General features: G+C 37.9%; 4 protein-coding genes and 1 long non-coding RNA gene across 17 annotated transcripts; 4 read left to right on the top strand and 1 right to left on the bottom strand.

Annotated features, from left to right (window-relative positions):
• The first annotated feature begins 478 nt into the window (after nucleotides 1-478).
• On the top strand, nucleotides 479-1,586 carry LOC141392003 (phenoloxidase-activating factor 2-like). The gene is made up of 2 exons (XM_073964859.1): nucleotides 479-506; nucleotides 610-1,586. The coding sequence occupies exon 2, from the start codon at nucleotides 699-701 to the stop codon at nucleotides 1,584-1,586; it is 888 nt and encodes a 295-aa protein (XP_073820960.1). The 5' UTR covers nucleotides 479-506; nucleotides 610-698.
• Nucleotides 1,587-29,805: 28,219 nt separating this feature from the next.
• On the bottom strand, nucleotides 29,806-34,812 carry LOC141389603 (uncharacterized). The gene is made up of 2 exons (XR_012409121.1): nucleotides 34,662-34,812; nucleotides 29,806-34,309 (listed from the first exon to the last, which is right to left on the bottom strand). It is a non-coding gene; the product is annotated as an uncharacterized lncRNA (long non-coding RNA).
• Nucleotides 34,813-48,262: 13,450 nt separating this feature from the next.
• LOC141389602 (uncharacterized) lies at nucleotides 48,263-162,284 on the top strand. Of its 8 annotated transcripts, none has more exons than XR_012409118.1 (11): nucleotides 48,263-48,376; nucleotides 73,753-74,176; nucleotides 116,193-116,450; nucleotides 130,584-130,690; nucleotides 144,144-144,253; nucleotides 152,313-152,391; nucleotides 152,455-152,552; nucleotides 152,612-152,812; nucleotides 152,884-153,026; nucleotides 153,128-153,802; nucleotides 161,381-162,284. XR_012409118.1 is itself a non-coding variant. In XM_073961369.1 (11 exons), exons 2-11 carry the CDS (start codon nucleotides 74,084-74,086, stop codon nucleotides 161,490-161,492), a joined length of 1,347 nt encoding a protein of 448 aa, XP_073817470.1. In that variant the 5' UTR covers nucleotides 48,304-48,376; nucleotides 73,753-74,083; the 3' UTR covers nucleotides 161,493-162,284. The 8 variants fall into 8 exon arrangements, 4 of the variants coding, with proteins under 4 accessions (XP_073817470.1, XP_073817473.1, XP_073817469.1 ...); XR_012409120.1 differs by having other exon boundaries at nucleotides 48,304-48,376; nucleotides 116,193-116,435; XR_012409119.1 differs by having other exon boundaries at nucleotides 48,304-48,447; nucleotides 116,193-116,435.
• A 10,523-nt stretch (nucleotides 162,285-172,807) lies between these two features.
• Nucleotides 172,808-272,146, top strand: Best1 (bestrophin 1). 6 transcript variants are annotated; one of them, XM_073961361.1, is made up of 9 exons: nucleotides 172,810-173,136; nucleotides 205,028-205,325; nucleotides 205,506-205,607; nucleotides 250,678-250,788; nucleotides 250,869-251,625; nucleotides 251,686-252,012; nucleotides 261,452-262,064; nucleotides 262,245-262,304; nucleotides 270,368-272,146. In XM_073961361.1, exons 3-9 carry the CDS (start codon nucleotides 205,537-205,539, stop codon nucleotides 270,748-270,750), a joined length of 2,322 nt encoding a protein of 773 aa, XP_073817462.1. In that variant the 5' UTR covers nucleotides 172,810-173,136; nucleotides 205,028-205,325; nucleotides 205,506-205,536; the 3' UTR covers nucleotides 270,751-272,146. The 6 variants fall into 6 exon arrangements, with proteins under 6 accessions (XP_073817466.1, XP_073817462.1, XP_073817463.1 ...); XM_073961365.1 differs by lacking the exon at nucleotides 262,245-262,304 and having other exon boundaries at nucleotides 172,808-173,136; nucleotides 251,686-251,928; XM_073961362.1 differs by lacking the exon at nucleotides 262,245-262,304.
• An 8,789-nt stretch (nucleotides 272,147-280,935) lies between these two features.
• Nucleotides 280,936-282,540, top strand: Vps16B (Vacuolar protein sorting 16B). The gene has a single exon (XM_073961367.1). The coding sequence runs from the start codon at nucleotides 280,993-280,995 to the stop codon at nucleotides 282,358-282,360; it is 1,368 nt and encodes a 455-aa protein (XP_073817468.1). The 5' UTR covers nucleotides 280,936-280,992; the 3' UTR covers nucleotides 282,361-282,540.
• The last annotated feature ends 5,818 nt before the right edge of the window (nucleotides 282,541-288,358 follow it).

Here is a 288,358-nt window from a genome sequence, read left to right as displayed (position 1 = left end):
AGTGGAGAGAAGCTACTGAGAACTTACTGAGTACTTGCAAGTACTTTTTGCTTGCGATGTTATCGTACAGACCTATTAATTTATTTGCGCGAAGTCCCGTTTTTTAATATTTAAGTAAACAAAAATATAATATGATCTAAATAATGTAAGTTTAAAAGTTGAAAAAAAGCCAACGAAACGTCGGTTAAAAAATGGAATAAAACTTGTTTTTATTTTCATAAAATTATCAACTGACCATAAAAAACCCAACAACAAACATCCAAAAAGTTGAATACATTGGTCAACACATACAAATCTTAATCAAATGTTACAGTTGCGGCTAAAACCCCTCACCTAAGCTCGTCACACCGTTAGGACTCGCCGACAAAAAGGGGGGCGCACATCATTTAGCTTCATATGAGAGAAGTCTATTCGTTAGAAATTGCTTTTAAAAAACATTTCTGGTTATGAATATCTTCTTCCACTGTAAAACGTAACACAAACTTGAAAATATTGGTTTGAGTTCGGTGAGTGTTTAAACTCATAAAATGATTTTAATCAAAACATGAATAAATTTTCGCATTTTATCACTTAATTCTCTTCTTGGTATGAAAAAAAAAAACACAAAAGTTTTGACAAATAAAAACATTCAACAACGACAAAAAATGTTTCATTAGTACGGAATTTGTGGAAGTGTACGTTACTATCTCTTAAAGAATATGGCGGAATTTAAAACACACAAAAATCGGCTTTTATTTTTAATATGCTTTCTATGGCTGGCTGTAAGCTGTAACCCTACTCAAGTTAATGAAACGAAAATCTTTAAATGTGGTCAACGTAATAAGGAAGGTTTAATATCTAACCCTAGTGCTCCTCTGATTGGCGAAAGTATTTTTGGAGAATTTCCCTGGACCATAGATATTTCCAAAGACAATGAAGTGTTTTGTGTCGGTTCACTTATACATCCCAAAGTTGTGCTAAGCGCAGGTCACATTTTTCACCGGCAACCTGATAAAGAATTAATAAAATTACGTGCCGGTATTTGGGATCGTGAAGACAACAATGAACGCTATCCTTATCAAGAGAGATCAATTGAGAAGACAATAATTCATCCCGCAGCGGCTCTAAAAGAATACTCGTATGACATAGCTTTGCTTATAGTCAATGAACCATTCATATTGGCAGATCATATCAATACAATTTGCTTGCCTCCAGCAAACTATGAAACGCCAAATGGTACAATTTCATATGCCACCGGTTGGGGAAGAAAATCATTATTTGGTGATGCAAGTCAACGAATGAAACGAGTCACTTTGACCACCTTAAATATGGAGATTTGTGAAAGAGAGTTGAATACTCACTGGCATAATACCGTTATATGTGCTGTCGGACATAATGGTAATGACACATTTGTCGGAGATGCTGGTGCACCGCTCGTTAGTCGCATTAAGGAGGATGAAGAAATATATCATCAAATTGGTATAACATCATTTGGTTCTCTTGACAATATTCCTGGTGGTTATACCAATGTTGCTTATCTACGGGAATGGATTGATTCACAGATGAAGGAAAATGGTTTGGAAATTTCAACCTATTTACATGAATAAGAAATATTTTTATATAATTTTATATACATGTATATTGTCAATAAAAATTTTGGTATTTAGAAATACACCAGTAAACAAGTATCAATTGGCTTTGCTGACAGAGAAATACCCTCAACTTATGTGAATTTAAATTTTAATCTACGGACACGGTGTTCTTGCAGCAACTTTAAATGGAAGGTGCTTACACCTGGGAAGTTCGAAGGATCTTCGAACGGACCCTAAACTGCACTTAGACACTGCTGTTGAACTTTTGTGGGGGAGGTACCCTAAGGAGTAGACCGATATGGTTAAACTAGATTTGGACAAAATATTAGGAGATACAAAGTTTGGACCAAATTGGTTGCCCCCGTTCAAGAGATATCGTGCATACAATTTTAGTGAATTTTTATACCCTCAGCCTTTAGGCTTTGATACGACCAAAAATGTGCCTCATCGAAATAATGGTTTTAGACCCCAAGTATGTTTGTACGATATCCGTTTCAGACAATTTTGAGTAGATCTGGCAATGTCCGTCTGTCTGGCTGGCTGGTGCGCACAATATCTCTCGAACGGATCAATCGATTCGGTTCAACCGAATTGAACCAAACTTTGCATATGGTAATACTACCTCTAGGCATACATTAGGTTCGAATATGGATTATATCGGTCCACTTCTTCAGGTACCTCCCACACAAATCGTTATGCAATTTTTTGTAACAGGATGTTCCAAGTCCATAGTTCCCGAGATAATGGCACATAACCTCAAAAAAACGCTGCACTATGACGCGAGTTCAAATAAACGGTGGCCAAATATAGAAGTAGAAGGAGGCGTTGTCAGATGAATTTTGGTATAAATACTTATAGTTCACTGACAATGTTCAGAGCAAAAAATTGGGAAGGTCGGTCCAAGTTTTGGGATAGTGCCCATGCAACGGTACTTCTTAATGTTTCGGTATTTTAAATATTAAATATTTAGCTAAACTTATCAACCAAATTGGTTGAATTTTGAGATGCGGGGTTTTCACTTTAGAAAACCCTTTTCCGATAAAAATTATGTGCATAGGTCCACGTTTTGATATAGCTCCAATATAATGGTATGACCCGATTTTCGGTATTTTCAAGGTTTTAGCCACATTAAACAACCAATGTGGCTGATATTTGGTATTTAGTCTTCGCCAGGTCTTGCGAAATATTTTTACATAGAATTTTTGGTATTGGTTCACGTTTTGATATAACCCCTGTGGAACGGTACCGCCCAATTTTCGGGGTTTTAAGGTTTTAGCAACATTATCCACCCAAAATTACAGAAATTTGCTGTTCAGTCTTGATATATTTTTGCGAGTTTATTGAATACATCAAAATTTTGTCTTCAAATAAGAGAATTTTCCTTCAAATTTTGTTGACCGATTAATGGTCAATAAACGGCACATTTTTGTTAAAAATCGCAATTTTGACTGTGTATTCTTTTCCTTGGCGGTGTATTCTTTTTCGGGGACAAGTCCATGTCAGTGAATACAAGTTGTTACAACAAATATCAAAGCGATTCGATGGCAGGTCCTAAACTGAACTATTTCGAAATTTTGTGTGGCAGGTACCCGAAGGAGGGGACCGATTGATTCTATATTGGAACCTCATCAAAGTCTGCTGGAAATTTTACTATATGCGAAGTATGGGCCAAATCGGTTATTCCCTTGGAGAGTTATCGTGTGCACAAATTTTTCGAACATATTTGAACTTTTGTGGGGGGAGAAGAGGGGGGGGGGGGGGTACCGTAAGGAGTGGATCGATATAACCCATCTTCGAACTCAATGTGAGAGTTTGGACAAAATATTACGAAAGTCAAATTTTGGACCGGATCGGTTGATTAGTTCCAGAGTTTTCGAGTCTAAAACCATTATTTCGATGAGGCACATTTTACCCTTATAAAAGGGTATATACCCTCGTTAGCATAAATGCTGAGTGTATAAAAAGTCAAATTGTCTGAATTTGGGCGTTACAGTTATGTGGGGGTGTGAAAATGTGACTAACAAGTAAGAAAGTATCAGTCAGCTGAGCCGACAGAGATATACCCTCAGCCACGTACCAAAAGAAAAAAAGTTCACACAATACTTCTGTAGGTTTTTAGCTGTTGGGAAAATTTTCCAGGATGGAAAGGGCCGCAAAAAACTACATGTTGCAACAAAATTCAGAATGATCCAAGACGAGTGCATTTTTCCAAACTTTGTGTAGGGTGTACCCGTAGGAGTGATCGGATGTAGTACATATTCGTACCTAAAAAAAATCTGTAGGACCTAAAAAAATCTGTAGGAAATATTTTGTTTTTCTTTATAACACTGTGCAACACGAAAATTATTAACCATATTCTGACACCGCAGCGTGATAGAAGACCAAAAAAGAGCGGACACGTGTCTCGCCGTTTTTTCGTATCTCATCAACTTTCGCGATTATAGGCCTCCAAAGGTTTGTGGCTTTGATGTAGAAAGGGTCATTTAGTCAGGACTATATCTTCCAAACCGTTAGGAAATTTGAATTTATCTCGGAGGCAAAGTTGTAGCCCTTGTCTTAAAGAACAAAAATTGTGAACAAACTTAATCCATCAATCTTCATTTGCAAGGTCAAAATCGCCATGGTCAAATTTCTTTTAAAATTTGTTCTCAAGTTTTGTTATACAGCTTTCAAACCAATCAAATTTGAAGCAAACGACCAACTACAAAAATGTACCTCAGATCTCAATAAACATCTTTCAAGAATATACGAACTCTGTAATGGATATTAATGGTCAAAATAGCAAAACAATTGCGATTTTTATCCTCTTTTCTAGGATTCTGCTCCATAGATATTATACCGCTCAAATTTCAAGAAAACAATCAACCACAACTGTTATTTTGTTATTTTTACCATTAAGAACCGTTCATAGACATTTCGCATATTCCAGAAAGTTGTTTATTGAAGCCTTTGCTACACTATTGCAGTTGATTGTTTTCTTGAATTATGAACGGTTTAATATCTATGGAGCAGAAGCCGAGAAAAGAGGATAAAAGTCGCAATTGTTTTGCTATTTTGGCCATTAAGGCCTGTTCCTTCAGCGTTCGTATATTCTAGAAAGATGTTTATTGAGATCTGAGGTACATTTTTGTGGTTGGTTGTTTGCTTCAAATTTGATCGGTTTGATAGCTGTATAACAAAACTTGAGAAAAATTTAAAAAAAAAAATTGACCATGGCGATTTTGACCTTGCAGATGAATTTTGATGGGTTATAGTGTTCACAATTTTTGTTCTATAAGACAAGAGCTACAACTATGCCTCTGAGATAAATTCAAATTTCCTAACGGTTTGGAAGATATAGTCCTGACTAAATGACCCTTTTTACATCAAAGCCTCAAACCTTTGGAGGCCTATAACCGCGAAAGTTGATGAGATAGGGAAAAACGGCGAGACACGTGTCTTCTCATTTTTGGTGTTCTATCACACTGTGGAATCAGTATATTCTAGAAAGATGTTTATTGAGATCTGAGGTACATTTTTGTAGTTGGTTGTTTGCTTCAAATTTGATCGGTTTGATAGCTGTATAACAAAACTTGAGAAACATTTAAAAAAAAAATTGACCATGGCGATTTTGACCTAGCAGATGAATTTTGATGGGTTATAGTGTTCACAATTTTTGTTCTATAAGACAAGAGCTACAACTATGCCTCTGAGATAAATTCAAATTTCCTAACGGTTTGGAAGATATAGTCCTGACTAAATGACCCTTTTTACATCAAAGCCTCAAACCTTTGGAGGCCTATAACCGCGAAAGTTGATGAGATAGGGAAAAACGGCGAGACACGTGTCTTCTCATTTTTGGCGTTCTATCACACTGTGGAATCAGAATATGGTTAATAAAACATGACTCAAAAAATTACACACAGTGTAACTCTATGGATATTTTCCTTACAGACTATATAATCAAAAAGGTTGTACTTAATTTTCTGAATTTAAATATATTACAATTTTACTTTTCAATTTACAAAGTTTGAGCTAAATCGATTTCTCTCTTAAAGGGTTATTTTACACATTAGCCAGTTTAGGTGGTGCCGGTAGGTTTTTCTGGACCTTTTTGAGTCATTATCTCAGGAAGTATGGACTTGCCCACGAAAAAAATTACAACGTCGTAACAGGGGCCGCAAGTGTAACTATACCTTTTTCCAAATTTTGTGTGGGAGGTACCCGAAAGAGTGGACCAACAGGGTCCATATTGGAACCTCATCTATGTCTGGTAGAAATGTCACGATGTGCAAAGTATGGACTAATTCGGTTACTTCCTTTAAGAGTTATCGTGCGGACAATTTTTCCGAACATTTTTCAACTTTTGTGGGGGAGTTACCTGAAGGAGTATACCGATATGGCCCATCTTCGAACTTAAATCAAATCTGGACAAAATATTTCGATACCCAAAATTTTAACCGAATCGTGCGCACCAACCAGACAGGCGGACAGACAAACAGGCGGACGGACATTGCTAGATCGACTCAAAATTGGCTGAAACGGATATCGTACGAACATACTTAGGATATAAAACCATTACTTCGATGAGGCACATTTTTGGTCGTATCAAAGTGTATATACCCTCTTTAGCCTAAAGGCTGAGGGTATAAAAACGTCAAAATATTTTAAATCGGCGGTACCGTTATATACGAGCTATACCCAAACATAATTTTTGATGGATAAGTTTCGTGGCCTATTGAACCCTTGCCAAATTATAGCTAAATCAGTCTGAAAATGTGAATAAACAAAATACCTGAAATCGGGCTGGACCGTTTTATAAGGGATATACCAAAATTTGGTTTGCTCTGCGCTATGGTCAATGACACACTCAGGCACACACACACACATGTGATTGCTTAACAACCCAGCAAGCCAATCGTACCGACATAGTAAAGAAATCGGAACAAAATTCGGACTTTACGTCCGATATCTGATCCGAAATCTTAACGATATCTTAACGAAAGTTGCAGGAAGTGGTTGACATAATTTCGGAACGAAATATCGGAGCGAAATCGGATCGATTTCGGTGAGAATTCGGAACGAAATAGGATGAAAATCCTTGGGAAATTCGGAATGCGAATTTTTTCCTCCGAATTTTAGTGCAGATTTCTGAACGATATCGTAATAATGTCGTATGAAAATATGAGTTGTTTTCCGAATTTTTATAAATATTTCTGAACGAGTTTGGAATAATGTCGTATGAATATCGAAGGAAAACATTTTTCTCTGACGCCTCTTTTTTAGTAATCAATTTTTTATTTGTTATGTTTATACCCTCAGCCTTTAGGCTTTGATACGACCAAAAATATGCCTCATCGAAATAATGGTTTTTGACCCCAAGTATGTTTGTACGATATCCGTTTCAGACAATTTTGAGTAGATCTAGCAATGTCCGTCCGTCTGTCTGTCTGTCTGGCAGGCTGGTGCGCACGATAACTCTCGAACGGATTAATCGATTCGGTTCAAATTTTGGGTATCGAAATATTTTGTCCAGATTCGATTTAAGTTCGAAGATGGGCCATATAGGTCCACTCCTTCAGGTACCTCCCCCACAAATGTTCAAAAATTGTCGCAAAACTTGTGGGCACGATAACTCTTGTAGGGAATAACCGATTTGGTCCATACTTTGCACATCGTGTAATTTCTACCAAACTTAGATGAGGTTCCAATATGGACTCAATCGGTCCACTCCTTCGGGTACCTCCCACACAAAATTTCGGAAAAGTTCAGTTTAGGACCTGGTCTCGAATCGCTTTGATTTTTGTTTACGCAAGTTGTATTCGCTGTCCTCTATACGACGCTGTAAGTTTCATTAGGGGCAAGTCCATACTTCCTGAGGAAATAGCCTGAGAGTTACAAAAAGCCCTATGACACCGTGTGTAATGGTTGGAGCGCAAGATAACCCTCGAACGGATCTGCCGATTCGGTCCAAAATTTGGCTTTCGTAATATTTTGTCCAAACTTAGTTTAAGTTAAAAGATGGATTATATCGGTCCACTCCTTCCGGTACCTCCCCCACAAAAGTTCGAAAATGTTCGGAAAATTTGTGCGTACGATAACTCTTGAAGGGAGTTACCGATTTGGTCATTACTTTGCACATTATGAAATTTCTACCAGACTTAGATGAGGTTCCAATATGGACTCAATCGGTAAACTCCTTCGAGTACCTCCCACACAAAATTTCGGAAAAGTTCAGTTTAGGACCTGCTCACGAATCGCCTTGGTTTTTGTTGTAACATCTTGTATTGACTGTCCCCTATACGAAGCTACAAGTTTCCTCAGGGGCAAGTCCATACTTCCTGAAAAATAGCCTGAAAGTTTAAAAACAAACCCTATGACACCATGTTTATGGGTGGAAGCGCAAGATAATTCTCGAACAGAAATGCCGATTCCGGCCAACATTTAGCCTTCGTAATATTGTTTCTAAACTTAGTTTAAGTTCGTAGATAAGCCATATCGGTCCACTCCTTCAGGTACCTACCCCACAAAAGTTCAAAAATATTCGGAAAAATTGTGCGCACGATAACTCTTGATGGGAGTGACCGATTTGGTCCATACTTTACACATTCTCATAATATCTACCAGATATAGATCAGGTTCGAATGTGGACTATATTTGTCCACTCCATCCCGTACCTCCCACACAAAATTTTGGATAAGTTCACTTTAAGACCTGCTATTGAATCACTTTGATTTTTGTTGAAGCAACTTACATTCGCTGCCTCAATTACGATGGTAAAAGTTGTTTCAGGGGCAAGTCCATACTTCTTGAGAAAACAGCCCGAAGGGTGTAAAATCCCCCTATGGCACCCCCATGGTCTATGTCGGTCCATTCCTTTAAGTACCTTTTCCGCAAAAATTTTGAACTTTAATCCTAATCAACATTTTTGTCGGTTCATACGACCAAAATTTTGAAACCCCCTAACTACATAAGTTTTTTGTGAAAAAAGTGTTTCAATTTGCCAATGCTGAGGGTATATCTCTGTCGGCAAAGCCGACTGATACTTTTTTACTTGTTTTTATTGGAATATTGTAATTTCAAATCTACCTAATGATTTTCACTATTGTTATCATTTTGTAGTTATAGTAGAACAATGTAAACTTTGTGTACGAATATCTTGAGTCTATCATCAATAGCTTGAATTATTATATGTTGCATTTATATTTAAAATATTTATAAATTGTATATGCGAATTTTATCTCCAATCATTTTATTTTTCGACAACAAACTAAAATGTTCCTTGTAAGATATAAACAAAAAGTGGTTTTTGTGCGAAGGGAAATTTGTTTCCGACATATCGATCCGAATTCGTACCAAATTGGAAGAAAAACATTAACATATTCGAAGGGAAATTTACTTCCAACATTCTCTCCGAAATCTGTACGAATTCACCTAGGAACAAGTAAAAAAGTATCAGTCGGCTCTGCCGACAGAGATATATCCTCAGCCTGTGTGGATAGAAACACTATTTTTCCCAAAAAAAAATCTTATGTATTTAAGGGGGGTCTCAAAATGTTGGCCTATGCACCGACAAAAGTATGGATAAGATTGAAACTGAAAAATTTGCGGGGATATCGACAGATAGGGATTTTTTATCACACTAGCCTGCGAAAAACATAATATAGCTATATTCGGTAATATATTCTGTTCGAGCCTTCCTATGGTGCCATAGGGGTTTTTTTACAACTTTCGGGCTTTTTTCTCAAGAAGTATGGACTTGCCCCTGAAAAAACTTTTACTGCCGTTATTGAGTTGCTTCAAAAAAAATCAAAGTGATTCGAGAGCATTTTTGAACTTTTTTGGGGGAGGTACCTGAAGGAGTGAAACGGTATGACTTATCTACGAACTTAAACTAAGTTTGCACAAAAAAAATTACAAAGACCAAATTGTGGACCGAATCGGCAGATCCGTTCGAGAGTTATCTTGCGCTCCAACCACTGCACACGGTGCCATAGGCCTTTTTTGTACCTTTCAGGCTAATTTCTCAGGAAGTATGGACTTGCCCCTGATGAAGATTATACCGTTATATGGGGGCAGAGGATGCAAGTTGCTACAACAAAAATCAAAGCAATTCGTGAACAGGCCCTAAACTGAACTTTACCGAAATTTTGTGTGGGAAGTACCCGAAAGAATGGACCGATTGAGCCTCGACATTGTCAGTGAACTATAAGTATTTATACCAAAATTCATCTGTCAACGCCAACTCCTTTTATATTTGGCCACCGCGACATAATGCAGGTTATGCGCCATTATCTCGAGGACTATGGACTTGCCCTCGAAAAAAATTACAATGACGTAACGGGGGCAGCACGAGCATCCTGTTACAAAAAATTTCATAACGATTCGTGAGGTGTCACTAAACTGCACATATTTAAAATTTTGTGTGGGAGGCACCTGAAGGAGTGCACCGATATAATCCATATTCAAACCTGATGTATGCCTAGAGGTAGTATTACCATATGCAAAGTTTGGTTCAATTCGGTTACTCCCTTCGAGAGTTATCGTGCGCACAAGTTTTGCGACAATTTTTGAAAATTTTTGAACATTTGTGGGGGAGGTACCTATATGGCCCATCTTCGAACTTAAATCAAATCTGGACAAAATATTTCGATACCCAAAATTTGAACCGAATCGATTGATCAGTTCGAGAGTTATCGTGCGCACCAGCCAGTTCCCATATTTTGCACTGTGCGCCGGCAACTTTGACACTCAGTTGCCTGGGTCATGCTAGACAAAAATAAGAGAAACAAATATTTTGTTGTAGTTGTAGCAACGTAATATGTTCGTTCGTGTATTATTTCAATTATCAGTTTCTGGTTCCTCTGTATCCAGACTCACAAATTCTGCAACCTGGACTGGTTGCGCCCATGAGACAGTTTAGGGTTAGCTGGGCAGCTAAACAAACATATATCCTAATACACATACCGGGCATGCGTTGGGTATCGTGGTATTAATTCGGGCCCAATACAAATTGAGGCGACTCTTGTTTGCCTTGGCAGTTGGCATTCTTCTGCGGACATGAATGAGGGGTGGTCTCCAAGTTCGTCATTCACACTGTATCTCTGTACTGCCTCTCAAACGTCTCAGTGTGAATGCTATACAAGCCTACCTGATAGGCTCGTTTGTCTAGAGATTTTTTTAATAACTTTGGACCCCTCTCTCAAGATCATGAAGATCCCTCCTGACGTGCCTGGGAGGGGGAAGTCTGTCCATAAAATCGTGACAGGGATGCTCATGGCGATAACACCCAAGCGGGTACTGCATCGACAACATCCTGTTGTGCTGATACACCGGTAAAATCTTCGTCTCCTCATGAATATGGTCCACTGGTGTCATGAAGAGGCACCCTGTTGCAGTCCTCAGGGCGACATTCTGGCAGGTTTGAATATGCTTCCACTGCGAAGCGCTAACATTTACATATAACGCTGGTGCAACATAGCTTATCTATTGGCCTATTGCTTTGTAAGAGGTCAACAAGGTTTCTTTGTCAACACCCCAAGTGCTACCGGCTAGCGACTTGAGGACCTTGTTTCTACTTCTGAGATTATCGCACATATCTGTGGTCTGCGCGGACGACTTAAACATGCTATCGAACGTTACACCCAATACTTTTCCGATTGACCTGGACCGATAGCGGGACTACCCTGCCAACTTTCCAAGCATCTGATAAAATATGGGTCGCTAACGATAAGTTGAGGGCACCTGTTAAATACTCAACTCCAAGTTAATCCAGTTGCATAAGCGATACCATCGATATTAGGTCTGGCGACCCAACGCTGTAGATGATTTCGCGTTTCGGATGGACACTTGTAAAATACTCCAGTTGCTTAAGCATCGATATTTGATCTGGGCGCAACGCTTTAGATGATTTCACCCATCGTAACTTGAGGTGGTACTTCCTCGGCTGGGAGGGATCTTTTTATACTGCATAGCACACTCCTCTTCCCCCTCTAGGGGTGCTCTGTGAACTACCGGTTAAAATAACACGCGCACCTCTTTGGGACCTGAAGGGAGTTTTTATAGACGACTTGAGCAGAGTCTCTATAGACGACCTCAAGGGAGTCTTTGTAAACGACCTCAAGGGAGTCTTTGTAGACGACCTCAAGGGAGTCTTTATAGACGACCTCAAGGGAGTCTTTATATACGATCAAAATAGAGTCAGTATAGACGACCTCAAGGGAGTCTGTATGGACGACCTCAAGGGAATCTTTATAGACGACCTCAATAGAGTCTGTACAGACGACCTCAAGGGAGTCTTTATAGTCGACCTCAAGGGAGTCTGTACAGACGACCTCAAGAGAGTCTGTACAGACGACCTCAATGGAGTCTTAATAGACGACCTTAAGGAAGTCTTTATAGACGACCTCAAGGGAGTCTGTATGTACGACCTCAAGGGAGTCTTTATAGACGACCTCAAGGGAGTCTTTATAGACGACCTCAAGGGAGTCTTTATAGACGACCTCGAGGGAGTCTTTATAGACAACCTCAAGGGAGTCTTTATAGACGACCTCAAGGGAGTCTTTATAGACGACCTCAAGGGAGTCTTTATAGACGACCTCAAGGGAGTCTTTATAGACGACCTCGAGGGAGTCTTTATAGACAACCTCAAGGGAGTCTTTATAGACGACCTCAAGGGAGTCTTTATAGACGACCTCAAGACAGTCTGCATAGCCGACCTCAAGGGAGTCTTTATAGACGACCTCAAGGGAGTCTTTATAGAAGACGTCAAGGGAGTCTTTATAGACGACCTCAAGGGAGTCTTTATAGAAGACGTCAAGGGAGTCTTTATAGACAACCTCAAGGGAGTCTTTATAGACGACCTCAAGGGAGTCTTTATAGACGACCTTAAGAGAGTAGTTATAGACTACCTCAATAGAGTCTGTATAGACAACCTCAAGGGAGTCTTTGCAGACGACCTCAAGGAAGTCTGTATAGACGACCTCAAAGGAGTGTTTATAGATGACCTCAAGAGAGTCTTTATAGATGACCTCAAGAGAGTCTGTATAAACGACCTCAAGGGAGTCTTTATAGATGATCTCAAGGGAGTTCGTATAGACGACCTCAAGGGAATTCGTATAGACGACCTTAAAGGAGTCTTTATAGACCACCTCAAAGGGGTATGTATAGACAACCTCAAGGGAGTCTTTGCAGACGACCTCAAGGAAGTCTGTATAGACGACCTCAAAGGAGTGTTTATAGATGACCTCAAGAGAGTCTTTATAGATGACCTCAAGAGAGTCTTTATAGATGACCTCAAGAGAGTCTGTATAAACGACCTCAAGGGAGTCTTTATAGATGATCTCAAGGGAGTTCGTATAGATGATCTCAAGGGAGTTCGTATAGACGACCTTAAGGGAGTCTTTATAGACCACCTCAAAGGGGTATGTATAGACAACCTCAAGGGAGTCTTTGCAGACGACCTCAAGGAAGTCTGTATAGACGACCTCAAAGGAGTGTTTATAGATGACCCCAAGAGAGTCTTTATAGATGACCTCAAGAGAGTCTGCATAAACGACCTCAAGGGAGTCTTTATAGATGATCTTAGGGGAGTTCGTATAGACGATCTCAGGGGAGTCTTTATAGACGACCTCAAGGGAGTCTTTATAGACGACCTCAAGGGAGTCTTTATAGACGACCTCAAGGGAGTCTGTATGGACGACCTCAAGGGAGTCTTTATAGACGACCTCAAGGGAGTCTTTATAGACGACCTCAAGGGAGTCTTTATAGACGACCTCAAGGGAGTCTTTATAGACGACCTCAAGGGAGTCTTTATAGACGACCTCGAGGGAGTCTTTATTGACAACCTCAAGGGAGTCTTTATAGACGACCTCAAGGGAGTCTTTATAGACGACCTCGAGGGAGTCTTTATAGACGACCTCAAGGGAGTCTTTATAGACGACCTCAAGGGAGTCTTTATAGACGACCTCGAGGGAGTCTTTATAGACAACCTCAAGGGAGTCTTTATAGACGACCTCAAGGGAGTCTTTATAGACGACCTCAAGACAGTCTGCATAGCCGACCTCAAGGGAGTCTTTATAGACGACCTCAAGGGAGTCTTTATAGACAACCTCAAGGGAGTCTTTATAGACGACCTCAAGGGAGTCTTTATAGAAGACGTCAAGGGAGTCTTTATAGACAACCTCAAGGGAGTCTTTATAGACGACCTCAAGGGAGTCTTTATAAACGACCTTAAGAGAGTAGTTATAGACTACCTCAATAGAGTCTGTATAGACAACCTCAAGGGAGTCTTTGCAGACGACCTCAATGAAGTCTGTATAGACGACCTCAAAGGAGTGTTTATAGATGACCTCAAGAGAGTCTTTATAGATGACCTCAAGAGAGTCTGTATAAACGACCTCAAGGGAGTCTTTATAGATGATCTCAAGGCAGTTCGTATAGACGATCTCAAGGGAGTTCGTATAGACGACTTTAAGGGAGCCTTTATAGACCACCTCAAAGGAGTATGTATAGACAACCTCAAGGGAGTCTTTGCAGACGACCTCAAGGAAGTCTGTATAGACGACCTCAAAGGAGTGTTTATAGATGACCCCAAGAGAGTATTTATAGATGACCTCAAGAGAGTCTGCATAAACGACCTTAAGGGAGTCTTTATAGACAACCTCAAGGGAGTCTTTATAGACGACCTCAAGGGAGTCTTTATAGACGACCTCAAGGGAGTCTTTATAGACGACCTCAAGGGAGTCTTTATAGACGACCTCAAGGGAGTCTTTATAGACGACCTCGAGGGAGTCTTTATAGACAACCTCAAGGGAGTCTTTATAGACGACCTCAAGGGAGTCTTTATAGACGACCTCAAGACAGTCTGCATAGCCGACCTCAAGGGAGTCTTTATAGACGACCTCAAGGGAGTCTTTATAGAAGACGTCAAGGGAGTCTTTATAGACGACCTCAAGGGAGTCTTTATAGAAGACGTCAAGGGAGTCTTTATAGACAACCTCAAGGGAGTCTTTATAGACGACCTCAAGGGAGTCTTTATAGACGACCTTAAGAGAGTAGTTATAGACTACCTCAATAGAGTCTGTATAGACAACCTCAAGGGAGTCTTTGCAGACGACCTCAAGGAAGTCTGTATAGACGACCTCAAAGGAGTGTTTATAGATGACCTCAAGAGAGTCTTTATAGATGACCTCAAGAGAGTCTGTATAAACGACCTCAAGGGAGTCTTTATAGATGATCTCAAGGGAGTTCGTATAGACGACCTCAAGGGAATTCGTATAGACGACCTTAAAGGAGTCTTTATAGACCACCTCAAAGGGGTATGTATAGACAACCTCAAGGGAGTCTTTGCAGACGACCTCAAGGAAGTCTGTATAGACGACCTCAAAGGAGTGTTTATAGATGACCTCAAGAGAGTCTTTATAGATGACCTCAAGAGAGTCTTTATAGATGACCTCAAGAGAGTCTGTATAAACGACCTCAAGGGAGTCTTTATAGATGATCTCAAGGGAGTTCGTATAGATGATCTCAAGGGAGTTCGTATAGACGACCTTAAGGGAGTCTTTATAGACCACCTCAAAGGGGTATGTATAGACAACCTCAAGGGAGTCTTTGCAGACGACCTCAAGGAAGTCTGTATAGACGACCTCAAAGGAGTGTTTATAGATGACCCCAAGAGAGTCTTTATAGATGACCTCAAGAGAGTCTGCATAAACGACCTCAAGGGAGTCTTTATAGATGATCTTAGGGGAGTTCGTATAGACGATCTCAGGGGAGTCTTTATAGACGACCTCAAGGGAGTCTTTATAGACGACCTCAAGGGAGTCTTTATAGACGACCTCAAGGGAGTCTGTATGGACGACCTCAAGGGAGTCTTTATAGACGACCTCAAGGGAGTCTTTATAGACGACCTCAAGGGAGTCTTTATAGACGACCTCAAGGGAGTCTTTATAGACGACCTCAAGGGAGTCTTTATAGACGACCTCGAGGGAGTCTTTATTGACAACCTCAAGGGAGTCTTTATAGACGACCTCAAGGGAGTCTTTATAGACGACCTCGAGGGAGTCTTTATAGACGACCTCAAGGGAGTCTTTATAGACGACCTCAAGGGAGTCTTTATAGACGACCTCGAGGGAGTCTTTATAGACAACCTCAAGGGAGTCTTTATAGACGACCTCAAGGGAGTCTTTATAGACGACCTCAAGACAGTCTGCATAGCCGACCTCAAGGGAGTCTTTATAGACGACCTCAAGGGAGTCTTTATAGACAACCTCAAGGGAGTCTTTATAGACGACCTCAAGGGAGTCTTTATAGAAGACGTCAAGGGAGTCTTTATAGACAACCTCAAGGGAGTCTTTATAGACGACCTCAAGGGAGTCTTTATAAACGACCTTAAGAGAGTAGTTATAGACTACCTCAATAGAGTCTGTATAGACAACCTCAAGGGAGTCTTTGCAGACGACCTCAATGAAGTCTGTATAGACGACCTCAAAGGAGTGTTTATAGATGACCTCAAGAGAGTCTTTATAGATGACCTCAAGAGAGTCTGTATAAACGACCTCAAGGGAGTCTTTATAGATGATCTCAAGGCAGTTCGTATAGACGATCTCAAGGGAGTTCGTATAGACGACTTTAAGGGAGCCTTTATAGACCACCTCAAAGGAGTATGTATAGACAACCTCAAGGGAGTCTTTGCAGACGACCTCAAGGAAGTCTGTATAGACGACCTCAAAGGAGTGTTTATAGATGACCCCAAGAGAGTATTTATAGATGACCTCAAGAGAGTCTGCATAAACGACCTTAAGGGAGTCTTTATAGATGATCTCAGGGGAGTTCGTATAGACGATCTCAAGGGAGTCTTTATAGACGACCTCAAGGGAATCTTTATAGACGACCTCAACAGAGTCTGTATAGACGACCTCAAGGGAGTCTTTATAGACGACCTCAAGGGAGTCTTTATAGACGACTTCAAGGGAGTATTTATAGACGACCTCAAGAGAGTCTGTATAGACGACCTCAAAAGAGTCTGTATAGACGACCTCAAAAGAGTCTGTATAGACGACCTCAAGGGAGTCTGTATAGACGACCTCAAGGAAGTCTTTATAGACGACCTCAAGAGAGTTTTTATAGACGACCTCAAGGGAGTCTTTATAGACGACCTCAAGGGAGTCTTTATAGACGACCTCAACAGAGTCTGTATAGACGACCTCAAGGGAGTCTTTATAGACGACCTCAAGGGAGTATTTATAGACGACCTCAAGGGAGTATTTATAGACGACCTCAAGAGAGTCTTTAGACGACCTCAAGGGAGTATTTATAGACGACCTCAAGGGAGTCTTTATAGACGACCTCAAGGGAGTCTTTATAGACGACCTCAAGCGAGTATTTATAGACGACCTCAAGGGAGTCTTTATAGACGACCTCAAGGGAGTCTTTATAGACGACCTCAAGGGAGTCTTTATAGACGACCTCAAGGGAGTCTTTATAGACGACCTCAAGGGAGTCTTTATAGACGACCTCAAGGGAGTCTTTATAGACGACCTCAACAGACTCTGTATAGACGACCTCAAGGGAGTATTTATAGACGACCTCAAGAGAGTCTGTATAGACGACCTCAAGGGAGTATTTATAGACGACCTCAAGAGAGTCTGTATAGACGACCTCAAGGGAGTCTTTATAGACGACCTCAAGGGAGTCTTTATAGACGACCTCAAGGGAGTCTTTATAGACGACCTCAAGGGAGTCTTTATAGACGACCTCAAGGGAGTCTTTATAGACGACCTCAAGGGAGTCTTTATAGACGACCTCAAGGGAGTCTTTATAGACGATCTCAAGGGAGTCTTTATAGACGACCTCAAGGGAGTCTTTATAGACGACCTCAAGGGAGTATTTATAGACGACCTCAAGAGAGTCTGTATAGACGACCTCAAGAGAGTCTGTATAGACGACGTCAAGGGAGTCTGTATAGACGACCTCAAGGGAGTCTTTATAGACGATCTCAAGGGAGTCTTTATAGACGACCTCAAGGGAGTCTTTATAGACGACCTCAAGAGAGTCTGTATAGACGGCCTCAAGGGAGTCTTTATAGACGATCTCAAGGGAGTCTTTATAGACGACCTCAAGGGAGTCTTTATAGACGACCTCAAGAGAGTCTGTATAGACGACCTCAAGGGAGTCTTTATAGACGATCTCAAGGGAGTCTTTATAGACGACCTCAAGGGAGTCTTTATAGACGACCTCAAGAGAGTCTGTATAGACGACCTCAAGGGAGTCTTTATAGACGACCTCAAGAGAGTCTGTATAGACGACCTCAAGGGAGTATTTACAGGCGACCTCAAGGGAGTCTTTATAGACAACCTGAAGGGAGTCTTTATAGACGACCTAAAGGGAGTCTGTAAGCTCTCTAACTCTTGAGTCTTCAGGGTTCGTACGAAGCTCATCACGCTCATTTGCTAGACCAGTGGCATCTGCTTGGTCTTATTTCTGGTATTTGACCTGCAGGTATGTAGCGAGCGGCTGCTGCAGTAATGATGTCCCGGAAAGTTATCACAGCTAGCGGAGGATCTGAGGGAATGGACAGCTCTCTTAAGCGAAGATTGGTAAATTCTCTGAACCCTTGCCAATCAGCTTTTTCATGGTTCAGATATTATGAAGTCGGGTGGACATTTTACGGAGTCAATGATAGGAATGTGGTCTGAGCCAAGGGAGATTAAGGGTTGCCAGGATACGTCATATATCAGACCTGGTACAACAATGGTGATATCTGGCGAGATGTGACAACCTCCTCTAATCCTCTTAGGAGAGTCTTGCTCAATTTGCTCAGCCAGCCCTGGTCATTACCTAGGACGGAATGCAAAAGTTGATGATGGGCATTGAATAAAGTTTTTTGTAGCCGCAGTAGGGTTAGCTATCTCAAATTCCAATCCGCTTTCGTATTTAAATAACCATCTTCTGAAGAAAATATTACTTAAGTATTTGGTAGATTATTATTATAGGGTCGGATGTCCATTAATATAATTCATGAGCTGTAGTTCTTTGATCGTCATTTTAGTTAGTTTTTTATCCGGCAGGTACAATAATTGATAAACCGCTTTTGAAATAGAAAAATTAGGCAGCTTTTAAGATTTAAGATAAATTCATAAATGAAACGACATAACAAATGCTAAAAATATAATTTTAATAAAATAGCACCAAAGCGAGCGCAACATTTTTTTCTATTTTTGTTAGATATCTGATAAAATACAAAAGAAAATGTTTTCTATTTGGTTATCTAAATGTTCAACAAATTATCCTTACACATGTGCAACTTGTTAAAGTATTCATGATTTTTAAATTAGCTTTATACAACTCCACATTTATCTTATTATCTCTGATATTTTTCCTTCCATACAAATCCCAGGGCGACATCTAACGATGTAAGTTATAAAATTAAGGTACTCAACGAAATGTTGTATCTTTAACGAATGTCTTGTCTATATGAGGTTGCCACAATTCTTTTGTGGCTTGGTAGGGTTTGTGTCAATGGTTGCATTCGACAACAGTGCCATCTATGTAATCAGACATAACTTACTAACATATGAATTACCCTGTATAGGTTTGTGTATTTACTCAACGAACATCTAAAGTTACCACACTTTCAATGAAATATTTGAAAGATGAAGTTGAAAAATAAATAAAACAAAAGAATACCAAATCGCTTCCACAGTGTGGATGCATATTGATTGTTGAATCCACAGCCGTAGCAGATGTGGACAATTCTGAAGTTTATCTGGAAATATATGATCCACAAAGCAAAACTCAGGGATAAAAATTAACTTGAAGTATGAGAAATATTTCTGGCATGTTTTACGGATTAAGTCCAATTAATGCATAGTTATAGAAGGTAGTTGCGTGAATTATAACAACTAACAAAGAAAATATCCAAGAAAAATGTTCTTAAGAAAAACATAATAAAACATTTTCCAATCCTGTAAAGTAGAACAAATTTAAATCAAAATTTAAAAATAAAGCATTCGGAACTGTCGTAGGTTCTTTTTATTGCACGTTTAGAATAAAAGGAAGTATTTTGGATAGAAGGGTGACGTAGGGGATGGAAGATACCAAGCAACGGTCCTGACCGGTTTTAACATGGCAAAGACCAGGATTTATCTTGGTCCCTCTTTCATCTCAAGTGGACACTGACCTCCCCGTGGTGTCACCTGGGGAACTGCCTTTAACACCCGTTAAAGGTAGTGAGCTAATATGTGCCGCGCGTTCTCCCACAAGAACGTTAAAAACTTGGGTTTGGGCGTCGGGCTAGTAACCCTCCCCTAGAAAAAAACAGCATACAATGAAAAAACGAAAGAAAAGAAAAACAACCCCCTCTAAAGTTGACGAACCCTGCAAACGTTTTAAGGACCATGATCTGCGAATCTGCACCTGGAATGTTCGCACTCTTTATAGAGAAGGTGCAGTCTTCGCATTGCCAGACGTACTTGAAAAGTACAAGGCCGATATTACTGCCATACAGGAAATACGATGGATTGGGAAAGGCGTCACAACAACACCTAAAGGTGACGCACTGTATTATAGCTGCCATGACGTAAAGCATGAGTTTGGTTGCGGATTCGTACTTAGTCGGAGCCTAAAACATCTGGTATCAAGCTTCACCCAGTGAATGAAAGACTTGCTGCAATTCGAATAAAAGCTAAATTCTTCAACATCAGCTTTATTTGCGCTCATGCTCCCACTGAAGAAAAGGACGAACAGACCAAAGATATATTTTACGAGCGCTTAGAAGAAACATATGAAAGTTGCCCTGCCCATGACATTAAAATCATTCTAGGCGATTTTAATGCCAAAATTGGAAAGGAGAATATCTTTGGCCCAACAGTCGGGAAATTCAGCCTCCACAGTGAAACATCTGACAATGGTATGAGGCTGATAGACTTTGCAGCTGCAAAAAACATGGTAGTTAGCAGTACCAGATTTAATCATCTCGATATTCATAAGGGCACCTGTCTGTCTCCAGATCAAAGAACAAGTAATCAAATTGATAGATGGAAGACATTCATAGAACGTGTTGGATGTACGATCGCTCCGAGGCGCAAACATTGATTCGGACCACCACCTTGTTGCAGCAAAGGTACGTACCCGTCTAAACGTTGCAAATAAAGCACGAACAGACACAACGCGAAAGTTGGCTATCGATAGGCTGCAAACACAACAGATAGCCACTCAACTAGTCCAATTGCTTAACGCGAGCACTCCTTGTCCCGATAACATATCAGCACAATGGCAAAATATTGCCCACTCCATGCAAACTGCCGCAAAATCAGTACTTGGATACAAGAGACCTCCACCAAAGAATCCATGGTATGACCAGGAGTGTCGTGCTCTTACCGAAGAGAAAAATGCGGCATATAGAGCTACTTTACAATCAGTAGCAAACCGTAGCGCACGAGAGAGATATCGGGAGAAAAGGATAGAAGAGAAACGTATTTTCCGCAAGAAAAAGACAGAAAATGAAAAGCGGAAGTGAAAAGATCGACATATACAGGAGCCAGAATGAAGTCCGAAAATTCTACCAAAGAGTGAAACATCAAACAGATGGCTTTGGTACAGGCACATCCTCCTGTAGAGACCAGCAAGGTAATCTAGTAACAGATACAGATAGCGTGTTCAGGATATGGAAGGAACATTTATCCAATCGGCTGGTATCCAATAGTAGCGAAAACGATGATACCACAGATCCAATCCCAGAAGATGGTATAGAATGTATACCGCCCGGCCAAGATGAGGTAAAAACAGCAATCAACCGGCTGAAGGAAAATAAAGCAGCAGGAGCCGATGGCTTACCAGCCGAGCTGTTTAAAACCGGAGGCGACCCGCTGATAAGGTGTCTGCATCAGCTAGTTAGCACCATCTGGCAGGAAGAACGCGTACCCGACGATTGGAACCTGAGTATCCTGTGCCCCGTCCACAAGAAGGGAGATAAGACTGTATGCTCTAACTATAGGGGCATAAGTCTACTCCCTATTGCCTACAAGATCGTGTCAGGGATATTGTGCGAACGACTAAAGCCAATGGTCAACGAAATAATTGGACCATACCAATGTGGCTTTACACCTGGCAAGTCCACCATTGACCAGATATTTACCCTGCGGCAAATCCTGGAGAAGACCCAAGAGATACAAATCGACACCTACTACCTTTTTATCGATTATAAAGCAGCCTTCGACAGCCTGGTGCGTTCAAAGGTATTCCAAGCAATGTCTGAATTTGGTATCCCCGCAAAGCTCATCCGGCTTTGTAAAATGACTTTAACTGACACGAGGTCCTCAGTTAAAATAGGAAAGAACCTCTCCGAAGAGTTTGCTACCAGAAGAGGTTTCAGACAAGGAGACAGCCTTTCGTGTGATCTCTTCAACATCCTGCTGGAAAAGGTTATACGTGAGGCAAACATCAAAAGAAGTGGCACAATCTACACCAATAGCCACATGTTACTTGCTTATGCTGATGATATAGACATCATGGGACGATCAGTAAAAGAAGTAACAGATACCTTTATGAAGGTCGAAGGAGAATCTGCTAAAGTGGGTCTGGCGGTAAACGGCGGGAAGACTAAGTTGATGGTGTCGACGCCCAATGCGTCCATAGAGATCGGGCCAACTGTCGACGTTGGTTCCTATAATTTTGAGGTAGTAAAAGACTTAGTCTAACTCGGCACCGCCGTAAACACAACAAACGACATCAGTTGTGAAATAAAATGAAGAATTGTATTGGCCAACAGATGCTACTTTGGTTTAAGTAAGCAGTTTAAAAACAAAGCCACATCTCGTCAAACAAAAATAACGCTCTACAAAACGCTGATACTACCCGTGCTAATGTATGGCTCCGAAGCATGGCTACTTGCGCAAGCAGATAAGGCAGTGCTTGGTGTGTTTGAGAGGAAAATTCTTCGAAAGATCTACGGGCCGATTTGCGTTGACAGTGAATATCGACGTCGCATGAACCACGAGCTGTATCTGCTATACAACGACATCAATATAGTTAAACGTATCGAGATGCAGCGATTGCGTTGGCTAGGCCATATCATAAGAATGAGCGATGATGAACCCGCTAAAAAGGCGTATGAATACATGCCACATGGCGGTGCACGCAGAATCGGCAGGCCTAAGCTTCGATGGAGTATACAAGTGGATGAAGAAATGAAAAGGCGCGGTATTCCAAAAAGTCAAGCGAAAAACAGAGAGGAATGGAGATCTTTTCTTAGTTCGGTCTATGGAACAAATGTTCTGTAATGGGCCAACTAAGTAAGTAAGATACCGTTCCACTTTTGGCCACAGCATCCATATAGGGCTACCATCCATTTTCGGTGCTTTATAAGATTTAATCATTTTTGTCCACAGATTTATCAGTGATAATTCAATTTTTGATTCGGGTGCGGGGAAAATTTCCACGTTTTGGCGTGTTGTAACATTATGGTGTCCCAAACAAGAGAACATATTTATAAAAGTGTATACCCAAAAACCTCTTATTTTTCTCTCAAGCTTCAAGTAACCATGGTAAAAGAAATGTCTAATAACACAGAAAACATTATATTGAACATAAATGTAAGAAAGGAAAATAAAATTACTTAAAAATAAAAAAATATGTGTATATTCAGCACATAAAAACCGGGCTAAACTTTTGGCCATAACTGCTATAACCGCAAAAAGTCTGAACAGTTTTGAAATCTACAGACTTTTGGCTTTATTTTGGTACTAGTAGCGATTACTGCGAATGCTTGGAAAGTACCTGAAACTTTAAGAAAATCTATACAACTATATTAAATACTTTAATTTTGACCAATATTCTAACAAAAATATTTGGTAACCCTTGCAGATTATAGGAATTTTTATAAGTAGGAAAATGAAGCTTAGGTTATTTACTAAATAATTCAACATAAGTTAAAGCGTGAACGACAGTCATTTGTTTTAAAAACTCGCTTATATTATAATTATTTTTTCTCATTTTCTCCCTCAGCGTTTAGGCTAAAAGGGTATATGGTAAATTTAAAATTTCCTTTTCAATTCCATCGAAAAAAAAAATTAAAAATTTTTTTCCCAGCACATTCACGATTTTTGCTACATGGGTTAAGAAAAAAATCGTGGTTTCAAACCTGTTCGCGTTCACAAAATTGGATGCTGCCCCCAAAAGTTATGGGGGGTTTTATTCCCTTATAAAGAAAAAATATTTAAAAATTCCCTTTGTGTTGTAATACCAAAATGTATATATAAATTGGTAACAGCATTTTATATCTATCCGTAGACGGCTAAATATTTGCTCAATTTATTTTTATTTTCGCGGAAAATCAAAAAATAATGAAGGAATCTTGGAGTAAATTTTATTTATTCTAACTCAGAGAACATAAAAATCTCTAGAAAAAAAAAATAAATTAAAAATACGTACAGAATCTAGACAATGCCAAGAAAAATTTTAAAGATTGGGTTCATAACTTGCATACTGCAACAACAACAAAAAACAAAAACTTATTGTTGAAATATTATTTCAAAAATATATTTTTCTGGGTTTTATACGAAAAATTGGAGAAACATTTTTAGGAGTTATTCTACTATTTCGCTAAATTTCCATACAAAACCTGAAGTATTTTGCTAAAACTTCTTCAAGGAAAATAGTTTGTCATCGTGAAAGTATATTTGCTTAGTGTGATAAGCAATAGAATTAAGAACTACAGAGTAATATTGAAATCACAACCAAAGAAAAAACACAAAATTTGAAAAGCGTGTAATTCGCGAACTCTTTAAAATCAGTTGAGCGCATGCACTTTTTGGATACAGCGAGTGCATCTCTATCAATATGTATGAATTTATCCATGTTTCATTTAGCCGCCTAAGTGTGCCGTCAGTGGCATCTTGTAAAACTTTTTGGAATATTACCATATACACTTTGGAGCACTGGTTTTAGATCCCATTTATTTACACCCTACACTATAATGTGGAAATAGTCTTCGACTCCCTTATGATATACCAATCTTCATATATCGACAAAATGAAACTGTCCATTAATATCTTAATCAAATTCCATGCAAAATTAAAGAGCGACCGTCACGAAATTTTTTATGAAGGTCAGGTCATAAGAACTACCTTCATCTAAGATCTAAGTATGATCGGTAAGGACTACAATTCGATCCAAATACATTACCCACGTATTATCATTGTCATTAAAGAACACATTACACAGAGGTCAAGGCAAAGTGAGCCAATTTTATGAAACCTCAATTTTGTTACTACTCGTATTAAACTTTTCATAGGACGACTTCTGGATAGTAAACTTGAGTATTATCCATATGTCGTCGATTTTAAAAGATACATCGAAATAACGGTTTTAGACCCCAAGTATGTTTGGATGAAATTTGTTTCAGACAATTTGGAGTCGATTTAGCCATGTCCGTCCGTCTGTCTGGCTTGTGCGCACGATAGCTATCGAACTGATCAACTGATTTGAACCAAATTTTGGGTGTCGTAATATTTTGTCCAAACTTATTTTAAGTTCGATGGTCCAGTATTATTCCTTCCAAATAAAGATTGGTTTCGAATATGGACTATATTGGTCCACTCCTTCGGGTACCTCCCACAAAAAATTCAGATAAAGTGAATTTTAACAGCTCCTCTCGGGTCGTTTTGAAATTTGTTTCAGTAAGTTGTCCGTGCGGCTCCCTTTACGACAGTACATTTTTTTTCTTGCGCAAGTCCCTACTTCCTGAGATATTGGCCAAAATGGCAAATCCGCAAGATAATTCTCGCTGGGAGTTTCTGATTGGTGCAGACTTTGCACATCATATTATTTCATCCAGACATGTATCAGGTTGGAATATGGGCTATGGTCCACTCCTTCGGGTACCTCCCACACAAATGTTCAAAAATTGTCGCAGAACTTGTGCGCACGATAACTCTTGTAGGGAATAACCGATTTGGTCCATACTTTGCACGTCGTGCAATTTCTACCAAACTTAGATGAGGTTCCAATATGGACTCAATCGGTCCACTCCTTCGTGTACCTCCCACACAAAATTTCGGAAAAGTTCAGTTTAGGACCTGGTCTCGAATCGCTTTGATTTTTGTTTACGCAAGTTGTATTGGCTGTCCTCTATACGACACTGTAAGTTTCATTAGGGGCAAGTCCATACTTCCTGAGAAAATAGCCTGAAAGTTACAAAAAACCCTATGACACCGTGTGTAGTAGTTGGAGCGCAAGATAACTCTCGAACGGATCTGCCGATTCGGTCCAAAATTTGGCCTTCGTAATATTTTGTCCAAACGTAGTTCAAGTTCAAAGATAGATTATATCGGTCCACTCATTCCGGTACCTCCCCCACAAAAGTTCGAAAATGTTCGGAAAATTTGTGCGTAAAGGGAGTAAACGATTTGGTCCATATTTTGCACGTTATGAAATTTCTACCAGACTTAGATGAGGTTCCAATATGGACTCAATCGGTAAACTCCTTCAAGTACCTCCCACACAAAATTTCGGAAAAGTTCAGTTTAGGACCTGATCTCGAATCACCTTGGTTTTTGTTGTAACATCTTGTATTCACTGCCCCCTTTACGAAGGTACAAGCTTCCTCAGGGGCAAGTCCATACTTCCTGAAAAAATAGCCTGAAAGTTGAAAAACAAACCCTATGACACCATGTTTATGGGTGGAAGCGCAAGATAATTCTCGAACGGAAATGTCGATTCCGGCCAAAATTTGGCCTTCGTAATATTGTTTCAAAACTTACTTAAAGTTCGTAGATAAGCCATATCGGTCGGAGTTCAGAACAAGATGTTTACTGGCTTGTAAACAATATCTAGAAAAAAACATTCTGTGGTCCTTATTATTTATTATGTTTCAAATTTGCAAAAAAAAAGAACTATACCAACCATGTTTTATGATTAAACTTCTGTTCCACCGCAGCCTCGTTCGTTGAGATTCTATTGTACAAAGAAGTATTTTTCTGTTGCACTTTTATGTTTTGCTCTACCTTTCGAATGTTAATAAAACCAAAATTAACGAGCTTGAGGTCAATATTTATATTTTATTTATTGCATATTATTTCCAAATTTCCCGAAATTACATTGAATTTCAACTTCAGGGATTTTTTTCTGTCGATTAGACTGTGTAACATTTTTAATGTGATCTTGTGCAAACAATTCGAACTGATGATTTTTTGAAAGTACAGACCCAAACGACGAAAACCTTACTTGGGTTTTGTTGTGCGAGATCCAGCTCGGATTTTATGGCCCCATCTAAACATAGTTAAATATTGAGTTTTTAAATCGAACATTGGTGGCGTCGTTTTTATTGGGATAGCTAATACAATTTTGTTTTTCAAAATAGTCTGGCTTAATCCCATTGTTGTTCTTTTATTATTTTAAAACAACTAATTTATTAGTGGAAAAAGGTTTGGCATTGTTCGCCAAGGGGTAAGGTAGGGAATACTAGTTTCGATGCACGCCACTGGATCTCATCAGTTCCCTTGTTTCTTGCTTGTGGATATTCTCCATTAAAGAAATTCGGCGCTATATCTCTGAAACCAATGCGAATCTTCTTCTGACCTCTGAAGCAAATTTGTAGATAAGAACAAGAATAAAATATTTGGAGAAATAATAAACTCGAAAAACCGTATTTATTGCCTGAAATTCCAAAATATATGCAAAAATTCCACAATTTTTATACATATATTCCACAATTTTTATATTCCACAAATTTTATACATACGATGCGAGTATCTCCAAAACCGTAAATTTTCTGTTGTTGTCTATGCTGTTGTTTTCAGTACATTTTTCAACGATGATTTAATAAAAATATCAATAATGTAGAGAAATCCGAAATGCGAGAATAAACTGTTGGTGTGAACTGTGTTAGAAATACGTGTTGTAAAAGATATGATGCAAAATACTGCTGAAACAACATGAATGTTCTAAAGAGTTGTCGAGAACTTTATTTGGAAGATTTTTGCAAAAGGTTACTTGGTTCAACTCCCAATAGTTTAGCCGATACTGACCAGAATTTCAGCAGTTATGTCAAATTTTCTATATTTTTATAGATTTTATGCCGTAGATGGAGTTTTTCTTATGTGGGTTTTTCAGAAGGTAAGTTCTACTAGTAAAGGGCTACAATATTGCTAAAGACAGCAAAGCCAAATTCCTATTCGTTTCTGAGATAAAGGCCTGATAAATGCAAAAACGTGTAGATTTAGCCCGGTTTAGATGAGGCCTTAAAATCCGAACTGGATCTGACAGGACAAAACCCTACTAGGGTTTTTGTTGTCTAATTATGTATTTTCAAAAAATTCATACTAGAAGTTGTTTGCATTTTCAGTGTTGCATAGTGCTACTCTTTGAATTGTATTTTGGGAATTATGTATGCACATTTGTAGAAATTTTCCTTTTTCCTGCTTTGACAAAGGACTTTGTGACGACAAACGAAATCAAAAAAAAAAAAAAAAAAAAAAAAAAAACTGATCGGAAACAGATTCTCTTCTTCGTCAAAATCTCAACAAGAATCAGTCGGCTTTGAGAACAGGAATATACCCTGAGTCTGTGTGAACTGAAATTTTCATCTATGGACAGATCGAATAGGGGCCATACAACCAAAATCCTTTAACCCAAAGCTATGTATTAGGAGATTTTCGGACGTATGAACTTGGCGACAAAATGTGGATTATATCATTGATCACAAGTGTTGGGGAGAAGGTACATGAAGAAATGTACCGGACCGACATAGTTCATTTTGGAAGTAGATTTTATTTTGGAAGTCATTCCTTTTAAAAGATTTTGCTCCCACCCGTCATTTCAGTTCGCCACAGAATATTTTTCAGTTTTTTTTTCAGGAAATATGGACTTGCCCACGAAAAACACAATACCGTTCTAAACACAAGGAATACCTTCAGTAAACATTTCTAAGGATCCTCGAACATACCTTAAACTGCATTTAACAACTATTTTGATGGTTTTTGAAGGATTTATCGCAGTATAAGGTTCGAAAGTTGTCGTGCGCACCAGTCACTACACATGACGGCCGTAGGTGTTCTTTACAGTTTTCGGGCCATTTTCTCTGAAAGTATGGACTTGCCCCTGAAAAACTTGTACTGTAGTAATAGTGGCCCCGAGAACACTTGTTGCAAAAAGGAAAGCGTTTCCAGAGAGGTCTTTTTATTTATTAATTTATTTATATCATATTTTTACTTATAACTAAATTATTAGCAAAAAGGAAGTGAAGCCATGACTACTTAGGTCTTCAGCTTACACTTATCCACTTATTTATTGTCGAGAGAGGTCTTAAACTGCACATCTCTGAACATTTCTGAAATACTCTGTGGAAGGTTACCGAAAGAATGGATTGACAAAATAAAACGAAGGCCAAATTTTGGACCGATCTGTTCGAGAATCATCGTTTCCTCCACCAAGACGGACGAACATAGCTAAGTCGACTTCAAGTTTTCTGAAACAGATTTCTTCGATGAGGTTTATTTTGACTAAAGGCTGAGAGTATAAAAATGTAGATTGGGAAACATTTTGTTCATGGATTTTAGCTAAAAGAATGTATACATGTATTGATCTTCGATTGGACGCCAGAATTTCATTTTAAAAGAATTCAAGACTGGTTGCCAGAGTTTTCCTAGTTCCTGATCAATTTATGAGAAGATCCACGATCGGAAACCAGAATTTCTATAAGAGAAGTTCAACGATTGGACGCCAAAATAGTATATTTACATGCACGATTGGGCAATAGAATTCGTCATTTACATACCCGCGATTAGGTGCTAGAATTTCATGATTGATAGACTCTCTATTGTTCAGAATATTTTTTTACAAGAAAATCTGAAATTCTTTGTGATAAGATCTACGATTGGACACCAAAATATATTTAGGGAAATAACGATAGTTGTTTTTTTATGACAATAAAAACGATTGGACACCTGAACTTCCGAAATTGAAAAATTGACCAAATTGAAGCCTGAAACAAGGGGAAATTGGCCAAGAAATCTTACGCCATTTTAATTAAAAAATAGTAATGAAAATTATTTCATCAGTAAAATAAGCAAAATAAAGTTTAAATCATTGCTAAATAATAAATTCTCGCTAACATTAACTTTAAAAATTTTGGTCAGGTGGCCCCCCCCCCCCGAAATGAAATCCTGGCTACGTCCCTGCCCGAAGTGTGTAAAAACCCCCTATGGCACCCCATGGTCTATGTCGGTCCATTTCTTACACAAGAGAAACTTCTCTGTTTCAAATCCAAATGCTTAATGTTCTTTATTTCAAATTAAACAACATAACAAAGCTTAGAACTAACAACCTGTATGTACGTTTATGTGTGTATGCATATACAAGCAACCATGTATCTTTGTCACTCAAAGATAAATACATGAGAGTGAGAGTAAATTACTTGTAACTGCATACAGTAACTAATATAACAAAACAAGAAGAAGATCACATACTGCACATTAGGATGGATCGTACTGAAATATGTATTAGGGTGGAACGAAAATACAAATACTCTATATGCTCCCCCTAAAGTTGGCAATTAATATAAAATTGACAAATATGAATATTTATGTACAAAATAAATTCATTGAACGTAAATAATAAATAAATAACATTATTTTGAATTCATATTTAGTTATTGACTTAATGATTGAATCATAAAATTATATATAATGATAAAGCAATAAATGAAACAATTTTTTATAAATTGTCTTTAAAAATGATGAGATCATATTAATATGATATTTTAAAGGAAAATTTTAAACATTTTTTTTTAAACAATTAACTGAGATTTTTTTTAATTTTTTTTTTTACAACTCTACCTAATTCTCTTGGTCTGAGTTCTCTTCTAGGTTGTATAATCTCTTCTGGAGCATGATTTTCATTAACAACAAGTGAAGAATTATCATTATTTACATGTGATTGTAAATCAGGCTCAATGACGTGTTGATTTTGTTGTCTACGTTGTCCTCGGATTTGGTCAAGATGTCGTTTTATGACATGGTTATTGTGATTCAAAATGCAGGAATAAGATTGAGGTCCTAGTTGATGTTTTATGGTTGCTTGAGTCCAACTAGGTTTGTTAGGGTTACGATAATCACGCACCATAACTTCCTGACCTTCGCAAAACTGGATGTCACGGTTACCTTTATGGTTTGAAATGTTGTGTTGTTGTGAATTCATGATTCTTTCTTTTGTTTTAGGAGGTTTGAGAAGAGAAAAGCGAGTTTTTAATGTTCTACCAAAGAAAATTTTTGCTGGAGACTCACCAGTGCTACAATGCACCATGTTACGGTAGTCCATTAGAAATCTGCATAAAATTTGGTCCAAATTTGAATCTTTATTTTGGTCCAAATTGGCCAAAATAGACTTTTTGAAAGTTTTAACAAAATTTTCTGCCTGTCCATTCGTAGATGGATGTCCAGGAGCAGTCAATATATGTTTAATCCCATTAAGAGATAGAAATTTTTGAAATTCATGGGAAGTAAATTGTGAACCGTTGTCACTTACAAGTGTATCAACAAGTCCATAACGAGAAAACATCTCTCTCAGCTTGACAATAGTGAAATTTGTTGTCATATCCTTTGTCTTAAAAACTTCAACAAATTTTGAAAACGAATCAACGACTATTAAAAAGTAAAAGTTCTTGATTGGGCCAGCAAAATCAATGTGAATTCTACTCCACACTGAATCACTAGGCATCCACGGAATTAATGTGCTTTTTTCAGGACTTGACTGAAGTTTTTGACATGAAATACAATTTGAAATCAAATGTTCAATATCTTTGTCAAGACCAGGCCACCATACATAAGATCTGGCAAGTGCTTTGGTTTTGACAATACCCAAATGAGAACGATGAAGTTCTTCCAAAATTTTTGATCTTAGGGTTTTAGGAACTACTGTCCGATATCCCCACAAAATACATCCATACTCAACTGAAAGTTGAGTATACTTTTCACGAAAAGGTGAAAGATTGTCATCATGACAATTAACTAAAGTGCCTTCTAAAACCAAATCGGCAACTTTTGACAAAATTGGGTCTCGTCTTGTTTCACGAGATACATCTTTGAAATTTAAGTTCAAGTTATTCTCTTGACTTTCAATAAAATTTATGTAAGAGTTTTCAATATTTTTCGATTCAAAACATTTTTGAGGCATTCTTGAAATGCAATCAGCTTCATTTTTAACACCCTTGACGTGTTCAATGGTATAAACAAATCCTGAAAGGATTAATGCCCAGCGTTGCATTCGCGCTGAAGCCATAATAGGCAAACCTTTGCTGCTACCAAACAAACATAAAAGTGGACGATGATCCGTTCGTAAAACAAATGGATTTCCCAACAAATATTGGCGAAGTTTTGTAACACAAAACACAATAGACAAAGCCTCTTTCTCAAGAGTGCTATAATTTCGTTCACTTTTTGACAAAGCTCTTGAAACAAAAGCAATTGGTCTTAAACCATCAGGAAATTTGTGAGATAAAATCCCAGCTACAGCATTATTTGATGCATCTGTAGTCAAAACAATTGGCAGATCAGCGTTAAAATGAACCAAAACTTGGTCTGAGGTTATAGCCTTCTTAATTTCATCATAAGACTTTTTGCATCTTTCTGACCAATCGAATTTTACATCTTTACTGAGTAAATGATAAAATGGCGACATAATTTGCGCAAAATTGTTGATAAACTTTGAATAATAGTTTGCCATACCGACAAAAGCTCTCAACTCAGAAACATTTTTGGGAATAGGAGCAGAAATCACACTCGAAATTCTTTCGTTATTCTTACGAAGCCCATTTTTATCTATATTGAATCCTAAATAGGAAATTTCAGATTGTAAAAACAATGATTTATTAACATTAAGTTTCAATCCAGAAGATTGAAGCTTCTGAAGAACCAATCTTAAAGTTCTGATATGCTCTTGCATATTCCTACCAGTGACTGTAATGTCATCCTGGTAAACAACAACATATGGAATATCCCTTAAAAGGTTTTCCATAGTTTTCTGAAAAATAGCCGCAGCTGTTTTGACACCAAAAGGTAATCTTTTTACTTTTAAAGTACCAATATGTGTACTCCAAGCACATAATAATTGAGATTCTTCATCTAAGACAAGTTGATTATAAGCATTTGATAAATCAAGCTTCGTGAAAAGTTCACCTCCCTGCAATGATGCAAAAATTTCATCAATTCTGGGTAATGGATACTTAAAATCCATTAAACATTTGTTAAGGGTAACTTTATAGTCACCACAGATTCTCAAATCGCCGTTAGGCTTCAAAATTGGAACTAAAGGAGTTCCCCAATCAGAGTTATCAACAGGTTCTAGAACACCAGATTTAATTAAATCTTTTAATTTGGTTTCAACCTTGCTCTTCCAAGCCAAAGGTAAAGGTCTTGGTTTACAAAAAATAGGAACTGCGTTTTCCTCAACTCTCAACGAAATCTTTTTGACATTAAACTCTCCCAACCTTTCTTCAAAAACACTCGAAAACTCGTTTTTAATTTGATTAATAATCATTGAATTAGAATTCGAGCAATCTATTTTGTTGACTTGCAACAATTCAAAATTAAAAGAACGTAAAAACGTACGACCTAACAAAGGAGGATTCGATGAATCTACAACAACAACAACTATCGATTTTGTTTTACCTTGAAAAGTAACCGAGGCATCATACTCACCAACTAGGTTCAACTTATCACCACTATAATCAACATATGGCACAAGGCATGGACGAAGCATCTTCTTAATATTGTTCTTCTCCAGGAACGACTTAGGCAACAACGTACACGGAGCACCTGTATCACACACAGCTTTTAACTCAATACCATCAATGATCACTGGAAGAGAATATACTCCACTAGAGTTGCACTCCGACACACTAAAAATAGAATAATTAAAAACATCATCATCATCAAAATTATTTTCATCTTCACAAACATAATTGACACTTCTCTTTTTGTTATAGCAAACAGATGCAAGATGTCCAATTTTACCACAAGAATGGCATTTACTGTCTTTGTATTTGCATGCCTGCGACTTATGATTGCGCCACCCACAATGAGAACACACAGGCTTTCTTTCACTTTCATTTCTGTTGTCTCTGCCACCGCCAAAATTTCCTCTGCTTCCATTGCCTCTGCCGCTGCCACTTGAACCGCCTCTGTTACCGCTGCTACCACTGCTTCTATTACTACCGCCATTTGCATTTCCAAAATTTTTCTTCATCAATCTCTGCTTATTTACATAGTTCACTGAACTCTGCTCAGCCTCTGCTGCCCTTGACATATTTTTTGTTTCCATAATCATGGCTTTTCGCAACGCCATTTGCATCGTCAACTTCTCGTCCTCTTCACATAACCGTTCAAAAATGAAATTTGGCAAGCCCATCACAAATTGGTTTAACACAAAGGCTTCCAAATGATCGCCAAATTTGCAGTTAAGCGCCAACGACTTCACTCTGGCGTACCACTCTGCAACCGATTCACTTTCATTTTTGGTTGCCACATGAAACTTCTTCCGTTCACTGAAGACAATTGTCGGTGGTGTGTATTGTGTGTCCAAAATTTCGCACAGCTCCTCGTACTTCTTTGACACAGGAGAATCGGGACTACACAAACTATGTAAAACTTTATATGCCACTGCACCAACCGCTTTCAACAAAATTGATTTCCTTATATTGTCATCAGTACAATTAATTTCACAGAAGTGGATTTCCAAGCGTTCCTTCCACACGCTCCACGACTCTACACTCGGGTTAAACTCGGATACATTTGCCGTTTGGAACACAGCAATCTGGCTGGCATTAAAACTTTGGTTGCCTTCATTCTCCATCTTAGCCGGCATTCACTTTAGGTTTTATATTTCTAATTTTTATTTGGCGTTTATGAATTTTTATTTGTTCAGCAAAAGCGTTTCTCTTATTCAGTTTTTAATTTCTTTTCAATTTGTTCTTGTTTGTAACTTTGGTTTGTTTCTGTTAATTTCTTTTAAAATTGTTCTTTACGTTATTAATTATATGTATGTACATATATTAATGTTCATTTGCTTTTTTTTAGGTTATTGAACCACACAAAATATGTTGTTGTTTTTAAAAACTTTTTCCTCGTCGCCAAATTGTAGTGTATTTACACAAGAGAAACTTCTCTGTTTCAAATCCAAATGCTTAATGTTCTTTATTTCAAATTAAACAACAAACAAAGCTTAGAACTAACAACCTGTATGTACGTTTATGTGTGTATGCATATACAAGCAACCATGTATCTTTGTCACTCAAAGATAAATACATGAGAGTGAGAGTAAATTACTTGTAACTGCATACAGTAACTAATATAACAAAACAAGAAGAAGATCACATACTGCACATTAGGATGGATCGTACTGAAATATGTATTAGGGTGGAACGAAAATACAAATACTCTATAATTTCTTTATGTACCTTTTCCGCAACATTTTTGAACTTTAATCCTAATCAACATTTTTGTCGGTTCATACGACCAAAATTTTGAAACCCCCTAAATACATAAGTTTTTTGTGAAAAAAGTGTTTCAATTTGCACAGGCTGAGGGTATATCTCTGTCGGCAAAGCCGACTGATACTTTTTTACTTGTTTTTTGAAACGCCTATCCAAATTTTTTCCATTCGAACCAAAAACTTTATATGTACATGAATTTTTTTGACGATCGGTTAACGGTAACACGTGTTTCCAGAGTATGGGGCCAAAGGAGCATTTTCACAAAAATTCTCTAAAGGCCACATTTAGGGGTCCAATCAATGATATAATTTTTTCAGTTCATTGTTGAGGCTAAAAAACGATTTCTACACAAATTTGGGAAAATCGATTTGGGTATTTCGGGCCCTATATAGCTATATCAAATTCCGATCACACATGTTTTTGTAGAAATCCTTGTTTTGGTGTGCCCCACAATAATCGATCAATAGTAATCACATTGTTGGCTATTTATATAATTTAAGTAATCAGAACGGAGGATTAATTGGTTGCCTATCGTTTTGTCATTGATTCCGACCGATTGTTCCTGCCATTATTTTGACTTTTTATGAAATTTGACTAATATTATTATAATATTAGCACAATAAACTAGTCATTAACGGACTAGTTGCACGGATTGATAGACGAAAAATCAGGACAAAGAACAACATGTTTTGCACTTTTCATTGAAAATAATTTAAAGAAACATTGTAAACAATGAACAGTGGCCTATTCTCTGAAAAATCCGGCAAAAAATCGAAGAAAAATATAAATTTACCAGTGTTCGAAAATAAAGAGTACACTAAAATAACGTACCGCTCCAGGTACGGTATTACTAAAAAATATTTTAGTGTACCGTGCCGGAGCACAACGAAAATCGTAGTGTACCACAGTCGGTACACTAAAAATCGTTGTCTACCGCACTCGGTTCACTAAAATCTCGTAGTGTACCACTGGTCGGTTCACTAAAAAATATCGCAGCGGTAATGTACCACACATATGTTTTTTTTTTTATTTATGAGGAAATATGAATACTTTTATATGTCTTCTTGGCAAAAAGGGAAGTATAAAAAGTCCATATTTATATTAAGCAATTTTCCTTGCGGCAATTGTCAGTTTGATGGAGAGAGTGGTGAGGCATATGGTAACCCTTCGCCTCTCAACACCCTCTCTCACCGACAAACTGGAAATTGCGGCAAGGAAAATTACCTAATGTAAATATGGACAAAGTAAAATACCAGATTATTTAAATTTATCAATTTTAAATTGAGAACATTAGTAGAAAATATAATTTTGGTTACATGGTCAGGCACTTAGACATATAACTTGTAAAAGAGGTTGAAAATTCTTGAATTAGTATGTTTATTTGCGACAAAAATGGGCATTTTTAAACTGAGCATTGAAAATGATGAACCACAATAATCGATTAATAATTTCCAAAAGTTTCGCTTTCTATGACATTTTAGTAATCAAAATGGTGGAAAAATTGGTTACCTATCGTTTTCAGTAGTTTTGCCATTGATTGCGATAGAAGAAATGATGTTCCTGACGTAATTTTGGCATGCTCGTAATTAGTGTCCCTTGTAGGCAATTTGGCTAGAAATTTCTAGTTTTTGAAGTTATTCTTCTAAAAACGAGTATGAAAAATCATTAAGGGTTATGTCCAGAGTACGTACAAACAATCTAATGATATGCAGAAAGTCCTGTATTAGCCAGGCCTGCCTTATTTGTACTAGTCTTAAACAGCGTTGTCTTAATAGCGGTAATGATCAGGGCATAGAACAATTTTTTTGCACTTTTCTTTGAAAATACTTACTTACTTACTTAGCTGGGCCATTACAGAACATTTGTTCTATAGGCCGAACTAAGAAGAGATCTCCATTCCTCTCTATTTGTTGCTTTGCACTCTGGAATACCGCGCCTTTTCATCTCATCATCCACTTGTTTGCGCCATCTATTCCTTGGTCTGCCAATTCTGCGTGCACCGCCATGTGGCATGTATCCATACGCCTTTTTAGCGGGTTCATCATCGCTCATTCTTATGATATGGCCTAGCCAACGCAATCGCTGCATCTCGATACGTTTAACTATATTGATGTCGTTGTATAGCAGATACAGCTCGTGGTTCATGCGACGTCGATATTCACCGTCAACGCAGATTGGTCCGTAGATCTTTCGAAGAATTTTTCTCTCAAACACACCAAGCACTGCCATGTCTGCTTGCGCAAGTACCCAGGCTTCGGAGCCTGGTTCATGCGACGTCGATATTCACCGTCAACGCAGATTGGTCCGTAGATCTTTCGAAGAATTTTTCTCTCAACCACACCAAGCACTGCCATGTCTGCTTGCGCAAGTACCCAGGCTTCGGAGCCATACATCAGCACGGGTAGTATCAGTGTTTTGTACAGCGTTATTTTTGTTTGACGAGATGTGGCTTTGTTTTTAAACTGCTTACTTAAACCAAAGTAGCATCTGTTGGCCAATACAATTCTTCTTTTTATTTCACAACTGATGTCGTTTGTTGTGTTTACGGAGGTGCCGAGGTAGACGAAGTCTTTTACTACCTCAATATTATAGGAACCAACATCCACAGTCGGTCCGAGCTCAATGGATGCATTGCGCGTCGAAACCATCAACTTGGTCTTCTCACCGTTTACCGCCAGACCCACTTTAGCAGATTCTCCTTCGACCTTTATAAAGGTATGAGTTACTTCTTTTACTGATCGGCCCATGATGTCTATATCATCAGCATAAGCAAGTAACATGTGACTATTGGTGTAGATTGCGCCACTTCTTTTGACGTTTGCCTCTCGTATAACCTTTTCTAGCAGGATGTTGAAGAGGGCACACGAAAGGCTGTCTCCTTGTCTGAAACCTCTTTTGGTACCAAACTCTTCGGAGATGTTCTTTCCTATTTTAACTGAGGACCTCGTGTCAGTTAAAGTCATTTTACAAAGCCGGATGAGCTTTGCGGGAATACCAAATTCAGACATGGCTTGGAATACCTTTGAACGTAGCGGGCTGTCGAAGGCTGCTTTATAATCGACAAAAAGGTGGTAAGTGTCGATCTGCATCTCTTGGGTCTTCTCCAGGATTTGCCGCAGGGTAAATATCTGGTCAATGGTGGACTTGCCAGGTCTAAAGCCGCATTGGTATGTTCCAATTATCTTGTTGACCATAGGCTTTAGTCGTTCGCACAATATCCCTGACACGATCTTGTAGGCAATAGGAAGTAGACTTATGCCCCTATAGTTAGAGCATACAGTCTTATATCCCTTCTTGTGGACGGGGCACAGGATACTCTGGTTCAAATCGTCGGGTACTCGTTCTTCCTGCCAGATGGTGCTAACTAGCTGATGAATACACCTTATCAGCGTGTCGCCTCCGGTTTTGAACAGCTCTGCTGGCAAGCCATCGGCTCCTGCTGCCTTATTATTCTTCAGCCAATATACATTCAATACCATCATCTGGGATTGGGACTGTGGTATCTTCGTCGTCTTCGCTGCGATTGGATACTAGCAGTTTTGAAAACTGTTCTTTCCATATCCTGAGTACACTATCTGTATCAGTTACCAAATTACCTTGCTGGTCTCTACAGGAGGATGCGCCTGTACCAAGGCCATCAATTTTCGGACTTCATTCTGGCTCCTGTACATCTCGATTTATTCACACTCCCGCTTTTCCATCTCTCTCTTTTTCCTGCGGAAAATACGTTTCTCCTCTCTCCTTTTCTTCCTGTATCTCTCTCGTGCGCTACGCGTTGCTACGGATTGTAAAGTAGCCCTATATGCCGCATTTTTCTCATCGGTGGCAGCACAACACTCCTGATCATAGCATGGATTCCTTGGTAGAGGTCTCTGGTACCCAAGTATGGATTTTGCGGCTGTTTGCATGGAGTGGGCAATGCTTTGCCATTGCGCTGATATGTTATCGGGATGAGGAGTGCTTTCATTAAGCAATTGGGCTAGTTGAGTGGAATATGCTGTGGCTATCTGTTGTGATTGCAGCTTACCGATGTCTAACTTTCGTGTTGTGTCTGTTCGTTCTTTGTTTGCTACGTTTAAGCGGGTGCGTACCTTTGCTGCAACAAGGTAGTGGTCCGAATCAATGTTTGCGCCTCGGAACGATCGTACATCCAACACGCTGAATGAATGTCTTCCATCTATTACAACATGATCAATTTGATTACTTGTTCTTTGATCTGGAGACAGCCAAGTGCCCTTATGAATATCGAGATGATTAAATCTGGTACTGCTAACTACCATGTTTTTCGCAGCTGCAAAGTCTATCGGCCTCATACCATTGTCAGATGTTTCACTGTGGAGACTGAATTTCCCGACTGTTGGGCCAAAGATATTCTCCTTTCCAATTTTGGCATTAAAATCGCCTAGAATGATTTTAATGTCATGGGCAGGGCAACGGTCATATGTTTCTTCTAAGCGCTCGTAAAATATATCTTTGGTCTGTTCGTCCTTTTCTTCAGTGGGAGCATGAGCGTAAATCAAGCTGATGTTAAAGAATATAGCTTTTATTCGAATTGCAGCAAGTCTTTCATTCACTGGGGTGAAGCTGGATAACAGATGTTTTAGTCTCCGACTAACTACGAATCCACAACCAAACTCATGCTTTACGTCATGGCAGCTATAATACAGTGCGTCACCTTTAGGTGTTGTTGTGACGCCTTTCCCAATCCATCCTCAATCCATCGTATTGTATGGCAGTAATATCGGCCTTGTACTTTTCAAGTACGTCTGCCAATGCGAAGACTGCACCTTCTCTATAAAGAGTGCGAACATTCCAGGTGCAGATTCGCAGATCATGGTCCTTAAAACGTTTGCGGGGTTCGTCAACTTTAGAGGGGTTTGTTTTTCTTTTCTTTCGTTTTTTCATAGTAGGCTGTTTTTTCTAGGGGAGGGTTACTAACCCGACGCCCAAACCCAAGTTTTTAACGTTCTTATGGGTGAACGCGCGGCACATGTTAGCTCACTACCTTTAACGGGTGTTAAAGGCAGTTCCCCAGGTGACACCACGGGGAGGTCAGTGTCCACTTGGGATGAAAGAGGGACCAAGATAAATCCTGGGCTTTGCCATGTTAAAACCGGTCAGGACCGTTGCTTGGTATCTTCCATCCCCTACGTTCTTTGAAAATAGTGTTCATAAATATTGTTAACAGCGTTTTGACCACTTTCGCTTTTATAAAACAAAAATTTCAAATTTCATTCAAGACCAAACAATAATACTTCTTACGAACCGTTTTGATAGTGACAGTTGATTTATTTAACTCAGATGTGTGTTGGCTTCTTCCACATAAAAATATCGATTTATTTTACTCAGGTGTGCGTTGGCTTTTTCCACATAAAAATATCAGATATGCTGATTTTCATCCGAACTATGAATTTTATACCACACAATGCCCGCAAAAATACGACATAACTTCAAAAACCCCGCACCAAAAAAGGATTGGAGTGATTCTATGAAACTCGTCGAAGGGAGTAGTATTGTTTGGCTAGAATGGTAACAATATGTGTTGAAATTTTTGTTTTTATAAAAGCAAACAAGATCGCGGCATTGTTAACAATGTTTATAAAAACTATTTTCAAAGAAAAGTGCGAAAACTTTTGTTCTATGCCCTGATTATACCCTACACCACTCTGTGGTTAGGGTATTATGTGTTAGTGCAATGTTTACGGTGAAAAGCTTATGCACACGGGGTAATGGTGTAGGGTATCACATAGTCGGCCCCGTGCGGACTATAGCCCTTGCTCACTTGTTTTCTGTGTAGTGTGTAAGCATCCATTTGACGACATGCCTGTTTCAATTCAGATGGATCAGAGAGTCTTCTCATGTTCCATGTACCAAGGGTCATCATCATAGGGTTGTTGTGGTTTAAATTTAAATTTGTTAACGTTTCTGTAATCGTTTTGTTTAATATATGCGGTTGACTGGGCCACAGCATCCGATCCTAGTGTTGGGGCTGCCAACAAATCAACTAGGCCGGGTTGCCTTCTCTTTTAGCCATCGGCAGACGGTTGTTAGGGAGCTGCTTGAAAAATTAAACTAATAAGTCACATCTTGCCACTCCCAAGTGAGTGGCGATCACATGCTTTCCGTACCGAAGTACACGTCTGAGAAAAATCCCCATTCCCCATAATAGGGTAAGCGCATCAATAGTCGGCACTTTAAGAATTTGCCTAATTTCAATCATTCACCATTCCGAGTAAATTTTTCCAATTGCTATGAACTAAAGCGTATTTGCTTCGAAATTTTGTTTACTTTTCGATGAAATAAAAACATTTTGATTTATTTCTCATAAAAGTGGAGAAAAATTCGAATTTAGTGAAATTGTGGTTTTTTGCTAGTAGTCGGCACCATTTCCCAATAGTCGGCATGACATGTTCCGGCATGTCGTATTTTAGTAAAGAAATGCTATAAGTTGATGATTTCTTTTATTTGAACTACAAAGAATGCACTTTTACACAAATAACGGGTGTTTTTTAAGCTAGATAGAACTTTAAATTGTAAAAAGTAACACAAAAAATTAAATTTTGATGAAACTTTTTTTTTATTTGTTTCAGTATACTGTGACAAATCATCATGAATAGACTCACGCTTGAACAACGCTACGAAATTATCCAAATTTACTTTGAAAACAAGTAAAAAAGTATCAGTCGGCTTTGCCGACAGAGATACACCCTCAGCCTGTGCAAATTGAAACACTTTTTTCACAAAAAACTTATGTATTTAGGGGGTTTCAAAATTTTGGTCGTATGAACCGACAAAAATGTTGATAAGGATTAAAGTTCAAAAATTTTGCGGAAAAGGTACTTAAAGGAATGGACCGACATAGACCATGGGGGTGCCATAGGGGCTTTTTACACCCTTCGAGCTGTTTTCTCAAGAAGTATAGACTTGCCCCTGAAACAACTTTTACCATCGTAATTAAGGCAGCGAATGTAAGTTGCTTCAACAAAAATCAACAAATATTATGAGAATGTGTAAAGTATGGACCAAATCGGTCACTCCCATCAAGAGTTATCGTGCGCACAATTTTTCCGAATATTTTTGAACTTTTGTGGGGTAGGTACCTGAAGGAGTGGACCGATATGGCTTATCTACGAACTTAAACTAAGTTAGGAAACAATATCACGAAGGCCAAATTTTGGCCGGAATCGGCATTTCCATTCGAGAATTATCTTGCGCTTCCACCCATAAACATGGTGTCATAGGGTTTGCTTTTCAACCATCAGGCTATTTTTTCAGGAAGTATGGACTTGCCCCTGAGGAAACTTATACCTTCGTATAGGGGATAGTGAATACAAGATGTTACAACAAAAACCAAGGCGATTCGAGAGCAGGTCCTAAACTGAACTTTTCCGAAATTTTGTGTGGGAGGTACTCGAAGGAGTTTACCGATTGAGTCCATATTGGAACCTCACCTAAGTCTGATAGAAATTTCATAATGTGCAAAGTATGGACCAAATCGGTTACTCCCTTCAAGAGTTATCGCACGCACAAATTTTCCGAACATTTTCGAACTTTTGTGGGGGAGGTACCGGAAGGAGTGAACCGATATAATCCATCTTTGAACTTGAACTAAGTTTGGACAAAATATTGCGAAAGCCAAATTTTGGACCGAATCGGCAGATCCGTTCGATAGTTATCTTGCGCTCCAACCACTACACATGGTGTCATAGGGTTTTTTGTAACTTTCAGGCTATTTGCTCAGGAAGTATGGACTTGCCCCTACTGAAACTTACTGCGTCGTATAGAGGACAGCGAATACAACTTGCGTAAACAAAAATCGAAGCGATTCAAGACCAGGTCCTAAACTGAACTTTTCCGAAATTTTGTGTGGGGGGTACCCGAAGAAGTGGACCGATTGAGTCCATATTGGAACCTCATCTAAGTTTGGTAGAAATTACACGATGTGCAAAGTATGGACCAAATCGGTTATTCCCTACAAGAGTTATCGTGCGCAAAAGTTTTGCGACAATTTTTGAACATTTGTGGGGGAGGTACCTGAAGGAGTGGACCTATATGGCCCATCTTCGAACTTAAATCGAATCTGGACAAAATATTTCGATACCCAAAATTTGAACCGAATCGATTGATCCGTTCGAGAGTTATCGTGCGCACCAGCCTGCCAGACAGACGGACAGACAGACGGACGGACATTGCTAGATCTACTCAAAATTGTCTGAAACGGATATCGTGCAAACATACTTGGGGTCTAACACCATTATTTCGATGAGGCACATTTTTGGTCGTATCAAAGTGTAAATACCCTCTTTAGCCTAAAGGCTGAGGGTATAATCAGTCGTCGATTCGCGCACTTATAGACGACTTCGTCATTTGTATGGCGTACATAATCGTCCATCTGATCAAGCAATTCGTCGAACTGTGGATAGATTTCGTACCACATACTCTCTAGAGGAGAGTGAGACCAATCCACAAGAGACCCTACAGACTCCATTACATCCAGAAAAATGCACCGTATGGTGCGGTTTTCACGCTGGTGGCATCATCGGACCTTATTTCTTCAAAAATGAGGCCGGAGCTCGCGTTACGGTCAATGGAGATCGTTACCGCACCATGATCAATGATTTTTTGTTTGAAAATATGGATGACATTGATCCGGAGGAGATGTGGTTTCAACAGGATGGCGCTACGTGCCATACGGCGAACGCAACCATCGACTTATTGAAATCAAAATTTGGCGATAAGTTGATTTCGAGAAGTGGACCTGTCAATTAGCCTCCTCCACACCTCTCGATTATTTCCTGTGGGGCTACGTGAAGTCACTGGTTTATGCTGATAAACCAGCAACAATTGATGCCTTGGAGGCCAGCATTGTTCGTGTTATTCGTGACATACGGCCAGCAGTGCTCGAAAAAGTGGCCAAAAATTGAACGTCCAGAATGCACTTCGTCCGAAATCATTTTCAAATGTTAATGTCACGTATTGATCTTTCGAATAAAAGAAAATTTTTGATTACAATTTAATTTTTTGTGTTATTTTTTACAATTTCAAGTTCTATCGGGCTTAAAAAAACACCCTTTAGTTCTCATTTTAATCCATATTGCTTTTAAAAATTAAATAATTTTAAGATTTTGTTAACGTTTGGAATTCAGTATAAATGTGTTATTTTAAGGTGTTTATAACATATAAACTTAATTATTTGAAAAGGCGATAGTTTTTTTTCATTTTTCATTCATATTCCAATTAATTTTGCATCAAAAAGTAAGAACATTTAAATATGTTGCATTAATAAATTAGTTATTGCCTATAGTCGGTAACTATAACCTAATTGTTGGCATGTCACAAACGCACGCACTTCAAACTAGGCCTAAAATCGCATAAAACCTCATGTTTTATTGAAGTTATTTTTATTAATTATACTTTGAAGAATTTATTTAACATATTTTTACAATTTCGAGCTAAAAATAATTGACAAAGCGCAATTTTTTTAACGCATTCCGACTTCTGGCAAACTTTACATTTTGTTGTCCCTAAAGTCGGCATCAGCAAAAAAGGCAGAATTACAATAATTATACCCTACACCACTATGTGGGGAGGGTATTATAAGTTGGTTTTGGCCAAACAGTTTGTAACGCATCGAAGTAATGGTCGTAGACCCATACTTATATATACCAAAATGAATATCTCGACGAGCTGAGTCGATCGGGCTATGTGTGTCCGTCCGTCTGTCCATCTAAACCGTGTAATCACGCTAAAGGTCACAATTTTAATCCGATCGTCACCAAGTTTTGGGTGTTGATGCAGGTCCAGATCCAGATTGATGCAGGAAGATATTGATTTTGGTGATGGTCGGATAATATTCAGGGGACGGAATGGGCAAAAAACTTATTTGGAGAAAAAGTCAACGTTTTATTTCAAAGCGAATATCTCCGCTTCTATAAACGGTATATCAAAAGAAAAATTAGAAAATATCACCTTTGCAACGATGTAACGTAGGTTGTCGTAGGTGGTCAAACAACGAAGATATCGCAATAGCCGCTAATAAAACACAACTTTTCATTTTTGCGATTTTAAAAATAATGACGAATATCACAACTTTGGTTGGGGACCTTCTAAAAGCAAAGTCTGACTATGAAAGAAGAAAATCCCATCTTTACAATGATGTCAAGCAAGTTGGCGTAGGTGGCCAAATAACGGAGATATCGCAATAGTTGGTAATACATCCCATTTTTCCATTATTTTGTAATCACGCTACAGGCCGCAAATTTTGGTCTGATCATCACGAAATTTTTGGGTGTTAATGGGGGTCCCACAGAGGAAAAAAACTTTTTGATTTTGGTAATGGTCGGATATTATTCAGTGGTCGGAATGTGAAGAAACTTTTTTGGAGAAAACGCCAACGATTAATTTCAAAGCGAATATCTCTCTTATGTAAGAGGTAGGTTGTCATAGGTGATCGATGAACAGAGATATCGCAATAGTCGGTAATACATCCCTTTTTCCATTCTTTGTGCAATCACACTGCCGGTCGGAATTTTGATCGGATCCTCAAGAAATTTTGGGGATTGACGTAGATCCCACTTTTCCGTTTTTATACCCTCAGCATTTATGCTAACGAGGGTATATACACTTTCATACGGACAAAATGTGCCTTATCGAAATAATGGTTTTAGACCCCAAGTATGTTTGGACGAAATGTGTTTCAGACAATTTGGAGTCGATTGAGCAATGTCCGCCCGTCTGTCTGTCTGTCTGTCTGTCTGGCTGGCTGGTTGGAGCGCACGATAACACTCGAACGGATGAACCGATTCGGTTCAAATTTTGGCTTTCGTAATATTTTGCCCAAACTTAGTTTAAGTTCGAAGATGAGCTATATCGGTCCACTCCTTCCGGTACCTCCCCCACAAAAGTTCGAAAATGTTCGGAAAAGTTGTACGCACGATAACTCTTGAAGGGAGTAACCGATTTTGTCCATACTTTGCCCATCGTGGAGCGTGTACCAGACCTAGATCAGGTTTTAATATTGACTCAATCGGTCCACTCCGTCGGGTACCTCCCACACAAAATTTTAGAAAAGTTCAGTTTAGGAACATCTCTCGAATCACTTTGATTTTTGCTTTAGCAACTTGTATTCACTGTCCTCCATACGACGGTATAAGTTTCATCAGGGGCAAGTCTATACTTCCTGAGAAAATAGCCTGAAAGTTGCAAAAAACCCCTTTGACACCGTGTGAGGAGGTTGGAGGGCAAAATAACTCTCGAACAGGTCTGCTGATTCGGTCCAAAGTTTGGCCTTAGTAATATATTGTCCAAACATAGTTTAGGTTTGAAGATAAGCCATATCGGTCCACTCCTTCAGGTACCTCCCCCACAAAAGTTCAAAAATGTTCGGAAAAATTGTGCGCACGATAACTCTTGAAGGGAGCGGCCGAATTGGTCCATACTTTACACATCCTAATATATCTACCAGATATAGATCAGGTTTAAATATGGACTATATTTGTCCACTCCATCCGGTACCTCCCACACAAAATTTCGGATAAGTTCACTTTAAGACGTGACATCGAATAACTCTGATTTTTGTTGAAGCAACTTGCATTCGCTGCCTTAATTGCGATGGTAAAAGTTGTTTCAGGGGCAAGTCCATACTTTTTGAGCAAACATCCCTGAAGTTCTAAAAAACCCCTATGGTACCATATGTAGTGGCTGGAGATCCATTCTTTTTAGTATCTCCTCCGCAAAACTTTTGATATTTTACCCTAATCAACATTTTTGTCAGTTCAAACGCCCAAAATTTTTAAAACTCCTTAAATACATGCGTTTTTTGGGAAAAAAATTGTTTCAATATACACAGGGTGAGGGTATATCTCTGTCGGCAAAGCCGACTGATACTTTTTTACTTGTTCCATTTAAATTTTAACAAGTAAAAAAGTATCAGTCGGTTTTGCCGACGGAGATATACCATCAGCCGTGTGAAGGTGCCCTAAAGAGAAGACCGATATGGACCATTTTCGAAGTTAAACTACATTTGGATACAATATTAGGAAATCTTTGGATCTCCTTGGACCAAATCGGCATGCCCGTTTTAGAGATATAGTGCGTACCATTTTAGTGAAATTTTTTTAAACTTTTGTGGGGGAGGTACCCGAATGTGTGAACCGATATGGCTCACCTTCGAACATAAGCCAAGTTTGGGCAAAATATTACGAAGGCAAAACTTTGGACCGAATCGGCGAAATAGGCACAACGGATACAAATTGCTAGAACAGATGTTAAAGGGATTCGAGAGCAGCTCTTAAACTGCACTTATTTCAAATTTGAATATAATCCATATTCAAACCTGATGTATGCCTAGAGGTAGTATTACCATATGCGAAGTTTCGTTCAATTCAGTTACTCCCTTCGATAGTTATCGTGCGCACAAGTTTTGCGACAATTTTTGAACATTTGTTGGGGAGGTACCTGAACGAACTGGACGAAATATTTCGATACCCAAAATTTGAACCGAATCGATTGATCCGTTCGAGAGTTATCGTGCGCACCAGCCAGACCGACAGACAGACAGACGGACGGATATTACTAGATGTACTCAAAATTGTCTAAAACGGATATCGTACAAACATACTTGGGGTCTAAAACCATTATTTTGATGAGGCACATTTTTGGTCGTATCAAAGTGTAAATACCCTTTTTAGCCCAAAGGCTGAGGGTATAAAAATGGTCCCGCATAAACCACTTTTAGTTTTTATGATATATGAAATAAAGTTATATATAATATAAAATGACATATATGTTATAATACGATGACAGCATTAGTGAGAAACAAACGCCTTGTTTTCAGTTAAATATCTGCTTACAGTGACTTCAAAAAACAGTCTAAAGTTCTGAAAATAAAAAACTTTAAAAGCTTTTTGCTGGGAAGCTTTTTTATATTAAGATTTTATGCAATCTTAGGTAAAAACTCATCCAAATATCATAGAGGGATACGAGGTTGTAAAAATGTCATAACCCTACTCTACATATAAGAGAAAACTTTTTCAATATTATTCTAAAGACGGATAATGATTGATCTTTTATTTTGTAGATTATTTTAATGTTTTATCTTTGATGATTTTAAATTAAAAATAATTCCACAGCAGGAACAAATTTTTACTTATCACTACTTTTATTTTTTTCCTAAGTGTATAAATACAGTTGGCAACCGCAAACCAACTCACGGTTGGCAACGCTCTGTTACCAACAAACCAACCACAACTTTAACTTTGGTTGCTCGTTGTTTGTGGCTTAAATCTAGAAACAGTTTAATCGTGACACTCAAACCGAATACGACCTACAAAACGAAAAGGTAGCACCAACCGTCGCAAATGCGCAAAAGCCGTGTTAAGAAATAAGATAAAAAAGAAACAAAACAACGAAGTAAAAAATAAAACAAAAACAAAAAATTATAAATTTATAAAACAAACAAAATAAAATTAAAGTGTTATTTTTAAACAATTTCCATGGCAAAAAATAACTTTTTTTGTTACAAAAAGAAAACAATAGAAAAAACATTTCATTGCCATTTTGAGAGCTGAAATGTTACGACTATAGCTGCTGCAGCTCCTCTTCACTTTGTTTGATGATGTTGTGTTTGTGTATTTGTTGTTTCTGTTTTTTTTGTGTAAATGTATTCATTAAATAGTTTTGCTGTTGCGCCTATATGCAATTTACAAGGCAAAAGCGTAAAAATGTTGGCCAAGATCACAACAGTTTTTCCTTTATTTGTTTTCATTTTAAATCTTAGTTTAGAGAAGTAGAATATTTCTAAAACTATCATCTTAAATTAAGTTTTGTTTTGTGCTGTTTTTTTCAAACAAGTATTGCCAAAATAACAATGAACTTCTTTATTGGTTTCGATTATTTGTGTGAGTGAGTGTTGAAAATAAGCGGTTTTATTTTCATATACAAAATATTCGCCTACAATGGCCAACTCTGCTGCCAAATGACTTAAAACAATGACCATGTTTTGAATCCATAATCCCAAACCACTGACAATTGACTGAGTGAATGCTGAATGATTACGTCTTATCTCCGTATGTCTATGAATGCCAGTCATCGGCGACACAGTGGAAGAAATTTACATAAGAGAGCTGGACAAAATGCAAAAACCTGTTCAATTGGATGGAATTGGAGGTTATTGTCTCCTTCAATAGGGTTTTGCAATTTTTAATGTTAATTTTATAAGTCGTGATATTTAAAAAAATGTTTGAAATTTGGTATCTAAATTGCCTATTGTAATGAAGTTTATTTGAAATATGTTTGGCATCTGAATGTTCGCTTACTTGCCTTGACACATGACAATAACATGTCGTTAATGTTGGTTGATTCATTCACTCGTTCATCAAAAATTCAATGGATGCTGTATTTAATTTCACAGATGTTCTTAGAAGCGGACAGTGAGTCAAAACACGTTCTGGTGACAAACAAGTAAGCAAAGTCTGTTGAAAAGAAATTTGACGAAATTAAGACGCGTTTAGAGTATACGCTTATATGATGACAAAGTGCATTATATTGACTTTTTGAAGCATCTGGAAATGGCAGAAGACTTAATATTTATTCTAATTCAGCAATCCAGTACCCGTAAGGTCTTGAATATAATGCAAACTAACGAAGACATGGACGCTTAGAGGGAATAAGGAATGAAGGTCTCTAAGGAACAGGATAAGCAGGGCAGAAAATAGCATATTAAGGGACCAACTGTTTTTTGTACTCTGTTTGAAGCTGATCCATATGAGGAAATCGGGAGAATATTTATAGAGTAATGTTTAAAACATTTGCAACTGAAATGACAGTTTTAGAGTTTAGTTATTTTTATAAAATAAGTGCAGTATCCTCGGAATCATGTGTTGTAAGACTAAAACTCAGTTGTAAAGCCCAATAAAAGCCATTGTTCATGCATTTCTTCAAAGAAAACTACGAAAGCTTTTTGGTGGATTTTTTCCATTCAAAAGATCATTATTAATCTACGTTCTGTTTTTTTTTTTTTTTTAATTTCGTAGTTTTATGGCAAATAACCGTCTACGAAACCCTGTTTTTATTAAAGTGTTTTGCGGTGCCCACTCTAGCTCGAAAGCTAATGACTCTATCGTCATATATTTTTATAGGCTTACTTAGAACATAAAGATATAGTCCTTCATCGATTGATTTTTTAAAAATATTTTACGGAAATAGTGGTCAGATAAAGTCAAAATTTAATTTTTTTCTAAAAAAAAAAAAAAAACTGAGCAAAACAATTTAAAAACAAGTAAAAAGTCGTTAAGTTCGGCCGGGCCGAACTTTTTATACCCTCCACCATAAAATAGTCTTAATTAGAATGGAATAATTAGGGTCCTTTCACAATTTTAGGTGTAACAACTTTTCGACAATGGATAGACTCCTACTGCCTGCCACTATTGCTTAAATTACACTGTGAACACAAATGTTGGGGCAGAGATAATTCCTTTTGGAGATGAAAGCCTTTGGTGTGTTTATATTAAAAACCCCGAAGGACAGATGCGCCGTGAGTCGAACTTCCGCGTTATGTCGTGATGAAGTTTTTGCAAGAGACCCGGTAAGCCATCATGAATTAGCATCATATCTTTGTTTGTTGTTTTTGTAGAGCACTTAAGCACTAGTGAACAAAGATATAACGCTAATTCCTGATGGCCCACAGGGTCTCTAACAAAAATTTCATAACGCCATAACGCGGAAGTTTGACTCACGGTGGATCTGTCCTTCGGGGTTCATAATATACTCACCAAGGCCTTTCTTTCCCAAGAGGAATTTTCCGTGCCCCAAACTTTCACCTCCATTTTGTTGCACAGTGTTATCTAATGTAATATAAAAAAATGTGTTCAGGTAGGTGAAAGGTACCACCTACGGGGCTATATCAAAGAGTCAACCTATCTTTAAATTTTTGGCGGAAAAGTCAAAAGTCAAAAGGGAACTTCCAGAGTCAAATTGAGGTTAGTTTCATCAAAACAATGTAGACCCTCAAAAATGGACCCATGTTGACGAATTTTAGTGAAGAAATTTCGTGACCACTGAAAATTTCCGAAAATCGGGAGGTACAGTTATAAGGGTGGATATACCAAAACATGGACATATATATATTGACGATTATTTTTGAACAGACAAAATTGTAGCTAAAATTCTCAAAATACTGATCATTACATTTAGTTCGGTTCAAAATTGCAGCAAAAATTCTCAAAATACCGAAAATCGGTAGATACCGTTATATGGGGGCTATACCAAAACATGGACCTATGTTGACGATGTTTGGTGGAGATGTTTCATGAAAACTGAGAACCTCAAATTGCAAATTACAGCTAGTTCGTTTAAAAATTTTAGCTAAAATTCTCAAAATACCGAAAATCGGGAGGTACGGTTATAAGGGGGCCATACCAAAACATGGACCTATGTTGACGATGTTTGGTGGAGATGTTTCATGACCACTGAGAACCTTAAATGTCAAATTGCAGATAGTTCGGTTACAAATTGTGGATAAAATTCTCAAAATACCGAAAATCGGGAGGTACCGTTATATGGGGGCTATTCCAAAACATGGACCTATGTTGACGATGTTTGGTGGAGATATTTCATGACCACTAAGAACCTCAAATGGCAAATTACAGCTAGTTCGGTTAAAAATTGTGGCTAAAATTCTCAAAATACCGAAAATCGGGAGGTACCGTTATATGGGGACTATACCAAAACATGGACCTATGCCCATATCCTTTGGGATATAAGTTTGTTGATCACTATGAACCCTAAGTGCCAAATTATAGCTAATTCGGTCTGCAAATGTGGCGAAGAACGTCAAAATATCTCAAATCCGGAGGTACCGTTATATGGGGGATATACCAAAAATGGACCGATATAGCCCATCTTCGAACTTGACCTGCCTATGGTAAAAAGACCCTCGGGTGCAAAATTCAGCACTCTATCTCAATTATTGCGGACGCTAGAGTGATTACAACAGACGGACAGACGGGCGGACAGACGGACATGGCTAGATCGTCTTAGAATTTTCTCCTGATCAAGAATATATATACTTTATAGGGTCGCAAATGATTAGTTCGATGTGTTACAAACGGAATGACAAACTTAATATACCCTCCATACTATGGTGGAGGGTATAAAAATCGATCGACGAATGATTAGTTTTTGATGTCCTTGATAAGCTCACAAAAATCGGTTCATGATTTTTCGAGCTAGTGTTGGCACCGATTTCAAACTGTCATTACGAGAAAATTTCATTTCTATGCTACATACAAAACACAACAAATTTTTCAGTTTCAACGCTCATATCTCAAGCAATATTTTTCCGATTGAAAATTTTAAAATTTTAGCACATACTCCATGTTACTTATACTCTAAAATAAGACAATAAAATTTTCCTATTTTCTGAAATTTACAAGTGGGGTTAAATAACACAAATTTTTTATTCGAAATTATTAGTCTAAGAGTTCGTTTTAGACTTCCGGAACCTCCTAATTGAATTTATGCCACTAATAAAAAACAAGTGAGTAGAGACTGTAGTCGGGACATGGTCGACTATGTAAAACCACTACCCCTGTGCATCTCTTTATGTATATACTAAATTTATTTATATCTTGACGCCTTTTACTATATTTTTTATGTTTAACCACAGTCGACAATCTATCTGGTACTGATTTAAAACGTTGCTGGTCTTCTTGATTAGTAGGTTGCATGTTTATAATACACCATATAAAAGCAGAAATATTTGTCATTAAAATAAAAGTTTCAAAATAATAAACTTGGAATAATTTGCCGCCTAATGCGATACCTCTGATATTTGATCATCATCACCTGCAAATTTGTTATTGATTTAAAGCTCAGACGGTCAACTTTCATTATCAGCTTCTTCCTTTAAAAAATATGTCCAACAGAAACCATGGAAATAAAATCTCACAAATTGAAAACTGGGATACCTGAGTGTCTTTTTCAATATCTCTCAGAATGATATTCGTTATTACAATTCAAATCAAAACAAGTGAAAAGAACGTTAAGTTCCGCAGGGCCGAACTTTTTATATCCTCCGCCATAAATTCTATTGGAACCAGATTTCGTCCATTTGCGTTGCAGTATGTGGCTACAGCGTTAAAAATATCGAAAATCGGGCGGTTCCGTTCTACATGTTCTGTACTAAAACCTGCACTTCTACCGACAATTCTGTGCAGAAATATGTTATAGCTTCAACGGAGACTAAATAATCGGGCCATACCAAAACATGGGCCTAAAATGAAAATTTTTGGGGTAGTATGTTTGTGACCACTGGAATCACTAAATGTCACATTATTGATAGCTTTGGGCAAAAAATGTACTGAAAACCCTTAAAATACCTAAAATCGGATGGTATCGTTATATTGGGGCTTTACCAAAATATGAACCTAAATTCAAAATTTTTGGTGTAGAGGTTTTGTGATCGGGAGGTACCGTTATATGGGGGCTATGCCAAAATATGGACCTATGTTGACAATTTGTGTTGGAGAAGTTTATGACCACTGGGAACCTCTAATGTCCAATTACAGGTAGTTCGGACAAAAAATTCAGCTAAAACCCTCAAAATATCTAAAATCCGGAGGTACCGTAATATTGGGGGCTATACAAAAACTTGAACCGATATATCTCATTTTCGAACTCTACGTTCAGACCAAAAATACAGGTGTACAAAATTTTAGCGCTCTATCTCAATTCATTCGGATGACATCTTGATTATAACAGTCAGACGGACGGACATGGAGGGTATAAAAATGAAAAAAAATGTATGTATTACAGACTATTGTGTTATGTCCGTTGTTCGACAACCTACGCCAACCTACTTTGCATCATTTTAAATGTAATGTTTTCTTCTTTCATTGACAGGCTTTTACTTTTGGAATACCGCCAAATAAGTGTTTTGTCCCTTTCAACCTCTAAATATTATCCGAGCATCAAAGGCAATAGCCTTCTTCGGATCGTGATGATCCGATCAAAATTGCTTCCTATATAGTGATTACAAGGTTTAGCCAATAAATTCGTATTTCCTTCATTTTTTTTATAAAGACAAGTTTGATTCCCAGACATTGTCAGGGGCGCCGATCGGCGGCCCCTCATCAGCATGTATTGAACAAGTAGGCTAGTATCGCGCCTTATTTTTCCTTAGCCGGCTTACTGTCGCCTTAAATTCATTCTGGGCCGATATTCTACATGATACCAACACCAGCAACGACATGTGTAGAAGTTACCGATAACCTAACTCGTCGTTTCAATAGGATAAAAGCTGGCTGCAAACAATATTGTTTTTGCCGCGTCGGATTCTCACAGCCTCATATCGTTCCCAGATACTTAACGGTTGAGGTTAAATTTCCCGCAAATTGCGCCAAAGATATGTTCCTTTACAAATCATCTCCTGAACACATCTCCTGGTTTCGGTCTTTGTAGCTGCTCTTAAAATATACTCTTAACGTGGTAAACGCAGATCCAATTTTACAGTGGTAAACCGAGTTGCTTTAGCCTCCGTCTAACTACAAAACCATACCAGCTATACTGCTGTGCCTCACACCTACATAGGTGTTGTTGTGACGTAGGAGAGAAATATGGCGTCACTTCTATTTTGAAATTGCATACGCGTAAACTGATCTTCATTATAATGAGCATGGAGCCCGTTCAGTCAATAAAATCGGACAAAACTCGTAAAAAATTGCAGACATAATAACCCAAGCATTTCCAAGAAAATTTAGGACTTGTTGCCGCTGTTTCCACCTGTCCAAGAGTTGGAGCTGGAAATCTGGGCCGAAGACCGTTCGTCTACTTAATTTTATAATTTTTAAAACGTTTATAAGGCAAAGACGATTTTTTACGCGTAGCCGGATTTTGTATTTGTCTAAGAGCTGAAGTCTTAAATTCCGGCCGCAGACTGCTGTCCAGACCATGGTCCTTAAAATCTTTGAGGGGCTTACCAACATTAGTGGATTAATTCGCCTTGTTTTATTTCAATACCCTCAGCCTTAAGTCTAACGAGGGTATATATACTTTGATAAGATCAATATTGTGCGTCATCGAAATAAGTGTTGGATACCCCTACTATGTTTGACGAAATCCGTTTCAAATAATTTTTAGTGGATTTAGACCTGTCCGTATGTCTATTGTCTGTTGGGCATGTTAACTCTCAACCAACTGATATCATCCAAATATTACACCACGTAATACTTTGTCCAAAATTTCATCGGGTATGTCTCCCATAAAAGTTCAAAAATGTTCTCTAAAATGGTGCGGTCCAGACTTTGCACATCTTAATATTTCTTAAATACATAGATCAGTTTTTAAAGATTGACTTTGTATATTGATCCCCATTCTTCAGGTACATATCACTCAAAGTTTAAAATTTTTTGGCACAAGTGTAGTTTAAGAACGTGTCTCAGATCGGCAAGTCCTTACAATCTGAGATAATTAGCCAAACGCTAAAAAAACACCCCGGCGCCTACTAAAATGAGTGATGATCACGATAACAAACGTAGAGTCCCAAGTCTCAAGCTATTAATCGGACAACACTTTCCGAGGTATCCGACGAAAGTTCAAAATGTTTGTTTAAGCCGATCTTTTAAGTTCGTATATAAATTTCCATCGAAGTTGGTCCTTGTGATTCATATTACAGAGACATAATTTTGTTCATGGACAGGACCGTACTTCCAGGCATAATGGTCCAAGAGAACTATCGAAAGGAGTTACTAACGTTGCTGCAGCCTTTGTACATACATACTTATGATTCTCTCAAACTTTGTTCGAAAATCGACTATGTCGTGCAAACCTTTCCGAAACATCCCTCACGAAAGTTCAAAATTGTCGATTCATTATTTTGGTGGGCGGGCAGTTCAACTTCCTGACATTATGACCCGAAAGCTTCAAACAATTTTAGGTTGACTCTCCAAATTAGACCCACTTCCAAGATGGAAAATGTCGGGCCATTTCTTCACAAAAGTTGAACATTTGAGCGATACTTCCTCCAAAAATGGTCCCGAAATGTCATCTCGCACTGCAGACTGTAGTTTAAGACCTCTTCAGAAATCGTTTTCCACTCGGGCTCCTATTACAACGATACAAGTTTTTTTCAGGGGCAATCCATTCTTTCTGTGAAAATGGCGAGAAAGCTGTAAAAACCCCTACGGGTGGTAGTGAATGGCGCGCACGACAACACGCAGAGAAAAAATATGATTGATCCGACAATATTCGAAGAGCAAAATATGTATTGTAAAGATATTGTTAGATTCCACATGTAGTATTGTGAGTCTAACAATAGTTTTTATTAATTAAACAATTGTTTTTGTCATATCCAACAATAGTTTTTGTCTGCTGGACAATATTATTCTCTTTTCATCGACAATTTTATTCTCTTCTCTCGATATTCGATGCAGTGGTGAAAAAAAACTATTTTAGTTGTCTTTTTTAATTAGACCTGGCAAAACCTGGCCGTGACATTTATACCAAAGTTATGTGGAAAGTGTATATGAGAATTATATATGATCAAATCAAAAATTTCAGTAACAGGTTGCCTGGGCTGACAATAGTTTTTTTTGTCTAAGTCTGGAGTTTCCCCCATTGGCTTAACTTCATCACTTTCCTCTTTGCAGAGAAAAATGTTTACAAAACGCACTGACAGCTTGCAAAATTTACTGATCGCTACCAATATCATGATTTCATCCCGGCGAAGGGAATTATCAATTGGCTTTTCAGTTTTTGAAATGATGACTTTTTAGTGAAAACCTGAACTCTTTAAGCATCGAGTATTCTCATGTTAATGAGAATGATGCTCACTTTTCGGCTTTCCCAAAAAACACCAGAACAAAATATTTGCAAGCTGACAGCACGATTCAACTAAGAAATCATCGATTTCTGTTAAGTTGAAATAACATCAACACAGTTACCTGTGAGTATGTCGTTGGAATTTTATTTACAAAATTCCGTTTTGCGCGAGCCTTCGCTGTTTTTTGTTTGTTTGTTTTGTTTTAGTTGAAGATTCAATCATATGATTGTCTAAGTCTGGAGTTTCCCCCATTGGCTTAACTTCATCACTTTCCTCTTTGCAGAGACATACTCACAGGTAACTGTGTTGATGTTATTTCAACTTAACAGAAATCGATGATTTCTTAGTTGAATCGTGCTGTCAGCTTGCAAATATTTTGTTCTGGTGTTTTTTGGGAAAGCCGAAAAGTGAGCATCATTCTCATTAACATGAGAATACTCGATGCTTAAAGAGTTCAGGTTTTCACTAAAAAGTCATCATTTCAAAAACTGAAAATCCAATTGATAATTCCCTTCGCCGGGATGAAATCATGATATTGGTAGCGATCAGTAAATTTTGCAAGCTGTCAGTGCGTTTTGTAAACATTTTTCTCTGCAAAGAGGAAAGTGATGAAGTTAAGCCAATGGGGGAAACTCCAGACTTAGACAATCATATGATTGAATCTTCAACTAAAACAAAACAAACAAACAATAGTTTTTTTTCTACAATTTCTGGATTATGATAGTTCCTACCATAAGTATTGTCAATGATTTTTACAATATTGAGGAATTTCGCAAGTTGTTTTTGTTTTGTATGTTTGGAGCAAACGATGTTATTTTTGGATTTGCAATCGCAATGCTTGAACAAAACAAATGAATTGTTGGAACAAAAATAGATATTGCTGTTCCAATAAAAGCGAAAAATGTTTTTTTCTCTGCGTGAACTCTCGAACCGTATACTGCATTGGTACAAACTTTGCCTATCGCAAATAAATAAAGTTCCAATATGGTTCCAATATTCGGTAAAATGGTACGGTGCATCCGATTTGATACAAATATTGAATATCGTATTAGTTTGTCCAAACATAGTTTATGTTCGAAAATGGGTGATATCGGTCCACTCTTTAGGGTACCTAACTCACAAAAGTTCAACATTTTTGTTTAAGTGCTGTTTAAGGTCCGTTCGAGGATCATTTGGAATTTTTACCGAATGTACTCCTTGTGGTCCTGTTAACAGCGATTTTATGTTTTTCGTGGGTAAGTCCATGTTGCCTGGTATAATGTTCCAAAAGCTTTAAATTATACGGTGACCAACTGAAGTAACTGGTGGGCGCGATATCTTTAAAATTAATTATTCCTAAAATGAGATCCACATCACACATTTTTTTGGGAAAAGGATTTTGGTTATGTAGTCGGTTGTATCTGTATCTCTGTATCTCTACCGGTAAAACCGACAGATACTTTTTTACTTGTTTAAAAAAGATATGGGTAAGCCAAAATAAACTTATCATCGCACAGTGGCTCTGAATCGTTTTTTCCTGGTAAAAACTTTGTAACTTTTGAACGAGTAGATAAATTTTCATATTTTTTTTTTTGTTCGACAGATAACACAGTCAGCTTTCCGATGCATTCAAATTCGGTCTAGAAGGAATTCAATGTGAGAGTTTTTGAGCAAGCACCATTAAAAATACAAAAAATAAAAAAGATAGGAAAATGATTTTTTTTATTAAAAACAAATAAGAACTGCGTTAAGTTTGGCCAGGCCGAACTTGTTATACCCTCCACCACAAGTTGTATTGAAGCAAAATGTAACAATCAGTTTCCTTTCGTGTATAAAGAAGACTTAATACCAACAATACAACGTGGCTAATCTTCAAAATACCGAAATTCGGGAGGTACAGTTATTCGGGGCTATATCAAAACGTATATCTATACCTACAAATTTGTGGCTTTTTGACTCAAAGAAGACTAAATACCAAATTTCCGATATTCCGGTAAAACCTTTAAAAAACGACATATACTGATAATTCTCGTCTGGGATATTTGATAACCCCATGGAAGACTAAATAATAAATTGCAGTCTTTCGGTGGGATATTGACGTTACAACCTTTAGAATTACGAAAATCGGGAGGTACCGTTCTATGGGGGCTATATCGAAACGTGGATCTATACCGATGAATTTCAGTCCGAAAGGCTTTTACCTCGAACAAAGACTAAATATCAAATTTTAGCCATTTCGGTGGGTTTCTGCGGCCACAACCTTCAAAATAAGGGAAATAGGGAGGTACCGTTCTATGGGGACTGTAATAAGGCGTGGATATGTACCGACATATTTCTGGGAGAACGTTTTATACCCCAAACGAATACTAAGTACCAAATTTCAGACATTTTTGATTAATATTGGGGCCACAACCTTCAAAATGCCGAAAATCGGAAGGTACGTTCTATGGGGGCTATAAGAAGGAGTGGACCTATACCGACGATTTTCGGGGGGCAATTTTTACACACCCGACGAAGATTCTGTACCAAATTGCAGCCATTTCGTTGTGATAATGAGGCTAAAACCTTCAAAATACCGAAAATCGAGTGGTAACGTTCTATGGGGGCTATATCAGAACGTGGACCAATATAGACCATTTGCAATACCAAGCATCCTAGGAGTAATAGAAACTTCTAAACCAAATTACTAAGCTCTACCTTAAAAATTTGCGAGCTGTATCCTGATTTCAACAGACGGACGGACGGACAGACGGACAGACGGACATGGTTATATCGACTTAGATTTTTACTTTATAGGGCCTCCGATGAATATTTCGATGTGTTACAAACGGAATGACAAATTTAATTATACCCTCCATATTATGGTGGAGGGTATAAAAACAGTTAAAGGCAACAATCCTACCTATCTTACATAAAAACAAGTAAGTACGTATAAGTCAGCTGTGCTGACGGAGAAATACCCTCTGCCACTGACCAAGAAAAAAACAACAAAACCAAACCAAACACAATAATTATGCCGTATATAAAATATATTGATTTTTTATCACGAGTTTGCTTTAAATCTGTAGGTACCGTAACGTGGGCTTATACCAAATCATTGACATATACCAAACATTTTTGGCAACCAAACTTCCTCATAAAGGACTCAAAATATTAAATTATGTTAAAATAAGTTTGAAAGAAATTTTTGAACAAGTTTTAGAGTTATCTTGCACAATATCCGACAAGGTTTTGAAGCTTTTGAGCCATTATCTTAGGAAGTATTGACTTACTCCGGAACAAAATGTACCATTGTAAATGGGGCCGCTCCAACAATCTACTGAAAAATGGTCAAAACGATGCGAGAGGAGCTCCTAAAAGTCACTTTGTCCGAATTTTGTGTGTGGGTACTCGAAGGAGTGGACCGATATAGTCTATATTTCAATCCCATACTGGACTGGATGAAATAATACGATACGCAAAGCCTGCATCAATCAAAAACTCCCAGCGAGGATTATCTTGCGGATTTGCCATTTTCGTTGGTGCCGTCAGGGTTTCTTGGAGCTTTTAGGCCAATATCTCAGGAAGTATGGACTTCCGCAAGAAAAAAATTGTACCGTCATAAAGGGAGCCGCAAGGAAAACTTACCGAATAAATTGCAAAACCATCCGAGAGGAGCCCTTAAACTTCACTTTATCCGAATTTTGTGTGGGAGGTACCCGAAGGAGTGGACAGATATAGTTCATATTCGAACCAGATCTATGTCTGTAGTGCGATTCTGTAACTCCTTAACGACAGAATTAACGACGAATGTCGGTAGTTAACGATAATTTTCGGTAAGTGCTATTCTGTATACCAATTTTAACAATTTTTGTCGGTAAATTTTGTCGTTAATTACCGAAAATTATTGTTAAGTTAACAACCAAAAAAAGTTGTTGTTAAGTCTTAACGACAGTACATTATTGCAATATTTTGGTGATTTCTTTTAAAAACTGCGTTTTTATATGAGCATATGTTATTTTAATGAGGAGTGTACACAAGGTAAATTCTGCCTTATTGAGAAAAATCTTCTTAAAGCGTTTACATAAGGGTTAGCTATGTATGATAACATGGGTCAGCTTCGCCACTGTTGTGCTTTCGCCACCGCCGATTTTATTGAATCTGCATAAAGATCATCAAAGTTCTCTTTGATCTTCGATTAACTCATAAATTTCCTTTAGACCACCTTCATGTAGCATCAATTAAATCGGCGCTGGCGAAGGCGCAACAGTGGCGAAGCTGCCCCATGCTATCCTACATATGAAGACTACGCTAACCTTTGTTTTACTTACTAAAGAGGAAAAACGTTATCTAATGCTTCAAAAGAACTCAAGTGTGGTACTGCTATGTAAGACCTATACCAATATCCGTAACAACACACAATAACGTAACGCACACAATAAAAACATCTTAAGAAATCCTTCTTTACTGGCATCCGTATTCATCCAAAAGACACACACACGCTTTATGTTTTGTACTCGCGGCGAAATAATGTTTTCAGCTTCAAAATATATTTTAATTAATATTAAAATATAATATTTGACATTTCCTTCCTATCGATTTTCGTCGGTATGAGTTAACGATTTCTACAATCGTTAACATAAAGTTACAGAATAGCACATTCGTTAACTCAACCGAATATTTTCGTTAACTACCTATGTCGGTTCGTTATTAAAAAAAGTTACAGAATCGCACTACTGGAAGGAATAATACGACGTGCAAAGTTTTGACCAAATCGATTGCTCCCTTCGAGAGTTATCGTTCAGACCATTTTATAGAAAAATGTTGAACTTTTGGTTCGAATCGGTTGAACTGTTCGAGAGTTATCGTGCGCACAAGCCAGATAGACAGACATTTTTCGTATCAAAGTGTATATACCATTCTAGCCTAAAGGCTGAGGGTATAACAATGAACACAATATATGTTATAGTATCCGAGAAATAGCTACTTCTTTATCCAGGAATTTTATAATATGAAGTATTTTCCAAAATTGCTAAAAATTGCCGTCTTTAAGGGCGCACCACGCCTAAAACTTCCAATATTTTGAACCAAGTTTTTGGTTTCCTCAGTTTCAATAAGTTTATTGAATTCCATATGGAAATTGACAATCGGTGACAACAACAAAATTAGGGGTTTGTCCAGGAAAATCGATTTCTGGACCACCGTTCCTAGATAAGTGTTTCCAATTTCATTAAATTTTACTTTCAATTCTTCATCAAATGTTTATGTTTTGGCCAAAATGCAATACGTTTTTTATGTAATTTAATTATCAAAATCAAATTAGCACTTATGGGAGTTACTTAATTCCAATTCCACATTCTAAGCGATAAAAACTACAACAATTGAAGATAAATAAAAACAACAAACCCAAGTTTAATTAGCACTTTGTCAAAGTGAGTGGTGGCGATAATGCATTTAAATTTATTCCGGCCACTGTGGGAATGCAAACAGTGTTCGGATGAATAGTGTTGGCCCCCCATATTAGTTGGTATTGTTTAAAGAGAGACTCCGAGAGACTCTCCCTGCCAACATCTTACCATTCATAGAGTCAAATACATATCTCCTAAGAGACAACCATACTTGTTAACTTGGAGCACTGGATACATGGTTGGAGTTACCAATTTTGAACACTAACACATGACAACCTACACACCACCGAGACGAGAAGAGCGGTGTGGTGGCGACAGCAGCATGGATGATGGAGAATGATCAGCCGGCGGTTAAATATAGTGGTACAAATGTTTGCACGTCTCTCTGTTTGAGGAGTTTTTTTTTTTTGTTTTGTTGATTGTTGTACAAGTTGGTGTTAAAGCCATAGTTGATGTAGTTACTGTTGTTGTTGTTATTAGCCAGTTTTCGCTTGAACAAATATTCGCCAAAGCATTTGGTTATGACATCAGATGTTTTACGACCAAAGCGTGTTTTTGTGGCGATCATTGAAAAAAAATATTGTTAACCTGAAAAAAGCAACAACAAAACAAAACAGACTTGTCAACAGCACAAAGATATTAATAGCAACAACAAGAACAACAAGACCAACTAAAACCATATTATCCAGGCAAATAAGCTGCAATTATAATTCAGAGCATAGAAATTAAAATGTTTTGCGGAAACTGAAATAATGAATCTATTTCAAATTTGTCCTAAATTGCAATGGAATAATTTTGCACATGTATGAATATATAAAAACACACATATACACACATAGATAGTGCTATGAGCCATTAAAATATGCAACTCGTTAAAGTAGTCCCAACAACAAAATTCGCCTATAAAAACCCGCCTATGAGTCATAGCCACCGCAAAAATCGAAAAAGTCGCTGGATGCAAAGCATTGCAAATGTCGTTGCTTCATTGCTCATGTCTGCTCATCTTCATCTGTATTCAGATGCTAACTCCCCAGACACTCTCGTTATGGCCTGTCGTCGGTTTATGTATTTCGGTCTGTCTGTCTTTTTTTCGATATCAAATTTGTTTTCTTAAAGCTAAACTTGAAAAAAAAAAGTAAATAAATGTTGGCGGCATTGGCTTGTGTTGATGTTCCTGTTTATATGACAAGCGATTTATTGGTGAATTTTTTAACGTACAAAAAATATTGAAAACGAAATGCCTTACGTTGGTGGGCAGAATGGACTAAAGCTCTTTTTTATGAGGTTATAAATGTAGTTTTCCGACTTGTTAGAATTTTTATAACCATCTTAGCGGTGAGTTGAATTAAAGTGAATTTTAAGAGATTTGTTGTGCATAATGAGGCTGTAGTTTGGAGGTGTTATTATAGAAGGCGTATTTATTGATTAAAGTGTAGAAATTTTTTTATTGAATTTTATCGAAGAAGAATTTTCTTCTTAATTGAAGAACTATAAAAGGTTTGACTGGATTACTACCTGTTGTAAATTATAATCAAATTTAATAATATGGGGAAAGGGTTGTCTTTAAAGATCATAGGTTATTGTAAAAAAACTATTGTTGTTGTTGGTTAGATGTTAGCAAACAACGGAAACGCGCTTTGAATTCTTTCAAGATTAAATTAACGTTAAAATTTAAGTAAAATATGATTCGGTAAGACCCAGAGACGATTGTGATGAGCATTATTATGGCAAATTTCAGGTATTTATCTTGGTTCCTCTTTCTTCATAAGGCGTTTATAAGAAGTTAGCTTTAATACCAGCTAAAGTTAGCCAACAACACATACGTCACATTCCCATAACAATGACGAAAAGTTGGGTTGAGATGAAAAAATAAGAAAGGCGTTAAGTTAGGCAGGGACGAATTTTTTATACCCTCCATCACGAGATGTATAGAAGTAGAATGAAAAAATAAGTTTCCTTCCGTTTATGAAAGTTCTACGCTCTTCCGTCAAGCAAAGTGATAAAAGTCACATTCTTTCAAACAAGGTTTAATACCCATGAGACATCGATATTTTCTACACATTCAGAATCCGAAATACCATGTTACAGTAATTCCATTTGGACGATGCGTGTACAATAGGTTTACTAAAAAAAATAAAATAAAATAAAATAAATATTTTTTTTTGGATTTCCTACCCCCTAAATTTTTTCCATTTGATCCAAAAACCTTATATATGAAATTTTATGGTGATCGCTTAACGTTAACACGTGTCAACCTGGCGATCTTTGTTTCCATAGTAATTTGAGTGGAGCCAAATTCTGTAAATGCCACAATTATGGCCCGATCGATGACAAAACTTTACCAGTACATTATTGTGGATAAAAACGATTTCTACAAAAAAAAAAATTGAAAATCGGATCGGATTTTGATATAACTCTAATATGCATATTTGGCCGATTTTCGATTTTTAAAACTTTTTTGTAGAAATCGTTTTTTAGTCGCAATAATGAACTGTTAAAGTTTTGTCATCGATCGGATCATAATTGTGGCATTTACAGAATTTTTGTGAAAATGCTCCTGTTTAAGTAAGAAATAATATTTGGTTTAAATTCGCATTGTTTGGAAATGTTCCCAATCGCATACTCGTTAGAAAACAGCCTACTCCTTTATTGTTACAACATTTATCGATCATCTAGGACTTTTCGAACGAATGTCGTTTTTGCGCCTACTCGACTTTCGGCATTATTATTGACTCTTCGTTTTCGATCGCCATTCGTAACACAGTTAATCTGTTCTTCATTCTTTTCCATGTTTATACCCTCAGCATTTATTCTAACGAGGGTACATACACTTTGATACTGGCAAAATGTGCCTCATCGAAATAATGGTTTTAGACCCCAAGTATGTTTGGACGAAATCCGTTTCAGGCAATTTGGAGTTGATTTAGCCATGTCCGTCCGTCTGGCTGGCTGGCTGGAGCGCACGATAACTCTCGAACGGATGAACCGATTTGGTAAAAAATTTGGCTTTCGTAATATTTTGTTCAATCCTTCCGGTACCTCCCCCACAAAAGTTCGGAAATGTTTGGAAAATTTGTGCGCACTATAACTCTTGAAGGGAGTAACCGATTAGGTCCATACTTTGCACATCGTGAAACCAGACTTAGATGAGGTTCCAATATGTACTCAAGCTATCCACTCCTTCGGGTACCTCTCACAAAAAATTTCGGATAAGTTCAGATTAGGACCTGCTCTCGAATCGCATTGATTTTTGTTGTAACGACTTGTATTCACTTTCCACCATACGACGGTACAAGTTTCATCAGAGGCAAGTTCATACTTCCTGAGAAAATTGCCTGAAAGCTGCAAAAAAAAAACCCTATGATACAGTGTGTAGTGGTTGGAGCGCAAGATAAATCTCGAACGGATCTGCCGATTTGGTCCATAATTTGGCCTTCGTAATATTTTGCCCAACCATAGTTTAAGTTCGAAGATAAGCCATATCGGTCCACTCCTTCAGGTCACTCCCCCACAAATGTTCAAAAATGTTCGGAAAATTGTGCGCACAATAACTCTTGAAGAGAATGACCGATTTGGTCCATACTTTATAGTACGGTTACATTAGAGTTTTTTGACAGGTTTACCCACTTCATGAGGATTTATTTGACGTTTGCGCTATGGAATTGACATTTGAAACCCAAACCCACTGGGCTAATCCGGTTAAGTGTAACCGGGGTATAACACTTCCAAATATATCTACCAGATATAGATCAAGTTGGAATATGGACTTTATTTGTCCACTCCTTCGGTTACCTATCACATAAAATTTCGGAGAAGTTCACTTTAAGACCTGCTTCCGAATCGCTGCCACAATTACGACGGTAAAGGTTTTTTAGGGCAAGTCCATACTTCTTGAGAAAGTAACCCAAAAGGTACCATATGTAGTGACTGGAGAGCACGATAACTCTCGAACTGATCAACCAATTTTCTCCAAAATTTGGTCTTCGTCATATTTTGTCCATAGTTCTGTTTCAGTTCGAAGATGGGCAATACGGTCCACAGTTTCCGGTACTTCCCTCAATATTAAAAAAAAATGTCAGATTCACTTTGGCAGTTTTGTTGAGATGTGTGTTTTACTTACTATTTGTGTGCAAGTCAAGCTTAATCTCATATTTGTTGTTTCAAATTTAAAAACAACAAGTTTAAAGTGGGTGTAGTTAAAATTGATTACTTTTGGGGATGGCAGAGAATACTAGTTTCGTCCAACGCCACTTGGACTCATCAGTTCTCTTAGTTCTTTGCATTGAAGCAAAGAACTCTTCCCCAATTTTATGACGACTCGAGCTCAAGAATAAGTGTAACTGATGAGTCCAAGTGGCGTTGGACGAAACTAGTATTCTCTGCCATCCCCAAAAGTAATCAATTTTAACTACACCCACTTTAAACTTGTTGTTTTTAAATTTGAAACTACAAATATGAGATTAAGCTTGACTTGCACACAAATAGTAAGTAAAACACACATCTCAACAAAACTGCCAAAGTGAATCTGAAAATAGACACAAAGCACGGTGGACGATTGGTTGTTGTTATTTTTCGGCAACTATCAAAATAGTTATGTGCATTCTCTGCAATGTGGAGGGAGACACATGACAGTAGGAGTAGTTAATTTGGTTTACATATGCGGCTACGAGAGTTTTTAGGTGTTTCGGTTGAATTCGCATTTAAACGAATTCATCAGTTACACTTATTCTAGAGCTCGAGTCGTCATAAAATTGGGGAAGAGTTCTTGGCTTCAATGGAAGAACTAAGAGAACTGATGAGTCCAAGTGGCGTTGGACGAAACTAGTATTCTCTGCCATCCCCAAAAGTAATCAATTTTAACTACACCCACTTTAAACTTGTTGTTTTTAAATTTGAAAACAACAAATATGAGATTAAGCTTGACTTGCACACAAATAGTAAGTAAAAATATGTCGCTAAAATGGTTTAGTGCATACCTTGTCTCTTGAACGGGTCAACCAATTTGGTCCAAACTTTGGATCTCCCAACATTTTCTCCAAATTTAGTTAAACTTCTAAAATGACCCATATCGGTCCTCTCCTTAGGATACCTACCCCACAAAAGTTCAATATTTGTGTCCACGTGCAGTTTAGGGTCTGCTCGAAAATGCATGCCGATGCTGTTTAAAGCGATATTATGTTTTCCGTGGACAAGTGCATGCTTCCTGGCATACTGGTCCAAAAGTTATACGATGACCCACTGAAATGACTAGTGGGCGCGATATCTATCGAAAAGATATTACTCCCAAAATAAGATCGATAATGGAGTATGTCGGTCGCTTCCTTTAAGGGGTTATGGCCACTTACAAATTTTACAAAATCGAATATTTTTTTATAGGCTCATTTTAAAGTACAGGTAGAATAGAATATGTTGAATATGAGCGTAAGAAAGAGAAAATTTATTGTGATTTGTATGTAACATCGAAGTTTGAAACGCAGATTTCTCAAAATGACATTTTGGAATGTGGTGCCCACTGTAGCTCGAAAACGATGATCCAAATCTTCAAATGTTTTTGTGGGATTAATTAAGATATACGCGGGAGACTTAAAAAAATGTATGGCGAAAAAACTATTAAATTTTTTAGGTAAAAGCGAAATTTTGAGTTTGACAGTTCACATTTTTTAAATTGATATTTTTATTTTATTTGTTTTGTTTATATTTTTTAATTCCGCTTCGCTTAAGTACAAGATTATTAGGTTCTTAATGATCCCATAAAAACGTATACTGATCGGGTTATTCGTTTTCGAGCTACAGTGTGCACCGCAAACTGCTTTAATAAAAACAGTGTTTCGTTGGCGGCCATTTGTCAGAACACTGTGTGATCTATCAGATGATAATAAAATCTTCTAAAAAATTTGATAGATTTCATGTCAAAGAAACTCATGAAAATTTTAATTTTTCGTGCTCAACAAGTGGCCATAACCCCCCTGTGTTTTATTTCTTTTATTTTACGAAACGCAATTTCGGCGCGTTTACAGATCCTTGGTCCCATACAAATTACTATGGAAACAAATATCGCTAGGTTGACATGGGTTAATGTTAACCGATAGCATCAAATTTCATATATAAGATTTTTGGATCAAATAGCAAAAATTTAGGGGGTAGGAGCTCAAAAAAATTGTTTTTGTTTTGGTCACGCTAATATACATAATAAGTACGTATTTCCAAAACCTCCTCATAATATTTCAAACTTCTGTCTCATCCCCTTTACACAATAACAAATTCTGTACCCTTTAGTACTTTTCCAAAACCATCTCTTCCTTAATTCTAAATTTCAGGATTCAAGCTGTATCTATTCTACCATTTAGAACACATAAGTAGGAATTTCCAAAACCTCCTCTTTATGTCCACTCTACGCACAAACTGCTTTCATAATACCGAATTTCAAAACTCCACCTCAACCCCTTTAGTACTTATCGTATCTCAACCCCACACCTCAACGTCCTCCATATCTAAACACCACACACCAACAGTGACTCTAATACCAAATTTTAGAATTCCAGTGCTCTGCGTGCACCAAATACCAAATTTAATACGATTAGGTACTTTTCGTATATTTATGTACATATTATTAAAATCACCTCCATATACCAGCGCTACTCTCCAGATCCTTTCATTTAAAGTTGGTTCAAGAGCACCGTGTCCAACAGTAATCTTAATTCCAAATTTCGGGCACAGGACGTATCAGACTGAGGTTTCAATCGCTGTGTATGAATTCTTACAGCCAAATGAGTATGCTTCTTCGAGATTCCCTGCAGCATATGCCTTCAAAATAGAATTCAGTAAATAGTGAGCACACAAATGGTCCTGAGTTCGTCAATTCCTGTCAAAGAACGTCGCCAGTTTTCGCCTTCATTTTCTAAATACTTCTGTCATGTAAAACTTCTCTATAAGTCATATCGCATTATTTTCTGCATGTTGTTATAACTTAGCGATAAAAATCAGGTTCCTTATAAATGAGGAAATTGCACTTTTTGCAATTTCTTTTTGTGGGAAGATCTTCTTCCTAGAAATGTGTTTTTATTACTAAAATACACCACATGTATGCTCAAGTAAACTGTGGTTTTGTCACAATCCATATAAAAGGGTCATAAAAGTTAATTAGAACCGGTCTGTTGTAATGCCTTTGTTCAGGTCAAAGACACAAATGTCAGAAGTTTCACTTTTAAAAAGTATAACCAAAAGTGTGGAAGTGTCAACAAACATACGAACATGGAAGGAGAAACGCAAAAAGTAGAATCCACTTTTAATTGTTAATAAGCACTATGCTTACAGTTTGAGAGAAATATGACGAAGTCCGAAAGTTTGGACAAATGTCACTCACTCATCTACACGTATTTTAGGTGATCACCGTAGGATTTTTTTGAGATTTCTCAGAAAGTATGGACTTTCCCGCGAAACACATTGTATCGCTGTAAACAGGACCAGAAGGAGTACAGTCGGCTGGAATCTTAAAAAGTATTCTCGAACATCACTTAAACTGCACTTAAGCGAAAATTTCGAGCTTTTGTGAGGAAGGTACCTAAGGGTGCTGTCCAATATATTCCTTCTTAGGTTTAACAATGGATGCAAGAAGTTTTTTCGATGTGTACAGTTTCGTTAAAATAAGTTTTTCAATTCGTTGGTTATTGTGCTCATCAGTCATATTAGTTGGTTTCGGTGGGTTTTTTTAATAACGTTGGGGCCATTATTTGAGGAAGTACGGGCTTTAATTAAATTAAGTTCAAAACTATCTGGAAGGTGATCTTAAGCTGCACTTTTGTGAAAAATTTTGATATTGGACTGGTATAGCCCTCATTCAAACCGTATCTATGCCTTGGCCTTAATCTCGGCTGAAATTGTACCGTCGTAGTAGGGGCCGCAAGGACAATCTGCTGTAAAAATTTCAAAGCGATCCGAACAAACTCATTAAAGTTCCTTTTCCGCTAATATATTTGAAATTTGGTGAGCGGGGTACCCGAAGGAGTGAACCGATGTAGTCCATATTCGAACCTGATCTATGTCTGATAGAAAAATTACATTAAACAAAGTTTGGATTGAATCGGTTGGGTTGGTTTGGTTTTAGGACGCGCAGCTGCCATCGCTGGCAGCTACTCCACTCGGAGACCTTGAGGTCCACTGTGATCACCCTTAAAATTGTGTGTGGTGATTGGTTTATTGCAGATTTTGTGGATGTAGTGTGGTTTGATGTGATTGATGATGATTTAAAGTTTGTGTAGGTGAGAGAGGTGGCTGATGTTTATGCAGTTTTTATCCTCCTGTGGGGAGAAGCAGAAAAAATTAATTAGATTCGTTTGCCAAGCCATGTACGGTTTTTGGCAAATTGGTATATGAGAAGAAAGTCAGAGTATTTATCTCATATCTACCAAAGAATCGGTGCCTCCTCGTAAAAAGCTAGGGGCACCTACACAGTAGATGTTCGACCGTCCCTATTTCCTCTGGGTCTTGACATAGCCTACAATAATCTGCACTACTGTTGTCCCATCTAGAAGTTAGGGATCTGACCATGCTATGACCGGTAATAAGTTCTACAGTGGTCTTTATCCCTAACTTATTTAGTGAAAAGAGGGAGTTGGTTCTGTATTGAGAGTAGTTAGGCCCGATTGCCTTGGATACCTTGAAACCAGGCTCCGTTTGCCATCTTTGTTCTGCTTTCTCAAGAAAGAAACCGCAAAGTTTTCGGATGTAGTAGCACTTTGGTGGTCTGAGAGCCACCCCGTGCTAGTTCATCCGCCTCGTCGTTCCCCGCTATATCACGGTGTCCTGAAACCCAGCAAGAAACAACGATATCACGTACATCAAGTAGAGCGTTTTTGAAGTCGAGGATAGCTTTTGAATTTATGGCCCTGAAGTGCCTTAAGGACTGCTTGACTATCGACAAATATAGTCACGGGTCCTTCAAGGCCGCTCTCAAGCTCTTTGACCATCTCCACTGCTTTCCTGATGGCAAAAATCTCTGCCTGAAAAACGCTGCAATTATCATTGAGTTTGAAGGATTGTTTAATTGGTGGATTCTCGCAGTAGACCCCGGCTCCTGTGCCATCCTCCATCTTGGAACCGTCTGTATAGATGGCCAGACCGCCAAGAGGAGGATTGCCACTAGCCCAGGCATCCCTGCCAAGAATTGTCACGTTTATTGGATTGAAATTGAGTGAAGTGGGTATGTAATTACTAATGTGATTAAGTCCACTGAACTCAAGTAGTTCATTAATTGAATCGGTTAGTTCGAGAGTTATGGTGTGCACCATTTTAGCGAACATTTTTTTGTGATGGAGGCACCTGTTGTAGTGGTTCGATATGTCCCAGCTTCGAACTTAAGCAAAGTTTGAATAAAATATTACTTTGACGAAATTGATTGGTCAATTCCAGGGGTATTGTGCACATCAGCGAGTCAGACAGATGAACGAATAGGGCTAAATCGATTCCCTATTGTCTAAAGCGGATTTCGTCCAGGCATACTAACAAAAAAAAAAAAAAAACATTGTTCCACAACATCCCATACGGGACAAGGGAGACTTCTCTCATATCAATGAGTGTACCCCGATTCATTATAGCTCAATGATACGGGACCTACTGTTTATCGCCGAGTCCGAACAGCGAGTCTAAAGACACCACTTGTAAAGAAGTTTTACAAGGCTGAAATACTCAGGAAATGTCGCCAACATTACTGAGGGGTATTTTGCCACCGTTGAAAAATGTTTGATGTTGCCTGGCCGGGGAATCGAACCACCGACCTTCTGCGTGCAAGGCGGGCGTGCATACCATTGCACCACGGTGGCACCCAGGCATATTGGGGGCAGGAAACCATCATGTCCATGAGGCATATTATTGATCTTATTAAAACGGAATGGGTCACCTCTGAATGTGATATTTCCCTTATTTGAGTGCCGTGGGTTCGGTTTTGAAATAACGATAATCTTTATAAATAAAAATCAAATGTCGTTCGTTGGTAATGGCATCAGTTGAGAACGGCTGGACCGATTTGGATAATTGTTTTTGAGAAATGTTCGCCATAACCCGACTTCGATTTTTATGCAAAGAAAATTTGACCACGCCCGCTTTTTTAAATTTTTATCTTTTCTACAAAAACTACTGAACCGATTTTTCTGAAATTGTCAAGGAATGTACAGGGATGGCCCCGGTTAAAATGGGCTAAAAATTTGTTGAATTTCGGAGGTGACGGGGTACTTCCCCTACACTCTTTTGCTTATTCCGATCCCTAAATATTATCCGACTACCACCAAAATAAGTAGACTTATAAATCTTTGCGGGAATTCTCCACAAAAAATTTTACGACCCGAGCAGTGGGGTGTTTAAACGATTTAGATGGACGGAGGGACGGTCACACATAGACACATCAACACAGCTGCTCGAGACGTACATTTAAGAACTTGATCTAAGTGTGAAGAAAAAATTACGAGTTTACAAAGTTCGGATCAAATCGGTTGACCCGAGGGACAGAGCTAAATTAACATACTTGGAATCTAAAACTTTTATTTCGATGAGACGACACATTTTTGATCGTATAAAAGTGTGTATAACCTCGTTAGCCTAGATGCTGAGGGTATAATATTGGTGACACTACGTTGAATGGTTTAATAATAACTTCTGAAGATAACTTTAAAAGTATCGAAAACAACAACTTCAGTTCAAGAGCAAGCGTGGTTATAATTGTGATGCAAATGTGGCGCCCAATTGATTTTTCCCTATGAATAGATTTCATATTTTTTAAAGGAAGTTTGCACCTTCAATATTACGAATGTGTCAACAAATCTTCAACTGAGACTTTGAGAATAAAACCAACATATGATTCACTTCTAATTGGCATTCTGCTTGAGATTCTGAAAATACTAAAACAAATATTTTTTCGCTTAAACATTTTTTGCTTATCTACAAAATATTTACTTAACTTTTTAGCATTCGAAGTTAGACGAGACAAAACAACAACAACAAAGAAAAAACACATCTAAAGATTTCCTCGAAATTTAATACAAACAAGGAAATTATAAATACATAGGCAAAATATCTCAAACACAGACACACACAAGCATTTCAACGCATGCCAAGGTATTTCATTACACAAATACACAAACAAAACTGCATTTGGAATGAACAAAATGAGCAGCAGCCGAACAGCAACACATCAGAGCAAAAAACCAAAACAACAACTGCATTTAAATGGAAATTTATATGTTGTTGTAGTTGTTGCAAATATGAATTTTATTTTTTCTCGTGTTTCAATAACTTTGGCAAAGCAACAATAAAATGCAAAAAAATAAATAAATGTTGCTAATCATTTAAACATTAACAAAAAAAATAATAAATCATGAATTGAATTTGTAATTTGTTCGTGAGATTTATAAGCAACCCACATAAGCGAACACACACACATATGTACATTCATGTTGTGTATAAGCCTCCGTATGGGAGTGATTAAGCCTACAGCTATGTATTATTGTGTATTTTATGTTTATTTTGTTTTTGTTATTATAGGTAGTTAAATAAAAAAGCAGCATTCACTGCCCTGTTGTTCAAATTCAATAAAGGAGGAGTCCACAAAAAACCAAAATAGTTGAACAAAAATACTATTTTCAATTTCTAAACAACAACTCACAGTAATTAAACGTCAAACAAACGATTCACTACACCTGATAAATCAACAAAAATTCTTAACTTTAAGTTCAGTGCATTTGAAAATAACCAAACAATAAGAAAAATCTCCAAAAAAGTGAAAAATAAACCACCCCAATCAAACAAACGAAAACAACAAGGAGCCGCAAACAAAAGACTTAAGCAACAAACGTAACAACAAACCTGCAACAAAATGCAGAGTAAAGCGCACACCAACCGAAGAACAACAACACAGAGATGGCTATTGTTGCAGCTGCTTTTGGCCATTACAATGCTAGTGCATAAGGTAAGCTATTATTATTATTGTTGTATGTTTTGTTTTTATCTTCTTTTTTAATTTTCTTATTGCCCTTATTGTTGTTACTGTTGTTGCTACTGTTTCCCTCGTATTTTAGTTTTTCCAACTTCCATTATCAGAAATAATTGTTTCACATGCTTTCTCCCCCCTCCTCCATCCATCCTTATCTGATAGTAAGAAAAACAACAACATTGGAATGCAATGCTTGAAAGTGTAATAATATTTGGTTGAATGGTTCGCTGCAACGCCAGGAAAGTCCAATTGTTTCCTCAATTATCAAATAATTCCAAATTGTCTTAGAAAATGGGGAAGAAAACCGAAGAAGAATATAGGAAAGAAAAAGTGGCCGAAAAATGAGGTATTAACATCAATAATAGATAGGTTGCTTTTATATTAGAGTGGATCGTATGAAGATGGCAAGTCGGTTAGATTGAAAGAAGGTTTAACTAAAGAAGTGAAGTTCGTATGAAACCGTTATTTATGAAGCATTTGATGTTTTTGGGTAATCTATATATATAAAAGAGTAGTGAGGTGACTGACTGGCTGACTGATTGACTGACTGATTCATCAACGCCCAGACGAAACGGCTGAAGCTAGAAACTTGACATTTTTAGTGTGGGTTGCTGTTGGTGTGTAGGGGTGAGATAAGGCTGGATTTTTGGAAATTCGACCAATAAGTGTACGAAAAGTACTAAAAGGTACTAAATATGGTACCCATTGTATTAGGCAAACGGTAAGAGCTAGAATTTGGAATGAGGGTATCTGATGGAGAGCTAGAAATATGTACCAAAGGGTTTTTAGAAATTCGAACTATAAGTGTACGAAAAGTACAAAATGGTTCTAAATTTAGTACAATTGAGATTTGGGTGAACATATAGAGCTGGAATCCTGAAATTTGGAATGAGGGTCACTGATGAAGAGTAACGATGAAAGGTTTTTGGAAATTCCACCTATTAGTGTACGAAAAGTACTAAATGGTACTCAATTTAGTACAATTTGTATTTGGGTGAACGGATAGAGCTGGAATCCTGAAATTTGGAATGAGGGTCACTGATGACGAGTAACGATGAAAGGTTTTTGGAAATTCGAACTATAAGGGTACGAAAAGTACTAAATGGTACTAAATTTAGTACAATTTGGATATCGGTGCACCGATAGAGCCGGGATCCTGAAATTTGGAATGAGGATCACTGATGGAAAGTAACAAAGAAAGGTTTTAGAAAATTCGAACTATAAGCGCACAAAAAGTACCAAATGGTACTAAATTTAGTACAATTTGGATTCGGGTGAACGGATAGAGTTGGAATCCTGAAATTTGGAATGAGGGGTCACTGATGGAGAGTAACAAAGAAAGGTTTTTGGAAATTCGAGCTATAAGTGTACGAAAAGTACTAAATGGTACTTAATTTAGTACAATTTGGATTTGGGTGTACGGATAGAGCATCAATCTTGGAATTTTGAATAAGGGTCACTTTAAAGGAATTAAATCGATTAAATGTTGGTGTTAAAAATAGGTTTTAGTACAACAGAATCGTCAGTGTTCACCCCTTCCATATTAAATATTGTTCATATACATTTTATGCCCTTTCCGCATACGAAGTAGCGGGCATTTCCTAGCGTATCATAAACAGCATCATTGGAAACTTTTGAAGGATGTGAATAAAATTATAGAATAGTAATTGAGACAAAAAAAACACTACCTGCAGTAAAACCTGGATCTGGTTTTGTGTGGGAGGCTTATGTAGGTGTGGCCCTAAATATTATGATATTTTGGGGACCATATCACGGGAAGTATTGGCTTCCCCTAGAAAGAGTTTGAATGTCACTTTTTTCGATAGTGGTCGTACCTACCAACCACTTTAGTTGGTAGCCCTAGGATTTTTAGAGATTTCGGACCATTATTTCAGGAAGTATGAACTTGCCTCTAAATATATTATTGTTAACAGGGCCAAAAATATTACCTTCGCTACAATTATATAAAGATCCTCGGATAACCTATAAATTGCACATAGGCGAAGATTTTTAACTTTTGTGAGAGAGACACCTTGAAGACTTAAGTTGGAGAGAAATATTACGGTGACCAACGTAAATCACTTCTTTCCATTGCCAGCAAGTTTAGATGGCTACCGTATGATTTTTAGATATTTCGGTATGTCAGGAAGCATCGACATGCCTAGAAAACCTAATCGGAACCACAAAAACAAATTGGAGTAAAATTTTCAAAGCGATACTCGAAACTTAATGTACATACATTTGGATGAAATATTACTATTTGCAAAGTTTTGGGCAAATCTGATACTAAATTAGCGTGATTCCTGTTTTTCTGTGTCCAGATTCAAAAAGTCTGCAACCTGGACTATCTTGCGGTCCTAATCCATATGTCACGACATCCCTATCGTGCAATCAATTCGGGCCCAATACTAATTCATGGGCATCTTTTAGATCTTAATTGGGCTAAAACTAATCGTATTTGCTTTGGCAGCTAGCGTTCGTCTGCTGCAATGGATGGTCGGGGAGTTTTCCCACTATATTTTAACTGCATCGTAACCGCATCATCCAAACCTGCCTGATTGGCTCGTTGATCTAGAAGTCCACTATTGTATCTCTGGACCTCTATCTCTCTCTCTCTAGGTCATGAAGATCTTTCCTAACGTCCCTGGCTGGGGAAAGCCTGTCCAAAAGATTGTGGCAGGTTTGCTCTCGGCGATAACACCCAAACAGGTACTGCATCGACACCTTCTTGTTGTGCTGATGCACTGGTAAAGTCTTTGTCTCCCCATGAATATGGTTCACAGGTGTCACGAGGAGGCACAAAGCGCTCTTGCTTTGTTTTTTTGTCAGCACTCCGAGTGCCCTGAGGGCCTTGTTCCTATCTAAGCATGCTATTGGCAACGTTACACCAAACACTTTGTGGTCGGAGACATTTAACCCATCACATATGTCATCGACCATAGGACATACATTACGGAGGGTCTGGAATTTCAAAACGTTAGCTATCATCTCACCTTGTGTATAACCCGTAGAGTGAAGCAGGAGTCTGGCCTAACAATGAAAACGCGAATATTTACCATAAAGAATAGTTTGAGGTAGTCATCAGGAAGTACTTTTTCCGCTCCGATTGGTACACATCCAAAACACGGGTTTTGAAAGCTTCAACAACATCTTCATTGACCACTCCTGCGGTAATCAAATGAAGTCACTGGGTTCCAAGTCAGGGCTGTGAGGTGGATGACCCATCAGTTATACGTTTTGTCCGGTCAAAAAAGCTCTGCACAGTGGTCGAAATCACTGATCTAGCGGCGCGAAACGAGATATCTTTCTGAAATTTTGCACAAACTCAGTCTGTGTTCGTGGGTAATAATGGACTAAATACGAACAACAACGGCTAATATTTTGATATAGCCCCCTGATATTCGGTATTTTAAGGAATTAAATCACCGTTTCCTTCCGAATTAGTTGTAATTTGGTACTTAGCGTTTCTAGTGATCACTAAACCTTTCCACCAAAAATTGTGGACATATGTCCACGTTTGGGTATAGGCCCCTTTTAAGGTACCTCCCGATTTTCCGTATTTTGGGGGTTTAACGCCACATTTTCCGGTCAAATTAAGTGTAATTTGGTATATGGGGTTCCCAGTGGACACAAACATTCTCCACCAAAAATTGTGGACATAGGTCTACGTTTTGATATTGTCCCCATATAGCGGTACCTCCCAATATTTGGTATTGTTAGGATTTTGTCTACATTTTCAGACCAAATAAGCTGAATTTTGTCATAGGAGGTTCTCGTTGGTTATACATCTTCTCCACCAAACATAGGTCTACATTTTGATATAGCCCCTATATAACTGTACCGACAGATTTACGGTATTGTAAGGATTTAAGCTATCTTGCAAGATTTGCAGCTATTTGCAGCTAAATTGTGGTTATTTGGAATCCAGGAAGTCCAAATTAATTAGTAAAAAAAATTGGACTGGACCTTAGAGAACCTTTGTAGTTACGCTCCATACAACAAAAGGATATTGCACTAAAAACATTAAAAAATAATAATTTTTGAAATTTTATTGCTATGTAACAATGTAATTTCAGGTCCCAAACATTCTTTTTTAAATTTCACTTACACCCTCCCCTATCAATAAAAAATAAACTTTGTTTAGTTTTATTACGAATTTATTTTGCAATTAAACAAATATGAAATCAGGTTTTTAGCAACAATTTTGTTAAAATCTGATGCATCAAAATTTCTTGCACTTGGCAGTGAATAACTGAGTGAATATTTCCAACAACAAAAAATTAAAAGCAAAATTTTAGTCAACAGAGTGTCTGTAATCGATACAATGGAAAACATTTCGCAATTATTTACTTTGATTTTTTGACTTTCGCGCCGCTACATTAATGGTTTCGACCAGTGTGCGCTTGTTTGAATCGATGTGTGAGAGCTCACATTGTCATGGTGTACAATGATTCGTCTTTTCTTGCTCATTTTTCGAATTTCTCAGAGGACTTCAGGCAAATAAATTGTAGTCTATCACTCTGAATTAACCAACCTACGTTCCTAAAGCCGTATAGTAGCCATATGGTCAGTACCACCGAAGAAACAGGCGACCATTTGTTTCGAAGTGCTTCTTCCTTAAACAACTTTCTTTGGATTTGGCCCATTTTCGAAGGCCCCAATGGTTGGTTGGTGTTTTGTTTCGGGCACATACGCATAGACCCATGATTCGTCGTCTGTGACGATCTTATAAACATCGTTTGAAGCACCGCGATCGCATTAATTCACGGTAGTCAAATTATGCTGGATCTAACGAGGAAACGCCATTTTGCGGCCAGTTGTTCATGCAATATGAAATGTTTGTTGGTGGAAGAAATGCCCTAGAATGCCTTTATCTCACGGTATATAACATGGTGATCTTACAATATCCATTCAAGCACAGCATAATTTTTTCCGGCACAACGTCCGTTTTTGGACGACCCTCACTACCTTGGTTTTTTAGCCAGTGTCGGCCACGATTAAATACATTAAACCAGTTTTTCACAGTGCTATAGCATTGTCCTTTATCCACGTCATAATTTGTGAAAAATGAGCGGACGAAAACGTTTATCCAAAGATTCAAACGCAGTTGGTGGAAAGTCTTCCCTATGTCCTCGAACAGATTCACAGGGTTGACGGTATCAAAAGCTTTCGAAAAGTTAAAAGACACAATGACTGTTTCGTCGCTTGACCTTTTTCTGGTTCACTTCTCCACTCATATGTGTGGACATGGCGTGTAGTCCTGGTGTGTTACTATGCATTTTTCCGCAATCCATCCATGTTGGACACCTGGGTAACAGCTTCACATCTTGGGAAAGAGTAGAAACTCTAGATTCTTCACTACAGAAGGGAAATAGGCCTGTATGATTCGCCTATGCAGACATCCCTGCATGGCTTCAGTAGTGGGACAATTCTGTCAATTTCACAGGCATCTTGTACAATATGTATGGCTAACGATAAATTGAGGTACTTGTCAAATACTACACTCCGAGTTTCATCCAGTTACATAAGCAGCATCACTGAGATTCCGTATGGATGATTTCGCGTTTCATATGTCCTCACAACATCCAATAGGGAGACTTCTCTCCTTGATTAGCTTCGTCGGATGAACTCTGAAGACCCAGAGTTCATCCGACGCGTGTCTGAACGGCGTGTTTTACGACACCACTTGTAGAGAAGTTTTCATGGCTGAAATACTCAGAAAATGCAAGCCAACATTACTCTGAGGGGATTTGCCACCACCGAAAAATGTGGATGTTCTGGTCGGGGATTGAATCGCAGACCTTCTGCACCACGGAGGCTCCTATATATGTAACATCGCTCATCCTAAGTTATGGCATTATCTCCTCGTCTAAGTGTATTGTTTTACGGTTTAGCATGCGGTTTACCATATCACTCTTAAGATGCTTTATAAACTGCTGCTTTAAATATCTCTCGCACCTCTTAGGATCTGTCACTGTCTTGCTGTTGGAAGTAACATCCGTTCTATCATCCTTCCTTCCTGGATTTAATGGATGGATTTAATGTTGCATTGCTTCAGTTGGTCTAGTCACTTTTTCCGCTTATGATCGTCTACTAGCCTGTTGACATTAAGAGTAAGTCCTCCAACTCTTGGGTCTTCAGAGTTCATCCGACGAAGCTAATCAAGCTCATTTGCTAGTCTCGTCGCCTCTGCAGGGAAATTTGATACAAATTTCCGGGAAAACTCTCTAAGCTAACTGAAGAAAAGTACGGCGACCAAAATAGTATCAGGCATATAACTTAGAGCACATGTACACTAGGCGGCATGTACACTAGGGTTATAACCCAAAACGATATAACGGTTAACGGTGGAGGAAATATGAAAACCCATTTCTTAATATTTTTTCCTACTCCACCTCGGTAGTCAACACTTTACTTTACCCCTTACATTCCATGCATGGGGATAGGTCTGTACTGGTCGGAATGTTTTATAATGAAGGCAAGTCCTCCTCCTACGCTTCTTGTACGATCCTTCTGCACGGTGATGGTGAGCTTTGTGTCCCGGACTGCGGCGACCTTGATGTTTCTCATAAAATCTACAATCTCCGGTGATCGTTACATTAGTATTGCAGACACGACGCATTCCCGGGACGTTGAACCACAAAATTAGGTGTAAGATGCTGTTGTGGTTTGGGGGGCTACTACGGGGCATTCGACAACGATGAATCGTACGAGATACTCTGGACCTGTAAGCAGCAACATAACTCCTATCACAGGAGTCCTGGAATCGGTTTAGGCCAGAGGAAGCTACATCCAATACATATCACCGATGTTGACATGTGGTGGATGCGCATTTGGCAAACGGAACAGATTCATAACCCGGGGTTCTTCTTTATCTCGTTACGGACCGGAAGAATTCGGAGCAGGCATTTCGGGCTATATGCCGCACCTATACTGGAATATAAGAACAGAAACACATAATAGTTGAGGTGACGGCCTCTGGTTGAGTCACTCCAATGCATAGAGCCGGCCGCCGTGGGATTGTGCTCATCACTTATTTTAGTTGCTAATCGAAGGATTTTTTGAGTTCAAGCACATCCTAATTTAATGCGGAATAAAACTCCAATGATTTACTAGAAAAACTAAAAAACAAGTTTTACCAAGCAGTGATGACTCATCATTTAGAAACACTTAAATTGTCGTTTAGACTATACCCTGTGCATTATCCCGATTCTGACACCTAAGCAGTAGCTTTTAATTCAACTATTCCCTGAACTTTTTTATTTCAAACATGTTGATATATCCAAAAAATATTTCTAGTCCATGTTCATCATTTAAATAAATATGTTTGCACAATTGTTTGGAATGTTATCAATATTATTTTTATTATTATTGTTGTTCCCAATAGAAGAACTCTATGATTTTGTTTGTTTATGATTGCCATTTATAGATTTCTTTTTCGTTATTGTAACTACAATTTCAACTGCTTTCTGCTTGAATAACGTTTTAAGACCCGGTGAGTTTTCTAGAACAACAGCAGCGGCAATTGTTCGTTCGACCGACCGACCAAGAAGATTGAAGATATCACACATTTAGCATGGCCGTGACTTTGTTTCATTGGCTTGGATTGACTTGAAATGACTTGCCATCATCATCGTTGGTCGTCATCGTCGTCGTTGTTGGTTTGAGAAAGTGACATTAATGCTGTGATTACCGTAAAAATGAGTACACGGCAACAATGGCAGGCAGCAGTAATGAAACAGAGAAAAACAACAGCAATCGGAGTACAACAATGACACTGGCTTGTAATAATAAAACAAAACAAAAAGCTCATATACTACAAGCTAACTGAATGACTAACTGACTGACCATAGTTACCGGCATCTAGCCATAGAAAATGTTTGTTCACTCAAAACGCTTTTGGTGTTCTTCATCTGTAGACAATGGAAGCTGGCCAACTTGTCCGTCTGTTTGGCTGTTTGTCGTTGTCAGTTGTAACACAGAGAATTAGATACCACAACAACAGCAGCAGCAGCATTAAATAATGCCTCTAATGTCTCAAAGAATAAGTGGAAGAAGGCCTGTTTCTATTAAACACCATTACCCTCTATTTTCAGTATTTTTTTTTTTTTCTTCTTGTTCGGTTCTTAATTACTTTTTGCGTAAGTATAAAAATTTAGTTAAAATGTTGATGTTGTTGTTTTTGGTTTTCTTATTTTACAAAGGGAAAACTAGAAATGAAATTGGTCAGTGTTACAAACAATAGATGGGGTATTCATTAAGGTTATTGATCAATTTGTGCGTTTGTGGCGAAAGTGATGATGTGACAGTAAATGAGTTTGTTTGTTTGCTTTTTCTCAGAACCTAATTTAGGGCTAATGGAAAAATATTGGTTATGACTAATATCAATGTTAAAGACAATCGCTATACGTGAGAAGTAATTTTTAGGCAGTTTGGTTTCAGAGTACCGAAATATTTGACATTGCCGTATTTCAATAACGAAATTAAAATTTAGATATTTGTTTATATTTTGTCTGTCGCAAAAGTTAAAACTCTCTTAATCTTGACTTACATCGAAAAAAGCTAGAATATAGTTTTACACTCGTCGTTAAATTTGTTGTCCCAAGTAAATAAAATTAGAAGCAAATTGTTCAGTGAAAACCCATAGAATTCAGGCCCCCTTATATCTACTATTTGTGGACTTTGAACGGGCATTCGATAATCTCAAGAGGGACGCAATATGGGATATTCTAAATGATTATGGTCTCCCCACTAAAATCATAGATATCATTCGTAAGCTCTACACAAATGCAGAATGTAGCGTGCGATTTAAACAAAAAAAACTAGCCCAAATTTTACCATTCGTAACGGTGTTCGTCAGGGATGCGTCGTAACTCCACTTCTCTTCATACTTGTGTTCGATAGTGTCTTGCGCAAAACAAATGTAGAAATCCAAGATTGTATATAATGACGCCCACATGAAAAGCTAAGAGACCTGGATTAAACTGACGATATTTGTCTCATGAGCCATTCCACTCGCCGGAACAAAAGAAAAATTGCAAAAGTGATTGGACTCAAAATCAACATGAAAAAACCAAACTCATGCGCGTAGAGATTCAAAACACACAGCCTTTGACTGTAATGATGGATAACACGTCTGCTGTCGTGGATGACGTCGACAGTTTCTGCTATTTGGGTAGCATAATTACAAAGGACCGGGGCGCCGATGACGACGTGCAAAGCCGTATAAATAAAGCCAGAATCTCTTTCCACAACTTGGAAGGTGTCTAATACCCTAGATAGACGACATCGTTAAATTTGCATTAACTGCCTTAATTCAAATTAATTCGTGCATTATCCACATTCTCAATGCACAAAATCAGACTGAATTTAAAGTGAATTTTAAGAGAACCCATATTCATGTAGGAGAGAGAGCATATTCATGCTCTGAGACACAAGAAAAAAAAACAAATTGCAGGGCAAAAAAACAACAAAACTGTTGTATACCAGCAATCAGCTGTTTCGTAAATGCAGAAACTGTCGTCTGTCAGGCAAAAAATTAAATGCAAATTAACGCTGTCGTCTGTCTAGAGCAGGGACGAGCTTGTTTGCAAAGACAGTATAGTGAGGGCGCCCACAGAGTTGTTTTTGCATTTGTTTCTCTCTCTCTTTCTTACTTACAGTGTAAGTGAATGAAAACAAACAATAAACATCATGTGGTTGTTGTTTGCTTCACTCATACATACACACATACTAAAACATTGATGGAAATTCTTGGGCGACGCTGGTCTAGGGCAGGTATCGGCACTAACACAAACGCATTGTTTACGGTCTCACGCATACGACTCTCTCCACAAACAGCGTGGGCGTTAATGCATTGCTAAAATTAAAAATCATTGGAACAAGCGACAGCAGAACCTTCTTCTTTGACTTCTGAACGAAGACTGAATGGTGGTTGTTCTGCTGTTATTCTCATCAAGGGTACGTGTGCCCATTTTTGCCGGATGCTTGTCAAGGGTATACAACAGTGTTCATGAGCAACAACAAATGCAACCACTTCGTTTGTGTTGGGCACGCGCACGAGATTATCTCTCCCTCTCTAGATAAACATCGTGTGCGTTAATTCATTGCAAAAACAAAGGAGATGATCGGTGGTGAGAGTAACGTTCAAACTCACCACAATTGAGATTGTGTGTGTTCACACAGACACGGCTCGCGAGCCCAGTGGTGATTAACACTGGTATAAAACCATTAACCAAAGTCTGCAAGTATTTATAAACAAATCTTACGAAGAATTTTCAACATTTTCTGGCCGATCACAATTTCCAACTCAGAACTTCTGCAACTCACGTCGTCAGGACCTATAGACAGGGAAATAAAAAGGCGCAAATGCAAGTGGATAGGTCACACAATCAGAAAAGACGACACTGACCTAAATAAAATGACCTTCGAATGGAATCCTTAGAGTACAAGGCGCAGAGAACATCAAAAGCTGATTTGGATAAGAACAATTCAGACAGAGAGCAAGAACTTTGGTACATGGCCAGAGATACGAAGTATCGCACAAAATAGACAACGTTGGAATGAACTAGTTCCCGCCCTATGTTCCGTGTAGGAACGGCATATTTTTAACAAGAAAATGATACATGTAATGTTCAAATGTACATAGAAATGTATTTTAAGATTGTTAAATAAATGTTGCCAAGGAAAAAAATAACACTATGCAACATTTTTAGGGTCATGGTCGGGTGGTGTATTATTTCAAACCCCAAAAGGCTTTTGGTTCGCTGGCTAAAACGTGTACCGATGTGGCTCGTTTTTATACCCTCAGTCTTTGCAAATGGTTTATACCCCAAGTATGTTTGGACGGAATCGGTTTCAGACAATTTGGAGTCAAATGAGACATGGCCGTCCGTCGGTCTCTTTGGCTGGAGAGCACAATAACTCTCGAACGGATTAAGCGATTCGGTCTTAAAATTGGTCCCCATAATTGTTTGCCCAAGCATAGATCAAGTTCGCAATTGGGCCACAACGGCTCACTCCCTAAGGTACATCTCACACAAAAAAAGTGCAGTTTAAGACCTGCTCTCGAATCGTTTTGATGTTTTTGCAACACGTTATTCCTGGGGTCCATATTGCAACAGTACAATTTTCTTTAGGGGAAAGTCCATACTTTCTGAGAAAATGTCCCGAAAGCTGTAAAAAATCCCTACAGCCTCTATGTGCAGTGGATGGTGCGCACCGCAACTTTCGCACCAGATACTGCATTGGTCTAAAATTTGGACATCGTAACATGTCTGCCAATCATAGATAAAGTTCGAAGGTGGTGCTATCGGTCCACTACTTCCGGTTACTCTTCCACAAATGTTCCAAAAATTTCACTAAAATGGTACACACGATTAATCTTGAACGGAGCAACCGAGTAGGTCGGGTTCGGGTACCTCCCTTACAAAAGTTCAACATTTTTGTTTAATTCTGTTAAGGATCCTTTGGAAATGTTTACCGATGGTGCTCCTTGTGGTCCTATTAACAGCGATATCATGTTTTTCGTGGGCAAGTCCATGCTTCCAGACATAATGGTCGGTCCATTCCTTCAAGTGTCCACGTCCACAAAATTCTGAAAAACGCCCAAAATACATAATTTTTGGGGAATGAGGAAAAGTTGTGTACCCGGTATTCGATCAGTCCATAGAATAAAGTTTCTACTCACAGAGGTTTAGGTTATATGTCTGTTAGCAAAGCCGACTGCTATTTTTACTTGGTCAGCCAACAGCTGTTTATGTTAGAATAGGTCTAATCAGGCTTTAATCCTAGAATTGAAACCCCACTTAGAGCCTATGGCCCTTCTGCATGTTGACCAACATTTGTAAGATGTGTTTGATCTTTCGTAGATATGGGCTTTCGATTTGGGTTATTCTGTGATGTTTAATTATATTTGAAATATCTATTGTCCTATTCAGGATAACTGGTTCATTGAAAAGTGTCACTTTTTCCTAATAACTACAAAGCAAAGTTGATTTTCACCCTCAAAGTATTATAACATCATACTTCCGAAAACTTTACGAATTCGGAGTTCAAATAGTCAATAGCCAGGGTGAAGGACCGGGGGGCACAAAGGTCAGGTTTCGATTGCCAAAGACCGCGAACATGCGCTTCGTATCAAGTTTCCAGCCATATCCCTTGACGTACATCACCGCTTTAGTTAGGTGAGGGATTTCATCCTATATCACCTGCTTTAATTTGCCATCTTCCCAAGGAGATACCATACTGCTTAATATATCCCCGTGAGCGGCAGAGTTCACATGTCATACATTAGAAGTAATACATTAGAAGGCCTCTGTTAAGCTCACTGCTGATGATTGTTATTGGTCCATGCCCTTGTAGAATATGGTCCAAGAGTGTGTCGTTGACCATTTTATCAATGGTTTTCTGATAGTCCTTATGTATCCTGCCAGGCGTAGGATGATGGTGGCTCTTCTTCTGTCTCCATGATAGAGATGCGGAATATCTTTTCAGTTTTCCAAGGAGCTACAATAAGCAGCAGAGGTCGGCTGCAGTCCCATGTGATACATTTATAGCTCCCCTTTAAGTTCACTGCTGATCATTACTATTGGTACACGTCCTTGTTGAATGTGGTCCAAGAGTTTGTAGTAGAACAAATCCTTAAAGTATTTCTGACGGTCCATATGCAGCTTGCTAGACCATCTACTGCAGCGTCAGGCACTATACTTTTCTATTGAATACTTTACGAGGTGTCATTGTGTGAGTGCATGCTTTTTCAATGGGTTGAATTGTGTGTGTGGAGAGAGCAACGTTAAATGAGCGCACGTGGGCGCTCTCTCGCCTGACGCTGATCTACTGGTGTAGATCCCCTGTCGGACTTTTATTAACCAGTTGATAAAATGATTGATAACACTGTGCTACAGTGAAAATTTGCAGGGGTTCTAATGCATAAATTCGGTTTTGTGGGAGTCCACAGAAGACGAAAATACCTTTGGTTTCTTTGGGTCACTTCGGTTTTTCATTTTATAACGGTAAATGTAGTGAAAAATGGGCTTTATTGGATTTTCAACTTTAAACGGACATTACTTCTTTTTTCCACAACCGATTTGCACACATTGTTTTTCATTATAAAGGGGAGAGCAATGCCTTTCGAACAAGCCATAGATTTTTAAAATTGGTTAACAAATGGCTAATTAATAGTGGTTTAAGTGTGACAAAAACGCATTAAAAAACAGTAAAAGGTTTTTCCTTGTGCTCTAGGCTGCGTAAATGACACCTAACAGTACAATTATTTACATTTAGCAAGTAGGAAATTTAGTTGGCTTTCCAAAATGGGAAAAACCAACAAAATCCGTTGAAAAATGAATGCGTTATGGCATTTTTTGTGTTTTAACTTTTTGGGTTTTTTCATATTTTCCTTTATAAAACATTGATACCTTGTGCTTATTGTTAAGCAGGATAATCACAATTAGAATCAAACATGCTAAGATATCCATCTTTTGTAAAGGAAAATATGAAAAAAACCAAAAAGTTGAAACACAAAAAATGCCATAACGCATTCATTTTTCAACCGATTTCGTTGGTTTTTCCCATTTTGGAAAGCCAACAAAATTTCCTTGTTAACAGTAAATAATTGTACTGTTAGGTGTCGTTTACGCAGCCTAGTGCACGAGGAAAAACATTTTACTGTTTTCTAATGCGTTTTTGTCACACTTAAACCACTATTACTTAGCCATTTGTTAACCGATTTTAAAAATCTATGGCTTGTTCTAAAGGCATTACTCTCCCCTTTATAATAAAAAACAGTGTGTGCAAATCGGTTGTGTAAAAAAGAAGTAATGTCCGTTTAAATTTGAAAATCCAAGAAAGCCCATTTTTCATTACATTTACCGTTATAAAATCGAAACCCGAAGTGACCCAAAGAAATCAAAGGTATTTTCGTCTTCTATGGACTCCCACAAAACCGAATTTGTGCATTAGAAATCCTGCAAAAAAATTTTGTCCACATTTGTATCACAGTGTAATAGATCGATAATTTTTAAACTGACTAAAAACTGGCTAAAAAATTATCTAGAGATGAACCACTTTGAACAGAAAAAAATTTCGGCAATTGTCCATGTCTAGATAACTTTTCGACCAATATAAAGTTAGTCGAAAAGTTATCTAGAGATGAACCACTCTGAAAACAGAAACATGTACCGTCTGCAAAGTATTTGTGTTTGTCGAAGAAATAAGGCACAAATGTATAAATACTTCGCACTTGCTTTTTCTTAATATTCTTCGTATAAATGCAGCATCCAGTTATAGAATACAGTGTTGATGGACTGAACATATTACTCATATTATTCTGGAATTAAAAAGGAACACAAAGGAAATATACAAATTTGCCCCTTCTACTCTCTAACAAAAAAAAAAAAAGAGAGAGACAAAGAGAGGGAGAGAGAGAATATGAAAAGTCAAAAATAAAAAACACACAGAAACAAAAATTGTTTTTTTTTACATTATGTTTTAAACTGACTAAAAATTGGCAAAAAAAAGTTAGTTTATTATCAGTCGAAAAGTTATCTGGCGTTGGACAATACTGACTACTCAGGCGCTCATCGCCTTGTAAAATTAGTCAGTTGGCATAAGGCAAAATTATCGATAAAATGCCACTTATGTTTAAAAAAAAGCTAGCTTTATGTTAGCTTTAAATCGGCCACAGTCCCTACAGGGTCACCACACAACACATTTCGTCTCTATTAGCCTTTTTGGCTACCTTGGCGTAATTTCATGGTGGCGCTTTTCCTGTCTTCCTCTTCTAAAAGGATTGGAATTTCTTTTCGTAATCCCAAGTCTTTCCAGAAGATTCAGTAGTAGGGCTCACCTTCTTCAGCAGTCGAGCTCACTGTGTCGCCCTCTGTCAAAAGATTCTCGGGAAAGTCTCCTCTGCGTGACGAAGATTTCTCGGGGCATTTCAAGTTGGTAAGCTCTTTTTCGATGTTTTCTCTTTATCGCTTCCGGGGAAGTGATGGAAGTGTTGTTGATTTCCTTGAAGGCATCCTGCTGTTTCTTCTTCAGTCGCGTTTCCTACGACTTAAACTTCCGTCACGGACCCACGAGATCTACTTACTTTCTCTTTTGAGTTTTTCTCTTGACGAAGTTTACTGGGGGTTTTTGCAGGTGAGAATCCTTTTTTCGACGGTTTCGCAATATTCTGCTCTTTGGGAGATCTTATCCTCTTCGCCTTTTCCGAGTAAGTGGATGGAGTGTTTTTGATCTCTTTGAGAGCACTCCACCACCATGTGGAAACCTTCTTTAGTGGTTGTTTTGCTGTTGACGTCGAAATCGGAGTCAGAGTCGCTCCCAGTCTCTTATGGTTGGGTAATCATTAAACCCCCGCAAAGTTTCCCTGACTTCTACATCCTTGTATTCCCGTGGGTTGTGTGCTTTTAGCAGTCCCTTCGACCACATATGGAAAGGGAGAGAGTTGTATCTGTGGGAGAGAGTTGCTCACGATCGTTGGATCACGTAGAGACATGACATTTGCGTTTTTTGTTTTCGGGAACACATTCACTGTAAATTTTTTGTCAACGGAAAACTCGAAGTTTTTCAGAGACATGTTATCATTCTAGTGATTTGGGAACAGTGTTTTCGGCTATTCGACAGTGAGGACTCGTCCGTTAGGCTAACTGCAAAACAACCTCGGGTAGTTTTGGTAAATAGATTTTTTTGTTGATGTCACCGTGGTGCAATGATGCATGGGTGGTTTCGATTTCCAGGCCAGGCAACATAAAATCTTCACCTGAGTATTGCATCTATGTAAAATTTCTCTGAATGTTATGTCCAAAGTCACGCCATTCAATCTTGACGATAATAAGTAGGTCCCATATTATATGAATCGTAGTGCACTCACTGATATGAAAGAAGTCTCGATTGTCCCTTCTGGGATACTTGTGTGAAAACTTATACTTGTATGGCTGCCAGTAACCGAATCTGTAGCTTGCATTGAAATGTTTTCTTGATTGATTTCCTTGTTGTGAAAGCGAGGATATACACCAGGTCGAAACATTTTTTTGATCATTTAAAGCTTTTCCCATGGATTTCTTTAGAATGGACACAATTTTTTTATATCTGCGGTGGAATAGTGGAATGTTTATCTTTCAAACTCCTTTTAAATTGGACCTGTTTGTACATTTAGGGTTGCGAAAACATTTTATGGGATATGTTGCATATCGGCCCCGGCAACCATCATGTTATGCTTAACGGGCTGAAGGGTTGTTTTGTTGTTGATGAGGCCGTGCTCTTGAAGCAACTTTAAATGGAAGGTGCTTACACCTGGGAAGTTTTTGCGGATTCTGAAACTACAATGGTCATAGATGAGAAAAATAAAAAAATAGCCGGAGCTCTTTTTAAAAAAGTCGCGATTCAAGTTGACATTTTTTGCGATTTTTTAGGTTTTCACGATTTTGCTTGGAAACCGCAAGTCCTATCCGAATGAATTTAAAGACAATGTTTTAGCTTTGAAAATTCTCTTCAAGACTGGTATTTTCGTAGGTTTTACCGTTTTTGTGATATAGAAGTTCAAGTTGGGACAATGCACTGACTGTATCGTCTCCTTATAAAACAGTGTCATGACTACAATTTCCCAACCTAAACTTATACATCTCAAAAATGGTGCAATCTAAGAAAAAGACACGAAAGCCAAGCCTGTAGGGAATTTTCACAGCTACAACACTTTCTTTACCCTCATGTCCATAGGACTTGCGGTTTTCAAGCAAAATCCTGAAGACCTGAAAAAAAATCTGAATGATTGATCTGAACTTCTATATCTCAAAAACGGTAAACCCTACGAAAATATTATGCAGTTCAATCTTGTGTACTGCTACAAAATTTTCTTTAACCTCATTTCGATAGGGCAAAATCGTGAAAACCTAAAAAACTCTCAAAAATGTCAACTTGAATCGCGACTTATTTAAAAAGCGCTCCGGCAATTTTTTCTTGTTTTTGGATTTTTCTCACCTGCTAACATTGCTGTTTCAAAATCCGCGGGTTTCACTAAAGTTAGTTAAGTCGCACCATGTATGGCATTGTTTTATATGGTAGCGATACAGTAAATGCATTGTCCCAATATGAACGTCTATATCTCAAAAATGGTAATACCCACGAATCTTAATCTTGTAGAGAATTTTCATAGCTACAACATTACCTTTAATCTCATTCGGATAGGACTTGCGGTTTCCAAGCAAAATCGGAAAATCTAAAAAACCTCTAAACATGTCATCTTGAATCGCTATTTATTTAAAAAGCTCTCCGGCAATTTTCTTTGTTTTTTTGTAGTTGTAGTTTCAGAATCCGCAAAAACTTCCCAGGTGTAAGCGCCTTCCATTTAAAGTTGCTTCAAGAGCACCTTGCGTGTTATTATGCTTTAACTTTTTCCTCTTAGCGGGTTTTGTGTCCTTCGTCAGAGAACGTTCTCGCTTGGAAGTAGATGAGAGATTTGTACTTTCTCATAGTCCTCAACAATTTTCTATATGTTAGTTTATCCGCCAATCTTTGATTCGGAACCATCCGAACCTCTGACAGAGTTTTCTTTGTTGTTTTGATATGTATCTTTCGAGACGCACAGAGTCGTTGGTTTTTTTTTGTGTTATGCTGAGTCAGAACTGTTTCCAGTAATAACTACTTTTAATTGGATAACTTCACCTCCTGGCTGCAGGATATGAGTGCATACTCGAGAGTGTAGCCAGATTGCAGATGGGTTTTGCTTTGGGGTTTGTTTGTTGTAATTGTGTTTTTCTCCATAAGTAGTTTCCACTAGTGTGCCGTAATGGGATGACGGCTTGCACATAGCCCGTGCCCTGACGTCGTGGGGGAGTTGCTGGCGACCAGACTTCTTTAGACACTTGTCGGTCATCCGGATCCTCAACAAGGCAATGCTGAGACACTATTCACCATGAATCACCACCAGGAGCTTAATGATTTCCACCCTTGATTCAGCCTTTTATCTGCTTTGGATGACTGTAATATGCCAGTGCACACTTGATGATATAGCGACCCAGATACATAAGTCTTCGATTTTGCGATGTTTAAGCCAATTTAACCTTTTGTTTAGCATATAACATCTCCTACGTCACACAATCAGCGGCTATATACACGTTTTGTTTGTTGTGTTTTTTTCTATTCATTGTTAACTTCCAAAACCCCCGCAAAACACATGTCACAGCAATTATAAACCAAACAATGAACAATAAACTCATAAAAAATCATATCTGTTATTAATGCATTTGCCAAATATAAAATATGAAAAAAGTATATAGACGACAAAATCGTTTATGTGACTCGAATATTTAACAAGCATGTGAATATTGATGAACCTCTGTCACCTACCTTCATCATAATACATACATACCAACATACACAATTTGCACTGGGTTCTTGTCGAACATTGATTGAATAGCTGGGTTAGTTCTTGCCGGTTGGCTTCATACCAAACAACACCTATATTTTTTATTCGACACCAAAATATTTTTCAAGCTATGATAAGTCGAACAAACATTCGGTTGTGATTTAATTTATGGCAGTATAACAGCCAGCCAACCAAACAACCGACCAAATTTGTACAATTATTCATTAAAAAAAGATTTCAATGTCACACACATTTTTGTTATGGGAGTTGAGGGTTGTTGTTGGTGTTGCTGCTGTTATAAAAACGCCTTCTTAATTTTATGGTTATGGCCCAGGTTAAGCGGGCGAGTCACAAAAAATGTGTGTGTGGGCCGTTAAGGAACATAAATTAAATTATCACTATTTTGGTAAATCAGACAGACAAATTTATTGTCTGCAATTTTATGCCCACCATCCATTTCTATGATGGAAAATGCAACAGCATCAAGAAAGCAATGACAATTTGCTAGAACAAGAAAACAAATAGCTATGAAGAGTAAAGTATGTTCACCCTGTTTGTAATGATTGGGTTCTTAGGTAGCGTACAACCGATTTGTGGTTATTTTTTGCTCCATGAAAATAGCCCCATCCATGTTTAGTGACCACAAAATCAACTGTTAAATTTATTGCAATGCTCTAATTAACAGAAAGTGTTGGAATCATTAGGGAAATTTAATTGTTTTGTTTGGTTTGAATTGTTTTTGCGTTTTTTGCCAAACCAAAATAACACCTTTGCTAATGATAAATTTCTCCCATTGTTCTGTCATATTGTTTTTGCTTTAATGACACAACAGACCAATCACTAACCACAAATATGCTGGTTAAGTTTTTTATTATAGCTTTTACATCTAAAATTCTTTTGGAATTTTGTTCAGAAGGAATACAAATGGTTTGAAATAAATCAGAAAAGAATGTAGACTCAGTAGCGTGGCAAATGAGGCAGGTTTCGAATCTTTACATGAGATTTTCCATAATCAGAGATTTCTATGTTACAGCATTCTGTCAAAGCACGCAAATCAAGGAACCCCACAGGGTGGGCGATTTCTCCCTTTTCTTCGCTCTTTGATATTCATGAAATCATAAGCAAAGTTGACCATGTATCTGGTTTGCTTTCGTCTGTGCTAAGTGACATCTTGAACTAAGCCCTGAAATTACAGGATACTTGGGCAATAAGTTGTGGTTTTGCAATTCCCAATCTACCGCTATTATCAGGTCATATACTTAGGCGTTCTCCTAGACTTAAATTGTCATGGAAATGTTACATGTTGCAATGGTTAAAATGTTTTGCGAAAGGATCTCACAAGAAGCGGAGGAGGAGGCTTTGCCCTCCTTATTTATACACCTGTTTGTGCGTACAGACTAATCTCGCTTGAGCTTGGCTCTACACCTTTTTATACCCTCAGCCTTTAGGCTAAGGAGGGTATATACACTTTGATACGATGAAAATGTGCCTCATCGAAATAATGGTTTTAGACCCCAAGTATGTTTGGACGATATCCGTTTCAGACAATTTGGAGTCGATCTAGCCATGTCCGTCTGTCTGTCTGTCCTGCTGGCTGGAGCGCACGATAACTCTCGAACGGATGAACCGATTCGGTTCAAATTTTGGCTTTCGTAATATTTTGCCCAAACTTAGTTTAAGTTCGAAGATGAGCTACATCGGTCCACTCCTTCCGGTACCTCCCCCACAAAAGTTCGAAAATGTTCTGAAAATTTGTGCGCACGATAACTCTTGAAGGGAGTGACCGATTTGATCCATACTTTGCACAGCGTGAAATTTCTACTAAACTTAGATGAGGTTCCAAAATGGACTCAATCGGTCCACTCCGTCAAGTACCTCCCACACAAAATTTCAGAAAAGTTCAGTTTGGGGCCATTTCTCGTATCGCTTTGATTTTTGTTTTAACAACTTGTATTCACTGCCCTCCATACGACGGTACAAGTTTCATCAGGGGCAAGTCCATACTTCCTGAGAAAATAGCATGAAAGTAGCAAAAACCCCCTATGACACCGTGTGAGGTGGTTGGAGCGCAAGATAACTCTCGAACGGATCTGCCGATTCGGTCCAAAATATGGCCTTAGTAATATTTTGTCCAAACATAGTTTAAGTTTGAAGATAAGCCAGATCGGTCCACTCCTGCAGGTAGCTCCCCCACAAAAGTCCAAAAATGTTCGGAAAATTTGTTCGTACGGTAACTCTTGAAGGGAGTGGCCGAATTGGTCTACACTTTACACATCCTAATATATTTACCAGATATAGATCAGGTTCAAATATGGACTATATTTGTCTACTACATCCGGTACCTCCCACACAAAATTTCGGATAAGTTCACTTTAAGACCTACTACCGAATCACTTTGATTTTTGTTGAATCAACTTGCTTTCGCTGCCTCAATTACGGTGGTAAAAGTTTTTTAGGGGCAAGTCCATACTTCTTGAGCAAACAGCCCGAAGAGTGTAAAAACCCCCTATTGCATCATATGTTGTGCCTGGAGATCCACTTCCATAACGGTCAATGTCGATCCATTCCTTTTAGTATCTCCACCGCAAAACTTTTGATCTTTAATCCTAATCAACGTTTTTGTCGGTTCAAACGCCCAACATTTTTAAAACCCCCTAAATACAGACGTATTTTGGGAAAAAATTGTTTCAATATACACAGGCTGAGGGTATATTTCTGTCGGCAAAGCCGACCGATACTTTTTTACTTGTTCAGATGTAATACGAAATATTTTTCAGTTGTAATTTGATTATTCCATTTGCAATTCGAATTACAACTGAAGTGTTTCGAATTACAAATGGAATTCTCGAAATACAAATAAAATGTTACGAATTACATATGGAATTTTCGAATTACAACTAAAATGATTCGAATTAAATCTGAAAAAGGTGTAGTTGTAATTCGTAACATTTCATTTGAAATTCGAGAATTCCATTTGTAATTCGAATTATTCCATTTGTAATTCGAATTATTCTATTTTTAATTCGAATTATTCTATTTGTGATTCGAATTATTCCTTTTGTAATTCGAATTATTCCCTTTGTAGCTCGAAAAAAAATAATACAAAATATTTTTTGTATTGATTTTACATCTGGTTTTTTCGAATTACAAATGGAATAATTCAAATTTCAAATAAAATAATTCGAATTCCAAATAGAATAATTCGAATTACAAATAGAATCATTCGAATTACAAATAGAATAATTCAAATTACAAATAGAATAATTCGAATTACAAATGGAATAATTCGAATTACAAATGGAATACTTCGAATAACAAATAGAATAATTCGAATTAGAAATGGATTAATTCGAATTACAAATGGAATTCTCGAACTACAAATGAAATGTTACGAATTACAAATAGAATTCTCGAATTACAATTAAAATAATTCGAATTACATCTGAAAAATATGTTGTAAGCCATATATGGAATTGATGGGGGTAGCAGTATTGTTTGGGACTGTCGAGGTACAGTTGCTTAATGGGTACAAACCGCCGATGAATAGATGTACCCTGCCATCTATGCCCGACTTTAATTCTCTTTTGGAGGTCAAAACCATTTGGGGAAGGGGACTTCAATGCTCATCATGAGCTTTGGCAGTTCACCCTTGGCTATGACTACACCTTTTTCACATGTAATTCGAAACATTCTAGTTTTAATTCGTAACATTTCATTTGTAATTCGGTTATTCTATTTGTATTTCGTAACATTGTTTTTGTAATGCGAGAATTCCATTTGTAACTCGAATTATTCCATTTGTAATTCGAATTATTCCTTTTGTAATTCGAAGTATTTTTTGTAATTCGATTTGTTTTATTAGTAATTCGAATTTTTCCATTTGTAATTCGATTTACTCCATTTGAAATTATAAATAGGACAATTCGAATTACAAATGGAATAATTCGAATTTCAAATGGAATAATGCAAATTACAAATGGAATAATTCGAATTACAAATGGAATAATTCGAATTACTATTGAAATGTTTCGAATTACAACTGGAATTCTAGAATTACAAATAATAAAATGTTACGAATTAAAAATGGAATTCTCGAATTACAACTAAAATGATTCCAATTACATCTGAAAACGGTGTAGAGGGGTACAAACAAATTGATAGCTCGACCACATTTTGCACGGTGAACGAAGATGCTCCTAAGAGATTGCCACCGCTAGCCAGACATTACCATTGTGGAACCATGACTTATAAATGTTAATCTGACATTTCGCTTCTCTCTGACTGCCGTTCTCTTCTGAAGCATTAAAAATCTGCTGGGCAAGGGTTCATATCATTTACCAATCACCGCTTCAGAAATCTGCCAGTATCTCAGGTCTTCAGATAGCTGAGAGAATTATCGTAGGATTTTGGTAGAATCCCCGAAACTAGATCCAATTTCCAAGTAGAGGCGACATGACTAGCAAATAGGTATGATGAGTTTCGTTGTACAAGCCCAGAAGACCCAAGAGTTAGGAAATTTACCTTTGAAGTCAACAAGCTAGTAGGCGAGCATAAATGGAAAAAATTGTCTAGACCTGACACAATACTAGGCTGATACAAGATTGAGTAAATTGTGAGCACCGGTACGAATCCATGAGAGAAAGATGATAAAACGGCTGTTACTTTCAACGGCGTGGCAGCGAGTGATCCAAAGAGGGGTGCACGTGTTATTTTAACACAGTTCACAGAGCAACTCGAGAGTGATAGGTCGAAGAGGAGTGCGCTATGGCGTATAAAAAGAACCCCCTTAGTAGTGGAGGTATCATGACAATTTATGGTGAGCGTTGTTGTATATGTCATTCGAAACGCGAAATCGTCGAAAGGGTTGGCAATTGGCTGAACCCTAAGTTGTGTAACTAACAAGTGTCCTCAAATTATCCTTAGCAACCCATATTGTACCCGAAGCATGGAAAGTTGGTGGGGTGCTCCAGCTAGTGAAGCCACTGCAGATGCAAACCATACAGGCCGATGACCCTTCTGTCGTCAGTAGCGACAATTTTCAGCTACTTCTCCTCTCTACGATGAATAGCCGATTCCCAGTTGCCCATTATCAGCATTGATTCTGCAACACATATCAGTCGAGGACTGAACAAAAATAGGACGAGCGACCGAACAGTCATGGTGGTTCGACTTCGAAGCTGTTCGAGGGCATAGAGAAGACTTCCTTAAAAAGCGTGCTTGAAACGTTGGATAATCAACTATATGTGCGGGCGCCAGTTGTTTGTGGAATTCAGAAATAAGAAGTCCGCCCTTCGACCCGTAAACCAAAACAGGAACTTCCCAAGGCGGGTTTATATCACTGGAACTGTTCAACATCTACTTTTCTAAAATTCCAGATAGCAGATGTTGATTATAATGTATGCGTGCGACATCTTGGAACCGGGTCTTATCATTGATGACATACATACATATGTGATAGGATAAATATGTATATCCGCCGCTAAATATAGTACCACACTATTCACCACCTGTATGTCTAAAATGAGGCTCGTCCTGGACATATTGGTTGATGGTGTTCTGAGATTCCGAGCACTAAATATCTGAAGATATTGGGTGCAATATTCGATTTGCGATATGATCAGAAGTAGGAACAAGGTCTTCAAGTCGCTGGCCGGCAGAAACTGGCTCTTATGAGGCAATAAGTCGGCGTGTGTGCCAAAACGCCGTCCTGAGGATTGCAACAGGGGGCCTCCTCATTACACCATACTGCCATATTCATGAGTAGACAGCTGAATTTGATGTAACCCCTATTTTTGGTCCGATTATGCCAAATTTTGGGAATGGGCATATTTTAGGCTTCTGATTAAATTGCAATCGAAACATATGACATATGCAAAATTATGCAACAAATATTTCAACAATAGGTTCAAAAATGTTTTTCTATTTAAAATTCTTTTCAGACAAGCCAATAAAATAGAGAAATGTATAACTACAGCCCCAACCTTCAAAATACCGAACATCAGGAGGTGTCGTTCTATGGGGGCTATATGAAGGCCTGAACCTAAACCGACAAATTTTAGGTGGAAAGATGTTTAGCCCCAAGGAAGACTTAATACCAAATTTCAGCCATTTTGGCGGGCTATTGAGGCCACAACCTTCAATATACCGGAAATCGGGAGGTACCGTACTATGGAGGCTATATGAAGACGTGGACCTATACCGACAAATTTCAGGTGGAAAGTTGTATACCTCAAAGGAATACTTAATACCAAACCTCACCCATTTCGGAGGGATATTGAGGACACAACCTTCTAAATACCAGAAATCCGGAGGTACCGTTCTATGGGGGCTATATGAAGACGTGAACCTATACCGACAAATTTCAGGTTGAAAGTTTTATAGCCCCAAACGAAGACTAAATACCAAATTACAGTCATTTCGGTGGGATATTGAGGCCACAACCTTCAAAATACCGAAAATCGGGAGGTACCGTTTTATGGGGGCTATTTGAAGACGTTGGGCTATACCGACAAATTTCAGATTGAAAGCTTTATAACCCCAAAGAAAACTAAATACCAAATTTCAGTCATTTCGGTGGGATATTGGGGCTACAACTTGCAAAATACCGAAAATCGGGAGGTACCGTTCTCTGGGGGGTATATGAAGACATGGACCTATACCGACAAATTTCAGGTAAAAAGTTTCATATCCCCAACGAGGACTTAATACCAAATTTCTGCCATTTCGGTGGGATATTCAGGCCATAACTCCTTGCATATGATTTTGCATATTCTGATTTTATGCAAATATGTAAAAATATGTCAAGATTTGAAAATATGCAAAGTGTCTGGGCCTAATTCGCTTTATTTTGTGATAAAACGAATTTCTGTCTAATCAGATTTTCTCTACGACCATAATAGTATGCTAAGTCGACTTAGCATGTTTTTAAGTTCTTTACATTTTTATATTTAACGTCCTTTAACTTAAATTCTGTCAAATTTTGGTAATGATCGGCAATCCGAACAGAAGTTATAAACAAATATTTACTTACCATAGTACTGAAGGTCAAAGACATTTCCAAACTTTTAGAGCTTGCCCTGCAAAACTCGATTTTCAGAATTAGCAAACTATTATTTGGAGGTGTCGAACGTCCTTTAACTTAAATTCTGTCTAATTTTGGTAATGATCGGTCAATCCGAACAGAAGTTATAAACAAATATTGACTTAGCATAGTACTGAAGTTCAAAAAAAATTCCAAACTTTGAGAGCTTCTCCTTCAAAACTCACTTTTTAGACTTAGCATACTATTATTTGGAGGTGTCGATATGCATTTCCATAGGATTCCGCTGTCTACTTATGAGGCAATAAGCAATAAGTTTTGTGAGTGTAGTTTAAGGGCTGTCAGAGGATAATTTTGTAATGTTTAACGAAGCTAGTGTCTGGGGTCTTGTTTACAGCGGTATAATATTTTTTCGTGGGCAAGTCCACACTTCCTGACATAATGGAACGAAAGCTTTAAACAATCTTACGGTGACCAACTATATAGCAACCCCCAAACTTATATTGGTCCATTCCTACAGGTACCTTCTACCGAAAAATCCAAAGTTTTTACGCTTTAATTCTACGTAAGGCCAATTCTTGAGTCTTGTTAAATTTTTTACAGTGTTTAGCCCTTGTGATCATTACTACCGCATTACAATTTTTGTTAGTGGAACCGTTTCTCCTGAGATATGTGCCCCGAAATGTCTCAATATTTAGGTCCTCTCCTCCAAAACAGAGCAAATAACTTCAGGTTTTTACTATAGATTTTTTTGTCTTCACGGAAACGTTATAATTTTATTCTCCATACTTTCCTCGATAAAGGCCACAATGTTCCGAAAACCCCACCCATGTGGCGTTCTTGTAATATATGTATGAAGGATGATGGATTTTGTTCGAGTATACTGTTTTGCTTGGATCTGTGAGTGAAACAATTTTCCTTGTATCAGAAACAGTGGGTCTAAAAGTGAACGCTGAAATTTTCCAAAACTTCTTTGGACTTCTATGATACACTCACAGGCTGCTTTCTGCCTTCTTAATACCCTGTCGGTACCATAGTTTCAATATGTATTTTCTCGAAGAACCCACTGTGTTCTAAGTTCACCGCCAGCCAGCTAGAGGTGCCACAATGAACCATGCAAAGCATTCACATGATGGGCATGCACTTTAGCTGCCAACATACCTTTAGGCCGATGCGAACAAACATCGACAAAAAAAAAACGCATGCGTGGATGGCTGTTTTAGATAAATGGAAAGATACATGGATGGATGGATGGTTGGTTCGCTAGATGGATGATGCATTCATTGGTGTTGTCTAGTCTCTACATAAACTTACATTAGGTTAATGACTTACATGACAGTCAAAGTTCTAAACATCAACAACATAAGCAGATTGCAACCATTATTCAAAAAGCCCAGATTAGTCCTCAGGTTTAGACAATTCGCATTACAGAAAACAAAAACAAAAAACACACTCACACTACATTTAAATAGGCTTAGGGAAAATAGTTTTGGTGAAAAGTGAGGAGAGTCTCACAAAGTTGTGACTGACTGAATGTCTAACTGAATTTTGTGTGATTTGAACAATTGCCAAGTTAGACAGCCATCAATCTCAGCACCAAACCAAATGTGTTCCGACAATGAATGTTACAATGTGGTATTTTGCCACTCGTTTGAATTTCATTACAACAAAATAACAACAACGTCGAGTGATGTGATGTGATGTGATGTGATGTTCCTCTTTTTCCACAGTTCTATGGAAATATACAAAAATTTTCCCGCCAGAGTACTTAATTCTTCTCGTCGAATGTACGCGAAAAAATTTGCAATTTTATTGTTTTGTTCTGTTCTGATTGTTGGCTGTTGATTCGTTGTTGTTTTGCTTTTTAGTATCGGAGAAAGTTGTCCGCTCCGTTTTTTTCAAACTTCATTTCAATTCTAACCTTTTTTGTGCTGCTGACATGTAGGCATTCTCGTTGTGATATGGGCGAGACAAAATAATTGGGTGAATAATTTCAGCTAAGGGAAAGCCTTGTCTTTCCTAAGGAATTGAAGTATCACATTAAAAATGGGATCCGCAGAGGTGGAAAAGGTAGTTTCGTTGGTGGTTATGTTATGCCCAGGGATAGATAATTTTCTCCATTGCTGTAATAGAATGTATCTTTTATAAGTTCTTCCAAAAATACTCTGCTTTCGATTTTCGCCATGGTCCAATGAAATCCTCAGGAGACAACCTGTAGTAGTACTCAGGTCTGAAAACTGTTCATGCGTTGTACTTGTATTCGCGCAACAGGTTTCTCACAAACCAACCTTTCGCCTTATAAATGGTCCACGTTCTTTGTCTACGCCCCGAAATCTTGTCAATAATGGACTTGACTAGGTTCTTCTTCCGACTTCTCAGCTTGTCACATATAGCCTGACATCCTTGCCTGGCTTTAGTTGCTGGATAACATCGAGAACTACTAATGTTGCTAACGACACCCAGCGGTTTGAGATCACCATTAAAATAATATCGGAGGACAGTTACAAAATTCGATTACTCCTACCAAATTTTCTTTGTCTTATAACCTATCTAGTGACCCAGAATTGAAGTGTCAGGTCTAGTGTGGAATCGCCGTGGTAGAACCGCTGAATGTGTGTATCCTGCCGATTAACAGCTGGTATTCGCCTGAAATCAGGCCACTATTAGAAGTTTATAAGGTGGTGTACATCATGAGCTATGGTTTTAAATGTAGAACGAGCACCCTCCTATCAGGAATAAGGAGACTGCTGCCCTCCTATCAGGAATAAGGAGACTGCTGCCAAAGTTCGACTGACATATCCGTCGTGTGATAGATCGTGAGGTAAAACTGCTGAATATGTATTAACAGTTAGGTCACTCTTTATTCGTCTGGTATCAGACAATTTTGGAGCACGATAGCCGGTTGGTTATGAGAGATTTTAATGCCCATCGTGAGCTACGATATTCCATATAAGGTAATTACTCTGGCATAGCGCAGGCTGAGCACACTTTGCACCGTGGAGACTACCATATTTCGCCAGACATATTCATATGCCAAATGGTATGACGATTGACGTGACGTTCCAACCCGTAATTTCCTTTAGGTCGGACCACCTCCCTTCCTTAGCTCCATCAATAGACTACTCGACTTAATGACCTCTATAGACCGTATTTGCTTTAACCATGGGAAAGCCAATTGACAAGGATTTAGAGAATTCACCAACTCTCCTTGTATTGCTCTACGGGCCTTCGACTTTTTCTTATAACCTATTAAAAAATTGTGAGCCTAAGAAGACGACCGGCAATCGACTTAAATCCCAAGTCTTAAATCCTTTGACAAATGAAAATACCGGTCACGCTTTCAAAATTGTCATTGACATGGGAAATATGTCCGCGAACATATGACGAACAAAACTCCCAACAAATTTTGAGTGTTATGTCCGAGCTCATTGATGGATATAATCATAATCATAATTATTTTGGGAGTTAAGTCCGGGCACCAATATCGGATAACGTCGTCCTTCGCTGGAAGAAATCTCAAACGGCATTCACATCTGCAGACGTCGTTATCGAGGTGCTCTCCAAATTGTCGGTTAAAATAACCTGCACCCCTTCGAAACTGTTACATCTACGCCGTTAAACATGGCAGATGTCCAAACTACCATTCCGCAGGGTTTGTTAGCTTCTTAAGTGTTACCCTCAGTTCGCAGGTATGTATTCCAATGTCGTAACATGTGTTCTTCGACTAATGCACTGGCTTTCAATTCTTTGAATCTGGGTACGTACGAAAATCTCAACTTGTTTATTCGCAAATACCTCTGCTGCTGCAAAGTTAGGACTAATTTGGGATATTCGAGTCGAACATCAAAAGAATTTGAGGTTTTTGAAGCCTTGAACAGCGAATTCTCTAAAACCTTGCGAACTTTATTTCCAATGGTTGAGGGGAGTACAATCTTCGGAGGTTATAAAGTGGGATGGTTATTAATGGAGAAGAGGATGAATAAGTTGCTTGACCCGAGAGAAAATATGGCTCACAAAGTGAAGTCATTCGTCAAATTTGGTGTCACTACGGATATGTTAAGGGGAATTATGTCAGTCCTTTAGTTCTGGTTTCACTTTACAATTAGTTCTAAAAGCGGTCTAATGTTAAGCCTATGTCCTTGAGTAATGAAAGGTCCACACTTGTCTGCTACCCATAATTTCCATGCACGGGTCATTAGAGGTCACTATACTGGACATACTTGTGCACCTTCACTTCTCGCAATGCGTTCTACGCTCTGCGTCATATCCTGGATCTCTATGATCATATTTCTTTTTTTGACTCATAAAGTCCACAATCCTTTTTATCTTTCCACGAAAACCATCGCAGTTAAATTGCACTTGCATTGAATGCAGCGTTTTTCTGATTCGGTGCAGGAATAGGTAGAGGTGTATGAGGGAAAGTTGTATACACAGGGAATAGGGATCGCTACAAATCCTCAGCCAATTCAAAAATGCATCCATTCTCGAAATCCGTTGCATCTCATCAACCTTGATCTGAGGGAGGTGCAACGGTGACAAACGGAGCGAGTAAAACCAACTACGGCGTTCTTTTCAATATCCGCACGGAACAAAAGTGTTAGAAGCTGGCATTTAAGAACATGCTGCTCCCATGGTAGAAATAAAGAGGAACACAAACATCGACGGTAGGCATTGGATCAATTTGGTAAAGAGAACCGTTCGCCCCACGGTTACAAATTGTGGGCTTTCAAGGTGAAGATTCTTTCAATCAAATATAAAATGTGGCTATGAAGACTAACTTTAGGGAGTCTATAAAAACCCCTTTTGGACCGTCTATAGAGCGTATCTCAAAGCGTCTAGGGGAATTAGGGCGTCTTATCCTTAGGGCGTTTAAAAAACTTTCTGTAGAAAGTTCATAAAGCCTCTGTGAAGACTCCCTTTAGGGTGTCTACAAATACTCAATTTACGACGACTATAAATACGCTTTTTAGGCGTCTTTAAAGTGTTCCTTTAGCGCGTTTCTACCCTTTTTGGTGCGACTATAAAGATTTCATTTGGGACGTTTATAAAGATCCCCTTTAGGGCGTCTATAAAGACTCAATATAGGACGTCTATAAAGACCTCTTTTGTAACTGTAAACCATCCCCTTAGGACTTTTACAAATACTCGCTATTGGCCGTCTCTATGACTTCCTTTAGGTCGTCTACAAATAGCCTTTTAGGGTGTCCTCTTGCGGCTTCTATAAAAAACAGTTTTATGACGACTATATTGACCACCTAAGTGCGGTCTATTAAGACCCCCTCTGGACGTCTATGAAGATTCCATTTAGGAAAACTTTAGGGTGTCCCTTTGCTCGTCTATGAAGACTCCATTTATTAAGACCCTTTTGGTGAATCTAAAAAGACTCCTTCTTGGACCACTCCTTTAGATCGACTAACGACGTCTATGAGGATTCTCTTTAGGACAGCTTTAGGGCGTCTTTAAAGACTTTCCCTAGGACGTTTAAAAAGAGCCCCTTTGGGCGTCTACAATAACCTCATTACCATGTCTAATAACACCCTTTTGGTATGTCTATATAGAATCCCTCTAGGGCGTCTGTATGGTGGTCTATAAGGACGCCATAAGGACGGTCTATGAAGACCACTTTCAGACGTCTATGATATCCCTTTAGCACAACTCTTGGGAGTATATAAAGCCTTCTTCAAGGACGTGTATGAAGACCCCATGTAGGTTTCAATGAAGACTCTAATTAGGAATCTGGAAATATTCCTTGGAGGCATTCATAAGAATACCTTTATGGCGTTTATAAAGATTCCTTTTTGGCGTCTATAGTCACTTTTGGAAATCTACAAAGGCCTCTTTCGGATGTCTAGAAACACTCCCTTTGGGCGACTATAAAAATCACCTTAAGAACGGTCTATGAAACTCCCCTTTTGACGTCTTTGAAGACACATTTTAGGACAACTTTAGGGAGTTTATAAAGAATTTCTCTAGGACATTTAAAAAGGGCCCCTTTGGGCGTCTACAATAACCCTCATTAGGATGTCTATTAACACACTTTTGATGTGTCTATATAGAATCCCTCTAGGGCGTCTGTATGGTGGTCTATGACGTCCCTTTAGGACAACTCTTGGGAGTATATAAAGTCTTCTTCAAAGGTGTGTATGAAGACCCCATGTGGGTTTCTATGAAGACTCTTATTAGGACGTCTGGAAATATTCCTTGGAGGCAACCCTAAGGCGTCTATAAAGATTCCTTTTTGGCGTCTATAAAGACTCACTTTAGGACGTTTACAAAGGCCTCTTTTGGATGTCTACAAACACTCCCTTTGGGGCGACTATAAAAACCATCTTTAGAGCGGTCTAAGAAACTTTAGGACAACTTTGGGGAGTTTATAAAGACTTATTCTACATCGTCTCTAAGGACCCCTTTTGGGTGTTTAAGAAGAATCCTCTCAAGACGTCTGTAAAAACCTCTTTAAGACATCTATAAAGACGTTCTTTAGGGCAACTATAAAGATCACTTTTCGGACGTCTATAAAGATTTATTTAAGGACAACTTTAGCGCATGTATAAAGACTTATTTTAGAACGTCTAAAAAGATCCCCTTTGGGCGACCATGAAGACGGCTTTAACGACGTCTGAAAAAGGGTATTGAATACTATCTTCAGGGCGTCTATAAAGATCCCTTCAGGCGTCTTTAGGATTCCATTTAGGACGTCCTTTAGGACGCCTTTAAATACTCCATTTAGGCGTTCTCTAAGACTCTTTGAGGTGTATATTAAGATCCGCTTTAGGAGTCTATAAAAAAACTCACTGTAGGACAGCTTTAAGACTCCCTTTTGAGGTCTATGAAGACCCTGTTTTAATAAATTACAATTGGGATACCTTCAGGGCTTCTATTAGGGCCCCCAATTAAGGCGTCTTATAAAACCCCATTTGAGAGTCTATAAAGATTCCCATTAGGACGCCTTTAGGCCGTCTCTTCGGACCTTCGGGACGTGTATAACGATCTCTTTTAAGAGTTTATAAAAACTCACTTTATGACGACTCCCAATAGGATAGCTTTAAGACTCCCGTTGGGTCAATGAAGATCCCATTTAAATAAAGTTTAATTAAGGGCTCCTATTACGGCTCCCTTTAAAGTCTATAAACATTTCCTTTGAGAAATGACTCATTTTATGTCGCTAATGAAAACCCCATATAAAAACTCCCTCCCGTACGTCATCCCGACTAAATAATAAGTTTAAGTAACTAAGTTAAAACATTTATTTATTTGTTCGGGAGATGGGCAGCAAACGTGCTCGTTAGTGTCACAACGTGATTCGATATATTAAGAATGGGAGACAGATTAACACTTTGGTACACTCCGCTGCTGTGCAATATTATTTTGTATATCTGAAAACAAGTGTCAATATAGCTAGAAGTCTGGAAGCAATCGAATCTCCCATGAAATCTTTAATAGCAATACGAACTGAAGGAACATAGATTCCAAGGAGAGTTGTGAAGAATAATCTTAGATTACATCATTACGTTACAAGACGAACATAGAGGATCTAAAAAAGTTGAATAGATAAAGGTTTATACCTAAGGCAATTACCCGAGCTAAATTAAAACTTTTAGGAAAAGTTGTTGGCAACATCCAAGCAAGTTCCATTCCAGACAAACTATAGGCTCTATGTATCCTGTTTCATCTTTGTTTTGAATTTATAAAATTAACAAATTAAAAATAAACGAATCTGCGTCTTTGCCTTGGTGGTAAAGAAACATTTTATTTTTTAGTAATAGCATTTGACCAGGTCAGCTTTGTTTGTTTGTAACCGCTCGTGGCAAGAAATCCATCCAACTATCCATTCAATAAAATGCTATTCAAATAGAGTAGTGTTCCACTTTTAAGACATTCATCAATCTCGCTGTTGATTAAACTGGGAATCAATAACTCCATTAAGAATCTACTAAAAATGCGATTATCTTGCTGCCGCCGAGCGTTCAACAAATATTTAAGCAATTAAAATCACCAACTGTCCATTATTATTATTTTCTTTTCTGTTCGGAATACCCAATATCTTCGTGGCCTAATAAAACATAAATTAATCACAACTCGCCATCTGAAATCATCACAAGATCTTTGTGTGGTCAATAGTAAACGTTTTTTGTTTGGTCATGATTTGGTTGGTATTGTGGCTATTGACCCAGCGGCAGTGTTTCACATAAAACGAAGGAGAACCGATTATGAACGGAATGGAATTCAAATTCTTTTCGAGTTGATGTTTTTTCGAACTTCGCACAGATTTAACAGAGATCTAGCCCAGCAGCCACACACAAAGCCGGCCAGGCAGACTGTAAAGCTCAGAGGTACGCAATCAAAAATTTTAACAGTTCTTTCGTCATATCTGTGAGCTGCTATTGCTATGCTAGCCGTCGTTTAAGCTTCATTTAAATTGTTTGATTTGTTCACAGTAGGAGAGGAGGGGATTTTGTTGCTGTCTGTTGTCTAACTGTCTTGTGGCGAGTTAAGCGAAAGAATGTTTGGTTAAGAAGTAAAGGGTAGCTTAGAGCAAGCCAAGATAAATATCAATTATTTCGTTTGTTTTTTTATTTTTTGGTCTAAAAACCTTTCAGCTGTCCAGATGTGAAATGTCTACTCATCGTAGAAATAATGTGAACAAAAAAATATTCGTAGAATTTTTTAATGAGAATTCAGTGAGTCATGATCGGACATGAAAGATGTATTACTCAAAACTGTGATAATATACATATTTACAAAGAACAAACTGTATTGACAAAGGCGTGACAAAAAATATAATATAAACAAATAATAATTAAAAACAAAGTAAAAACGTCATAAAGTTTAACCGCCTATCTTACGGAAACAAAAAAAAACTTAAATAAAAGGGCGTTACCAGTTACCAAGACGAGCATACGAGTTGAAAAAACATTTTTTTAACTTTTATAATTAGATCGCTTTAGGACAAAGACAGGGGACATGAGCGATAACAAATCCTAAACAGCATCAATAAACGAAAAAATCCGACAGTCCGTAAGAGAAGGGAAAGGTTACAGACAAAATCTGTTGGTAAATTTAAAATCCTCCACGGTTTGACAATGGACCGAAGAAGTGAGGTAGAAAATACTTATTTTTTGAATTGTCAAGCATAAAGTCCATAAAAAGTTGTCATTAAAACTAGGGCTACGGAGTCGGAGTCGAGCAATTTTGCTGGAGTCGGAGTCGGTGTGGAGTTATTTTTTTCGACTCAGACTCCGACTCCAGCAAAATTGCTCGGGCAAATTTTTTTTCTACCTTGTAGAAATATAACATTAAATTCGGCACACCAACAATTTTTTCAAAATCATTATTTATTTTAAAAGAAAGCGATAAGAAAACATATATACAAACGGTATATTACACTATTTTAGAGGACAATTCACAGGATATATACTATCCTCTGACGTCTAGTCAACTTATCCCTATTTTGTTGGTCCAATCGATCCTTTAAATGTTTGAAAACAAAAGTAAAGTTCTGTGACAATCGAATTAAGATTAGACCTTTAACCCCTATTGTCAGAAGAATTACAGGTCTTCTCACAAAGGTCTACTGGTCTTCTCAACTTGTTTTTTTATGAGAAGTCGTACTTGTCTTCTAGTAAGGAAATTGTGGTCTCTATGGGAAATCCTACTGAATACCCGTGACACAAAATGGAAATCAGGGAAGGTCTGGGGTGGAAAATTCCCTTTCGGCATGAAAGCCCCTATTGGGTATGTTAAGAACCCCAAAGGATCACATAGCAGAAACTTCTAAGTTATATCGCAATGAATTTTTTGATTGACCCCCAAGAACGATTGAGAAAATAGCTTTATATCTCTGTTTGGAGATATCGTTTCATCATTTTGAGATGACATGTTTTCAGTTAAATAGAGTGAGCTGCCTTTCTGTCGAATATTTTGTCCTAGCTCTGTTCCTTCCATATCCTTTTTGTTCTTGAACTGAAAAACTAACGCAAGATGAAATTTTGTAAAAAAATGTTCACCGGAACATTTATGTAGGATCGGGTAAAAGTTATAAAGCACACCAACGTTCAAAATGTGTGCGCTGAATTTTAGTTTAAGGGGCGATCCCCACTTGTAAATTTCGGAAAAAAATAAAATGTATAAATAGAATTGAATATGTGGTCAAATTTTCAACAAGATCGGAGCAATTTTTCTTTAGATATGAGCGTTGGAATGGAAACATTTATTGTATTTTGTATGCAGCATATATATTACAAACGTGTTTTTCTCAAAATGACATTTAGAAATTGGTCACGAAAATATATGAGAATCGGTTTAATAGTTTTCGAGCTAGAGTTGGCACCGCAAAATGCTTTAATAAAAACAGGGTTTCGTAGACGATCATTTGCCATAAAACTTCGTAATATTTTTCTCTTTCAGATGAAGAAAAAATCTATCAAAACATGTTCGTAGTTTTCTCAGAAAAAATAATCATGAAAAATGGCTTTTTTTGGGCTTTACAACTGGGGGTCTCTTTTTAAGGCTTACATTCAGTTTAAAACTTGGACATGAATTGCCCCTTAATTTTCACAAATTTTGAAAGAAGAATATGCTCGTGCAAAAAAAACCGTAAAACGGGCAAAAATTTTCTACGTTGTATTTTGTTGCTATTTCAATGTAAGATTGAGCAGAAACAATATGATTTTTACTTCATATTTATGTTCAGTATTATATTCGAACCAATGTACTTCCTTAAGAAGATGTAAGGAAAAACTAACAGATTAGCCTATATAGGCCAAAATATAGGAAAAAGTTAAAAAATTGTGCACATTTTATTCATTTTAGTGGTATAGAAATTCACTCTCGGAGTCGAATCCCTGATTAAAACTCATTACGACGGGTAAGCAACGCGGATCGGGGTCGGCAAGTATTACAATAGACATTGCAAGGGTTGGAACAATGACACTCCTTTCGATAACTATCGTATCCACCAGCTATACGATTTTTTAAGATACAATTCCACTTTTCTGAGGAAGGTATCCGAATGTGTTGTCCCATAAGGACCTTCATGGAACTAGATATTTTGGAAGTTTGGAAGAAGTTTTGCAATATCCAAAGTTTCGGCCAAATCGGCTACTCAATTCGTAAGTAATCGTGATGTATGGACTTGCCTCCGAAAAAAGTTATACCCTCACAATAAGGGACATGGCGACAATCTGCTGTAAAAATGTTAAAACAATCCTAGACATGTCCCTAAAATACACTTTTTGGAAAATTTTTGAAATTTTGTGTGGGAGCTACTTGATGGAGTTGACCGATATAGTGCATATTCGAACCTTATATACTCTTCGAAAAAATATTTCGACTTGTATATCATTAAATTTATTTACATCGATTGCTACATCAATTCTCTTCGATAGTTATCGTGCGCACCATTTTAGCGAAACATTTTGAACTTTGGTGTGGAAGGTAGCCGAAAGGGGTGGCCCAATATGACCCATCTTCGAACTTTATCTAATGTTGGACAAAATATTATGAAGCGTACAATGTAGACAAAATCGATTGATTCGTTCGAAATTTATCGTATACACTTTTGGGACATGCGGAAAGACAGACTAAATTGACTCTAAATTGTCTAAAATGTAATTTGTGGTCCAAAACCATTATTTCGATGAGGCACATTTTTGACGGTATACAAACTTCCATAGATATTCCATAGAAAGAAGACCTTCTATAAGCCTCCACAGGCCTTTTACAGATAGGAGGCCTTCCATAGGTATTCTAAAGACCTTCTATAGGTCTTCTTAAGATAGAAGATCTTCTATAGCAAGAATATTTTATATATGTCGTCGTACTCGTAAATGGCCGCCTATAGATCTTTTATAGCCAGAAGACATACTATAGAGTTTATATAGGTAGGAGAATTTTTTTATGTCTTCTAAATATAGATAGAAGACCTACAGAAGGTCTTCTAAACCTTCTCTAGGCAATCTGTAGATTGAAGAGCTTCTATAGGTCTTCTATGGATAGAAGTTCTTCTACAAGTATTATATACGTTGAAGACATTCTATAAGTCTTCTATGGATAGTAGTTATTCAACAGGTCTTCTAAAGATCGAACATTTTCCTTAAGTGCTTCATAGATTAAATACCTATAGATAGAACACCTTCTTTAGGAATCCTGTACATAGAAAACCTTCTATAAATTTTCTGTAGATGGAATACCATTCATAGATCTTCTATAAAAACAACACCATATTTAGGTCCACTATATATAGAAGGTCCTCTTTATGCCATCTATGGATAGAAGACCTTCTATATGTCTTTTATTGATAGAATACATTCTATAGGTTCTATGGAAGCCGTTTCATAGTTATTTAACTAGAGATGACCTGTAGAAGGTATTATATAGATAAAGGATCCTCTACAGATAGGATACATTCTACACAGAGGGAGAAAAGTCGATTGAAAATCAACACCGTATGGTGTCAAAATGAGCACAGGCGTGCTTAATGTTTTTGACCACGCCTGTTGTCGTTTTTTTGAATCTGACCACGAATGGTGTCTTCCCAAAACGCCGCCCTGAAGGCTGGGTAGACAAAAGTGTGCCATATTCATAAGGAGGATTAGAATGTAGTGGTGCATCAGTACAACAAGATGTTGCCAATGCTGTAGATGCTTGAGTGTTATCGCCGTGAGCATCCCTGTCACAAACTTGTGGACAGGCTTCGCCCATCCAGGCACGTCAGGAGAGGTCTCCATGATCTCATGAGATATTTCCAAACGTACATCTAGACCAAAGGCCGGTTCGAATAGCATTCACACTGGTGCAGTTGCACAGGCAGTTCTAACATATAGAATGTCGTTCAGAGGTATCCCCCATGTATCTTAGCTGAAGAATGTCATCTGCCAGGGCAAACAATAGTGGTTTAAGCACAATAGATGTCCGGACGGTGCAGACGCTTCAATTCATATTGGGCCCAAATTGACAGCACGATATTCAACACATGTCCTTCATTAGGACTGGGACCACACGATACGCTTCATTGAAAACAAATTCGCCTGTCTCGCCATTCTTTATGGATGCAGCCAGTCCCGGTTGCAAAATTTTTAAATTTGGACATAGTATAACTTTAACCAGATAGCTTAAAAAGATTTGAGTTTTACAGCAACCACTAATACGACGGTATATTTACTGGGTAGCATTACTTTCGAAGGTAGTTCCCAATTTGGTCCTAACAGTGCACAACATAATATTTTTTTTTATTTACATCACATTCACGCATCCGGATAAATTTTAAAGTTTATTTCGGATTCAATATTGTATCAATTATCGGGTGCTTCTGACATGTACTTGTTATTTATAACCGCCATGTTTTAGTATAACAGCCTATATATTGTGGGGTTACATGCTACCGAAGAGAAAAATGCGGTATATAGGGCTACTCTACAATCAGTAGCAACGCGTAGCGCACGAGAGAGGTATCAGGAGAAAAGAAGAGAGGAGAAACGTCTTTTCCGCAGGGAAAAGAGAGAAATGGAAAGGCGGGAGTGTGAAAGAATCGAGATGTACAGGAGCCAGAATGAAGTCCGAAAGCTCTACCAAAACATCAAACTGATGGCTTTGGTAAAGACACATTCTCCTGTAGAGACCAGCAAGGTAATTTGGTAACTGATACATATAGTGTGATCAGGATATGGTATCCGATAGTAGCGCAAACGGCAAAGATACCACAGATCCAATCCCAGAAGATGGTATTGAATGCATATCGCCCAGCCAAGATGAGGTAAAGACATCAATAAACCGGCTGAAAAATAATAAGGCAGCACGATCCGAAGCGACACGCTGATAAGGTGTATTCATCAGCTAGTTAACACCATCTGGCAAGAAGAACGAGTACCCGACGATTGGAGCCTGAGCATCCTGTGCCCTGTGAACAAGAAAGGAGATAAGACTGTATGCTCTAACTATAGGGGCATAAGTCTTCTCCCTATTGCCTACAAGATGGTGTCAGGGATAATGTGCGAACGACTAAAGCATATGGTCAATGAAATAATTGGGCCATACCAATGCGGCTTTAGGCCTGTAAATCCACCATTGACCAGATATTTACCCTGCGACAAATCCTGGAGAAGACCCAAGAGATGCAGATCGACACTTACCACCATTTTGTAGATTACAAAGCAGCCTTCGACAGTCCCCTACGTTAAAAGGTATTCCAAGCCATGTCTGAATTTGGAATTCCTGTAAAGCTCATTCGGCTTTGTAGAATGACATTAACTGATACTCTGTCATCAGTTTAAATAGGAAACAACCTCTCCTAAGAGTTTAGTACCAAACGAGGTTTCAGACAAGGTGACGGCCTCTCGTGTGACCTTATCAACATTCTGCTGGAAAAGGTTATACGAGATGTGAAGGTCAAAAGAAGTGGCACAATATATACAAACCGCCATATGTTACTTGCTTATGCCGATGATATTGACATCATGGGTCGATCGGTAAAGTAAGTAACTGATACCTTTGAAAAATCTAAAGTGGGTCTGGCGGTAAACGGCGAGAAGACCAAGTTGATGGTGTCGACGCGCAATGCGTCCATAGAGATCGGGCCAACTTTTGAGGTTGGTTCCTATAATTTTGAGGTAGTAAAGGACTTCGTCTAACTCGGCACCACCGACAACACAACAAATAATATCAGTTGTGAAATTCGAAGAAGAATAATGTTGGCCAACAGATGCTACTTCGGACTGAGTAAGCAGTTTACAAATAAAGCCACATCTCGTCAAACAAAAACCACGCTTTACAAAACACTGATACTACCTGTGCTGATGTATGGTTCCGAAGCCTGGGTATGTGCGCAAGCAGACAAGGCAGTGCTTGGTGTGTTTGAGAGAAAATTTCTTTGAAAGATCTATGGACCAATCTTCGTTGACGGTGAATATCGATGTCGTATCTGCTATACAACGACATCAGTATAGATAAACGTTTCGAGATGCAACGATTGCGTTGACTAGGCCATATCATAAGAATGAGCGATAATGAACCCGCTAAAAAGGCGTATAAATTCGGGCCACATGGCGGTGCACGCAGAATTGGCAGACCAAAAAATAGATGGCGCAAACAAGTGGATGAAGAGATGACAAGGCGCGGTATTCCAGAAAGCGAAGCAGTAAACATAGAGAGAGTTGGAGATCTTTTCTTAGTTCGGCTTATGAAATAAATGTTCTGTAATGGGCCAGCTAAGTAAGTACATTTTGACGAAATGTAATGCTGAATAACATTGAATATCCGTTCAAGGACGATGCCTATAAAAATTATGGAAATAGTTAAAACATATTTTGAACATATTTTATTGGCATAAAGACTAAAAGATATTTTGGTTTACTAATTTCCTTTGTGTAAAGGTATTTTTCTATCGGCAAAACCTACTGACACTTCTTTACTTGTTGTAAATTTCCATTATTCGGAAAAAATACCAGTCACCTTTATTCTTACTAAGATAAAATCAATGGCTTTTTTTCAAGTTTTAATTTAATTAAAATTCAGAACAAAAACCTTTAAAAAGAAGAAAAATAGGAAATTATTTCTACTTCATTTGATTCCATTGAACTGGCATTCCAACAATCTTAGAAATAAAGATTTTATGCATCCGCTATTTGCCGAGGAAACAAAATTAAATTCCAAATAATTTGGTGCCATTAATTTCATTCCACAGATAGCTCTTTGCGAGTAAATGGATTAATTTTCCACATGCTGAGCTTAGAAAATAAAAGTTTTGTGGCCATTCATAGAAGGCGATTATGATGTTGCTGAAGATGACGAAGATTCATAGCAATTACAAGCCACATGACACACATAAATTCTTCCTCTGATCATCGACGGGTGTTTCTCATGATGTAGCTGTGTATGAAATTTTGTGGTAATAAATATTCTTGGCAATGCATTTTAAAAAACAGTTGGCGGTCATTAATCCATTAAGCCATGTTCTACATAATGTTTGGTGTCTCACAGTGTTGGTGCTTCTTTCGTTTTCTTTTTCTAATGGACACATTTTCTGGATATTCATTTTTAGAACAATATTTCATGTTGAGTTACAAGTTAGGCTTTTTCGATTTTTTTGTAAAGCTATTAAAACAGTACTTTACCTGTCTTCATCTCCAATTAATAGTCCAGCCTTTAGGCGGCTAGAGGGCCAAATTTAATTATCAACATTTTTCTAATTTTACAATTTTGTTCAACACTTAAATTAAAGTAAAATTAATGATGTATTTTCACATGCTTTGGAGGCTGGATTATTACAAGTGAAATGGCTTTGCTGTAGGTACAAATTTTGTTTTCGTTTTGTTTACTAAATAAAGGGAGGGCTTCGTACGTGAGTAATGGAATGATTTGTATATTTTTGATCCATAAATATACATACATATGTACGTATATGGAAAGTAAATGTGCTTTTTTGGCCCCAAGCAGACATTAGAAAGTAAATGTCCTACCAATGTTCTTCAACAATTGTTAGCAAAATATTTTTTTGAGAGAGAAAAACTTAGAATTTTTGTAAGCAAAATAACCTAATCTAACTAAGAACAAAAATAATTAATTAATAATTTACTTTTTCTTTACAGATATCCGCCCAAGATGCTTCAGCCCCCACAGAATTTGCACCACGTGTATCGGCCACATGTAAAGCGGGCACCATGAATATCAAAGTGAAAATGGACGGGCCCTATAGTGGTGCAGTTCATGCACGAGATTATCGAACACCGGCGTGTATGGCAATGGGCGATGGCTCCGATTCCGTGGGATTCAGTCTAAATCTATTGGCCAAAGATGGTTCACCGGATTATTGCGGGGTTTTAGTCAGTAACGTGAGTGGACAAAATGTAAGCTAACCCCACATTAACATGCTAATGCACACCTAATTTTTCATGGATTAGTGTTATGGAGAAGAGTTAAAATGTCTGAATGAAGAGAAGGTCTTTCATCTTCTAAAGGTATCAAGAATATGTTCTCTGCATAGAAATTTGATTTCTTAATGTGGAAAAACCATTGAAGATATTATAACTACAGAAAACCTATAGAAGGTTTTCTATTTACTAAAGACCTATAGTAGATTTATAGTAAACTTATAGAAGGTCTTCTCTGAATAGAAAACCAAATAAGGTGTTCATTCTGCTGAACCCTACAGAAGTTCTTCTATTATTTTTAATCTATGTCAATCTTTGAAAGGTTTTCTATATGTAAAATGCATATAGAAGGGCTTCTTTTTTTGAAGAAACATACAAGGTCTCATATCTCTAGAGGACCTACATATATAATGCTGAAAAACATATGAAGAACAGACCTGGTGCAGTGGTGCGCAGACAAGCCTTGCACTCAGAAGGTCTGCGGCTCGATTCCCAGGCCAGGCAACATCAAACTTTCAACGGTGGTAAAATAACCCTCAGTAATATCGGCGACATTTCTTGAGCATTTCAATCATGTAAAACTTCTCTGCAAGTGGTGTCATAAGACACGCCGTTCAGACTTGGCGATGAACAGTAGGTCTCATATCATTGAGTTAATATGAATCAGGATGCACTCTCTGATATGAGAGAAGTCTGCCTTGTCCTTTCTGGGAGGGAATTTTGTGGAACAATTAATATTACTATTAAAAAAGGTCTCCTGTGTAAAGTTGACTGTAATAAGGTATTTTTTCTTAAGAAAACTACAGAAGCTATTCTTTCTATGAAAAACCTGTAGAACATTTTCCATCTATAGGTGATCTTTGGAAGACATTCTATCTACGAAAGGCCTTTACTTATTCTTTCTACAGTAGCTCTTCGGGGTATAGAACACCTAAAATAAGTGTTTTTATAGAACACATATCTATTGAAGAAGAGGAGGTAAAGGGTGCGGCTAAAGTAACTATATGATTTGTTTTTTAAATAACTATTGAATGGAATGAAAAAAAACAAAAAAATTTATGACAAAAAAGGTTTATTTTATGTTATTTTTTACATTAATTATGAAAAATAATATCAGTTAAATGAGAACTGTTTTCTCTAACGCAAAAATGTGCTCTTTTTATAGCATTTTCCATAACTTTGTTGGGTGTTTCTTGTGGTATACGATCAATTTCTTCTTGAATGTTGTCCTGATGAAGATACCCAAAATCTGTTGTTTTGTTTATTTACGAAACCGTTCAAGTGAAAATGCGCTTCGTCGGTCATCATTAAATTTGACAAAAAATTTTCATTTTGATCAACGAGATTTAAAACTGCTCTAGCATATTCCAAGCGCAATACGAAGTCCTCAGGATTTAGTTTTTGGACTAGTTGGATTTTGTAAGGGAAGAGGTGCAAATCGTGTTTTAAAATTCGACGAAGAGTGCGGTCAGAAAGCTGCAACTGGGAAGATCGTCTTCTTGTTGATGTCTCCGTATTTTCTTCGACGCTCTGTCGCACAGCATCAATATTTTCGGCCGATCTGCCAGTTCGAGGTCTGCCCGTACGTCTTGAATCTCCGACAGTCCCATATTCAGCAAAATCATTCACCAACGAACGAATGGTTGGACCCGTTGGAGCAGTTCTTACACCATAAAATCTTCTGTATGCACGTTGTGTATTAATTATCGAACGATGATTTTCAATGAATAGAAAAACAATCTTAGTTCTTTGCGCAATTGTATAGCGTTCCATTTTTAAATATTCTCCCAAGTTTAATTTCTGAAATAGGAAAAAAGAAAAAGTTAAATACTCGCAAGCAAAGAAGTTACAATTGTTTTACATCATATAGTAACTTTAGCCGCACCCTGTATTTCATCTTCGAGAAAGCTATAAAATGTCTTCTATACTTTAACCCAATACAAAAAGTCTTATATCTACAGAAGGTCTTCTATTTATAGAAAACCTATAAAAGGTCTCTTCTTATAAGTATTCTAAAGTTAAAAGGTCTAACATCTGGTGTTAGAAGACCTCCCAAGGTTCTTCTGTAGATAGAAGACCTCCTAAAGGTCTTCTGAAGATAGAAGAAATCCTAAAGAAAGGTATGGTGTAGATGATGACCTCTCAAAGTTCATCTACTCGTAATGTTAGAAGATCTCCTAAAGGTCTTTTATATATAGAAGACATCCCAAAAGTTTTCTATAGAAAGAAGATCTTCTAAAGGTTTTCTGTAGATAGAATACATCCTAAAGGTTTTTCATAGATAGAAGACCTAATAAAAGTCTTGTGTGCAGTGGTATGCACACCCGCCTTGCATTCAGACGGTCTGCGTTTCGATTCCCAGGCCAGACAACATCAAAATTTTCAGCGGTGGTAAAAATACCCCTCAGTAATGTTGGCGACATTTCCTGAGTATTTTAGCCATGTAAAACTTCTCTACAATTGGTGTCTTAAGACACGCCGTTCGGCGATAAACTGTAGGTCCCATATCATTGAGCTAATATTAATCGGGGTGCACTCATTGATATGTCCCATCTGGGATGTTTGTGGAACATTACTTACTTCTTTACTTAGCTGGCCCATTACAGAACAATTGTTCCATAGGCCGAACTAAGAAATGATCTCCATTTCTTTCTATTTTTTGCTTCGCCTTTTTAGCGGGTTCATCTTCGCTCATTCTTATGATATGGCCTAGCCAAGGCAATCGCTGCATCTCGATACGTTTAACTATATTGATGTCGTTGTATAGCAGATACAGCTCGTGGTTCATGCGACGTCGATATTCACCGTCAACGCAGATTGGTCCGTAGATCTTTCGAAGAATTTTTCTCTCAAACACACCAAGCACTGCAATGTTTGCTTGCGCAAGTACCCAGGCTTCGGAGGCCATACATCAGCACGGGTAGTATCAGTGTTTTGTAGAGCAATATTTTTGTTTGACGAGCTGTGGCTTTGTTTTTAAACTGCTTACTTAAACCAAAGGTCAATAAAATTCGTCTTTTTATTTCACAACTGATGTCGTTTGTTATGTTTACGAAGGTGCCGAGGTAGACAAAGTCTTTTACTACCTCAAAATTATAGGAACCAACTTCCACAGTTGGTCCGAGCTCAATTGACGCATTGCGCGTCGACACCATCAACTTGGTCTTCTCACCGTTTACCGCCAGACCCACTTTAGCAGATTCTCCTTCGACCTTCATAAGGACATCAGTTACTTCTTTTACTGATCGGCCCATGATGTCTATATCATCAGCATAAGTAAGTAACATGTGACTATTGGTGTAGATTGGACATGTTTATATTTATTTATTTATTTCGTCTATGGAAAAATACAAATTCCTTACAGACTAATGCTTAATCATAAAATTCAATAATAAATTGTTTGTAACATATGTTTAAAATTTAAAACATTACTAGAGAAGTCTATAGCGTGCAGATTATTAATTCTGTTGAATTCTCTAAGTGCTTTCAAAATTGGTTCATTCATTGCATACGTGGTCCTATGGACATTGTGCCACTTCTTTTGACGTTTGCCTCTCGTATAACCTTTTCCAGCAGGATGATGAAGAGATCACACGAAAGGCTGTCTCCTTGTCTGAAACCTCTTTTGGTACCAAACTCTTCGGAGAGGTTCTTTCCTATTTTAAGTGAGGACCTGGTGTCAGTTAAAGTCATTTTACAAAGCCGGATGAGCTTTGCGGGGATACCAAATTCAGACATTGCTTCGAATACCTTTGAACGTAGGGGGCTGTCGAAGGCTGCTTTATAATCGACAAAAAGGTGGTAGGTGTCGATCTGCATCTCTTGGGTCTTCTCCAGGATTTGCCGCAGGGTAAATATCTGGTCAATGGTGGACTTGCCAGGTCTAAAGCCGCATTGGTATGGTCCAATTATCTCGTAGGGAGTAGATTTATGACCCTATAGTTAGAGCATGCAGTCTTATCTCCCTTCTTGTGAGTATCTTCCTGCCAGATGGTACTAACTAGCTGATGAATACATCTTATCAGCGTGTCGCCTCCAGTTTTGAACAGCTCGGCTGGTAAGCCATCGGCTCCTGCTGCCCTATTATTCTTCAACCGATGTATTGCTGTCTTTACCTCATCTTGGATGGGCGGTATACATTCAATACCATTTTCTGCAATATAAATTCTGGGCTTTGCAATGTTAAAGCCGGTCAGGACCGTTCCTTGGTATCTTCCATCCCTTACGTCACATTATTATTATAATAAATGTCTTCCGTAGATAGAATTGTTCAACATTATTATAATAAATGTCTTCCGTAGATAGAATACCTCCTAAATTTTTTTGTAGAATGGAAACCTCTTAAAGGTCTCCTCCTAAAAGTAGAAGACCTCCTAAAAGTCTTCTATAGAAAGAAGACCCCAAAAAAGACGTTAAAAATACCTTCTAAATGTCTTCTGTAGATAGAAGACCTCCTGAAGGTCTTCCATAGATAAAAGACTTTCTTAAAGTATACTATAGGTAGAAGGCCGCCTAAAAGCCTTTTCTTTTATAAAGGTCTTCTGTAGATAGAAGACCTCCTAAAGATCTTCTATAGATAAAAGACTCCCTAAAAGACTTCTATGGAAAGAAGACCTCCTAAAGGTATTCTATTGATAGAAAACTTACAAAAAATATTCTATAGAAAGAACTCCTAAAGGTCTTCTGTAGATAGATGACCTTTTTAAAGTCTTCTATATAAAGAAGTCATAAAGATCTTATGTAGACTGAAGACCTCTTTTTATGCATATAATAACTCCTAAAGGTGTTCTATACATAAAAACCGTCTAAAAGTCTTCTTTAGGTAGAAGAGTCTCTAAAGTCTTTTATGTAAAAAGACCTCCTAAAGGTGTCCTGTAGATAGAACACCTAATAAAGGTCTACTGTAGATAGAAGACCTTCGATAAGGTGAAGACTTACTAAAAGTTTTCCATAGATAGAAGATCCCTTAAAATTTCCTATAGAAAGGATGTCGTCTTTTATAGATATTACTAGGACTTCTATAGATATTAAACCTCCTAAAAGTCTTTGTACATAGAAGACCTCATAAAGGCCTTCAATAGGTGATGACCTCATAAAAGCCTTGTATAGAAAGAAGGTATCCTAAAGGTATTTTATAGGCAGAATACTTGTTAACACGCCAAATGATCGAAGGCTACAACCCAAACATTGTAGATTGTAATATTTCTTCCAAACACAGATCAAAATCGGAGATGGGCTTGTTCCTAAAGACGACATTTCTTTCCTAATTATACCCTATACCACTATGTGGGGAGGGTATTATAAGTTGGTTTTGGCCAAAAAGTTTGTAACGCATCGAAATAATGGTCGTAGACCCATACTTATATATACCAAACGACGAGCTGAGTCGATCTGGCTATGTGTGTCCGTCCGTCCGTCTGTCCATCTAAACCTTGTAATCACACCACAGGTCGTCACCAAATTTTGGGTGTTGATGAAAGTCACGGAGGGGAAGAAGCCTATTGATTTTGGTAATGGTCGGATAATATTCAGGGGTCGGAATGGGCAAAAAACTTATTTGGAGAAAAAGTCAACGTTTTATTTCAAAGTCCATATCTCCGCATCTATAAGGGGTATATCAAAAGCAAAACCTGGCATGGAAAGTAGAAAATATCACCTTTACAACGATGTGAAGTAGGTTGTCATAGGTGGTCAAACAACAGAGATATCGCAATAGTCGGTAATGCATCCCTTTTTCCATTTTTTGTGCAAGACACGATTTTTTTGGGAGTTGATGTGGGTCCCACAGAAGGAGCAGCCTGTTAAGTTTGGTGATGGTCGGATAATATTCAGGAGTCAGAATAAGCAAAAATCTTATGTGGAGAAAAGTCAACGTTTTTTTCTTATGCGAATATCTCTGATTTTGGTAGGAGTATTCCATAAGGAAAGCCCGTCAATGGAAGAAGAAAAGATCTCTTTATATTGATGCAAAGTATGTTGGCGTAAGTGGGCAAACAACGGAGATATCGCAAAAGTCAGTAAAATATCCATTTTTTCCATTTTTGGTAATCACGCTACCGGTTGGAATTTTGATCGGATAGACACGAAATTCTGGGTGTTCATGGGGCCCCCACAGAGGAAGAAATCTATTAATTTTGATGATAGTCGGATAATACTTTAGGGTCGGAATGGGGAAAAACTCATGTGGAGACACATTCAAAGTTTTATTCTTTGTGAATATATCGGATTCTAGTAGGGATATTCTAACGGCAAAGCCATATTTTTGCAATCACGCTACAGGTCGCAATTTTGATCGGTTGGTCACGAAATTTTGGTTGCTTATGGGGATCCCAGAGAGAAAGAGGCATTTTATGTTTGGTGGTAGTCGGATTATATTCCCTTAAAAGAAATGTTTACAAATGAAAAGCTTATGCACAGATGTAGTGGTGTAGGGTATCACATGGTCGGCCCCGTCCCTACTATAGCCTTTGCTTACTTGTTTATATTAGGGATCTTTAGGTCTATATGCTAGCTGATTCTTTTTTACTCGTTCATACTTTTTTGGGGCAATTTAGGGCTAAAACCATGTCTCTTTATCTTTGTTCTAATGTGTCCAATCCACTTCCAGTTTTTATTGGTTGTGTTCCTTTACTTACCTGAGGTTACCATTTTTACTATTTTTAACCTGCAAAGCGTCCTAAACCCCAAAAACCTTTAAAATATAACCTTTAAAATACCGAAAATCGGGTGGTACCGTTCTATGTGGGCTATATGAAGGCGTGAACCTCAACCGACAAAATTCTGGGGGAAAGTTCTATTCCCCCAAGGAAGACTAAGTACTAAATTTCAGCCATTTTGGTGGATTATTGTGGCCACAACCTTCAAAATACCGAAAATCTGGAGGTACCGTTCTATGGGGGCTATATGAAGGCGTGAACCTTAACCGACAAATTTCTGGGGGAAACTTCAGTACCCCCAAGGAAGACTAAGTACTAAATTTCGGCCATTTTGTTGGATTATTGTGGCCACAACCTTCAAAATACCGAAAATCGGGAGGTACCACTCTATGGGGGATATATGAAGGCGAGGACCTATACCGGCAAATTTCTGGGCAAAGTTCTATACCCCCAACCAAGACTAAGTACCAAATTTCAGCCATTTCGGTGGATTATTGTGGCCACAACCTTCAAAATACCGAAAATCGGAGGGTACCGTTCTATGGGGGCTATGTGAAGGTGTAGACCTATACCAACAAATTTCAGGTGGAAAGTTTTATACACCCAACGATGGCTAAATACCAAATTTCAGCCATTTTGGTGGGATAATGAAGCTAAAACCTCAAAAATAGCGAAAATCGGGAGGTACCGTTCTATGGGGGCTATATCAAAACGTGGACCGATATATCCCATTTTCAATACCAACCATCCTGGAAGTAATAAAAACTTCGGTATCTTAAAAATTGCGAGATGTATCTTGATTTCAACAGACAGACGGACGGACGAACATGGTTAGATCGACTTAGGATTTTATTGTGATCAATAATATATATACTTTATAGGGTCTCCGACGAATATTTCAATGTGTTACAAACGGAATGACAAATTCAATTATACCCTCCATATTGGTGGATGGTATAAATAATATCGGTCTACAATTTTTGTTTTGGATCGGTGCCGACAAACATGTAAAATGTCTTTATAAGCGGTGTATATTATACGAACCAAATTTTAAACTATACACTACAGTAAAATAGCAACAACAACAATAACACCAACAAGAATAATAAATTTGTTCTATTTGTGACTCAGATTATGCTAGAGAGCCTGCCACCACCAACTACAAGATGCATGTGGCATTTTTTTCAGCATTTTTTCCACGTGTCCTCGAGATAAGTAAAAACAACTTGGGCAACAAATTTTGGAAAAATCAAACAATTTCCCCAATCAAATATGTCGTTTTGTTCGCCAAAAGATTAAATTTCATTACTTTCTATAATAACTCAAGTCATTTTCAAATTGCAAACAAAAGATTTAAGACACAAACCTGCAAGAATTTGCATTACCTTCAAAAAACCGTTGCTGTTTTGCTATTTTGTGAAAGTTACCCTTAGATTTATGTTCTGCAAATGCCAAACCGCTCTAATTTATATTAAAAAATCGTAGTCACGGATTTTCGCCAAGGCACAGCACACAGAAACCAATAAATATTGAGGCGAATAGGGCACACACATGTACACAGGTATGTGTGTGTGAAGCTGGCCACTTAATGCTACTTTGCATTTGCCATGCCACCAGCAACAAATACACGAATAGAAATTTACCACTTGTGGCCAAATTAGCAACAAATACTTGGCTGTGAACTGGAAAAACAACAACGTGCGTCATTGATTTTTCACGTATGTAACACAAATCTCAGGAGAGCCAATGTGCCGGCCCAACAATTTGGAAGATGGGAGGGAGGGGGAGCGTAGCCACTTCGTAAGTGCAGCCACCTTTTGTTGCTTATCTACCTCTAACCAGCAGCACCAAGCATGCTTTTGTCCATGTGTCTTAAGTGGCCAAGACATAAAATGGTCATTTTGTCTGCCGTAGTTAAGAGTTATGAGGTGGGGAGGTGTTGCACCTCCATAAAACTTGCAATTTCTGTGGAGTTTTTGTTTCGAACCACCTTTTGGGGCAGCTAAAAAAACTTTTAAACTCACAAATCCCAGCCACAGTATATATTGTCTAGCAACCAAGCCACCACATTTGCTGTATTTCAGGTTCCATTTTAAGGGAGTGTCACTTCATTTGCTTGGCAATTTACCAGCCAAACGAATTGCCAGCCAGCCAGCACAGAGTTCTGTTATCCAGCAGCAGCGGCAGCCACGAAACAATTGCCAAAACATGTTTCCAGGTAGTAGTACTACAACCAGAACAACCAGCACAGAGTGGAACATAATCATGTCTCTCAGTGCTGTTTTTTCTGTTCCTTTCATATCCAGGTCGTCGTTCAAGAAGTGGTGAATGTGTTCCAGTTGCACTGGGGCAATAACAATATGACAGACACACAGACGGACAGACATTATAGCCATTAGATTAAAAATAAGTTAGACGGCCATGATGACGGTGGCGACAACAACGGACCAAATTTTAAACTAGACACTACAGTAACAATGACAACAACAACAACACCAACAACAATAATAAATTTGTTCCATTTGTGACTGGTCATAGATTGTGCTAGAGAGGTTGCCACCACCGACTATCCACTAACCACAGCATGTGGAATGCAAATTTGTTATATTTTTTGTTTGTTCGTGCGTTGCAATGCATTTGAATGTAATAGGCGAAAATGGGGCACAGTGGTTAGGAGGGTTGAAAAGAAAAATAAAAAGTAAAAAAGCATCATACAGCTAAATACACTCAGCCTATGAGTGCAATAAAAAAACCAATACCAGTAATGCTGGACTTACATGACCTACAAAAAGAACCCCAATTAAAAAAACACTAATTGGAAGTTTTCGCCCATTATCGAGGGGAATATTTAGAATAAAATTACAGCGTTTTAAAATAGGTCATAAGACTACCTGCAGTAAAACCTGGACAAATGAGTGGCCCTAAATATTGGGGCATTTCTATAGTTAGGGAGGAGATACTTAAATGATATGTTTCTCTACCAAGATTCAACACCGAATTGGTTCAAATTAGAGAAACAGGCCGATAGTTTATCTTGAAACATTATGTAAGTTTAGCATTTACTCCTTCTTTATAAAGGAGTGACCGTAAATGGAAAATTTCCGGGAAGTACTCTAGAAACAAATTGTAATGTTGTAGTTGGAATCCCGAGGTCTACCCGCTATTAATATTTCAAAACGATCCGATTAGTAGTATTCGCCTGGATTAAATAGCAAAAGTGTGGATCTTGTGTAAGAGAGGTAAGGAATGTGCCGACATTGCATCAGTAAGAATACTACTCAAACCTGCCAGATATGCTTTTCGATCTAGAGATTCTCTTTTATATCAATGGGCGGCAATCTCTGTATATCCCTAGTATCGCCAAAGATCGAAGACATGATTTACTATGGAAACAAAGATCCTTCTGGTGGCACGGGTTAACGTTAACCGATCGCCATAAAATGTCGTATATAAGGGTTTTGAATCAAATGGAAAAAATGTTGGGGTTAGGCCATCAAACAAAAACATTTTGTCGTTTTTTGGGCAGCCCCACTGTACATAGTTGGCGTTTGCTTCAATTTTGATCGGTTTGGCATATGGAGAAAAAAAAGTTAAAAAAAAACCCGTAAATTTTGACCTTGAAAATGAAAATTTATTGATTATTGATATATGAGCCTGACAAAGATCTCTTTTACATCAAGGTCCCAAATCATTAGGGGCCCATATCAGGACATATCTTAAAAAAAACGTTGAGACAAGTGTCAAAATGAGTTAAAAAGAAGTGAGCAAAGGCTATAGTCGGGACGGGGCCGACCATGTGATACCCTACACCACTACCCCTGTGCATAAGCTTTTCACTGGTAAACATTCCTTTTGGGGAATATAATCCGACTGCCACCAAACATAATATGCCTCTTTCTCTCTGGGATTCCCATAAGCAACCAAAATTTCGTGACCATCCGATCAAAAATGCGACCTGAGGCGTGATTGCAAAAAATGGAAAAATTGGATGCATTACCAACTATTGTGGTATCTGCTTTGTTTTCGCCTTCGCCAAACTACTTTACACCAATGTAAAGGTAATAGTTTCTTCTTCTATTGACAGGTTTTGCCGTTAATATACCCCTACTAGAAACCGATATATTTACAAAGAAAAAACTTTGAATTTGTCTCCACATAAGTTTTTCCCCATTCCGGCCCCTAAATATTATATGACTATCACCAGAATCAATAGGTTTCTTCCTCTGTGGGGCCCCCATCAACCCCCCAAAATTTCGTGACTATCCGATCTAAATTCCAACCTGTAGGGTGATTAAAAAAAATGGAAAAATTGGCTATATTACTGACTTTTGCGATATCTCGGTTGTTTGCCTACTTACGCCAACATAATTTGCATCAATATAAAAGAGATATTTTCTTCTTCCATTGGCGGGCTTTCCTTTTGGATTACTCCTACCAGATGTGGATATATTAGCATAAGAAAAAAACGTTAATTTTTCTCCACATAATCTTTTTGATTATTCTTCCTCTGTGGGGCCCGCAACAACTCCCAAAAAAATCGTGACGATCCGATCAAAACTGCGGCCTGTAGCGTGATTACAAAAAAATCGGAAAATGGGATGCATTATCGACTATTGCGATATATTTGTTGTTTGACCACCTATGACAACCTACTTCACATCGTTGTAAAGGTGATATTTTCTACTTTCCTTGCCAGGTTTTGCTTTTGATATACCTCTTAAAGAAACAGAGCTTTTGGCTTTGAAATAAAACGTTGACCTTTTCCCAAATAAGTTTATGCCAATTCCGACCCTGGAATATTATCCGATCATCACCAAAATCAATAGACTTCTTCCTCTGTGGGCCCCCATCAACGCTCCGGCGTTTTTTTTTTTTTTTTGATTTTGTATACCAAAATTTGGTTTTCGTAATATTTTGTCCAAACTTAGTTTAAGTTCGAAGATGGGTTATATCGGTCCACTCCTTCCGGTACCTCCCCCACAAAAGTTCGAAAATGTTCGAAAAATTTGTGTGCACGAGAACTCTTGAAAGAAGTAGCCGATTTGGTACATACTTTGCACATCGTGAAATTTCTTGCAGACTTAGATGAGGTTCCAATATCGGTCCACCACTTCGGGTACCTCCCACACAAAATTTCGGAAAAGTTCAGTTTAGGACCAGTTCACGAATCGCTTTGATTTTTGTTGTAGTAACTTGTATTCACTGCCTCCATATAACGGTATAAGTTTCATCAGGGGCAAGTCCTTACTTTCTGAGAAAATAGCCTGAGAGGTACAAAAAAGCCCTATGACACCGTGTGTAGTGGTTGGATCGCCAGATAACTCTCGAAGGATCTGCCGATTCGGTGCACAACTTGGTCTTCGTAATATTTTCTGCACACTTAGTTTCAGTTCGAAGATAAGCCATATCGGTCCACTCCTTCAGGTACCTCCCCCACAAAAGTTCAAACATGTTCGGAAAAATCGTGCGCACGATAACTCTTGATGGAATTGACTGATTGGGTCCATACTTCACACATCCTAAAATATCTACCTGATATAGATCAGGTTCGAATATGGACTAAATTTGTCAACTCCTTCGAGTACCTCCCACACAACATTTTGGATAAATTCACTTGAAGACCTGCTCTCGAATCACTTTGATTTTTGTTGAAGCAACTTGCTTTCGCTGCCTCAATTACGGCAGTAAATTTTTTTCAGGGGCAAGTTCATACTTCTTGAGAAAACAGCTCAAAGTTGTAAAAAAACCATTATGACAGCATATGTAGTGGCTGGAGGGCTCGAACCGAATACTGCGTTCGTCCACACTTTGTATATTGTAATATTTCTTCGAATATTAGATGAAATTCGAAGGTAGTGCTTATAGGTCTACTCCTTCCGCTTCGCTTAATGGTATTCGCGATTTCTCATAGACGTAGCAACCAAACTTTGGATCTCTAAGTATTGTCGAAACTTCGTTTATGTTCAAATTTGGGCCATATCTGTCCAATGCTTGTGGTACCACCCACACAACTGTTACAAATTTTTGTGTGGTTGGAGGATTCTTTGGACATTTTACCGAAGGTTTTCACAGTGGCCCTGCTTACAGCGATATTATGTTTTTCGATGGCTAGTGGAATAAAAAAGCCCTATCTATCGATATCCCAGCCAAATTTTTCAGGTTTAATCCTATCCATACTTTGTCGGTGCATACGCCCAAAATTTTGAAAACCCCTTAAATACATAACTTTTTTTGGGAAAAAAGTATTTCAATCCACACGGGCTGATAGTATATCTCTGTTGGCAAAGCCGAATCCGAAAAAAGGTATTTCAATCCACACAGGCTGAGGGTATATCTTTGTCGGCAAAGCCGACTGATACTTTTGTCTTGTTTCATTTATGAACATTTTAATTTCTTTTAAAGTTGTTTCAAGAGCACCGTGTCTGTCCATAGATGAAATTTTTAATTCACAAAGGCCTACTGTATACTCTGTCGGCAAAGCGACAGATACTTATTTACTTTTATATATATTGAGCATTTGCTATCTGTTTAAAGCATAATTCGAAAAAAAAAAACAATTCACTCCCCTGTTTTTAGTATCACAATTGATACTGTCCTGCCGTATGCAGTTCACAGTTTTAATCATTGCACCAATAAACTTCAATACTCAGCCTCTGGTGGCCACAAACCGTTTACACATTACAATGAACTTTTAATCCGTTTTAAACACTTTGAATGGAAGTGAATTGGTCGTTTATATGGTAAACCGACTAATACCGTTTGTAAATAACTTATTTTTATGACGAAAAAATGTTTCACATACAAAAGAAAAACATAATCTAAGTTTGGCCATAGTAAAAAAACAAACTTCATGGCAAGTTTGTTGCCTAAGTCTTTTGTTTAAGGTGAATGCAACAAACACCAGCCGCACCAACACTATCACAAATGCATATTTCTAATAAACAAACTATTAAAAAATGGCAATTGTTTATTTGCAATTATAAAACATTTTGTGTGGCATAAAAAAACTAACTTATGTATCACATAGAGGAAACAAACACGACTTTGTAGGAATGAATTTGCTGCAATGTCTTGCAGTTGGACAGCAGCAGCTGCATTCGAAAAAAAACAACAACAGCATTTGTAGCTGTTATGGCTAAGTAGGTATTATGTTGGCAAACAACATGCTGATATAGATTAACTCAATTCAATAATGTGCACAATTTTCACTTAAAACACACACACTTGGTAATTAATTTAATGGCATTGCAAACCAACACTGTTGACCACACAATAATCTTTTAATAATATTTACAAATAATCTGCTTTGTTGTTAATCTCCATATTTAAATCATATATCAAATCTAATTTGTTAAAACTTATCAACTAAATATTAACTACAAAGTTGTTTAAACCAATTGACCTCTCTTTAATCGTTCATTTATTTTTCTTTCCATTTTTTCACATCGATTAGCGCACCGAGGAAAGGTCCATTCAACTGGCGGTACGTGTCCACAAGACATTGGAATTGGCCGATGATAAATTTTATGTTATCACCTGTGGCAAAGCTGGTTTCGGAAGGTAAGCCCAAGTCATTGCTAATAATTTCACTTCTTGACGATGTTAAGGCGATAGGCAGACAATCCCACCACGACAACAACAACAGTCTGACACTTGAGCGAGCACCCATTACTGCAATTCAAGTGTGGTGGTGGAAAATTGCCTCAATGCCATTGAAAAGCAAAGTTTCGGCATAGCTGAATGAACATGTGAAGGTTATCACAATCCGTTCAGTTGAAAGGTGATGTGTTAAACAAGCAAATTTTTTTGTTGTTATTTGCCAGTTTTCATTTGAAAATTGATGATGTTGAAAAATTGGAAAAAAATCTAAATATGTTTTGTGTGTATGTTGTTATCTGTCACTTATTATCAAAAGAAAAAAGAAACAAAAATGTAATGCATCAGCACGTGCAGTGAATGTTATTTTTTGAAAGGTAAAAACCAACAAAAACAAAATATAGTTTTTCTAAGTTCAGTGAAAGTTTTGTGTGGGATTTGGAAATGCATATCACGGTGCTCTTCAAACAATTTTAAATGGAAGGTGCTTACACCTTGGAAGTTAATGCGGATTCTGAAACTATAATGTTCATCGATGAGAAAAATCAAAAAACAAAAAAATCGCCGGAGCTCTTTTTAAATAAATCGCGATTTAAGTTGACATTTTTAGGGGTTGTTTAGGTTTTCACGATTTTGCTTAGAAACCGCAAGTCCTATCAAAATGGGACTAAAGAAAATGTTGTAGCTATGAAAATTCTCTACAAGATTGACATTTATGGTATTATCGTCGGTTTTACCGTTTTTGAGATATAGAAGTTAAAATTGGGACAATTCAAATTCAATTCAATTCTGTATCGCCCCCTTATAAAACAATGTCATGACTGCAAATTCCCAACTTAAACTTATGTATCTAAAAAATGGTACAACTTAGGAAAAGTTACTTAAGCCAGTCTTGTAGAGAATTTTCACAGCTTTAAGATTTTCTCAGGTCCCACATCGACAAAATTTGCCGGTTTCAAGCAAAATCGGGAAACCCTAACAAAAAAAACCTAAAAATGTAAACTGAGCTTCTTTATCTCGAAAATGGTACAGCCTGAGAACAAATCATAAACGTCAATCCTGTAGAGAATTTTTACAGCTACAACATTTTCTTTAGCTCAATTTCGATTGGACTTGCGGTTTCCAAGCAAAATCGTGAAAAGCTGAAAAACACCTAAAAATGTGCATTGGACCGCGATTTATTTAAAAATCCCTACAGCGATTTTTTCTTGTTTTTGGATTTTTCTCATCTATGAACATTGCTGTTTCAGAATTCACAAAAACTTCCCCTGCGTAAGCGCTTTTCTTCAAAAGTTAGTTAAGGCGCACCCTTCATGACATTGTTTTATAAGGGGGCGATACAGTCAATGCATTGTCCCAATTTGAACTTCTATATCTGAAAAGTGGTAAAACCTACGAAAATATTATAAAGGTCGATCTTGTAGAGAATTTTCATAGCTACAACATTTTCTTTAGTCCCATTTTGATAGGACTTGCGGTTTCTAAGCAAAATCGTAAAAACCTAAACAACCCCTAAATATATCAACTTAAATCGCGATTTATTTAAAAAGCGCTCCGGCGATTTTTTTTGTTTTTTGATTTTTCTCATCCATGTAGTTTCAGAATCTGCAAAAACTTCCAAGGTGTAAGCACCTTCCATTTAAAATTGTTTCAAGAGCACCGTGATATACATATGTAGAAGGTTATTCGGAAAGAAGGCAAAACTTAAAGCAAAAATATTCAAGACAAATGTAGCTAAATAAAATTATATTAACAAAAACAAACCATGTGTTCTGGTCTTCTATCAGTAAAAATCCTAGTCCGTCTACAAGAAAACCTTCCCATCTTATATAACAAGACTTTCTAGCATTGTCTTATATAAGAAGACCTTGGGCCTTCTTCACCTTGTATAGCACACCATTTCTTCTTTAAGAAGACATTCTGGTCTTTTAAAAGAACGCATTCTGGTGTTTGGTATTTTATAAGAAGACTCTTCGCTTATCTATAAGAGGATTTCTGGTCTCCTATAAGAAGACTTTTTGGTCTTCCATAAGTAGACGATTATGGTCTTCGATGTGAAGACCTTTTGGTATTCCTAAATAAAATATTTGGGTCTTCTATAAGAAGACCTCTTGGCCTTCTATAAGAAGACCTCTTGGTCTTCTAAATTAAGACCTCTTGGTCTTCTATAAGAAGACCTCTTGGTCTTCTATAAGAAGACCTCTTGGTCTTGTATAAGAAGATCTCTTGGTCTTCTATAACAAGACCTCTTGGTCTTCTATAACAAGACCTCTTGGTCTTCTATAAGGAGACCTCTTGGTCTGGTCTTTCGTAAGAAAACCTTTTGGTCTTCCGTATGACTATCTTTTGGTCTTCCATGAGAAGACCTCTCTGTATTCTATAAGAAGAACTTTTGGTGTCTATAAGAAAACCTATTGACCTTCTCTAAGAAGACGTTTTGTCTTCCATTGGTCTTCATTTTGGTCTCTATAATAAGATTTAAACCCTTAGCCTTTAGGCTAGGACCAAATATGATACGACCAAAAATGTGCCTCATCGAAATAACGGTTTTAGACCCCAAGTATGTTTGGACGAAATTCGTTTCAGACAATTTGGAGCCGATTTAGCCATGTCCGTCCGTCTGTCTGGCTGGTGCGATTCGAAACAAATTTTGGGTATCGTAATATTTTGACCAAACTTAGTTTAAGTTTGAAGATGGGTCATATCGGTCCACTGCTTCGGGTACCTCCCCACAAAAGTTCAAAAATTTACTGTAAAATGCTGTAAACGATATATGTACCTCGAAGGAAGCAATCGGTTTGGTCCAAACTTTGTACATCGTATTATTGCTTTATGATATAGATCCGGTTTGAATATGGACTATATCGGTCCACTCCTTCTGGTACCTCCTACATAAAATTAGGATACAGTGAAGTTTAAGATTTCCTGTCGGATCGTTTTGAATTTTTTTTCAGTAAGTTATCTTTGCGGCTCCCTTTACGGCCGTACAAGTTTTTTTCTTGCGCAAGTACATACTTCCTGAGATATTGACCTAAAAGCTCCAAGAATCCCTGACGGCACCAACCAAAATAGCAAACCCGCAAGATCATTTTCGTAGGGAGTTTTTGATTGGTGCAGTCTTTGCACATCGTATTAATTCATCCAGTTATGTATCAGGTTTGAATATAGACTATATCGGTCCACTCCTTCGGTTACCTCCCACACAAAATTCGGATAAAGTGAAGTTTAAGAGCTCCTCTCGCATAGTTTTCATTCATTATACCCTCAGCATTTATGCTAACGAGTGTAAAAAGTGTATATACCACTTTCATACGGGCAAAATGTGCCTAATCGAAATAATGCCTTTAGACCCCAAGTATGTTTGGGCGAAATGTGTTTCAGACAATTTGTTGCTGATTTAACCATGTCCGTCCGGCCGTCTGTCTGTCTGGCTGGAGCGCACGATAACTCTCAAACGGATTAACCGATTCTGTCCAAAATTTGGCTATCTTAATATTTTGTCCAAACTTATTCTAAGTTCGAAGATGGGTTATATTGACCCACTCCTTCAGGTACCTATCCCACAAAAGTTCGGAAATGTTCGGAAAATTTGTGCGCACAATAACTCTTGAAGGGAATAATCGATTTGACCCATACTTTGCACATCGTGAAATTTCTACCAGACTTAGATGAGGTTCCAAGGTGGACTCAATCGGTCCACTCTTTCGGGTACCTCCCACACAAAAGTTCGGAAAAGTTCAGTTTAGGACCTGCTCTCGAATCGCTTTGATTTTTGTAGTAACAACTTGTATTCACCGCCCCCATATGACGGTACCAATTTCATCTGGGACAAGTCCATACTTCCTGAGCAAATAGCATGAAAGGTGAAAAGCCCTCTACGACACCGTGTGTAATGGTTGGAGCGCAAGATAACTCTTGATCGGATCTGCCGATTCAGTCCAAAATTTGGCCTTCGTAAAATGTTGTCCAAACTTAGTATAAGTTCGAAGATAAGCCATATCGGTCCACTCCTTCAGGTACCTTCCTCACAGGTAAGTTCAAAAATGTTCGGAAAAATTGTGCGCACGATAACTTTTGATGGAAGGATTTGGTCCCTTCAGTACACATCCTAATATGTCTACCAGATATAGATCAGGTTCGAATATGGACTATATTTGTCCACTCCTTCGAATAAGTTCACTTTAAGAGCTGCTCTTGAATCATATTCGAAAAAGGCCCATACCGGTCTCCTTTTTAGGGTACCTCCACAACAATTCGTTGTGGTCCTGTTTACAGCGATATTATGTTTTTCGTGGGCATATCGTTTCATTGAATATTAGATGATATTCAGAGATGTTGCTTATAGGTCCACTCCTATCGGTACCTCACCCACACAAGATCGAAAATATTCCCTAAAATAGTATGCGCGATATCTCATAAACAGAGCAACCGATTAGGTTCAAACTTTGCATTTCAAAATATGTATATTGTCCAAACTTAGTTTATGTTCAAAAGTGGACCCTATAGGTCAACTCCTTGGGGTACCACCCACACAAATGTTCAACATTTTTGTTTAAGTGCGCTTAAAGGTCTGTTCGGGGATCCTTTGGACATTTTTACAGAAGGTACTCCTAGAGGCCCTGTTTACAGTGATGTTAGCTTTTTCGTGGGCAAGAAAACTTTCTGGCCTAGGCAACACGCAATATCGCCAGGCGTCATTTGGCATTTTTTTGGAAGGTTGGACAGTTTTTAGCCTAAGCGTACTTAGGACAGTTTTGACATACGACCATGTGTTGGGTAGTTTACAGTGACTTGACAAAATCATGGAATTTACTAGTGAACATTTTCGTCCGGGTAATAATTTTCGACATGGATAATCACGGCAAGAGTGCATCGATTAAATTAAATCTTTGTCGATAAAGGACCATCCTATCCTGGTTTAATGAATTCAATTGTGGGCGACACACCCCAAAAAACGAAGGTCGAGAGGGTCGCCCAAAATCGGACGTTGTGCCAGAAAAAATAAAGCCGTGCGTGAACGGATAATGCAAGATGGACATGTTATATACCGTGAAATAGAGGCACCCTTGGATATTTCTTCCACCAACTAACATTTGATATTGCTTGAATACCAGGACGCAAACATGGACATTTCTCGTTAGATCCCAAAAAATTGGACAATCGCTCAAAAAAGGCTCTTGTGAATTGGTGCAAAGAAATTGTGAATAAAAACGATCGCGGTGCTTCAAACAACATTCATAAGATCGTCACAGACGACGAATATTGGATCTATGCTTAGGAGTCCGAAACAAAACAGGAATAGACCGATCGAAAGCGAGCCAAATCCAACGAAAGTTGTTCATGGAAGAAGACCTTCGAAGCAAATGGTCGCCTGTTTCTTCGGCAAAACTGACCGTGTGGCAACTATACGAGTTGGGAAATTTAGGACGGTTAATTCTAAGTGTTACACTATAATTTGTTGGCCTGAAGTCTCGTGAGAAATTCGAAAAACGAACATAAGAAGACGAATCGTTCTGCATCATGACAATGTGAGCTCTCACAAATCGATTCAAACTAGTGCCGGCTTGACCGGACAAAACGTGGAATTGATGGGTCATGCGCCGTACAACCCTGACTGGGGATCTAATGACTTCATTTGATTCCAGCATATCAAGAAAAAAGGCGTGTTAAACGATTTTCGTCGCCAGAAGATGCTGCTGAAGCGTTCCATGTTTTGGAGGTTTTTCAATCGGAGTGGGAAAAATGCTTCAACAATTGGTTTCAGCGCATAAAAAGTGTAGAAATTATGCTGGGGATTACATAAGAAATCAATAAAACTTTTTTTGATGGTAAATATTATCGTTTTCATTGTTAGGCCAGATAGTTATCGTGCAGCCCTCGGACCTCCTTTTTCGACTGTAAGGCTGCTTTCGATTACTGATTATAAAATTCAATCAAACGGAGTTTCGGACCAGTTAAAGAGCATCAGTGGATTTAGCCGAAAAAGCAAAACTAAAAATATTAAGAAGGGAAGCCCCAAAAAAATTATACCGCAATAATTGAGACAAGGATTTTATGCAATAACTGGATATACGATAGTATAAAGAGAGGACATAAATATTCCACTGAGTGATCCAATAAAGTATAAAAGAATAAAACAAACCGTCATGTTATGGCTGTGGGCTTTTTAGACTTCAGTTCATTATCACAGGAAGCGCGAACATATCGAAGAAAAAAATATACATTTGTAATAGGACACTTAAGGAGTACATCATGTAAAAAATTCACAACGATCAGAGAGTAGCTGCACTATGGAGTAAGGCGTTGAACTTTAGTTAGTTAGATGACATAATGAGTGGAGCGAAATAGATTGTAAGAAACACTATGGTGATCGAATTTTTAACCAATTTTCGTACTCTCTTCCAGTCCGCTATATAAGAAAAATCCTCTAGTTTACTATAAAATAAGATCTAAAACACCAATAAAACGCTTGCACCTAATAAACATAGGCATTTATTGAAGCTATTGCTTCAATTATGTACAGTTTGCATGACATGGCTACGATGATCTTAATTTAGTTTATTTTTTGCCAGACATATAATTTTGCAAGATTATAATGACAACTTTGGGGATTTGATTTCATTCGCCCATATCAACAATAATAACAACAACAGCAACTCGCTTATTCTGAGATAACTGCGAAGACCATAAAACACACATCACTACCACGCACCATAAACATACCTTTAGCAAATGTTCTTCGTTTTATATTACCTATAATTATGTTTAAGAATTTGTGTTCTGTTTCAAAAAAAATGAAAAAAAAAAACAAGCAACCTATCCACCCACTATCATATTTCCTTCATTACTTCCCAAACCAAAGGCAAAACAAGACAACTTTAAGTCATTCGTTCCATTGGTACAGCCCACGTTTATAGCTTAAAAAATTGTCAAGAGATCACAATGACGTTATTATGAAGTCACAATTTTGTTGCTGTAGTTGGTGTTAAATTGTCATTGTGTGGGGTTGTCAATGAACTTCAGTAGAAATGATTCGGTTTTTGAAATATTCAAAATGAAAGACAAGAAGAAGTAATAATAAAAAATATTAACAACAAAATTTAGATGATTGTGGAAGTCTCAAGTGAGACTCGAGATTAAAAAATAAATGCCGCATAACAATTCAAAATAACGTGTACTTAGAAAAATGTAATGAGGTATGACGTTGTTTTGAATATGTCTTCTGTCTATTCGTCTTAGGAAGACTAGTAGTAACTTGTTAAAGAGATTTCATTATTTCATTATTTCCACTAATGATTCCAAAAACTCCCAAACTTAAGAGCAAAAGTTCTTCTTATTTAAGACTAGAAGTTTTTCCAATAGAAGACGATCAGCTTTCTTATAGAATTTCATAAGACCTTCTAAAGAAGACCAGAAGGTCTTCTTATAGAAAGGCAGACAGTCTTGTTTTAGAAGACCCGAAAGTCTTCCAATAGAAGAACAAAAGTCTATTTGTAGAAGAACACAAGGACTTCCTATAAAACGACACCATACTTTCTTTTGAAAGACAAAAATTGTTCCTATGGAAGACTAGATTCTCTTTTTAATAGAAGACCACAAGGTCTTATTAAAGAAGATCGGAAGGTCTTGCTATGGAAGTTCAAAATGGGTATTTTGGAAGGCGAGAAAGTAGAAAAAGGTCTTCTTCATTCATAAGGCCTTCTATGGAAGACATAAGGTGTACTTATAGAAGACCACAAAGTCTTCTTACAGAAGACAAAAGTTCTTTTATAGAAATACAAAACATATTCCTAAAGAACACCAGAAACCCTTCTTATAGAAGACAAGAAGCTCTCCCAGCAAATATCCCCATTGAAGACCAGAAGGTATTCCCATAAAAGACCGGAAGATTTTCCCAAAGAAGACCTGAAGGTTTTCCCATAGAAGACCAGAAGGTCTTCCTATAGAAGACCAGAAGGACTTTCCATAGAAGACCAGAAGTGTTTCCCGTAGAAGAGAAAAAGTTCTTCTTATAGAAGCCTAGAAAGTCTTCTTATAAAAGACCACTAAGATGCTTTATAGAAGAAAAGAAGATCTTCTTAAAAAACCAGAAGGTATTCCCATAAAATAATGGAATATCTTTCCAAAGAAGACTTGAAGGTTTTCCCATATAAGACCAGAAGGTCTTCCCATAGAAGACCAGAAGGTCTTCCCATAGAAGACCGGAAGGTATTCCCATAGAAGACCGAAAGGTCTTCCCATAGAAGAAGGAAGGTCTTCCCATAGAAAACCAGAAGGTCTTCCCATAAAAGACCGGAAGGTCTTTTCATAGAAGACCGGAAGGTCTTCTCATAGATGACCGCAAAGTCTTCTCATAGAAGACTGGAAGGTCTTCTCATAGAAGACTGTTAGGTCTTCTCATAGAAGACCGTAAAGTCTTCTCACAGAAGACTGGAAGGTCTTCTCATAGATGACCGCAAAGTCTTCTCATAGAAGACCGGAAGGTCTTCTCATAGAAGACTGGAAGGTCTTCTCATAGAAGACTGGAAGGTCCTCTCATAGAAGACTGGAAGGTCTTCTCATAGAAGACTGGAAGGTCTTTCATAGAAGACCGCAAAGTCTTCTCATAGAAGGCCGGAAGGTCTTCTGATAGAAGACTGGAAGGTCTTCCCATAGAAGACAGGAAGGTCTACTCATAGATGACCGCAAAGTCTTCTCATAGAAGACCGGAAGGTCTTCTCATAGAAGACTGGAAGGTCTTCTCATAGAAGACCGGAAGGTCTTCTCATAGAAGACCGGAAGGTCTTCTCATAGAAGACCGGCAGGTCTTCTCATAGAAGACCGGAAGGTTTTCTCATAGAAGACCGGAAGGTCTTCTCATACAAGACAGGAAGGCCTTCTAATAGATGACCGCGAAGTCTTCTCATAGAAGACCGGAAGGTCTTCTCATAGAAGACTGGAAGGTCTTCTCATAGAAGACTGGAAGGTTTTCTCATAGATGACCGCAAAGTCTTCTCATAGAAGACTGGAAGGTCTTCTCATTGATGACCGCAAAGTCTTCTCATAGAAGACCGGAAGGTCTTCTCATAGAAGACTGGAAGGTCTTCTCATAGAAGACCGGAAGGTCTTCACATAGAAGACTGGAAGGTCTTCTCATAGAAGACCGGAAGGTCTTCTCAAAGAAGACTGGAAGGTCTTCTCATAGATGACCGCAAAGTCTTCTCATAGAATACTGGAAGGTCTTCTCATAGATGACCGCAAAATCTTCTCATAGAAGACCGGAAGGTCTTCACATAGAGGACTGGAAGGTCTTCTCATAGAAGACTGGAAGGTCTTCTCATTGATGACCGCAAAGTCTTCTCATAGAAGACTGGAAGTTCTTCTCATAGAAGACTGGAAGGTCTTCTCATAGAAGACCGGAAGGTCTTCCCATAGAAGACCGGAAGGTCTCTTCATAGAAGACCGGAAGGTCTCTTCATAGAAGACCGGAAGGTCTTCTCGTAGAAGACCGGAAGGTCTTCTCAAAGAAGACTGGAAGGTCTTCTCATAGATGACCGCAAAGTCTTCTCATAGAAGACTGGAAGGTCTTCTCATAGATGACCGCAAAGTCTTCTCATAGAAGACCGGAAGGTCTTCTCATAGAAGACCGGAAGGTCTTCTCATAGAAGACCGGAAGGTCTTCTCATAGATGACCGCAAAGTCTTCTTATAGAAGACTGGAAGGTCTTCTCATTGATGACCGCAAAGTCTTCTCATAGAAGACCGGAAGGTCTTCTCATAGAAGACTGGAAGGTCTTCTCATAGAAGACCGAAAAGTCTTCTCATAGAAGACTGGAAGTTCTTCTCATAGAAGACTGGAAGGTCTTCCCATAGAAGACCGGAAGGTCTCTTCATAGAAGACCGGAAGGTCTCTTCATAGAAGACCGGAAGGTCTTCTCATAGAAGACCGGATGGTCTTCTCATAGAAGTCAGGAAGGCATTCTCATCATAGGAAGGTCTTCCCATAGAAGACCGGAAGGTCTTCTCTTAGAAAGCTGAAAGGTCCGATTCGGAAGGTATTTTCTTAGAAGGCTGGAGGGTCTTCTCCTCGAAGACTGGCTCCTCATAGAAGACCGGAAAGTCTTCTCGCAGAAGACCGGAAAGTCTTCTCCTAGAAAACCGGAAGGTATTCTCTTAGAAGGCTGGAAGGTCCTCTCATCGAAGACTGGAAGGTTTTCATATAGAACACCGGAAGGTCTTCTCATAGATGAACGGAAGGTCTTCTCATAGAAGAACGGAATGTCTTCTCATAGAAGACCGGAAGGTCTTCTCTTCGAAGGCTGAAAAGTCTTCTCATAGAAGACTGGAAGGGTTTCTCAAAGAAAACCGGAAGGTATTCTCTTAGAAGGCTGGAAGTTCCTCTCATCGAAGACTGGAAGGTTTTCACATAGAAAACCGGAATGTCTTCTCATAGAAGACCGGAAGGTCTTCTCTTCGAAGGCTTAAAAGTCTTCTCATAGAAGACTGGAAGGTATTCTTTTAGAAGGCTGGAAGGTCCTCTCATCGAAGACTGGAAGGTTTTCACATAGAACACCGGAAGGTCTTCTCATAGAAGACCGGAATGTCTTCTCGTAGAAGACCGGGAGGTCTTCTCATAGAAGACCGGAATGTCTTCTCATAGAAGACCGGAAGGTCTTCTCTTCGAAGGCTGAAAAATCTTCTCATAGAAGACTGGAAGGTTTTCTCATAGAAAACGGGAAGGTATTCTCTTAGAAGGCTGGAAGTTCCTCTCATCGAAGACTGGAAGGTTTTCACATAGAACACGGGAAGGTCTTCTCATAGAAGAACGGAAGGTCTTCTTATAGTATACCGGAATGTCTTCTCATAGAAGACCGGAAGGTCTTCTCTTCGAAAGCTGAAAAGTCTTCTCATAGAAGACTGGAAGGTCCTCTCATCGAAGACTGGAAGGTTTTCACATAGAACACCGGAAGGTCTTCTCCTAGAAGAACTGAAGGTATTCTCATAGAAGAACGGAAGGTGTTCTCTTAGAAGGCTGAAAAGTCTTCTCATAGAAGACTGGATGGTTTTCTCATAGAAAACCGGAAGGTATTCTCTTAGAAGGCTGGAAGTTCATCTCATCGAAGACTGGAAGGTTTTCACATAGAACACCGGAAAGTCTCCTCATAGAAGAACGGAAGGTCTTCTTATAGAAGACCGGAAGGTCTTGTCTTCGAAGGCTGAAAAGTCTTCTCATAGAAGACTGGAAGGTTTTCTCATAAAAAAACCGGAAGGCCTTCTCATAGAAGACCGGAATGTCTTCTCATAGAAAACCGGAAGGTTATCTCATAGGAAACCGGAAAGTATTCTCTTAGAAGACTGGAAGGTTTTCACATAGAACACCTAAAGGTCTTCTCATAGAAAAACGGAAGGTCTTCTCATAGAAGACCGGAAGGTTTTCTCATAGAACACCGGAAGGTCTTCTCATAGAGGACCGGAAGGTCTTCTTATAGAAGACCTAAAGGTCTTCACAAAAGTCCAGAGTTTTTCTTATAGAAGACCCGAATATCTTCTTATAGAACACCGCATGTTATTGTTATGGAAGATCCGAAGGTCTTTTCATAGAAGACCACAAAGCCTTCTCATAAAAGCACCTTATAAAGTATCACTAAGTTTTTCAAGGTTGTTTATGGAACAATATAGGGTCTTCTTATAGAAGACCAGAAGGTCTCGTATAGAAGTAGGTCTTTTTATAGAAACCTAGAAGTTGTTCTTACTAAAGACCACTAAGCTACCTTATAGAGGACTATAAAGTCCATTTATGGAAGAATATAAGGTCTTGTAATGGAAGATCTTAACATCTTCTTATAGAAAACCTGATGGTATTCTCATAACGGACCGGAAAGTCTCTTAGAGTAGAGCCGAACGTCTTCCAATAGAGGCCTAGTAGACGTTCATATAACATACCACTATGTTTTCTTATAGAAGATCAGTTCTTCTACAAGAAGACATTCTGGTATTTTAGAAGGAAATTTAGTGGTTTAAGAAGACCATATACGACCGTCTTATAGAAGACCAGAAAATCATTTTATGGAATAATAGAAGGTCTTTTAATGGATCACCTGAATATCTTCTTATAGAAGATCAGATTTTTTTATTAGAGAAGACCAGAATTTCTTCTTTTTAGAGAAGACCTGAATTGCTTCTTATAGTTGACCAAAAGGTCTATATATAGAAGACCATAAATGGAACCCTAGATGGTTTTCTATGGAAGACCTGAAAGTTTTCTTATGGAAGTTTAGACCATATGGACTTCTTATAGAAGACTCGATGGAAATAGTTCGTCAGCCAGAAAACTACAAATCTTCCTATGGAAGACCGAAAATCTTCTTATATAGAGTTTGCTGTGGCATTGGTGGAATGGGGTTTTTCTTTTATCTCGAACCACCCTAATATACAACAATGCAACAAAACAACAGTATCTGATATCTAAACTAAATATTATCCATTAGTTTTGTTTTATAAAGCGTTATTGTTGTTGTTGTTTTTGTCTATTGTCGTTTCTGTAAATATTTCAAATAATTGCTGGTGTGCTGGTTTAGGATTTGTCCCACAATGCTTCGACAAGCGCACGGATGGACGTACATGCAAACATATTATGTCGATGTTAAACTCAATGGATAATAGTTTTGTTTTGTTTTTTGCAAGCAAACAAAAAACAGCAGCAACAAAAAAAATTAGAGAAAAATATGGAAAAACATGAACCAAACTGAATGGGGAAATTAAATAATAATTTACGCTCTGTTAAATTCGCATTCGCGTTTCCAATTCGTGTTGTTGTTGCTTTTTGTTTCCCCCATGGCCCCCCAGTTAGGCAGTCAACAATTTAAACAACAAATTTGTTGCAGCGGTAATAGACATTTGTAGTTGTTGTTGCTGTTTGATTTGATTTGATGTTTTTTGAATTTTTCATATTTGCGAAACCGGTATTGGTTGGTCGGTGGTTGATGGTGGACAAGCGATAGCCCACTATTTGTGTACTTTTTTTTGCTATGTGCCCAACTAGGCAACCTACCTTTTGTTGTGGCTGCAACCTATGAAGGAAGGAGTAACAAACACCATGGGCTGGCTGACTAACTGACGGTCTGCCTGTGATGCAATCCATGGCTATGCAGCAAAGCAATGCCAGTAATGGCAACAGCGCATGCCTTTTGCACAACTGGCATTTCTTTTATTTGATTTGATAGTTTTTTTTTTTCATTTTTCAAAGGTTTTCCCATACGTAATAATAATGAAAACGACAGACCATTTGTATGTTTCAACACTCGTCGTCGTCGGTTGTCGTTGTTACCGCCGTCTCCGGCAATTAATGATTAATTGAATTGTCTAACATGTGGAAACTCCCATTTGATTAATATCTGCGAGTACCTTATTCATTCTTGTCTTTAATTCTTTACTTCCAGAGATGACAACGCCCATGTTATCCTAAAGTTCCTGCAAAATGATCGTCGTGTTCGTGAGACAGTCTATGGTCATGAATATAAAATCCGTGCTGAATTTACAAAACCAAATGGTAAGTTATGGAATAAACATACATAGTTATTATAAAATTAAAAACTAAGGGTTTCCGAGCTCTCAGGGTATCCAAAGACATTTTAGAATGTCTGGCATTGGTTTCCAAAGATATCATATTTTTTGGGGGACTGGAGAAACAAATGTTAGTAGCGAGCAAATGGTGATCTACTTATTTGTCTTACCATTTTATTTCGACCGCATAAACTTAACAATAATGCCCTTCCCACATAATGTTGTGGTTAGCAATTAGTGCAAAAGCATAAAATCAAATCATAATGAACGCTAATCAGCTCCATTAGTAAGATTACTCCATGTAATTACATTTTACCCTAATGTGCCAGAAGAGTTTATGATTATTTTTAAACAAAACCTTGCCATTTTTGGCCATTTTCTTTATGACCCATTGTTCTGCTAGTCAGCCAGGCAGCTGACAAATTGATCATTATGAATATGCTGATGATCCGCTTTAATGATTGATGTTGAAATTTATCTGTTGTTTTTTCAATACCATTGAACTAAATTTAATATATTAATGTAAGAAGAATTAGCAAGCAAGTATTGAAAGTTGAATCAAACATTCTGATGCCAAATTTCTATGTTAAGACAACTTTCACTTTCAACTAAAGTTATTATTTGTTTGTGGGAGAATGTCGTAATTCTTCACGGACTGAAAATAAAAAATCAAAAATATTAGGGTGATGATTTTCGATTTTTTCTTTTTCAAAAATATTTTCCCACATTTTTAAAAATCCACAATTTATCAACAAATATTTTTTAAAAATCAATGAATAATTATAATAAATTTTTAAAAATCCACGATTTATTAAAAAAATTAAAAATCTACGATTTATTAGACATTTTTTCTAAAATCCACAATTTTAAAATTTTTTTTTTTTTTAAATCCACGATTTATTAAAAGTAATTTTTTAAAAACTCATGATTTATTAAAAATATTTTTTTTTAATCCAAGATTTATTTTATTAAAAACTATTTTTTAAAAATCTACGATTTATTAAAAAATATTTTTTAAAAATCCACGATTTATTAAAAAATATTTTTTAAAAATCTACGATTTATTAAAAAATATTTTTTAAAAATCTACGATTTATTAAAAAATATTTTTTAAAAATCCACGATTTATTAAAAAATATTTTTTAAAAATCCACGATTTATTAAAAAATATTTTTTAAAAATCCACGATTTATTAAAAAATATTTTTTAAAAATCCACGATTTATTAAAAAATATTTTTTAAAAATCCACGATTTATTAAAAAATATTTTTTAAAAATCCACGATTTATTAAAAAATATTTTTTAAAAATCCACGATTTATTAAAAAATATTTTTTAAAAATCCACGATTTATTAAAAAATATTTTTTAAAAATCCACGATTCATTAAAAAATATTTTTTAAAAATCCACGATTTATTAAAAAATATTTTTTAAAAATCCACGATTTATTAAAAAATATTTTTTTAAAAATCCACGATTTATTAAAAAATATTTCTTAAAAATCCACGATTTATATTAAAATATTTTTTTAAATTCACGATTTGTTACAAAAATAAATTTTTAAAAATCCACGATTTATTAAAAATATTTTTTTTAAATCCACGATTTATTAAAAAATATTTCTTAAAAATCCACGATTTATTAAAAATATTTTTTTAAATTCACGATTTGTTACAAAAATAAATTTTTAAAAATCCACGATTTATTAAAAATATTTTTTTAAATTCACGATTTGTTACAAAAATAAATTTTTAAAAATCCACGATTTATTAAAAATATTTTTTTTTTAAATCCACGATTTATTAAAAATATTTTTTTTAAATCCACGATTTATTAAAAATATTTTTTTTAAATCCACGATTTATTAAAAATATTTTTTTTAAATCCACGATTCGTTACAAAAATAAATTTCTACGATTTATTAAAAATATTTTTTTTAAATCCACGATTTGTTACAAAAATAAATTTTTAAAAATCTACGATTTATTAAAAAATATTTTTTTTAAAAATCCACGATTTAGTACAAAAATAAATTTTTAAAAATCCACGATTTATTACAAAAATAAATTTTTAAAAATCCATAATTTGTTACAAAAATAAATTTTTTAAAAATTCACGATTTGTTTCAAAAATAAATTTTTAAAAATACACGATTTGTTACAAAAATAAATTTTTAAAAATCCAGGATTTGTTACAAATATAAATTTTCAAAAATCCAAGATTTATTAAAAATAAATTTTTAAAAATCCACGATTTGTTACAAAAATAAATTTTTAAAAATCCAAGATTTATTAAAAATAAATTTTTAAAAATCCACGATTTGTTACAAAAATAAATTTTTAAAAATCCACGAATTGTTACAAAAATATTTTTTTTTAAAAAAATCCAAGATTTATTAAAAACTTTTTTTTAAAAATACACGATTTATCAAAATATAATTTTTTAAAAGTCCACGATTTATTAAAAAATATTTTTTTAAAAATCCACGATTTAATAAAAAATCCCCGATTTATTAATTTTTTTTTTTTAAATCCACGATTTATTAGAAATAATTTTTCAAAAATCCAAGATTTATTAAAAACTTTTTTTTAAAAATCCACGATTTATTAAAAAATATTTTTTTAAAATTTGAAAAATATTTTTAAAAATCCACGATTTATTAAAAAAAATATTTTTTTTAAAAAATCCAAGATTTATTAAAAACTTTTTTTTCTAAAAATTCACGATTTATTAAAAAAATATATTTTTTTTAAATTCCAAGATTTTTTAAAAACTTTTTTCTAAAAATCCACGATTTATTAACAAATATTTTTTTAAAACTCTACAATTTTTAACAAATATTTTTTTAAAACTCTACAATTTATAAACAAATATTTTTTTAAAACTCTACGATTTATTAACAAATACTTTTTTTAAATCCACGATTAATTAAATTTTTTTTTTAAATGCACGATTTATTAAAAAATATTTTTTTTTAAATCAACGATTTAATAGAAAAGAATATTTTTTTAAATCCACGATTTATTTAAAAACCAGTAAGGAAAGGATCAAAGTCGGGCGGGGCCGACTATATGATAACCTACACCACTGTGAATATGTAAAATATAAATCGGAGCTATATCCAGATCTTAACCGATTTTGATATAATTTGGCACATTTATTTCCAGACCGAATTAAGTCACACATTCCAAATATCATTGAAATCGGACTTATATATCGTGTTTGGTACAGAAAATACGTGAAATCGGCCGAAAATATATATAGGAGCTATATCCAAATCTGAACCGATTTCTATATAATTTGGCACATTTATTTCTAGACTGAATTCGGTCACACATTCCAAATTTCATCGGCCGAAAATATATATGGGAACTATATCCAAATCGGAACCGATTTCGATATAATTTAGCACACTTATTTCTAGACCGAATTCAGTCACACATTCCAAATTTCATCGAAATCGGACATATATAGCGTGTGTGGTACAGGAAATACGTGAAATCGGCCGAAAATATATATGGGAGCTATATCCAAATCCGGACCGATTTCAATATAATTTTGCACACTTATTTGTAGACAAAATTCAGTCACACATTTAAAATTTCATCAAAATTGGACTTATATAGCGTGTTTGGTGCAGCAAATACGTGAAATCGGGCGAAAATATATATGGGAGCTACATATATCCAAATCTGAACCGATTTTCACCAAAAGCAATAGCGTTCTTCCTATGTCTAAAAAAGTTGTAGTCCCCAATTTTCAGCTGAATTGGACAAAAAATGCGACCTGTATGTTGCGAACAAAAATACATGGACAGACGGACAGACAGACAGACGGACGGACACGCATAAATCGACTCAGAAAGTGATTATATGTATATCCCCAAAAGGAACTATGGTTCTATTTCGTTTCCTTTTGTATGTTACATACAAATGCACAAAGACATAATACCCCTTACCAGTGGTGTGTAGGGTATAAAAATTATTAACAAGTAAAAAAGAATCAGTCGGCTTTGCCGACAGAGGTATACCCTCATCCTGTGTGAATGGAAACACCTTTCTCCCAAAAAACGTATAAATTTAGGGGGTCTTATGAATTTTGGGCGTATGAACTTGCCGAGAAAGATATGGATTAGGATAAAATCTCAAACGTTTATCATGGGGAATGGACCGTCATATTCCATTTTGGAAGTGTGTCTTATTTTAGGAGTCATTACACTCAATATGACCAATATATCAGGAAACATGGACTTGTCCACGAAAATCATCATATCGCAGTAAAAAAAGGCTACTTTGGACATTTTTACCGAAGGAACTCCTCTTAGATAGGGTCTTTCTGAAAATCTCATGAGGACAAAATGATTTTGATAATTACGCGATTTACACGTATTTTAAAATTCATATAAATCAAAATGGGTTATTTGACATCTATTTCCATTTCAGAAACCTTGAGATATATCCTCAGCAACCCAATTATCTTCCTCAATGGGAAAGCTTTAATATGAATGTCTATAGAGCAAAATCTGTATATTTTATTGGGAGATTTTGGCAAAATGAAGGAAGTAGTCCTATAGATTTTTCCAATATTTTCTACAAAAAATATTTTTTCAAACAAAAAATATTTTTTTTTACCAAAATATGTGCTTATTTTGGCTGTAACATCGAAACTATAATACCAATCTGTATGATTTTAGTCTAATTTGATTAGCCGTGAAGTTTTGATCCACAATAAATTTTTATGAAATTTTATTACCGGTAAATGGACCTTTATTTTGAAAAAAATTTGACTTACATTCAATAATTTATCAATTTCAAATTTAAAAAATACGATTTAAATTAAAAAATCAACGTTTTCCTATAAAATGTGTTTTAAAAAGTCCATGTTTTCTCAAAAATCCAAGTGGTTTACACAAACCACATTTATTAGCGCTCATTATTTAAATCCCTATTTAAAGCTTAAAGCTCTATGGAGCAAAATATTGAACTCGCCGCATATATTTGATCAACCAATACTAAGAAAACTTCTGAAAGAGTATGAGCTGTGCAGAAAAAAAAAACGTTGATTATTACATTCACCCATATACGCGAAAAAGGGCAATGGAAGCGATTGTTTCCACACTTACCAGGTCAGCAATGCCTGACTGCCTCAAATGTAGTCCAAGCTAATCCGAAAGCAGTACAGATAGTCCTTGAAGGATAATGTCAGTGGTTGAAAACTTTTTTCCTGGTCAAATATTTTTTTTGTGTTCGACAAATAATACAATCTGCTTCAAATCCGGTCTACTAGTTGAAGAGGGGCTCAAGATCAAAGTTAAAATTTTGAGCTTTTTCATATTTTGCATCAAAATATGAGTTTTTCATATATTCCAATCTATTAAAAAGGTCAAGCACCAAGAAACAAAACAAAAAAATAAAAAATAAACGTTTAAAAAAACTCCTTGGGTTTTCATAAAACACGGTGCTCTTGAATCAAATTTAAATGGAAGGTGCTTACACCTGGGAAGTTTTTGCGGATTCTGAAACTACAATGTTCATAGATGAGAAAAATCAAAAAACAAAAAAAAATCGCCGGAGCGCTTTTTAAATAAATCGCGATTCAAGTTGACATTTTTGGGGGTTGTTTAGTTTTTCCCGATTTTGCTTAGAAACCGCAAGTCGTATTAAAATGGGTATAAAGAAAATGTTGGAGCTATCAGAATTCTCTACAAGAATGACCTGAATGATATTTTCGTAGGTTTTACAACTTTTGAGATATAGAAGTTGAAATTGGGACAATTCAAATTCAATTCAATTCTGTATCTCCTCCGCCAGAGGAGAAGATTTTAAGATTCATGCCAGTAAGGTCGGCTTGTTCCACATTTGTAATATTCTTTCCAAACTTAGTTTAAGTTCGAAGATCGGCCATATCGTTCCACTCCCTCCGGTATTTCCCTCACAAAACATCGAATATTTTCGATAAAGTAGTGCGCACGATAACTCTCGAAGGAAGTTACCGAATTGGTCTTAACTTTGCATATGGTAACATTACTTCTTGGCATAGATCAGGTTTAAATATGAACTAAATCGGTAAACTCCTTCGTGAACCTCCCACGCAAAATTTGGGAAAAGTACAGTTTATCAGCTCTCATCGTCATTGCGGCACTTGTTATTAGGAGTTAGACAGTTTCCTGCAGCGAATGTCGAAAATGCAACCTTGGATATGATTACGAGGAGAAAATCTGACATGACATGACGCTTTACAATGAGACGTCATTAATTAGTCCTAGAAACACGGTGGAATATCTGGCGTACTATAGCAGTCATTCATAGTCGGTCTGCTTCAAGACGGACCACCAAATCTCTCACTTTCCAAAGAGAACTATAGTTGTACAGATAACTCAGATATGTATACAAAAAGCAGTTGGTTAGCACTTCCAAACATAACTGACAGATGTCATCCCAAGCTTGCAGTTTCCTCATTGAAGTAGTTCATATTTCGGGGCTGATTTGGAGTTGTGTAGATAGAGTGAGTCCGTTGCTGACTAGACTTTGTTGCCTAGCTATCAGTTCCTGTCTGTAAGCTAAAAGATCATCCTTAGACAATTTTTCAGGCTTCAACTGAGGAGTTTTATTTTTAGTGTTTGATTACATTATTTTTTCCTTATGTTGCAACCACGAGTAAGCCATGAGGGGATGGACAATCGAACACAGTGACGGCATTCGCAAGTCTAAGCAACTTAATAAGTAATCGTGTCCTAGTCTCGAGGGGTTGTTGCAACATCTTAATCATTCAAATCCTCAGCACAACTCAAAATATCTCCTTGATCCTTTATTGTGTAAAGGTTTTCAGTCACCTTGCGACAATACCTATCATCCTTCCGCAAACGGGCTTGGGGCCGGAAATGTGTAAGTTGGTAGTTCCCGAGACATAGAACCCAACACCATGGTCATATGCCACACATTTTGTTATATAGGTCCCACTTTAGCCATCTAGGGGCTTTTTTAGATTTTAGGGCTATGTCAAGGAAGATATGGTTGAAGGTAGATTTCCCAGCTTTCAAAAGGCTTTAATGTGGTTCCTTATTTTACTGACCAAATGCTCTAGTTTCTCGGACATTCGTTTCAAGATTAAAACAACACAAATCATAGACTTTGCTGGTTACAACTGATCCGTACTGTTCCTTTGTACCTCTCATCTCCTACGTCCGTAACCCTAGGAACTTACTTACATATTTAACTGGTCCATTACAGAACATTTGTTCCATAAGCCGATCTAAGAAAAGATCTCCAATTCTCTCTGTTTGTTGCTTCGCTTTCTGGAATACGGCACCTTTTCATCTCTTCATCCACTTGTTTGCTCCATCTACGCTTAGGCCTGCCAATTCTGCTTGCACCGTCATGTGGGACGTGTTTATACGCATTTTTTGTGGGTTCATCATCGCTCATTATGATATGGCCTAGCCGAAGCAATCGTTGCATCTCGATACGTTTATCTATACGGATGTCGTTGTATAGCAGATACAGCTCGTTGTTCATACGACGTTGATATTCACCGTCAACGCAGATTGGTCCATATATCTTTTGAAGAATGTTTCTACCCAGGCTTCTGAACCATACATCAGCACGGGTAGTATCAGTGTTTAATAAAACGTTATTTTTGTGTGACGGGATGTGGCTTTGTTTCTTTTTATTTCACAACTGATGTTTTTTGTTGTGTTTACGGCGGTGTTGAAATTATAGAAACCAACGTCAACTGTTGGTCCGATCTCTAAGGACGCATTGCGCGTCGACACCATCAACGTGGTCTTCTCGCCGTTTACCGCCAGACCCACTTTAGCAGATTCCCTTTCGACTTTTGCAAAGGTATCAGTTACTTTCTTTACCGATGGACCGATGATATCAATGTCGTCGGCATAAGCAAGTAACATATGGCTGTTTGTACTTCTTTTGACCTTCGCATCTCGTATAATCTAGGAACAGCTTTCCGATAAATATAACATAGACAAATTTACCATTTTGGTGGGAATTATTTTTTTATTAATGAAACATTTTAAATTTATATTCCAGGCACCCATGGTATTAAGGTTGGTAATTGTATGGCTTTTGACAAAAAGAATCTCAGTCTTCCTCTGATCGATGAAAGAGGGTAAGTTATGTCAAGAAAATCCCAGAATTTTATTTATAACATAAAAATGTCAATCGCTTGCAGATGTCCCCTTGATGGAGAAATTATTTCCCGATTTGTACCAAGTCCAGATGGCAACTATGCTGAAGCTACCCTACGTTCCATGTTCAAATTCCCTGAAGGTAAGAAAGAGAATTCTTAAAAAATGACCACAAATATTAAATTTAATTTCCCTAAACAGGTTCCGAAGTCCATTTGCAATGTGATGTGATACAGTGCTATGGCCCCTGTGTTGAAGATGAAGATTGCAGTCAAATTGCGGTGGCTGGGGTGGGAGGTGCCGCTGGCACAAAAGGTGGTAATCGTAAAGTTCACCCCAATGAAGAGGGTTCAAGTATTGCTGGAACCACAGTATTTGTTTTAGATCCTGCCAAGGCACCCTGTAAGTGACAATTAAACAATCCATAAAAGATTTCTCTGCTAAAATCCCGTTTTGTTTTATTTCCCCAACAGACACAACTGTTGACTGTGAAGATGGCATTCGACCGACTTGGCTGTTGTGGTTGGCCATTACCCTGGGTGTTCTATTCCTTATTATGTTGTTGATGAATATTTTCCTATGCACTGCCATGAGCTGCAGCTGTGCCAATACAGAGGTATGTTGGCGACCGTTATATTCCCTTTATTACCATGGCTAATTATTTTCTAATTTCCCTTAACTGTTATTTTGTTTGTTTTCTTTTTTCTCTTTTTGCAGATAATCGAAAAAGAGCCCTCCATTATTGAAGAATATGATCCCTACAGAAGTTGGCATGGTAGCCAATATGGTTCAAGATATTCACTGCATGGACGTGATGCACACAAAGGTTATACCAGCGGCGGTTCAACCATACATTCCAATAGGTCTGATAGATACTAAAAGAAAAGCAAAAACAAAACGCAAAAACAAAAAGAATCTAATGTCCATCACAAAAAAACAACAAGAACAAAAGCAACAACAACAACAAAACCCTTTAAGAACTTCATACAAGAAAAACTACAACAACAACACAGATATGCTATGCTACGCCACATATTACATAAACGACATACACATACTCTCTCATCATATGTGGATGTGAACTCTCAAGATGATGATCTCTGCTATTGCTGCTGCTGGCCACTTGCTTGCCTGTGGGCTAACGGGCGGACAGTAGCATAGATTTATTTAAATTATCACCCTACATGAGCATATTTGGAAATGGAATATCTTAATGTCACCCCACATTTCCTACCTTTTGATTTTGTTTGGCTGGAAATTAAACATCATCATCATGAACATGTCCCCACAACAACAAACAGAAATGACAAAACATAATCTCCAAAATCAGTTGCATGCCTTTATGTCCCGTCTATAAAAACGCAACCATTGAAGCTTTAAATATTTTATTATGTAGGTATCTCTATCAATCAGTGAATTGCACACACATACATACACATATCTAACATCATCCCCTCATATTATACACTTCATATTCATACCTCAATATTCCACTAAAATTCAGTTAAAAATTGTTTTTATAATGCAATAATATAATAATTGTTTCCGCAAACATCCCAGAAGTACAAGGGAGTGCACCCCGATTCATAATAGCTCAAAAAAAAGTAGGTTTCGTACTTTTTGTCACCGAGTCCGAACGGCATGTCATAATACACCACTTGTAGAGAAGTATTCATGGCTGAAATACGCACGAAATGTTGCCAAAATTACACGGTGGCGAAAATACAGCGTTGAAAATGTGATGCTGTCTGGCCTGAGAATCGAACCCGGCCATTCAGCGTGCAAGTCGGGTGTATCTCCCCTTGCACCACGGTGGTACTTCCTATTTCCTTCGAAATGAAACCTATAGCGTACTAAGTGTCATTATCCGAATCATTTGTTCTTTCTATTATAAGATCTGAAACGAGTTCAACCTCTTGCAGTATTTACAAAGGCCGTCTTTTTACGCTCAGCCTTTAGGTTAATTAAAGAGGGTACATACACTTTTATACGCCCAAAATGTGCCTCATCGAAATTATATTTGAAGTCGATTTAGCCATGTCCGTCTGACTGTCTGCCTGTCGGTCTGACCGGCTTAACCGATTTGATCTATATTTGAGCTATTGGCTATTATCGAAGATATTTTTCTTAATTTTGTCGCAAATCTCCCATTACAGAACATTTGTTCCATAGGCCGAACGAAGAAAAGATCTCCAATATTCTCTATTTGTGGCTTCGCACTCTGGAATACAGCGCCTTTTCATCTCTTCATCCACATGTTTGCGCCATCTATTCCTTGGCCTACCAACTTTGCGTGCACCGCCAAGCGGTTCGTATTCATACGCCTTTTTAGCGGGTTCATCTTCGCCCATTTTTATGATATGGCCTAGCCAACGCAATCGCTGCATCTCGATACGTTTAACTATGTACATTGATGTCGTTGTATAGCAGATACAGCTCGTGGTTCATGCGACGTCGATATTCACCGCCAACGCAGATTGATCCGTAGATCTTTCGAAGAATTTTTCGCTCAAACACACCAAGCACTGCCATGTCTGCTTGCTCAAGTACCCAGGCTTCGGAGCCATACACCAGCACGGGTAGTATCAGTGTTTTGTAGAACGTTATTTTTGTTTGACGAGATGTGGCTTTGTTTTTAAACTGCTTACAAAGTAGCTTCTGTTGGCCAATACAATTCTTCTTTTTATTTCACAACTGATGTCGTTCGTATACGAAGTCTTTTACTACCTCAGAACCAACTTTTACAGTTGGTCCGAGCTCAATGGACGCATTGCGCGTCGACACCATCAACTTCCTCTTCTCGCCGTTTACCGCCAGACCCACTTAAGCAGATTCTCCTTCGGCCTTCATAAAGGTATCGGTTACTTCTTTTACTGATCGTCCCATGATGTCTATATCATCAGCATAAGCAAGTAACATGTGGCTATTGGTGTAGATTGTGCCACTTCTTTTGATGTTTGCCTCTCGTATAACCTTTTCTAGCAGGATGTTGAAAAGTTCATACGAAAGGCTGTCTCATTGCCTGAAACCTCTTTTGGTACAAAACTCTTAGGAGAGGTTCTTTCCTATTTTAACTGAAGATATTGCGTCAGTTAGAGTCATTTTACAAAGCCGAATGAGCTTTTAGGGGATACCAAATTCAGACATGGCTTGGAATGCCTTTGAACGCAGCGGGCTGTCGAAGGCTGCTTTATAATCGACAAAAAGGTGGTAGGTGTTGATCTGCATCTCTTGGGACTTCTCCAGGATTTGCCGCAGTGTAAATATCTGGTCAATGGTGGACTTGCCAGGTCTAAAGCCGCATTGGTATGGTCCAATTATCTCGTTGACCGTAGGCTTTAGTCGTTCGCCCCTGACACGATCTTGTAGGCAATATGGAGTAGACTTATGCCCATATAGTTAGAGCATACAGTCTTATCTCCTTTCTTGTGGACGGGGCACAGTATCCTCAGGTTCCAATCGTCGGGTACTCGTTATTCCAGATGGTGCTAACTAGCTTCCTGCCAGATGGTGCTAACTAGCTGACGAATACACCTTATAGGCGTGTCGCCTCCGATTTTGAACAGCTCGTCTGGTAAGCCATCGGCTCCTGCTGCCTTATTATTCGTCAGCCGATTTATTGCTGTCCTTACCTCATCTTGGCTGGGCGGTATACATTCAATACCATCTTCTGGGATTGGGTCTGTGGTATCTTCGTCGTCTCCCCTGTACCAAAGCCATCAGTTTGATGCTTGACTCTTTGGTAGAATTTTCGGACTTCATTCTGGTTCCTGTACATCTCGATTTTTTCACACTCTCGCTTTTCCATCTCCCTCTTTTTCCTGCGGAAAAGACGTTTCTCCTCTCTGCTTTTCTCCCGATATCTCTCTCGTGCGCTACGCGTTGCTACGGATTGTAAAATAGCCCCATATGCCGCATTTTTCACTTCGGTAGCGACACGACACTCCTGATCACACCATGGATGGTGGAGGTCTCTGGTATCCAAGTATGGATTTTGCGGCTGTTTGCATGGAATGAGCAATACTTTGCCATTGCGCTGATAAGTGGTCGGGATGAGGAGTGCTTTGATTAAGCAATTGGGCTAGTTGAGTGGAATTTATGTGGCTATCTGTTGTGATTGCAGCTTACCGATGTGTAACTTTCGTGTTGTGTCTGTTCGTATTTTGTTTGCTACGTTTAACCGGGTGCGTACCTTTGTTGCAACAAGGTAGTGGTCCGAATCTATGTTTGCTCCTCGGAATCCAACACGCTCGATGAATGTCTTCCATTTATCACAACGTGATCAATTTGATTTCTTGTTTTCTGATCTGGAGACAGCCAGGTGCCATTATGGATGTCGAGATGTTGAAATCTGGTGCTGCTAACTACCATGTTTTTTGCCGCTGCGAAGTCTATCAGCCTCATACCATTGTCAGATGTTTCACTGTGGACACTGAATTTCCCGACTGTTGGGCCAAAGATATTCTCCTTTCCAATTTTGGCATTAAAATCGCCTAGAATAACTTTAATGTCATGGGCAGGACAACGGTCATAAGTTTGACGTGACGCATTTCCCATTCCATCGTATTTCCTGTATGGCAGTAATGTCAGCCTTGTACTTTTCAAGTACATCTGCCAATGCGTAAACTGCGCCTTCCCTATAAAAAGTGCGAACATTCCAGGTGCATATTCGCAGATCATGGTCCTTAAAACGTTTGCGGGAGTCGTCAACTTTTGAGGGTTTTGTTTTTCTTTTCTTTTGTGTTTTCATAGAATGCTGCTCTTTCTTTCTGCGCCCAAACCCAAACTTTTAACGTTCTTGTGGGTGAACGGGTGTTTTTGCTGCAGCAAATACGTGAAATCGGATTAAAATATATGGGAGCTATATCCCAATCTGAACCGATTTTCAGCAAAAGCAATAGTGTTCTTCCTATGGCTAAACAACTGATATTCCACAATTTTTAGCTGAATCGAACGATAAATGCGACCTGTACGTTGCGAGCAAAAATACATGGACAGACGGACGGACGGACATACATAAATCGACTCAGAAAGGGATTCTACTTATATCCCCAAAAGGAAGTATGGATCTATCTCGTTCCCTTTTGTATGTTACGTACAAATGCACAAAGACATAATACCCCTTACCACAGTGGGGTGTAGGGTATGAATATTAGAGTGACCTACGAAAGGAAGGACTCAAAATAGTTCCAGGATGGACTTTCCAAAAGTACAATACTTTTGCACTTTAATCAATTTAATTTATACAGCATGAAAAGATCCGCGTGCATTGGGGAAGCAGGTGCAATGCGTACTTGTCGGGCTGAAGCCCACAATAGAGTAATGCATATTCTGCCAATAAATATACACATTAAAGGGCAGCAAGATTATGTGCTCTAGGAATGTAGAGGGATAGAGCATACGGATATGCATTTATTGTGTGTACTGTACCTGCACTAACCTTTGTTCAGACTTTTAAATTCAAATTTTCAAACGGGAAAGACTAGAATAATGAAGGGATACGATACCAAATTCGGGATGTTTTCACGGAAGAAGCAAACCTGTCGATATCCTGAAAGAATGTGAAGTGGAAGTTGATAAGTTAATGTGTCTGATTCATTCGCTACATGTTGCAAAAAATAGCAGATGGCGCATTCCAACGAATTCCCGAATGCGTCAGCATTATCTATCATAAACAGAGATGAGATGGAAGAAGACTGAAACATGTCTAATATCAAAATCTACATGGCGCATTAAAGCATCAATCTCGCAAAGTTTGTGATTAGCCAAAATCGACGGAACCTGGAAAGGCCTATTGCTGTGCAAACCGTTCACTAGGCTATTGGCCACCGGAGGAAACCGTTGAACGTTTCCTATATTCGCAACCTAAGCAAGTAAGACAACAAAAGTGGCTTCCCCTAGAAAAAATATTAATTTTTAGTTATGATAACAAGGGATCCGATTTAAGAGCGAAAGTTGTAAACTTTCTTTGAGGAGGAATGGACCACACAGTCCATTACTGGTTCCGACAGCCATTTTAGTTGGTTATCGTACGATTTTCGCGGATTTCAGGTCATTGTCTTAGGAGTACGAACTTTCCTACGAAAAATTTAATCGTTCTTATCTGGTCCAAGAAATATTCAGGATTCTTACTATTGCATCACGGTGACACCGAAGTAAGACTTCCAAGACCAAACCGCTACGAACCTCAGCAAACTGCAAATTAAGAGCAAAGGCCGCTAATGAGGACAATGAAAGCGACTGTGTTCACCCTTACCTTAGCCATATCTGATTGTTTTGAAAGTAGACGGAACTCATCAGACACCAGTACAGATAGTCAGTCAGGACATGGCTAAATCAACTCCAAATTGTTGGAAACAAATTTCGTCCAAACATACTTGGGGTCTGAAACCATTATTTTGGTGAGGAATATATTGCCGGTATGAAAGTGTGTATACGCTCGTTAGCATAAATGTTGAGGGTATAAAAATGTACGTCATCACAAAATTGGTCCAAATAATAATAATAACAAGTAAAAAAGAATCAGTCGGCTTTGCCGACAGAGATATACCCTCCGCCTGTGTATATTGAAACTATTTTTTCCCAAAAGAGCATGTATTTAGGGGGTTTTAAAATTTTTGGGTGTTTGAAGCGAGAAAAATGTTGATTAGGATTAAATATAAAAAGTTTTGCGGAGGAGATACTAAAAGGAATGGATCGGAAGTGGATCTCCAGCCACAACATATGGTGCCATAGGGGGCTTTTACATTCTTCGGGCTCATTACAATTTTTCCGAACATTTTTGAACTTTTGTGGGGGAGGTACCTGAAGGAGTGGACCGATATGGCTTATCTTCAAACTTGAACTATGTTTGGACAAAATATTACTAAGGCCAAATTTTGCACCGAATCGGCAGATCCGTTTGAGATTTACCTTGCGCTCCAACTACCTTACACGGTATCATAGGGGTTATTTTGAAACTTTAAGGCTATTTTCTCAGGAAGTATGGACTTGCCCCTAATGAAACTTGTACCGTCGTATGAAGGACAGTGAATACAAGTCGCTAAAACAAAAATCAACGCGATTCGAGAGATGGTCCTAAACTGAAATTTTCCGAAAATTTGTGTGGGAGGTACCCGAAGGAGTGGACCGATTGAGTCCATATTGAAACCTTATCTAAGTCTGGTAAACATTTCACGATGGGCGAAGTATGGGCCAAATCGGTTACTCCCTTCAAGAGTTATCGTGCGCACAAATTTTCCGAACATTTTCGAACTTTTGTGGGGGAGGTACCGGAAGGAGTGGACCGATATAGCCCATCTTCGAACTTAAACTAAGTTTGGGTAAAATATTACGAAAGCCAACATTTGAACCGAATCGGTTTATCCGTTCGAGAGTTATCGTGCGCTCCAGCCAGCCAGACAGACAGACGGACGGACATTGCTCAATCGACTCCAAATTGTCTGAAATAAAATATTTTTGAACTTTTGTGGGGGAGGTACCCGAAGGAGCGGAGCGATATGGCTTATCTTCGAACTTAATCTAACTTTAAACAAAATATTACGAAGGCCAAATTTTGGACCGAATCGGCACGACCGTTCGAGAGTTATCTTGCGTTCCAACCACTACACTCGGTGCCATAGGGCTTTTTTGCAACTTTCAGGCTATTTTCTCTGGAATTATGGGCTAGCCCCTGATGAAACTTTTACCGTCTTATGGAGGGCAGTGAATACAAGCTGTTACAACAAAAATCAGAGTAATTCAAGAACGGGTCCTAAACTGAACTTTTCCAAAATTTTGTGTGGGAGGTACCCGAAGCAGTGGACCGATTTAGACCATATTGGAACCTCATCTAAGTATGGTAGAAATTTCACCATATGCAAAGTATGGACCAAATAGGTTACTTCCTTCAAGAGTTATCGTGTGCTCAAAATTTCCGAACATTTTCGAATTTTCGTGGGGGAGGTACCGGAAGGAGTAGACCGATATAACCCATCTTCGAGCTTAAACTAAGTTTGGACAAAATATTACGAAAGCCAAATTTTGGACCGAATCGGTCGATCCGTTCGAGAGTTATCGTACGCACCAGCCAGCCAGACAGACGGACAAACAGACTTGGGGTCTAAACCCGTTATTTCGATGAGGCACATTTTGCCCCTATGAAAGTGTATATTACCTCGTTAGCATAAATGCTGAGGATATAAAAATGGCACAACCTAGGAAAAAGATACGAAATCCAATCTTGTAGAGAATTTTCACAGCTACAACATTTTTTTAGTCCCATTCCGATAGGACTTGCTATTTTCAAGCAAAATCCTGAAGACCTGAGAAAAAAATCTGAATGATTGATCTGAGCTTCTATATCTCAAAAAAGGTAAAACCTACGAAAATATTTTACAGGTCAATCTCGTACAAATTTTTCACTGCTACAAAATTTTTTTAGTCCGGTTTCCAAGCAAAATCGTGAAAACCTAAAAAACCCAAAAAATGGCAACTTGAATCGCGATTTAGTTAAAAAGCGCTCCGGCGATTTTGTTGTTTTTTAATTTTTCTCTTCTATGAACATTGTATGGCGAACGAATTCATAAAAACATTGTTAGGCATGTCTTTTCTGATAAGAATATTGTTGCATCTCTTCACATTTATGTTTGTGCTAACCGACCTTCACCTACCACCACTACTGCCATTGACAAAAACAATTACGTCACAAAAAATTATCTTCAAAAAATATCGTATTTGCCGACTATCAGACTGTCACTTAGTCAACTCATTCATTCACTGAGATTGTACATCAAATATTTGTGATATGAAATATTTATTCACATCTTAACTCTCAGTCGTACTACTAAAAAATAATCTGAAAATATCATTTTAACAGCGCCACACACACCACATCTCAAATCTTATCTAGAAATACACTAAAAGAAAAATGGAAATTTATTTTCAATATTTTATTTCAGTTTATTAATTGTTATTATTGTTTATTTAAAGGTCAATGCCTATTGAAAGTGAACACTATGCCATTGTACATCAACGTCCGGGTAATCGGTTGCCACCTGGTAGTGGTCCAGTGACACGAACACGAGGACCCTTACACAGCTAGAGCGGAGGCACTGGAGAAAGTACACAACAGTAGGCAGCGAGAGTTATTATCACTGCACACTATTTTATATTATGTATTTGTAAATAACAATAGTTGACAAATTAACAACAAAAACAAAGAAAATATATTATTAATTAACTTAAATAATATTAGAGAGTATGTTTCTATGTATTTATGTGTATTCGTTCGTAGCTAATTAAAAACTAAATACAAATGACAAATTGAGCAAACAAACTTGTTGAAGTTATAAGAAGTCTAACAAACAAAGGGCGCCACAAACCCTCAGATTTATAATTTGTATTTTGATAAAAAAAGTTGTGTTTATTCTTTTTGATGTTGTTGCAAACTTGAAAAATGTATTTGCTTTTGTTACAATTCCGTCCACAAAACTTTTGTTGATTTACAAACAATAACCAATTGAGGCAAAAGTTTTCGTTCTTCTTCTGTATTATAATATTTCTTAAAAATTATTGATATTCATAACTTTTCTTTTATTTTTCTATGTATTTACTTTTTTATTAAAAAATACATTTTTTAGTTTTTAATTTTAAGTCGATATTACGAATCTGTATTTTATGTAAATTTAGTTTGTAGTGAATGAGAAAAAAAAAACAGAAAAAACTACCGAACATTTTGTAAAATTTTTCTACTTATTAATTGTTAACATTTAATATTTTTTATACATTACTAAATAGCCATTAAGTATTAAGCCCATTCCGATTGTATTCATTAAGTATAAATAAAAATAAAAAATAAACAACAAATACATGTCACTAAGAATAAAAATAAAAATATAGTGTTAATTTTCGGGTCGTGGTCTTACTTACTTACTTTACTTAGTTGGCCCATTACAGAACATTTGTTCCATAGACCGAACTAAGAAAAGATCTCCATTCTTCTCTGTTTTTCGCTTGACTTTTTGGAATACCGCGCCTTTTCATTTCTTCATCCACTTGTATGCTCCATCGAAGCTTAGGCCTGCCGATTCTGCGTGCACCGCCATGTGGCATGTATTCATACGCCTTTTTAGCGGGTTCATCATCGCTCATTCTCATGAAATGGCCTAGCCAACGCAATCGTTGCATCTCGATACGTTTAACTATATTCATGTCTTTGTATAGCTGATATAGCTCGTGGTTCATACGACGTCGATATTCACCATCGTCACTCTCAAACACATCAAGGACTGCCTTATCTGCTTGCGCAAGTACCCATGCTGCGGAGCCATACATTAGCACGGGTAGTATCAGCGTTTTGTATAGTGTTATTTTTGTATGACAAGATGTGGTTTTGTTTTTAAATTGCTTACTTAAACCATAGTAGCATCTGTTGACCAACACAATTCTTCTTATTTCACAACTGACGTTGTTTGTTGTGTTTATGGCAGTGCCGAGGTAGACGAAGTCTTTAACTACCTCAAAATTGTAGGTTCCAACTTCCACAATTGGTCCGAGCTCTATGGACGCTTTGTGCGTAGACACCATAAATTTGGTCTTTTCGCCGTTTACCGCCAGACCCACTTTCACAGATTCTGCTTCGGCCTTCCTAAAGGTATCAGTTACTTCCTTTGCTGATCGTCCCATGATGTCTATGTCATCAGCATAAGCAAGTAACATGTGGCTATTGGTGTAAATTGTGCCATTTCTTTTGACATTTGCATCTCGAATTACCTTTTCCAGCAAAATGTTGAATAGGTCACACGAAAGGCTGTCTCCTTGTCTGAAACCTCTTTTGGTACAAAATTCTTCCGAGAGGTTCTTTCCAATTTTAACTGAGGGCCTAGTATCAGTTAAAGTCATCCTACAAAGCCGGATGAGCTTTGCGGGGATACCAAATTCAGACATTGCATGGAATACCTTTGATCGGAGGGGACTGTCGAATGCTGCTTTATAATCGACAAAAAGGTGATATGTGTCGATCTGCATCTCTTGGGTCTTCTCTAGGATTTGCCGCAGGGTAAATATCTGGTCAATGGTGGACATGCCAGGTCTAAAGCCACATTGGGCCACATTGGTACGGTCCAATTATTTCGTTGACCATTGGCTTTAGTCGTTCGCACAATATCCCTGACACTATCTTATAGGCAATAGGGAAGACTTATGCACCTATAGTTGGAGCATACAGTCTTATCTCCTTTCTTCCTGCCAGATGGTGCTAACTAGCTGATGAATACACCTTATAGGAGTGTCGCCTCCGATTTTGAACAGCTCGGCTGGTAAGCCATCAGCTCCTGCTGCCTTATTATTCTTCAGCCGATTTATTGCTGTCTTTACCTCATCTTGGCTGGGCGGTATACATTCAATACCATCTTCTGGGATTGGGTCGGTGGTATCTTCGCCGTCTTCGCTGCTATTGGATACCAACAGTTTTGACAAATGTTCTTTCCATATCCTGAGTACACTATATGTATCAGTTACCAAAATACCTTGCTGGTCTCTACAGGAGGATGTGCCTGTACCAAAGCCATCAGTTTGATGCTTGACTCTTTGGTAGAATTTTCGGACTTCATTCTGGTTCCTGTACATCTCGATTTTTTCACACTCTCGCTTTTCCATCTCTCTCTTTTTCCTGCGGAAAAGACGTTTCTCCTCTCTCCTTTTCTCCCGATATCTCTATCGTGCGCTACGCGTTGCTACTGATTGTAAAGTAGCCCTATATGCCGCATTTTTCTCTTCGGTAGCAGCACGACACTCCTGGTCATACCATGGATTCTCTGGTGGAGGTCTCTGGTATCCAAGTACTGATTTTGCGGCTGTTTGCATGGAGTGGGCAATGTTTTGACATTGTCCTGATATGTTATCGGGACGAGGAGTGCTTTGATTAAGCAGTTGGACCAGTTGAGTGGAATATGCTGTGGCTATCTGTTGTGATTGCAGCTTACCGATGTCCAACTTCCGTGTTGTGTCTGTTCGCACTTTGTTTGCTACGTTTTATCTGGTACGTACCTTTGCTGCAACAAGGTAGTGGTCCAAGTCTATGTTTGCTACTCGAAACTAACGCACATCCAACACGCTCGATGAATGTCTTGTTTTCTGATATGAAGACAGCCAGGTGCCCTTATGGATGTCGAGATGTTTAAATCTGGTGCTGATAACTACCATGTTTTTTGCCGCTGCGAAGTCTATCAGCCTCATACCATTGTCAGATGTTTCACTATGGATACTGAATTTCCTGACTGTAGGGCTAAAGATATTCTCCTTTCCACAAGAAATTATCTGAGACGCAAACACGTTATAATGAATATGATCGCGAACTTTTGGCGGCATACTCAGGAGTTAAGTATTTCCAACATGTTCTTGAAGGACGCAAATTTTGCATATACACTTATCATAAACCGCTTACATTTGCATTTAATCAACGTCAAGATAAAGCATCTCCTCGTCAACTACGTCACTTAGATTTTATCGGACAGCATACCGTAGATATTCGCCATGTACCTGGAAAAGATAATATCACGGCAGATGCTCTATCCCGGCTCAACGCAATATCGTTTCCAACTTCCTTGAATTATTCAGATCTAGCGGAAGATCAATCTAAAGACGAAGAACTCAAATGTTTGGTTACACTAGCAGTGATGTATCAACATCTAAAGCAAGACCGTACATCACACCTCGTTTCCGAAAACAAGTATTCGACATGATACACAACATATCACATCCCGGCTCAAAATCCTCAATTAAGATGATATCGGATAGGTTTGTATGTCCAAATATGAAGAAATTTCAAATTGGGCTAAGTCATGTTTAAAGGAAGTAAAGGTTGGACGCCATATAAAATCCGCTGTTGGTCAATTTCCTATTCCAGACGACCGATTTAGGTCAGTAAGCATTGATATAATTGGACCTCTTCCACCGTCGGAAGGGTATAGATACTGTCTAACATGTATTGATAGATTTACGAGATGGGCCGAGGCTATTCCATTAAAAGACATAACAGCTGAATCTGTTGCAAAAGCATTTTTTAGCGGCTGGATATCTAGGTTTGGAGTGCCTTCTCAAGTCGTGACAGATCAAGGACGACAGTTCGAGTCTGCACTGTTCCGAGAATTTTCAAAATTGATTGGAGTTCGTGTCACTCATACTACGCTTTACCACCCGCAATCCAGGAGACTTCTGGCAATCAAATTATAGTGTACCCCTCAGAATAAACCGTCCTACATATCTGAAGCCGTATAGTCGCCACACGGTCAATTTTGCTGTAGAAACAGGCGACCATTTGCTTCGAAGTGCTTCTTACATGAACAACTTTCGTTGGATTTGGCTCGTTTGTGTTTCTCATGCCAATAAAAACAAAATAAACCAAAACAAGTAAGAAAAGCGTTAAGTTCGGTCGGGCCGAACTTTTTATACCCTCCACCACAAATTTCAGGCATTTCGGTGGATAATTGTGGCCACAACCTTCAAAATACCGAAATTCGGAAGGTACCGTTCTATGGGGGCTATATGATGGCGTGGACCTATACCTAAAAATTTCTGGGGGAAAGTTTTATACGCCTAAAGAAGACTAAATACCAAATTTCAGCCATATCGGTGTGATAATGAGGCTAAAACGTTCAAAATATCGAAAATCGGGAGATATTGTATTATGGGGGCTATATCAACACGTGGACCTATATAAACATTTTATGGTAGAAATGTTTCTTAGCCTCTGGAAACACAAAATACAAAGTTACAACCGATTCTTTGGTCAAATGGGTCTAATACATTCAAAATCTATTAAAATGACGCGTACTTTATAAGGGGTCTTATATGGGGGCTATACCAAAACGTGGACCTATATAACGCAACTTTGGTAGGAATGTTTTCTGGCCTCTGGAGACACAAAATACCAAATTACAACCAATTCTGTTGTCAAATGAGTCTAATACATTCAAAATATATTAAAATGACGCGTACTTTATATGGGGCCTTATATGGGGGCTATACCAAAACGTGGACCCATATAACCCAACTTTGGTAGGAATATTTTTTGGCCTCTGGAGACACAAAGTACCAAATTACAACCAATTTGGTGGTAAAATGGGCCAAATATCTTAAAAATTCCTTAAAACGACGACGCGTCACGCGTCATTTTGTATGGGGGCTATACGAAAGCGTGGACTTACATAGCCCGCTTTCAATACCAAAAGTCCTACGTAAATATAACATATTTTCCCAAAATTTCATCAACCTACGTCAATCCGTTCGGACGCTAGAGTGATTTCCACAGACGGACAGACAGACAGACGGACGGACATGGCTATATCGATGTAGAATTGCACGCTGATCAAGAATATATATACTTTGTGGGGTCTACAATGATTATTTCGAGTAGTTACAAACGTAGTGACAAACTTAATATACCCCCATCCTATGGTGGAGGGTATAAAAACAACACAAAATAATTAAAATTAATAATTTCAAGTCACTGCAAACGACACAACACATGGTCGGTCGTATGGCAAACTTTCCTGAGTACGTTTAGGGCAAAAACTGTCAAACTTTCCAAAAAATTTCAGATTGTTTTCGTGCAGTCCACGTGTTGGCGTAAATATGAACAGTTTCCTTTCCTTTATAAAGGTGCTAAGATCTTCCTCTACGTTAAACCTTATTCCTTGGAGGAGTAGAATATCTTAAAAAAAAAACAAGTAAAAAAGTATTAGTCGTCTTTCCGGCAGAGATATTCCATCATCCTATGTGAATTGAAACTTTCATCTATTGAAACTTTCAACTTGCCGACAATAATGTGGATTAGGATTACAGTTCAAAAATGTTGCGGAGGAGCTACTTAAAGGAACGGATCGACATAGTCCATTATGGAAGTGGATCTTTTTTTGGGAGTCATATCTTTTCGATAGATATAGCGACCACTAGTCATTTCAGTGGGTCATCGTATAACTTTTCTACCAGTATGCCTGGAAGCATGGACTTGTCCACGGATAACATAATATCGCTGTAAACAGGACCAAAAGGAACGGCATCGGTATACATTTCCAAAGGATCTTCGAACAGATTCTAAACTAAACATAAACAAAAATATTGTGCTATTGTGGGGGAGGTACACAGCAACACAATATCCGAAATGGAAAGACTGAATATAGATATCCTAGGTGTATGCGAAACCTGGTGGCCGAATGTTTCGGAATTCGTATCCCATGGTGCCAAAATCTTCTTCTCTGGAAATTCGAACAAGAATCATAGGAATGTTGTTGGGATTATCATTAGAGGGAACATTTCCAAAAGCGAGGTAGGATTTTTTCCCAAGTCAGATAGGACCATGATGATCAAAATAAAAGCAAGGCCGCTCAACATCAATATAATTCAAGTATATGCTCCCACATCAGACAGAAGCAATGAAGAAGTAGAAATGTTTTATGATGAAATAGAAAGTCTTGTTAAACTTACAAAACCACATGATATAAATATCATCCAAGGTGATTTTAATGCAAAAGTAGGGAGAGGTGAAGTAACTGGTGTTACAGGACGATATGGATTGGGCGAAAGAAATGAAAGAGGCGAACGACTCATTCAATTCTGTCAAGAATTCAACATGAAGATAGCAAATACACTTTTCACTCTACCGCCAAGAAAGCTGTACACATGGAAATCTCCACAGGACAGAATTGGCAACATCATTAGAAACCAAATAGACTTCATTCTTATCAACAGGCGACACTGCTCATCAATTAGGAAGGCCTCAACATATCCGAGTGCTGATGTACCATCTGATCATAACCTTTTAATGGCAAAGATACGCATAAAACTAAAAACTCATTCTAAAAAGGCACAAAGTAAAAAACTTGACTTAGGAAAACTTCAAAACCAAACACTAAAATCGGATGTATGTACAAAACTAAATACAGAGCTGAATAATGTCGACAGCGAAGATATAGAAAATATATGGAATAATGTAAAGAATACTATAAACTCAATAGCCAGAAACACCCTAGGCAATTTTATAAAACCAAAGACCAAAACTTGGATGACTCAAGAAATACTGCAGCTAATGGATGAAAGAAGAGCATTTAAAAATAAAGATTACGAAAAATACTGGGAACTAAATAGAGAAATTCAAAGAGAGATACGTAATGCTAAAAATAATCACCTAAATACTCAATGTCAGGAAATTGAAAGACTTATGAGCCTACATGACGATTTCAACCTGCATAAGAAATTGAAAGAAGCATCTGGACAATATAGGAATACAAATCCATCTGTCCTTTTTAATAACAACAATGAACCGGTCTTTGAAATTGCAGAAAAGAAACATATCTGGAATGAATATATCCAAACACTATTTAAGGATGATAACAGATCAAGCTACGTTAACAATGCATCAGATTATATGATAGGAAACAGCATCACAAATAATGAAGTAGAATCAGCAATAAAATCCCTTCGAGATGGAAAAGCTACAGGACCTGATGAAATTCCAATTGAATTATTAAAAATGCTAAATAACAGCAACATTGAGCTACTGACAAAACTGTTTAACTACATCTACGATACTGGTATATACCCACAGGATTGGCTAAAATCCACCTTCATAACAATACCAAAAAAACCCCATGCCAAAAAATGCAATGACTATCGTCTCATTAGTTTAATGAGTCATGCTCTTAAAATTTTTCTTAAAATTATCCAGAAGAGAATATATGAGAAATGTGAAAAGGAAATGGGAGAAACTCAATTTGGTTTTAAGGAAGGAAAAGGAACCCGTGAGGCTTTATTCTGCATACAAATACTCGTTCAAAAATGTAGAAATGTCCACAAAGACGTATTTTTATGCTTTATAGATTACGAAAAAGCATTCGACACTGTGGAGCATGATAAGCTCATGGAAATTCTCACAGCAATTGGAATCGATGAGAAAGAGATAAGGTGTATTAAAAGCTTATACTGGCACCAGACTGCCCAAGCCAACATAAATGGAGATTTAACTGAAGATGTAGCAATATCTAAAGGAGTTCGACAAGGATGCATTTTATCTCCACTACTCTTCAACATTTACTCCCAAAAAATTTTTCACGAAGCAGTAGATGGCATCCAAGAAGGTATATTGATAAACAACAATTACCTAAATAATATCAGATATGCTGATGACACTACTTTAATATCCGACAGCATATCAGGCCTACAAAATCTTGTTGATAGACTAACATCAAGTAGTGAGTTGTATGGGCTAAAAATAAACACCCTCAAAACAAAATTTATGATAATAAGTAAGAACAACGCTCATAACGAGTTGATTTTAAAAATACAAAATTTCCAAATTGAGAGGGTACAAAGTTTCAAATACCTGGGAGTTTTGCTAAATGATCAATGGGACTACTCAAAAGAAATCAAATGTCGCATAGAAATGGCAAGAGATGCATTTCATAAATATAAAAAAGTCCTAATAAGCCATGATATAAATGTTGCAACAAAATTTCGTTTCATAAAAGCGTATATATGGCCAGTCTTGTTATATTCAGTCGAAGTGTGGACGTTAAAAGCGGCAGATATCAAACGACTCGAAGCATTTGAGATGTGGGTGTACCGTCGAGCACTAAAAATACCATGGGTCCTGCATGTACCAAATATTGAAGTATTGCGAAGAATGAATACAACAAGAGTATTATTAAACAACATAAAGAAACGGAAAACAGCATATCTAGGGCACATTATGCGAAACCGTAAATAAACCATTCTCCAGGAAATACTTCAAGCAAACATAGAAGGAAGACGTACCAGAGGAAGAAAAGAAATGTCATGGATTCAAAATATCCAGCAATGGACAGAATTCCAGAACGCCGAAAATTTAATAGGCATTGCGAGAAATAGAGATATATTTTCCTATTTTGTTAATAATTTATAAAAACATAAATATGTAATTTTTTGACAATTGTAATATGATCGCTAACATTCGAAAATCGAATACGCAATAAAGAAGAAGAAGGGGGAGGTACTCTATGGACGGGACCATTATGGGTCATTTTAGAAGTTAAACTAAATTTTGACAAAATATTAGGACCATGTTTGGAACAAATTGATTGCCACGTTCAAGCGATATCGTGCATACCAGTATAGCGAAATTGTTTAAATATTGGGGGAAAGTACCGAAATAGTGGACCGGTATTGCCCATCTTCGAACTGAAACTATGTTTGGACCAAATATGACGAAGGCTAAATGCATAGGTGCTAGGATGCATATGGTGCATAGGGGTTTTTTACACCTTTCAGGCTGTTTTCTCAAGAAGTATTGACTTGCCCCTGAAAAAAACTTCACCGTCGTAATTGAGGCAAAATGAAAATTATTCAACTAAAAACTGGTCTTAAAGTCAACTTATCCGAAGCTTTGTGTGAAAGGTAACCGAAGCAGTGGACAAATATGTAGAGTCCATATTAAGGATAGGTTAATCGACTTTCGATTAATCGACTTTTTGCAGTCAAAAGTCTAAAAATCGTTGTCGACTTTTGTCTGGAGGGAAAATCGCATAATCGATGATCTTGTGATCGATTTTCGAGTTTGCCCATAGATTGTTGACTTGGCGGTTTTGCAGTTTCAAAAGAAAACTCGAAAATCGATGAATAGTCGATTATAATCGAATTTCTGCGATTATGAAAAAGTCGAAAGTCGAGTTTTAAGACAACTGAAATAATCGCCAAACCGAAATATCGCATTTTTAGATTTAGACCAAAATCAAAAAATCGTTTATTGCTTTCCATTACCTATCCCTAGTCCATATTCAAACCTGATGTATAGCTAGTAGATATATTAGGGTGTGTAAAGTCAAATCGGTCACTACCTTCAAGCATGCGCACAATTTTTTCGAACATTTCTGAACTTTTGTGCGGGACGGCTTATCTTTGAACTTAAACTAAGTTTGGACAAAATATTACGAAAGCCAAATTCTGAACCGAATCGACAGATCCGTTCGAGAGTTATCTTGCGCTCCAAGCAGTACACATGGTGTCACACGGGTTTTCGTAACTTTCAGGCTGTTTTCTCAGGAAGTATGTACTTGCCCCTGATGTAACTTACACCGTGAATACAAGTTACTTATTTACTTAGCTGGCCCATTACAAAACATTTGTTTCATAGACCGAACTAAGAAAATATCTCCAATTCTCTCTGTTTAGTGCTTCGCTTTCTGGGATACCGCGCCTTGTCATCTCTTCATCCACTTGTTTGCGCCATCTATTTTTTGGCCTGCCAATTCTGCGTGCACCGCCATGTGGCTCGAATTTATACGCCTTTTTAGCGGGTTCATCATCACTCATTCTTATTATATGGCCTAGCCAACGCAATAGCTGCATCTCGATACGTTTAACTATATTGATGTCGTTGTATAGCAGATATAGCTCGTGGTTCATACGACTTCGATATTCACCGTCAACGCAGATTGGTCCGTAGATCTTTCGAAGAATTTTTCTCTCAAACACGCCAAGCACTGCCTTATCTGCTTGGGCAAGTACCCAGGCTTCGGATCCATACATCAGCAGGAGTAGTATCAGTGTTTTGTAAAGCGTTATTTTTGTTTGATGAGTTGTGGCTTGTTTTTGAAGTGCTTACTTAAGCCAAAGTTGCATTTGTTGGCCAATACAATTCTTCTTTTTATTTTGTTGTGTTTACGGCGGTGCCGAGGTATACGAAGTCTTTTACTACCTCAAAATTATAGGAACCAACTTTAACAGTTGGTCCGATCTCAATGGATCTCAATGGACGCATTGCGCGTCTTGGTCTTATATTCCTTGTATGCAATTTTCGAGTATAATAAATCAATATGTACGTACTTACCTTCAAATGTCCGAATTAACTCTATTGATATTCCATTATCACATCTTCAATCTCGTACACCATAGTTTATTGTATCCAATCTATTCTAAACAAGTTCCACTGTATTTCATCGCTAGTATCTGAAGCACATGTTGCGAAAATCCATTTCATGCTCTGTGGCCAAACCAAAAAACTCTGCTCAAACACTCAGCGAATCAATCAACAAACAAACCAATTGTTCTGTCAGTCCAAGGATGGAAAATTCAGTACAATAGTACTTTTCAAGAAAATACCGAAGCGCATTTTCGTAACAAATGTCTGTCATAAAGTTAGATCAACAGCAACAAAACTGAACAAATCAAGCAGATTTTTACTATAAAATCTATATTTTATATACATATAATATCTATAAAATTTATAGTCAACACTATGAAAACTCTCTCATTTTCTTTATACGATTCCACCAACCAAAATCCAGATGTTGGTTCCAACACTGTCAAACTGAATGAAATTTTAAAGCGAACTTCGTACATGTTCGTGTTGACTGTTCTTGTTTGTGAGCTTGCCTGACATTTCCTATGGCAGTCAATTCACATCAAGTCAAATCATCGGTCGTGAGTGGTTGTGCTGCCCGCTGTCTGTGATTCGTATCGTTGAGTTGGTTTGATTGTTTGGCGCGTTGTTGTTTCTTTGTCGGTGGTGTTCTTCTTCTTCAATTGTTTTGTTATGTTCTGCAAATTTTTTTTTGGACGACGCGCGATGTGTAATGTAATTTCTTACCAGTAGTGTTTTGTTGTAGTGCTGAAAAAAATAACAAACAAAAACAACAATAAAAAACGACATAAACGTAACAAAGCGCAATAGTAAATAATTCATCATCGAGTCGTGAAATTAACTACTCTAAACGGTATTAAAAATAAATTATTTTATTTAAAGTTTAAACTTTTTATAAATGAAACTATTCCGCAAACCTTTCGATATTCTATAATTGTGAGAGCAAACAACAACAATAATAATAAGTGACCAATTAATGTTGTTGCCTGTGGGTGTTTGTTTCAGCGTTGTTTGAGTGCAAAAAGTGGGAAAATCCATTATTTTTAATTATAAAATTAAAAAAAAAAACAGGTTCTAGGTAAACCCCCTTCCACAAGTCTGTGCATTTTTTAATTTTCAGCGGCATTTAAAATGATTAATAAATAAATTCAGTTCATAGTATATCTGTCTTATATCCGCAGTTTTGTAATTCATATCTGCACCCCACTGCACGACAGATCGATTGTTGCTGTTGTTGTTATTGCTATTGTTTGAATAGTAAGTTGTCTTTGTTGTTGTGTGCAAAAATCTAAAAATTCAGAGTGAAACAGAAATAAAATTCTCCTACTCCGCCAAGAGAAGTTTGTGCTGCTACCACCGCCAGTGTTGCCATTTTTCCATTTTAAAGTATGTGCTACCAAAATATGTCATGAACATTATGAACTAGGGACTGAGGAGCGAGTGTAGTATAAACAAACAGGTGATATTCTGTTGGAAATTTTTAATCTTGTGATTAGATCCAGAAAATGTCCAGATAATGTGAATCACAGTCAAAAATATCCACTTCAATTTCTTTGATTAAAACTGCGATTGCTAAGAGTTAACAGAGTCTCATCTGTGCTTTACGGTTGGAATTGTGTGTTTAGGGTCCAAGGCCGTATTTGCTGTACGCCATACCTTATTTGGTCCATCTAAACGAAACAGGTTAAATTTGTTTTCATTGGCATAAATAATAGCCTGTTTTGGTCGGAAGAACCAATTATGGTATGTCGTACGGCCTTGTGCCTTAAACACACAATTCCAACCGTAATGCCCAGAGGAGACTCTGTTATGGTATGGGGTTGTATGAGTGCTTCCGGTGCAGGGAATCTTGTTTTTATCGAGGGAAATAAGGATAAGATATATTATTTAAACATTCTGAAGGATAATTTGAAATGTAGCGCTAAAAAACGGGATTTGGAACAACATTCCAATTTTATCAAGATGTGACCCCAAGCACAAATCACACATTTTTTCGAGAATGGATGCCATATAACTGTCCAAAAGTGATTCAAACACCTCCCCGACCCACGGATTTGAATCCTATGCGCAATTAATGGAGTATTTTGGAGACGAATTTAAGAAGTCATAACATCTAAAATATAGGAGAACGGGGTAAAAATGCAGATATTTTGCACCGAAAATGTAGTTAAATCTTTGCCAAAAAGGCTAAAAGCTATAAAGGATAACAAATAATGTCATATCAAGTGCTAAAACTCTACGAAATCCTTTTTGTTTCATAAAACGTTCAGAGTGGATACTTTTCACTGTAAGGTAGAAATCGATGTTGTCTAACAATTTTTATTTTTTATCTACAGTATGCAAAGTTCATATTCGTACACCCCTAAAAAATTAATAAAATCGTTATTAATTCCATATTTTATGTGTAAATATGAAATAATTGATAGGATCTATCATAACGAAGAAAGATTTAAGAATAATAAAACAAATTTTTAATTTATTCCGTCATTTAGGTACAGATGGCGCCTGTGTGGGTGGCAAAGTTCGTATTCGTACACCTATAAGCACTATACATTTGGAGTTTTTAAGAATTTTCAAAGCAAAATACCGCACATTTTTATTCCTTTCTTCTTTTGGAATGCCTCTACTATAAAAATATGTAAAAACAACGGTAATTTTATTAAAAATTTTGCATGAATAAAAAGTCGGACGAATATTTGAAATACTTAAGAAAAATGTGCTAGATATGATTAACTATTGCAAATTATTCCCGAATTTTGGACGAAAATAGCTAACAGCAGTCCTTCTGTAACAATATTCGAGGTCCAATATGAAAATAAATGTCGTCGGCGTTTGGAATTGCAAAGAAACGTAATTCGGGCTTTGGAAAAGTAAACACATTTTTGGTTTTTACTTGGTGAAAATCGCAAGTTTCGTTTTATATTTGACATTAAATGTATTGAAGTTTTAGAATACGGTTTCGAAAATCATTTTGTGTCGAAAACTGTGAGAAATTATGAAGAAAAATTAAACTGTACAAGTTTTCATACTGTCTGCGTACGAATGAAATTCTACGCTTAATATGATCGAGGGTTATGGCTGCCAAAATTGCGAAAATAATGGTTTGTACGTCTTGAAAATTATATTTTTTTTACCGAAAGATCCATAATGAGTACAAAAATGTCAAAAGAATGAAGTACATTTTCCAGGAAAGAACGTGGGGTAACCTTTTGAAGCAATGCATTATTTTCGGGGAAATTTTCTTCCTTAAAAATTTGTTATTCCTCGTTATTTCCGATATCTCTTGACATAAAATGATTTCCGAAACCGTATTCTAAAACTTCAATACATTTAATGTCAAATATAAAACGAAACTTGCGATTTTCACCAAGTAAAAAACAAAAATGTGTTTACTTTTCCAAAGCCCGAATTACGTTTCTTTGCAATTCCAAACGCCGACGACATTTATTTTCATATTGGACCCCGAATATTGTTACAGAAGGACTGCTGTTAGCTATATTCGTCCAAAATTCGGGAATAATTTGCAAAATTTAATCATATGTAGCACTTTTTTTTAAGTATTTCAAATATTCGTCCGACTTTTTATTCATGCAAAATTTTTAATAAATTTACGGTTGTTTTTACATATTTTTATAGTAGAGGCATTCCAAAAGAAGAAAAGAATAAAAATGTGCGGTATTTTGCTTTGAAAATTCTTAAAAACTCCAAATGTATAGTGCTTATAGGTGTACGAATACGAACTTTGCCACCCACACAGGCGCCATCTATACCTAAATGACGGAATAAATTAAAAATTTGTTTTGTTATTCTTAAATCTTTCTTCGTTATGATAGTTCCTATCAATTATTTCATATTTACACATAAAATATGGAATTATTAACGATTTTATTCATTTTTTAGGGGTGTACGAATATGAACTTTGCATACTGTAATTTTGTTAATTTTGTTTCGAATTTTGTTAATTTTATTTTATAATATTTAAGTTAAGACACTAATGTAAAAATATAAAAAAGAATAAAATCGCTATCATTAATTAACTCTTAGCAATCGCAGTTTTAATGAAAGAAATTGAAGTGGATACTTTTGACTGTGATTCACTGTATGTGCTACCATGAACATTTTGAACTTGGACTGAGGAGCAATTGTAGCAGAAACAATTTCTGTTGGAAATTTTTAATCATATGATTAGAGCCAGAAAATATCTAGACATTTGAATGTTCACAAAATAATACGAAGGAGCAACTATAGTTCGGTAAAAACTCTCCAGTATTTATTGAAAAAGTTTTCGGAGGTAGGTAATTCAAATTTCACCTGTTCAAAAAATCATTGCTCCATACTGGACTTAGCCTTTCCGCTTGTGTACCACATTTGACAAAACGATTAACTTCAATGGTAAAAAACATCTAAAATTCTGTAGTGATAATGGACTTGTAATTTGAACGGGCGAGCTAGTAGAGATGAAGAAGGGAAATTTACATTTGCAAACAGAAATGGCTCCAAAATTGATTTGTGTGCAGTAACGCCTGAAATACTAGACTTCCTGTGCTCTTTCCAAGTAGATGGTCAAATATGGCCCGACTACTTTCCACGTGCGCCCTCATAGCCATATACGAGTTCAAAGAAGAAGGAACATTTCAACCTTCCGCCAAAATTAGCATGGAAAAATGGAAACAAATTTATTTACTCAAAAGGCTCTGAAAGGCTTACGGATGCAATAATACAAGAGGCTTTTCCGAACAATGCATATAAAGGGTGACACCACTAGTGATTTTTTTTCCTTGTTGAACGATTTTTAAAAAATATTATTTTTTACTGAAATGGTAAACCAAAAAAGTCAAACATTTTTGGATAAAAAACTGTCATTTTCTGGTCATAAAACGGGAAAATTTTTTAAAATAAAATCGATCGATAAAGGTCTAGATTTTGATGTCCTTAATAACCCCACAAAATTGAATGACGATAGGTTCATTAGTTTTGGAGTTGGTGTTGGCATCGATTTCAAAATGTCATTTCGAGAAAAAAAGGTTTTTAGTTTCTTAGTTGTAAACAAAACACAAATCTCAGACAATATTATTCCGACTTGAACATTTTACCGCATATTTAATGCTACTTCTACTTTAAAATAAGCCAGTAAAATTTGTTCGATTTTCTGACATTTACATGTGGGATGACCCCATAATACAAATATTACGTTCAAAAACAAATGGTCTGATACAGAATGTTTTCAAAGCAGAAAAAAATCGTTGCACTTTCTAAACAAGTTCAGGAAATCTGGGAACTCAAATGATAGAAAAACATACGTCGATCAAAGAAAACTATATGATAATTTATGTAAATTAAAAACCCGAGTATTAGAAAAGCATGGAAGTATGTAATATTAGAGAGAACATACGACAGTAAGGCCTGTTGAAAAAGGTTAAGAAAACCAGACAAGACAATCTAAATACCGACTGTTGTATCTCTGTGGATGTCTAAAAGCAGACCTTAAATTTTAATTAATTCTCAAAAAACATGAACATACAGTAATACTCTCCCCATGTTCATATCTGCTTTAAAGACATATAGCACCTGTTCAACAAAAGGGTAGTAACTCAAAATTTTGAAATTTTCACTTTTCACCAACAAACGATACATAATAATCAACTCCACCTACTGTAAAAAATTCCCAATGTTTTGTCTACTCTTTCATCAAAAAATATCGATATGTCAATTGTCATCTCTTCAGAATAACTACTCTGTATCGACAAAAGAGACTTATTTCAAGTTGCGCCCACATGTTTCAGGCATTTACATCGCGATTTTTTCAGGAAAAGAGTAGTATTTCGAATTGTTCCCTCTTAATGTTATCAATCGCCGCCCGTTTTTCAGTTAAAGGGGCACAAGTCGAAATAATTTCTCTACTAAAACAAACATTTGTTTCAACAAAATGGTAGAAACTCGAAAAATGGTTAGAAATATGATCAAATAGTTAATGAAATAAAAAGAAATCTAGTGCTGTAGTGTAGTAAAAAATATATCTTCACGATGGCATAGTTTTTGTGTATTATATCTTTAACATTAACATAAATCGTTTGTTGTCTCTACTGAAAAGTAGAAAATTTTGAGTTACTACCCTTTTGTTGAACAGGTGCGATATATCATATGTCTCTTTAATCCAGCGACGACCGCAGAAATACAACCAAAGCGAAGACATGTATGAACGTATGAGTGAAAAAAGCAACAACCACATTTGGTCTGTTCCTTTACTTTAAAAGATGGTAACAGTGGCAAAAAATGGTAAAAGTGGTGAACTGGTCTCATATAAATTGTATGCTTGTTGAAGTAAAGGAACGCTTTGCAGGTTAAAAATGGTAAGAAATGGTAACCTCAGGCAGGTAAAGGAACAGAGCTATTATGTTATTGTTTGTTTTCATTCATTTACACTGTACGTGAGAGAGAGAAGCAAAAACTACTCAGTGGGCGCACTCACTATACGATCTAAGCAAAGAAGCTCGTCCCTGCTTTAATCCGATAGATAGATATGCTGCCAGATGTAAACTTCACAATCGATGAAATAAAAGTGCAACTAAGAACTCTGAAGAACAATATGGCAACGGGCGATGACCGGATTCCATGCAACAGATGATTTCTTAGAACGATTATGTAAATGCTTTGCCAGGACTTTTGTACCGGAATAATTTTTCTAAAACTTAAAAAAGGAGATAATAATGACTTTAATAACAATAGAGAAGAAACAATCAGGTTTCCGGAAGAGTTACTACGCCGTACATATTTAACATTGCAAGTGCCTCGGAATAATATTGGCACCAAACAATTTACGAAAGAAAAAGAAGCAACTAAAATGTCGATAAGGGTGCCACCGTGGTGCAATGGTATGCACGCCCGCCTTGCACGCAGAAGGTCGGGGGTTCGATTCCCCGGCCTAGCAACATCAAACATTTTTCAACGGTGGCAAAATACCCCTCAGTAATGTTGGCGACATTTTCTGAGTATTTCAGCCTTGAAAAACTTCTCCATAAGTGGTGTCTTAAGACACGCCGTTCGGACTCGGCGATAAACAGTAGGTCCCATATCATTGAGCTAAATATGAATCGGGGTGCACTCATTGATATGAGAGAAGTCTCCCTTGTCCCGTATAGGATGTTGTGGAACAATGTTTTTTTTTTTTTTTTTTTTAAATGTCGATAAATTTGACGTGGAAATCTTTCATCTCCAAACCTTTGATCTATTTAACAGCAAAATATAAACTGTTTCCATTAGTTTGCCGCTCAATACATATATGGTTACGGAGCGCAGATATGGACTGCGTGGACCCATACAATTTTTTTCTAAACTAAATACATTTGATATGTGGACGGAGCTTAAGATCTTCTGCTCTGGATTATGTCCAAAACCGCCTAAGCGAACCCAAGTTTTCTTATTCACCATTCCATGGTGGCAGGCTATGCGATCCAACGTTCCCAATACAATGTTGTATCCAACGGATGTTTCTCCAAAACATAAATCTATTCAGAATATTCAATAAGAGGATATTGCAATGTATAGCAAAATTTAAAATGAGCATATCGCTTCGTGAGTTGAGAAAATAACATTCTATTTATACATCAATATGGTCTCAGGAAAGCTTGTGGAAGCTGTGTACAATATCAGAAGCCTTAAGTCTTATCTGAAATAAGTTTATTTCTGACATTAATTATGCTTCGTCTCTACATGCGATGGCTACAAAAATGATTGATTTACTTCTTTATTGGTTTGTTGTTTTTATCATTTGCTGATTCTATATTTGTATTTCTGTATCTTTGACACTTGTAAGGGGTAAAATGGACCTTGTACCTTTAAACTGCACCTTCTCTATATGAATTTCGATATTCCATGTACAAATTTACATATGACAGTCCTAAAAAGGTAAGGTCTTTTTGTTTATCTCCACATGGTTTCATTCCAAAGAATTCATTTAGAACAATCCGACCAAAAAATTGTCTCAAAAAATCGACCATTATCTTAAAGCAACAAAGGGTACTTTTATTATTTGCCTCTTCAACACTTTCAAGCCGTCATTATCTCATCGTTGTCTCAACAGCAACAACGACAACATTGTTTTGTTGACATTACCCGCAACAACAAAAAGCTTGAATGCCAACGAACAAAATTGTCTGTCTCTTCAACACTGCGGAGAATAAAACGAGAATTCCGCAAGAGGGTTGTGAATGTTTGTTTTGTTTTGATTTTCCTCCTTCATCTGTCATGATTTTATTTTGTTTATTCTTTCTTCTTTAACATGCGAATCACCAACGAAAAGCAACTGGCAAAAAAGACTGTTCAATGCACTTTTGACTTTTACTGGCAATTGTATTTGTGTAATTATCCCTTTCGGATTGCGTGAAAATTTATCGTAAAAGAACATTGACAAACGAACTAATCGTGCAGACGACACACAGATACAAGAGTGGATAACAACGACGCAACACTTTTCATGTTGTCCCCATTTTTATTTTTATTTTTTCTTTCATTGAGAACAAATACCAACCATTTGGGTGCAAATGTTGTTCGTTTGTGTGAGGGGAGGGGGCAAAATTCTATTTGCACAGCAAATATAGTATTATTTGGCATTATTACAGTGGCTCAGAGATAAAATAATTTCTTTTACCGTCAGTATCTGTGTTTAGTGACATACTTTGAAACAAGGCATATTCATATAAGGTAAATGCATGAATTACAACAACTAACAAATTTACAAAAACAACATTGTTGTTATTGAAAATTAATTGTCAAAGATAAATAATGAATAATAGGGTCGTTCCAAAAATTTGTTCAGGAAAAACATAAATGCATTTTGAAAATCCTCTAAAATAGAACAAATTTGAATCATAATGTAAATATAAAGCACTCAAAACTGTCGTAGGTCATTGTTATTACACGTTTCCGGCGAAAAGAAGAATTTTATGGTAGCAAATTTTGAAGTTTCAAATTTCATGAGTAGACCCTATTACATTTTGAAAACTAAATTTACAAAAAAGTAAGAATACAGCTGATTGTCACTTCTACCTTGTATAAATATGCCTTGCTTTGAAAAATATAAATGAAAACAACTTTTTATTACAGAGGTAAAGTAAGTACTACAACCAATACAACTCAACAACCACATAGGAATTTGTGTTTGTTTGTAAAGTTAGTGTCAAAGATAAATGTAAACAAAATAAGGAAATGCCTTGGAATTTAAAAAACTAATATCTTTTCACATTTGATTGAATATTTTGGAAAACATGAATGAAAACTAGATACATTTTTAATATGAGTGTTTCCATATCATTCCACTAAATGAATTTGTCGCAGAAAGTAAAATTCCTGCAAAAATGTTTGGGATCGCTGGTAATTCATCGAAAAAAGAGAAGTTGCTTCAAATTTTTGTTTTTGAAATCAAAATAGCACACGTTTATTAGGGCTTTATACTTTTCAAGTTTAACAAAATACAACGCATATTATCAAATATTGTACCGCCTCTATAAGCGGTGTTTTAGTGTGCGGTATGTCGTTCGGACTTGGAGGAGGTTACATATCAACGATATGAAGAAGTCTTTATGGGAAATAGTTTTTTTCTGATGAATAAATTTGTTCTTCAATAAATATACACTCCACGTCAGCAGAATAGAACACCTACATTTTTGTTAATGTTAGCTTATTTATCCCAAAACGAATGAATCTGCGTTTTCAATCTTGTGGGGATGTAAAGTCGATAATGTTCCATATCAAACACAGAAAAAATTATGTTTCTAGTTCTTCGCGAAATGATTTTCTGATCATTTTTCCGATAGTACTATGAAAAATAGGCATTTATTTTTGGTCATCAGGATAGAACAGTCACTTTATTTTCGCGAATTTTTGAGATAGTAAAGCCAAATTTTCTTTCAGTCGATAAAGCAAGGCTTTCTAATCATTTTTCACCAAAGAAAACCTATAAATTATTCCGCGGACACTGAAATAACAGCGTTAAAGGGTTTAAATTGACAGATATTGGAAACATCTCGGAATATCAATAGGAGTCGCGCAATTATGTCATATTTCTTCACAATAAGATAGAATATGACACAGACAACCTCGACGGATACAATCGAGTGCTTCGGATGCTGATAAGATGGAATATTTTCAAAATATTTATGAAAAAGGTCAAAATTTCTTAAAAAACCATGATGATTTGTTCAATAAAATGGTTTTTCGGCGAACATGTCTGCCATTTAATGGTTTGGAAATATACCCCAGATTTAGAGGAAAATAATCTGATATGAAAATAACCGCTATTTAATACACTGAGGGAAATTTTAGCACATTTTTCAAATTGAACACACCCTTTGGATTTTGAATTTTATATGTGTTCTTATTTCGGTGTCCGCGACTGTTCTTAACAGTGTTATGCTCCAATATAAATGGACCAGTTTATGCTCTCCATACCGGATTTTACGAATTAGTAGTTTTTTTTAACTGAAATCGCAAATGTAAAAGCCCCGTTTTCGCGGGAAAACACAGTCATGGAAATTTAGGTTTTAGGTTTCGTATGTTGTTTTATAAGGTACTAAAATTTTCCTCAGTGTATTAAAATAACGGTTGTTTTCGTATCAGATTATCTTCCTTCAAATCTGGAGCATATTTCCAAACCTTTGATCGGCAGACTTGTTCGCGGAAAATCCATTTTATTGAACAAATCATCATGGTTTTTTTAAGAAATTTTGACCTTTTTCATAAATATTTTGAAAATATTCCATCTTATCAGCATCCGAAGCACTCGATTGTATCCGTCGAGGTTGTCTGTGTCATATTCTATCTTATTGTGAAGAAATATGACATAATTGCGCGACTCCTATTGATATTCCGAGATGTTTCCAATATCTGTCAATTTAAACCCTTTAACGCTGTTATTTCAGTGTCCGCGGAATAATTTATAGGTTTTCTTTGGTGAAAAATGATTAGAAAGCCTTGCTTTATCGACTGAAAGAAAATTTGGCTTTACTATCTCAAAAATTCGCGAAAATAAAGTGACTGTTCTATCCTGATGACCAAAAATAAATGCCTATTTTTCATAGTACTATCGGACAAATGATCAGAAAATCATTTCGCGAAGAACTAGAAACCTATTTTTTTCTGTGTTTGATATGGAACATTATCGACTTTACATCCCCACAAGATTGAAAACGCAGATTCATTCGTTTTGGGATAAATAAGCTAACAATAACAAAAATGTAGGTGTTCTATTCTACTGACGTGGAGTGTATATCTCTAATATACATCGAACATAAAAATAAATATATAAAATGTCGTATGGAATTTGAGACTAACATTACTGCCCAGTTCAGTAAGCTGGGTATTGGTGTTACCTTTTTTTGTTCTACCATGCACTATAGGTAATTTGCCCTGTTTTTGAGGCAAAAAGTCGATTTTGCAACTTTTAATAATAATAATTTTTTAGTTGGCATTGAAAAAAGAACATGTCAAAATTTATTAATATGAATGACATTTTTCAAAATAGCGTCATTATCGCGGTTTTAATTGCAGTCAAAATGAGAATTTCGAAGAAGAACTAAAAAAATATATTTTGTAAGGCATATTTCAATGTACTTAAAACCGCGGAAAAATAGATCAAATATAAATATATGTAAAATGGAATATATTGGCAATTGCGAGAGGAATTTATTTCATATATAATATAGCTTAAACATTTTGGGTAGCGACCAAAAAACACAAAAAGTCAGAAATAAATATTTTATTTTTCTTAAACTCACTTCATATAGACTTATACTAAATTGGCCGTGTTTGGCCGTGATTTTGCCACCTAGAACACATTACTGAAAGTCTTCTGCATTGGTATTACTAGGTTTCAAAACCCGATTTTGCCCGTTTTTTGATATTTATGAGATTTTATTAGGTTACTTCTCAATAAAAAATCTTAAAATTGTGGAAGTTTGGTTTGAGGAAATAAATAATAAATGTAAAAAATATTGTTGTTTACAATTGCATTGCAAGTAAAATAAGTAATGGCGACAAATTGTTCGGTATATCCGGGTTTTCTATAAACGGTGCGGCAGTAGTAAGCTTCATTTTATCTCTCTATTACATATTAATCATTGATACGGTTTAAAGGAGTACTAAACTCGTCTTTATTAACGTATATTCAAAAAATATACAAAACTGTAGTAACAACTCGTTGGAAAATCTACTCGCGGGGACAAAATTTGTGTTGCTTACTACCGAGGTCGTTTTCATCAGTTTGTTGTGTATAAGAAAACTAATGAAAATGGCATTGGAATAAATAGCTTTGTTCGTTATATACGTAGTTGCTTATAACCGTTGTTCCTTATATCCGAATTTATCTGTAAAAATCTTTATTTTATCTCACTTTTACACATAAATAATTTAAAAAGTTAAAAAATCCTTTAATTCCGCTTTTATTAATTTTTGTCTCAAAAACAGGGCAAATTACCTATAGTGCCATGGACAGCGTACGGGGATGAATAGAAATTGGTTTTGATAGAAGGAAATGTGGATAAAACACTATATATCTGAATATACTAAAACAAAACTTACAACAGAGTGCAGAAAAAATTTATCGTGATTTCCGCTTCGATCAAGATAATGACCTGAAAAATAAATTAGTTATGTATATACAAACCTGGTTTAAATGAAATACTGCCTTGATTTGTCAAAATGTTATTGGAATAAATAAAATATTGAATAAAATTAGTGTCAATTTAGAAATGATTTTGCTATAAAGATGAACCCATAGAATTCAGTAAAAAACATAAAGTCCTTATATGGAGAGTCGAGGATCTCCTAAATTTCTACCAGGATGCTCTGGGTGTAGTAGGTATTAATTACAAAGCCGGAACTCTTGGGGCGAGCAGAAGCTCAAGTAAAATAATTAAAAACTACGTGACTATTAAAGAAATTCTAAAACGCATTTTACACTTGCACTAAAAACAGGTGTTTTTGGGAATTTACGTCATTTATTTGACATACATACATATATTGTATGGAGCATTGTATGGAATTGACAACTTAAACGATGTGTGTTTTATAAAACATATTAAATGTAAAATGGGTTTAAGAGTCCCTGATCTCAAACGCCATTACTGGTGAGATTTTCGTGATGGTAATGGATAATTAATCTGAAATAGCAATTTGAAGCAACTTCCAAAGATATGTATATATTTTCATTTAAATATATAGCTGAAAGTGGCATTTCTACCAGGGCTTCGGAGTTGGGGTCGGAGTCTAGCAAGTTTTGCTGGAGTCGGAGCCGGAGTCGTGAAAAAAAGCTCGACTCCGACTCCGGGCAACAATCTGTTCTACATTTATCAACATTTGTCAAATCAATTTAAATTATTTAAATGATCATAATTTAAAAAAAAAAACTCTTAATCTCTATTTTGACTACAATATGCATATCGGAAACATTTTTGGGTCAATTGATTGGAATAATGCTTGCATGTTCCAAATATACTTAGGGAAGATCTTTTAGAAGATTTACAGACCATTTTATAGAATACTCACTGGTCTTCTCTTGTTGTTTTTTATTAGAAGTCATTTATGTCTGCTATGAAAGAACCTGTCGGACTTCTATGAAAGACCTTGTAGTACTTTAAGGGAAATCATAGGAACAAATTCTGGACTTCTTGCTGAATTTGTATGAGAAAATTTAGAATCTTTTTAAAGACGATGTTCCTGCTATTTTTTAAACGGCATATTCTGTCGTTTGAAGAACAATGCGTCTTTTATAAATAGGAATGAAAAATATTATATATGCTGAGGAATGAAAAATATTTTACAAATTGACGTTAAATTATGAGCATTACCTCTATAGGATGGTGGATATATACATAAATTTCCAGAACTTTTTAACCATTTCCGATTTCAGTTCCACTTAGCCATACTAAACGCTGGTTTTACTTGTATTCTTTTTTAAGTGGTAGACAGAAGACACTTTCCACCATAAGATACTAAATTGTCATTCCGTTTGAAACATATTGAAATATTCGTCGGGAACTTTATAAAGTATAAAGATGTAAAATTGCCGGTTTTAAAATTACGGTTTACGATTTAGTATAACGGCACGGCCCGATTTTATGTATTTCGAAGGATTTCTTTTGTCACATTACGTGGTGCAATACGTAAAAAATAATTATGGGCGGACAAGAATCCGAGATATTGTCCTTGAAGATAAAGAGTTATGTAGGCAAAGGCCTACAAGTGTAAATCAAAATTCTTAACGGTTTGAAGAAAATGATCCCTTTTGACATAAAGGTTTCAAGTAACCTTAACCACGAAAGTGTATGTTAAGGGGCAATGCGCTATTTTGGTCTTCTATCACGCTGCGGTAATTATGGTAATTTGGTATTTCGAGTCTCATTGGGTACATAAGTCAAATTCGGAAAATTGTAAATATACTCGTATGTCGGTATTTAGGTAGAGAAACCTTGTAAGATACTGTCCGATTGCAGTTGCTTTGAAGGGTTTTGCTACATGTTCTGAAGTGTGAAGTATGCTGAAGTGCTTGTTACTTTGTATTCCGTATTGCCAACGAGAAAAAAACGAACAATATAGGTCTATGTTTTGGTACCCTCCCAATGTAATGTATCTTGAAAGTTCAAACTGAGATGACTGTAATTTATGTTGTGAATTTTATTTTATCTATTTTCGGAGTCGACTCCGGAGTTTTTTCGGAGTCGAAAAATAAATGGACTGGAGTCGGAGTCGGAGTCTGACCAAAAATGGCTCGACTCCGAAGCCCTGTTTCTACACAATAAGTCCCGGGCCACACTACAGTAATTTCACTGAAATTTTGACACGAAATTATGCGTCTCTAGATCGAGTTCCATAGTAGAGTAAAATCATAAAAATGCTGTAGTGGGAAATTCGAACTAAGAACGCCTAATTTCAAGAAATTTTTTAATGATATTCATACTAGTGTGGACCGGGATTAATTGACAACACGAGATGAATGTGTGGAAAAAACTCGATAGCAGATGGAATGCCAAGACCGCAGTCGATCAACCCAAATCCGCGAGAATATTACTAATAAAGATACCAAAATCCCAAAGGCATGGAAAATTAGTAGCAGGCCGTAGGAAAATTGCTCGTCTAACCCGAAATATATTGACAAAGCTGTGCGACTACGCTAATCCAAATTGGTGTCTCAGTAATAGTCATTGGCTGCTAATCGAGGGTCATCTCAGAGATATCCTCATCTCAGGCGATGTGGATAAGAGCAACTTGCAGCCATAGCAAATGATGAAAAGAGTCAAGGTCATTAACTAACGAAAATAAAGAAATCGGTGGGGAAGTTAGTGATCTGGCGGCCGTACCCGTTGATGTGATCTATGGTGCTGGACAGGATACTGAAGCTAGTCGAAAAAAGTATCAGCCGACAAAGATATACCCTCAGCCTATGTGAATTGAAAGTTTCAACCAAGGACATATCTAATGTATTTAGGGTCTCTTCAGAATTTTGTGGCCCTTTTTGGATATTTCTACTTGCCTTTTAAGTTAGAAGTTAAACTAAATTTGGACTAGGAGATCCCTAGTTTGGACCAAATTGGTTGGTCCGTTCAAGAGATATCGTGCATACCATTTTAGTGACCTTTTTTTAGTACGGGGGGGGGGGGGGGGGGGAAGCACCGGAAGTTGTAGATCGGAAACTAAATTGGAAAAAATATGACGAAGGTCAAATTTTGGACCAAATGGGTTGATCAGTTCGAGAGTTATCTCCAGCCACTTCACATGGCTAGGGCTTTTAACACCTTTCGGTTTGTTTTCTCAAGAAGTATGGATTTGCCCTGAAAAAACTTTTACCGTCGTAAAGGATACAGCGAATGCAAGTTGGTTTAACAAAAATCAATGTGATCCGAAAGCAGGTCTTAAAGTGAACTTATACGGAATTTTGTGTGGGAGGTACCCGAATGAGTGGACGTATATAGTCCCTATTCAAACTTGATCTATATCTGGTAGATATGGTAGGATGTGTAAACTATAGACCAAATATTTTTGAACTTTTGTGGGGGAGGTACCTGAAGGATTACACCGATGTGGCTTATTTTCGAACTTAAAATAATTTTGGGCAAAATATTACGAAGGCCAAATTTTGGACCGGATCGGCAGATCCGTTCGAGAATCATCTTGCGCTACAACCACTACACACGGTGTCATGGGGGTTTTATGTACCTTTTAGGTTATTTTCTCAGGAAGTATGGACTTGCCTCCGATGAAATTTTTAGCGTCGTATAGAGAGTAAATACAAGTTGTTACAATAAACATCAAAGCGATCCGAGAGAAGGACCTAAACTGAACTTCTCCGAAATTTTGGCTGGGAAGTACCCGATGGAGTGGATCGATTGAGTCCATATTGGAACCTAATCTAAGTATGGTAGAAATTTCACCATGTGCAAAGCATGGACCAAATCGGTTGCTCCCATCAAGAGTTATGGTGCACACAAATTTTTCAAACATTTCCGAACTTTTGTGTGAGAGGTACCGGAAGGAGTGGACCGATGTAATCCATCTTCGAACTTAAACTAAATTTGGACAAAATTACGAAAGCCAAATTTTGGACCGATGCACAGTGGATTGGCCAAAAATAAAAAAATGAATGTCAAAATTTTGGTACAACATCTGGCAACAATGACAGCTATGGCATAGACCTTTTTAAAAATATATTAGTTTTGGCTTCATTCGAACGCGATCTTCTTAAGAATAGCTTCAAAAGTTGGAACATTTTACTAATATTTTTCGTTGGGAGTTCAACCCATATTTGAAGTGCAAATAAATATATTCAAAATATCGCGAAACTAATACGTATAGCAAAATATTATAGTGGATTTTGAAGGAGGGGGTAATGGCTTAATTTTTATTAAAAATAGTGTTTTAGCGTGTTTTGGAATTCTAGTCAGCTGCATATTTTATTGGTGTATTTTTTAATGCCAATTCTATCATATACTTAAATTTGACCTAAGATTTTAGTCATGATGCCCACCTCGGGAATAAATTTCCAAAGTAGGTTATGGGTTTAAGATTATTCAGTAATAAAATCAACTGCCATCTTGTGCCAGACTATAAATGGTGGGTCCCTAGAGTAGGGTTTCTATGGATATATTAGCGTATAACTCTTTAATTAGACCACGTACATTAACATAATTGGCATCAGTGGCAAGATGAAGAAATCTTCTTCCGAATTAGTCTTTCGTTGGCGGTACGTGCCTTCTAGGAAAAACGCTATAAGGTCTATATTAAAAATTTTACCAATTTTCAGACAAAAATATTGATTTTTTTAATCCGCTAAATTTGTTGGATTTTATGTTGTTTTGGAGATTGTTTGGTTTCCCCAAGCCTATTTTTGCATCATAGGATAATCGGGACCTTTGTTCATGTCATTTTGTATTAACAGCATAAAACAATTCTTACCGTATACCCCCTCCAGAGGGGAAAGGGGGAAAATGTCACGCTCGAGGTTTCTTAAAACACTCTTCGCAGCAGCACAAAGCTGTAACCGGAGCATTGGCTTAAGTTTTACACTCTAAATATTTTTGGCCACTTTCTCCATACAAGTGGATCCACTGTGCGATGACTAAATCAACTTCAAATTGTCTGAAACGGATTTCGTATAAGCATACTTGGGGTCTAAAACCATTATTTCCCTTAGTGAATCATCGAGGTTTGGACATCTAGAACAGCAAATGTCTTATACGATCCAAGTCTTAGGTATAAGCGGAGTTCTGATCATAATATCGAAGAGCGCTAAGTCGTTGCAGAAATCGAAACCAACATCTCACTATGGCTCGATTTAAGAACAACGTAACACACGTCACCATAGTATAGTACTATGCACCCAAAAACGATGCTGAATTCTCTAACACAAACGTTTCACATGCTGTAGAAAGTACTGTGAGAATCAGCTTTAAAATTGGTTTATCGAGAAATAACTAATGCTGGTGGAAGTATTGAAAAAGACTCGTTCAAACGTATTTACACAGAAGGAAGGTTTAAATTATGCTTAAACATACAGTCCAGAAACAAGAATGCCTAGTTTCCGGTCTGTCTTAAATATTGCTGCAACTACCTTTGCCACAATTCGAGAAAAATCTAAGTCGTGAGAAAATCTAAATTTCTCAAAGAAAATTTTGGACATATTTGCCAGCAAAAATTCGGATCCGTTAGGCATTATGTAACCCATTACAAAATAATGTAAACAAAAATAACTTCTTATGTTACTCCTTACTAAGTTATGAGTACGGTGGCACAGAGCGTGTGTGTCCGACTACAAATCAGAGTTCAACGCTCACCGCCGGCCGGGTACTTTTTGTTAAACAAAACAAATAACAACCCGCGTAGCCTAGTGTGAAGTGTGTTCGTCTACAAATCACAAGTTCGCAAGATCAAATCCATCAGACAGCAGAATAAAAAATAATAAAAATATGAAGTGTGTTGATAGTGTTTTCCTTTTCTGTGAGCCACTGTACACCACTATGATTTAATCATGTGACGACACAATTTCTCTTTCATTTGAATGACTATTTGGTTAGCCACCAAAATAACAGTGTCAGTTTCTCATAGTCACCCATCATCCTCTTCCTTTTTTGTGTGTTGTAATTTTATTATTATGTTTGGTTTGTGTTTGGCGAGCCATGCCGCCTACCCGACAGTCTGGTCACTTGGACGACGGCACTTCATTTCGTTTCTATTGTCAGAATAAAAACTGCGGTCGGTTGGTCCGTGTGTGTTATTACTGTACGACACAAAAATGATGACAATTCTTTGTCTTCGGACCAGACACAAAACGGCAACGAATGATTATTCATTCGTACCCACATAGTATATGTAAGGGGATTTTCTAATGGCCTTTCCTATTTAACCCTGCTGTGCGGAGGATCCCGTCGAGCTTTGTCTCTTAATAAAATGGGAAAAACTTAAAATAAACGACAAAGTTAAACGTCTGCTGTCAATAGCTGAGAACGTGTACTAGGTTATGTGAAATTTTCGTTAATTGATGAGCGATTTTCCTTGAAGTGTTTACATTGCTTTTTGGGGAGAAGTTGCAGGGCGGCGGCCAGGGGGTTGTTTCGACCACTAACTCTTGGTGTTTGTTTACAAACAATGTAAATTAATTTTCAAGTGCAAGTAGTCGAGTGGTGGCGGTGGGCAAAATCATCGAGATATTCATTCATTCAGACCCATTTGAATTCATTTGTTTGTTATCGCGATATTGCAATTGAGTGTGGGTCGGCATCATCTAAGGTTTTCATGTAATGTTACGTAGCATGTATTGAGTTTGAACGCTTTACACAGATTGATATCTATAATTTGTGCAATTGAATCGTGTTTCGAATTCAGAAACTAACGTCAGATGTATTCAAATGTCTTTTCAATTTGACTGTACTGCAATCAATGTAGTGTTGATTTAAAGGAAAAAAAGTCGGCTTGAATTAATCTCCAGTTTAACTGAAAACTCGAAGATTAAATTGAACCAAAAATGAGAGAGGGTGCTGAGAGGCAAAGGGTTACCATATGCCTCACCTCTCTCTCCTACAAAATGACAATTGCCGCAAGTAAACTCGCCCAATGTAAATTGGGACTTAGACCAGAATCTCCCTGCTCATAAGTAGTACTTAAGTAGAAAAACATTGAAATAATTCGCTCATTCAGCAAAGTCCATTCAAACGCGTTACATAGTAACAATCTGATAACTTTTTTTCCGAGAAATAATAAAAGTGTTTCTTTTAAACATAGCCCTTTTGCGTTTTTATTTAATGAACAGTCTGAGAGGCAGAACTGTTTCCATCGTCTTTTTGTTGTATCAAAACGCCTAACGTCGTCTATATTAACGATTTTTCAAATTAAAGGTTTAAATGACATCACATTATTTCTCATAACACTTGTTTTCAGCGATACAACCTATTGTACGACAAATTTATTGATGACTAATTTGTGTAGTTAGCGATTCAACATCTTAGCAAGTTATGAGCTTGTTTTCTTTTCTTTGTTACTGCCTTTATTCTCTTAAGAAATTAGCACTTATTTCAGCTGACCCAAATTCAAAGGAAACGACAAATAGAAGGCAAAAAATATGAAAAGATTGATGAGCGGAGTGTTTTCTTATCGAAATTTGTGTTTTTATGAATGTTAAACTGTTAATCTCAATTATTCTGAGCTCGTTTAGCATAAAATACCTAGAAGTACTGTGTGTACAATAGGCCAGGGCGATTTGAAAACCTTAATGAGCCCTTCGCGTTTCTGATTCACCGTAGACCTATGGTCTAGTGGACTTTTTTGCTCAGTTCAATCCCAGGAATCAGAAACGCGAAGGGCCCATTAAGGTTTTTTCCTTCCATGCAAATCGCCCCTGCCTAGTGTACAACCAGTCTGAAGGCTATCCCGTTATAAGACTCGAATAGGGAAATATAATCAATGACCCATTTTTTACACTGTTACTGCCTAAATCAACGTAAATTCCAGTCAAATTGAAACAAAGAGATGGGCGTGACCTGAATCTTGAGAGAACTTAATATGGACCAATGTTGATCTATTAGAGCAGAAACCTTTTAAAATCACCCCTAGACAAAAGGGACAATATTATTAGAAATCAGATTGATTATATTCTTATTAATAAAGACTTCAGCTCAAGCATAAAAAAGACTTCGACATACCCGGGGGTACACGTGCCATCGGATCAAAACTTATTAATGTCTAAATTACGAATTAAACTTTCCGCACACGCTAAGCGGACCAACCACAAGAAAAAGATTCATGTACAGAAACTACAGGAGCCAACAGTTCGAACAAACGTAAAGCAACTTTTAAGCCACGAACTCACCTCAGTAAACAGTTAAGATGGAGAACGGGAATCCATAAAATGTGTCATTAAAACAATTGCTGACAACAATCTGTCCTACACAGGAAAACCACAAAAAAAGATTGGACGACGAAACAGATACGGGACTTAATGGAAGAACGGCGAAAATATAAAAACACGAATTACGAATTGTACTACGAAATAAACAGGGAAATACAAATTAAAATACGCCAATCTTCACAAAAAAATTAAGGAAGTTGCTGGGATATACTACAGAGGAATACCAAAAGTATTATATAATGAAAATAATCAAGCCGCCTTGGATACTACTGAAAAGAAAAATATATGAAGCAATTACATAAAAACCATTTTTACTGACGAAAATCGGTCAATTATCCGGGATACCTACCACAAGAACAGGGGTTGAAACAGCAATTAAGGCATTAAAAGATAAAGCATGCGGTCCTGACGAGATTCCTTCATAATTGTTAAAGTTAATTGATGGTGATAACGTAAACCTCCTAACGAAACTTTACGAAATCAGTAAATATCCCAAAGATTGGCTCACATCAACATTTATAACCATCCCTTAAAAAAAGTCGTCCAAAATTCTGTAACGACTATCGGCTAATTAGTCTAATGAGCCATGCACTCAAAATATTTCTGAAGATTATTCACTCCAGAATCTACATGAAATGTGAAAAGGCAATTGGGACCAGCCAGTTTGGGTTTAAAGATGGGATGGGAACCCGCGAAGCTCTATTCGCCTTACAAGCGTTAGTTCAAAAATGTCGAAATTCGCAGAAGAACGTGTTACTATGCTTTATTGATTATGAAAAGGCATTTGACACGGTCCAACATGACAAAATGATGGATATTTTATTGTCCATTGGAGTAGAAGAGAATGAGGTTGAATGCATTAAAAGTTTGTACTGGTACCAAACAGCGCAAGTCAACGTATATGGCGAACTGACCGAAAATATATATATTTCCAGAGATGTTTGACAAGGTTGTGTCTTGCCCCCTCTATTATTCAATATATTCGCTGAACGAATATTCCAAGAATCAATAAATGGTGTCCGGAAAGGAATATATGTAAATAGAACGTTCATTAACAACATAAGGTATGCCGATGACACCTTCCAAGAACTGGTTAACAGATTGACCACTTGCAATCTGAAAATTAACATCAAAGAAAACCGAAATACATGGTCATTAGGAAACATCATACATATGCTAATGCAGCCCCATTAAAAATTAATGAAATAAATGTGGAAAGAGTCCAAATCTTTAAATATCTTGGAACTATAATCAACGACGAATGGGACATTTCTAAAGAAATAGCCTTCAGGATTGAAATGGCCAGAGACACTTTCTTTAAATATATAAAAAAGTTTTTACAAGCCATAATGTAAACATAAAAACCAAAATAAGATATATGAAAACATATGTATGGTCTGTCCTATTGTATGGCATGAAAATATGGACCTTAAAATCCGTAGATATGAAAAAAACTGGAAGCATTTGAGATTGGGGACATATCGTCACATCATAAAGATATCATGGACACAATTCATATCAAATAATGAGGTTCTAAGAAGATTACATAAAGAAAAAGAACTGCTGAACAACATAAAGAGACGGAAAACGGCATATTTGGGCCACATTATGATAAATCTGAAATAGAAACTGCTGCAAAGTATTATCCGTGTAAACATTGAAGAAAGGCCTACTAGAGGGAGGAAACAACTACTATAGATCAACAAATTCGAAGAATGGGCCGGCATACGTGATGTCATAAATCTGCTAAGCGAAGCCAGAAACGGAGAGACTTTTGCCGATATTATAAACTATATTTAATAATTTTATTTATCATACTATAAAACTATTGTAATAATATTCTTGTATTTGAATTTTGGTCGCCAACATTCGAAAATCAAATAGTCAAATAAAGAAGAAGAAGAAGAGCAACATATTGAGTTGCTTGAAGAGTGCGGCTATCGCGTCAGCTTCAGTTTCCCATGTCAGGAATGATTGCCTAACATATCAAACAATGCATGATGACAACCTGGTTACGAACATGGAACACGATGTGGATATATTACGAGCCTCGGTCTGGTAGCAGCGGCATTCTGTTACATCAGTACATGGGGGTGGAATCCCACCGAAATGGCTTTCAGGTTAATGTCGTTATTATTTTTCGTCTCACCAAAACCATGCACAGTGTCCGCTTTTCCAAAAAACCTGGCCAAAAATCGAAAAAAAATTTTATCAATTTACACTAAAAAGGGTCAGATATTGTTTATAGGATCCCAGTGTGTGTAGTTATGAAAAAAATATATACATTTCTTGTTTAATAAGTGGGTATAAAAGCAGGTCGAAGTGACCCTATTTGGAATTTTATTTTTTTTTAATATTTAAGTTGTTTATAAATCTATGATAATATGCAAAATAAACAACTGTTATTAAATACTTTCTTTTTGTAATTGTAATGAAAGGTATGTGAAACGTATTTAAGATGTTCAGTGTCGCCAATGAATTGTGCGTTCTTTAATAATTGATGTTCGTACTTGTTAATTTTTTTCAAGATCAATTTTCACAATAAATTATGAAAATAGTTGTGAGTAAGATCGAGTTGGGCCGTGTAATTTATCATTTCATAAAATGGAAGGGTTTTTTTACCAATTTCCATCGAAACATCCTGCACATATTTGCACTTTTCGTTTTTATGTGGTATTTTGTCTTGCAGGTATATACAGATTTTCTTTCATTCAGAATGTCAGAATATAGTATAGGGTCACTTTCTGGCGTTTGGGCATAATTTAGAGTTTTGATATATTTTAAGACCTATAGTAAAATTTTATGGCGAACAAATTTCTAGAATATTTTGGTCTGATCCCGCCAAATTTTATAGGAGATTTTAAAGATTTGTGGAAAAAGGGACCAAAAGGACCCCTTTTATGACTCGCACGAGGGTTAATTTTTTAAGACAAATATTCCTTGCATTCTTGTCAGTAAAGTTGCCAAAGACATTATACACCTAAAGTGCAAGGATTCCAAGTGATCTTAACTCAAATAATACCAAAACTGTAGAAATTTTGGAAGCTTGCACCCCTATTTTAGTTTCTTGGTTTTTTGGCAAAATTGATACCGATATTTCCTTGGTATGTAATGCAAATAGGGATTTCATTTCTTTGGTGACTTATAGTGAAATTTAGCTGAGAACACTTTTGTCTTTGACGCCATTCTTCTAAAATTATGCTTTGTATGACAATTTTGCCAAAACTTTGATGAAGTACGACATTAACCCTAAAATGTTTTTCTAATTTGCATTTTTCTGGAGTTAAGGTAAGATATAGAGTTTTGGTGTATTCTAGGACCTATAGTAAAAATTGATGGCGAAGACATTTGTAGAATATTTTGATCCGATAAGATAACATTTTATAGGAGGAGGGACCAAAAAGACCCCTTAAATGACCGCCTGAGGGTTAAATAATATCAAAAATGTAATCAGCGGCCCGAAAAACATAAGAACCAAAGGTTAGGTCAAAATCCATTCATTTTTAGAGTTTTGGCCAGGTTTTTCGGAAAATCGGACACTGTGCCATGACAAGAACTCACAACCTGGCTACGAACATGGAACACAATGCGGATATATTACGAGCCGGCGTTCTGTTATATCTGTACATGGGTGTGGAATTCCACCGAAATGGCTTTCGTTATTATTTGCTACGAGCTCTGTTGATCCGTGCCGGGCCATGGATTTGTTTCGTTTGCCAGATCCGCATCCACCATATGTCAACATCGGTAAGGTGTAATGTATTTGTAGTCGCCATCTGGACTACTGTGATATGAGTTTTGTTGCTGCGCCAGATCACCACCCAACGTTTCTGTCTCCGCCGACAATATCAGCGAAATCGTAGAAACAATACTCACCGCCACCTGTAGCTTGCAACGTTAAGATGGTTACGACGTTTTGCGGAGGAGTGCTTGCCTTCCTAATACACCAGTCTGTCCAGTACATACCTATTTCGCTTCAATGGGTGTAGCAGAAAAGTGTGGGAATCCGAGGTAGAAGTGCGGAATGTGTACATAACGACGATAAATCGTTATATGCCTGATATTAGTTCACTATTGGAGGGCATTAACCGACTGGTGCTAGAGGACTTCAGTGTTCATCATAATCTGTAGCATTCCGTGCTAGGCAATAACCAGAGGGGTTCAGCGCTGGCCGCACAGTGAACGAAGACGCTCCCACTAGGATAAAAGGTTTCCACAGCTTAGTAGACATCACCATTGTGGCACCCTATCTGATGAACGACATGTCTTGGCAACCCGTAATTCCCTTGGCTTATAGACCACCTTCCTATCATTGTCTTCGTTAAGATACCACCCGACATCATATTCTCTGAATGCAATACTTTTCTGAACCACGGAAAAGTTGATTGGCAAGGGTTCAGAGAATTTACCAATCACTGCTTCATAGAGCTGCCCACTGCCTCAGATCCTCGAGTAGCTCATAAAATTTCCGTGTATTAAACTTGGAATAATCAACTATTTGTGCGGACGCCATTTGTTTTTTGGAATTCAGAAATAAGAAGTCCAAAACCCGTAGAGGAAAACAGGTAGTTCCCCCAAGGTGGGTGGTATTTCCAGAACTATTTAAACTCTACCTTTTAACGGCATAGTGCCGCTAAATCAACTGCAACTGTTTCACCACCTGGACGGCTGAAATGAGGCTCCGCCTGAACACATTGGTCGATGGTACCCTGATTCCGACTATTACTACCCCAATATATTAAGTGTAACGTGTTATAGTATGTTTAAGTCGCTGCTAAAGTCACAGCTATTTGAGACAAGATCAGAAGTATTCCTACATCAAGTCGGTGGCCGGCAGCACTTGAGGTGCTGACAAAGAAACATTATTGACCTCTGACAATGTAATAGGCCGGTCTGTGGTAAGCTATGCTGGCAAGTGTGGTATGTTAACGTTTGCGCACACGTTATTTATGTTAGAAGTGGCAGGCTATTTAATATTCAGGGTGCCACCGTGGTGCAATGGTAAGCACGTCCGCTTTGCACTCTGTATGCCCGGGTCCGATTCCCAAGCCAGGCAAAAACTTCATACCTTTCAACGGTGGCAAACAGCGGCATTTCCTGTGTATACCAGCCATGTAAAACTTATCGGCGTGCACTCATTGATATGTTAGAAGTCTCCCATGTCCGTTCGGGGATTTGTATGGGAACATGCGTATGTATGTACATATATGAATATTCAAAGCATGCAGAATACCGCCCTGAGGATTGTAACTTGGGGACTCCTCATGATACCAGTGCCTAATCTTTATGAAATGACGAAGATGTTGTGGATGCAGCATCTGTTTCGATGCTATCGGCATGCCTTACTAGGAGACCATCCCATCCATTGCAGCATCATAACGCCAGCTACCAAGCAATTTGCCGAATTTATAGCACGATCGATACCCAACTAATGTCCTACATGTGGATGAGCAAATAAACCCACTCACATGTCTTTTGATTCCTTATGGACGCACCCAGTCCAATCTGGACACAAAGAAAACGGATCCAGATAACTGAAAAGGATGTACGAACGAATGCATTTAACAACAACAATAGTTAAACATTTTTCCTGTTAGAGCGCAGATCATTAATATTATTTTTTATTAATTTCTCGTTGAGCTGAATGATCGAAGATTTTTGCATATGAAAAAGGAAAACTGAGGAGATTCCCAAACAACCACCAAATTATGTGACCGGTTTCGCTGTTAGTTACGCAGCTTATCAGGCATATCGGCTGTGGAAGTGGCTTTTCATGCAATGCTTCGAAACTTATACTGAAGTTAATGTAATATTGTAACTACGAATATTGTAATTAATAAACTAAGCTTGCCATCTAACTTTGATTTTCCTGGTAATTTAGACATATAAGTATAGGTTGCAATTTGAAACTGGTAAGGAGCAAAACATGACTTGATGTTGTTTTTTTCTTCCTTTGCTTTTCCCAAACTTGTTGTAATAAGAAAATAAAGTTTATTGACACAATAATCAACAATTAAAACGAAAACCTCGCAAATTACCAAAACAATTTACTCTTCATTCTCACCTTTAAACCCAAAAATAAGACAAACAATGAATTTCATTCAACAGTTAGTCAGTCAGTCAATTGCCAAACTATTTTCTGTGTTTGTGTTTCTGTTTTTTTATCGACTGACCATCGTCGTCACTCTGTTTTTTTTTATTTTCCCCACCAAAAACTAATGCGACAGTGACGTAATTTTATTACAGAAAACAAAGTTACCTAGCAGAAGCGTTCACTGCTAAATTTGCTAGCTGACGACGAGCTACTTGGCTGTGGTTGGTGGCTAGTTTGGTGGGAAAGCCAACGACCTTTTGTCTACAACGCATTCATATGCCAGCGGACCACAGCAAAAGCTTAATTATAGAATTGCTAATACCACCGCAGCGATACTTGCCGATTCATGATAAATTCGTACGCCTTACCGGCAAACATGAATAAGTTTACGCCGGCGATTTGATTCCGTCATTATCCGTCCGTCGCTATATCAATATAGAGTTGTATCGAAATGTTTGTAAAGATGTAGGGGAATATTTGCTTGTTTTTTTTTTTTTTTTTTTTTTGTTATTGTTGTTGACACACATAAATACGGAAATAATTTTTGGGTATCACATTTGATGTTGATAAAAGTAATGTAAATACATAGCATTTACATTACAGTGGGAACTTGTAATGATTTACGACTCACACTTAAGTCTGTTGTTTTATTTTGTGGCGTTTTTGTTGGTTTCTAAAAATCTTAAAAAAATCCACGTTTTGTGGCGTTTTGTTGGTTTCTAAAAATCTTAAAAAAATCCACGTTTTGTGTCGTTTTTGGTGGTTTCTTAAAAAAATCCACGTTTTGTGGCCTTTTTGTTGGTTTCTAAAAATCTTTAAAGCATTTCACGTTTTGTGGCCTTTTCGGTGGCTGCTAAAAATCTTTAAAGCAATTCACGTTTTGTGGCCTTTTCGGTGGCTGCTAAAAATCTTTAAAAAAATCCACGTTTTGTGTTTTTTCGGTGGCTGCTAAAAATCTTTAAAAAATCCACGTTTTGTGGCTTTTTCGGTGGCTGCTAAAAATCTTTAAAAAATCCACGATTTGTGGCTTTTTTGGTAGCTGCTAAAAATCTTTAAAAAATCCACGTTTGGTGGCCTTTTTGGTGGCTGCTAAAAATCTTTAAAAAATCCACGTTTGATGGCCTTTTTGGTGGCTGCTAAAAATCTTTAAAAAATCCACGTTTGATGGCCTTTTTGGTGGCTGCTAAAAATCTTAAAAAAATCCACGTTTGATGGCCTTTTTGGTGGCTGCTAAAAATCTTTAAAAAATCCACGTTTGATGGCCTTTTTGGTGGCTGCTAAAAATCTTTAAAAAATCCACGTTTGATGGCCTTTTTGGTGGCTGCTAAAAATCTTTAAAAAATCCACGTTTGGTGGCCTTTTTGGTGGCTGCTAAAAATCTTTAAAAAATCAACGTTTTGTGGTATTTTTGGTGGCTGCTAAAAATCTTTAAAAAATCCAAGTTTTGTGGCCTTTTTGGTAGCTACTAAAAATCTTTAAAAAATCCACGTTTTGTGGCCTTCTTGGTGACTGCTAAAAATCTTTAAAAAATCCACGTTTTGTGGCCTTTTTGGTGGCTGCTAAAAATCTTTAAAAAATCCATGATTTGCGGCCTTTTTGGTGGCTGCTAAAAATCTTTAAAAAATCCACGCTTTGCGGCCCTTTTGGGGCTGCTAAAATCCTTAAAAAAATCCACGCTTTTCGGCCTTTTTGATGGCTGCGAAAAATCTTTAAAAAATGCACGTTTTGTGGTCTTTTTGGTGGCTGCTAAAAATCTTTAAAAAATACACGTTTTTTTGTCATTTTTGGTGGCTGCTAAAAATCTTTAAAAAATCCACGCTTTGCGGCCTTTTTGGTGGCTGCTAAAAATCTTTAAAAGATCCACGCTTTGCGGCCTTTTTGGTGGCTGCTAAAAATCTTTAAAAAATCCACGCTTTGCGGCCTTTTTGGTGGCTGCTAAAAATCTTTAAAAAATCCACGCTTTGCGGCCTTTTTGGTGGCTGCTAAAAATCTTTAAAAAATCCACGCTTTGCGGCCTTTTTGGTGGCTGCTAAAAATCTTTAAAAAATCCACGCTTTGCGGCCTTTTTGGTGGCTGCTAAAAATCTTTAAAAAATCCACGCTTTGCGGCCTTTTTGGTGGCTGCTAAAAATCTTTAAAAAATCCACGCTTTGCGGCCTTTTTGGTGGCTGCTAAAAATCTTTAAAAAATCCACGCTTTGTGGCCTTTTTGGTGGCTGCTAAAAATCTTTAAAAAATCCACGCTTTGCGGCCTTTTTGGTGGCTGCTAAAAATCTTTAAAAAATCCACGCTTTGCGGCCTTTTTGGTGGCTGCTAAAAATCTTTAAAAAATCCACGCTTTGCGGCCTTTTTGGTGGCTGCTAAAAATCTTTAAAAAATCCACGCTTTGCGGCCTTTTTGGTGGCTGCTAAAAATCTTTAAAAAATCCACGCTTTGCGGCCTTTTTGGTGGCTGCTAAAAATCTTTAAAAAATCCACGCTTTGCGGCCTTTTTGGTGGCTGCTAAAAATCTTTAAAAAATCCACGCTTTGCGGCCTTTTTGGTGGCTGCTAAAAATCTTTAAAAAATCCACGCTTTGCGGCCTTTTTGGTGGCTGCTAAAAATCTTTAAAAAATCCACGCTTTGCGGCCTTTTTGGTGGCTGCTAAAAATCTTTAAAAAATCCACGCTTTGCGGCCTTTTTGGTGGCTGCTAAAAATCTTTAAAAAATCCACGCTTTGCGGCCTTTTTGGTGGCTGCTAAAAATCTTTAAAAAATCCACGCTTTGCGGCCTTTTTGGTGGCTGCTAAAAATCTTTAAAAAATCCACGCTTTGCGGCCTTTTTGGTGGCTGCTAAAAATCTTTAAAAAATCCACGCTTTGCGGCCTTTTTGGTGGCTGCTAAAAATCTTTAAAAAATCCACGCTTTGCGGCCTTTTTGGTGGCTGCTAAAAATCTTTAAAAAATCCACGCTTTGCGGCCTTTTTGGTGGCTGCTAAAAATCTTTAAAAAATCCACGCTTTGCGGCCTTTTTGGTGGCTGCTAAAAATCTTTAAAAAATCCACGCTTTGCGGCCTTTTTGGTGGCTGCTAAAAATCTTTAAAAAATCCACGCTTTGCGGCCTTTTTGGTGGCTGCTAAAAATCTTTAAAAAATCCACGCTTTGCGGCCTTTTTGGTGGCTGCTAAAAATCTTTAAAAAATCCACGCTTTGCGGCCTTTTTGGTGGCTGCTAAAAATCTTTAAAAAATCCACGCTTTGCGGCCTTTTTGGTGGCTGCTAAAAATCTTTAAAAAATCCACGCTTTGCGGCCTTTTTGGTGGCTGCTAAAAATCTTTAAAAAATCCACGCTTTGCGGCCTTTTTGGTGGCTGCTAAAAATCTTTAAAAATCCACGCTTTGCGGCCTTTTTGGTGGCTGCTAAAAATCTTTAAAAAATCCACGCTTTGCGGCCTTTTTGGTGGCTGCTAAAAATCTTTAAAAAATCCACGCTTTGCGGCCTTTTTGGTGGCTGCTAAAAATCTTTAAAAAATCCACGCTTTGCGGCCTTTTTGGTGGCTGCTAAAAATCTTTAAAAAATCCACGCTTTGCGGCCTTTTTGGTGGCTGCTAAAAATCTTTAAAAAATCCACGCTTTGCGGCCTTTTTGGTGGCTGCTAAAAATCTTTAAAAAATCCACGCTTTGCGGCCTTTTTGGTGGCTGCTAAAAATCTTTAAAAAATCCACGCTTTGCGGCCTTTTTGGTGGCTGCTAAAAATCTTTAAAAAATCCACGCTTTGCGGCCTTTTTGGTGGCTGCTAAAAATCTTTAAAAAATCCACGCTTTGCGGCCTTTTTGGTGGCTGCTAAAAATCTTTAAAAAATCCACGCTTTGCGGCCTTTTTGGTGGCTGCTAAAAATCTTTAAAAAATCCACGCTTTGCGGCCTTTTTGGTGGCTGCTAAAAATCTTTAAAAAATCCACGCTTTGCGGCCTTTTTGGTGGCTGCTAAAAATCTTTAAAAAATCCACGCTTTGCGGCCTTTTTGGTGGCTGCTAAAAATCTTTAAAAAATCCACGCTTTGCGGCCTTTTTGGTGGCTGCTAAAAATCTTTAAAAAATCCACGCTTTGCGGCCTTTTTGGTGGCTGCTAAAAATCTTTAAAAAATCCACGCTTTGCGGCCTTTTTGGTGGCTGCTAAAAATCTTTAAAAAATCCACGCTTTGCGGCCTTTTTGGTGGCTGCTAAAAATCTTTAAAAAATCCACGCTTTGCGGCCTTTTTGGTGGCTGCTAAAAATCTTTAAAAAATCCACGCTTTGCGGCCTTTTTGGTGGCTGCTAAAAATCTTTAAAAAATCCACGCTTTGCGGCCTTTTTGGTGGCTGCTAAAAATCTTTAAAAAATCCACGCTTTGCGGCCTTTTTGGTGGCTGCTAAAAATCTTTAAAAATCCACGCTTTGCGGCCTTTTTGGTGGCTGCTAAAAATCTTTAAAAAATCCACGCTTTGCGGCCTTTTTGGTGGCTGCTAAAAATCTTTAAAAAATCCACGCTTTGCGGCCTTTTTGGTGGCTGCTAAAAATCTTTAAAAAATCCACGCTTTGCGGCCTTTTTGGTGGCTGCTAATAATCTTTAAAAAATCCACGCTTTGCGGCCTTTTTGGTGGCTGCTAAAAATCTTTAAAAATCCACGCTTTGCGGCCTTTTTGGTGGCTGCTAAAAATCTTTAAAAAATCCACGCTTTGCGGCCTTTTTGGTGGCTGCTAAAAATCTTTAAAAAATCCACGCTTTGCGGCCTTTTTGGTGGCTGCTAAAAATCTTTAAAAAATTCACGCTTTGCGGCCTTTTTGGTGGCTGCTAAAAATCTTTAAAAAATCCACGCTTTGCGGCCTTTTTGGTGGCTGCTAAAAATCTTTAAAAAATCCACGTTTTGTGGCCTCTTTGGTGGTTCCTAAAATTGTTTAAAAAATCCACGTTTTGTGGCCTCTTTGGTGGCTGCTAAAAATCTTTAAAAAATCCACGCTTTGCGGCCTTTTTGGTGGCTGCTAAAAATCTTTAAAAAATCCACGCTTTGCGGCCTTTTTGGTGGCTGCTAAAAATCTTTAAAAAATCCACGCTTTGCGGCCTTTTAGGTGGCTGCTAAAAATCTTTAAAAAATCCACGTTTTGTGGCCTTTTAGGTGGCTGCTAAAAATCTTTAAAAAATCCACGTTTTGTGGCCTTTTAGGTGGCTGCTAAAAATCTTTAAAAAATCCACGCTTTGCGGCCTTTTTGGTGGCTGCTAAAAATCTTTAAAAAATTCACGCTTTGCGGCCTTTTTGGTGGCTGCTAAAAATCTTTAAAAAATCCACGTTTTGTGGCCTTTTTGGTGGCTGCTAAAAATCTTTAAAAAATCCACGTTTTGTGGCCTTTTTGGTGGCTGCTAAAAATCTTTAAAAAATTCGCGTTTTGTGGCCTTTTTGGTGGCTGCTAAAAATCCACTTTTTGTGGAATTTTTGTTTGTTTCTAAAAATCTTTAGAAAAATACACGTTTTGGGGAAATTTTGACTGCTTTAAAGATCACATTAAAAATCTAAAATTTAATAGTACAAAGGTTTTACTGTTACTACCATCAATACGATAAAACTCCGCTTCGTGCTCAAACACTTCCCAACAACACCAAGGTCAAACGTTCACATTATTGTTTCTATTGTTTCTTTTCTATCGTCTACCGTACGAAGATTTATGATGATTTTGTAATTTATTTATATTTTTCTAGAAAAGAAAAAAAACTCTTCCAGTTTAATTGTTATTGATTCCACGTTTTCTCGGTTTCTTTGCAGTTTCTTACTATTCCTATTCTCCCTAAAACAAATGCCAGTAACAACTGATGATGATGAAAAGTGTTCGTTCACATTTAGATAAGGTATAACAATCGACGAAGACGACGATGACGACTTGAGAACAAAATGCTACAAAATTATTTAAGAAAAAAAATCACACTGCTGCTGCTGCCGTTGCTGAACTGAAATACTCGCAAATATTTCCAGACATTCATTGTATAATTAGTACCTCTATTAAAAAGAACCAACAACAATAAACCACAAACTAAGTGAAAAACCCAACAAGTAAAACCCAAAAGTAAAAAAAAAGTTCAGATATCTGTATCTGTGTATCTGTTGTGATAAAACAAATTACAATAAAAACATTTACAAAATAAAATCTATAAAAGTGCTACAAATACATATATACATGTATATATGTACATAAATATATATAAGTAATTTATATAATTTTATATATAAATTTTATACAATTTAGAAGCTATTAATTTAAATTCCAAGCTACCACAATGACAGTTACCTACACCGGTGAAGTTGCCACGTGCCGTGGATTTGGTTGTTTTCTCAAATTGCTGCTGAGGTGAGTTAAATCATTTATTTAATCGACTTAAAAAATTAATTTAATGAACTTAATTTTCGTCAGTGGTTTGGGAACAATGGTCTCCCTCTTTTTAAGCCCCTCAAAAATCTGTGACAGTAAATTAATTACTCTTGCAAAAGTTGGAATTAAATATTACAACAAAACTAGAACGAAAAACACTCACTGAATTTATATTTCAAAGTAAAAGTTGAAAGGTGGTTTTATACATACATGTGAAAATAATCCGATATTCCTAATTGAAAAGTCATTACACCTTATCCTATGTATATTAACGGGTCAAAATTATTTCTTATTATTATTATCATTATCATTGTTATTATTATTATAAATATTATTAACGACACGCTGATGACATCGCTATGAACATGGACACCGATCCGGATACTTTATGACAAGACTGCTTCGGGCTGGCAGACGCGGCATTCTGTTACCTCAGTAGGTGAGAGTGGCATCTTACCGAAATGGCTTTCAGATTAATGTCGGGCCTGTCTTCCGTCCCAATAAAACCTTGGATAGGACTCAGGGAACGCTTCTTACTTCGTCGTCATTTAGTTGACCTTGCAGGTTCAGTTGATGTAATCCTGATTAATGTCGACCTGGCTGGCTAGCGAGGACCTCACTGCTCGCAAAGGCACCCTCGGGATCAAAGAAAGGCAACTGCATTACGAGTAAGGATAACGGCTCTGAGTTGGGACCCCCATAACTTGATGACGAATAATGAAACCCCCAAAACCATCGAAGAAGGAGAAAATGCTTTTCGAATGAGTTCGAAAACCAAAAGAACTCCAGTGAACTCCCATAAAGAAGGTAGCAGAGTGGAAGTAACGGAGACGCCGACGGTGATAGAAACTCCACAATCAAACGCCGGCGCAGCACGGAGGGAGAGATCAGCACTGATCAACAACTCCCCTAAACAGGAGTTCATTCTCAAGATGAGAACATCAGAAGAAGAAGCGCTCGCGAAGTGCCATAGTGTGCTTCGAAAAATGAGAGAAGCTTTCGCCAAACAGCGCAACATAAACAGAGACGTCCAAAATGGCGTTAACGAACTAGCCGAGCTATTAGATGTTATTGGTGACTACAGAAGAAATTGGAAAAAGGCCGAAAAAGAGATTGATTCTGTGAAGGCTCAAAATTCCGCAACATGCCTAAACACGCCAACATCAAAAGCAATTCAAAAGAAGCGAAGTGCAACCAGTCCAGTTGAAACCAACCCGGAGAAAAAACACAAAAAGGAAGCAGAAGAAAATCCTCTAGAAGCAGTGTCGAACCGAACCCAAACAGAGGACGAACCTGAATGGAAAACTGTAGGCAGAAGGAGGAAGCCACGTGCGAAGAGACCAAAGGAGAGACCAGATGCCGTCGTCATAAAACCTCGAGACTGCCGCAACTACGCAGATGTATTAAGAACGCTTAGGGAAAATGTGAATCCAGAAAGCACAAACGTGGCAGTTCAATCCGTCCACAAGACAAAAACTTTTGTATCTTTACCTGCAACAGATGCAAATAAACTCATCGATAAGCGCAGGATATTTATTGGATTGGGATACGCCAAAATAAAATACAAACAAGAAGTGAAGCGATGCTACAGATGTTTCGAATCGGGTCATATTCAATGGGACTGCAAAGGACCCGACCGCAAAGACATGGGAATGTGCTTAAGGTGTGGCCAGAAGGGACACAAACTGAAGGAATGTACAAACGCAGTGAATTGCTGGATCTACTCGCAGTACAAAAACAGCTGAACAAACCATATGCCCGGCAGTTATAGGTGTAAACCAAACAAAGAATATAAACAATGAGGTTCCTCCAGGCTAACGTGCATCGGGGAAAAGTTGCGCATGCGTTTCTATCTCAAATTGTACACGAAGAGAACACTGACATTGTTTTAATCAGCGAACAGTACGCAAGCATCGCAAACGGGACATGGATGAAGGGGGGAAGATGAATCAACAAACTGCCGCAATTTGGGTCCCCTGCGGTAAAGATAATGTAAGAAGGAGCGGTCAAATTGACAATCGTACAATTGTTAGCTGCTACCTTACCCCAAGCGACAACATTGACACCTTTCAAGAAAAACTAGAGCGGATAGAAGATTTTGCAATGTCCCAACGTGGAGGATTTATAATCGCCGGAGATTTCAACTCTCACGCTGTCGAATGGGGTATGCCGCCAACAGACGCTAGAGGCAAGCAGATTGTAGATATGGTAGCTCGATTAGGTGTAACTACACCGGAAGCATTGCAACTTTCAGACGACCAGGGTGCGAAGGCGCAATCCCAAATGTAACCTTTGCTTCAGATGGATTACTAGGGAAAGTTAAACAATGGCGTGCAATGGAAACATACACAGGAAGCGACCGCCAATACATATCTTTCTGTGTGAAAACAGATGAAAACCTGCAGACCAAATGTACCAACGTATCCACTCGAAAATGGAACGTTAACACAATCAACACAGTCGTATTACTCTCAGAGATAGACAGATTAGCTGAAGAAGTACAAGACGAATTAGATGCAGAACAAACCGTGAAAAACTTGATGGATATTGTCGTTAGAAGCTGTAACAAAGCTATGCCGAAAGCAATCGCACGTCCAAAACGAAAAGAGGTCTATCGGTGGAACAACACGATCGATGAGTCCAGGTGGAATTGTCTCAAGATGAGGAGAAAATACACAAGAGCTAGACGAAGAGGCGAAGCACATATGGCACACGACTTCGAGAGAAGTAAGACACAAAAATGGGAAGAACTAAGAGCATACATCACTGGGTTACAAGGTCGTCATGCGAAAACTCGGATCAAAAAACAAGGTTGGCCAGATGGATGAACACATTATGGATAATATTGTGAACACATTATTTTCAAAACACACCATTAGAGAAGGAACAACGGAACCAGAATCTCCCGCAAACATACCACTGTTCACCACAGTCGAACTGCAAGCAGCTGCTCAAAGCCTCAAAACTAAAAAAGCACCCGGTCCCGATGGCATACCTACCGAAGTTATTAAAGCAATTGCACAAAACCGCCCTAATGTACTACTCACAACGTACAATAGATGTTTAATGGAAGGCGCTTTCCCGGATCCATGGAAAACACAAAAACTGGTCCTACTAAGTAAAGGAAAGGGTGAAAGCACAGAACCATCAGCGTACAGACCACTTGTATGCTCGACACAGCTGGGAAACTACTAGAGATGTTAATCAAGCCCAGACTAAATGAAGCCATACAAGCTGCAGGCGGTTTCTCCAGAAGACAATACGGGTTTCGTCCAGGCAAATCAACGGTAGAAGTCCTCAAATACGTGATAGACACTGAAGAAGGTGCTCAAGGTGGAAATCATCACTCCCGGCCCATTATATTGTTAGCCACACTGGATGTAAAAAACGCTTTCAATAGTCTGCGCTGGGCTGACGTTATAGAAGCTCTAGATAAAATCTTAAAAATCCCGAAATATTTACTTAGTATCATCAGAGATTACGTAAGAAGTAGAACGCTGCTGTATGATACCAAACAAGGCAACAAAAGAATACAAGTCAGCCAAAGGTTCTATACTCGAACTTGACTTGTGGAACCCAGCCTACGATGAAATTCTGAAAATTGAAATGCCACATGTCACCTACCTTGTCGGATACGCAGATGACATAGCAGCAGTTATTAAAGCCAGAAACGCTGATGAAGCCCAAAGTAAACTGCGACAAACTATGATAGGCACCAAACTTTGGCTGGATGAACATGGTCTTCAATTAGAGCTGCAAAAACAGAACTTCTTTTGCTTACCAGACGACATATCCCCACCGAAATAGAGATGAACATAGGAGACATAGTAATCCCCACAATACATACCTAGGCATGAGACTGTACTCAAAGTTAACATACTCAATGCAGATTGAGTATGCAACCATTAAAGCTGCAAGAATAACCTCACAATTGAGTCAGTTGATGGCAAATATTGGCGGCCCTCTGCCAAGTAGGAGAAAGATTCTCATGGAGGCGTGCAATAGTGTAATATTGTACGGTTCGGAAATTTGGACTCCGGCTCTAAAAACCCGCTCCAGGGCGAATAAACTATTGTCCGTGCAAAGAACAGCGGCATTACGCGTAACATCAGCATAGCGCACGGTATCTGCAGCAGCCGTACTCGTAATAGCTGGAATGATCCTCTTCGATCTGCAGGCAATGGAGCGCCATAAGATCTTTACCGCCAAGCAGCAAAACGTATTACAAACTGAATACGCCCTGGTTTTTTGGCAAGAAACAATGAAAATATGGCAACAACGGTGGCAAACTGAAAATAGTGGCAAATGGACACGGAAGTTAATCCCAGACGTACAGATCTGGTATAACAGGAAGCATGGGGACGTCAACTATTATCTAACCCACATGCTAAAAGGTCACGGATATTTCCGGAAATAAAGGGTGTTTTTTTAAGCTAGATAGAACTTTAAATTGTAAAAAGTAACACAAAAAATTAAATTTTGATGAAACTTTTTTTTATTTGTTTCAGTATACTCTGACAAATCATCATGAATAGACTCACGCTTGAACAACGCTACGAAATTATCCAAATTTACTTTGAAAATCAGTCGTCGATTCGCGCAACTTATAGACGTTGTTTTATCGCAAAATTGTGTTCAGCGATGAGGCGCATTTTTGGCTTAACGGGTTTGTTAATAAGCAAAATTGCCGCATATGGAGTGAGACCAATCCACAAGAGACCCTACAGACTCCATTACATCCAGAAAAATGCACCGTATGGCGCAAAATTGTGTTCAGCGATGAGGCGCATTTTTGGCTTAACGGGTTTGTTAATAAGCAAAATTGCCGCATATGGAGTGAGACCAATCCACAAGAGACCCTTCAGACTTCGTTACATCCAGAAAAATGCACCGTATGGTGCGGTTTTCACGCTGGTGGCATCATCGGACCTTATTTCTTCAAAAATGAGGCCGGAGCTCGCGTTACGGTCAATGGAGATCGTTACCGCACCATGATCAATGATTTTTTGTTTGAAAATATGGATGACATTGATCCGGAGGAGATGTGGTTTCAACAGGATGGCGCTACGTGCCATACGGCGAACGCAACCATCGACTTATTGAAATCAAAATTTGGCGATAAGTTGATTTCGAGAAGTGGACCTGTCAATTGGCCTCCAATGTCGTGCGATTAGACACCTCTCGATTATTTCCTGTGGGGCTACCAGCAACAATTGATGCCTTGGAGGCCAGCATTGTTCGTGTTATTCGTGACATACGGCCAGCAGTGCTCGAAAAAGTGGCCAAAAATTGGACGTCCAGAATGCACTTCGTCAAGAACAGCCGCGGTGCCCATATGCCCGAAATCATTTTCAAATGTTAATGTCACGTATTGATCTTTCGAATAAAAAAAATTTTGATTACAATTTAATTTTTTATGTTATTTTTTACAATTTCAAGTTCTATCGGGCTTAAAAAAACACCCTTTACCTATACAGAATGGGCAAATGCAGTACACCCCATTGTATATGCGAAGAGTAGGAGGCACTTGACGACGCGGAACACACGTTCTTTAAGTGTAGCCGATGGTCAGAAAGACGACAGATATTAGAAACCGAGATAGGTGAAGTTGGAATCGGAAGTATCACAATGAAAATGATTGAGAGAGATGTAGTGTGGAAAGAAGTATGGAAGTACGTGGAACACGTTCTACGCAACAAAAAGGTTGATTTAGATAGGAACCCGTAGAATACAATAGCGGCGCCTGGACGCAGGCAATATTTGAAGAAGAGGGTGGGAGACACCAAATGAGGGGCCCACCTCGATGTAATGCGCAAGCGGTTCCGAAGTGGAGCCGATCCCCGGGGAGGAAGGTGGTGGGTTTTTAGCCGGTATAGAGCTGAGTCCGGCATACGACGATTGTGACGACATCGCCAGATGCATAACGCATTTCCCCATCCCTAACCGCAAAAAAATATATTAATAATAATCATTATTTGTTGTTGTTGTTTCAATATTTAAATATTTAAAAAAAAAAACTAATTTATTAGTGAAGAAGTTTTGCATTGTTAGCCAAGGAGTAAGGCAGGGAAGACTAGTTTCGATCCTCGCCACAGGATCTCATCAGTTCCTTTGTTCAGACATGAAGTCTGTGGATATTCTCCGAAGTTATTTTTCAATAACTTCTTCAACAAAAAAACTTTTTATACCCAAACATCAATCGTCAGCTCGAAGTATAAAGGCGACACAACCCCGACGAAAGTGTTTGCAAAACGAAGCAAGCCTTCTTGCACTGTTATGTGTCGTTGATTTTGCAACGAATGCAACATAACAAAGTGTTGTTGGTAGCTTATACCAACCATACACAAACCAGTGCCAGTGTTTCTCAAATAGAACATTGGTGGCGTTTTTTTATTGGGATAGCTGTTACAAATTTGATTTTTCAAATAGTCTGGCTTGTTTAAGAACAGAACATGATTAGCCAAACACTTTGTATTGTCGAAGGGACCATACATATTCTTAAAAGGATAAATGACATGATTGGCCGAATGATTAAAACAAGTGAGCCAAGGCTATAGTCGGGTCGGAGCCGACTATGTGATACCCTACACCACATCCCCTGTGCATAAGCTTTTGACTGGTAAAATTCAAAATATTAAAATTGGGATAGCTTAGCGCCTTTGCTCTGAATGTCTTCATTAATACAATTTTACAATTTTACAATTTTATTGAAACGCGTTTAAGTGCATCGTCAGAATAAATCAAATAAAAAAATAGAAAAGTGGGATTTATGCCAACCATCAACCATCACATTCCGACCCCTGAATAATATCCGACCATTACCAAAATCACTAGGTTTATTCCTCTGTGGGACCCCCATTAACACCCAAAATTTCGTGACGATCCAATCAAAACTACGACGTGTAGCGTGATTACAAAAAATTAAAAAATAGGACGTATTATCCTATATCTCCGTTATTTGGCCACATACGCCAACATGCTTTACATCATTGTAAAGATGGGATTTTCTACTTTCATAGTCGGACTTTGCTTTTGGACGGTCCCCAACCAATGCTGTGCTATTCGTCATTATTATTAAAATCGCAAAAATGAGAAGTTGTGGTTTAATAGCGGCTATTGCGATATCTTCATTGTTTTACCACCTACGACAACCTACGTTACATCGTTGCAAAGGTGATATTTTCTACTTCAGCAGGTTTTGCTTTTGATATATCCCTTATAGAAGCGGAGATATTCGCTTTGAAATAAAACGTTGACTTTTTCTCCAAATAAGTTGTTTGCCCATTCCGACCCCTGAATATTAACCGACCATCACCAAAATCAATAGGCTTCGTGATCTGTAGGACTCCCATTAACCCCGAAAATTTCGTGACGATCCGATCAAAATTGCGACCTGTAGCGTGATTACAAAGAAATGGAAAAATGGGATGTATTAACGACTAATGCGATATCTCCGTTATTTGGCCACCTACGCCAACCTACTTTGCATCATTGTAAAGATGGGATTTTCTACTTTCATCGTCAGACTTTGTTTTTGGAAGGTCCCCAACCAAAGCTGTCATATTCGTCATTATTATTAAAATCGCAAAAATGAAAAGTTGTGTTCTATTAGCGGCTATTGCGATATCTTCGTTGTTTGACCACCTAAAACAACCTACTTTACATCGTTGCAAAGGCGATATTTTCTACTTTCATTAGCAGGTTTTGCTGAGAAGCTGAGATATTCGGTTTGGAAAAAAACATTGTCTTTTTCTCCAAAAAAGTTTTTTGCCTATTCCGACCCCTAAATATTATCCTACCATCACCAAAATAAATAGGCTTTTTCCCCTGCGGGACCCCCATCAACACCCAAAATTTGGTGACTATCCGATCAAAATTACGACCTGTAGCGTGATTTCTTTAAAAGTGGAAAAATGGGATGTATTACCGACTATTGTGATATCTCCGTTATTTGGCCACCTACGCCAACCTACTTTGCATCATTGTAAAGACAGGATTTTCTACTTTCATAGCCAGGTTTTGTTTTTGGAAAGTATCCAACAAAAGCCGTGTTATTCGTCATTAGAATTAAAATCGAATAAATGAAAAGTTGGGTTCTATAAGCGACTATATTCGACGGAGATATTCGCTTTGAAATAAAACGTTGACTTTTTCCGCAAATAAGTTTTTTGCCTATTCCGACCCCTAAATATTATCCGACCGTCACCAAAATCAATAGGCTTCTTCCCCTCCGGGACCCTCATCAACATCCAAAATTTGGTGACGATCCGATCAAAATTGCGACCTGTAGCGTGATTACAAGGTTTAGATGGACAGACGGACGGACGGACGGACACAAATAGCCAGATCGACTCAGCTCGTCGAGACATTCATTTTGGTATATATAAGTATGGGTCTACGACCATTATTTCGATGCGTTACAAACTTTTTGGCCAAAACCAACTTATAATACCCTCCCCACATAGTGGTGTAGGGTATAAATATCAAAGGAATAATACATAATGTCTGTTGCAGAACCTGCAAGAATCTACAATTTTTTACTACGATAACAAATTTTCCTTTATGTTATCGAAAAAATTTTTAAAATTGGTAGATTCTTGCAGTTCTGGAGCAGACTAATATTTATTCATATTTTGTCCCAATTTACATTAGGCGAGTTTACTTGCGGCAATTGTCAGTTTGTAGGTGAGAGAGGGTGCTGAGAGGCAGAGGGTTACCATATGCCTCACCTCTCTCTCCTACAAAATGACAATTGCCGCAAGTAAACTCGCCCAATGTAAATTGGGGCTTTAAAGACATATAACTGTCTCCTATGACAAAAAGGTATTGTCGTAGGGACAATATTACATGCCGATTCTAACAATATTTTTACAATACACATTTTGCTCTACAAATATTGTTATATCAAGCCTATTTATCTCTTGCTTACACGTTCTACTTCAAATATTCCGACTATAAAATATTAAAATAAAAGATGCCTGTCATCAATTTTATGCACTTATTTTCCTGTTTTCGTTCCTAAAACAAAATTCTATGGAATAAACATGAGTTCGTGTTAAGTTTACGCCAGCAATGATCGTGTTTCGAATAACTTCTTTCACTTCCGACCCCATCCCACCCTAATCTTAACATATCCATATTACTAGCACTGTGATAAGTTTACTAATAAAAAGTTGTTGGCGTAATTTAATTCTAAAATAAAATGTTCATTGCATTGCCATTTTATGTGATTTAAATAATCGACAACAACGACAAAAATACAATTAAAGGTGATAATGACGAAGGTAAAATTTAATTTTTAATTGTTTTATGAGATATGATTTCATTTCATTTGTTTGGTATATTTCTGGAGTTGGCCGCAATCACTGTCATTTGTTTTTCTCTATTTTTTTCTTTTGCAAGATTAGAATACACTTCAACACACTTTAATAGTTTGGATCAAAATGAAACTTTATTGGGTTGTTGAAAACGTAACACGCTTATCAATCAGTTATACGTTGAAAAACATTTAATCATAAAAAGACTGTTAGCCCACAGCTTGGCTGATTGACGTTAAAAATAATAATTATGACTAAGATTATTGGCAGACAGATTTTCGTAAACATGTACAGATGTAAATACATATGTATGTACGTATGCATATGTGTATAAATGACGTTTTGTTAACATGTGCTCTCAAGAATTAAGATTACCTCATGGTTTATTAGGCCAAATTTTGAAAGGTTAAGATAACTTCTTATCTTTATTATTCTGCCAAAATACCAATCATCTGTTTTTGTTTACCTCCATTTTTTCTAGAATTGAATGACAATTTAATCAAAATCGTATGATTTTAATGATGAGAAATAATAATTTAATTCAGTCATATTTTTTTTAATATTTTTACATCGAAATATTATTTTATTGGGAATTTGTACTTAATCACGGGTCATATTAATAGCCATGATTATTATGACTACCATATTGGAAGTAACAACGTTAGCCATTATTTTTTAATTTTTAATTTTAAATTGAATATTCAAGAATGGGTCAACAAATCAACGTGCATATTTTATGACGTCAATTTTTACGTCTGACTACTGTTTAGCAAAATATCTGAAATGTAGCCGATTAAACACCGACTCATCAATTTTGCGATATTTTGCATTTTATAGCCATTTTTGTGGCCGTAATCGTTGCTGAAATTGTCACATTTTTAAGAAATAATTTCATATGTAAAAATTGTACGTATCAAACGGTCAGCCAAATAAATAAACAATAATCAGTCAGATTTGCCGATAGCTGACACTTTGTGTAGGAGGTACCCGAAGGAGTGGAACGATATAGTCGATGTGCGAACATGATTTAAGTGTGAATGAAATTTAGATGCGCAAAGGTTAGACAAATGTCAAATACTCCTTTCTATACTTATCGTCCACCAGCCATTTTAGTTGGTCACCAATTGTTTTTTTAGAGATCTCGCCAATGAAAAACATTAAATCGCTGTAAACAGCACAGGTTGAGCAGGTTTGGCAGGACAGGTGAAAAGGTGCAGTGTATCGTGCGGGCCTGTGCCGCTTGCTGGGCAGATGTTTTGCACGGTGTCATCGATCCTTGCCCTATAGGAATTTAGACGACTGCACCATCCCGAGCCAAAACACTGCTTTGTCGTGGCAGCTGACGCTCCTCAGCCGCGATAGAGGGGGGATGTTTTCCGAGGACCGCACTCACACGATAGTTCTTTATGGCATCTGCGACTGCATCCGTGTGAATGATAATTAAACATGCTTGATAGGCTTGTTGATCTAGGGGTTTCTCTTGTAACGTTGGACCTCTCTTACTAGGTCATGAAGATCTCTCCTAACATGCCAGGGTGGAGGTCCTACCCACCATATGGTGATTAGGATGACTCTCACGGTAAAACCCGAGTAAGTACTGCAACGAGAGCATGTCATTGTATTGCTGTACTGGAAGAATCTCATTCGGATGATCCATTAAGAGCAACCCCGTTGCAGTTCTCTGGGCGCCATTCTGACAGGTTTGAATATTTTTTCTTCGCGTTGCATATATATTTACTGGCACCGCATAACTTACCACAGACCGACCTATCGTGTTATATGTATGTGTTCAACAAGGTTTCCTTATCTACACCCCAAATGCTGTCGGCTAGGGACTTGAGGACCTACATTTCAGAGTGCCGCGTGCGCGGACGACGTGAACATGCTGCCAATTGCGAAGCCTAGAATCTTTAGCTAGTAACTGGTCGGAATTCAACTACCATCGACAATGACCTTTAACTCATTGCTCACGTCTGTAGTCCTTATTGTGATAATATCACCCTCCTTGGGAAACTCCCTGTTCCACTCTACGGGGCTTGGACTTCTTATTTTTGTATTCCACCAACGACTGGTCTTCACACATACATATAGTTGATTACACTGTGCAACATTTTTAAGGTGATCTTGTGCAAACAATTCGAACTGAGGATTTTTTGAAAGTACAGACCCAAACGACAAGAAACCCTAGTTGGGTTTTGTTGTGTCAGATCCAGCTCGGATTTTATGGCCCCATCTAAACATGGTTAAATATTGAGTTTTTAAAGGAATTCGGGGCTATATCTCTAAAACCAATGCGAATCTTCTTCTGACCTCCGAAGCAAATTTGTAGATAAGGACAAGAATAAAATATTTGGAGAAATAATGAACTCGAAAAACTACATTTATTGCCTCAAATATATGCCAAAATATATGCCAAAATGCCACCATTTTTATACATTTCGCACCGTATCTCCAAAACCGTTAATTTTTTCTGATTATTTTCTTTTGGAAAAATATTCCCTGGAATGTAATACACAACTCTGCAGAACATGTCATTGTTGTAAAATGCCTCTATCCCGTTGTTTTGAGTACATTTTTCAACGACGATTTAAAAAATTTCAATAAAGTAGTGAAATTCGAAATGCGACAATAAACTGTTGGTGTGAACTGTGTTTGAAATACGTGTTGTAAAAGATATGATGCAAAATACCACTGAAACAACATGAAGTAAGAATTTTAGAGTTTCAGAATGTTCTAAAGAATTGTTGAGAACTTTATTTGGAAGATTTTTGCAAAATGTTACTTGGTTCAACTCCCAATAGTTTAGCCGATAATGACCAGAATTTCAGCAATTATGTAAAATTTTCTATATTTTATAGATTTTGATGCCCTAGATGGGGTTTTCCAAGAGATAAGTTCTACTAGTTTAGAGCTACAATATTGCTAAAGACGGCAAGGCCAAATTCCTATTCGTTTCTGAGATAAAGGCCTGATAAATGCAAAAAAAAGTGTAGATTTAACCCGGTTTAGAAAAGTCCATAAAATCCGAACTGGATCTGACAGGACAAAACCCTACTAGGGTTTTTGTTGTCTAAATATGTACTTTCAAAAAATGCATACTAGAAGTTGTTTGCATTTTCAGTGTTGCATAGTGTGTTGGGGTTTTCTCTCGTGTAGAGTTTGACCTCTCTTTCTAGATTACGAAGATCCCTCCTGACATGCCTGGGGGGTCCTATCCACCATATGACAATTAGGGTGTTATTGTGAACACCCGAGCAAGTACTTTAACGAAAGCATATTATTGTGATGGGTGTGAAGATAAAATCGATTTTGAAAAACCACCACCACTACCACAACCACACTTAGCCAAGACACATTCTCACACATTTTATTACAGTTTGAGAACAACTTGCTAAAAACGATTTTGACAAAATCGTTTTTGAGGATTATAGATTTTGTCAAAATCGTTTTTGAAGTATACGTATATGTTTCAGAATATTGCTCAGGATCTAGAAAAGATGTGCAAACACGAAAAGTAGCGTTGGACAGCTGAATTTGTCCACTTTCCTCAAATGAAACTGGTTCATATTGCTTAATTGTGACAATTTTGAAATATCGACCTATGACCAAATATCTTCATATATTGGATGGACCCATTGAGGGGCCTCCTAGACGAAATCTGTGGGGGGTAGGAATATTTGGCGTATGCAGCTATTTAGAGCATTAGGTTGGCTACCAGAAATCATTTGATTGTAGAAAGTTAAACAAATTCGACCGATTATGAAATGCCTTCCTTAATATATGGGATGGACCTATTGAGGGCCCTCCTAGGCGAAATCTGTGGAGGTAGGAATATTTGGCGTATGCAGCTATTTAGAGGATTGGGTCGGCTACCAGAAAGTGCTGACAACTAATCATTTGATTGTAGAAAGTTAAACAAAATCGACCGATTATGAAAGTCCTTCATATATGGGATGGACCCATTGAAGGGCCTCCTAGGCGAAATCTGTGGGGGGTAGGAATATTTGGCGTATGCAGCTATTTAGAGCATTAGGTTGGCTACCAGAAAGTGCTGATAACTAATCATTTGATTGTAGAAAGTTAAACAAAATCGACCGATTATGAAATGCCTTCCTTAATATATGGGATGGACCTATTGAGGGCCCTCCTAGGCGAAATCTGTGGAGGTAGGAATATTTGGCGTATGCAGCTATTTAGAGGATTGGGTCGGCTACCAGAAAGTGCTGATAACTAATCATTTGATTGTAGAAAGTTAAACAAAATCGACCGATTATGAAATGCCTTCCTTAATATATGGGATGGACCAATTGAGGGGCCTCCTAGCCGAAATCTGTGGGGGGTAGGAATATTTGGCGTATGCAGCTATTTAGAGGATTGGGTCGGCTACCAGAAAGTGCTGATAACTAATCATTTGATTGTAGAAAGTTAAACAAAATCGACCGATTACGAAATGCCTTCATATATGGGATGGACCCATTGAGGGGCCTCCTAGGCGAAATCTGTGGGGGGTAGGAATATTTGGCGTATGCAGCTATTTAGAGCATTAGGTTGGCTACCAGAAAGTGCTGATAACTAATCATTTGATTGTAGAAAGTTAAACAAATTCGACCGATTACGAAATGCCTTCCTTCATATATGGGATGGAGCCATTGAGGGGCCTCCTAGGCGAAATCTGTGGGTGGGATTTAGAGCATTAGGTTGGCTACCAGAAAGTGCTGATAACTAATCATTTGATTGTAGAAAGTTAAACAAAATCGACCGATTATGAAATGCCTTCCTTAATATATGGGATGGACCTATTGAGGGCCCTCCTAGGCGAAATCTGTGGAGGTAGGAATATTTGGCGTATGCAGCTATTTAGAGGATTGGGTCGGCTACCAGAAAGTGCTGATAACTAATCATTTGATTGTAGAAAGTTAAACAAAATCGACCGATTATGAAATGCCTTCCTTCATATATGGGATGGACCCATTGAGGGGCCTCCTAGACCCATTGAGGGGGGTAGGAATATTTGGCGTATGCAGCTATTTAGAGCATTAGGTTGGCTACCAGAAAGTGCTGATAACTAATCATTTGATTGTAGAAAGTTAAACAAAATCGACCGATTATGAAATGCCTTCCTTAATATATGGGATGGACCCATTGAGGGGCCTCCTAGCCGAAATCTGTGGGGGGTAGGAATATTTGGCGTATGCAGCTATTTAGAGGATTGGGTCGGCTACCAGAAAGTGCTGATAACTAATCATTTGATTGTAGAAAGTTAAACAAAATCGACCGATTACGAAATGCCTTCATATATGGGATGGACCCATTGAGGGGCCTCCTAGGCGAAATCTGTGGGGGGTAGGAATATTTGGCGTATGCAGCTATTTAGAGGATTGGGTCGGCTACCAGAAAGTGCTGATAACTAATCATTTGATTGTAGAAAGTTAAACAAAATCGACCGATTTTGAAATGCCTTCCTTAATATATGGGATGGACCCATTGAGGGGCCTCCTAGCCGAAATCTGTGGGGGGTAGGAATATTTGGCGTATGCAGCTATTTAGAGGATTGGGTCGGCTACCAGAAAGTGCTGATAACTAATCATTTGATTGTAGAAAGTTAAACAAAATCGACCGATTACGAAATGCCTTCATATATGGGATGGACCCATTGAGGGGCCTCCTAGGCGAAATCTGTGGGGGGTAGGAATATTTGGCGTATGCAGCTATTTAGAGGATTGGGTCGGCTACCAGAAAGTGCTGATAACTAATCATTTGATTGTAGAAAGTTAAACAAAATCGACCGATTTTGAAATGCCTTCCTTAATATATGGGATGGACCCATTGAGGGGCCTCATAGCCGAAATCTGTGGGGGGTAGGAATATTTGGCGTATGCAGCTATTTAGAGGATTGGGTCGGCTACTAGAAAGTGCTGATAGCTAATCATTTGATTGTAGAAAGTTAAACAAAATCGACCGATTATGAAATGCCTTCCTTAATATATGGGATGGACCCATTGAGGGGCCTCCTAGGCGAAATCTGTGGGGGGTAGGAATATTTGGCGTATGCAGCTATTTAGAGGATTGGGTCGGCTACCAGAAAGTGCTGATAACTAATCATTTGATTGTAGAAAGTTAAACAAAATCGACCGATTTTGAAATGCCTTCCTTAATATATGGGATGGACCCATTGAGGGGCCTCATAGCCGAAATCTGTGGGGGGTAGGAATATTTGGCGTATGCAGCTATTTAGAGGATTGGGTCGGCTACTAGAAAGTGCTGATAGCTAATCATTTGATTGTAGAAAGTTAAACAAAATCGACCGATTATGAAATGCCGTCCTTAATATATGGGATGGACCCATTGAGGGGCCTCCTAGCCGAAATCTGTGGGGGGTAGGAATATTTGGCGTATGCAGCTATTTAGAGGATTGGGTCGGCTACTAGAAGTGCTGATTGTAGAAAGTTAAACAAAATCGACCGATAATGAAATGCCTTCCTTCATATATGGGATGGACCCATTGAGGGGCCTCCTAGGCGAAATCTGTGGGGGGTAGGAATATTTGGCGTGTGCAGCTATTTAGAGGATTGGGTCGGCTACTAGAAAGTGCTGATAGCTAATCATTTGATTGTAGAAAGTTAAACAAAATCGACCGATTATGAAATGCCTTCCTTAATATATGGGATGGACCCATTGAGGGGCCTCCTAGCCGAAATCTGTGGGGGGTAGGAATATTTGGCGTATGCAGCTATTTTGAGGATTGGGTCGGCTACTAGAAAGTGCTGATAGCTAATCATTTGATTGTAGAAAGTTAAACAAAATCGACCGATTATGAAATGCCTTCATATATGGGATGGACCCATTGAGGGGCCTCCTAGGCGAAATCTGTGGGGGGTAGGAATATTTGGCGTATGCAGCTATTTAGAGGATTGGGTCGGCTACCAGAAAGTGCTGATAACTAATCATTTGATTGTAGAAAGTTAAACAAAATCGACCGATTATGAAAGTCCTTCATATATGGGATGGACCCATTGAGGGGCCTCCTAGGCGAAATCTGTGGGGGGTAGGAATATTTGGCGTATGCGGCTATTTAGAGGATTGGGTCGGCTACTAGAAAGTGCTGATAGCTAATCATTTGATTGTAGAAAGTTAAACAAAATCGACCGATTATGAGATGCCTTCATATATGGGATGGACCCATTGAGGGGCCTCCTAGGCGAAATCTGTGGGGGGTAGGAATATTTGGCGTATGCAGCTATTTAGAGGATTGGGTCGGCTACTAGAAAGTGCTGATAGCTAATCATTTGATTGTAGAAAGTTAAACAAAATCGACCGATTATGAAATGCCTTCATATATGGGATGGACCCATTGAGGGGCCTCCTAGGCGAAATCTGTGGGGGGTAGGAATATTTGGCGTATGCAGCTATTTAGAGGATTGGATCGGCTACCAGAAAGTGCTGATAACTAATCATTTGATTGTAGAAAGTTAAACAAAATCGACCGATTACGAAATGCCTTCATATATGGGATGGACCCATTGAGGGGCCTCCTAGGCGAAATCTGTGGGGGGTAGGAATATTTGGCGTATGCAGCTATTTAGAGCATTAGGTTGGCTACCAGAAAGTGCTGATAACTAATCATTTGATTGTAGAAAGTTAAACAAAATCGACCGATTATGAAATGCCTTCCTTAATATATGGGATGGACCCATTGAGGGGCCTCCTAGGCGAAATCTGTGGGGGGTAGGAATATTTGGCGTATGCAGCTATTTAGAGGATTGGGTCGGCTACCAGAAAGTGCTGATAACTAATCATTTGATTGTAGAAAGTTAAACAAAATCGACCGATTATGAAATGCCTTCCTTCATATATGGGATGGACCCATTGAGGGGCCTCCTAGGAATATTTGGCGTATGCAGCTATTTAGAGCATTAGGTTGGCTACCAGAAAGTGCTGATAACTAATCATTTGATTGTAGAAAGTTAAACAAAATCGACCGATTACGAAATGCCTTCATATATGGGATGGACCCATTGAGGGGCCTCCTAGCCGAAATCTGTGGGGGGTAGGAATATTTGGCGTATGCAGCTATTTAGAGGATTGGGTCGGCTACCAGAAAGTGCTGATAACTAATCATTTGATTGTAGAAAGTTAAACAAAATCGACCGATTATGAAATGCCTTCCTTCATATATGGGATGGACCAATTGAGGGGCCTCCTAGGCGAAATCTGTGGGGGGTAGGAATATTTGGCGTATGCAGCTATTTAGAGGATTGGGTCGGCTACTAGAAAGTGCTGATAGCTAATCATTTGATTGTTATCAAATGATTAGTTATCAGCACTTTCTGGTCGCTCAATGGGTCCATCCCATATATTAAGGAAGCCATTTCATAATCGGTCGATTTTGTTTAACTTTCTACAATCAAATGATTAGCTATCAGCACTTTCTAGTAGCCGACCCAATCCTCTAAATAGCTGCATACGCCAAATATTCCTACGCCCCACAGATTTCGCCTAGGAGGCCCCTCAATGGGTCCATCCCATATATGAAGGCATCTCATAATCGGTCGATTTTGTTTAACTTTCTACAATCAAATGATTAGCTATCAGCACTTTCTAGTAGCCGACCCAATCCTCTAAATAGCTGCATACGCCAAATATCCCTACCCCCCACAGATTTCGCCTAGGAGGCCCCTCAATGGGTCCATCCCATATATGAAGGAAAGCATTTCATAATCGGTCGATTTTGTTTAACTTTCTACAATCAAATGATTAGTTGTCAGCACTTTCTGGTAGCCGACCCAATCCTCTAAATAGCTGCATACGCCAAATACTCCTACCCCCCACAGATTTCGCCTAGGAGGCCCCTCAATGGGTCCATCCCATATATGAAGGCATTTCATAATCGGTCGATTTTGTTTAACTTTCTACAATCAAATGATTAGTTATCAGCACTTTCTGGTAGCCAACCTAATGCTCTAAATAGCTGCATACGCCAAATATTCCTACCCCCCACAGAGTTCGCCTAGGAGGCCCCTCAATGGGTCCATCCCATATATGAAGGAAGGCATTTCGTAATCGGTCGAATTTGTTTAACTTTCTACAATCAAATGATTAGTTGTCAGCACTTTCTGGTAGCCAACCTAATGCTCTAAATAGCTGCATACGCCAAATATCCCTACCCCCCACAGATTTCGCCTAGGAGGCCCCTCAATGGGTCCATCCCATATATGAAGGCATTTCATAATCGGTCGATTTTGTTTAACTTTCTACAATCAAATGATTAGTTATCAGCACTTTCTGGTAGCCAACCTAATGCTCTAAATAGCTGCATACGCCAAATATTCCTACCCCCCACAGATTTCGCCTAGGAGGCCCCTCAATGGGTCCATCCAATATATGAAAATATTTGGTCATAGGTCGATGTTTCAAAATTGTCACAATTAAGCAATATGAACCAGTTTCATTTGAGGAAAGTGGACAAATTCAGCTGTCCAACGCTACTTTTCGTGTTTGCACATCTTTTCTAGATCCTGAGCAATATTCTGAAACATATACGTATACTTCAAAAACGATTTTGACAAAATCTATAATCCTCAAAAACGATTTTGTCAAAATCGTTTTTAGCAAGTTGTTCTCAAACTGTAATAAAATGTGTGAGAATGTGTCTTGGCTAAGTGTGGTTGTGGTAGTGGTGGTGGTTTTTCAAAATCGATTTTATCTTCACACCCATATTATTGTGTGTGCTGTACTTTGTCTCCTCATGTAGATGGTCCACTGAAGATATGAGTAGGCACCCCTTTGCAGTTCTAAGGGCGGCATTCTGACAGATTTGAATATTTTTCTATCGCGTTGCACTTATATTTACGGATCATACTGACCTATCGCATTATATTTGGTGAACAAAATTTCCTTATATGCACCCCAAGTGCTGCCGGTTAGGGCTATCTCCGACAAGTTGTTTCATGCGCGGACGACGTGACCACTACTATCTTGGGGTAGTTAGGGGTCGGAATTCTGCTGCAGTCTATGTAGTGAACAGAGTGGCCGTGGATTTAGTGGTGGATATTTGTATATTCATCGCTTGGAAAAAGGTGTTCAACCTTTCGCAAATGCCATCAGAGAAGGTACCTAACGCCAAGATCGTACAATCATCAGTATTCGTTACGATCTCAATGACGTCTGGAGCGTGTGGAACACAATTGAGATAGAGGTTAAGATAAGAGGTTAAGATATCATCCCTCATTGGGGAACACCCTGTTTCACTCTTCGGGTTTTGGACTTCTTGTTTGGGTAATCCACAAAGGGCTGGCATCTACACATGTAATTTATTATCCAACGTTTCAAACAAGACTGAGGGTAGTCTGCTCAATGTCCTCAAACAGCGTGTAGGTTTGACATTATCAAATGCGAGCGGCACCAACGCTGTTGAGTCCTCGACTAATGTGTGTGGAGATGGGGTGCAGCACTGTTGTCGAATTTTGCAGCCTACGGCAACAATACGGATGATCGCTAACTGGGCAGCCATGTCTGATGCTAGGGAGAATTAAGGCCTCAAGGGTCATTGCTATGGACAACAAAGACGAAATCGGTTCGTACGATTCGCTTTTGCTGATATCCTTGCCTCATCCTTGGAGTCAGTAGCGGGAGTACCCCACCCATTTTCGAGACTTCGGTAACGATTTGGCTAGCTAGCGACAGATTGAGAACTTTGGTCAGTTACTCGATTACCGATTTATCCACATGTTTCAGCATTAACACGGAAATTCCATCAAGGTCCCACTCTTTGTACGATTTAGCGTTCCTGATGACATTCGCAACATCAACCATTGTAAATTGTGATTGTTCATCCTCGACAGGAAGAGATATTATGCGACGTAGCGGACTAGACCTTGGCAATATATAAACGATTATGGACTTTGTTAATATAGACGGTGTTGATTGGATCTGTGGACCAGTTATAATACCAACAAACGCCTAAAATGTACGCTGTACACTTTTATACCCTTCGTTATTTTCTTTACAAATTAGGGAACTGCTCTAGGATAAGAAGGGTATTTTGTTCTATGAGTTATTAGAATTGAATCACAACGGTCACAGAACTATCGACGAACAAGGGGAAACATGAGGATTAATGGAGTTATTTACTGGAAACTGCTGTTAAGCAGATGGGTCGATGACAGGGGGAGAACGGGACAGGAAATTTTTATTGAAGAACTTGAACCCAAAATCGCTAGCCGAGTGCCGGGTCATAACACGTTCCTTCAGACGGAGGTCCGAGCGATTACAGAGTGTCTCAACTGGTGTAATGGTAACTCGAGGCCAACTTGAAACACTTCAATACCATTACCCAACATGGCAAACCTGAGAATTTTTCTCTTGGGAAACGACAAAATACATGAACTCAATCAAACCAAAGGAAAAGGAAAGGAGATTTTTTAAAGGGCACAGAATTCCTAAAATATAAAATTTAGATCTAATCCCAGAAAAAAAGCAAAACATGTCAACATTGGCTTAATTGTATGTCCGTATAGACATGAAGCGATTTTCATCGGCCTTCGTCTTAACCTAACCTACCTCTTTGTTGTGTTTGCGGCAAATATTTATTTCTGATGATCTCTTCTTTGGTTGTTGGTGAGTAACTAAAAGCGAAATGTCTGAAACTGACAGGTCAGCGAAGTAAATGGGGATCGTAGGACTTTCTCTTCGTTTTAATTTTTGCAAAGATCTTCGTTAATTGATATATTCATAATATTGCGTGCAATGTTGAAAGTTCTGAAAGTTCTTTCTAAAATGCCTACTGTTCGTTTCAACTTATTTCGAAACCAAAATCCAAACTAACATGCATTACACGATTGGAGATAACAGTTAATAGCAGTTACATCTAATACCAGTACAGAGAGAATAATTAATTATATACTAAGTCTGTGTTTATTTTTCCACCATTTAAATGCATGACATTCTAAACATTAAAATTTAAAGCAATCAGACATGTTTGTATGCCTTGCCACTACCCTGCAAACATTTGAAAGTTTGTTGCAAGATTTTTTGATTAGATTATTTTTCTGTTATTCTTACGAATTTGTATTATTTTTGTTATCGTTTTGTACCAAAAAAAAACTATAATAAACTCCGAAACCCGATCACGTGGTAGTTACTGAAGATTTTGTTTTGGTTGCAGATAATTCTCATACACACTTTCTACATAGTATTGACAAATCCAACGAATATCCAGGTTTTGCCAAGTGAAATGAAGAAAGTGACTGAAGAAAAAAATATACTAAACAGCACAACATAAGGAATATTTAAAAATAATAGCAAAGCAGAAAAAACAAAAGGTGTAAAACTCAACAACATAATGAAAGAAACAAAAAACGAAGAAGAATGAAAAATAAATTTTCATTAATTTTTTTTCCCTCTTCTAAAGATCTTCCATATGATTCGTCTGCGACTCTTGTTCGCGAATCGCTTTGAGACTTACTTTAAGTTGGTAATACGCGGAAGATGCTTAGGCGCGCTCTTCCAGGTTTAAGTTGATCTTCCTGGAGAATCGTGAATTATCCCTACACGATAGAAAATGTTTGCGGGGTAATATCCATGTCTAACTATTGGCATTGTGTATGTATATATTTATGTTGCGTATGGAAATATTGATTTATTGGTGGTTTTACATGGAATTTATTACTTTTCTCATCAAACAACACCCATTTTTTGTAAATTTATTAACTTCGGTTCATGGAAATGGCATAGAACTTTGAAAATAAAAACAAACTAGACTGTTCACTTGGCACAGTGATACAAAATCTTATGGTGTAACAGTAGCCCTGATTTTTGTTATATATTTTTATATAAATATTTTAGGATAAGTAAAACAGTTTATATTTGATATTTTAAGTTATTTGTGAATAAAAAACTCTCTTAGAAAAAATCACGAACGTAGGTCAAAATGTCAATTAGCTCCCGACCCATAACCCCCGATTTCGTAGATTTAAAAGCTTATATCCTATTTTACAACTAATTTTCTTGCAATTCGATATTTCAACACTTCTAGTTGATAGAAAATTCTCAATACATTTCAAACGAAGAATAACCACTTTAGAAGAAATTCCTTATTAAACACTTAAACAAGATTTGCTCTCCTCCTAATCTCAATTTATCACTAAATGTAGGTACATGACGTCATTGAAAACTGAAGAACTGAGGAAATAATACTAAACGACCGTGAACATTGTTTTTGTTAACGAAATACGTAGTTCTTTGTTTAAGTGTAGTATACAAGGTTTAAGCAAAAACCTACATGTGATTGAGTGTGTGTGTGACCATTTCCAGTTTCTGATGAATCATTAGATTTGAAATCCCTAGATGAATGTTTGGTTGTTCATTTGCTTTTGTTTAGATTCGGTTTAGTAACTTAAGAATTTATATTGCGGAAACCACAAATTTCAATAATTTTTATAATATAACAAAAATTAAAAATGAGTTTTTAATTTTAAAACCCTCAGCCTTTAGGCAAACCGAGAGTATTTTGATACGTTTAAAAATATGTCTCATCGAAATAATGGTTTTAGACCTCAAGTATGTTTGAACGAAATACGTTTCAGACTATTTGGATTCGATTTATCATCGCCGTATCCTAGCTCTCGCTGCCATTGGCCAAAATTAAAGATAATTGGTGCCAAATGTGTTCATATTTACTCGTAATGAGTTAAGCTCCTTTAAAGTAAATTTGTCCTCGATTACCTTTAACATACTCTTTAAGAATAACATTAAGAACAGAAAATGTAAATGACATACTTCTTTCGTCACTTCGAATGGATAATGTATAGAAAATATTCAAAATACCGATGAAAATTGAACGGCACCGTTCGTTCTATGCGGACCATATCAGAACATGGACCCATTTCGAACATTTTCTGCAAGAATAACTCTCGAACAGATAAAACGATTTGATTCAAATTTTGCGTATCGTAATATTTTTGTATAAATTTAGTTTAAGTTCGAAGTTCGGTCCACTCCCTCCGGTACCTCCCTTCCAAAAGTTTTTCGGTAAAATGATGCTCACTATAACACTCGAAGGGAGTAACGGAATTGGTCACAACTTTGCATATGGTAATATCACATCCGGACATTAATCAGGTTTGGATATGGATTGAATAGGTATACTCCTGTATGCTTCCTCCTCGGTGTGCTCGTTTATGTCGCACTGTTCTATCACACGGCTTGCTCTGGTTGGGTTCTCGACTAATACATATGTGTGGAGATAGTGCTGTTGTCGTGCTGTTTTTACGGAACTCATGCTGATGATCAGCAATTGGATGGATAGCTAATTCTGACGCTGGGGAGGACTAAATTTGCTACGATTCCCCTTTGCTGGCATCTACTATTAACCAAACATCTGGAACAATGTGGGTGTCTAGCGACAGGTTGTGAATTTTAGTGAGATACTCGACACCACGCAAATCCAGTTTTTTCAGCATTGCCATGGAGACTCCATCAGGGTTCAACGCATTGGATAATTTAGAGTTGCTGCTGGTATTCACAACATAATCCATTGTAAATTGTGGTGATTCATTCTCGGCCAGAAGAGATCAAATGCGACGTAGTACCCTTCTCTTTGTCCTGTCACTCCCGAGGTGCTTGACAAAGTGTCGATTTAAATAACCAAACGCCATACGTGACTGAGGTTCTATCTTTCTCCTTCCCAGAATTCGAGGGGGACTTAACCGTTGTCCGCAATTTAGCCATTTCGGCTCCAATGTTGTAACTCTGCAGATGATTTAGCCACTTCTACAGATTATGTCAGCTCCTGACTCTGGGGTCACTGGGGTTGGCACGACGGAGCTCATCATGCTCATTTGCTAATACCATCGCCTCTGCTGAAAGTTTGGTTTCACTGCGGGTATTTGACCAGCAGGTACATGACGAACGGCTACAGCAGGGAACGTCGGAACGTTCTTTCTGCTGCCGGAATGGTCAGAAGGGTTGGGCAGACCTCTGAAGCGGTGGAACTAGGCCAAATAGCTTCGACATGACTGATGAAAGTGTGGTGTTCAGAGGTGATAAAATCGGGCGGCCTCCTGATATAGACAATTATGGGGAGATGGTCTGACCCAAGAGAAACGACTGGTTGTCAGTGACGTCATTTGTCAGACCAGGTGAGGCGATGGTTATCTCTGGCGAACTGTGATCTCTGGCTGCAGCAGTGATAATTTCTCGGAACGTACTTTCTACTACTCGAACGGTCAGAAGGGTTGGCCAGATATCGGAAGTGGCGATTTATGAACTCTCTGAAACTAGGCCAATTAGCTTTGCCATGACTGATGAAAGTGTTACAATTATGGGGAGATGGTCTGACCCAAGAGGAACGACGGGTTGGCAGGTGACGATTGTTGTTTCTGGCGAACTGTGAGACTCTCGGCGAATTATGGTAGATGCGTCCTCATTGACGTGCCAAACGTAAAGCTATAATTCTGCTCAGCTAACACTATACCCCTCTAGTAGTTTCCGAAGACCGAATGCCAAAACTCATAGTGAGCATAAAAGTCCCCCAAGACCAGACGGTTGTCATCTTCCAAAAGTGAGCTAAAGTTAGGTCTATAACCTACAGACATTTATCGGCGGGATGTCATGTCAATTATGATAAATTTGTATTTAAATAGCATAGACACAAACCACCGTAGCGGGGGCGCAAACCTCTATATTAAGGCGTTAGCAGATCACTGTTAAAGTTAAAAAAATGATTTTCTTTGTAAAAATATCCTTTTTCGGTCATTTAAGGAAAATACTGCCAGGATAATATGGGTACCATTGGAAAGCTTATCGAGACTTCTATCCCCTTAGACAGCTATCATTCTGCTCAGCCAACACTATACCCCTCTAGTAGTTTCCGAAGACCGAATGTCAGAACTCATAGTGACCATAAAAGTCCCCCAAGACCAGACGGTTGTCACCTTCCAAAAGTGGACTAAAGTTAGGTCTATAATCTACAGACATTTATCGGTGGGATGTCATGTCAATTATGATAAATTCGTATTTAAATAGCATAGACACAAACCACCGTAGTGGGAGCGCAAACCTCTATATTAACGCGTTAGCAGATCACTGTTAAAGGTAAAAAAATGATTTTCTTTGTAAAAAATATCCTTTTTCGGTCATTTAAGGAAAATACTGCCAGGATAATATGGGTACCATTGGAAAGTTTATTGAGACAGCTATCCCCTTAGACAGCTATGATTCTGCTCTGCCAACACTATACCCCTCTAGTAGTTTCCGAAGACCGAATGCCACAACTCATAGTGAGCATAAAAGTCCCCCAAGACCAGACGGTTGTCACCTTCCAAAAGTGGGCTAAAGTTAGGTCTATAACCTACAGACATTTATCGGCGGGATGTCATGTCAATTATGATAAATTCGTATTTAAATAGCATAGACACAAACCACCGTAGCGGGGGAGCAAACCTCTATATTAACGCGTTAGCAGATCACTGTTAAAGTTAAAAAAAAAATGATTTTGTTTGTAAAAAAATATCCTTTTTTGGTCCTTTAAGAAAACTCTGCCGGGACAACATAGGTACTATTGGAAAGCTTATCGAGACAGCTATCCCCTTAGCTAATAAAATCTTTAAAAAATATTACCCGATGACGCAATATTTACCATTTTTGGGAATGACCCTGCAAAAAGGATATTTATTTTGAGCACAGATCCTTTAAGGAAAATTCTGCCTAGACAACGTGGGTACCATTGGAAAGATTATCGAGACAGCTATCCCATGAACTAATAAAACCTTTTAAAAACATGCCCGATGTCGCGATATTTACCGTTTTTAGGAATGGCCCTGCAATAAGGATATTTATTTTGACCACAGATTCGTTAAGGAAAATTCTGCCAGGACAACATGGCCATTCCCAAAGTCTTTTACTTAAAAAGCCTATAGCCTAACAATACCACAACAAAATGAATTTTTAAACATTTTTTATCCTGGGATATGCTGGTCCCAACACAGAAAAACTATACAAATACAAACATTTATACACCAGGCATATCCGGTATCGAAATCCCGCCGCCGCGGCATTGGCATATTTTGTTGTGTATTTTACTTGCAACGTTCACCCATAAGAACGTTAAAAACTTGGGTTTGGGCGTCGGGTTAGTAACCCTCCCCTAGAAAAAACAGCATACTATGAAAAAACGAAAGAAAAGAAAAACAAACCCCTCTAAAGTTGACGAACCCCGCAAACGTTTTAAGGACCATGATCTGCGAATCTGCACCTGGAATGTTCGCACTCTTTATAGAGAAGGTGCAGTCTTCGCATTGGCAGACGTACTTGAAAAGTACAAGGCCGATATTACTGCCATACAGGAAATACGATGGATTGGGAAAGGCGTCACAACAACACCTAAAGGTGACGCACTGTATTATAGCTGCCATGACGTAAAGCATGAGTTTGGTTGCGGATTCGTAGTTAGTCGGAGACTAAAACATCTGGTATCCAGCTTCACCCCAGTGAATGAAAGACTTGCTGCAATTCGAATAAAAGCTAAATTCTTCAACATCAGCTTTATTTGCGCTCCTGCTCCCACTGAAGAAAAGGACGAACAGACCAAAGATATATTTTACGAGCGCTTAGAAGAAACATATGACCGTTGCCCTGCCCATGACATTAAAATCATTTTAGGCGATTTTAATGCCAAAATTGGAAAGGAGAATATCTTTGGCCTAACAGTCGGGAAATTCAGTCTCCACAGTGAAACATCTGACAATGGTATGAGGCTGATAGACTTTGCAGCTGCAAAAAACATGGTAGTTAGCAGTACCAGATTTAATCATCTCGATATTCATAAGGGCACCTGGCTGTCTCCAGATCAAAGAACAAGTAATCAAATTGATCATGTTGTGATAGATGGAAGACATTCATCCAGCGTGTTGGATGTACGATCGTTCCGAGGCGCAAACATTGATTCGGACCACTACCTTGTTGCAGCAAAGGTACGTACCCGTCTAAACGTTGGAAATAAAGCACGAACAGACACAACGCGGAAGTTGGACATCGATAGGCTGCAAACACAACAGATAGCCACAGCATATTCCACTCAACTAGCCCAATTGCTTAACGCGAGCACTCCTTGTCCCGATAACATAACAGCACAATGGCAACATATTGCCCACTCCATGCAAACAGCCGCAAAATCCATACTTGGATTCCAGAGACCTCCACAAAGGAATTCATGGTATGACCAGGAGTGTCGTGCTGCTACCGAAGAGAAAAATGCGGCATATAGAGCTACTTTACAATCAGTAGCAACGCGTAGCGCACGAGAGAGATATCGGGAGAAAAGGAGAGAAGAGAAACGTCTTTTCCGCAAGAAAAAGAGAGAAATGGAAAAGCGGGAGTGTGAAAAAATCGAGATGTACAGGAGCCAGAATGAAGTCCGAAAATTCTACCAAAGAGTGAAACATCAAACAGATGGCTTTGGTACAGGCACATCCTCCTGTAGAGACCAGCAAGGTAATCTGGTAACAGATACAGACAGCGTGCTCAGGATATGGAAGGAACATTTCTCCAATCTGCTGGTATCCAATAGTAGCGAAGACGATGATACCACAGATCCAATCCCAGAAGATGGTATAGAATGTATACCGCCCGGCCAAGATGAGGTAAAAACAGCAATCAACCGGCTGAAGAATAATAAAGCAGCAGGAGCCGATGGCTTACCAGCCGAGCTGTTTAAAACCGGAGGCGACGCGCTGATAAGGTGTATGCATCAGCTAGTTAGCACCATCTGGCAGGAAGAACGCGTACCCGACGATTGGAACCTGAGCATCCTATGTCCCGTCCACAAGAAAGGAGATAAGACTGTATGCTCCAACTATAGGGGCATAAGTCTTCTCCCTATTGCCTATAAGATAGTGTCAGGGATATTGTGCGAACGACTAAAGCCAATGGTCAACGAATTAATTGGACCATACCAATGTGGCTTTAGACCTGGCAAGTCCACCATTGACCAGATATTTACCCTGCGGCAAATCCTAGAGAAGACCCAAGAGATGCAGATCGACACATTTCACCTTTTTGTCGATTATAAAGCAGCATTCGACAGTCCCCTCCGATCAAAGGTATTCCACGCAATGTCTGAATTTGGTATCCCCGCAAAGCTCATCCGGCTTTGTAAGATGACTTTAACTGATACTAGGTCCTCAGTTAAAATTGGAAAGAACCTCTCCGAAGAATTTTGTACCAAAAGAGGTTTCAGACAAGGAGACAGCCTTTCGTGTGACCTATTCAACATTTTGCTGGAAAAGGTAATACGAGATGCAAATGTCAAAAGAAATGGCACAATTTACACCAATAGCCACATGTTACTTGCCTATGCTGATGACATAGACATCATGGGACGGTCAGTAAAGGAAGTAACTGATACCTTTAGGAAGGTCGAAGCAGAATCTGCGAAAGTGGGTCTGGCGGTAAACGGCGAAAAGACCAAATTGATGGTGTCGACGCGCAAAGCGTCCATAGAGCTCGGGCCAACTGTGGAAGTTGGTACCTACAATTTTGAGGTAGTTAAAGACTTCGTCTACCTCGGCACTGCCATAAACACAACAAACAACATCAGTTGTGAAATAAGAAGAAGAATTGTATTGGCCAACAGATGCTACTATGGATTAAGTAAGCAATTTAAAAACAAAGCCACATCTCGTCAAACAAAAATAACACTATACAAAACGCTGATACTACCCGTGCTAATGTATGGCTCCGAAGCATGGGTACTTGCGCAAGCAGATAAGGCAGTGCTTGGTGTGTTTGAGAGGAAAATTCTTCGAAAGATCTACGGGCCGATTTGCGTTGACGGTGAATATCGACGTCGTATGAACCACGAGCTATATAAGCTATACAAAGACATGCATATAGTTAAACGTATCGAGATGCAACGATTGCGTTGGCTAGGCCATATCATGAGAATGAGCGATGATGAACCCGCTAAAAAGGCGTATGAATACATGCCACATGGCGGTGCACGCAGAATCGGTAGGCCTAAGCTTCGATGGAGCATACAAGTGGATGAAGAAATGGAAAGGCGCGGTATTCCAAAAAGTCAAGCGAAAAACAGAGAGGAATGGAGATCTTTTCTTAGTTCGGTCTATGGAGCAAATGTTCTGTAATGGGCCAACTAAGTAAGTAAGTAAGTATTTTACTTGCAAAAGTTAATTTTTTGTTCATTGGCCCCACTCGAAGTTGTGGCGACATGTACTTCTGGCTTTTTTCTCTGGGCCTCTTTCATCTCAGACCTCAATCTCCACTAAAAATTCCTAAGAATCCCATTTCAACTGCGACCAGTAGCGTGATTATGAGAGTAGCGTGATATGGAGAGACGTCCGTCAGTCACATAGACCGATCGACTCAACTCCTTGAAACATTCATTTATACGATGAGCTACAAAGTTTTAAGCCATAAACAAATTATATATACCCTTCCCACACATTACTGTAGGCTTTTTATATCCTCCACTCGAAAAGTTTTAAGATTTTAAGTATCACTCGAGGCGCTCAGCCCCAAAACGGCCTAACACACATGAGCTCCTCACTTAAGGTCAATGCGTTTCTAAGCGTAATCCAGGGTTGGCATCAAACATTCCATTTATTCCCTCCCTCTTAAAATCTGATATTTTTAATGAAGCTTATCAATTTAATTATTTTATTATTACATCATAAAAAAACAAAAACAAATTGTTTCCTTTTTAAATATAAAAATAAAAAATGTACAACAAAAACAATAAATTATACAAAGAAATTAACCCACATAATTTGTATGGCGGTCCCAAATCAATATTGGTTTGACAATTTCAAGAGGCAATTTATTTTTAATTGGGGTATCATTATCAGCAAACACCCCATAATATTCCCTCTCCACAATTTTCCTTGAAAATGTCCGGCAAACGAAAATTGCATATATGTGTCGATAAGTCACAGTCAGATGTGACAGTCAATTGACACAAAGTCAAGTACATATTTGCTGACAACAATATCAGTGACAATATGGACTACTGACTACCCCACTTAAGCACCCCTTTCACAATCAGACAGACCACCATCATAATAATTCTGACAATATGCCATATGATAGTAAAACCACAATTTTTTATTTTGTCTCCTAATCTCAACAATTTCAGTTGTGTTAAAAGAAATCCATGGGAAAACCGAGGAGAAGAAGACGCCAAGATTGGCAGGAGGGACAGACAGATAAATGAAATTTTTTGGGTATACTCATGTCATTGGTGTTGATTACGGCTAGGGTGTTCATTTGTTTTTTTGTGATTTTTTCTGCAATTCCAAGTGGCTGTCAGTCAATCAGTCCGACTGACTGAGTGAGTGACTGATTAGTTAAATAAATATCAGTTTTATTTGTCCCCCTCGCCTGCAATTTGTTTATAATTTGATGTCATAATATTGTTATTATGTTGGCTGGTTGGGTGTGTGTGTGTGTGATAGAGTCACGAGTTTTTGCCCCAATAGAATCATAAATATCACAATCGAAAAAAATTGTCGTCCAAACAGTCTCACGCTAATTTCAAATATTTAACACATTGGTGGCCTTAAATCATTGCTGCTGTTGTACTATTGACCCACACTGTAGTTTATTTTTTTTTTTTCATGTTTTGTTTACAGCCCTTGTGACGACACAATATGTCACTCATTTATAGCCCCTCTTAGTTCATATCATGCGGGAAACAATGGGGAAAGCAACAGTTTATTTTTCTTGTTCTTTTCAATGGTGATAACGCCGATAAGTGTGTTTAACTGAGATTATGTGAAGGCATGGATGGTATGTAAAGGCATGATTGAAACTAACCCAACAATAAAAGTAGTGAGTAGTAGTTTATGTTGAGGGGTATTGTTGAGGGGTATTTTTCCACCCTTGAAAATATGACGTTGTCTGGCATCGGCGCAGCCATGAGGCTGTCCGGAGGGCCAGAAAAGAAAATGTTTAATTTTTTTGTCATTGGATCCCACACAATTTGACACACAATTTGAAAAACAAGCTCTTGTAGATTGGTGCAATTGTAATATAAGATTGTAAAATAAGATCGCGGTCCTTCAAACGATGTTTATAAGATCGTCACAGGTGACGAATCAAGGATCTATGCGTATGAGCCCGAAATAAAACAGAAACATGTGGTCGAAACATGCCTGGGTGTGGACGCCCCAATCCACCATTTAGTGATTAATATGGCTATCCCGGTAACACAACAAGTACTGCAACGATACCATGCCATTGTTTTGCTGTACTGGAAGAATTATTGTCTTTAGGAGGTCTACTGAAAACATGAAGAGGCAACCTGTTGCAGTTCTCAGGGCGGCTTTCTGACAAGTTTGAATATTTTTACATCGCGTTGCACTTATATTCGCATACCCCTGTGGCGCCGCATAGCCTACAACCAACCTCTACCATGACATTCAACACAGTACTCACCTCTGCAGTCCATGTGCTAAACAGAGTGGTCGGAGCGCCTTTTTTTAAATAAATCGCGATTCAAGTTGACATTTTTAGGGGTTTTAGGTTTTCAAATTTTGCTTGGAAACCGCAAGTCCTATCGAAATGGGACCAAAGAAAATATTGTAGCTTTGAAAATGTTCTACAAGATTGTCCTTTTTGATAATTTCGCAGGTTTTACCGTTATTGAGATATAGTAGTTCACATTGGTCAATCGTCTAGAGAATTTTCGCAGCTACAACATATTCTTTAGCCCCATTTTGATAGGACTTGCAGTTTCCAAGCAAAATCGCGAAAACCTAACATAAACGCAAAAAATGTGAATTTTGGCCGCGATTTATTTAAAAATCCCTCCAGCGATTTTTTCTTGTTTTTGGATTTTTCTCACCTATGAACATTGCTGTTTTAAAATCTGCAAAAACTTCCCAGGTGTAAACGGTTTTCATTTAAAGTTAGTTAAGGCGCACCATGTATGAAATTGTTTTATAAGGTAGCGATGCAGTCAATGCATTGTCCCAATTTGAACTCCTATATATCAATAACGATAAAATTTACGAAATTATCATAAAGGTCAATCTTGTAGAGAATTTTCATAGCTAAAATATTTTCTTTGCTCCCATTTCGATAGGACTTGCGGTTTCCAAACAAAATCGTGAAAACTTAAAAAACCCCTAAAAAGCGCTCCGGCGATTTTTTTATTTTTCTCATCTATGAACATTGTAGTTTCAGAATCCGCAAAAACTTCCCAGGTGTAAGCACCTTTTTGTTGTATTATTTGATTAGCTTATTGACCTTTGGTACTTTAGCAAATAAAACAAGGAGGTTTATTGCTTTTTTTCCCCTTCCATTTAAAGTTGCTTCAAGAGCACTGTGATGACATAACCAAAGGTACAGGGTGCGGCTAAAGTAACTATATGATTTGTTTTTTAAATAACTATTGAATGGAATGAAAAAAAAAAACAAAAAAAATTTTGATAAAAAGAAAGTTTATTTTATGTTATTTTTTTACATTAATTATGAAAAATAATATCAGTTAAATGAGAACCTATAGGAAGACGAGGACCTATACCGACATATTTCTGGTGGAAGGTTATAAGTCCCCCAACGGAGACTTAATACCAATTTTCAGCCATATCGGTGTGATAATCAGGCTAAAACCTCCAAAATACCGAAAATCGGGAGGTACCGTCCTATGGGGGCTATATGAAGGCGTGGACCTAGAGAAGGTGAAGACAAGGTGAAGGTATAATGCCCCCTACGAAGACTAAATACAAAATTTCAGCAATTTCGGTGTAATAATGAGGCTAAAATCTTCAAAATACCGATAATCGGGAGTTACCGTTGTATGGGGCCTATATCAAAACGTGGACCTAAGCCCACGATTCTCTGTTGGAATGTTTGATACCTCTGCCGAAGACTAAACACAAAATTTGAATACTTTCGGTTGGCTATTGTGTCTAAAACATTAAAAGTACCGAAAATCGGGAGGTACGGTTCTATGGGGGCTATATCAAAACGTGGACCGATCATCCCAATTTTTTGTCCTCTAAATTGTAAGTCAATAATAGGTACGTGTACCAAAATTGATGCACCTACAATAACTCCTTCTATTTTTGGCCACAGTTAATATGAACTCGCGACAGTGTGCGTCGTAAAGGGAGCCGCAAGGACAAACTACTGCAAATATTTGAGAATTTCAGAACGATCCGAGAGGAGCTCTTAAACTTCACTTTATCCGAAATTTGTGTGGGATGTACCCGAAAGAGTGGACCGATATACTCCATATTCGAAGCCGATCTATATTTGGAAGGAATAATACGATGTGCGAAGTTTGGACCAAATCGATTGCTCCCTTCGAGAGTTATCGTTCACACCATTTTACATTAAAATTTTAAACTTTTGTGGGGGAGGTACCCGAAGGAGTGGACCGAATTGGCCAAAATATTACGATACCCAAAATTTGGTTCTAATCGGTTGATCCGTTCGGCGTGATGCATACATTCTTGATGAACTTTAAGAGCACGACAATAAACCCGTAACATAAATTCCATTTCGCTATAACTCAGAAGTTTGACCTATGGCATAACTGTCCTTCCGGGTTCATAATATTAACTTCATCCACTTTCATCGACAAAAAGAATATTTCACCCACCAAGCTTTGATCTTCATATTTACGCGCAGTGATATTTTTCCTTAAAAAACGGTTCAAGAATACGGTTTTTTGTTTTAGCACCGAACTCAGGTAATATGCTGTCAAAAAATTTATTTTCCCTGATTGGGAATTTTATTAGCTTTCTAATGGTATACATATAACCTTAATCGGTTACTTAAAATCGGTACAAAATCCGGGTTTTATATCGCTATATCCGGTTCAAAATATTAGATAACCATATCTATTCTCCAAGAAAATTTGTCATTAACGTGTTCAGCATATCGGGAGCTATATATGGTAAATATTTCAGATACATCCCAGATGTCAATATAACCGATAACCAATGGGTATGTCTGCCTACTAATACATAACGAATAACGAATATACAGAAAAACAAAACATAGGTTTTTTCTGAACAAAAACCGGGTAAAAGTCAAAAAGGACAATGAAAACGTGACAATATCGATTAGTAGCAATATTTTTGTGGATTCGCCATTTGATTTGACTGAAGACATGTAATCTCAAAACTAAGCTATAATAACGGCAAACAGAGATATAAAGCTATTTTCTCAAGCATCATAGGTGAAAACTCAAAAAATTCGCAAAAACATCGCGCGATATCTCAGAAACTTGACCTATGGGGAAAATTTCCTTTTGGGTTCTTAATATACTCACTAAGGGCTTTGATCTCCAGAAGGAATTTTCCACCGCACAGAAACCTTGTTGCACAGTGTTATCAAATTTAGACTCAATAATATGTACCATTGAAGGACATTTGATACCAAAGTAACCGATTTCTAAAATACATAACGATATATTCACATATTGTGTATGAAAATTACCTTTACGTAACCTTTACTTATATCGTTCTTAATTATGTGGTCAGGTCGATTTATAACTATTTTAATAAATCGTGGCTTCTTTCGTATAAACGAGGGAGAATTAAAACATGTTTTGGCTTTATTTTAAAGTGCTTACCGTGTTCTTTATTTACAATTTTTTTTCCATATAAATAATCAAATATTTGGAACGTAGCACGTCAAATACTTTTTAATACGTTGTCGTTCTTAATTATATGGCCGCCACTGTATATAGCGAGTCATAATGTCTCGGAACGTCCTCTCTGATACACGAACATCAGAAGGGTCTGGCAGATCTCTGAAGCGATGATTAGTTAACTCTCTGAAACTATGCCATGATTGATGAAAAGGCGGCGTTTAGATGAGATGTGAATCGGGCGATCTGCTAGTGGAGGCAATTAAGGGGATATACAGTGTTGGTCACACAATTAGCGCACCTCACTACCAACATTTATTTTGCCTAAAAAGACCTTCAAAAGTAGTTGTATTTAATAAAGTATTTGTACTAATATATTCTCAGTAGTATGCTTAAAGAATACAACGCAATACAGAAACTGAAACATAATTGTCAATTTTAATAACCTCCAAAATGTAAAAAATGTCCTAAATTCACTGGACACGTAATTAGCACACCTTAAAAGAATCACTAATATTGTGAATAGTTTCAATATTTTCGTCCATATTCAGTTTTAAATCCCTTTCGTTTGGGAATAAGTTCCAGTCTGCTAGTTATACTCTCCTGCAGTCTCCAAAATTTTAGTGTCAGAAGGGAATTATATGGGTACACCTTGGGTACCAAGGACTGATGGAAATGTCAGTTTTTTTAGTGTTTTTTATCGATTTGTTCATATGTAACAAACGCATTGAGGCAAGTAGTTAATAGAAACATCAAATAAAACATCATATTCTTGTTCATCTTTGTAAATTTGCGAATAGTGGGATGTACCCACCAGCAGTGTGCATCTGTAAAGTCCGCTTGACACAAAAATTTTCATTAAAAAACTGTAATATGATGCGTTGAGCTATTGATTTTATAAATACTTATCCATCTGGACTGAATTTTACCGATATGTCGTGATGTATGTCACGATAAACCTATGTTCATCTCTATGGGACCTACACAAATTTCAATAATTTTCTACACATAAGGCAAATGGGAGATAGTCTAGTGAGAACGCAAGGTAATAGGTTTCCCGGAGCTTAAAACGATTAAATTTGAAATCAATAATCCAGAAAACATTTATCTTCAATAGTATATGCCTACTTTTATGGATTTTAACCAATTTCAGCAAACCTCAAAATCCCTTATGGTCGGAAAGGGGTTATACCTTTAAACATACCCACGTGCCACGTGTTCATCTAGTGCTTAATTGACAGTTTTGTAATGATAGGTCCTTGGTGTTATTCAGACGTGTAATTTTGAATTACAAATGGTGTTATAAGTTGATTTTTCTTCACATAAGGGTGCATTTTATTGATCTTCTTTCTATAAACTCCTTCCAAATCGAAAATTTTCTTGAATGAATCATCGACCTTAAACACTTTTGGAAAAGTTTTTGCACGTTATATTTAAATTCGGTAATCGGTTAACAATTCCAATAATTTCCGATCCAATTGTACATTTGTTTTTAAAGTTTGGCGACTTTCGGACGTTTAAGTAATGTACACTTAAAATGGTCCGCTATTGGGATATATTTTGAGATTCCGGGGTGAAAAATTATTTTTTCTTTCAAAAAATGATTTGTTCAATACGTTTTGAATATGAATTAACATCAATATAAATTAATTTTTGTATATTAACTGAATTAAATTAAAAAATCTTATGGTGTGCTAATTAAATGTCCCCTTGATAATTTGGGCGTCTTCACAAAACTTTTATTTTCAAAAAACCACTGATAATACTATTCACTTATATCATTAAATCTGTTAAATACATTATAGAAAAGGATTTTGTTTACGAAAATATTTCAATTTGTCCTATCAAAACTCTTAGCTGACTGAAATCATTTTGCACCAAAGGGGTGTGCTAATTCTGTGACCAACACTGTAGTATAACCCAAGAGAAACGACGGGTTGCTAGATGACGTCATTTGTCACACCAGGTGACACGATGGTTATGTCTTGCGAACTGGGACACTACCCGCTAATTTTGATAAAGACAACCTCATTGACTGCGCAAAACGCAAACGACTGCGCTTAGTCGGCGCTGTGCACCTCTAGTCATTTCCGAGGACCGAATGCGACATATCATGATGCGCATTAAAGTCCCTCAAGACCAGACCTTCCAAAGCGGGCTAATGTCGGGCACGTAACCTGAGCTAAAGTTATTTATCGGCGGGATGTATAAGTTCAGTAACTCTAATTCGGCAGTTCCACAACTGACTGCTACCCCCTACATAGATTCCATGTACGGTCATTAGAGTCAGGCTTAAGTGAGATAGGTTTGTATTAAACAGACTGGTGCAATAGGAAAGATAAACTCCCACATCCACCCCTGGTGCGAGCCTTCCTCCTTGATTTTCTGCACCGCCGCGACCTTGATATTCTTCCGACGCATGAAATACACTTTTTATTCGATCTTACCTCGAAGTCCATTGCATTTAAATTGCAAAGAGGACGCATTTTCTGAAATTGGATCAGCAGCGGCTGGTGTTATATGCTGCGTGTGCGGCTGCAGTTGGGGGGACTGCTGGGGAGTCTCGTATTCTGATGACTGCGGCGACTCACTGGGGACTGTGTTCACGCAGCGCACAGCAACATAGTCCCAGTTGAAGTCTCTCACTTGGACAAGTGCAACCCCTTAGATACATCCACTACCGGCATCTATTGCATCCCACCGATTGAGTGTGGTGGATGCGGATGTAATAAACCGAGCACATTCATATTGGTTTTGGGTTTCCATATCGGTTCGGGTGCTGTGCGGTTCCGGGTGCAGGTCAATCCGTTATTGAAGAGCCCGCCAGCGTGCAGTTAGCTTTCGAGGTCTCTGTTAAAACGCAATACTTTTATCTCCCGAAATCCCATAAAATCTCGCCCGTCAAAGATTTTATTTTTCGTTGTGTTAAAGATTTTATTTGTATAGACTGTGTATCTTGGGCTCACTGTGCGTGATACCTGTTCTTCTTTCAACTACCTCATGTGGGTAGTTACAAAAATCTCATCTCAGCCTTACAATCTTCATCACAATTCACGTAGTCGTCGGGTGCTTATAGAAAAGTAGTTAAGCGGGACAGTTTGAACTCATTTATATGAAAAAAAAACTTTGGGGATTCAGGAAATTAAACGGAAAAGGCAGTTAAGCAGAGATGTAAATAAGCGGGGTGCAGTGTATTCGCTAAAAAAATAGCTTTTTTTCTTCCTTTTTAAAATTAGAGATCATATTTTGCCAATTTGAGATATTTATTTTTTTTTTAATTTTCTTCATCGTATAGTTAAGACCGAAACTAACTCCCTCCCAATTGTCTTTGTGCCAATTCGTAATTTCCGAATTTTTTGTGTCAGCACATGCAAATTATTCTGGTTTGTGACTTTTGATTGCTAGTAATTTCATTACATTACATTGTAGACATTTGAAACTTTGTAATTTTACAGCTGCGAATGTGTCATTAACAAAACAACTCTGGAGATGACAAATGGATGACATGATGATATCAACATCCATTTACATATACATATACGCCGTGTTATTGTTAGTAAATAAAATTACTTTCTTTATACTTTGGAGAATACTAACAAGGGATAGGAGATGTTGTCTCAAGGACAATTTTCATTCAGGACATTGTATTCTCTATGGCATTTAAAGTTTTATTTTTATTACCGTGGCAAAAAAGTTTTCAACTTAAGATATTGGGAATATACATAATTTTCTTTTGCCAGAAGGCACATACATAGTTATGGCCGGTTAGATAAAACGTTGATGGGAAGGATGATCAGGTAGTAAGGTGAGGGAGAGAATGTTATCATCACATCTTTGAACATACATTTCAGACAATAATTGAATTTTTGTGTGCTCCGAAATAATGATTAATGTCAACCTTATTTTGATAAATTGGAAATATATACACAAATATTTGTTTCATGTCCACTTGAATAATTCGTATCGGGTATCATCAGGTGATGTCATGACAACCACTTAACATTTCTACAATATTTGCTGTTCGTTTGTAAGCTAAGTTAGTTGTAGAGATGATCTGATGACTTTATCAAAAGGTTCTAATTACCGCAAATATTTAGCGAACTCATAAAATGTATAGATGTGTTAATCGCAAATAGTAAATATGTATATGTGAAGTCCATTATTATATATAAACTATGTACGTACATATGTATGTAGGTATGATTGAAAGTAATGATCGCATTAAATAGTCCGAGGCGATTTCAATTAGATACTTTATTCAGTTAATTTAATCTGCACTAGTTTTTATGCTTATGATTATTATTTATGGTTACGATAATTGTGTTCTTTTTGGGTGAGTTCGTAAAGAAAAGCATTAACCTGAATATGTTGCGATAGTTTGATTCTCTTAACACATTTTTTGAGTTACCGACAAAAATCGGTAAAATTAAATGCAAAATTATGATCGTACAATCATCCTCATGCCGTATGATCTCTATGTCGTCTAGAGGGTATGAAAATTCAGAAAGGTAGAGGATGAACTGTTCCGGAGATATCACCACACATATACACCTTTTTCAGATATAATTCGAATCATTTTAGTTGTAATTCGAGAATTCCATTTGTAATTTGAAACATTTCAATTGTAATTCGAAATTTCCATTTGTAATTTGAAACATTTCAATTGTAATTCGAATTATTCAATTTGCAATTCAAATGTATCCATTTGTAATTCGAATTATTCCATTCGAATTCGAATAATTTTATTTGTAATTCGAATTATTCCATTTGTTATTCGAATTATTTTATTTGTAATTCTAATTGTTTTATTTGTGATTTGAATTATATCATTTGTAATTCGAATTTTTTTGTTTAAAATTTCAAATGAAATAATTCGAATTACAAATAGAGTAATGTGAATTGCAAATGGAATAATTCGAATTTCAAATTGAATAATTCTAATTGCAAATGGAATAATTCGAATTGCAAATGGAATAATTCGAATTACAAAGGGAATAATTCGAATAACAATTAAATTGATTCGAATTACAAACGGAATAATCGAATTACAATTAAAATTTTACGAATTACAACTGGAATGTTTCGAATTACATCTGAACAAGTAAAAAAGTATCAGTCGGCTTTGCCGACAGGGATATACCCTCAGCCTGTGTATATTGAAACAATTTTTTCACAAAAAACGCATGTATTTAGGGAGTTTTAAAAATTTTGGGCGTTTGAACTGACAAAAATGTTGATTAGGATTAAAAGTTTTGCGGAGGAGATACTAAAAAAATGGATCTCCAGCCACTACATATGGTACCATAGGGGTTTTTTACAACTGCTCAAGAAGTATGGACTTGCCCCTGAAAAAGCTTTTACCATCGCAATTGAGGCAGCGAATGCAAGTTGCTTCAACAAAAATCAAAGTGATTCGAAAGCAGGTCTTAAAGTGAACATGTATCCGACATTTTGTGTGGGAGCTACCGGATGAAGTGGACAAATATAGTCCATATTTGAACCTGATCTATATCTGGTAGATATATTAAGATGTCTAAAGTATGGTCCAATTCGGCCACTCTCTTCAAGAGTTATCGTACGCACAATTTTTCCGAACATTTTTGAACTTTTGTGGGGGAGGTACCTGAAGGAGTGGACCGATATGGCTTATCTTCGAACTTAAACTATGTTTGGACAAAATATTACTAAGGCCAAACTTTGGACCGAATCGGCAGACCTGTTCGAGAGTTATTTTGCCCTGCAACCTCCTCACACGGTGTCATAGGGGTTTTTTGCAACTTTCAGGCTATTTTCTCAGGAAGTATGGACTTGCCCCTGATGAAACTTATACCGTCGTATGGAGGGCAGTGAATACAAGTTGCTAAAGCAAAAATCAAAGCGATTCGAGAGATGTTCCTAAACTGAACTTTTCCAAAATTTTGTGTGGGAGGTACCCGACGGAGTGGACCGATTGAGTCCATATTAAAACCTGATCTAAGTCTGGTACACGCTCCACGATGGGCAAAGTATGGACCAAATCGGTTACACCCTTCAAGAGTTATCGTGCGTACAAATTTTCCGAACATTTTCGAACTTTTGTGGGGGAGGTACCGGAAGGAGTGGACCGATATAGCTCATCTTCGAACTTAAACTAAGTTTGGACAAAATATTACGAAAGCCAAAATGTTAACCGAATCGGTTCATCCCTTCGAGAGTTATCGTGCGCTCCAGCCAGCCAGACAGACAGACAGACGGACGGACATTGCTCAATCGACTCCAAATTGTCTGAAACACATTCGTCCAAACATACTTGGGGTCTAAAACCATTATTTCGATGAGGCACATTTTGCCCGTATGAAAGTGTATATACCCTTCATAGCCTAAAGGCTGAGGGTATAAAAAGCACAAAAAATCGTATTAACTAAAATTGTCGGATTTAAATCCTCATATAGCAAAAAGTACTTCACGTATTAGTACCAAAATTCAGATTCTTTTTAATTAATATGTTTTCTATCACTCCCCATCAATAAATTTGTTCAACGAAGTATTTAGTTTTTACCATTTTTTGCCACGGTCGTGACACTGTGTGACGCGTCGTCGTTTTAAGGAATTTTTAAGATATTTGGCCCATTTTACCACCGAATCGGTTGTAATTTGGTACTTTGTGTCTCCAGAGGCCAAAAAATATTCCTACGAAAGTTGGGTTATATAGGTCCACGTTTTGGTATAGCCCCCATATAAAGTACGCGTCATTTTAATATATTTTGAATGTATTAGACCCATTTGACCACAGAATTGGTTGTAATTTGGTATTTTGTGTCTTCAGAGGCCAGAAAACATTCCTACCAAAGTTGGGTTATATAGGTCCACGTTTTGGTATAGCCCCCACATAAAGCCCTTTATAAAGTACGCGTCATTTTAATATATTTTGAATGTATTAGACCCACTTAACTAAAGAATCGGTTTTAACTTTGTATTTTGTGTTTCTAGAGGCTAAGAAACATTTCTACCATAAAATGTTTATATAGGTCCACGTGTTGATATAGCCCCCATAATACAATATCTCCTGATTTTCGATATTTTGAACGTTTTAGCCTCATTATCACACCGAGATGGCTGAAATTTGGTATTTAGTCTTCTTTAGGCGTATAAAACTTTCACCCAGAAATTTGTAGGTATAGGTCTACGCCATCATATAGCCCCCATAAAACGGTACCTTCCGAATTTCGGTATTTTGAAGGTTGTGGCCACATTAATCCACCGAAATGGCTGAAATTTGTGGTGGAAGGTATAAAAAGTTCGGCCCGACCGAACTTAACGCTTTTCTTACTTGTTTATCTTTGGCTTTTTGTGAAGGTCGAATGTATCGGCGATGTTTCTCCCTTACCACTTTCCTCCGCCAATGCTTCCTGTCTAAGAAGTAATGACTTTCCGGATTTGTCCGACGCTAACAAGTCCGATGCAATAGAACAGGTCGGTTCAGCAGCCTTTCCAGCTGGTCGGATGCCATATCATGACATGGAGATGAAACATGGATCACTGTTGTTGTAGCAACGAAAATATGTTCGTACGTAAAATTTTTTCAGTTATCTTGTTCCTACTTCTGATCTTGTCACAAATAACTGTGGTTTATCTTGAAGTATTTAGTGGCCGGAATCCGAACACTATCGACCAATATATTCAGAGAGCCTCATTTCAGGCGTCCAGAAGGATTTAGCGACTGATATTTTCATATTCCTCAGATAGAAGATCTGCCCTGTCGACAATAGGACCCGACGCCACGATCGTACAATCATCCTCATGCCGTACGATCTCTATGTTGTCTGGAGGGTTAGGAAAATCAAAAAAGTAGAAGTTGAACTGTTCCGGAGATACCACCCTCTCTTGGGGAACTATCTGTTATTTTTGAATTCCATAAACGCCTGGCGACCATACATATAGTTTATTACCGAACGTTTCAAACACGGCTGGAGGAAAGTCTTGGTTAATGGTATCGAAAGCTTTCGATAGTTCACACGGCCTACACTGGTTCAGTCCTCGACTGATATGTGTGGATATTGGCGTGCAATGCTGTTGAGCTGCTGTGCATTTTCTGGAATCCATGCTGATGTTGGGCAACTGGAAAAACTGCCAGCGGAACCACCCTGCCAGCTTTCCAGCCTTCTGGTACAATATGAGTGGTAAGAGTTACTCTTACGCCTTTGAAAAAATAGTCGTTCTATCATCCTTCTTTCCCAGATGATTCGAAAGTAATCTAACCGTTGCACAATTTACTAAAGCTTCAGCTGGTCTAGCCATTTTACCTTCTAGAGTGAGGCCTGTAACTCTTGAGTCTTCAGGGTTCGCACGACGAAGCTAATTGCTAGACCCGTAGCCTGTGCTGAAAACCATTGACATGATTTCGGGTATTTAATCGGCGTGTATGCAGCGAGCGGCTGCAGCAGCAATGACCAAATTCTCTCAGCTACCCGAGGATTTGAGGAAATGGACAGTTCTCTGAAGCGGTAATTGATAAATTCTCAGAATCCTTGCCAATAACAAAAGTACGGCGGTCACAGGTTATGAAGTCGGATGGTCTGTTAAGGGAGACGATGATCAGAAGATGGTCTGAGTCAAGCGAAATGACGGGTTGCCACGACACGTTATTTTACAGATTAGGAGCCACAATGATGATGTCTGACGATCTGTGGCAATCTACTCTCTATCAATTTGCATTGTACCCCTCTTGTCATTACCTAGGAATGAATGCCAAAGCTCATGGTGAGCATTAAAGTCCCCTAGCATGAGACGGTTATATCCCTCCAATAGCGAACCATGTCGGACATATAACGAAAGGCATCGGCGGTATGTACACATTCAGCAACTACTACTTCGGCAGTCCCACACGTTGCTGCTACCCCCGTACATTCACTACAGTCAAGCTCAAACGAGATAGGTCTGTACTGGACAGACTGGTATATAAGGAAGGCAAGTCTTCCTCCTCCACTTCTTCTACGATCCTTCCGCAAAACGTTGTAACCATCGCAATGTTGCAAGCTAAAGGTGACGGTGAGCTTTTTTCCCGGATCGATTCATTAAGTCTACGATTTCGCTGAGATCGCTACACTTGAATTCCACGAATGATATATTTTTTGTGCAGCGGAACAACAAATGTGGTGTTAGGTGCAGCGTTTGTTGTTAAGGCGGAGACTGCGGGGGTGTCTCGCATCGGGGAATGATGCAACTTGGGGTGTTGTTATTCAGTGCCCCGGAAACGCATAATTCATGCAATTCAACTACAACGGTCTCAGCTCTGGCGCAGCAATATAACTCCTATCGCAGTAATCCTGGAGGAGACTAAGACCTGAACAGCCACTGAAGTGCTGCACCCATTCCCTACATCCATTACATCTCACCGAAGCTGACATATGGTGGATGCGGATCTGGCAAGCGGAAAAGATCCATAGCGTGGTGTTCTTTTCCATCTCGGTGCGGACCAAATTACACCGGAGCAGGCATTCCGAGATATTTTGTCACTTCCATGGTGAAAAAATATACAAACACATAATTCTTGAGGTAATGGCCTCTGGTCGCAGATTCCTCCGAGTCAATCCGGTGCATAGAACAAGTCGTCGTTGTTGTTGTAACAGTGTTTATTATTATGTTTGTATGTTCATTCTTCTGTTCAATGTGGCTCTGGGTCTATCTCCAGTTCCTGGAAAGTGGCTGCCTCGTTGGGATGTAACCACTGATCCACTGGAGTTAGATGAGTAGGTTTGGCGGGGCAGTTGAAAAGGTGTTTTGTGTCGTGCGGGCCCATGCCGCATACTAGGCACATGTCTTGCACGGCGCGGTCGATTCGGTCGACAGTGTACATGTGTTTGTACCAGTCGCCGTGGGATTGATCACTGTTGTGTCCATACCTTTATCCTCTTGCGTATATTATAAATTATGCCAAATGTCGTCCTGGAAGCCATCTTCCCGGAGACTTTGAGGGACTTTCTCCTCGATGAATTTAATGAGCACTCTGATCTGTCTGTTTAACTGTCATTTAAGTCGTTTACTTTCGGGATATGGTCTCCGCCCATAACTGCAGATAAATTATGTGTATATCCAAAATAATAATAATTAATTGTTGTCTTTCTTTCTATTCCAGGTGGCGAGGCAGTATTTACAAATTAGTATGGCTGGACTTGGTAGCCTTTCTTTTTCTCTACTATTTATTAAATATGATTTATCGATTCGCCTTAAATGCCGAACAAAAAATGTAAGTAAAAGAAGAATCCGCATAAAAGAGAGTATTCGACTTCATCTCACATGTTTTTCCTTTTCTCTTCTTTTTTGCAGAATGTTCGAAGCTATTGCACAGTATTGCTACAATTACAGTGATCTCATACCCCTGTCCTTTGTATTGGGCTTTTATGTATCGATTGTGATGACCCGCTGGTGGAATCAATACACCAGTATACCCTGGCCTGATCCCATAGCGGTCTTTGTTAGTGCAAATATACATGGACAGGATGAACGTGGTCGTATGGTGCGTCGTACCATAATGCGTTATGTCTGCCTCTGTCTGACAATGGTTATGACGAACATATCGCCACGTGTGAAAAAACGCTTTCCGAATTTATCGAATTTCGTTGAGGCTGGCCTACTGATCGAGAACGAAAAGAACATTATTGAGAGTATGAATAAGGGCTTTCCCCGACATTCAAAGCATTGGTTACCAATCGTATGGGCTGCCAGTATTGTAACAAGGGCACGTAAAGAGGGTCGCATACGTGATGATTTTGCGGTAAAGACGATAATCGATGAGCTGAATAAGTTTCGGGGACAGTGTGGTCTGTTAATATCGTACGATACAATAAGTGTGCCATTGGTCTACACCCAGGTGGTGACATTGGCAGTGTATTCGTTCTTTTTGTGCTCGGTCATGGGTCAGCAGTGGACGGAAAATAAAGTTGTGGCCAATAGTAATTATTTGAATAAGGTTGATTTGTATTTCCCGGTATTTACGACGCTGCAATTTTTCTTCTACATGGGATGGTTGAAAGTGGCCGAATCGTTGATCAATCCATTTGGTGAGGATGATGATGATTTTGAGGTGAGTGGAAAGAGAGCGAGATGGTAATATTTAAAATAAATAAATCTTTATATATTTTAGGTCAATTGGATGGTGGATCGCAATCTCCAGGTATCCTACCTAATTGTAGACGAAATGCACCACGAACATCCTGAGTTGTTAAAAGATCAATACTGGGATGAAGTGTTTCCCAATGAGCTGCCCTACACCATTGCTTCGGAGAGGTTCCGCGAAGAACATCCCGAACCCTCAACGGCCAAAATTGAGGTCTCCAAAACTGCGGCCATGCCCACAGTTATGTCCAGTGTTCGCATCGATGACATGGTTGGTAATCAAACAGAATCAAATCCCGGTTCCCCAACAACTGTGCAGGCAGTTCACTATAAATTCCCCAATCAAGATGAGGAGGTTAGAATCAAATTGGCAATCTGGTCTAAACGAATTTCAATTCAACTCTGGAATTGGCCAATCATATTAAATTATATATATATGCTTTCCAAAACAAAAAAACGAAAAGCCTTTTTTGTACCCCCTTTCCACCAAAACCAAACAAAAACAAACATGCATTCTCCTATCCAATGTGTAACTGGAATACTGTGTTTACACTTCTTGTAATAATTTTCCTTAAGCATTAATCTTTTAAATGTAACATAAGGTGAATGAATTGAATTGGCTGGTGGGTACAAAATGTTCTCTAATACTCTCTATTCCCTCCCTTTACTAACAATAAGTTATGGGATTTTTCAAAAACAAAAAAAAATGGGATTATTTGGGGCACTTTGTGAAAGTCGAAGGACCAAATTTCTTGACGACTTCAACATACTCCAATATTTGCAACAAAAAATAAGAAAAAAACTAACATTTGATTCTAATGATTGCCTCAATAATGCTTTAATGGTATGCACGCTTTTCCTTCCTTCTTCCTGTTTTTTTAGTTCCCCACCACAGGCATGGTGTCTCTAACCTCACTTGCACCTCCAAAACAAAGCACATTTTCTTTGTACAACTGCACAGCACGATTGTAAACCTTTGTATATTTATTTTGAATTTTTCAGGCTCAGTTTTTATCATCTTCAAAGGTCTGAAATCGAAAAAAATATTTAAAAAGAAGTTTAAAAATATTGTTCCAAGATTAGAAAAATATAAAAGCAATATATCGTGTCTTTTTTGGTCCAACTGAAGATCATTTGAAGATGGTGAAAATTGGGCGTTTTACTACTTTACATGCTAATTTTACACGGTATCGGATCATTGCTTTTCATGGGGCAGAAGAAAACTTAAGGGCTTACTGGAAGGACCATTTGTATCATTATAAAAAATTTTGCAACACATTTCATTAATCAATTACTCCCTCCATCTTCTCAGACCTTTGTTAACCTTCTCACTACATTCACTTTTACTAATCACCCATCATCGATAGCTTTAAATAAACATATTTATTCTTGCAGCTTCTGGGACAGAGCTAATATTTCGATAAATATTTAAATCGCACACCATAAACCGAATGAAAACATATGCATGTTGCTCTTTCCATACTTTTGCTTGATGTATATGTATTGTACATATATGGGGTCCTATATGCATTGATAACAAGTGGAATGTTCGACGGGAAATAACTTTTTATAACTTTTACCCTGATGTCAAATAGATTTATATGGTGCTATATCAATACGTTGGGAGAAGTCTCTCTTAACTTGTATAAAATCAATTCTGCTATACGCCAGTGAAAGCTGCCTTGTATCTAACACCATCACATAAAGTACAAAACTGGTATTTATATACATACGCCTCAGGATAAGTAACATAGAGCTGTGTAATTTCTCCGAACCGCGACCCATACAAAATCAGATTAAACACAGGAGATGGATTTGCCACACCTTAAGAAAAAATGTTCATAGCATAACCATGATGACACTTGAATGGAATCCTCAAGGATCACGAAAGAAACCCTGGCGACAAACAATAACCCAGGAACTAAGACAAAACAACTTTACATGTGTACATTAAAAAACAACGGCAACTAATCGTGTAAGATGGCGATGCTTTGTGGAAGCGCCAAAAGCAGTAACAGGAACAAAATTCCAAACTGTGAAACCCACCACGTTCCTAATTCTCGGAGTTTAAAAGCCGTCCTCGCAGCTTGAAATTCGACCATGATATCCATAGGTTGGAGATCCAGAATAACGTCCAAAGCATCAGGATGATCAGAATTGAAACAGACCTTTGAACACTTGATAGTGAGGTCAATTGCAAAAAAAAAATGTTCATAGCATAACCAGAATGGTGCTTGAAATGAATCCAAACGGTCACAAAATAGAGGGCGAAAGAGAAACACCTGGTTACAAAAAATAACACAAGAACTAAGACAACAAGAAAGGAAAGATGCCAAAACAACAGCAATTAATCGTGTAAAATGGCGTCCTTTGTGGAAGTCCTATGGCTACCGAGAGGAGTAATTGGAACAAATATCCATATATCAAAAAATATCCAAAAAGTACCTCAGGAAACAAATTAGAGACAGTTCGGTGGAAACCTTATAAAATTCGCCAAAAGCTTCAAATCTGGAGGAGTGGTTATATGTAGGCTTTACCAAATAACTGTATAACTCATATTTGTCTGTGCTCTACCCAAGAGCAACACCCAACAACGACTTTGGTTCGTTACCACGATAATTATATATATACAAGGTTGCGCAAAAGTAATCTTCCGAAGTTTTTTGGCTGTAATTTGATATCAGATAAATGACCGCCGCCACAGTTTATTGTCATTTGAGCCCTTTTTATGGCATTTTACATCACTTTGGCCAAAACTTCCGGCGATAGGTCCAAACATTCTTGGCGGATATTGTCTTTAAGAGCTGAAAGAGTCTGAGGCTTGTTGACATAAACTCGCGACTTCAAAAAGCCCCACAAAAAGAAGTCTGGAGCGCCTCATCACTCATGATTATTTTTATACCCTCAGCATTTATGCTAACGAGGGTATATACACTTTCATACGGGCAAAATGTGCCTCATCGAAATAATGGTTTTAGACCCCAAGTATGTTTGGACGAAATGTGTTTCAGACAATTTGGAGTCGATTGAGCAATGTCCGTCTGTCTGGCTGGCTGGAGCGCACGATAACTCTCGAACGGATGAACCGATTCGGTTCAAATTTTGGTTTTCGTAATATTTTGCCCAAACTTAGTTTAAATTCGAAGATGAGCTACATCGGTCCACTCCTTCCGGTACCTCCCCCACAAAAGTTCGAAAATGTTCGGAAAATTTGTGCGCACGATAACTCTTGAAGGGAGTAACCGATTTGGTCCATACTTTGCCCTCGTGGAGCGTGTACCAGACTTACATCAGGTTTTAATATGGACTCAATCGGTCCACTCCGTCGGGTACCTTCCACACAAAAATTTGGAAAAGTTCCGTTTAGGACCATCTCTCGAATCGCTTTGATTTTTGCTTTAGCAACTTGTATTCACTGCCCTCCATACGGCGGTATAAGTTTCATCAGGGGCAAGTCCATACTTCCTGAGAAAATAGCCTGAAAGTTGCAAAAAAACCCCTATGACACCGTGTGAGGAGGTTGGATGGCAAAATAACTCTCGAACAGGTCTGCCGATTCGGTCCAAAGTTTGGCCTTAGTAATATTTTGTCCAAACATAGTTTAAGTTCGAAGATAAGCCATATCGGTCCACTCCGAACCACAAAAGTTCAAAAATGTTCGGAAAAATTGTTCGTACGATAACTCTTGAAGTGGGTGGCCGAATTGGTCCATACTTTACACATTCTAATATATCTACCAGATATAGATCAGATTCAAATATGGACTATATTTGTCAACTCCATCCGGTACCTCCCACACAAAATTTCGGATACATGTTCACTTTAAGATCTGCTCTCGAATCACTTTGATTGTTGTTGAAGCAACTTGCATTCGCTGCCTCAATTGCGATGGTAAAAGTTGTTTCAGGGGCAAGTCCATACTTCTTGAGCAAACATCCCTGAAGTTGTAAAAAACCCCTATGGAACCATATGCAGTGGCTGGAGATCCATTCTTTTTAGTATCTTTTCCGCAAAACTTTTGATCTTTAATCCTAATCAACATTTTTGTCAGTTCAAACGCCCAAAATACATGCATTTTTTGGGAAAAAATTGCTTCAATATACACAGGCTGAGGGTATATCTCTGTCGGCAAAGCCGACTGATACTTTTTTACTTGTTGATGAAAAATCATCTTACTCTTGGTGGTGATTAAGGATGGATTGATCGTATGTTAGACGCGAATGGTGGTCAGCGTTTAACAGCTGATGCACCGTCTAGACTTTGTACGGAAACATCTTCAAATACCGTACCAAAATTCGCTGTAAAGACAGTCAACTGATACCCATTTGCGTGGCACGTCGTCTGGTCTATGTCGAAGGCGCTTCCGTGACATCCTCGGCTACATCAGGAATATTCTCTGCAGAACGGATACTCCGGGGTCTGCCATGCCTGACAGCATCTCGTGTTGTGCCAGTCTCTTCGAAGCGAGCGTCTAAACGTCTGCGACGAAATTCACGTTGTGCCAAAGTCACCGACCGATTATTGATCAAATAAATAGTCACCAATATTCCGCGTTCTGGAGCAGTGTAGCGTAACATTGTTTATCAACGTGTATTTCGCATGTGTTTACTACAAAAATGTCAAAACAGAACTGACATTAGGGGCCAATCGCAACAATTTTTGCATTTTCTGATAGGAAGATTACTTTTGCGCCACCTTGTATATATATCCTGAAACGACCCGAGATCCACTCGGCTTGGGGTTGGCAACTTTGGAAATGCCGAGATTTTTCCTTGCAGGATTAGTAAATTATATAAGCTTTACTGTTAATTTTAGTAATACATGCCGGCTTCGAACAAAATAACGGTAATGACATTTGATTTTTGATTCCTTGTGCCACATCCGTAAGATGTAATATTTGCAACAACTGGTATTACGTAAGGAGTAGACACGGCGGTCGGTTCTATGCATCGGGTTGACTCGAAGGAATCTTCTACCAGGAGCTGTCACCTCAACAATGTTGTGTTTGTGTTCGTATATTTTTTCTCAGCGGTAGTGGCAGTATATCCCGGAATGTCTGCTCCAAGCTCTTCCGATTGCTGCTCTGGGCATAGCCACCTCCATGACTACTGCAATATGTGTTATGTTGCTGCTTGCTGCGCCAGATCATCTCCCATCGTTGTCAGTTTCATCGTCGACGTCGGAATAAGAGACACCCTCACGGCCTCCTTAACAACCACAAACGCAGCATCTTACACATGTAGTTTTTCATCGCCCGGAAACGGAAGGATCGTATAAAAGCGGAGGTGGAGGACTTTCGTATACACCAGTCTGTCCAGTACAGACCCATCTAAGCTTGACTCTAGTGACCCGTACATTGAATGTATGGGGAACTGCCGAGGTAGAGTTGCTCAACGTATATATCCCGCCGATTAATAGCTGTACTGTCGGTTATATGCCAAATATTAGAACTCTTTTGGAAGGTCATAACTGACTGGTCTTAGGGGACTTTACGTTTTGCTCGGTCAAAAAGGACGCCCCCACCAGAATTAGCGGAGAGTGTTACAGTTCGCCAGACATAACAATTGTGTCACCTGGTCCGACAAATGACGTCAACTGGCAACCAGTTTTCTCTTGGATCAGACCATCTCCACATATTCGTCTTTATCAGCAGACCACCCGAATTCGTCACCTCTGAACGCCACACTTTCGCCAATCATGGGAAAGCTAATTGGCCGAATTTTATAGAGTTCAGGAGCAACCGGCTTAGGGAACTGCCCAACCCATTTGATGATCTGGTAGCAGAAATTATTTTCATCAACCAAATACCCGAAGTGAGGCGACGGGACGCTGGCCGGAACACGTGTGTCGTGTGGTTCCGGTTCAATCTGGTGATAAATAACCCGCCGTCGGGGGTCTGAACCAGCCGTTGCTGATCCAATCCCTGAGAATGCATCCTTTTTTGTAATTTAATTGCAATGGACTACGAGGTAGTTACGAGGAAATCGTAAACTTTATAAGTCGGAAGAATATCAATATTGTGGTGGTTATAACTTACTGGAGAGGGATCACACGTAAAGTGGAGACGGGGGACAACCTTTCCTCTTCTACCAGTGTGTTCAATCCAGACCTATCTCGCTTGAGCCTAGCTCTAATGATCCGTCTATGCATTGTGGAACTGCTGAGCTAGAGTTGCTCAACGTATACATCCCGCCGATTAATAGCTGAACTGTCGGCCAAACATTAGCCCGCTTTTGGAAGGTCATAACCGATTTTAATGTTCATCATGAGTTGTGGCATTCCTAGATAATGATCACATGGATACAGCGCAGTCTGAGCAGATTGATACCTCTATGTTTTGCACGGTCAATGAAGAAACCCCTACCAGAATTAGCGGAGAGTACCTTAGCTCAACAAACATAGCCACTTCTTTGACAATCACACTGCAGCGGATCTTTGTACCGCATTGCCCCGATCCCAAAGCGTTTCGGCCAGCGGACGCCAACCCAGCTACAACAAATAGCATCGGCTGGCAGCGCCGCACTTTTATTAATCATGAGAAACCTAATTGCACTAATTTCAGAGAGTTCTCGAATCACCGCTTCAGATAACTGTCCAACCCTCCTGATGTTCCGAATAGCAGAAAGGATGTTTCGGGACATCATTACAACTGCAGCCGGTCGCTATATAGCTGCTGTTCGAATACCCGAAGTGAGACCTAATTTCCAAGCAGAGCGGGGGCCTAACAAATGAGCATATGATGAGCTACATCAAGCCAATCGTATTGACACTCTTGTTAGCAGGTTGGTCGGTGATCAGAACAGAACAAGTGGCTATATCATCTGAAGAGTTGCAACATTGGAGCCGAATAAGTTCGTTCAGTCATTCTCGAACCCTGGATAGAAGGTAGATAGGACTTCAGTCACATTTGGCGACGTTACGCTGGCTTGTCCGAAGAGGTGAACACGTTATTTTAATCGACACTTTGTCGAGCACTTCTGGAATGACAGTGTGAAGAGAAGTGGAATAACTACCACAACGGATTTTGACAGAAGTTGAGAAAATGGACAGAGTGATGCTCCTTCTACTGAAGCCAGACAAGGACGTCAGCAAAGGTGAATCGTACAGGCCGTTTTCACTTTTGTCACCCGTATCAAAGACTCTTGAGGCTTCTTCCCCAGCATCAGAAATAGCTATACAGTCGTCGATCATCAGTATGGTTTCAGTAAGGAGTACAGCGCTCAAAGACATCTGTACAAATATTAAACGAGGCCCTAACCCTCAGCCAAACAAAACAGCGGTAGAACAGTGGTGGTGGCACTCGAGTAATCATAAGCATTTGTTACGTTAGCACAGGCTACCGATCGGTCAAGTTAAAAACGTTGAAAAATCTATTATATGTTTGGGCGCCAGTTGTACGTGTAATTCAGGTATAAGAAATCGAAGCGCCGTATAGTGAAACAAGAAGTTCACCAAGGTAGAGTGATACCTCAGGAATTGTTTAACCTCAACCTTTCTATATTCCAGCTCTTCCAGACGTATGCGGGTAATTTTACGATCTTTGCGCCGCCGGGTACCTTCCCTGATGTTATTTGTGAAAAGCTGAACTCTTATTTATTCGATCTTACCACCTTTTTTGTGCGAGGAGCATTCAATTATCTGCCGGTAAGACTACGACCACTCTGTTCACCACACGGACTGCGGAGATGAGAACTGAATTGAATAATCTATTGATGCTATAAGAATTCCAAGATGATTCTATCGGTAACATTCGGCAGAATGTTCATGTCGTCCACGGATGCCCCAGCAAAAAGTCGAGATGAATGAACAAGGTACTCAGGTCCCTTGCCGGCAGCACATGGGTGTAGAATAATACCACACACAAAAGAATCGTCGGTTTGTGGTAACCTATGCGAAAATAAGTGCAACGTGATAAAACAGTATTCAAACCTTTCAAAACGACCTGAGAACTACAACAGGGTACCTCCTCATGTCTTCAGTGGACCAATTGCATGAGGAGACGAGGATTTTTTCAATGCAGCAAGACAATGACATGCTCTTGTTGTAGTACTTGCTCGAGTGTTTTCTTGAGAGTCATCCCAATTACCATATGGTGGATAGGACTGCCCCACCCAGACATGTCAGATGGGGTCTACAAAGAGAGAGCCCTTATCCAAGCCTATCAAGCAGGTTTGGATAGCATCTTGTGAATGCAGTCCTCGGAGAACATCCCCATCTATCGCAGCTGAGGAGCGTCAGCTGCCACCACACACCAAACTAGTTTTGGCTCTACACCGCTCAAGAGGGGCAAGGATTGATGACACCGAGCAAAACATCTGCCAAGCATGCGACACAGTCCCACACGACACACTGCACCTTTCCAACTGCCAAACCTACTCAACTAAATTCAGTTTTTCAGCTACAAACCATTGAAGCAGCCACATTCCTAGACGTGGAGGTAGACCCAGTGTCGAACAAAAACAACATCTACTTCGCCGTGCCACAATCTTGTGGGCAATTTTTTCTCACTCAAGTCACGTCAAGAGAGATCTTCATTATATAGAGAGAGATAGATGTCCAGAGGTGCAAACGAGTACCTTTAGATAGGTTTAAACAGGCATTAACATTGATGCAGTTGCGCAGACAGTGCAAGCAGTCTGAAAGCCGTACTCGGAGACCACACCCTTCAATCACGGAACGCCAGATTCCAAGACCCAATTAAGATCCGGACGATTCAGGCGCCTCAATAAATGTTCAGCATGTGCATTGGAACCGCAAGACACGCTGAATTTCTTTAACCACCCACCTACACCTACTCACCAGCATCCAGTCTAAGTGTCAGGCTTTCTGAATCTGGAAACTGAGGAGCTAGAACCAGATAGCTGAAAAATGTACCTACAGACATATTTGCGTTGCAAGAGCAATGACAAATATAAATAGCACTTCCGCGGCTACCGGTTCTATGTACCGTATTTGATAAAAACATCCCCATCTATCGCAGCTGAGGAGCGTCAGCTGCCACGAAAAACCAGAGTAGTTTTGGCTCAACTACACTCGGAATGGTGTATCCGTATAAATTCGTATCGGGCGAAGATTGATGCGGCACAGACCCGTATGACACCTGCACCTTTTCAACCGTCCATCGAAGCAGCCACATTCCCAGAACTGGAGAACGATCTTACAAACACATTATATACTGTAACAACAACAACATGAAGCGTATATAATCGAGAAATTAATGCTTCGATCATGGTCTGCTACCCCAGCAACTACATGTTCCTTTTCGTCTACGTTGGAAGTTGTATGTCCCGATATGCCTGCTCTGTATTATTCTGGTCCGTAGAGACGTAGAGGGCTCCGTTTGTCAACGTCTTATCCACCATGGGTCAGTTTCGGTGATATGCAACGGATGTAGAGAAACCAAATATGAAATTGTCCTAAGATGGGAACCCCCTTCAGAACAATTCAATCCCAAATTATCTTTTCAACATCTTGCTGTAGAAGATAACCTTCCACGAGATGCGGAAGAGAATACAATCTTCTAATTTTCACTTATCTGCATGATGGTGCTTATTATAAAGCGTTTAAGATATTTTTATACACTAAAAACTATATTAAATATATTTTGGGCACGTTGGGCGCCACTTGGTAACTAATATCACTCAATCATACATTTTTGTAATTAACACATATTTTCATTCCCCCGCTAAGTTTGCTTCTGCCTCTATGAAAAGTTAATATAAAGTTTATCCACAAATATTTCTTTCAAAATTATATTCTAATAAATCTTCTCTCTCTCCCCCTCCAAACTATAGGCTGATGATGCCAGTGGCATACACTTTACCGCTGGTAATGGCAAAACTAGACCTGGTTCATCACCCAGCTTGGTTAGTCTGAGTGGTACGTTGTCGCGTGTCAACACAGTCGCTTCGGCCCTCAAACGTTTCCTCAGCCGCGACGACAGTCGTCCCGGATCGATAACACCAAATGATGAAACACAAAAATATAAATTTCCTGGCAGTGCCAGTGCTGCAAGTTTAGCACCAAATGCCAACAACAAACCGGTGGGTAGTATGCGTATCACAGATCAAGTTATCGAAGAAGTCGATGAGCAGACAACAATAACTTCGCACCGGGGAACAGATAATCGTCCCAATGTACGTGATATATTCTATCAAGGACAACAAAATCAATCGGATCCAATGGATATTCCCAATAATAATAAAATCTATATGCGCACACAGTCGTCGGGAGAAGCACATCTCTATCCACCAGGTGGTGTGGAGGCTTTGCTGAGTACTTCAGCGCCAGCCGCTGAAAGCCCCAGCATGACAAGGACAGTGCCAAGTTCGCCGGTGGGTGAAAGTACCAAATCGCTGTTCGATCAAGTGCATCGTGATCAACGTGAGCGGGGTAGTCGGGAAACAGGTAAATACTCAACGAAGAAAGAAACTAAACATTGCCACAGCTGTCGTTTTTCAATCATCATCATCATTTAAACAAGCAATGGGCAATGTTTGGAATTCTTTGTTTATAAAATCTCATTTATGTTATCATAAATCATTCCATGATGCTGATGACCAATCACAAATTAATATTTTCTTAAAGCACAATTATTAGGACGTCATGAAATCACAGCGCCCCAGTTCAGGTGGTTTTTATCAACCGGTAACGTTGAGTTTTCTAACAACACCCAAAAAACAAACGTTTTGTTAAATGTGTTTTAACTAGAAAAAGAGTAAATAATGGATACAAGAAACGAAATACAGTACAATTGCGATAATTAGTACATATCCCTATAAAGCGAAATCTCAATTATTCGTAATAAACTTTCGGCCACTTTGCACTTGAAAGCCGATCATTCGAAAACACTGACAAAATTTTCGGTTAGTTGGTTTACGAATGATTGGGATTCTACTTTTAAACGTATTTTTCTAAAAAAAAAAACACTTAAAAATATCTTCATTCCTAAAATGTTAAATATTCTAAAATTAAAAAAAAATCTTTGTCAAATGTATTGTTGTTTCTTATATCCGTTAAATAGTCAAATTTGTTGTGTTGTTTCTTTTTATAGTTTGAACCCAAAGTGTATTTGTTATGTTATTGTTGTTGGCATGTTGTTCCATTGGTGTACACTTTACAAATTCTAACATTGTTTTACAATTTTAACGTACTATCTATCCTATTTTCCTTTCCATTTGTACCTATTTTCTTAACATTAGTCCCAAGGTCTCTAGCAGGTCGGATAATAAGATCATTTAAAAAAAAAATTATATTATTGTGATTTTCTCAATATACTGTATTTTGACAGTTAACCTAATAATCAGATGGACTTATGGTCCGACCTAGTATAGACCTTGATTAATCCTTTACACTTTAAATCCTATACTAAAGTACTGTAAAATGTAATTACAACTCAAATTTGAGTACTAAATATAACATACATAAGTATATGAAGACAATCTGCCACAGCTACTAATGTAATATTGCTAAAAGCTTCGATCGGCTTGCCTTTATCCACACTACCAGAACACGTAATAGATACAGTGACTGTTACTGCAAATGATGCAACCTGAAATAAAAAATGTAAACGTTGATAACTTGGAAACGAGTTGAGAGTTTTTAACAACTCAAAAAACAGTTTTGTAGGCTGAAAAGTTGTCTTTAAGATGGCATACAAAAATATTCCGTTTACAGTACCGTTATACTAAAATTTTACCGGAAAACAAAAATGGAAATTTTTTAATAGAGCATCGAAAATGATGCACCACAATAATGTATTATTAATTTCCAAATTTTTCGCTTTTTATGCCATATTAGTAATCAGAATGGTGGAAGGAATGTTTCCAGTAATTTTGTTATTGATTCCGAGAGAAAAAATGGTCTTCCTGACGTAATTTTGGCATGATTGCAATTAATGACGTAGGGGATAGAAGATACCAAGGAACGGTCCTGACCGGCTTTAACATGGCAAATCCCTGGATTTATCTTGGTCCCTCTTTCATCTCAAGTGGACACTGACCTCCCCGTGGTGTCACCTGGGGAACTGCCTTTAACACCCGTTAAAGATAGTGAGCTAACATGTGTCGCGCGTTCGCCCATGAGAACGTTAAAAACTTGGGTTTGGGCGTCGGGTTAGTAACCCTCTCCTAGAAAAAAACAGACTACTATAAAAAAAAAACGAAAGAAAAGAAAAACAAACCCTCTAATGTTGACGAACCCCGCAAACGTTTTAAGGACCATGATCTGCGAATCTGCACCTGGAATGTTCGCACTCTTTATTAAGAAGGTGCAGTTTACGCATTGGCAAATGTACTTGAAATGTACAAGGCCGACATTATGACAGGAAATAAGATGGATTGGGAAAGGCGTCACAGCTGCCATGACACAAAGCATGAGTTTGGTTGCGGATTTTTAGTTGTTCGGAGGTTAAAACATCTTGAAAGACACGCTGCAATTCGATTAAAAGCAAAATTCTTCAACATCAGCTTTACTTGCGCTCATGCTCCCACGAAAGACAAGGACGAGCAGACCAACGATATATTTTACGAGAGATTAGAAGAAACTTATGACCGTTGCCCTGCCCATGACATTAAAATTATACTAGGCGATTTTAATGCCAAAATTGGAAAGGAGAATATCTTTGACCCAACAGTCGGGAAATTCAGTCTCCACAGTGAAACATCTGACAATGGTATGAGGCTGATAGACTTTGCAGCTGCAAGAAACATGGTAGTTAGCAGTACCAGGTTTAAGCATCTTGATATTCATAATGGCACCTGGCTGTCGCCAGATCAAAGAACAAGAAATCAAATAGATCACGTTGTGATAGATGGAAGACATATATTAAGCGTGTTGGATGTACGTTCGTTCCGAAGTACAAACATAGACTCGGACCACTACCTTGTTGCAGCAAAGGTACGTACCAGATTAAACGTAGCAAACAAAGTACGAACAGACACAACGAGGAAGTTGGACATCGGTAAGCTGCAATCACAACACATAGCCACAGCATATTCCACTCAACTGGCCCAACTGCTTAATCAAAGCACTCCTCGTCCCGATAACATACCAGGACAACGGCAAAACATTGCCCACTCCATGCAAACAGCAGCAAAATCAGTACAGAGACCTCCACCAAGGAATCCATGGTATGACCAGGAGTGTCGTGCTGCTACCGCAGAGAAAAAATGCAGCATATAGGGCTACTTTACAATCAGTAGCAACGCGTAGTGCACGAGAGAGGTATCGGGAGAAAAGGAGAGAGACGAGAAACGTCTTTTCTGCAGGAAAAAGAGAGAGAGATGGAAGAGCGGGAGTGTGAATAAATCGATATGTACAGGAGACAGAATGAAGTCCGAAAATTCTACCAAAGAGTGAAACATCAAACTGATGGCTTTGGAACTGACACATCCTCTTGTAGAGACCAGCAAGGTAATCTGGTAACTAATACAAATAGTGTGCTTGGGATATGGAAAGAGCATTTTTCCAAACTGTTGGTATCCAATAGTAGCGAAGTGGACGAAGATACCACAGATCCAATCCCAGAAGATGGTATTGAATGTATATCACCCGGCTAAGATGAGGTAAAGACAGAAATAAACCGGCTGAAGAATAATAAGGCAGCAGGAGCTGATGGCCTACCAGCCGAGCTGTTTAAAACAGGAGGCGACACGCTGATAAGGTGTATGCATCATCTAGTTGGCTCCATCTGGCAGGAAGAACGCGAACCCAACGATTGGAACCTGAGCATCCTTTGTCCCGTCCATAAGAAAGGAGATAAGACTTTATGCTCCAACTATAGGGGCATAAGTCTTCTCCCTATCGCCTACAACATAGTGTCAGGGATATTGTGCGAACGACTAAAGCCCATGGTCAACGAAATAATTGGACCATACCAATGCGGCTTTAGACCAAGCATGGCCACATTTGGCACGGCGGTGCCGATGATTTTCGGCAATTTACACGCACACGACCCGAATGCACAAAAAGAGCGTACAAAAGAGAACAAATGTTTTGATCTGTTATTGTTTTATAGCTTGCGTGAATACAAACTTACTAACACACTGTTATAAGTTGCCAATATTTTGAAAGCATTCACATTTTCTCCGTTCTCTTTTTGGTCATGTCTGCTTTAGGCCTGGCAAGTCCACCATTGACCGGATATTTACCCTGCGACAAATCCTGGAGAAGACCCAAGAGATGCAGATCGACACCTACCACCTTTTTGTCGATTATAAAGCAGCCTTCGACAGCCCGCTACGTTCAAAGGTATTCCAAGCAATGTCTAAATTTGGTATCCCCACAAAACTCATTCGGCTTTGTAAAACGACTCTAACTGACACAAGATCTTCAAATAAAATAGGAAAGAACCTCTCCAAAGAGTTTTGTACCAAAAGAGGTTTCAGGCAAGGAGACAGCCTTTGTGTGATCTTTTCAACACCCTGCTAGAAAAGGTTATACGAGAGGCAAACGTCAAAAGAAGTGGCACAATCTACACCAATAGCCACATGTTACTTGCTTATGCTGATGATATAGACATCATGGGACGATCAGTAAAAGAAGTAACCGATACCTTTATGAAGGTCGAAGGAGAATCTGGTAAAGTAAATTGTAGGCAATTTAGCTAGAAATTTTTAGTTTTAATTGCCTATAAAGGGACTCTAATTACGATCATGCCACAATTACGTTGCTGAAAATGATAGGGAACTAATTATTCCAGCATTCTGATTACAAAAATGGCATAAAAAGCGAGACATTTTGGAAATTATTAATCGATTATTGTGGTGCATCATTTTCAATGCTCAATTTAAAATGCCAATTTTTTGCTTTCCGGTAACATTTAAGACAACTTTTCAGCCACCAACAATTTTTTGAATTGTTAAAAAATCTCAACTCGTTTCGAAGTTATCAACATTTACATTTTTTATTTCAGGTTGCATCATTTTCAGTGACAGTCACAGCATACACACGGCATCGTGGTGCACCTTGCTATATTTCAGCCATGAAAAACTTCTCTACAGGTTGTGTCTTAAGAAACATCTTGATATATTCTGCGGGCATATATTAAAATTTTATGGCGAACAAATTTGTAGAATATTTTGATTTTGTACGATCACATTTTTCAGGAGAATTTTAAAAAGATTTGAAATTAATCCCAAGGGGGTTAATAATATGAAAAATGATATCAGCGACCCCAAAAACATAAGTACCTAATGTTAGGTATAAAATCCATTAATTTTTAGAGTTTTGGGCAGATTTTCCGGGAAATTGGCCACTGTGCGCTGGTTTGAACCGAGGTGTGAGAGCTCGCATGGTCATGGTGCACATGACATGCTCCCCGGACCTTCTCCTGGCTACATCGGTTGTATATATGGGCCAATATTGATCATTTGTGTGGAGGAGAATCCGAAATTCTCTTAAAATCGGGCCATATCGCTGTAGAAAAATTTTCATTATACCCTCAGCATTTATGCTAACGAGAGTAAACACACTTTCATACGGGCAAAATATGCCTTATCGAAAAAATGGTTTTAGACCCCAAATAAGTTTGGACGAAATGTGTTTCAGACAATTTGGAGTTGACTTAGCCATGTCTGTTCGTCTGTCTGTCTGGCTGGCTGGAGCGCACGATAACTCTCGAACGGATCAACCGATTCGGTCCAAAATTTGGCTTTCGTAATATTTTGTCCATACTTAGTTTAAGTTCGTAGATGGGTTATATCGGTCCACTTCTTCCGGTACCTCTCCCACAAAAAATCGAAAATGTTCGGAAAATTTGTGCGCACGATAACTCTTGAAGGGAGTAACCGATTTGGTCCATACTTTGCACATCGTGAAATTTCTACCAGACTTAGATGAGGTTCGAATATGGACTCAATCGGTCCACTCCTTCGTGTACCTCCCACACAAAATTTCGGAAAAGTGCAGTTTAGGACCTGCTATCGAATCGCTTTGATTTTTGCTGTAGCAACTTGTGTTCACCTCCCACACAAAATTTCGGAAAAGTGCAGTTTAGGACCTGCTCTCGAATCGCTTTGATTTTTGCTGTAGCAACTTGTGTTCACTGCCCCCCATACGACGGTACAAGTTTCATCAGAGCAAGTCCATACTTCCTGAGAAAATAACCCGAAAGTTGCAATACAGCCCGGAACGGAAAAATTGTGCGCACGATAACTCTTGAAGGGAGTGACCGATTTGGTCCATACTTTACACATCCTAATATATTTACCAGATATACATAGATCAGGTTTGAATATGAACTACATTTGTCCACTCCTTCGGGTCCTCCTACACAAAATTTCGGATAAGTTAACTATAAGACCTGCTCTCGGATCACTTTGAATTTTGTTGAAGCTACTTAAATTTGCTGCCTCAATTATGACGGTAACAGTTTTTTCAGAGGAAAGTCCACACTTCTTTAGAAACAGTCCCATAGGTGCAAAATACCCCTATGGCATCATATGTAGTGGCTGGAGAACACGATAACTCCCGAACCGATCAACCAATTTGGTCCAAACTATGAATCTCCTAATATTTTGTCCAAATTTAGTTTAACTTCTAAAATGGCCCATATATGTAGGTCCTCTTCTTAGGGGACCCACAAAACTCAACATTTGTGCCTAATGTCAGTCCATTCCTTCAAGTACTTCCTCCGCAACACTTTTTAACTTTAATCCTAATCAATATTTTTATCAACAAATTAGAATATCCAAAAAGGGCCATCAAAATCTGAAAAGACCCCAGACATAGGCTGAGGGTATATCTCTGTCGGCAAAGCCAGCGGCGGATAGGGATCAACCAACTGTTTTTGTTTTTTTTTTTTTTTTTTTTTTTTTGTAGTGATCTCTAAATCATCTGCTTATAAATTGTATCCAACGGAGTGCATTTTTCATAACTCCGTGTGGACAGCAGCGAAGGATGTTGTGAAATCATAATTCCACATGCACAACTTCCAAAATTTTTTGCTGGGAAAATGTTAGTCTAAAGGCTGGGAGTATAATAATATGCGAGGCGGCATTATTATTTATTTTTACTCCAAGGAGGAGCATAGAGCGTCATTATAATTTGCAAGTATCCCTTGATCAATATACACGGTGCTCTTGAAACAATTTTAAATGGAAGGTGCTTACACCTTGGAAGTTTTTGCGGATTCTGAAACTACAATGTTCATAGATGAGAAAAATCAAAAAACAAAAAAAAATCGCCGGAGCGCTTTTTAAATAAATCGAGATTTAAGTTGACTTTTTAGGGGTTGTTTAGGTTTTCACGACTTTGCTTAGAAACCGCAAGTCCTATTAAAATATGACTGAAGATAATGTTGTAGCTATGAAAATGCTCTACAAGATCGACTTTAATGCTATTTTCGTAGGTTTTACCATTTTTGAGATATGGAAGTTCAAATTGGGACAATGCAATGACTGTATCGCCCCCTTATAAAACAATGTCAAGAAGGGTGCGCCTTAACTAACTTTTGATGAAAACCGCTTACACAGGGAAAGTTTTTGTAAATTCTGAAACAGCAGCGTTCATAGATGAGAAAAATCCAAAAACAATAAAAAAATGGCTGTAGGGATTTTTAAATAAATCGCGGTCAAAATTTACATTTTTAGGTGTTTTTTAGGTTTTCACGATTTTGCTTGGAAACCGCAAGTTCAATCGAAATGGATCTTAAGAAAATGTTGTACCTGTGAAAATTCTCTAGAGGATTGACGTTTATCATTTGTTCCCAGCCTGTACCATATTTGAGATAAAAAAGCTCAGTTAACATTTTTAGGTTTTTTTGTTAGGGTTTCGCGATTTTGCTGGAATACGGTAAGTCTTGTCGATATGGGACCTGAGAAAATCTTAAAGCTGTGAAAATGCTCTACAAGACTGGCTTAAGTAACTTATTCTAAGTTGTAACATTTTTTTAAATATATAAGTTTAAGTTGGGAATTTTATGACATTGTTTTATTAGGGGGCGATACAGAATTGAATTGAATTTGAATTGTCCCAATTTGAACTTCTATATCTCAAAACCGGTAAAACCGACGAGAATACCATAAAGGTCAATCTTGTAGAGAATTGTCATGGCTACAACATTTTCTTTAGCCCCATTTTGATAGGACTTGCGGTTTCTAAGCAAAATCGTGGAAAGCTAAACAACCCCTAAAAATGACAAGTTAAATCGCGATTTTTTTAAAAAGCGCTCCGGCGATTTTTTTCTTTTTTGATTTTTCTCATCTATAAACATTGTAGTATCAGAATCCGCAAAAACGTCAGAGGTGTAAGCACCTTCCATTTAAAATTGTTTCAAGAGCACCGTGTATATTTTATGGACGTCAAGAGTAAATTATTTGTATTTCTTATAAGCTGGGGGTAATAGGTTTTTAATTGTTTTTATTTTTATTTGAAAAGAAGACATTTTTGCTGTAAAATGTCCTTGGTTTCAGTTACGTATATCCTTACTAAAGCGAAGATTTTTAAAAATATCCCTTGGAATTAGTTTCAGTTACACTTTACCTCTAAACTTCGCTTATAAAAACTGCACAATACAACACAATTGTTAAACATTTTCCATTACTTTTTGATTACAATTTTTCAATTCTGTAGATGTTGATACTATTATATAACCCTTGCTGCTGTAAAATTTTTCAAATCGTTCAATTAGTACTAAACCCTTTTTTTATAGAAAATTGAACTCAAATAATATGCCATTTCTAATGAAATATTTCTTTACATTTCTCTAGTTGAAGATATGGAAATGAAATCCACTGCCGATCTTATTGCTGCCGCTGATGCCGATGGTGAGGCTGATGATTTTGAAAAACTAAAAGCTGAACGTGAAAAGGAACGTCTCGAAAGACAAAAGCAAAAATTTGCTCGATCAATGAGTACAGCACCAGGTGCTGAAATTGTGCCAGTAGTAGCTGCAGCCATTATACCAGCAGCAGCAGCTGCAGTACCAACAGCTGGAGCGCAGCAGTCACAGTCAACAACAAATAATAATTCCAGTGCGTCTGCCACACCGGTAACAACGTTACCGCCAGCTAGTTCTATTATAGATTTGCTGTCAATATCGGAACCCGTTACAAATTCAACGACGAAAAATAATGATGACAATATTGAATGACATACTTTTGTTTAAGGAGGAGGACAAGGAGCAGTGAGATCTGATGACAAGAGTATGAACGAAATAAATATTTATGTATTTAGTTTGCATGCCGGTGATAAATTGCATTGTGCTATTAACAAGGTGTTTAGGAGAACTATTTAATAATTTGAAAGTGGTCCTTTATCGGATGAGTAGTAGAAGATAACATAAGCAATATTTGAATAAAGTATTCGTAGTTTTCAAATTCTTTTTAAGATAGTCTATCTGTAGTGCGATTCTTAGCGACAAAAATCGGTAAAATTAAAACGCAAAATTATGAATGAAAAGTTAAAATAAGAGTTGATATCACTCTTCCTATCGTTACAACATTATGACTACTATTTTTTAGTCGCTTACCTACCGAAAAATATCGTTAATTAGCGAAATTATCAGCATTTTAATTTTATCGATTTTAGTCGGTAACTCAAAACATGAGTTACAGAATTCCACTACTGCGCCTCAGTTAGAAAACATTTCTGCCCATTTAACAATGCCATTAGGCTTTCCATTATTACAGTATTGCATTTCAAAATCATCTAGTCTGGGCCCATGTTCGAAAATAAAACTTGTTTGTAGCACCTTGTAAATCAAATAAAGAAAAATTAATATAATTAATAGTTACGTATTTATACATACGTACTTAACAAAGAGAAATGTACGGGTATGTTAGTGTTATATTTTTTGTATATACAGACTAATTATAGATGCCTAAAACGTGCTTAAAAAACCATAGTCTCGATAACAAATTATCAAAAAGAGAAAGACAAAAAACAAATGTATTCTATATTTTGGTATTAATTTTAATAACTAAGCTTCAAGCCTCTAAAATAATAACAACAATAAAAAAAGACAAATTTAAACGATACTTTCAAAATATGCTCATTTCAAATGCAAGAAATAAGAAACAAAAGAATATAGCCTTTAATTAGAAAATACAATATAAAAATAAAATATTTTTTTTATATTCTAAAACACACACACGCAGTGTCAACGTCTCAACAAAAAAAACGCTGGTCTTTAAACAAATTTGTATCAAATATTTTGAAATATTATTTTTTTTATATTAGAGTATTCGTTTCTTAAGTATTAACTCTTATAACGTATGTATGTATGTGTTTCAAAATGATGAAGATTTTTTTTTCCCATTCAAATCGTTGATCATTTCATTTAAAAGACAAAGACCATGTTGTTGTAGTGATAACTCGTTGAGAATATGTTAAGATAGTTTTTTTGTCGTTTTTCTTTTTTTCTTCTCACAAATATATTTAATTTATATGATATTTTTTACACTAAAGTAAATTTAAGACAAATTAATTTATATTTCTAAAAAATTAAAAAAAAAACTAAATAAATAAAGAAAATAAGAGGAAACAAAGACAATATGTTTTATTTTATGTCTAGGCGGTTACAAATCGTGCACGAATGTAAAACAAGTAAAAACCAGTAAGGAAAGGATCAAAGTTAGACGGGGCTCACTATATGATACCCAATACCGTCACGATTTTATTACAATTTGGCGAATTTTTCTTGATCAAATTTCATCACATTTTCGAAATTTTAGCATTTTGTTGATTTCTTCGGGTGATGTAGGGGATGGAAGATACCAAGGAACGGTCCTGACCGGCTTTAACATGGCAAAGCCCAGGATTTATGTTGGTCCCTCTTTCATCTCAAGTGGACACTGACCTCCCCGTGGTGTCACCTGGGGAACTGCCTTTAACACCGGTTAAAGGTATTGAGCTAACATGTGCCGCGCGTTCACCCATAAGAACGTTAAAAACTTAGGTTTAGGCGTCGGGTTAGTAACCCTCCCCTAGAAAAAACAGCCTACTATGAAAAAACGAAAGAAAAGAAAAACAAATCGCTCAAAAGTTGACGACCCCCGCAAACGTTTTAAGGACCATGATCTGCGAATCTGCACCTGGAATGTTCGCACTCTTTATAGAGAAGGTGGAGTTTACGCATTGGCAGATGTACTTGAAAAGTACAAGGCCGACATTACTGCTATACAGGAAATACGATGGACTGGGAAAGATGTCACAACAACACCTAAAGGTGACGCCCTGTATTATAGCTGCCATGACACAAAGCATGAGTTTGGTTGCGAATTTGTAGTTGGTCGGAGGTTAAAACATCTGGTCTCCAGCTTCACCCCAGTGAATGAAAGACTCGCTGCAATTCGATTAAAAGAAAAATTCTTCAACATCAGCTTTATTTGCGCTCATGCTCCCACTGAAGACAAGGACGAACACACCAAAGATATATTTTACGAACGCTTAGAAGAAACTTATGACCGTTGCCCTGCCCATGACATTAAAATGTTTCTAGGCGATTTTAATGCCAAAATTGGAAAGGGTAATATCTTTGGGAAATTCAGTCTCCACAGTGAAACATCTGACAATGGTATGAGGCTGATAGACTTTGCAGCTGCAAGAAATATGGTAGTTAACAGTACCAGATTTAAGCATCTCGATATTCATAAGGGACCCTGGTTGTCTCCAGATCAGAAAACAAGAAACCAAATTGATCATGTTGTGATAGATGGAAGACATTCATCGAGCGTGTTGGATGTACGATCGTTCCGAGGCGCAAACATTGATTCGGACCACTACCTTGTTGCAGCAAAGGTACGTACCAGATTAAACGTAGCAAACAAAGTGCGAACAGACACAACACGGAAGTTGGACATCGGTAAGATGCAATCACAACAGACAGCCACAGCATATTCCACTCAACTGGCCCAACAGCTTAATCAAAGCACTCCTCGTCCCGATATCATATCAGGACAATGGCAAAACATTGCCCACTCCATGCAAACAGCCGCAAAATCAGTACTTGGATACCAGAGACCTCCACCAAGGAATGCATGGTATGACCAGGAGTGTCGTGCTGCTACCGAAGAGAAAAATGCGGCATATATGGCTACATTACAATCAGTAGCAACGCGTAGCGCACGAGAGAGGTATCGGGAGAAAAGGAGAGAGGAGAAACGTCTTTTCCGCAGGAAAAAGAGAGAGATGGAAAAGCGGGAGTGTGAACAAATCGAGATGTACAAGAGACAGAATGATGTCCGAAAATTCTACCAAAGAGTGAAACATCAAACTGATGGCTTTGGAACTGGTACATCCTCCTGTAGAGACCAGCAAGGTAATCTGGTAACTGATACAGATAGTGTGCTAAGGATATGGAAAGAGCATTTTTCCAAACTGTTGGTATCCAATAGTAGCGAAGTCGACGAAGATACCACAGATCCAATCCCAGAAGATGGTATTGAATGTATACCACCCGGCCAAGATGAGGTAAAGACAGCAATAAACCGGCTGAAGAATAATAAGGCAGCAAGAGCTGATGGCCTACCAGCCGAGCTGTTTAAAACCGGAGGCGACACGCTGATAAGGTGTATGCATCAGCTCGTTAGCTCCATCTGGCAGGAAGAACGCGTACCCGACGATTGGTACCTGATCATCCTTTGTCCCGTCCATAAGAAAGGAGATAAGACTTTATGCTCGAACTATAGAGGCATAAGTCTTCTCCCTATCACCTACAAGATAGTAGATAGTGTCAGGGATATTGTGCGAACGACTAAAGCCCATGGTCAATGAAATAATTGGACGTTACCAATACGGCTTTAGACCTGGCAAGTCCACCATTGACCAGATATTTACCCGGCGGCAAATCCTGGAGAAGACCCAAGAGATATAAATCGACACCTACCACCTTTTTGTCGATTATAAATCAGCCTTCGACAGCCCGCTACGTTCAAAGGTATTCCAAGCAATGTCTGAATTTGGTATCCCCGCAAAGCTCATTCGGCTTTATAAAATGACTCTAACTGACAAAAGATCTTCAGTTAAAATACGAAAGAGCCTCTCCGAAGAGTTTTGAACCAAAAGAGGTTTAAGGCAAGGAGACAGCCTTTCGTGTGATATTTTCCACATCCTGCTAGAAAAGGTTATACGAGAGGCAAACGTCAAAAGAAGTGGCACAATCTACACCAATAGCCACATGTTACTTGCTTATGCTGATGATATAGACATCATGGGCCGATCAGTAAAAGAAGTAACTGATACCTTTATAAAGGTCGAAGGAGAATCTGCTAAAGTGGATCTGGCGGTAAACGGTGAGAAGACCAAGTTGATGGTGTCGACGCGCAATGCGTCCATTGAGCTCGGACCGACTGTGGAAGTTGGTTCCTATAATATTGAGGTAGTAAAAGACTTCGTCCACCTCGGCACCTCCGTAAACACAACAAACGACATCAGTTGTGAAATAAAAAGAAGAATTGTATTGGCCAACAGATGCTACTTTGGCTTAAGTAAGCACTTTAAAAACAAAGCCACAACTCGTCAAACAAAAATAACGCTTTACAAAACACTGATACTACCCGTGCTGATGAATGGTTCCGAGGCCTGGGTACTTGCGCAAGCAGATAAGGCAGTGCTTGGGGTGTTTGAGAGAAAAATTCTTCGAAAGATCTACGGACCGATCTGCGTTGACGGTGAATATCGACGTCGTATGAACCCCGAGCTGTATCTGCTATACAACGACATCAATATAGTTAAACGTATCGAGATGCAGCGATTGCGTTAGCTAGGCCATATAATAAGAATTAGCGATGATGAACCCACTAAAAAGGCGTATAAATTTGAGCCACATGGCGGTGCACCCAGAATTGGCAGGCCAGAGAAAAGATAGCGCAAACAAGTGGATGAAGAGATGACAAGGTGCGGTATTCCAAAAAGCGAAGCACGAAACAGAGAGAATTGGAGATATTTTCTTAATTCGGTCTATGGAACAAATGTTCTGTAATGGGCCAGTTAAGTAAGTTGATTTCTTCGACATTTCTATTGCCAATAAAAACACCGGCTTATTTGAGCTTAAATTATAAATTGCGGAATATTGGAAAAAGCAAATAAATAACAACCAAACAGACATCAAGCTAACAGAAAAACTGGCGTTTTTATTGTTTCCATTTTTTATTTATTTTCTTTGTAAATGAAGCCATATTATAATTTTGAGGCCAATCCCAGTGACCCTAGAGTCAGGGAGCTGAAACTGGAAGTAAACCGGTTGGTCAGTGAACATAAGCGGAACAAGTGGTTAAATCATTTGAAGAGTTGCAACATTGGAGCCGAGTTAAGTTAATTATGGGCAACAGTTAGGTCACTCGGCGAAGAGTACTATGTCGCATTAGATCCCTTCCTGCCACCGCCAGGCAAGAACGCCAGCAAAGGCGAATCATACAGACTGATTCGCTTTTGTCGCCCCCACAGTGGTTCAGAATAGTTTTTATCGTGGTCAAATCTCTGTAACTTTGCAACGGATAGAGATAACATATCATAATCGGTCAGGTAGTTGCAGAGGAATTCAAGGTTAAACTTAAACATTTGATTTTTATACCCTCCACCATAGTATGGAGGGTATATTAAGTTTGTTTTTCCGTTTGTAACGCATTGAAATACTCATTTGCGATCCTATAAAGTATATATATTCTTGATCAGGGTAAAATTCTGAGTAGATCTGTGCACGTCCGTCCGTCCGTCTGTGGTAATCACTCTAGCATCCACAAAAATGGAGATAGAACGCTGAAATTTTGGGAAAATGCGTCTTTTGCTACATTTTCAGACCGATGTAGCTATAATTTGACATTTAGGGTTCTTAAGTGTCAATAAACTTATATAACAAAAGTTGTGGACATAGGTTCACGTTTTGGTATAGCCCCCATATAACGGTACCCCCCGATTTACGGTGTTTTGCCGTTTTTAGCTACATTTTCAGACCGATTTATCTATAATGTGACATTTAGGGTTCTTAAGTGTCAGTAAACTTATATAACAAAAGTTGTGGACATAGGTCCACGTTTTGGTATAGCCCCTATATAACGGTACCCCCGATTTATCGTATTTTGACGTTTTTAGCTACATTTTCAGACCGATTTAGCTATAAATTGACATTTAGGGTTCTTAAGTGTCAATAAACTTATATAACAAAACTAGTGGACGTAGATCAATTTTTGGAATAGCCCCCATATAACGTTACCGCCCGATTTCAGGTATTTTGACGATTTAAGTCGCATTTCTAGACCGAATTAGCTATAATTTGATATTTAGGGTTCTTAGTGACCAAAAAACTTATATTCGAAATAATTATGAACCTAGGTCCATGTTTTGGTATAGCCCCATATAACGGTACCTCGGTATAACGGATTTCGGTATCCCCATATAACGGATTTTCGGTATTTTGAGAATTTTACCTACAAGTTCTAACCGAATTATCTGTAATTTGAACATTTGACATTTGTAATTCTTAGTGGTCACCACACCTCTCCACCAAAAATTGTCAAGAAAGGTCGATGTATTGATAAAGCCCCCATATAAAAGTACCTCCCGATTTTCAGTAATTTGATGATTTTAGCTACAATATTAAACCAAACTAGCAGTAATTTGACATTTGAAGTTCTTAGTGGTCACAACACCTCTCCATAAAAAATTGTCAACATAGGTCCATGTTCGGATATAGCTCCCATATAACAGTACCTCCCAATTTTCAGTAATTGGCAATTTTAGCTACAATTTTTAACCGAACTAACTGTAATTTGACATTTGAAGGTTGTAGTGGTCACCACACATCTGCATCAACAATTTTCAACATAGCCCCAATATAACGATATTTCCCGATTTTCGGTACTTTGAAGATTTTACTTAAAATGTTTAACCACGTAGGCCCATGTTTTGGTATAGCCCCAAAACAAACCTCTCGATTTCCCGTACCTTAGCTTTATTTTTTGGACGAACTTTCTTTAATTTGAAATTTAAGAGTCAACAAAAATTCTGCAACAAAAACTGTTCATTTAATTTCATATTTTCGTATAGCCCACATACCTCCGAACTAGCTGTTAATGACATTTGAAGTTTCCACGTTATGTACTGATTTTTGGTATTTTGAGGATTCTAGCTACAATTTTTAACCGAATTAGGAGTTATTTGACATTAAAGGCTCCCATCAAAAACTGTCAACATAGGTCCATGTTTTATTTTAACCCCTATATAACGGTACACCCAATTTCTCGCCCACCATAAATTGTCAACATACATAGTTAGATATAGGCACCATAAAAAAGGGCCTCTCGAATGAAGCATTTTATGTACATTATCTGACATTTTAACGTACCCACTTAAATTTGGGGACAGGAATGAAAACTAATTATTCCATTTTAGATCAGAATATTTTATGGTGGAGTGTATGAAAAGTTCGGCCCGGCCGAACTTAACGCTTTTTTACTTGTTTATACATATTTTGCATCAGAATCGAGTGTTTTCGAGTTTTTCATATGTTATAACCAAGGCATAACGACAAGGTAGTGGCATCGACATATTTGTAATATGTTATTTCAAAATTTTCTTTATGCTATTACAACAAAAATATTTTTTTATAAAGGGATTTGACACTTCATGTTCGAACAGCTGGTGTGATACCACTACCTTGGTAATTGTGCCATGGTTATAACTATTTAAAAATGGTCAAACACCAATAAACAAATTACACCTTTTTAATATGTAATTCGAATCCTTTTAGTTGTAATACGAGAATTTTATTTGTAATTTGAGAATTCCATATTTAATTGCAAACATTTCAATTGTAATTCGAATTAATCCATTTTTAATTCGAATTATTCTATTTATAATTCGAATTATTCTATTTGTAATTTGAATTATTATTATTCGAATAACAATAGGACTGTTTACAAATGAAATGTTACGAAATACGGCTGGAATGTTTCGAATGACATCTGAAAAAGGTACATATATAAAAATACAAAAAATTAAAAAACAATTAAAAAACCTTTTTTTATTTTTCAATTTTTTTTTAGAATATTTAAAGTTTTTTTTCCGAAATAAAAAATACTCCTTGAATTTTCATAAAATTCATATATTAAAAAAATCATATATTAAAAACATGTCCATTTGTGTAAAAAAGCTATAATTTATACATTTTTACCCATGTAATTTCAAAAATTTTTATTTAAGAAGTGTTAAACAAACGAAATTGGTGAGGTACATAAATATATGTGGTCTGAAAGAGGACACTCTCGTACATCATTCTGTGGGAACGGAACTATTTTTCAAGCTGTTCCAAGTTATAGTCCACTAAAGTTGGAATTTCACTATAATTTAGTACCTGAGGAAAAATAAAATAGCTCAATTCGTGTAAACGCTACAGTAATTTATTGAAACGGTTCTTAAAGACAACAATCATACCAACTTAATAAAAATTGGGGTTTTGGCCAGGAAAATCGATTCCTGAACCACTGTGTGCCCGTAACAAAGACTCTTGAGCCTTTAATCCTTCCCAGCCTTTGAAATAGCTATGCAGTTGCCGATCATCAGCATGGGTTCCTCAAATTACCCCAAAATTCTAGGGGTTACATTCGACAGTGTGTTCGCGCATGCCAAAGCTATCTGCGGCAAGAAGAAATATAGGAGCAAGGTTCTCATGTCCCTAGCCACTTGGAGTGCAGATAAAGAAACCTTGTTGACCAGATATAACATAATGTGGTCTGCGAGTAGAAATGCAACACATAATTGTTGAGGCAGTTCCTGGCCGAAGATAATAAAATTGTCTAAACTTTCCGAAATTGCACATTTGCTGTTTGAATTTGTGTGTAGAGATACGCGAAGAAGTAGGCGTATTATGTATATCGTAACTCCTAACATATTTGGAGAGTTATATCTGGGTTCGTTGATTGAACAAAGTCCAAAAATTTGGGTGTTTCATACAGACATGGTACTTACTTGTAAAACTGTATGCTTGGTAACAGTTCGTTTGTCAATGTATACTCATTTCCGTTGTCCTGGCTGGTCAACCACTTCATACAACTTTCGTTAAGATATCGTTACGATTTCGGATCAGTAGTGCGATTCTCTAACACATTTTTTGAGTTACCGACAAAAATCGGTAAAATTAAAACGCAAAATTATGAATGAAAATTTCAATTTTAATGTTTTTAATTTTTTAATTTATTGAGACTAAAGGATAACAATAAGGTGATTTTTTTTTTTTACATAATAATGAACACTTACGACTATAATGTATTCTCGCAATGATTAAATGGTGTTTACAGCATCAGGCTTATACATAGATTGTCGCTTATATACATAGATAGTGTTTATAAAGGTATATACGCCCTTGCTCCCGGGGCTGATTAAATGAAAATTTCAAAAAAAGTTGACAACACTCTTGCTATCGGTAGATTTTAGCAACAGCTTTTTTTAGTTGTTAACTTACCGAAAAATATCGTTAATTACCGAAGTTATAAGCATTTTAATTTTACCGATATTTGTCGGTAACTCGAAAAATGAGTTACAGAATTCCGCTACTGATATCGGACGTATCGTCCGAATTTTGTTCCGATTTCGTTACGATGTCGGTACGATTGGTTTGCTGGGAGGCCATTGAATATTGTCGGATATGTACATACATATATATTCGTATTTAACTCACTCGAAGTTCACAATCCGTTTGAATCCCGAAATTTGTGTTCCAGCGACATCCAATGACGTTTTTACGAAATCGTCTTCCACATTTCATTACCCCGAACACCCATATGCGCAACAATTCTGTTCTTGTTGTGACACTAAAAATTGTTTTCTTGTTCTTTCAACTATTTCCCGAACTCAAACTTTATTTTATTTCTTCAATTAATAATTATTTTGTACCAACAAATGAACAAAAATAAATGAATTTATGAAAAATTCAATGTTGCTTCGCGCCATTTTAATATTTTTTAATCAGCTGTTTGGCGAGTACAACTTCTTTGACTTTTGAACTCACAGAGAAGAGTAATGTACTTGACTGTATTTTAACGTATCTCTGTGGCCGTTATTAAACGGCAGTTGATATTTGTTTTACGCACACTATACATAAACGTTACGTACGTTTCGTAACATATCTGCGACACGTAACAAGCGTAATGATTGTGTTTATTCGCCAACCACTTTTATCATCTGGAAATAAGTCCCAATTTACATTAGGCGAGTTTACTTGCGGCAATTGTCAGTTTGTTGGTGAGAGAGGGTGCTGAGAGGCAAAGGGTTACCATATGCCTCACCTCTCTCTCGTACAAAATGACAATTGCCGCAAGTAAACTCGCCCAATGTAAATTGGGACTAAACATTTGATTCAGTTGACATCAGCCGAGAAACAAAACAAACCCATAGGAAAATGGAAGATGATGGATATTGGAATCGTTCTGGCCGTGCATTTAATTTCGATGATGACAATGAGGATATCGACTTGAAATCACTCGAAATAAGTATTGATATTGGCACTGGCGGTGGCAGAGGAAGTGGTGGTGGTATACTAAATGATGACACAATTTCCGAAGCTAGTTTTGACAATACGGCTAGTACCTACAATCTTTCTATAAAATCATTGATATCCGACGAGGAATTAAAGCTTATTTTGGATGAGCAATCAATGGACGATAATATGATTGCTAAAGGCATGAAACCGGAAGAAGAACTTAAACTGCTAAGGAGACAACTACAAAATACCCTTTATACACCATCTCCAATTGCCACAGCACGTAAATTATTGCAAGGGAAGCTGGTTAGCTTTGAAGTATTCAAGTCTTTGCAAGACAAACAACAACTTTTGGATGCAGTCATCGATATTGGGTGTCCTGGTGATTCGCTGCTAAGTGTGGTGTTGTTTTTGGATAAAACATTAAACACTAAAGATTTCCAGGTAATTTTAAAGAGCCGTCCCAAAGCTCTGCAACACTATTTGCAATATTTATCACAACGTCATGTGGAGGCTGCCATCGATTTACTCAAAGATTTGGGTAAATACAATGAGGCCATGTTGCTGGAATTTCAAACAGTGTTACGTTTGGAATCTATGACAGAACGCAAGGCCAAACTGCAGGCCATGATGACCCACTGTGCCAATAATCGTGTGTGTTCTTTGTATCAACAAATCTTACATGCCGCCCTCAAGTTATTTGCGCTTGTGGAAGCTGAGAGGAATAATCTAAATAACATGGTGGATGTTAACTCCAGTCCGGTGGAGGTTCTGTACGCATGCTGTGCCAAGAACACCAATTGGAAAGATCCTGATATTACCCAATTGATTTCCCCCTATCGTCTGTGTAATGATCAACACATTTCGGCTGGACAATTTGATTGGACGGCACTCAATGAACGGGCAAGATCTCAGGCCTATGCCGACCTCCAACATATTTTCGAACAAGTACCCACCTGGCATCCAATTAAACAGAAACAATTCCATATTAACATCTCTTTGGAATTGGCTGTAATGCGTTTGCATGAACTCAATGCCCCAGCATCAGTTATTTATATGTTCCTATCGAATGTGAGTAGTGCCAGTGACAAATTAGAATTGGCCAAACGTGTCAAATGTACCAAAGCTATCATTGACGCCTTAACCACGCTCAAAGATGTTCCACAGTTATTGCAAATACGTGATTCACTAGCCGATCGTTCAGAGGAACAATTCTATTGCGATAATGCCATTAAACAAGTGCAAACTAAACGCTGGACAACCGATAGCATTAAATTGAAATTGTAAGACAATGGAGTGAAGTGGTATGAGGTTTCTTATTTCGAAATTATGATATTCCCCGTAAATTAACCTGTAAGCAAAAGATAGTTCGTAGATTTAGAAAGTAGTTTTAGAATGTTTTTGTATTGAAATTGTAGTATTATAATTATCGAATAAAATATAGAAATCGTAGAGCTTATACCCTTATTCGTTGCGTATCTAGTACATTAGTTTCATTCATTACGTTTGAGAATGAAGTTAGGGATGAAACATGTATTTCCTCCCAGAGTCGCTTAAGCATAATATTCCCTACCCAGCAAAATGTTTGCCTACAAAGATGCAGTTAAATCATATGTACAAGTGATCTGGAAGTGCATCAAATTATGAAAGAAAGATGCACTCCATTAGCACTGCATTTTAACTAACCCTTCGGCACTGCATTTTGGAATCGCATTTTAACTAACCCTTTAGTGTAGAATAGGATGCAGTCCAATTTGCATCCAAAGCACGTGTTTTGATGCAGTGCTTTGCACTGAATTTAAAGGCACATTTCGGAATGTGTTTTTATGCAGTTCAAAGACGCAATTAAAATGCAAGCCATTGCAAACTATCCCAAAATAAATAAAAAGAATTTATTGTTTGTGTAAAACATGAATAATAAGAAATTAATTACATTAACACAGATTATGAAATTTCTTCATTAAATTCAATCGCAACTGAGTTTGTTTCGTCCGCTCTCCATTTAATCCAAGCTGAAATGTTTTTGCTTCATCTGCTAAAGGGGTCTTCCCATCACCAGTTGAGATTTCGACAAGTAATCCAACAGCAAAGATCTAGTCTACATTACACTACTTCAAATTTATTTTGCTGGGTATTTACCATACATGTAATGGGTTTCCATTCGATCAGACGGAAATGGTGAAACGAAAACAGCAAAATGCAGCAAAATAAAATAGGCGAATTTTTAAAGGCCATAAGCTAGGTTGCGGTTATATTATGCCTCCTGAATAAACTTCCTATATGCTTTGAAATCTTACAGTTTATACCAAATGTTCTTGATATCCTTTTTTCACAGTGAATGTCGTCGTTTCGATTTCCAGCCCACACAACATCATATTTGTTAACGGTCGTAAAACAGGCTGTTGTTGTTACTGTAAAAGTGTTTATTATTATGTTTGTTGTTGTTGTTGTAGCAGCATATAATGCTGGGTTGGCAGCCGCTGGCCGAAACACTTTTGGTTTCGGGTCAATCCGGTAAGTAAGAACCCGCTGCCGTGGGATTGATTATGTTTGTATGTTCGTTCTTCTGTTCAATCTGGCTCTGGGTCTATATCCAGTTCAAGGAATGTGTAAGCACAGATCCACTGAGTAGGGTTGGCGGGGCAAGTTGAAAAGGTGTTTTGTGTCGTGCGGGCCCATGCCGCATACTGGACAGATGTCTTGCACGGCTCGCTCGATTTTCGCCCAATAAGAATTTTGGCGTCTGCAATATGCCGAGCGTTGAGCCGAAACTACTCGGGTTTGTCGTGGCATCTGACGCTTCTCAGCTGCGATAGATGGGGGATGTACTCCGAGGATTTATTCATACTATATTTGCTTATGGCCTTAGCAACTGCATCAGTGTGAATAGTATTTAAACCTGCTTGATATGCATGTTGATCTAGGGGTTCTCCCCTATATTGTTGGTCCTCCCTCTCTAGAGCATGAATATCCTTCCTGATATGTCTGAATGTGTCGGGCATAGCCAGCAGATGGTGATTGGGATAGCTCTCACGGTAACACCCAAGCAAGTACTGCAAGGAAAGCATCTCATTGGGTTGCTTTACTTGAAGAATCTTTGCCTCCTCATGTAGATGGTCCACTGAAGACTTGAGGATGCACCCTGTTGCTGCTCTCAGGGCGGCATTCTCACAGGTTTGAACATTTTTCCAATTCGTATCACATAAGATGACCACAGTGGTCATCTATCGTACAATAGGTGACCACAGTGGTCATCTATCGCACATTAGGTGACCACAGTGGTCATCTATCGCACATTAGGTGACCACACTGGTCATCTATCGCACAACAGGTGACGACAGTGGTCATCTATCGCACAATAGGTGACCACAGTGGTCATCTATCGCACAATAGGTGACCACAGTGGTCATCTATCGCACAATAGGTGACCACAGTGGTCATCTATCGCACAATAGGTGACCACAGTGGTCATCTATCGCACAATAGGTGACCACAGTGGTCATCTATCGCACAATAGGTGACCACAGTGGTCATCTATCGCACAATAGGTGACCACAGTGGTCATCTATCGCACAATAGGTGACCACAGTGGTCATCTATCGCACAATAGGTGACCACAGTGGTCATCTATCGCACAATAGGTGACCACAGTGGTCATCTATCGCACAATAGGTGACCACAGTGGTCATCTATCGCACAATAGGTGACCACAGTGGTCATCTATCGCACAATAGGTGACCACAGTGCTCATCTATCGCACAATAGGTGCCCACAGTGGTCATCTATCGCACAATAGGTTGTCATCTATCTCACAATAGGTGACCACAGTGGTCATCTATGGCACAATAGGTGACCACAGTGGTCATCTATGGCACAATAGGTGACCACAGTGGTCATCTATGGCACAATAGGTGACCACAGTGCTCATCTATCGCACAATAGGTGACCACAGTGGTCAGCTCTCGCACAATAGGTAATCACAGTGAACATCTCTCGCACAATAGGTAACCACAGTGAACATCTATCGCACAATAGGTGACCTCAGTGGTCATCTATCGCACAATAGGTGACCACAGTGGTCATCTATGGCACAATAGGTGACCACAGTGCTCATCTATCGCACAATAGGTGACCACAGTGGTCAGCTCTCGCACAATAGGTAACCACAGTGAACATCTCTCGCACAATAGGTAACCACAGTGAACATCTATCGCACAATAAGTGACCACAGTGGTCATCTATCGCATAAGCATAATAGGTAACCAAAGTGGTAATATATCGCACAATAGGGGAGCACAGTGGTCATCTTTCGCACAATAGGGGACCACAGTGGTCATCTATCGCACAAAATAGGTGACCACTGTAGTCATATATGGCACAACTGATGATCACAGTCGTCATCTTTCTAATAATAGGTGACCACATTGGTCATCTTTCTTATAATAGGTGACAACAGTGGTCATCTTTCTTATAATAGGTGACAAAAGTGGTCATCTTTCTTATAGGTGGTCAACTAACGTACAATAGGTGACCACAGTGGCTACAGTCGTCATCTTTCGGATAGTCATGGAACACGATAAGTACGGAAATTCTTTGAATTATCCATATAGGTAATACTCATGCGGGAACAAAAAGTAACTTTCATGTGACAAGGGATAAACATAAGAAAAGTTGAGCTGTACAAGGAAAGAAAATTCGACTTACCTGAACCATTTTAGATGCATAAAAACGACACATGTGGTTCTAAACCAGGAATGCAAATTTGGATGGCATGCATTATTAGCACCAGTCATGTTCTGTCATAACAGCAGTTTCCTTTTCTGGGAATAATCAGTTTCAGTCATATAGGATACTTTCCTATCATTAACAAGGAAATGTACTAAAAAGGACAGAACGGTAGTAAATCATTATATAACAATGATGCTGAATATGCTCGAAATACTCACACTCGCACAAAACACCAATGTCTTTACAAGTGCACAATTATTTATTATTTCAACTATCGCACAATAGATCATAACAGGGGTCATCTGCCACACAATATTGATGCTCCTGACAGACCTGTAAAATAAAAGGAAACATGTTTGTTATATTTGTCAAATTCTTGTTTTGTTATCAAATTCATGCCCATCATCGTATCCAAATCCAAGAAGTTAGCCGCAAGATATACATAGATACATATGTACATAGACATTCCAATTGAATGACAAGCCTGAAAAAAAAGAAAAAAACATTTTCTTTTTGTCAAATGTTTTTTTTATTATTATTTCTCAAATTCATGTAACAACAAAAAACAAAACAACATACATGGATTAGTAACAACAGATTATAGTATTAATTGAAAAAATAAGTAAACAAATAAACACCAACGAATTTTAATACATAATAATATATCCAAAAATATACAAATAACAAATATCCTATTACTAATATATAAACTACAAATAAAATAAATAAATAGATAATCAATATCAAATATTTCCTATTGACTTGAAATAATCTCCCGAACTTCAATATCCACAAATAGACCTTTCGGAATATCTGCCAAATAATTGCCGCCAATATTTTAATGATACACAAAAGGCATTTAGGCATTATTGCAATTAATTTCACAAACAGATAAAATGACATTATTCCAATTGGCCAATATATTTGTGGATATCTTAAAGATTTAACATTTTAATCTCACTATTTCACTATTCACCACAATTTACACTCTACTTACCCAAATTCCTCCACACCATTTTCAGATATTAATTTTCCTTCCATCCTTTTGGCTGTTTTTTCAATTTTTTTCTTTTCTTCCTTTTTTTGTTGTGTTCTTACCTGGGGGGTTTGTCAGACTGAATATCAATTTGAAAATTGATTGTCAGATTGAAATTTAGAATTGAATTGAAATTTAAACATGATACAATGAATAGGTAGCAGCAACTGCCGTTTTTGGTAACATAAGATGTCAAAATTTGACATAAATTCAATGCAATTGACACATTATGTTACCATCAGCTGGGCTTCAGCTGGGCTGATAATGCTACCTATTCATTGTATCATGAATTTAAATAAATAGGGATTCCAATGTAGGAAAACTGAAACAGAACTTTTTAAATTTCCGTGCATTTTCTGCAATATTTTTCGCTTAAATTGATAGGTGGCGAGGAAGGAGTGACTCAAGCCGAAAACAAACTATGGTTTGTATTGAATATGTGTGTTATATTCAACTAAATGGTAAAATATGTAGATCCTGCAATCCCTACAAGGGGTTGCCAGATCATATTACAGGTAAACAATGTCCTATTAGTCTCAAGCTGGGAAGATATGAACTGAACGAGACCACCTAGGTCCTAGGCCTACAAGTGGTTTATTTAACTTAAATCGAATTAAGGGATATGGACATTCCCTTAAACAGACCAATATATGACCAAAAAGTACAAAAATCGAAGAGTAATGCAAGTTTTTCCAAAAGGTCGTAATAAACATTTCTGAAAATTGTCGAAATCTGTATCCCACGCTTTCTCCAAATTTTGATATTTTTATTGTTTTATGAAATACTCTTACTAGGCGTTTACACCAGACAGTTTGTCTTCAAATACAACTCTGATTTACTAACACATGCATACATTTGTCGTTTGTCTCTCAGCTGTCCATCAGTTTTTCACAGACAGCCGGGTTGACAAATTTTTGACATTTTTGTGAAAAAGAAGTGAGATGATAATTCAAATGTGCTGAAAACAAAAGAATACGTACAAAACAAAGTATGTCAACGGAAAACAAAAAGAAATCGGTGATTTTCATTCATAATTTTACAACTGTTTTCGCAGTTGTCTGGACGCCTACGTCAGACAGGCAAGTTGTAGGATTTTGACAATCAATACATGAGGTCAACTGTCCTGTCATTTGTAAACGCAGGGATATCTCTTAATTTTTGGTTATTACCGAAATCTTAGGTAAATGTTTATAGTTGAATGTATTCTTAAATTTTGGACAATTTGGTACCCATGGACCAGAGCCGGAGTAAAAAGAATACAAATCTAATATTTTCTAATGTGTTTTGCTATTTTGACATTTAAGAACCTTTCACAGTTCATGACAGAACTACCAGTAGTGGGATTCTGTAACTCATTTTTGCTGTTATCGATAATTGTCGGTAAAATTAAAATGCTTATAATTTCGATAATTAACGAAATTTGTCGGTAAGTTAACGATGAATAAAAAGTAGTCTCTAGCCTCTACCGACACAAACAGTGATGCCAACTTTTCTTTATGTTTTTAAACATAATTTTGCGAT

This window comes from Musca autumnalis, unplaced genomic scaffold (genome assembly GCF_047663935.1).
Source record: "Musca autumnalis isolate F117 unplaced genomic scaffold, ASM4766393v1 scaffold_1, whole genome shotgun sequence".
Classification (NCBI taxonomy): Eukaryota; Metazoa; Arthropoda; class Insecta; order Diptera; family Muscidae; genus Musca; species Musca autumnalis.
This window is presented reverse-complemented; position numbering and strand designations above follow the sequence as displayed.

Excerpts from the sequence above, each read along its gene's own strand:
- LOC141389602 (XM_073961369.1), top strand. The coding sequence starts at position 74,084 with ATGCAGAGTAAAGCGCACACCAACCGAAGAACAACAACACAGAGATGG. Across the intron at positions 116,451-130,583 it reads GTAACGTGAGTGGACAAAAT|CGCACCGAGGAAAGGTCCAT; the intron begins GTAAGCTAACCC and ends CACATCGATTAG. Across the intron at positions 130,691-144,143 it reads GGCAAAGCTGGTTTCGGAAG|AGATGACAACGCCCATGTTA; the intron begins GTAAGCCCAAGT and ends CTTTACTTCCAG.
- LOC141392003 (XM_073964859.1), top strand. The coding sequence starts at position 699 with ATGGCGGAATTTAAAACACACAAAAATCGGCTTTTATTTTTAATATGC.
- Vps16B (XM_073961367.1), top strand. The coding sequence starts at position 280,993 with ATGGAAGATGATGGATATTGGAATCGTTCTGGCCGTGCATTTAATTTC.
- Best1 (XM_073961361.1), top strand. The coding sequence starts at position 205,537 with ATGACAGTTACCTACACCGGTGAAGTTGCCACGTGCCGTGGATTTGGT. Across the intron at positions 251,626-251,685 it reads AGGATGATGATGATTTTGAG|GTCAATTGGATGGTGGATCG; the intron begins GTGAGTGGAAAG and ends TATATATTTTAG. Across the intron at positions 262,065-262,244 it reads GCGGGGTAGTCGGGAAACAG|CACAATTATTAGGACGTCAT; the intron begins GTAAATACTCAA and ends ATTTTCTTAAAG.